This window comes from Furipterus horrens, unplaced genomic scaffold (genome assembly GCF_987537825.1).
Source record: "Furipterus horrens unplaced genomic scaffold, mFurHor1.1.pri manual_scaffold_9, whole genome shotgun sequence".
Classification (NCBI taxonomy): Eukaryota; Metazoa; Chordata; class Mammalia; order Chiroptera; family Furipteridae; genus Furipterus; species Furipterus horrens.
Genome location: NW_028327179.1, coordinates 10,208,977 through 10,459,779, shown reverse-complemented (window position 1 = coordinate 10,459,779; position 250,803 = coordinate 10,208,977). Strand labels below are relative to the sequence as shown.

General features: G+C 44.0%; 1 protein-coding gene across 1 annotated transcript; it reads left to right on the top strand.

Moving 5' to 3' along the window:
• Nucleotides 1–7,756: 7,756 nt before the first annotated feature.
• Nucleotides 7,757–249,919, top strand: CHN2 (chimerin 2). Its single transcript, XM_090287070.1, has 13 exons — nt 7,757–8,442; nt 139,904–139,942; nt 147,445–147,500; nt 165,964–165,995; nt 169,080–169,193; nt 170,876–171,161; nt 219,110–219,187; nt 234,286–234,370; nt 238,124–238,297; nt 241,370–241,447; nt 243,678–243,815; nt 245,420–245,525; nt 248,138–249,919. Exons 1-13 carry the CDS (start codon nt 8,394–8,396, stop codon nt 248,307–248,309), a joined length of 1,407 nt encoding a protein of 468 aa, XP_090143196.1. The 5' UTR covers nt 7,757–8,393; the 3' UTR covers nt 248,310–249,919.
• The last annotated feature ends 884 nt before the right edge of the window (nt 249,920–250,803 follow it).

Sequence of the window (250,803 nt, the reverse complement as noted above, 5' to 3'; positions counted from 1 at the left end):
AGGCTCATGGAGGCTGGTAAGTCCCAGGTCTGCAGTGTGACAGCATTCTAGAGGCCTAGAAAAGCTGATGGTTTATTTCAAGTTGAAAGGCAAGAAAAGAGCTAATGTCCCAGTCTGAAGGCTGTCAGGAAGAATTTTCTCTCATTGAAGGGAGGGCCAGTGTTTTTGTTCTAGTCAGGCTGTCAACTGACTGGGTGGGGCCCACGGGCCCACCCACATTAGGGAGAGCAGTCTGCTTTACTCAGTTTACTGATTTAAATGTTAATCTCATCCCAAAACACCCTCACAGACACACCCACAATAATGTTTTGCTAAGTATTATGGGCACCCCAAGGCCTAGTCAAGTTGATAACATACAATTAAACATCATACCTGAATGAACTTCGGTAAATGTTTTGATTCATTTAACTTACCACCTGTTTAGATTCAACCCTGGGGAATGGGAATGCATGTAAATGAGGGTAAATTGGGTACAAAGAGTCAGCTGAACTACTTTTTGCCCTTCTGCTCTACCACCATCGGAAGCACAAGACAGGTGCATTCACCTATGGTACCACCTCTTTCTGTCCAGGTGAAGGGTTTCATATTCATATGTTCATCGCACACAAGAAGTTGAGGGTTTTCTTTCCCCAAAGCAATTTTCCTAGCTGTGGCGTGAAGTATATCTCTGGCATAAACATCACCCTTCAATCCCATCTGGGCTGAAAATCCCATTTCTAATCTTCTTTCTGATTGAGCTAAGATAGAGCAGATTTGCTGAAACACATCTGCCTTCCTGACAGCTGGATGCTCTTATGGGAGTGGCTCTAAAGTAAGTGCATATTATTTATGCTTATGCATTGAGAAGTATATTTTTTAAATCATAATGCGGACTACAGTTTGAAACAGAACTGCCCTGTGTTGATTGAAAATTTTTGTCATAATGTTAGATTATAGTCTATTTTCTCACATCACGATGGCTACGGTTACATCGTCTTATAAAAGGTTCTCACAAGAATTTGATTTTCTCCCCTTCTTTTATGACCAGAGAGCCCTGGCAAATCATGGGGCAACATGAACTCTCACCATTCCCAGTTGACTCCTTCGACGGTATAATCCCTTCTCTAAATTTCATTTTTCCCAGCAGTGGTTCCAAACCATATCCAAGTGACCCGGAGTCACTTGGAAGTTTAAAAACTACTGATGTTTCATTTCTACCCACAGAGACTTCGATTTGATGGTTCTGGGATGCCATCTGGATGCCAGGATTTCTAAAAGCCTTTGGGTGACTCATGTGCAGCCGGAGTTGTGAACCATTGCTCTGGGGACCTTGTTATTGCAACGTGTGGTGATGTGACATCTGTGTCACTGGGAGGTTGTTAGACATGAAGAATTGGGCCCTGCCCCACACCTGCTGAATCTGAGCCTGCATTTTACAAGACTGCCAGGTATTCTGTAGGCAGATTAAAGGCTGCAGCAGCTCTGTCCTATGAATTGGTCTTCCTCTTGGTAGTAAAACCAGCCTTTGCGACAGGGAAACTCACTCAGGTGAAACTAGTTATTTGGTTTATTGAATTCTAACAGGTGTTCACAGCACTTTTTGATTAAGTCAAAGCAGTGAAAGTTCCGTTTATGGAACTTCCCGCATCTGGAAGCTGGAGAGGATGGAGTTATCATCAGGATTGTTCTTTGTTCCTTGAAAGCCCCTCACTTGGGTAAATGCCTTCGTGGTCTCCCCATCACTGCTCCTGTCCCTGTCTAGGCCCTCAGAGTCACAGCACAAGTCCTACACGCTCTCCAGAGCCTGGCCTACACAAAGGTTTGTGTTTTAGGCAAGGAAAATGACAGTATCCTTCTAGGTTCAAACAGGAAAACATGTATTTTAAAGACTTCATCTCTCACTCAGGTAAAGGCTGTGACAGGAAAATATTTACCAAAAACGTAGGGGAAAAAAATCTTCAAACAAAAACTAAAGGGTAAATTTTCTTTTATCGTGTTCTGAAAAGTCAGCCAAAGCTGGGCTCAAACTGATGCCCATAGCCCCGAGAAATTATTTACCCTCTCTCATTTTCGGCTTTGTAACCAAATAAAGTGGGAATAAGAATACCTACCACCAGGGATGCCATGCATTTTGATTGGGATATGACATACATTTTCTGGCCTTGGTTTCCCCGAAAGGAACACAGAGTTCATTATTCTCACTTCAGGATTGCTGTGAATATATGATAATATGTACAGAGCGCCTGGCTCACAGTGAATGATTATCACATGGAAGGTGATTTCTCTGTATCCCTAGTGGAAGGAAATGTGCTGAGAGTGGTAATAAAAGGAACAGCAGCAGTAGTCATCATTAAAGGCTTGTTTGCTCCCCTTTATCTCATATGGGGCCAAGTTTGGCAGAGAGAGGAGTAACCTGCCTGCACCCTTTCACAGTATCCTACTTCCAAATTCTACCAGGATTCTTGTCCATGGAGGCTGGGGAAAAATGTCCCAATGGAGGCATTACCATCTTGCATGTATGGTGTGTGTGTGTGTGTGTGTGAGAGAGAGAGAGAGAGAGAGAGAGAAAGAGAGAGAAAGAGAGAAAGAGAGAGAAACATAGATCAATTGCCTCTCGTCTGCACCCCAACCAGAAATGAACCTGCAACCTGGGCATGTAACCTGACCGGAAGTCAAACCCACCACCTTTTGGTTTATAGGACGACGCTCCAACCAACTGAGCCACACTGGCCAGGGTATTATTTATTAATTATTGTATTATTTTCCATAAAAATGACTAGACCTACTTTTGCCCCACCCTGTATTTGTAAAAGGCTAAAATATGTTTCCTAAATCTGAAGACTGGTCCAGTTGGCTTTCTTCTAATACTGTTTACCCTCCCTTCTTAAAAAGATTTTTGAAAGTTTTTCCTTTTTTGTTGTTGTCAAATCTATAGCTGCCACAGGCAAGGAAATGAAAATAATGATTCAGAACTACGTTTTCCAGGAGGTGAAGGCACAGAACATTCAGAGTCTTCGCTTGGTTCCCTGAGCTGACAAGCGCTGCCTGTGGATGAGAAGATGCTCGTTACCTAGAAATAGACTTTGAGGCTTGACATTGGAGGTTTTCTGTTTTGTTTGTTTGTTTTCTAATCCACTGAAAAGAAAGTTGATACCAGATGGATGATACCTACCCATAATTTCCAATTAGAGGCCATTTCTGCGCGTTGTCCCAGAGGAAATGTATGTGTCCCAGCAAAGGTGGAGGGGATCAGACTTTACTGAGTGAATCAATGAACGCATACATGAGCGGACAGCGGAGAAGCCAGCGGTGCCCAGGGACCCGGGAAACAAACTCACTGCACACTTTGCCCAGAGCAGACTCACCACTCTCTTCCCTTCAGTCTATCCTAGATTTCTCTCAGAGCATGGAGGACAGAGAAGATTTTTTGCAACCTCAAATGTCAGGGAACAAAGCCAGAAGGTACAACATGCCGAAGAAAGCATATTTAATGAGATTCTGAACTCCATCACAAGTATCTGAACTCTGATCTTCTTTTTCTTCAGGAAGAAATACCCTCCTTTATTTCTCTCTCTGTGTCTGTCTGTCTTTCAAGCTAAAGAGATTGTAGCTGACGGCGTGGTGTAAGTGTGCGTGGGCGTGGGTGTCTGATCCCCGCAAGTTAAGTGGGGCTCAGGGCGATACCCCCTGGACCCCTCCACGTGTCCCGGAGAAGATGCGGGAACACCTGCACTTGCGCGCGTGCGGCCACTAGGGGTCCCCAGCAGCAGGCGATGCGAGCTGGGAATTGGGTAGCTGAGGCGGCCTCCCTTTGTCTGCACCCCAGGTGTGGGCTCCTTTTGTTCAGAGGCAGGGCTGCTTCTTGCAGCGTCTGAGCTGTCTGCTGAGTCACCGGATCCGGGGTCGTCAGTCCACCTCGTTTAGGGAAAGGGAGTCTTTCTCAGCTTCTGCCTCTAGTTACGCCTGACGTTACCCCAAAGAGCCAATGTTTTCTCTTTAACAGGACTAGGCATCTTGGTATTTAGAAACACGGCTTAAACTACAAAGGGAAATATCTCTCACTCCAACACAGAGTGTATCGATGTTGAGAAATTGATGGCGAAAGGAGCAATTTTCAGGGGAGAGTGGAGTATTTGCCATAAAATATTTAAAGCTAGTTGACAAACATCCCCACCAGTCTCCTGCGAATGCCAGCCGCTGGATTAATCTTGAAAGTGAGGAATTTTTCATTCTGTGCTTAGCACAGAGAAAAGAAGTGACCTTCACAAACACCCCGGAGTGCCTGAGCCCTGGGAGCCCAGCTCCAGCCACAACCTCCACATTCACCCTGAGGTGTTTTCATGTCTGTGTTTAAACTTCAAAGGAACAGTGCAGCAAAAATAAACAAATTACAGTAGCTAAGAGCTACTCTGTAAACAATAAAGTATGAGAGTTGAAATAGCTGTTGATGGGGATGGGGGTGGGGATTGCAAACACTTACACCATCAAAATTTTATTCTTATGGCTCCATCATTTCGGTCTTTGTTGTTCACAGCAAAGGAGTATCATGATACACACATCAACTTCTTCCTGCCCCAGATGTGTTACTCGGCTTCTGTTGCTTGATAGTCACAACTACTGATGTGACAGGTAATTGGTGTCCTTGAGAGCCATGTACGGAGTCATTTCATCCATGGTTTACTCATGTATTCAACAAACACCCACTGGGCACCTGTTGTGTGCAAACCATGGTGGAGAACACAGAGGCTGACCAGACAAGGATCCTGCCCCCTGGACGCTTTTAATAGAGTAGGGAGGTAAAATATGCTCCAAAATTACCAGTAAAACAAGACAGAGCATCTGCCAGTTGGGAATTACAGAGAAGGCAAAGGGGAATTCAACAGGGGAGCTGGCGTCTGGCTTGGGGATCAGGGAAGAGTCTCCTGGAAGGTGCTTTCCACTGGAACCTCACAATAGAGAGGATGCCTGGCAGGGGGGACCCAGGACTGGGCTGGTATTGCCAGCCTCAGGTGGGGTGGGCACAGCGAGAAGGGGTGCATTTGTGAAGAAAGGAACAGGAAATATGCTTGGAAAGGGAAGGTAGGGAGACTTTAAATACTAAGCTGGCCTGAGAACTAAAACCAATTGTAATTTGTAACCCTAAATAGACCAAATTATTAACACAACTTCTTTCATCTCAAGTCTTTTAATATTTGAATAAAGTATAACTGTCTTAAAAAATTCTTTTTAAACAGACCCAAGATTTTTGTAGCACCTACATGCCCTTTTCCATTGGCAAAAGGGCATTACCTAGAATGAATGCCATACATGAGTGAATAAAATATGCGAGTTTTTTTTTTTTTTTTTATTGCTTCTTTTGGAGAAATGCTTTGGGAGGTCCACAGACAGGTTCTTAGGCCTACAGAGGAGGGCTTAACATCTTGTTTCAGCCACCTCCTGCGCATTTACTAATATTAAACATTTGCAAGGAGCGGCAAGAGCTTTATGCCTCCAAATCTAAGAAAAAGATAGTAAGCCATCAGCCTGCTGAGTTTTCTACATTGGTTATGGCTTTAACAGTCCAAATTGTTGATCAGCTTTCAAATTTTAGTTCTGAACCTGGAGCTTTTTATGTGTTCTTTAAAATAATAGCTTCAGAGTTGCCATCTACCCCTTACCCACAAGCTAAGCCTCCTCAGTCATCCCTTTTCTATTTAGCAACTATACTTGTTATCTTTATGTCCTTCTTCTGGGCTTTGGACCCAGTGGAAAATCACTAGTCTGTCATATTCTATATCTGCACATCACAAGGTGTCTCGGTGGTGCCTTCACAGCAAGTACCCCTCTTTCCTGTCCCTTCATCTGTCAATTAGGGGCAATAAAAAAAATCCACTTCACAGGGCTATGCTGTACTTTCTCTAACTAACAACTTTACAGCTCTATAAAGGTGACTATTGTCATCCAGACTGCAGAAATAGAATCTGACATCCCTTTGTGCGACGTCTGAGATGAGCAATGAAGCCTGTTGCTCAAGTTGGGCCAAGAGAGGTATTAACATTGGGCCAAAGATTAGACATTTTCCCTCGTAGAACAAGTCACTGGTGATTATTTATCTCCAGATGCAATGGAGAAAGCAGAAGTTCAAATCGTGGACTCAGCCTAAACTTCATGTCAGGTACACTGTGGCTTTACAATTATCAACTCGTTTAGTCTTCATAACACCCTAGGTAAGAGGTCTTTGGTTGCAGGTGGAGAAACGAAGGCTTGGTCAGTGTAAGCAATTTTCTCAAGACCACATAATTAATAAGTGGCAGGACCGGATGTTGAAACCCAATGTTGTCTTCTTCAAAACCCAGATGGTGACAACCAGGTGACAGCCCAGTTAGATTGTTGCCCATCTAACGATCTTGAGGGACACATTGATTTCTTGTCAAACAAGTTGTTGTTGCCTTTGATCAGAAGAACCTGGGAAAACAGGAAGTTGTATTCTGATAGAAGGGTCAACATTGTGATGGGCCCTATGTCCCTGAAGGGCTGGCTCCAGCTTAGTCTGCATCAGGGCTGCATGGCACAAAAAGAAGAAAAATGGGGGGTGGGGGGGGCAGGAAGAGTCAGTCCAAAGTAACTGAAGAGTGTTCATGAGCCCTCAACTATTCAAGCTGCATTAAAGAGGGAGAGAGAGAGAGAGAGAGAGAGAGCGCCTTATTGGGGAGGCAGACTGGAACAGCATCCTGAAGGGAATTTTAAAAAAAGTTTCAATCAGCTAGAAAATGTGACATGAGTGCGTAGTGTGATTATTCAACATTTATTATTCGCTGTGTGTTAGGTGCTTGGTTGATGCGACCCCCTGGGTCTGGCTGCTGCTGTCCTTGCAGCACTCCTAGTAATTTTTAAACTGACTATGTCCTGTTAACCATATTTTAAAAAATTGAACTTTCCCAATGTGAACACTCTCCACTTTGCTACATAATGAGAGTACTTTCGTTCCTTTAATGTTTGCTTTTCCCTTTGATCTAACAATTTCTGTTCAAATTTCACAGTTTTCTGTTGCTTCAGGATTGAAAGAACCTATTACCCTGCTGGGAGCTTGAAATAGACTTTAAAAAAAAATCTCCATGGTATTTCCTCCCAGTGAAATTAATTTAGGTTTAAATACAAGGGGGAAGGGACACCCCGTGCTCCGGTCTCTTTCTCTCTCATTCACCTGAGCAGTGTCTTATCCTGAAAAGCACAGGTGGACCTGTGGCCAATCTTCTGTATTTTGTGTGGATCCTTTGCAAGACGAAATCGAAGAACCTCTTTTTTATTGACACCTGGCTTTGTGTGGGCCTGATGGCATATTTGGACCGTCTCGATTTCTTTGAAGGTCAACCTCAAAAGCTCCATGAACGCGTCGGGCACTGTCCATGGCTGGGGTACTTACCTGCAGCTGGATTGGCTTGCTGGGTGTTTTAGAAAACTTACCTTCTTGCGGGGCTGGGACCATCAGCGCCAGAGCAACAAAGGACAATTTGGAGGGGTGTGGAAGGAGCGCTCTACAGTCGTTTGGCACCCCAGGTCACCTTCTGCCTAACAACGTGTCCCGAGTGACCCCGCCTTCGCCTTCCCTTTTTCACCCCGGCCCTCTCGCCACTCTCCTTAGTCTGGCCAGGCGCAGAGAGCCCCAATACCTTCCCCCTACTCCTCTCTGCCAGCCGCCTTTAAACCCTTGGAGCAGCGCTGCGCACGGCAGCCACGTTCACCCCGCGTCCCCCGGCGACCTCCCCAGCACCTAGGGATCCCGCTACTTGGTCCAGTGTCCTCCCACCGGCTGTACGCAGCCTCCTCCTCCAGCCCCCGACGCAGGAGCTGTCAAGCCCGCCGCAGCTGAACCAGCCCCCGAACTCCCGCGCCTCCGATCCTTCCTTTGTGTGCACGCGAGCGGAGTTGGGGCGGAGGGAGAAGGGGGAGGTCGCTCTGTCTGTCTGTCTCCCGCCGCCTTTGCCCGGGCTGTTTCAAGTGCCTCTGGGAAGGCAGGAGCCTAGGGGAGGGTGAGGGGAGCTGGCGGGGTGACTCGGGGACGCCCCGGCGCCCTGGTCCCAGCTGTGCGCCGCGGAGCGCTAACCGCAGCTGGGGCTCGGCTGGAGTCACTATCGGTCCGCTCTGGCCGCCACTTGGCCTCCGTCCGCTCCCATCTACCTACCGCCCGACAGCCGGAGAAAAGCGGGGCAAAGGCGCGCAGAGGGACGGAAACCACAAATAAATAGCGGCGGCGGCAGCGCGTCATCTGGTGGAGCAGGAAGTGCAGGCAGAGTCCAGAGGCTGGTGCTTTCTGCGTGTCCCTAGGACTTTGCCATGGGCTGGGGGCCGCGGAGCCTGCGAGCAGCTGGGCCAGGGCAGCGGAGGCTGCGTCCGCACCGGGGCTGAGCCAGCAGCGACGCGCGGGGCGCGCGGAGATGGCAGCGTCCAGCAACTCCAGCCTGTCCGGCTCCTCGGTGTCCTCCGGTGAGTTTCAGCCTGCCGGGCGCGGCTGCCGCGCTGGGTTCTCTCGCCCCTTGCCCTCGCCCCGCGCCCTGTGATGGATAGAAGCTACCTGTGGCCGCCCTGCCCGCTCTATCGGAGTGAGAGCAGGCGTCCTGCGTGACACTTGTTTGGTTTCCCAGCGCCCTCGGAGCCCACAGCACCTCCGCGCCTGACATCTGACAGCGCAGAGCTGGGAGAGCATTGGCGCTCTTAGTGTGCGGGCGCGGGCGTCCTGGGGGTTTGGGGGCAGCAGGGAGAGGCGGAAGGAGCAGGGCAGGCTCGCACTTTCTGGCGCCGCTGGAACCGGGGCTGGCGCGGCGTGAGAGGTTAGGGTGACGCTGGGCGCCCCGACTCGCTTGCAATGCGGCTCCACTACGCTGGATGCCCGAATTCAAGGCAAAGGGGAGAAAACCCTCGCTCCTCGCAGACTTGATTTTCTTTGTTTGTTTCAGAAATTAGCTCCGTGGAGAGACACGCTTGCGGCTGGGGTTTGAGATGGGAGGGATGAAGGGATTGTGTCCTTCTGATCCTGATTGAAGGGAGTTAGGAAACGGGAGGGCGAGCCCAGCCTCTGACAATTTGCCTGGTTATACAAGTGTGTGTGTGTGTGTGTGTGTGTGTGTGTGAGAGAGAGAGAGAGAGAGAGAGAGAGAGATTTTCCCTGTGTGGCCTCTTGGAATACATACAGTCTGTAATTTCACTTTCCAGGCATACTGCCCCCCGCCTCCCGCCCCCCCAGCAACTGAGCCAAGGAAGGGCTTCTTTCAGTTTTTCTATGGTTGATCGGAGGGTCTCATTAAAGAGAAAGAAATTACTAATGAATCTGAAGAAGCAAGAATCAATAGAAGCACCCCCACCCCCACCCCCGGTTTCTGAGTATGGCAGGTTTCTAATCACAGTGATGCATGAGATCCTACCTCTCTGGTCACTGAAAACTTTAATGACAAACCTTCAAGGGATATCTGAGAAGACATTTAGTGTAGCAGACAACATTCAGGGGTCAAGAAGGTCTGGAAGTCCTAATGGAAATACTCAATTATTAATATTGTACTAATTCCTATGGTGCATTATGTTTATTACCCAAAATTAAACTCAAAGAAAGGAACACCTTGTTGGAGATATTAGACAGCAAGACAGGAATCAAGGAACCATATCTGGTTCCTGTGTGACTAATTAAATCATAAATGCAGGGTGAGTTTGACTCAGGTGCAGTTGTGATGTGGCAAAGGGTGATCACTTGAAAGCCATCTGTTACCTTTTTTGACAGGTTTAGTTCCAGGGAAACGGCACTCCCTCTCTTGGTCACTGCCAACTAACCAAGAGCACAGTGTTTTTAGGGTACATATAGTTCGAGTTTCTGGTAGTAGCAGCCAATGGGACAGAACTGTCATATCTTATTAAGAGCAGCAACAAGTTGACCGCCTGTGGTTTTAATTCTGAGAACTCAGCAAATGCTGCAGCTTATTTTTAGTGCCCTCAACCCACTGCTGCTGCTTTTCAATTCATTTTGGTTGACTAACATTAAATTTGAAATACAGTGATGTTGGCTCGTGATTAGCATATGGTTATCCCTCTCATAAAACTTCCCACTTGGCAAATCAACTCAAGAGGGAGAGGTGGTTAAAGGAAAGAAGAATGGAGAAAGGACCAGAAGGCAGCAGTTTCACATGATTTACTGATGGTGTAAATTACAGGTGACGTGGCATCTGAATTTTTCAGGTCTAGGTGTAGCGTCAGAAATCTCATTGCAAAACCCAACTCAGCCTTAGGAAGAACACATGGGTTTGAAGCAGCGGTACTTACAAGCTATAGGATAGAGGTGCTTGTGATGGTTCTCTTTGCTGCTCAGCTACCACTATTCTAAACCCTAATGGAAACTGAAAAATTATGTGAAAGCTGAAGTTCAAAGATTGGGCATGGATATATTATTGGATGTGAATCAGTTTGGGCCATGAGCTTATATTGTCTAATTCACCAATTAATCAGGCCCATTGCCTTGAAAAAATAATGAGAGCTGTAGTTCTCTTTTTAAACACACTTCTCAAGGTGTGAATCATGAATAATGCAGATGACACAAGCAATTCACACCTGTGAGAGGTGGTGAGCAGGAAAGAACAGTGCCTGTTTGCCTTGGCAGCTGGGTTGTCCCAGACAAAGGTCTGAATCTGAGACATGAAGGCACGCCATCAACCAATCGCCGTTTTGGAGGGCCTACTATGTGCCAGGCAGTAAGTCATAAACCTCAGCTTCAAGAAGGCTAAGTGAGAAAGATAATTTTGGGACTCCTTCTACCTCTGAAATTCTGGGATTATTGTCCTTGAGTTCCAGTTCCACCACTGACCATTTGGGTAACTTGGGGTGAATTATTTAACTTTTTTAAACCTCAATTTTCTCTTCCACAAACAAGGACCTGCTTCTTAGGAGTATTCTCGGGATTAAATGAGATAATGTGTCTAGAGCATTTAACACAGGGTGTAACACCTAAGTACTTGCTTGATGTGAAGAAATTTTGCTACATGGAGAATGAAAAGAAAGAAAGGAGAGAGGGAAAGAAGAAAGAAAGAAAGAAAGAAGAAAGAAAGAAAGAAAGAAAGAAAGAAAGAAAGAAAGAAAGAAAGAAAGAAAGAAAGAAAGAAAAAGAAAGAGAAAGAGAAGAGAAATAAAGAGAAAGAAAGAGAAAGAAAGAAAGACAGTCACTGGCTCAGACTTTACGTGTGGAAAGAAGTCCAGCACACGTAAAATCTGCCTCTTATGTGGCACGTTAAATTTGATCTTGAGCTTGGGGCTCCATTAAACACATACTCATTAAGTATCTTTTAGGTTTCAGGCATAGTCCCAAGTGTTGTGAATGGGGAGATGAATCAAGATCCTTTCCCTCACCTTCTGTCAACAGGGGTGGGCAAGCCAATACCAATCTCTACTCCAGTTGGATGAAATGAAGTGTGTGGAGGAGAGAGCAGGCAAGAGAGGATGACTCAGTTTAGAAGGGTCACCTCTGGTGGGCCTTGAAGCATGTGTAGAATTTTTCCAGAAAGCAGAGAAAGGGAAAGTCATTTCAGGAAGAGGAAACAGGCAAAGGCCTGGAGATGAAGTTCATGACCTTATTTCCAACTTCTGATCTTAGGGCTATTGATCTTTTTTTTTTTTTTTCATGGTTGCTCTTCCCTTCATGCTTACACTTATAGGGCCATGAGCAGCATTGTGCACAGAGCTGCCAGATCGCCCACTGCTGCTGCTGACGTAGGAGGCTTTCTTTCTGTTCAGGTACCAGTGGGTTTAGTGACACAGCTTTGGGTTCCTTAGGACATATTTGGACAATTGAGCACTGAAAAATGAACAGATGATTCTGTAGCATCTGGCTGATGGGGAGGTGAACTTGAATAACACGGGTTAAGTCTCTCTTAGAGAAATAGCTGTGGACAATTTAGTTTCAGTTGTGTTTGCACAAAGAGTAAAGATCTAATCATTTATTCAGTATTAAGCCCCAAATCTGATTTTCCTGAGAATATGTTTGCACTCGGTGTTGTTGTCTCATGTCACTCACGTGTGTCATTTTGTCTGTATTACTAAGCGAGACATAAGAAATGAAATAATCAGGTTAAAATTAATTTTTAAATATAGTTTTGAGAACTCTTTAGAAATTTTCTCTGGAATATTCAATTATGTGTAAAAGAAATTGCTTTGCCTTTGTTTTAATGATAACTGCTGGTAATTAAATTTCACAATTATCTAGATTGGCAGGAACGTTTGATTACCTTTATTTTTTTTTTAATTGAAAAAAAAATCCCTATTTTTAAGCCTTTAATCTAGCCTGTGATTATACTGTGAAGTAAACAGTGGTTGATTTGCAAAATAGTTTTCTTAATCATTATAGGTTATAGTTGCTTTTATAATTGAAATAAGAACTTTTTGCATGTAGTAATGCAATGGCCAAATGGATACTTGTGCAAAGAAAACAACTGAAGTAAAGTAATAAATAAAGAAGTTATGTGATGTTTTCCAGTAACTGAACTAGGTAAAAAAAATTAAATATTAGAGGAACCCTGGGAAAAGAAGTTGTTATGAGTCTGAGAACATAAACATACTGCACTATAGAATTGAAATCAATATAAACTTTTAAAATTAAAATGCAAATGCAAAAGAGTAAAAATCAGTATTAGGTGCAGTTATCAGACCTTCACTGGGAGAAGAATATTCCTGAATGAAGTGAGGAAGCTATTTCACCAGCTTCTATGCAACAGTAATGTGGGCTAGGTAAATACAGTTGTCCCCTGGTATCCCCGTGGGTACCAATTCAAGAGTGCTGAAGTCCCTCATATAAAATAGCATAGATCAGTGCATACAACCAGTCTTCCACATCCATGGATGCAGAGGCCTGACTGTCATGCTGTTTTCTGCTGTCACCTGGGTGTTGATCCTAGAGCTGATAAATAAGAATTTTCATTACTCGTTATTGGAGGGCCACAACCGGTGACATATGCAAATCTTTCATATTTCTAGATGCAGAGGGTAAAACTGAACTATAAAAATGCTGCGAGGACTTACATATATGTAATCAGAAACTCCCTGTATTGAACACTACAAGACAGGGTGTCTTTGCTGAAACAGAAGAGCTTTCTTTTGGACATTTAGATTCTTTAGAAATATTCAGTTCTGTGTAAAAGTAATTTCTTTACCTTTGTTTTAGTTATATCTGCTGGTAATTTAATATCATAATCACCTAGAGTGACCAGAAGATTCAATTACCTCTGTTATTTTAAGTCACAAAAGAAAAAAAAATTGTAATTTCAAAAAAACGCAAAGAAGAAAAATCACAGAGCTAAAATGAACCCTCTGGGAGAAATCATTCACTCAGATATGCGGTATTGTTCCTTGCTGTCTTTCTGATGACCTTCCCACACCTCATTTTAATTTATTACAGTTTCACTGTCCATTTGAGGTCACCCAGAGGAACCCAGGGATAGAGAATCAGAGGAAAGGAGGACTTTCTTAAAGCCTGACAGCATGTGTGTAGTGTTTGACTTGTGTATTTTCGTGAAAATGCCAGATAACTGCAACTGCCACCAACCCTACAGAGTGTTTTGAATGACTCTGTCACTCGGTAAGCTTTTAGGGGACATAGGAAGCAGGTATTTTCTGAGGCTAGTCTGTGGAGGGCTGAACTGGAAACTGTGTTCTCTGCGCTGCCACCTGGGACGTGGCCCCAGTGTCGGTCCTGCTGGGGACCGTCTGCTGCTCTCCAGGGTCTCCAGTTTTTGCACAACGGTAAAAACAACCAGACACGGGGTTTGGAAAACCTGTACATGAGCTGTGTCACACTGGCATGTTCTGGAAAAGAGTTTTCTGCCAGAAAATTGAGATTTCTGCCAATCAGTTAGATATAAAGAAAGAGCAATGGACCTAGTGAAGGACATAGGATGAATGGCTTCTATCTGTCACCCACCAATCATTTATCTTCTACGAATATATTCATATTTTACGGCTCCTGAAAGATGTCACTCAGTTTCCAAAATGAATGGTTTTCCTTCCTTTTCCTTCCTTCTTTCTTCTTTTCCTTTCCTCTTGCCTCCCTCCTTCCCTTTCTCTTTTCCTTGTGCCTTTCTCACCTGTTATTATGCTGGTCGAATGTCTATTTAGAGATTTTTTCCCCATAAATCCTGCATTTGGTCTACTTCACTGTTAATAGTTTGCAAATCCTCTGAGCATTTTCTGGCTTCTCCTTCCATTTGCTTAGTAGGAGAGGAAGCTGGTCTTCTGTTTTTCACGTGGATCCCAGTCAGAGGGTTAAGGCAGATGCCTGCCTGGATCTCTGGTGTAGCTGGATGCTGTGATAAAACACACTCATGTGTCTCAAAAGTCACTAACAAATGCAGAGGTTTACCAGCTAGGCATGTGCTGGCCCCACACTGCTTGGCTACGGGACCCACGTGGCTCTCACTGGGGCCTGAGGCTGAAGACCTGGCAGGTGCGCATGGCCAAGTGTTGATCCAACTTTTTCAACTGTGTGCCCACGGAGAGCCATCCACCAGCTGCTTGTGCGAAGAGCCTGCTTTCCCCCTCATTTATTATTAATCAGACAGCTTTGTGGGGGCCACTCATGGACTACTGCATGGTCTAATTACAGCATGGTGTTCTTCAACATTGTGGCCTGTCAAAGTCACCCAACTTCAGCCCATTCACAACAGAACCTCAGCAGTAGATAGTGTTCAATGTGCAAGTTCCCATAGACACTCTCTAATAAGGGGGTCCAGTGAATAGCCTTATTTAAAATGCTGTCATCGCCTCAGGCCTGAGGTTACATGGGTTAGGTTCCTGGAGTGGAGACACCCCTGCACACTGTGCAGGCCCACCCCCTGCCTTGGTGGGCCTGCTGGGGAGAGCGCTTTTCCAAGATGAGAAGCTGCGTGCCTGTAGCAACCTGACAGAAGCAGCTAAATCTGCAGAAACAATTTGCTTCCTCGAGCTAGTGAGAGATCCCGTGTTCTGAAGTGTGTCTTCATTAGATGTCTCAGGAAGAGCCCTGAAGTTAGAGTCAGGAGAGGATCCAGACACTTAAGCCTTTAGCCAGAGCATTGAAACCCTTAACCAAGGCCTTTGAGCCCTCCGAGGCCTCAAACCCTTAACCAGGGCCCTTGAGTCCTTAACCAAGGCTCCCAGACCCTAACACAGGCACTGACACCAGATACTTAGCCAATTCCTGCAACTAGCTAGCTGTGTGGTCTTGGGTGACATTAGCTTCTCTGAGCCTTGAACACCTCTCTGCAAACTGTGGTTGGGACCATCTGTTTCCTGGGGTTGACACAAGCGTTGACAGAGGTGATAGAGGTGTGGCCTCCCATAGGCCTGGCCTTCATGTCACCTCATTAGATGCCACTTCTCTCCCTTTCCTCCCTCCTTCCTTTAACATCTCTGAGCCTCAGTTTGCTTGGCTATAAACAAGGAATAGCCACATCTGATGGATTTATCCCACAGGGCTGTCATTCCCGAATGCTTATAAACTATAAAGACAACTAGCAAGCAGTACTGAATAGCTGCTCTATGTCATTCTGTTTACATCATCAGATGTAATTCTCACAATATTTCTCTGAGGTAGGTATTGTATCCTGTTAGGAAAGTAAAGAAATAGGTTCAGAGAAGCCACAGGGCTTAGACTTGAGGTGCTGGGATTAGAACAATATCTTCTTATTTCAAAGACCATTCTCATTCTTTTCCTTCCTAAGGGGTTGGTTGGTTTCTCTCTCTGTTTAAAAAGTTTTTGACATCAAAGTTGAAGGCCGAGCTACATGTTCATGATTAACAGAGAATACACAGTAATATAGTTGTACTGGGGGTCGATAGTTATTCAGATCCTCACTCAGCCTGACCAACGCTTATTCACACCAGTGTTGTGAACTGTGAGGTGTTACCAAGTCAGTACTCTGCAGAGAGAGCATCTTGGGCGTTGGACTTGTGGGTAACTGTGCTTACTAGTCTTGCCAGGCGAAGGGTGCATAGGTGTTCCATGTACTACTCTTTGTATTTTAAGGTTGTTTTTTTATTTTAGAGAGAGGGGAAGGGAGGAAGAAAGATAGGGAGAGAAACATTGATTGGTTGCTTCTTGCACGAGCCCCAACCTAATGTGCAACCCAGGCACGTGCCCTGACTGGGAATTGAACCAGCGGCCTTTTACTTCTCAGGATGATGGCCAACCATCTGAGCCACACCAGTCAGGGCTGCACTATTCTTGCAATGGAAATGTTATTGAAAATTGTTTAAATGAAAGAAAAAACACAAGGGGAAAAAAAGAATGCTAATACTTTGCATTCCGTTGATTCTCTTTACTGGAGTTTTAATGGCACGCCACTTGGGGTGAACACTTAGAGTCTTGTTATCACCACATGAAGCTCCCAGATTCTGAGTTTTCAGGCAGCAGAATATATGCTTTTTAGCCTATATCCTAAGTGAAAAAGTAAAGGAACTGAAATGAAGGAAGGAGTTCAGGTAGACTACACACAATTCCTGCCTGAGAATTATTTTTCCCTGAACTGGATTGACTTGACATGTTACTGTAAGTCTAGAGTGAGGAGGGGCCTTGGAGGTGCTTAGCGGATTCCAACGTTGTACAAGTAAGAGAATCAGGGTCCAGGGGACCCCAGGAACTGTCCAGAGTCACTCAGCTAGTCAGAGGTGGGGCTGCAGCTGGACCCATTATCTAGGACTCACAGTCTCGGAACATTAATTCTCCATGTCTCTTCCTGGCTCATCTAACAGAGTTAGCATCATCCTTCGAGAATTTCTTGCAGACGTTTTTCCTGTCTGACTTCATAGAAGCTGTTCTGTTTAATTATTTAATATCTTCAGAAAACAAGTCACAAAGTGCTTTGTATTTTAAAGGGGCTTTAGATCTCAAGGCTGCTGTGCCGATGGAGGCACAAAGATTGCCACGACTGAGGGCCTGCCTCCCTACCTGCATTCAGCTGTGCTTTCCTGTGTGGCAGCCATGAGTCACATGCAGCCGTGTCAACTGAAGTTTGAACAATTTTGTTCCTCAGCTGCACTGGGCACATTTCAAGTGCTCAGTTGCACATGTGGCTTGTCGCCACCATATTAGACCACCAGAAATAGAGCATTTCCATCATTTTGCAGAAAATCCTGTTGGGCAGCTCTGGTATACAGGGTTAATGGTTCTAAGATAGGAACATTGCTAGTGTAAAATTAAGAAGCTAAGGATGGGAGATTTGATAGAATGTTCTCCCATTCCTGTGTTTGCTTCTCATGCTGCTTAGGTTATATTTTACTGATTTTGCACATCAGCTTTTTTTTAAAGTAGTTTTTCATAACTTTGAGGGAAACTGTGGAATGACAGTTGGAGGATGCTGCTGGGGAGAGTACTTAAAATGTTTAAAACCTTTTCTAGTCTGGAAGCTTGATTCAAGCTTTAAAAAAAGGTCTGTAGTTTCCCTGATGGCAACCCCACTTCTATTTGAAATAACCCCCCCCCCCCAGTGAGGTGTCATTTCACTCTCAAAGGGGAAAAATGCGCCAGTCCAGAAGAAGTTTGGATCTTATCATTGTATCTCCTCCAAAGCATCATCAAGGAAATAGGAAAATTGTGGATGCGCGGGCTGAGGCTGCTAGTGGCATCTCCAAGCCACATTGTTTAAAAGAGATTTTCCACCAACTTGGCCATCAGCCAATCCTTGGCCTGGAAGCATCTGGCTCCTGCAAAAGGCCCACGTATGGGGCAAAGCAAATGCACACCGGTTCTAGAAAATATAGCTAATACGTGGAATTTCAGCACCTTGAATTGGGGGAAATGCATGCAAATAAGGTGCAAGAACATGACAGTGTCTAAGAAAAAGAAGCTGCCTCCTCCGTGAACTTCTGTTAGCATCCTCAAGTGCAGCAAAAAATTGAAAAGGTGGAAGGTATCTTCAAAGTGTCAATCAAGCCGCTGTTAAGAGGCGGGTGCTGAGGCCACTGGAACCAGGACAGCCAGAGGACTGTGGCAGGCATGGCGTGTTCATTATTGTCATAACTCAGATCATAAATTCAGGGCAGTGTGAAATGCAGAATCACTTAGGTGATAGCCTTATGCAATTCTCGTCTCATCAGAGGCCTGATCCCTGGATTTTATGGTGCCCCATCGTTGCCCTCTGTACCCTCAGTCCTGGCTGATCACTATCTTCTTCACGGCAACAGAACCTAGCTCTTCCTTATGACTTCAGATAATGCCACACTAACATTCTAAAGGGTTTTTTCTTCAGCAATTTTGCTTCCAAGGAATAAGTCTGAGAGATCAATGTTGGGACATTGAGTAAGTAGGAAGCAAGGAGTGTGGTTTTGTGGGTAAATCTTCTACAGCATCTCCTACGGTGTGGAGGATGCAGCATTGACCTGTGAGGGTCTGCTTCTCCGGCCCCAGACCTGGTGCTGTCCACCATGGCAGCCAGACGGGCTATGAAGCCCCTGAAATGTGGCAAGTCCAAACTGCAGTGCACTGCAAGGCAGAACATGCACCAGAGCTGAAGACTTAGCACAAAACAGAAAGACAATTCCAAACAGTATATTGATTATACATTGAAATGATACCTTTTTTTTTGGATCTTAGGGTAAAGAAAATTAGTTAAAAATTCATTTCACCTCTTTAAAAATGTTTAATGTAGCTCTTTAAAATTCCATACATAACTCATATTTATATTAGACAGCACGAGTCTAGAGGACTCCAGTGAGAATGTTCTAGCCTTTATCACAGACTCCACCATTACAGAACCTGCGGATTCACCGACCAGTGACTCCCACGGCTGCAGCTCTGTCCACTTTCTAGCCAGAAACTTACCCCCCACCTCTCAAGGCCCGGTTTGGCCCCATTTCTCAGGTCCCTGTTTGTTTTAATCCCAGACATTGAGAGCTGTCCGTCATTCTACTGGGTCTGTGCAATGATGTTGGGATGCAATACTGTACAGAGGGGCAGGTTGGGGCTTTTATCAGGTTCTTGTTTTGTATAGGCTTTGTGGTTTGTGTTTGTTTTTTGCTTCACCATAATTCTAGACTTTCCGTACTGACTTGTTAGATTTATGTACAGCCTTCCTTCCAAAGAAATCCTGCAATGCTGGGATGCTATGATGGTGGGAAGAGAAGCTGAGAGAATAAGGGGCTTTTTTTCCTCTTGACCTGTACAGACAATCTTTGTGTGATAGCCTTTGGACGGAGGCTTCCTGACATGAATGTGTGTCTGTATGCAGGCATGCATATGACTGTTTTTGTGTGTTTGTGTGTATATGTCCACACAGAAAGCAGAAGTAGGTTAGGTTTCAGACAGCAGGTATTTCCAACCAAATATATTACATATAAATTAATATCAAGGGAAATGAAGAGTCAAGCCTAACATTCCTTTTAGTAATGAAGAATTCACTTGGGATTGTGCTAATGATGTGTAGATATTAATACACATAATTCGACTGCCTAATATTGATTTAAGTTACTCATTCAGGTTCACTTTATTATAGGAAAAACTAGCCATTCTGTTTTACAATGTTTGTCCCTGCAGAGGTGAGACCGTTAAACCGTGTTTATTGCATAGATAATGCTATTGTGCTGACTTTCACATGCAAAGGGAACATTATTATATCTCCCTCAGGAAGCCCTGTGAGTTGTCAGGTTCTGGCTGAGACCTGGTTAGTTGAAGCCAGGTGTCCTCTCTGTTATCTCCTGAGCTGAGTTGGGTGATCAATGTTCAGGGTTGAAGGTGCTCTCAGTGACCAGGGCACATTTTTCTTCTATGTGACATTAATATGCCTGAGGGTTGCACTTTGTCCATGTGAGAGCCCTATGCTTGTTTCAAGCAGACAAATCACCCACGTTTTTGTTTTTTTCCTTTAACAATATGAATTCTTGGAGGAAAAGGCAGTTCAGGGGACTTTGTGAATGCTGTTGATAGAGTATTCGATTCAGATGAGGAACATAACCACAGAAGACCCTGGGCAGGTACAAACAGAAGACAGGGGTTTGAATTAGACAATGTAATTTGTCATAAGAACATAAAAACTGCCACAGTACTTATTAGGTTCTATATGCTGACCTCAGTAATAGCACTAAGAGGTATTCTGTAAACATGCACAGCAGCCTGTCAGGAAGAGGTATCCAGACACACCTCATTTTTCATAAATCACCGAGTGTAAATCTGTCATTCAGGAATTCACAAAAACACATTTCTGAGTCTGTATGTACTTTAAGCTGGTGCTCCTTCTCATGGTGTTAAGTTCCATTGGTTTTCTGCCCCGAGAGTGGACTGGTATTTCTTTCTATTGTTTTACATTTAACTCTCTGAAATTTACTCCCAACATGTGTTTGGGAGCTTTGTAAATAAATGTGGGTTCACTTGAACCCTGGATTTCAAGGTCAGTGTTGTGTGACACAGGCTGGGGAGTTGGGGACCCACTGGCTGTGTTCACTGGGCCTCTCTGAATGTCCATGATCTCCTCTGAAAACGGGATGATGATACTTGTCGAGAGGATCGATGGGGGTAGTGTCTGTGGAAGAAACTTGCAAATTGAAAACCTGTGAGCCAAACATAAAAAAGTCCGGTCCCATGAAGTTCCCCTTCCCATGTAGGCACACCACAGGGTCCTTTCTGGGTGATGCGTATCCCTCTGACTTCATCATCTTCTCAGACAACCAGAACAATATGGCTCTTGTTCACCAGTCTTTCAGAACCTTTCAGTGTAGCCGCCCCGCCAGTTTAGAATTTCTCTGCTCAGTCTTAGGCTCCACGGTGCCCACCACATTCCCGTACATGTTTAAAATTAGTTGGGGCAAATCTCTGATGCAAAGGGACACTGCTGTTTATACTTTCCAAGCCAGAGGAGCGGCTCTTTTTCAAATTATACTTGACGTCCTATCCAATATATGTAAATGAGTTTCTGTAACACATACAAGTTACGAAGCACAGCAACATAACTCGTAAAAAACAAATAAAAAGCCACCACCTCACCTAGGATCATCATGTACCCTCGTATCTTCCCGGGTACTTTTCTCCCTCCCCTCCCCTATCTTCCCTCATTCCTTTCTTCCCAAAGTACCCGCTCCTCTGAAATTTCTGCTTGTTATTTTCCTGGTTTCTCGTCTTTCTTTAAATAATGTTATCACTAAAATGCATGCCCCACGAGAACAGATATTTTTGTCTGTTTTGCTCACTGCCAAACCCTAGTGCCTCGAATAGCGTCTGGCATGCGGTAGGCACTTAGAATACCAAGTCGTTGAGTGAGTGAATATTTTCTGCCTCGAGCTCTTCATCATGAGAATGATGCTACAGCCCCTCCTTTAATCCTGTATGCAAATCAGTTCTGTAAGGAGCCCATCGCTGGTTCACATTAGTCACGTGATTTCATGATTTTTGAGAAAATCTTTTCTTTAAATTATAGTATGGAGTATTTGCATTGTGTGGCGGTCGGAGATGCCTAACAAAGTCACGTGGACTTTTTGGGATAAGGACTTCTTTTTAAACTTGATTTGTAGTTCGCAAAGCACTTTTCAAGAGTCAATAGTGAACCCTTAAGTACAACTAGAAGTACAACTAGAGCTCAACAGGGAGAGCTTCGGAGAGTTTTTGAAGAGTGATGTAGTACACATCTCACAACAGGGCGGACCTTGCGACCATTATGCTAAGGGCAAGAAGACCGTTACAGAAGACCACCCGCTGGGTGAGTCTTCTTACGTGAGATGCCCAGAAGAAGTAGATGAGTTGTTTCCTAGGGCTGGCAGGGTGGCAGGGAAACCCGAGTGACAACTCATGGGTGCAGGTCTCTTTGGGGTGATGAACTGCTCTAAAATTGATTGTGGTAATGGTTGCACATATCTATGAATAGACTAAAGGTCATTAAATTGTGCACTTTTAAACAGGTGAATTGTCGGGCATGTGAATTCTATCTCAATAAAGCTGTTATTTAAGAGGCAAAAACATTGATACGGTAGGAACGAGAAGGTGAAAAGGCCATAAAAGGAGAAGGCAGGAAAAGGCCCCATCGATCCAGACCTTCCGGGACCAGGGGCCAATGATCAGGCAGGCAGCACTCACTCCACAGTCCATGATACCTTGATCAACTCATGAGGGTGCCCCTCCCCTCTTCTTCCCATTTCTATTCTCACATTTCTCTTTTTCTGCTGCCCATCTCGACCTCCTCAGAAGGTCCCACAGAACCGTGTTTCTGTGGCTGGCTTGGAGGGTCAGCTCAGCCCTCCCCCGTTTCCTCTAAAGGCTGCCATGTCCGCCCTTTGGCTGAGGAATGAAGGAGAGCCACAGGGCTCCTCCGCGGAGGCTGGACAAAGCAATGAATGCATTTCTCATGACTAGGTAATTAGATTTTTATGCAGCTTTTTAGGCCCTGGGTATAGCTCATATGCCCTCACAGTGGACTGTAAGTCATCCTGGCACCAAGTTTCTGGCTTTGTATCTGGTGTTGCTGAGTATTATTAGCACAGTGATGCTTCTGCTGCTGCCTCTGTATACCCCACTAGATGGACGCATGTGCGGTTTTTGCCAGGAGTGTATCTGCTGCCTCTTGTTATTTGCAATCAAGGAGCCAGCACCCTTTGATCATGTCAGATAACAGTATCCTAACTATAAACACTTTGTTAGAAAGACTGAAATATCACACAGGTATAGCTGTCTTGAATGTGCTCATGGTGTTTACTTTGACCCTGAACAGATAAAGAAAAATGCATTTGATCAGACCTTAAATATGAATATTACAAATGAAATTTTCTCAAACCACATAAAGTTCACGCTAATGAGTCCAATCAGTAAACATTTTCAAAAGACCTACTGGTTTTGAGTGCCAGGTTGGTGTGGAATGCCCTTTTCCCTTGGGTTTGGAGTCTACCAGAGCAAGATACGCTTTCTGTAGACTGGAGGCAGACCTGGCCCTGGTGGTGACCTTATGGAGATAAAAGACTGGAGTCTCCGGGAAGTACGGTCCCCTTGGTGGCCACTTTTATGGGCAGACGTCAACCTTCAATGGCCTGTATGCATTTATAGGATGGTTGGCTTCCCCTCAAATGGTTCGTGGCCCGTCTGTCTTCCTCCCTTCCCCTCCCCGGGGACAATGAATGTAAGCACCTGCACAAAATACAGATAAATACCTGCTCCTGGGACTATGAAGGCAAGGCAAGTGCTGAAGCGTCTTCTTTAGTTGTTTCCTTAAGCTCCCACTCGGAAGGCTTTCCTGGCACCCCGAGGCGGAAGCAGGTATGGGTTACAGTGGATTTGTTGTTCCGCGTCCCCCATCGGGGGAAATCTGGCCGTCCCAGGTTGCCTAGCGCAGCAATACATGGGGGCGAGGTATTGTGCCTTGTGCTGACCTCTGCATCTGCCCTGATATCTCGCCGCAGGCATGGATTTTATACCTGGGTCCTCCTATTTCTTAATGTCACAGGCCAAGCAACAAAAAGTGCACTATCCCTGAGACCCGATGTTCATGCAGTTTTTCTCATGCTGACACCAACATGCAAAACACATTCTCACCTCCTCACTTCCTGACCACAGCATTCCAGGGTGCCATCATTTTATGGGGTAGGATACTTCAGCCGCAACTGCAGAAAACCCTAAAAAGTGGGATGTAGGGATGCCTTATGCTGTGGCATCTGACGCTGTCCACTTCCCTGCGATCCTTCGAGCTCTGCCCTCGTGGTGGAAGGCCTTTGTTCTCAGCCCTGTTCTCCTTCTGATGTCAAGATGACATCACATTGAAAATGAGGAAAGTGGAGAGTGAGAAAACCTTTCTCAGAAGCGCCCCTCCCCCCAGCAGATGTCCCCTGGCCTCATGGGTCAGTTTTGTCCCAGGATCATCTGTGAGCCACTCACTGGCAGGGAGGATAGGACGCGCATGATGTACTTGGTCTAGTTGTGACTTTCTTCTTGTAATGGGAGTGAAGTCAGAGTCTCTGAAGGGGTGAGGACCCCTGAACGCTGAAGGAGGAAGTCACAGTTAGGTCATGAATGCCCTCAGCCCCGGAGGCTCTCTAGGGCCACCACAGGACTACTGTGAATTCTAAGAAACCTGGCTTCTGCTGGGCAAAGGACTTAGTCTAGTTGAGAACCAGGCCATGGTGCCCCACTCACTCTATAATAATATTTACTCCCTGACGAAAATGGTTTTGTTTCCCTTACAAATCAAGGTGACTGACACCTTTTAGTGATGCATTAGTTAGCACTTTAAGGCTTGAAGCACTTTGGTTCATGGTTATGGAAAAATACAGACAGACTCTTTAGTTCTAATGAAAAGCAGGACAGTGAGGTTGGGGTGTTTTATTCTTGACTGATTTTAACATCCTCAGTCCTGGTGTCAGAATTGTTTCATAAGAAATTCAGGGAATAATAGTAGATGATTCAACCACTCCTGGTTGCTATGGCACGGCATTTTTAAAGCTTTGATTTATGAGAAATAGTGATCATTAGCAGCTCTTTGTTTCTAAAACAGAGAGCCCTGCAAATTGTCACGGCTTGAGTGGGATGGGTGATTGGCACCTCACTGAAGAAAGCATCTCAGGTTCTCACTAAAGAAAAGGAAGCAGGCAGGTTCCTGCTTTTCGTTTTTATGGCAGCATCTTTTCTTTAAAGGTTATTGGACGAGGAGCCCCATGACAGAGGTCTTTGCTAGTTTCATCTCAGAATTTGCTGTTCGTACGGCCTGGGGCAAATGACGTGATCCTTGCGTAACTTTGGATGCTCATCTGTAGAATTATTAGGTTGCACCAGATCATCCTGGAGGGACTTGGAGTTTTATGAGTTTTTGACTCTGTCTGGTTTCTCTTGCCAATTTATGGTACCTTGGTGCTACCCCAAGGGAACGACCCTCCCCGCTGACGTGCTTCTCATACCAGTTATCTTTGGCACCAGTGGTTCTAGGTGCCTGGTCTGCGAGCCGTGAAGAGCTGTTGGGTGCCTGTGCCACACCCCCCTGCCAGTTTTCCTCCGAGCAAGCCCAGGGATAGATCAGTGTGCTCCAGGTCAATATTATGCAAGCACCTTGAAATGTGATTCACACTAAGAAACATGTTTTACATCACAACCCAACAGAGACACACACACACTCACATCATGTACACACACGTAGTTCGATGTATATTTATTGAGTATTTACCAGTGAACAAAACAGACAAAAATTCTGGTCCTTATGGGGTCTCTGAATATAGAGAGACAATAAACAAAAGAAACTATTTGTAATTTATATATAAGTATATATATATATATGCATCATTATTATATGTAATTATAATATATATAATTTATAATTTATGTAGCAAATTAAAAAGCAATAAGTTCTGAGAAAACAAAGGAGGGAGGGAGAGAGGAAATACTGGGGCTCTGAATATTAAATCATGGGGTCAGGGAAGGCCTTACCGAGACAATGACATCTGATGGGGCCCAGCCAGCAATGCGGACATCAGGAAGAAGAGCATCCCAGACAGACAGAACAGCAATTACAAATGCTCAGACGCAGTGGTGTGCCTGGTATGTTCCAGGAATAGAAACGGGTTCACTGGGGCTGATGTGAGGAAGGGGTAAATTGGACTGATCAGAGAAGGGGTGGGACCACATCATGATGGGCCTTGTAGGCCATCGTAGGGGCTTTGGTTTACACACTGAGTGAGAAACCTCGGCCCTGGAGGGTTCTAGAAGAGTGCCGTGATCTACCTACTGGTTCAACAGAACCATTCTGCCTATTAAGCACAGACTAAACACAGATACTACATGGGCCTGCGTGCATCTTGAAAGGCAGGGACTTTTTAAAAAAATACCACTTACTAGATACAGTTACCATTATCTCACACACATACACGCACACACGTGTGCGCACGCACACAAACAGTAATTCCTCCTTTTTAGTTCAATCAGCAATGTCTCTGTTCATTACTCTGAGGAAGGAAATACAAGTGACTTTAATGAAATGAAGCTGTGGTCATGCTTTGTCAGATTCTGAAGAAGGTATTCTAGACACTGCCACCACCCCCATTGAAAAATTACTTTCTTACTTTCCAAAATGAGTCATTTCAACCCTATTCCCTTTTTGCACTTTTATTTCTACTTAAATATGGCCTCCTTAGGGCCTGGGTTTTTCTTATTGTCTTCCTACTGTCTAGGAGCTGACCATGGCCACCAGCACCCAGTAGTCCTCAAACTTTTGGTAATGTTTTACTTCCTTTTTTAAATGCAGAATCGGAGTGACCTCTCCTTGGCCCGCTGGCCCATCACCCCTTTGGCCATATGTTGCAACCTCATTACAACCTAACTTTCCTAGGAAGGTTCGTCTCTACCAGGATGGAAAACTTCCTGGATCAGTACTGACTCCTTGGCAGCAGCTTCAAGTTAATTGCGCTTCTTACAGAGCAGTTTTTGTCCCTTCTGTTCCATGAGCTTCTTGTTCTCAGTCAGTAGGCTGTCACATTTGTCTTCCTGTGGTGTCTGCCCTAATTGCCACTCATTTATTGACCAGAGACTAGTTTGAGATGGGCTATTTAGTGAAAACAGTGTCATCTCTGAATGTGTCTAATGGTCATCATTTCAGATGGAGGTTAAGTAAATGTCTTTATGTTTGAGTATGGTAATACTAATCCAGCTGTGAGTATCCCTTTGTTACTGAATTAACCAAAGATTTAATGTGAAAAAGTGGTAAGGGAGGTGACAATATTCTGAGCCTTATTCTTCTCACCCTTGCTTTTTCTCTTTTTCCCCCTTCTCTTTTCTGTAAATGTTGAGCATGTCCTTGGTGCCAGCCACCCTGCGTGCCTCTGGGGAGGGACAAAGAGATAGGAAGCGACCCCTTTGCAACGTATTGTTCAGAGTCTATCCTGGGTCCATTGTCACTCCATAAAGGCACTAACCACAGGGAGAGGGCCTGCACATCCTAGCTTTTTAAACATCTTTTGAATGAATGACTGAAAGGAGACATGAACCTCACCAAAAAGGAGTTTACCATTCAAGGTTCAGTAATGAATGTGGACTTCGTGAAACTTTGTAGAACTTATAAAGTTATTATCAGTTATAAATATTTATAACTCAAAACTCTTTGCTTAAATTGTTACCCCTTTGGAACACTATCTTCTGAGATTTTTGTCCCCTCTTAAGGGCGCCAGAATTTGTACATGGGGATTCTTACAAACGGTGACGCAGGTAGGGCCGCTCACCTGAAAACGAGAACAGGAGGCTGTGCACTCCATTCTCTGCCTACCTCTCCTGGCTGTAGTGTTCTAGCTCGAAGGAGCACTCCCAGTTCCTCCTTCTCTCTGGTTCTGCAAATGTCACGGTCTTGGGAGGCCTCACGGATGTCCTGATTATGGGTTTTGTTTAGCCTGGAGGCAGGCCTGTAGTTGTAACTCCTTCCTATGAGGAAAGCGTTTTTAGATCCAGCACATGAGTCTGAGTCTGTTATCCAACGTTTTTTCCTTCTCTCTGAGTTACAATTTTACCTTTCTGCTGGGGCAGGAGACAGTTGCTACCTGGTTAAACAGGAATTTGAATAATTGTTGCTCTGTTATTCCAGGGCAAGGATTTACTCTGGTAGAAAGTAATGTGTGTGTGTGTGTGTGTGTGTGTGTGTGTGTATGCATGCACATGTGTGTGAATGTGAATGTCTGTGTACATGGGTGTGTCTGTGAATTGCTGAGTGTATACACATGTGTGTCTGTTGTGTCTGTGTGCCAGTGTATAAGTGTGTCTTTGTGGTATGTGGGACATAAGTGTGTGTCTTTGTGTCGTAAGGTAGATTCACTTTCCAGGGGAAAGAAAACTTCAGAGGACTCTAACCTACGGGACAAATTTTTAGCTATTATCTTTTCTTTTAGTTTTAAATTATCACCTCCTTGAGTGACTGATTCTAAACATGAAAGAGTTCTGTTAGAGCCTAAAAATGATATCATTGAATATTTGAATGGTTACATATAATTAATCTTATTATATAAGCCAATTATTTTTAATTCCCAAGAGGAGTTTATAACCAAGCCTAAGTAATTCTTCATTGTAACAACTGACAAGCTATAGAGTCAAAATCTCAGAAAAGCAGCTATTTGGGGGTTTGGAACCTTTTTTTTTAATAGACATTTTAGTTGCTGAAAGAGACCTTGTAGATTTCCTTCAACATTAAAAAAGCAAGCCTTAAAATTCCAATTAATCTCTCCAATAGTGATTAATTTCCAGAGACACGGAGCCTCTGCAGTGACTCTGAGGGAAAGAAATAGACAGTTAGGATTGGTGGAATTGGTAAAAGACACTCAGGCAGGTGGAAATCCCAGCAGGATTACCGCACTAGGACCCACGTAATAGACGAGGCTGGAAGCCTGCCCAGAACTCTAGCTAGTGTTGGCTTTTCTTAATGGGACAACAAATGTACCCATTTGGAGACCCACTGACCATGTTTCCTAAAACTGTCTTTTGCCTCTTTCATGGAAAAGCTGGAGTGAGGTCTGTTGTCCATTCAGAGTGCCGTCTTCATCACCTTTTAGCTCATCCTTTGGCTGGGCTGTTGGCTTCCGCCCTGCTTTGTGCTCGTAGCAGCACAGGCCCGCTTGGGGCTCTCCTCTCCTGAACGATCAAGCTCTCTGAGAGCTGGTTCAATTGTAAGACAGCGGATGCTTTAAATTTCCGAGGCTGCTGATGCGGCCTGGAAATCACAAGGACCAACTGATGGATACATCAACAGTTCCCTCTATACAGGCAAAATAATCCCATTGCAATTTGGGGGGGGTGCAAATTATTGAGGACAGGAGAAATTGAAACAAAGGGAAAATTAGCACGTTCTCACAGAGCTGGCTCTTCTTACGAAAATTATACTTCGTTTAGCATGCGGATGCTAAATTTGAATTAGAGTGTGTTCAGCGCTAAGTCGCTCAGAACTTATTTTATGTACCTGAAGTTTTAATTACATGGTAATGAAGATGGTGTTGACAGTAGCACCGTTTTTTTCTCTGCTTTCTCTCCCCACTCCAGTACTTATGAGGGGCAAAAACCCTTCAGAGAATGAGGAATAAACATCACAGTCCCTTGAACTTCTAAATAATATGCAGCGCTTCACAGAAATAATGTAAGTGAGCTCACCATTTGTGGTCAGCTGGAAAACTTAACTTTCAGAGGGATGTGACCAGCTATCCTGACCCAGAAAACTAAATAAGCAGTTTGCAAAATCTGGTTTGTGCGTATAATTATTTTTATATTATCTCGGGCTGTGCCTTGCAAAGAGCAAACCACGGTAGTTATCTGCCCTATTGCTCTGCCGTTGCCTTTTCTGCAGCTCGGTAATTGCAGGAGACTCAGCATGTTTTCCCTCACTGCTTGGGGAGCGTGCCTTCACGTCAGTAGCGCCCTTTCTGGAAGCTGCTCAAAGGCTTTGCAATCAGCCTCTCAGTCAGCATGGAAAGGAAACCTGAAGTTGGGACCAGTGGCCACATTTACGGACGCGGAGGGTCATTGGGGAAGTTAAAGCATTTGGCACTTTTATTCGCTGAAAAAAAAAAAGTCTTGAAAATGACGATATCGCAGATTGTTTTAATTAAAATAGAAAATTAATCTTCAAGATGAAAGAGCCCTAACAATGCCTTTCATTTGAATATAAATATTTAGTGGGAATATAGGTTACAGGATGTCTTTTAGGCCCCAAGGTCCTTAAAGTTCTTCCTTTAGTTCCTTGGAGCAAGTAAGAATGATTTTCTTTAGATTGTATGCATGACTCTAAGGATATCTGAATAAAAGATATATTTCTAATCATTTGCATCTCAGCTTCCCCTCTTGGGCAGCAGGGTGGAATGCAAGAACCTGAACGTGAATTAATGCCTTGTGCAGGGAGGTGCGTGTCTCTGTCTAGACTGGAAGGAACTGGCAGTTAGCAGCTTAATCAGGATACCCTGGATGGCTTATCCCCCTGATTAGCTAGCATTGCAATTAGAAGACATTTAATTTTAGTTTAAAACATGAAAGTGACTGGTGAGGTTTAGATATTATTAAAAGTAGGCTTAGCCTGTAGATTTAACCCACTTACTCATATATTTTAAAAATAATAGGCAACTCTAGGGAAACAATGAACTGAAATTAATTACAAAGCAGTAAAGGGCCCTAGGTGATTTTAGTCTTATTTGGGATAGTGATACCCCCTCCCACCTATCCCGGCACCCTGACCCCTGCCAGCAAAGCACACCTATTCTCCAGAGTTGGCTTCTTTTCCTTCTAAGTCTGTGCTCTAACCATCAGTGCCGGAAGCGGAAGTCATTCTTGGTGAAGGTCAGCATGGGGACTGCTGGAATCACACAATGACTCTGGGAAAAGGTCATGTCCTTCTACGATATGCTTTTTAAAGTTAGGTTTTAATACAGGCAGGCAGATAGAGCCAATCTGCTCAGGCCTTCCAATGAAACACACATGTGTCATTACCAGCATCCCCCAAATTAATCAGTATTCTGACTTTCTCACGATAGGTTAATTTTGTCTCTTCTTGAATTTTATATGCATAGCATCATGCATTATACACTTAATTACTGTTTTCTATCTAGATTATTTCACTCAACATTATGTCTTGAGATTCGTCTATATGTTGTACCTACCTATTGTTCATTCTTTGTCACTGTTGTAGAATATTCCAATTTCTACATATTTATATATACTTACGTATTCTGTTGTTGATAACTCTTGGGTTGTTTCTAGTTGGTCCTCCTACAAAAAAATCCCTGCTATACATATTCTTATATGTGCACAGATGGGCACTATCTGTGTTATACACACACACATGTGGAATATGTGTGTATATATACATATTCATATACACACACATAGAATGTATATGTACATGCATATTCATATATACACACACATGTATATATGAATATGTATTCATATATACACATACACACGCACACACACATACACACACATGAGGAATTGTTAGGGCTTAGGGTATATAGATAGCCCATGTTACAAGATACCACCAAACAGTTTTCCAGAGTGGTTTTATGAGTCTAGACTTGCACCCAGCTGTGTATGAAAATTCCAGTTGTGACCTCTCTATACCACTCCCAGGCTCCATTGCTTGGTGAGTTGAAACCCTGTTGGCTCCGTTCTCTAAAATGCTGCAGGCAGTAAAATCCAGTGCTTTTCTATTTCGAGAACCAGAAGTTTTGCATCAAGGAGAAGGCAAATTACATTTGACTAGACTGTTAAAAACCACTGCAGTAGCAGAAGCAGCCAACAAACCTGAGGGGAGGGACAGTCCCCACATATGTCCCCAAGTCACATCGTCCTCAGAGCCACGTAACTGAAAGAGGAACAGTTAGGGGGAATTGCCGTCCCAATTAAGAAAACTTTACTTCTTAAAAAAATTAAAAAAAATTTTTTTTAAATTACAGTTGACATTCAATATTATATGCATTTCAGGTATACAGCATATAATATGTACAGCATATAATATAAATTTCTGGCATAGTGGCCAGACATTTATATAGCTTACGAAGTAATTGCCCTGATAAATCTCACACCCACCTGACACCATACATAGTTATTACAATATTATAGACTATAACCCTCAAGCTGTATTTTACACCCCCGCGACGATTTGTAACTACCAATACAAATGGGTAGTACAACTTCTTAATCCCTTCCCCCTTTCACCCGGCACCCCTCCCGTCTGGCAACCATCAGTGTGTTCTCTGTATCTATGAGTTTGCTGCTGTTTTGTTTGTTTGTTTACTTTGGTTTTTTAAAAATTTCACATATAAGTGAAATTCTATGGCATTTGCCTTTCTGTCTGACATTACTCTCAGCATAAAGCCCTCAGTTGTTGCAAATGATTTCATTCTTTTTTGCTAATAGTTCATTTTTATTGTATTTTTTCCATTACCAGCCCCTCTTCCACCTTCACCCACTCCGTCCTCCCCCAAATCACCACACTTACTTTTTAATCATTAATTTAACTCTTTTTTTCACCAGAAATATTCCAATGATGGAAAACTATGAAATGATTTCTGATTAGGTGATGCTAAATGTTAACACAGTAAATATAATAAAAAAAAGATAAACATTTCGGCCATGGTCAGATACTACTAAGTTTTAACTTGTATATATACATACATATATATGTAACATAACAATTATGAGGAAAAGAAACTCACAACACAAATATTTTTTCTGCTCGTTGAATGCCCAGGCTGGGTTTATTTCTAAAACCCTGCGTTGCTTAAGGAAAGACCGCGAGAGAGAACATTGGAAGCCATTTCTGTCATTAGTAACTTTATGATCCTAAGTCACTTTGGGTCTTTGTCTCCTTTTTAAGTGCCTGCAAAAATTGTGGGATACTGTATCTTCTCTGTTTACCAAAAATAATTCTTCTGAGAAGCAATCGAAAGGCTTACAACAGCTAATCCATATGGAGATTTAAAGTGAGAGCGTTTCCCACGCACTTCCACTCGTGTATCTAAAATAACATTAGAGTTGGTGAAGTGCTCTTCAAAAGCAAGGTATTTTTTCATTTCATACACCCTATTGTCCATAGGATCGTCTTATTTGTTATGCACGTTACGCCACAGGCGGAGCCCAGCGCTGCGCGGTTGCAAAGTACATTTTGCTCCTTCTCCTTTGCCTGAACAGAAAGGAATGGAGAGGATGATTCATAATGAGTAAAACACATATCATGTCCTGGAGATAGAAAATAAGGATAAAGGCAGATTTCCATTCGGGAGAATTTATTTGGGCTTTGGAAGTAATTTAAAACGGCTATTCCCTCTGCTGGCAATTTGTAGCCTGCCTGAGTTGACACCTCCATTTTCAATCACAGCAAGATTGCTTTTAGTTGCTGAGAATTGCCGAAGCCAGAGCTCTGAACGCCTGCAACGGAGCCCTTTTCAAACTCCTTATAGATTTAAGGCAGATGGAATACGAATGTGATCTTCTTTCCTGATTATCATCACACGCTGTACCAGTTTTTTACATTAATCCGCAATTTGTCTAAATCAAGAAGGGAGAAATAGGGCCTAATTATAATATAATGTTATAGGACATGACAGATCAGGCCACAAAGATGTTAGCTATCAAAAAATGCAAAAATTATTGTAAAGTAGCAGTTGGACTTTTATATATGAGATCTAAGAGAGACGATATTATATGTTGTGATTAAGTCAACCAACACCAATATAGGAACAACTTGTATACGTGGGCGTGGGCGTGTTTACCTTCTGACTGGCCAATCTGTAGGGGATGTGTACGTATAAGTTTAGAGCAAAATCTCTGAAGATTCTCTTTGCAAACTGAGAGTGTATGGGACACTGGTGCTGCAGTATTACAGCATCTCTTCTGCTTTCCTATCCTAATTTTCCATAATACGGAAATTCTAGTCCAGGAGTGTGGCAAAGCTGGTAATCCTTGCTACATCTCTAAGGCAGAAAGAGACGGAAACCGGTCACGGGCTGTGTGCTCTTTGAGACCCATTTTAAGGAGTCACCACTAATTACTAGAAAAGGTGACTTAGCTCACCTGGGGACAGTTATCATTATTGACTGGGTGTTACAGTCACTGAGCTTTGCTGTACTTAAAGCATTATTCTGAGACGTGTCTTACAAGCCACGGGATTAGGGCTTTATTAATAAAACTCCCCAACTGGTATTTGCTATGTGCCATTCTACTTGAGAAGATAAACAGGACGGAATTAAGCTAACACAGAAAGATTACTTATCTTATAATTAAGAACACTGGATAAGAATGAATTTTGAATTTATAGTGGTTTCTGTGTTAGCCAGGGAGACATGTTAAATAACTTCTCTTTTTAAAAAATATCTTTTGAGACATAAATTCTCTGTGGGGAAAAAACATAGAACAATGAGCTGTCTTTTCTCAATTGATTGCCTGTAGTGTTCCAAATGCTTTGAAAAATGAAGGGAAATGTAACATTTTAAAACAGTCTTTCAGAAGTCTATTATTACAAGTGGTGAAGATAAACTGAAGTCCTAAAGTACTTAGACTTTTTGGAATCTTCCATGATGTAATTTAGGTAAATCCAGGATGGACCCGCCCACAGAGCATGGTGGCCTGAAATACAGACATGAGTCACTGATTTGAACAGTCAGCCTGAAAGGCAGCACATTTAATGTGACTTTTATAAAAGAAAAATAGGCAATATTTCTTGATGGGAACACAGTTATTGTCTTAGTTTTTCCTTGGAAATGTCACAGACGTTTAACCTGTTTATTAACTGTCCACAGTGGTCCTGAGCATCAGTTTGGGTCTGTATATTTTAAGATATTGGCTCCAACGTTCTATGTTCTTAAGCAAAGCAGAGAGCTAAACAATCACTCAATACTGTTAAAGTATAAAAGTCAATTTATACAAATCAGAATCAAATTTAGACCACTCTTACCTATGGTGTGATTCTTCAGGATTTCTCTGGAATTATCCAGGGGGATCTTAATTTTGCTTTTACCTTTCCCAATGTATGCCCAAAATAATTAGCATAAAGAAGATAATTTTATTGTAAGGATAGAGAACAGCTTTTGATGACCCCAGATCTCCTGTGTTTCCCCTGAAGTGAATTTTTTCAACTGGTCTTCACTCTCCTCCTCTACAAAGTGAAGAATGCCAAAGGCTGCCCGAGGCTGTGAAATAGGCGGAAGGCATTCAAGTTTCCAGAAGAAAGCTGTAATGCCTGTGAACTCGTAGTTTGAATCGTTAGGAGTGATAGGAGTTCCCTGATCTCACTTCCTTAGATCTGTCATGAGACGGGACATGATGTTGCCATTTTGTTAGAATGTTCTAGCATTGCACCGCTTCGGCGCTCAGTTTAGCATTGCAGCAGACTGTGACCTTTGGCTGAGTCTGTGACTCTGTTCCCCCTCGGCTCCCACGACAGCATCCCACCAGCAGCAGGCGCTTCTGGAGGTGATGTCTCCATGCCTTGCTGGGTGGACACTGTAGCCCATATCACACTATCAACTTCCTATTTCCATTCTTTTCTGACTCTGAGTCACTTTCCCTACCCAGCGATCTCCATTCTATCACAAACTGCTTACACTCTATTCAGTTGCTCTTGGTCCCATAGAGTTGGAGCCATTGAGTTCCTTGGCATTGACAGGGGTGGGCTACTGTCCAGCATTATTCCCCGTTCTTGTGGAAAAAGCCCTGGTTTTCTTAGGGGTGCCCACTTGTTCTAACGCCCTCAGCCCATACGAGTCTGGAACTCCTGAGGGTGGCTTGTGCCTCCTGCTTCACTGAGAAGATCTTCAGAAACTGGGGCAGAAAGGGCCCATGGCCCCATGTGAATGGAACCATCTGCAGTGGGCTCTGGCTTTTGCTTGCTGAATTTAAACTGTGGTCACCTGTACTCATCACCGGGGGACTAGAGACAGACTGCAGCTCTGTGGGTGCAGAGCTGAGAGATGGAGAATCCTAATTCAGGGTGCCTGAACCTGAATCCAGTGTGTGGTAGAAGTTCTACCTGGCCTTTACCTGCCACAGCTTTTATTTTTTCTTCTTCTTCTTTAGCTTAAACCAGTTGGAACCGGGGCTTCTGTCATCTGTCACTGGCCACAGCTATGACCCTAAGTTATATAAGCCTGGCATCTGCAGACCAAGTTTGGAGGAATTTCACTCCTTCTTTGTTTTATCCTGGGTGTTCTCATGAATATAGCAAAGCTGCAAAACCTTTCTTCACCCATGAGTGCTGGCACCCAGCAAGATTATTGTTGAATTTGAGGCCTCAGCTTGCACAATAAACACGTTTTCAGGTCTCTCTCTATTTTTAAGTGCTGAGCCTGATATCAGGTTGCTTAAAATGAGGGTACCTACCAACTCATTGCTTCTAATTCACAGAAAAGCTACTTAACATATATACACACAAAAAATAAATATAGCTATATATATGTGTGTGCACATATATAAATATACAAGGTAACATAAATATATATGCACATATGGGTGCATGTGTTACACCTTAAGAATGAGTAGGCCAATAATTTTTTTATTCCTTTCACTTCTTCCATTTGAAAAACCAGCTTTCCCACTGGGAAATAGCAGGAAATAAATACACCATTGTAGAGAATTTGACATGATCAAAGTCCAAGATGATTTGGCTGCAGGCGCAGTAGTAAAGGGGGTGGTTTGTCTCCTATGACCCCAGGTTTCTAGCAGGCCAATCCACCCACGTACCTCAGGGCAGGGTGCCAGGTGAGTGAGCCTCCGGCCCCGATGCCCTGGCTCTCCTTCCTGAACTCTCGTTTCACGCCCACTCTTCTTTTCACTCCTACTTGGGGCCACTTGGGCCTGATTTCCAAGCAGAGTGACGTGTGCTTCCTTTCCAGCCCAATGGCTCAAGGCAGGAATCAATATCCAGCTTTAACCCTTCCAGCTCCCAGGCCCCCCAGCCTGTTCTGACCAGCTCCTGCCCACAGCCTGACCTAGTCCCTGAGCTGGGGGTGCCTTACAGTCTTCTCAAGAGTCGGGTGGGGTGAGGAAGAAGGCTGAGATGAAAGAGTTAACAGGCAGAAAAAGGACAAAGGAAACCCACTTGCATCTTTACCTGTTTAAAAATCTTTTCCCATTAGCAGAAAAGATGAAGAAGCCAAGCATACGGCATATGCTTCCCAGTGCGCCAGATTGTAATATTATACACTTGGATAGTACAGCCATAAACATATGTAAACATTGGTATGTTTTGCGACAGAGCAAAAAAAGTACCGATGATGTATTATCCTAATGAGCTGATTATGGAGATCAATTAATTATATTCTCAAGATCTAGATAGAAAGGGTGGCACCCGCTCCAAGGATATACTACAGTGAGTATGATAGTACTTTTCATTTGGGGTGAATGTCACTGTTTGCTACAGCTGGGTTGTAGAGATGAGAAGCTTAGGACTGGAAGGACGGAAAAACTACAGCCAACTGGCGGAATCCAGCCAGCCACCTGTTGTGAATCCAGTGTTATTGGAACCCAGCCACACCCATGCACTTAAGTACTATCTGTGGCCTTCACATCCACCAGCAGAATCGAGCGCTTGTGACAGAGACTATAGGTCAACTTGACTTTAAAATCTAAATTCATTTGTCTCTGTTCTGGAATGATTGTATTTTGGGTGGCTCAGGAAAGTATTTGCCCAGTTAGTAAAGATTTTTAGGGATGAAGAGTATATTGGCTCACTGTATTCCAACTCTTAGTAACCAAAAAATTCTTTGTAAAGGTAACTTACCTGAATTCTTCAGGACACAATGTAAATCCAATTTCTCTTTTATCTTTAGTTCAGTTATTTTTGTATTAGCTGCTCAATGAAAGCTTTCCATAGATGTGAAAACCGTGAAGGGGCTCCCTTTTGCTTTCCTCCTCCTTTTACCGTTTCTCAACCTTGACTTTTTTTTTACTTATCTATGAAATTGTTTCCATTCCCTGCAATGACATTTCTTTATGATACCAAGAACTGGACATTTTACTGATATTTACCTGGTATAAAGTCCATCCGGGTATATGGTCAGTTTGTACCTTGAAACATCCCGTGAGGCCAGCTAATATTTTTATGGTGCCCATTTTGTGGCCGAGAAGCAATGAGGCTCAGCAAGGTCCAATGTCTGGCCGGTGGTCATGCAGCCAGAGGTGATAAGCCTCTTCTAGCCTACACTGCTTTGTGATGAGCCTGGCAGGAGGACTCGTAACAGCTCCAATAAGCTGTATAACGTGTGTCTGGCACAATTCAGTGCTTGCTTTGGAGGAAATATTCTCTCCTTCATTGGGTATCTACAGACTCAACGTCAGCTTAAAGTTGGTTGTATGTGTGGCCAGTGAGAAATGGGTGTTCAGTCAACTATTTAAATACTGTCACTGTTCTGTGGTCACAGCAAACAGGTTAGGTGTTAGCAGAAGAACTAGAGAGGAGTGTGGTTAAATGAACCAAACTCCATCACCAGGAGGAGAAAAGGTGTGTGCTTTGGGAGACGAGGGTGTTCGATGGCTCCATCTTTCTATCCAAAGGGCAATGTTATCTACATGTCTATTTGTTTTCCTCTGCGGATGTACTGAATGTAGTAGTCTGATTTGCCAAAAATTACCTTGATTTTGGAGTCTACCTTTGGAGATCTTCTCTGCTATCGTTTCTCAATACCATTTGCTGTTAACATGAACTTCTCCTGGAGAAAGTTTTATGCAACAGAAACAAAGAAGTATCTCAATAATAATGTGTAGGTCTCACCAAAACATAAATATAGCACAGGGGCAGTGCTGTGGGAATACGAAGACACAATCCTGACTGCACATTTGGGGGCGGATGTTTTCCAACTTATTTATTTTAGCCTTTTAGATGTTTCTTCAGAGACAAAAATTAGAGCTCTGAAACCATCTTTAGTGCTTTAGATTATTGGCTGCAGTATTTAAGGGAGCTATAGGCTGCTTCTTGAACATTCTGCATTTTTTAGTTCAATTTAAGTGTTTTCTCTTTTCATTGCGTGTTGCTTGTGGTTCACCTCTTATCACGGCGTGCAGTCTGACTCCTAGATGCATAGTCTGTCTTACTAATTGAGTTTCTTGCTGTGTGTCTTCCGTTGTTGCAGCTGAAGTATTTGTTGTTATTACGAATAATATTGGCCAACCCTCTGAAGTATGAACCACTTTTCCCTACGCAAACAACAGCAACTTTTCCCTCCAGCATCTTAGTTTCTGACCCACCTAATTCCCAGCGATGGTGTCAGGGGCAGAAAGGATGCAGAGGGCAGAGGGGAGATTCATCTCTGGGTTTGTAAACAGCTTTGTAAACGTAGGACATTTTAGGGGGATGTCCCTGGGAAAGAATAGACTCAGGACCTTGCTGTCATTTTTATTGTCAGGACTAGAGTGAAATGGGACTTTAAAACAGCGATTGCTCTGGGCTTACCCTTTCTTTCATGCTTCCCTTAAAAGCGACTTAAAAAAAAAAAAAAAGATCACTTCCTTTGCATTTCCCTAACTTTTCCACTAGTTTTGTGACCAGCTCCTATTCTCCTCTTGTCGGATTTCTTCTCACCCTTTCATAGGACCCGCCAAGAAGCGTCCTGAGTCACTCCCCACGCCACAGCCGCTTTCTCCCTCGGGGAAACGATATACTCCCCTCTCCTGTTTTGTTTTGGTTTTTTTTCTCCTGTCGAGTTATATTCATCAGATACGATTTCCATGTTTAAGAAGCCGTCCCAGACTTAATTTTGCAGATGTAGTTTTATTCTGCTGGCTTCACGCCTGCAGACAACACAGACGACCTGACATTTATTTCCGTCTGAGAAGAGAGGCGCATCTTCTTCGCAGGGTCGGGGTTTGGCGGAGGCTGCCGTTCCCGGCGGAGCTGAGCGCAGGCGTACCCCTCGCGGTCCACTCGCGTATTCTAGAGCTGTCCACTGTCTGTTGAACGCAGGATGCCATTAATTTTGCAGGTTCCTTTCTAAACTGTCATTTACACACCCTCGGAAAACTTCGGTTATTTTTATGAAAGGCGTTATTTTAAAGGAACAGTGGTGGTGATGGCTTATTCATGGATTATTTTCATTGACTTGCCCTCATGTGTCTATAATATGGTAATATGGTCTGGTCTTTTTAATATTCTAACTTATCTTAATTTCCATTATCTTTTTTTTTTTTTTTTTTTTTTTGCTTGAAGGCTTTCATTATTTCTACACTTTTTGTTGTTTTTGTTTACCCAGTTAATGTTCTTTTTTTCTTTAATTTTTCTCGGTGTTATTTGAAATAATAAACTTATCACGGAGATTTAGAGTGTGGGTTCCAGAGGCTGAGTGGCTGCGTTTCAACCCCATCCTGCCACCAAATGAGTTGTGTGAACTGTCTCTTTGTGCCTCAGTTTCCGTTTCTCTAAAACGATGGGGTGGCTGCAAGATAAAGCAAGTTAAGTCACACAGTGTGTTTGGAAAGGAGCCTGGGAGGTAGCCAACGCTCTACAATGGCAGCTGTCGGCATCATCTCCATTGTGATCTTCTGGAGAGTAAGGACTAAGTGAAAAACAGTTTCTCTTCAAAATCCCTTGCAAAACCTCCTGCTGGAAGTGGGTGCTTCAAGAACGCACTAAGAACTTGGTAGGCAGAATAGTGCCCACCCAAGACAGCAACATCCTAATCTCTGGAAGCTGTGATACGTTATATCACACAGCAAGAGGGACTAAGGTTGCAGATGGCATTAAGGTTGCTGGCAGTCTGGAGAAGCTGGAAAGGGCGAGGTGATGGATCCTCTTTTCTCTGGAGCCTCCGGAAGAAATATGTCCCTGCCAGCACCTTGACTTTAGCCAACCAACAACCACTTCAGGGTTCTGAGCTTCAGAAGTCTCATAGAACAAATTTGTATTGTTTCAAGCCACCAAGTATTTGTAATATGTTAGAGCAGCGATGGGAAGCTAATATAGTGATCATCTGATTAAATAAAAATTAATTGCTTGAGACAATGACGTCAGAGAAAGATACCAATGTAAGAAATTGCATACTATCAGGACAGAATGGCTGGAACCATTTCTCAGAGCAGTGGATTTTAAAGCTTCCTTTGTCAGACTTACTCCAATAAAACATCTCATCTGCACATAAATCAGTTTTGTGTAAAATTGAATGCGGCCCTCCATGGGCCCCAGGTTGTAACCCTTGGTTTGCATGGGATTTGTGAAGGCAGCCGGTGTCACGGTCTCGGTGATGAGCTCGGGAGAAGTCCCCAGTGCCCTGTCGCAGTGGTCTGCTGTTTGGATATTCTCTGAGTAGCTGAAGGTCTGGGAATGAGCCTCAAAGCTATAAGGAAATTTAGAGGTGTGCGCCCCCTTTTAGTCGAATTGAAGGTTTAGAACCTGGTCATCTATTCCTCAGTCTACTGAGGCAATGTTGTGTCCCGACTCATATGATCCTTCTGTACGTACATTTTCCATTTCTAGGAAAGATTTCTCATTACCAGAGCAAGCAAACTGGTGTTTATAAAAGTGATCTGACTAGTCAAGGGACATCTATAAAGGACCCATGGACATGGACAGCAGGGTGGGGATTGACCTGGGAGTGGGGGTGGGGGGTATGGGGTTGGCGGGTCAGGGGAAAGCAACAGGGGAAAATTGGTACAACGGTAAAAGAACAACAATAAAAAAAGGCAAAAACAAAATAAAAAGTGGTTTGAAAGCTAAGGCCACGTTGGAGTGATGGTTCCCCTTACTAGGCCTTATTTCCAAGGCCTGGTTTGTTTCACAGCAGTCACGCAAACGGATTTATCCCCATAGCACAGCCAGTGCTAAGGGTTATACGAGAAAACATCGGTGTTGTGTCTGCTAGTAGGATTTTATGCATTCATTCAATGCATTATTTTTAGTATTTTTTTTCCTTTTATCCCCGTATACCCTCCTCAACCTCCCTCCACCCTCTCCCACCAGCACGCACCACACTGTTGTCTGTGTCTGTAAGATTTTCTCTCTTTTTTTCCCCCTTTTTGCTCAATCCCTCCAATTCCCCCCCCTCCACCCCCACTCCAAGGCCAACTAAATTCCAGCCGTAGCACTAAGGTCAAGGGATTCCAATGATAGAGAAGTTGGACGTAGACCAGTAGACCCTGTTCTCGGGGAGCTTACAGTCTTCTGATCTTTGTTAAAAGGTAAATGCCCCTTGGAGGTATGGTTTAAATGTCTCAGCCACTGTGCACTTCATACTGAATGAGGTTATCAGATCTTGTCTCGAAAATAAGCTTTTCAGGGAGGAGAATAGGAGGTTAGAAGAAGTGCGGTAAGAGCCTGGGGAGAGGGGGAGGGGTACATATTCTCTGAGAAATGAGAGCAGCCTGGGGCCAGTGACTAATGCCCTTCCTCATCTTGGATTTCTCTTCCAGTGGGTCAAGACTACTTAAAAGTCCCTTAAAGGTGCATAAGTGACAGAGAGGATGTGGGATGGCCACAGGCAGTCAGTGTGACTGCCCAGACCTGGTTGGAAGTCTGTCTTTGTGACTCAGTGCATTCCTGGCCTGCACTGACGTGGCTGGCGTTTCTCTGGTGCCTGCGTGGAGCTAGTCATGGCTCTTTGCAAGGCTGCTCCTGAAGAGTTGCCACTGTGTGAGCTGTGATTTCACTAACAGTGTCACTATCATCTACCTTAGCCTGGCTCCTAGAACACCTAGGACGTTCTCAGCCAGGATTCTCCGGAGGACTGGATGTGGGAGTGAGAGAACACTCATGTTTTTGTTTCCTATTGCTGTTATAACAAATGATGACAAATCGAGTGGCTTAAAACAACACCAATTTACCATCTTCTAGTTCTCGATGATTGTAACTCCAACGCAGGTGGGCAGGGCTGCGTTCCTTCCGAGGCCCTGGGGAGAATCCATCTCCTTGCCTGTTCGGCTCCTCAGGGCGCCCACCCTGCTTGACCCCTGGCCTGCATCACTCTGGCCTGGTTTCTGTTCTCACACCTTTTCTTGTGCCCTCCTGCCTCCCTCTTATAAGGACTCTTGTGCTTATATTGGGCGCACCCAGGTAATCTAGAATAATCTCCCTGTCTCAGAATCCTTAATTTCATCACATCTACAAAGTCCCTATTGCCATGCGTACTAACGTATTCAGGGGTTCCAGGCATTTAGACGGGGACATCTCTGGGGCTGTTTTTCTGCCTGTCACAAGGTATGTCAAGGATGACAGCACCCAAACAGCCAAAGTGCTTTGCTGAACGCTTTCCTACCAAGACCCCAGCCCCACCCAGTTGGGCAGCCAGATAAACCTTTATAACCTCAAGATGGCCCATTTCCCATTTTCCCACATAATGTACGTGATATAAAACATTCTGATGGGATCAGAATTAGCAACGTCTTATCTCACCATTGGCTCCGTGGGGAGTTAGTGGAAAACAGTTGGTTTCCAGGCTCTGGGCCTTGCCTTTGCAGGTCTGCAAATTCCTCATCAGATTCCTGACAGTTTCCGTAACCCCTCCTCCAGTTGCCTTTCAGAGTGCGCTGCATACTGCATTTTTGGACAGACAGGACATACCATTTCAACCTGTGTTTGCCTGAAGCTGTTATAAAGATTTCAGCTTCAAGTTCTCATAGGTAGGGGTCATCATGAAGCTTTATATATGTACATATTTTAATCCACATAACTTCAAAAGTCTGGTGGAAAAGAGAAAGGGAAAGAAAAAGTTTCTCAGTGGAGCAAAGGCCTTTGCCAAAAACTTACCTGGGTTTCTTTCTGCCTAATAGCTACACTTTAGGCTAAAGCGGAGAGGAGTGCAGGTTTCACAGCTCAGCCTGGGAGCAGGGCGTCAGCCGGGAGCCAGGAGATGAGGCTGTGGGGCTGGAAGCCTCAGGACTAGACCGTGAAGGTTCCAAAGCCAGAGAAGCAAAAGCTGCCAAAGGGGGGCCAGTGGGAGAAAGGAGGGGCTGGAGAAAGTGTGAAGCAGATCAGACACATCCTGTGCATCAAAAATCCTAGCCCCTGTTTCTTTCATGGAGGATTCTGAGGGGCCTGCGCAAGAGTGAAAAGGAGCAGGCTGGTCTTTTTACCGCACAGCAGGCTGGTGTAAGTTACCATCACTCACTCACAACGGACGTAAAGTGAAAGCTGGAGGCCTATTAGGTTCCTTATCATCAAACTGAATGTTGTCAGGCAGACGACCAAATATTTTTTCCCACCGGGAATGATCAGAGGCAAGTATGATTTTAAAAGTATAGACTATATATAAATGCATTTATTTAACACATATTTATTGATCATGCCATATTTACTGAACTCGGTGCCAAGGGTTCTTCTGGGCACTGGAGATCCAGTGTTGAACATGATGCATTGAAGTCCTGTCTTTGCAGAGCTTCTGTTTTGGCTGGGAGTGACGGACAACCCCCCAAATGGGTCAAGTTTAGACAAGGATGGGATGTAAAGTACTGAGAAGGGTTGACCTGAGATGGGGTGATCAGGGAGGGTCTTCCTGGGATGGAGACATCTCAGGCAAGTCTGAAGGAAATGAGGGGGCTGATTAGTTGGGTATCTGGGGGGGGAGAACACCCTGGACAGGAGAGCGGCAAGTCCAAAGGCCCTGAAGTGGGATATGTCCGGGGCACGCAAAGAACAGCAAAAAGGCCAGTGCGGCTGGAGTCCGGGGAGTGGGGGCAGGGTAGGAAGAGATGAAAGTGGCTGTGTGGGTGCAGGGCGGTTCACAGGTCACGGGGCAGCTTGTAGGCCTCAGCAGGGGCCTGTCACTCTCATGATTAAGAAATCATTGGAAGATGCTGCACAGAGCAAGGACGTGACCCAGCTTGTTTCCACAGGATCGTTCTGGCCTCTGTGTTGAGAATGGACTGTTGAATACATGGGCAGAATAAGAGGGAGAAAAAAGACAGCGTGGACCAGCGTGATAGCAGTGGGGTTGGTGACACTGAATTCTGGAGATATTTTGAAGACAGAGCTCGAACAGGATTGGCTGATGGACTAAGCAGGGGGTAGGAGGAAAGAAGGTGGAGTCTGGGGTGACATCAAAGTTGTTGGCCTGAGTAACTGGAAGAAGGAATGGAGGTTCATTCACTGTGATGGGTAAGATGGCAGGGAGAGCAGGGCTGGGGTCACTGGCTCAGTGTGGACATACTCAGTTTGTTATTCTCATTAGACAAGGCACGTAGGCAGCTGGGTATATAGGTCTGGAACTCAGAAGAGAGGTCCTGACTGCAGATATGAATTTATACACACATACCATAAAGCTATCAGTTCTGGTCTTCACAGTCACACTTCCTAAAAACCTTTCGTTCCAGCCTCCTCTTGTCACTGATCTTCACAGCACCCCCTACTTTGGTCTAAGTAACTAAGATCTTTATAGAAAGCTCTGTCCTGTCTCCTTGGTTCCAAGTTTTTTTCTATATTCCAGTCTGATGCCTTCACTCCCCACCTCCTTCTCTCAATGCTAGAATTCCCTTGCTGAGCCCCGCCCAGAAGTTGCAGATTCAGGTGCACAGCGCCCAGGCAGGTAGCGGAATTGAGCAGAGTGGGGAGCATGGTGAACTGCAGAACACATGCCCCACCTACAGGGGGCAGCACTGTTCGGCTCCCACCGGCTTCTCCTATGGGGGGGCGGGGAGAGCCATTGTTGGCTGCTCTTCTAAAAATTAAGGCAGAAATCTAGATTTTTAAATGTGCAGTTCTCCTAGTTTTTAAACATTAGGCGCTAACCCACATTTTTCAAGACTGTGGGCCAAACAAAATATATCTGGGGGCCAAATCCAGTCCACAGGCAGCCAGCCTTTTACCACGGAGGACCGTTGGACAGGCCGATAGGCTGGGTTTGGGGTTTGGCCCCTGGACAGAACCGCTTGGACTGTCCACTTTGGTTTCCCCTAGTGGAGGCAAAGGACACGAGTCGCCCGCCCTAGGGGGGTTCCCAAGGGACATTTCCCCAGAGCCTGGCTCCTGAGGTCCCTGCTTTTCTGGAAAGGAAGACAAGCCAGCTTCCCCAGGACCTCGCTGAAGAATATTTTGTGTCCTGTTCCCCTTCATTCTCTTCTCTCCTGATACTGTATCGCACTTCAAAAGCAGAATGAGTATTGATTCCATCTCACAGGTGAGAGAGGTAGTGTGTATTGAATCAGCACCCGGGCCATAAATGCTTGATGGTAGAAAGACATTGCAAAGTAGCAGCTGAATGACAATCGGAGGGAGAAAGTTAATCTCAGGGGAGGCAGAAGCTACTATATATTTTTTTCAATAATTATATATATTGAATATTTGCCAGGTGCCAATTCTTTTAACTATATGCTGTGTATACAGAAAAAGAATAAAACACAATCTGCTCCTGAGAAAGTCACAGTAGAGGGGACAAATATGAAAAGAAAGAAATGGTAGCAGTGTGTGAAAGAGCCACAGAGCGAAGACCAGGGTGCAGGGAAGGTCAAAACAAACAAACAAACAAACAAACAAAAGCACTTTTTAGAGGCAGGGATAGCTGGGCCAAGTTTTGAAAAATGAAGAGGTAGACCACTGGGAGGAAAGCATTCTAGAAAAATAACATGTGCAAGGTTCAGTGGGTGGAGCAACAAGGAGTAGTAGTTAAGGAATTCTAGGCATTGCAAGATCTTCAAGTGAGGTGGAAAGGTCAAAACCAGGCATGAGGGGACAGGGTAGGAGGGACCAGTCCTGAAGCGCTTTGTCAAAGAGTTGGAAAGAGGGACCAGTGTTTCCCCATCTTCACTAGAGGATTTCTGTGACAGGCATGATCTTGGTTGAGAGGCAAACAATGACAATCCCATTTCTTCCAACAAAATTTATGCCGAGAGGAGAGCTACCATCCATCTGAAGCCACGTAAAGAAGGGTTGATATAATCCTCATTAATTCCCTTGCGATCTCATGCCATTCATATAAGACATGGAACATAATAACAATACCAAGCTCTTGTATGGTACCTGCTCTGGAAGACACTGTTCCAAGGGCTCTGTGGATGGGTGCATTCATACAACTCACTGAATTCTCCAAACCTCCCTAAAACATGGTTGGTCCAATATAGTGAAGTGACTTGTCCAAGGTCACACAGTGGCTAGTACATGACAGAGCAGGAACCTAGGCAGGCTGCCTCTTGAGTCCTCGCTCTTGACTGTTTTACATGCTCTGTCTGCCATACGTGGTCTTTCTCACCAGAGGCTTTGAAGGCAGAGAGAGAATGTCTAGCAACCAGAGATAAGGCTTCTGTGTTTATATCAAACCATTTCTATGGCATTGGGTGGGAGTAACAGTTATAAATGCAAATGGTCAGGGAAGCTGTCGTAATTCAAAGGGCAGTGAGAGCTTCCCATGTAAGTATGGCTGCCCCTCTTGTTGCTGGTTTTGATGCCACTACCATGTTTATCTGAAATAGTGCATCCCGTGGCTATCTCTTTTAAGGCAATCAGCAATCTGTCTTAGTGGAAGCCGAATAGGTCTCTCAGTACTTTCGATAGCTCCCTTCAAGAACTCTGGAGGGCTGGGTTCAGGCGGAGACATCCTTTAAATGGCGTTAGTATCCATTCTGCTCCAAAAGCATGCGCTTCTCTTTGATGTGTTTTGTGCATTAGTTAAGAGCCTTCTCTGATGAAGAAAGGACCCAGTTTAAATGCTGAAATCCTGAAGTGAGATTCTTTGATTATCTGGAAAAATCTGCAGCACTGCTTTATCTTCTTTCAAAAAGGCAGGGGTGGGGGTGGGGGAGAAATGGAAAAAAGTGAAAGAATCGGATGGTATTTCTATGAAGAAAGCAGTAATGGCAGTTCTCAGGGTGAGTGCTTGTCTTTTTATAGCATGACAACTTTTTTTTTTTTTTGGAAGTGGACTTCAAACCTTCCACACATGTTAAAAATTTTCCCATGTACAGAGAAACCAATTTATTTTCATTAATGACTTTATTGTTTGTGTAATCAACAAACAAGCATGGAAATAAATATCACTGAGAGATATTTGTAAAAATTTTAAGTAGACATATTTTGTGTTTTCTCTGAGGTGACTTAGTTATTTTTAAAAATTCCATTGTAATCTAATCAGTCAATCACTGATTTTTTAATATGGTAAGGAGAGGAAATTACCTTCCAGAAAAAGGAACTGTCTTTTTTGTTAAATGCTATGGATGGACACAAAAACCAACAACCTTTAAAGACATGCTACTACCCTGGCTGGTGTGGCTCAGTGGATTGAGTGCCGGCCTGTGAACCTAAGGGTCGCTGGTTCGATTCCCAGTCAGGGCACATGCATTGGTTGCAGGCCAGGTCCCCAGTTGGGGGTGTGTGAGAGGGAACCATGTACTGATGCTTCTCTCCTCTCTTTTTCCCTCCCTTCCCCTCTCTCTAAAAATAAATAAATAAAATCTTTAAAAATGTGCTACTGATATTCATATGTCTAATTTTTCATAGAACAAATCTTCTTTCTGGCATTTTCCACACTGGAGACCCCTGTTGTCTACCTAATGCAGGTGCACCTCACTTTGGGTCACAGGTATAATCCTGAAAAGTTACATACACAGCAGAGTTTCCTAAGTTGACTCGTTTAAAATGCACCCACATAAAAAGAACACCTTGTCTGAAAGGGATTTTATGGGGAGTCCTTCTGGGAAATGAATGAAACATTTTATATGAAAATATCTCAATTTCAGATTTCAATATGTTAGTTTACCCTAGAATAGGCACACTTGTATTTAGGAGGATCTTAAAATACTCCAGACATTTACTTGCAAAACATGTGCAGGTAGGTGTTATCACTTGTTGGGTTAGAACAAATTGCAACCAAGAGACAGGAAAATCTGCCTGGGCCTCAGCCACCGAGGAAAGAGAATCCCAAATTCCCACGTTTGTTGTTACTGGGCTTGCTAGCATAGCCTTTCCATCTAAAACCACAGAATGGACATGTCTGAAGTTAATTGCATTTTATCGCTGTCACAGATCTATTTTTAGAAGCCTCAAGTGCACCCAGGTCGCACTACCAAGCAGGGTCCAGAGGGATCTGAACATTCAGTGCCTCTTTTTTAAAAAGAAGTTGCCCCGAGTAACAGCCCACTGGATTGTTCTATTGTTAACACTAAGGAGGGAACTTCCTGATGTTTTTTTCTTCATTTTTATTTAGTGGTTTCTAAACTCCAAAGGAAACATTGAATGGTGCTTGATTTTAAGACTCTGGGTTAATATGTTATTTTCTTTCCCACACCCTCGTTCCCTACCATATCGTAAGCGGCGTGTTTGCTTATTTGTGCTCTTGCGCGCTCATTTCCGAGGCTGGGATTTCCCCTTCTTCTTGGTTGTAACGTTGATGCAGAAGGGAGACTGCGGGGGAGAGCCCAGAGAGCAGAGGTGGCCGTGGCTAACCACTCTCATTGGCTGGACACGGAAGGTCTGAGACCGTGGAGGACAAATTCACCTCTCACACAGAGGGACACCCTAGCCAAGGGACGGAGTCCTCCTGGGTCGTTTCCGTGATCCTCTGTAAGACTTTCAAAGCGAGCGTTCTCTTCTTAAATTTTATTTTTCAATTATAGTTGCATTTCCCACATTATTTTCTATTCATTTCAGGCGTACAATAGAGCAGTTAGACAATCATATATATACCTGCAGTATTTCTAGTACTCATCTGGCACCATACACAGTTATTATGCTATTGTTGAGTACGTTCCCTGTGCTGTTGACTATTTTGTAACTCCCTGTTAGTACTTCTTAATTCCTTCACATGTATTCACCGAGCCCTCCAAGGCCCCTTTCCTCCGTTCTTGTATTAAGGCAGCAAGGCTGATACATCCCACCTCCACGCACAGTGCAGCCTATTGGCAGAGACACAAAGGCTGTGTTGAGGAAGGTGAGGTCTGCACTCAGGAGGGAACAGTGTCCGGATCAATTATAAATGTCTGCCTTGAGTGAGGGAGAAGGGGGCAGTGTATATACCTCGTCTGTCATATATTGTCATCTCCCTGCGATGGGTGTTCCAGCTCCTGGTTAATAATTAGGAGGCTGGTGAGTTCATCCCAATCCTGTCCCAACTGTGCAGTGTAACTGTGAGCAAGTTAACTTTCGGCCACCTTGCTTTCCTGGTCTCTCAGAGGGGAGTGGACTCTGGGAACCTTCCAGGTCTCAGCTTGTCTGATCCCCAGCTAGGCACTCATGCCTGTCCATTGTTTGTAAGTCCTGAATCTTTATCTTGGCCTGAGGTCTTTTTCAATCTGACCTTAAACTACCTTTCAATTTCCTACCCTTACTGGCCAGGACAGATACCCATGGCTTCTCAGGCATGCTCCATACTTTTCCATCTTGATCTCTTTTCTTCAGTATTCTCCTTCAATGTAATGCCTCTCCCTTCCCTTCTCTGATGATCAAAATACTACCCATGTTTTTCGGACTCAGAGCTTCATGAAACTTTAATACTTGGCAACCTGTTCCAACTGGCTATGCATTTGCCAAGTCGCCGGAAGATCCTGCCCCAAATCTGTGATAGGCAAGACCTGTGTTTCATTCATTCACTGTCCGGAGATGCTCTTCAATGTCTCACTAGGCTAGCAAGTTGTAGTAAATGTTTCTTTAAAGAGGAAAACAAACGCCAAGGATTGGTGGTAGAAATAAAGGGGCAAGGAGATTTATTTAAGTGAACATGTACTTAGTACCTGTGCGACCTGAGCAAAGCAGATGGCAGGTATTTCAGTGGGGACAGTAAGAGTAAGAAATAGTCTCTGTCTTCAAGGAGCTTGTGGCACCACCACCACCACCACCACCACCATCATCATCATCATCATCATCATCATCATCATCTCTTCCATTTATTTAATGCATATTCTTTACCCCATCCTTTGTCTACATCTTAAAGTCTTAGAATAACCCAGCAAGGTATTACCTCTTCCATTTTACTGATAAGAAAGTGAGGCCCAGAGAGTTTAAGGGACGTGTGTAAGGCCACAGGGCTGATATAAGGGGGTGACTGGCTCAGAACCTCTGTAAATTGTAGTATATGACACCGCCCCTCTAGTGAGGTGTCGTGACAAGGATGGGCAGTTCCCTGCGTGTACTGTCCTTTCTCATCTTCCAGCCTTTGTGCGTTCTCTTCCAGTCATTTGGAACGCCCTCCACTTCCACCCTTGAAGCTCCTGACATTGCTTTCCATGCTTCAAATACACATCAGCTACCTTCCTCATGAAGGTGGTCCTGCCTCACCATTGAAGCCGGGTCCCTGATACGTGGGACTCTCTACACTTGGGTAAAATGAACGCACTGATGGCCAACTTCTTTATTTATTTATTTATTATTATTGCAAAGGCTCTAAGGGTGTGGTAAGACCATCTAATGAAAAGTGAGCAGGAATTCTGTTCCATTCGGCAAATGTCTGTTTTGCACTTGGCAAGGCCTTGGTAGCAGACAGAGGGAGACTCTGCCAGTGTTAGAACAACTGTTCTGTGCTTTATGGGAGGCGAGCTGCGGTGACACCCATGATGAGGTCACCGTCTGGGATTCAGGTTGCATGGAGAGAATGACTTCTTGCCTTGGGCAGAAGCGGAGAGGTTTTCAGAGTTCTCTTGTCTTCTTCCTGGTCCTGGTCCATGTGGCCCGGAGGGGACCAGGGAGATAGACACAGGGGAGGAGCGGCAGAGTCTCAGAAAAAACAAAACCAAAGTAGGTTTCTGGAAGTGTCAGAGCCTCTTCCTTCCACCCAGGAGCAAAGGGTAAAAGGCAGGCCATTGTTGGCCTACTTCATTGCCATTGATCTTCCTGTGAGTCAGTGGTGAGGTTGGTGTGTGGTCTCTACGTCTTCCATGCGGGCCGCTGCTCCACTGCTTGCCAGTGCTGTAGATTCAAAGGCAAACTGGCCAAAAAGCAGCTCCCATAACTTGAGTACGGCATCACCTATCACGTGTGGGTGATGATGGCGGGGTGCACTCATGCTGTGAGCAACCAGAGGAAGGAGCAGTCCCTATGCCTAGCAGTGTCCGAGAGGGTACCACAGAATTGGGGGCAACTCACCTGGACTTAAAAGATGGGTGGGATTTCTCTAGGTGACATGGGGCGGGAGAGGGGGTAAGGAACTCCAGGAAGAGGGGACAGCAAGTACGGAGACAGCGCAGGGGGCGCAGCTGGGGCTGGCAAGTGCGGGACTGTGGTGCAGGGAGGACACACGTTCTGGATTTTCTATTTCAATTATTGCTGACATTTATGCAGAGAGCTCAGTCACCCAAAGATGCCAGAACAGGCGTCTCCTTCCTGAAACATCAGGCACCCAAGCCTGCTGTCACGGCCTCCTTCCTCCCTCTTCATTATTTATGAAAGTGGCAGCCAGTGCCCTCCCAGGAACAAACTCCCATTTGTCCTGTGACCACATGCGTCCCCAGCCTTCTGCACAAGGCCAGCCTGCCCTGCCCTGCTTGCCAGAAGGATGCTGGCTGCTGTGCCGTGCGCAGGGGCACTGCGCACAATGCCCACCCCGGCACGCCTCACCTGGGACAGTGCAGGGTCCTGGCTGCTGTGCCGTGCGCAGGGGCCCCATGCACACAGGCCACCCTAGCATGCCTCACCTGGGACAGTACCTGCTCAGGGGCCTAGAAGGGACCAGAACTTGTTTCTTCTGCCTCCTTATAAGGATTGTCAGCCCCTGAATTACAGAAAACAGAACAAACAAACAAAAGCCATCCTGCCCCGGCTAGTGCATCGCAAATCCTGACCTTTTGCTAGCCAGCCTTGACCTTCATTGTGTCGCAGCCTGCCCTGCTGAGACAGGAGCTTTGACACTGTTCGATTGTTTCCTCCGCCAGCTTTCCCTTTCTGTGGCTTTGCTTTCCAACCAAAACAAAGCCGAACAAAAGTTCAACAAATGCCACATCCTTCCCAGCTCGTAATCCTCAGGTAGTCAGTGTTCCGGGTTTGTGTCTTTTCCTGTCCTTGCTGTTGTTTTGAGTGAAGACATTATTTGTAGAGAAAAAGCATCATTGCACGTGGAGCCATGTGTGCTCTGCCTTGAGAGCTCAGAGACCACCCAGCCAGCAGGGGAATGGGTGGGGGGCTAGGCCCTGTCCGTTGCAGTGAAAGTACAGTCATTGGATCTGACTTCAGCGCAGATGATGGGAGGGAGTCTGGCCGGGCACCTGGATGGCAAGGTCCAGAGGGTCTGGAATAAGAGCAGTGGAACAGGCAGCGGTGACAGCAGCAAGAAGAAACAGCGGATACCCAACCTAAGGCCTGAACCCCAGGATGGCCACTTGGAGCAGGGGGCCTTGCAGTCAGACCTGCCTCCATACGACCTACCTGCAAATTTGTATCTCTGTTCTGCCTCCAGCTCATTAACCAAGGCTCCCCTGGTTGTCACCAGCATCCATTTTTCCCTCTCTACGTCTGCTGCCGTGACTTTAGTGCAAGCCCACATTGCCCCCAGCTTGCTATTATTGGCCTCGTGATGAATTAATTCCCTGCCTGAAGTTTCTCGCCGTCAGGTCTGCCTTTCGGACCACTGCCAGATGTCCTTACGTGACACGGTTCTGATCCTATTATTCACTCGCCCCCAGATCTTAGGTGGTCCTCGCACTCGGAAGCCTGCAGCCCGCGTTGCCTCTCACACCACTTCCTGTCTCGTTCCTGGTGAGGGGTACCGGGCCACTTCTTGTGCTCTGAATATTTCCCAGAGATCTTCCTCTCATCTCCTTGCCAGTGAATCTCCTTGGGGACTTGTTAAACATACAATGTCTCAGGCTCCACCTTGAGGGACTCGCACCGGTACATTGGGGGCTGGAATCTGGACATTTCATATCTAAAGCTCTGGTCCCTGCAACTCTGTGGATGAGCCAGGTTTGGGGACCAGCGTCTTCTTTACACCATTCCTCGTGTGCTCTCTCTTGTCACCAGAACTCTACCTGTCCTTCAAAGTCCAGATCACATGTCCCTTCCGCCTTGAAAAGCTCCAGGAGCTAAGCCGTCAAAAAGATTTTTCACCCCATAGGTTGGTCCTGTGGCCTTTCTGCTCTACACCATTCATCTTTCTCTGGCTTGATTATAAGTTTCTCGAGTGTAGGGAGTGCATTTTTTCACCCTGTGTATCTTTCAGCTTCCAGGAAAATAACTTATATTTAATAGCTGCTCAAATGTGAAAGATATGCAATCAAATATTCAAGCAAAAGTATATAGATATTACATTCAATTATGTGATATTTCATATCTGTTAGACAAAGAAGGAAGCTATCTCAGTAATGGTAGTGGCATGAATACCTATAATCAACGGCATTTTTAAAAATTTAGAAAGGTGGCCCTGGCTGCCATGGCTTAGTGGGTTGAGCGTCGGCCTGCGAGCCAAGTGTCGCTGGTTCGATTCCCAGTCAGGGCACATGACTAGGTTGCACGTCAGGTCCCCAGCTGGGGGCACGAGTGAGAGACAACCACACAGAGATGTTTCTCTCCCTCTCTTTCTCCTTTCCCCTCCCTCTAAAAATAAATAAATAAACAAACAAACAAATAAATAAATTATTTTTAAAAATTTAGAAGGTGATTTTAAACAAGTAACACTTTTAGTTGTTAATCTTTGTGCAAGAATTCTTTCCTTCCACTGTCTTGCCTAATGAAGAGTGTGAGCCTTCTGAATGTGTCTGTATTTCCAAGACCTTACTAATGTAACCTTATATATAATGTAAGGTTTATGATTTTATTGTCTGTCTGTAACTTTTTTTCTGTGATATTTCCATTTGTTCACCATTAAAAACACCAGTTAGCTCAGGTTTCTGTTAACAAGCATAGCTTTAGGACCTTCTACGAGATGAAAGGAAGACTTTAGGAGTCATCTGTTTATAGCTTTTATCACAACACCTTTATTGATATGGTCCCATTTTTTAATATCCTTCTATCTGCATTGCAAAAATGAAATTATATGTCCATTACCAAAATTAGATAGGAGATTTATTGGATTAGAAGTGCTTTCTTCCTAATCTTTAAGTGACCGAAAGATTCTTCTTTGATAATTCTATAAGAGTTAAAATTCCTTTTGATTTTAAAATGTTAGAGGCAGGAGACTAACCTAGTTATAAGCTTCCCCGATATAAGGAATGCATGTCTCAGGAAACCCAGCAATGCCAATAGAGTTCTGATTCTGAAACATATAGGAGACACGGGACCCGCCTGCATTACAGCATAACTCATTAAGGGGTATGAAAATGCTTTACAAGTAACTCAGTATTTCAGATGTGTAACTCTGATTCCCTCTTAAACCTTAAGATGCTTTCTACTATGAAGATTCCATGCCCCCCCCCATTTCTTTTTGGCAAACCTGAAATTTCTTTACAATTTAGCAATATTTCTCTTACACCTTTATTACAGGCAAGGAGGTCAAAATTAAACAAAAATACTAAAATTAATCAACCAATGTTTGTTATGTATCTACTGTGTGGGATCCTTTGCAAAGGACTGTGATTTCATGTAAAGTACCTCTGATAAGACCACTTTAGGGGTGTTATGGGAATGAGATGTAGTATTGATAACCACCGAGCATAGTGAGTGTGAATAAATGCGAGGTAGCATTTGTGTAACGTGTGTAGAATTTCAGGGAAAATGGGTTAAGACAATCCAGACATATTAGTGATGTTTTGATAAGCAGAGATTTCTCTCTCCCCACAGTGTTCAATGAAGAGAAATATGTCAGTCTGTGTCAACTGTGAATGTTTATTTTCAAGTCTGAAAGTGAAGCCAAATTTGGAACTAGTAAGGGTTTCATCATGGAAATAGAACCTAATTATATATAAATCAAGGCAATACTAGACCTGGTGCATGGATCTTTAAGATAATTGCTATCTTAAAGATTGAAGCAAGGAAAATTAAGTGACAGTAGTTTGTTTTATTCGCTTTTTGAAGGTGCTTTAAATTTTATATCTATCTCAAGAATCTTACATGCTGAATATAGAGGGTTAAACACAAACTTATTATCTTTACCCACCTAAACAACTGTAGCAGGGCCCTGAATGAAGGCTATATAGTGGGTTGAATAGTTGCTCTCCCCCGTCCACCAAATTCATGTCCACCTGGAACCTTAGAATGTGACCTGATTTGGAAATAGGGTCTTTGCAGATGTCATTAGTGAGATGAGGACCTACCAGATTAGCATTGTTCCTAAATCCACTATGACTGATGTCCTTATAAGAAGACTAGGCACAGACACACAGGACAGAGGCCCCATGAAGATGGAGGGTAGAGATCGAAATAATGCTGCCACAGCTATGGGACACCAGGGATTGTCCTCAACCACCAGAAGCTGTAAGGGCCAAGGAAGCATTCTTCCCTAGAGCCTTCAGAGGAGCATGGACCTGTTGACACCTTGAATTTGGACTTTAGCCTCCAGAACTGTGAAAGAATCAAGATTTATTGTTCCAAGCCTGTACATTTGTGGTTCTAATACAGCCACTCATCGGAGGTCCACTTAAACACACTGACGTAGTATTTTCTATTCTTGAAGCTGGCACAATAAGACCTATCACACAAGATTACATGAAGATTACACAAGATAGTCTATGTACAAGTATTTGATAATGCTTTTTGTCTCAAATTATGTCCTTATGCACCAAAGTGGTACACCTTGTGTAGGGTGAGATTTCAGCATATACAGGACCATCCAAAAATGTAAGGGTCATCGTTTGGGCGGTTAATTTCCTATCATGGGAAAGACTTAAGCAATCTTGTCATGCAGAGTGTTGAGGACAGTGTATCAGTGAGACACTATGTTTCAGCCCAAGAAACAAAAACCCAACTATGGTGGCTTAACCAAATAGGGATTAACCAACAAGATTCTCACATAAGATGTCCTGAACTATGCTCCCTGGGCTCAGATGGAAACCCCAGGATGCCGTAAAGGACCTAGGCTCCTTCTCTCTCTCTCTGCTTTGCTATCCCTACATGTCCTTTATTCTTGCTGCCAGAAGTTGGCTGCCCTCCCTCCTGTTCCACATGCTCATTCCAGTAGGAAGAAGAAGGTGGCCCAAATTAAGAAAGCGAAAGTTTTCCAGAAATCCTCAGCACATTCAATTTCATTCTCAGTAGTGAGAACTGGGTCACATGACCTCTCCTAAATGTGCTGATCGCTAGGAAATTTGGTTTTGAGCTGGGCTCACTGTTTCTGCACTGAGCAGAACAGGCATTGTGTTGTAAGGAAGCAGGGGACAGTGGGTTTGGGGTAGCTAATTAACAGCATCTGCCATAAAGGGGTTCTGAAATAGGTATGACATTGGACTAGATGCACCCTTCCAACCATAAGATGCAGTTAATAGATCATTTCCTCCCCTCAAGGTGTTAACAATTTATAGCGGAGGCAGGTTCTGGAATTGGCTGTGTGGGTTTGAGTTCCAAATAATCCTGATCATAGACAAGTGACTGATCCTGTCTAAGCCTTCATTTCTTCATCTGCAAAACTGGATGATAACATCCATCTCATACTGTTATTTTGAGGGTGATATGAATTAAATATTCAGAATGTTCATTGCAATGTTTGGCACCAGTAGATGGTCAATGAAGGTGGCTATTCTTTTTCTACTGGATAGGAAGCTTCACGAAGGCAGGAACTGTGCCTAGCATGTTCACCATGACACCTCAGTGCCTAGTACGTGGTCACCCTTTAACAGATTTTGTTACGTGAATACATGGATGAGACCACCAGTGCTAATGCTCATATAAACACCACTCGGAACAACTGAGGTTTCTCATTTCTCAGGTGAGGCTTTGATGTGCGTATCTGAAGCACCTTCTGTAAGTATGAGGTGGGAATACTCTGCATCAAAAGAAAAGAATGAAGGTTTAGGGATAAGGAGTTGTTTTGATCAGCATTTTTAGTTGCAGACAACAGAAGCCACTCTAACAAATTTAAGCTGAAAATGGTTTATTACAAGGTACCAAGAACTTTACAGAACCAGGACTGTTCTGGCAATAACTCCATTGCCACCACCACTTATTCTCAGCGTTGGTGTTACTGGGCTCTGGACATGAGAATCTCTACCATAGCTTTTCCAGACAAATTGCATACACCAGGGCTCTAAGAAACCAATCTCCCTGTAAAATCACTGCTCCACACTGCCTCCTTCCAAGTCTTACGTGAATGGGCCTGCGCCTCAGAGTCTAGGTAAACATGTGAGACCAGCAGCTCCGGGGGAGCCTGGGAAACGTAGTTTTTAGCCTTTCAGCCTCTGTAGTCCAGGCAGGTTTGCTGAGAGGGGATTGAGAAGCGGCTTAGCTAGCATAATGCACAGTGTCTAGCACAGCAGTCATTTTGAGTAGCTACGTGCAGTTGTCCCACCAAGACAGCCTACAGGTCACAGCGGGTTGAGGCCTTTGGAGGAGGCACTGGAAGGCCAGAGGAACCTCATGAAGAGCTCAGACCCACAGGCACCAGCCATGTACAGCGTATTGCCGATTGGAGGACATGGTTGGGGGGAGGGGGAGGGGCAGACGTAGCTTCCCTCGCATGCATGGGTGACCTGTGTGCAGAGGGAGACCTGCCTCTGCATTGCCTTTTCAATCGCTGTCCCAGGTGCTCAGCTGCAGATAGAGGTGTGGCTCTGGGCAGGGCCAGCAGACCCAACTCACTGCCCAGCCTGCCCCATCCATCCGAACAAAGCAGGGATGACAAGCGAGGGCCTCAGGTGCCAGCTGTGCAGTGTGGCTCCCATGGCCTGGTCCGTAGGACTCTCCAGCTGGTCCTAAGACATAGGCTGTGGGAAGGAATCATCAGGAGGCCAGGAATAGAAGGAGCAACCCCCACACGGAAGGACTTTAGGTCGGTGCCTTCCTGGCGTGAGATTGGAAGGAAGAAGCCGCGTGATCTTTAGGAAACAAAACAGAAACTTGGTTGGGAATGCGCTCCTCCTATCTCTTCTTCCCTTTTTTCTTTCTTTTCAGTTTACAGTGTGTTTTATAGGCTGTGTGATATAGGCAGTGAGAAGGCAAGCTGGGTAATTCAAGTTCAAAATGGATCCATATAGAAAAAATAAAAAGAAAAAACACCAAAAAACAAAACCAAACAAAAGCAAAATCCACTCCAGCCATGACTTATTCTCTGCTCCACCTTTTATTTATTCTTTTTTGGTGGGTCTTGTAGAGGATTTGGCTGATTTACTGACATCACTTTTTTCTTTGCAGGCTGCATCCATCTTAGTTACACCTTCCGTAAGGACAGAATCTATAAATGCAAACATGCAGCATGCAAAAACAATTTTCTAGAAACCAATTCAGTTTAATGCTATTAAATGCAATCAGAAGTTACCAAGCATCTTACTGGAACTCTCTTCCAAATATAATCTAATCCAATTTACCTTTCCTTTGGTATTTAAGTTCCTGACAGCTGGAACGGACATTTCTCCAAGCCGTTTGGCTCGTAACAGGTGCCTTCTTCATCCTCTGCTTTGTTCCTCGGCTGTTAACATCTGGGTGTGATGTTACAGTGAGCGTTACCCGCTGGGTTAGGGTCAGTTCTAGGCATAGGGATGCAGCCGTATCAGAAATGGTCACTTGGCCTCAGTGTCACGAGTGTGTCACATGTGTGTTGGTGAGCAAATGGGACAGAGCCCTGTCTTCAAGCCCACAATAACTTCACACGCTATGTTAGAATCACGTGTGAGGACACTTTATCTCTAATAAACCTGGTTTTTAATGACTCATTCCCACATGATTTTAGTGTTTCTTTCTCAATTGAAAGTGTTCTTTTTTAAGAAGAAGTTAGTCCATGAACATTCAAAAAGAAGGGAGATGCCATTTCCCATTCTTTCAGTTTGAATACAGTTTCAATGTTTTAACACTCACCATTGGGTTTTGAACTTGCATAGCACAGCCTGCCTCTGGGTGATTTAATTATCTGCTTCTGATCTCAGCGCAAAGAAATGGTGGAAGCCTGGGGGGAAATCTTTTCATTCCCCAATATCTTCTGCTAAGAAGCTGGTGCTCATGGATCATCTGCTCCAGGAATTATTTTAAAGCCCATTTTCTATTTAACATAAATTGTAGTTGCATTAGGCTGAATGGGCAAAGATGCTCTTTGAAGATCTTCTGAGGCCTGGGCAGGTGAACTGCAGGGCAGGAAACTGCAACACAGGTCAATGCTGTAGCATATGAAGATGAACTGAAACCCCTTGACCCAACTCCACCCATAGGATCCTCCGTCAATCAAAGACTCTCTAATAGTTAGGAGTTCTGGTTGCAAATCCCATTTGCCATTGAGGAAAAACCCAAAGGAGTAGATGGGGTACTTCTTGGAGTCAAAGCCACTCAGGTAGTCATGGGTTTTCTTTAAATACATCCCAAGTAGAAGCAATAGATTTCATTGAGAACTTTGACCATGATGAAGGCTGAGACTGCCAACTGGCCTTGCCTTTAAAAACCTACTCTGCTTTCCCAGGCTGTCTAGCCTGAAATGCAGACCCCAGCCTTTATTTACCCGTTGTCTTTACACACATCTTCTCTGACCCCAGCTGAGCACCGTGAATGAGTGACCGCCAACCCTGAGTGAAGTCTTGGAAGTGTGGTCTAGCTCGGCCCTAGTTTCCTTTCGCTTTGGGACATCACTGTGCCCTCCCACATGTATCTTTAAGTCACCATGTCAATGGCCTGCCTTCATCTTAAATACAATGCGTGTAAACTGACCTCATAGCCTGTCTCACAGTTCGGCTCAACGGTTGGCACAGTGGTGGCAAGAGCTCTGTTCTCCTTGGCCCTCGTACTCACCTGTTTCGACTGTTCCCTGTCCTTCACCATCCCCTCCGAGTTGTTTCTCGTTTACCAGGAACAAAATATGCTTATAATCTTCTCTATTTTTGTTTCGTTGAGGTATGACCAACATAGAACATGACACTTGTTTCAGGTGTGCCACATAATGATTCAACAATTTCAGTGCTTTTAATTTAATACTTATGTACTTTATTTTATGAAACTCTTTCTTTTATAAAGTAGTGTCAGTGTGATTAGAGCTGCTTTTCCTCACTGGCAGTATTTTTATGCTAGAATTGGTTGGATTCAGTAACTATCCAGAGAGACATCAGCTATGCTTTGGAAGCTCTTTCTGCCACTGAGTGAAGGCAACTGGAGTGAGTTGGGGGAATGGGAGGCCTGCAGAAGGGGTGACCCCAGGGGGGATCCGCGCCCACCCGGGGCTCCCAGCCTCCATCCCTGGATGTTGTCTGCCAACCAGCTTTCCTCATGTAAAGCACAGCCATTGGCTGGCTCTATATCTCAACTTTTCCCTCTTGCTGCCCTTGGCCTTCAAGAGTCTGGAGTTTTGTTTTTAGGTGAACATTTTATTCAGCAGCGCAATTTTCCAGCTTAGTAATTTTAGACACCAGACTTGTTCTATCTGGTGATGTAATGCGGTGGTTTCTACCAACTGCAGAGGCAGGAGGAAACATCTCCTTCGTTCCACTCACCGCCCTTGATTCTGACAGATGTAATTTACAATGTCAGCTAGAAATAATCCCCAATTAATAAACCGCTTTGCAAGTGTACTGTACGTTCCTTCTAACACACTTTGACTCTTATAGAGGAAAAAGACTTAGAACGTGATTTTCTTAATGCAGACATCTGAACTGACCCATTCTAAGAAAACTCTAAGAGAAATTCTGCAGGAAATAGTGATCCCTCTTACCCAACCCCCCACAGCCAATCATTTATCAATTATAATAATAGAGATCCTGATGAAGCGTCTTCAGAAACTCCCCATCCAGCTGTCTTTTGCCTTTTCTTATGTTTTATATATCATCTCATTAATCTCTAAACACCCCTTTTTATGAAGGAGGAAACTGAGGCTCCAAGAAGTTTAGAAACCTGCTCAGAGTCAGATAACCTAGTTGTTACCAGGTCTGGATTTGAACTCAGGTCCTCAGGCTGAAGAGCTGGTCCCTACTTCCTGCCTCCCTAACTTGGAAAAAGCTCTGTCACATCTGCCTTTGCTAGTTTCTTTCACACCTTCTCCAAACCCACTGAGAGCAGGTGTGAGCATCATCGTTACTTCTCCCCTGCAGTGATTTCCTCCCAACAGGGCTTGGTGTCCAGGTGTTCCCTCTTGTAACCTGGAGTTCCTACTTACCAGCTCAAGCTCAAGCTCGCTAAAGAGCCACAAGTATCGCTCCCCCACTCCAAACACATTTTCAGGAGTATCTACCCAAATATACAGTGATTTTTTTTCCTTCAAAAACTATTTCTTAGAACATAGGACTTGGTTTTAAATTGGGCCCTTACAAAGTCTTTTGCTGTAACTAAAACTATGGCTCAGTTATTTTCTTTGAACCACAAACATTGTTCAAGCAAGAAACGTTGGCTTGAAGTTGCCTAAAATAAATACCAACATTGCACGCGCAGAGAAGTCATCTAGTGGAGCGACTGTAAAAAGGAAGTAAATTTGCGCAGCCTCGGTAGTTATTCATGGGCTCCGTCTTCATAGAAGTGCACATCAGATATCATTGTATACAAGCCTGTTCTGCTTATTGTAAAAGGCGGTGAAGTGCTGATCACTTATTTTGCGGAGCTTGTGAATACGTATCTGCAGACAATCAAATCATTTCCAGTGACAACATCATACACAGATTCCAAAGTGCTTTATCTCAAATTGTGTCGATGTGGAGATGGTGCACCCCAGAAACCTATTAAATGATTCAGAAAGTGATGCTAATGGTGGCCGAGATACTGTGGACAGAGATATATGTCAAGAGTTTAATAAAATTGTTGTTAAAAATGTCGGAATTAAAAGAGCAATATCTCTAAATATATTATCTAATACAATATGTATTTGGAGCATGCAAATACAAGTTAGAATAATATTATAAGTGAACATTTCATTTTTAGCCTTAAAAGCTCCTGTATTCAAACTGATTAAAAACATTTTTCCTTCTCTTGTTATTGAGGAAAAGGGCAGTTGGCTTTCTTTTTAAGGTCACCTTATGTGCATTTCTGAACACTGTGCTACTCACAGAAAATCAGATCCAGACCCTGGACACAAATGACCCAGTAGAGAAGTGTAACAGCTACCATTGCCATAAAACATCGTCAAATCTAATAGCATCAAATAACCACCGTTTTATTGGGTTCATGGGTTCTGTGGCTCGAGAATTCTAGAAAGGTACAGAGGGAACAACTTTGTTCTACTCCTTGATATTGGGAGCCTCAGCTAGGAAGACTTGAGGGCTCAGCTGAAATCATTTAGGGGTAAATTTACTTACTGGTATCAGGTTTCCTCACTTCGTGGTGGCCTTATAAGTGGTCAGACTTCTTACATAATATCTCGGGTCTCCCAGCACAAAGTTCCACTGAACAAAGTAGAAGTTGCCTTGCCTTTTTCTGACCTGTTTTTTTCCTGACGAAACTAACCTTTGTTAATCCTGCCAAGCAAGTTACAAGCAAGTCATAAGTTTGTCCAGGTATAGGGGGAGGGCAACTAGACTCCCCCACCTCTCAGGGCAAGGGGAGGAGTGTCAATATCACATTGAAGGAGATCATGCTGGATGAGAAATAGTGTTGTGGCCATTTTTGGAAAATACGATCAGCCCCAAATAACTGGCAGGGCCATATATAGAAAACGTAGTACAAGTGCTATAAAGTTCAAGAAAAATTATTTATAGACAAGGCTTGGCATGGGAGAAAGGGTAGGATATAGACATTTGGAAAGTAGTGGTAGGAACCAGATATAGAATAATGAGAACGAGGCAACTGGATGACGATGTGGGGTTAGGGAGAGAGACGGCTGCATGTTTTGGAGTCTGGATGTCGGGGAGGAGGGTGTGCCTTGCACAAAAATTGGGAACAGCGAGACAGTTATATATGTGGAAAGAAGGAGGCTGAAATCAGGGAAGGAGGTCGGCAGTGTTCATGCCAGCACTCGCAGGGTCTAAAAACCCCATGTCCTCAGTTCAGCTCTCAGCATCCTGGCCTCTGCATGCACCACTGCCCTGACACGCCTCTGACATAGATACCTCTTTGTGGTTCATGCTAATGGCTCTTCTGCTGGGCTTTCTGCCCTTGCACATGAGATTTCTACCATGGTGTCTCCCGGAGTCCTGTGTTCCAGCAGAACGTGCTTAGCTGTTTCCCAGGCCCCGCTGCTCTGCTCTAAAACCATCTCCAACTCCATTATTTGACCCACTCATAGCACTAGGCTGTCTGCACCTTGTTCTTTTGAAACTCTCCCATTCCTTGACTTCAGCTGTCTCTGCTGCCACCCCACCATCCCTGGCTGCACCTCCTCAGTCTCCTGGGCTGGCTCCTTTGTCCTTTAGCTGGCTTACTATTTGTTGGCGGTCCTGGGGTTTGCTCCTTGGCAATCCTTCCTTTGTATTCTACGCTCAGCATGCGAAGATAGGCTTCTAGTGGACTGCGGGTCCCTGCGTAGTGGTGCAAGTTTTGTGAGCATGTGTGTGTAGTCACATTTGTCTAGGACATGATCTGTAGCTTCATCACATTCTCAAAGTGGTCTCTGATTCAGGAAACATGAAAAGGCTGAGACCCACTGCTTTCTGTATATTTATTCCAGGCTTCAAATTGATATTCAGCCACTATTACCTCCTTAAACTCTAAGAACGCTCCTTGGCCACACTTGAGGCTTTTCATGGAAGCTTAAAGAAACATTGATGATCAGGGCTCAACCTGAGACCAGTTGAATCAGAATCTTGGGGATGGGCGGGGTCCAAGGAGTAACACATTTCAAAGGAAGTGTTAACCTGCTTTGTCAGCCACAAAAATAACCCCAATGGTTAATATGTTAAACTATTCTCTTTACTAGGCTAAAATAGGTTACACCACCTTCAAGAGAGTCAAATTTTATCAGGATTACACAGTCAGTTTAGATGTCAAAGATCTGGATTGTCTTTTGAAATCAGTGTAGAGAATAGATTGAATATCATTGTTTTCTTTGGGTTGACTTTATTTTGCTCCCTCTTTTCTTCTTTGCCTAATTGTTTCTTTTATTTTTGTCTGTTGAAATGAGCCTTCCTTACAGAAAAGGAAGTACCAGTAGATTTTAATGGGTAGTTTTCAGTTTCACAAAATGAAAAGATTCCTGGAGAAGGATGGTGATGATGGTTGTAAAACAGGGTGAATGTGCTTAATGCCACTGAGCTGGTTAAGATGGTACAACTCATGGCATGTGTATTTGCCACAATACTTAAAAATAATAAAACATTTAAGTATTAAAAAGACAACTGACAGTTAACAGCAAAAAAATAAAATAAAATAAAAAAATGGCAACTAGATTTAGATGGACTGGATCATTAGCCTGTTTAAAAGAGAGTTGTTTCTAAACACAAATTCAATCCATTGAGAAATGACATGGGAACTATTTCTCTCAAATCTCAGTGGAATCATGAGAGTGGAAAGTAGCCGTTACGGAGAATTCCCCAAATAGGCAAAAAGTCCAAGAAAAACCCCTCTCTCTGTCCAATTCAACTGATGGTACCTAGACCTTCACTTTCTTTCTCCCCCTTTAATATTTATTTCCTAGACAAAAAAAAAAATTTAAAAATCCCATATTTGATAAAGCTCTGGTAATTTAAGGACCAGCATAATTCCTGAGGACATTCAGTTGGAGTGGGTACATTTAAAGAGTGAGCAAGAAATTGCACCATGGACTGGATTCCCTGTAATTTGTGTGGTGCCGTGGTCGAGTTCACAGAATTTGGAGCCAGAATACCTGGCTTTTAAACCAAACTCCACTGTCAATTATGAGTGTGATCTGGGGCCTGTGCCTCAGTTTCCTTGCTGGTCACACGGGTACCATCCTCATAGAATTACATGAGCTAATGCATGTAAAGCACTCAGGATGGAGCCCACAGCTTTTATTTCCCCATCACACTGAGATTCAGGTTGCTGGAACTCAGCAAACGTTTTCTGAGTGTTGACTCTACATTGCTGAAGACGAGTCACAAAACTTAGCATGAAACGGACTCTCTTTTGAGAACCTCAAAGACTCCACTCCCTCCCCTTCTCTAAGGTGCATGGTTTGTGAGTGAAGAGTCACCTCCGGAAGATCCGATTCAGATACTGTTCATGGCTGTGTGACATATTGCCCAAGTGACGGACTGCCCAGACCGCGTGCCTTCTACAAAGCAGACAGCCGATGCATTTACGGAATGAGACCACCAAGCAGAGTTTCCTAGGGAGCTGGGCCACGGTTAGGCCTTCTTCACTGAGCACTCACCAGAAAGCCTGGTCCGGAGAGGGGAGACTCAGTCTTTCCTTCTTTCCTCACTTTTCCTCTCCCTTCTCTCCCCGCTCTCTCTAGCCCTCAGAAGTGTCTAAAGAAGGGCTGATCCCATAAGGCACTGCACAGGTGACATTATTACCTTGTAACAGAAAGAATATATTTGCTAAATCACAAATTGACCATATGGTCTGTCAGATGGACCAACAAGAAAAGGTTTTGAAATGATGCCTGTTTGGGAAAAAAACAAAATGCATGACCCATGATCCCAATAATTGTCATTTCAGTGTGTGGTGACATGGTGTGAGGAGAGTTGGGGCTGGGGGAGTATAGCATTTATTGACCATTTGTGTGCGACATATTGTGTTGCAAGTTTGAAGTGCATTTTAATGCTGATAAGCCCCCTCCCATGGCAGGCATTTCCCCATTTCACAGTTGGGGGAACTGAGGTTTGGGAAGGACTGTGCTTTAATCAGGGTTACTTAGCTAGGGAGTGTGGAGGTCAATTTGGAGCCTAGATCGACTCCTCAATTCTTTCCACTAGAGCCCCCCCTTCAGCGTGAGTGACAGGTTGGTTCTGAGCAGTGCCCGCCTTTCCCCTCCCTCCCATTCTTTCCTATCCAAACTGCTGACCTCACAACCAACAACAGGAATGAGACCCCCTTCCCGAAAGCCTTCGCCTCTCCCATCAGTGACATCCCTTAAACCCAGCCTGGGTCTCCATGCCAATCTTCTGGAAAACAGCAAATTGACTGTTTGACCCTTCTGTATTTCAGAGGAAAAGCTAAGGTCATTGTTTTGTTTGAAGTCCTGCCCATCTCTTAATGGAAAGACTCAATATGGATCAGAGAGCTTCTTTCCCTTTGATGTGCTCCTACCTGGCTAGAGCTCCACCCACCCCTCCGTTCCCCTGGTACTTGGAAGGCTTGTACCTATTTGACGTTTCTCACCAAGTGCCTTCTGACCTCTCCCATATTTCTCCCTGAAAGACGTGCCATTGGGATGCCCTTTGCTGTGTCTCTGTGCAAACCACCCAGGACCTTCTGCACCATAGACACTAAAGGCACATTTCTCAAAGGCGTATTAAAGGGTACCCTAGCAAACTACTTTTCTCCAGGGAGAAACTTGAGAGGTGTGCATCCAAGCACCCAGAGCAGGGCACTGGTACCCTTTTGCATTTTCTCTAGTTCTCCAGGGTTTGAGATGTCACTGTGTTCCTGTTCTGGGTATCTGGTATTCATTGCCCACATGAACAGCTTAAGCTGAGTCAGGCCCTGGAATCCTCCCCACTCCACAGGACAAGGAGCAACCTGAGTGAGCGTTGTTGTGTCTGTGTGCTAGGATGACCGAGCCTGTATTTCGGCTGATCTGTACTTTGGATGACTCTCCTTGAGGCAGGACAGCCGAAGCAGCTTCCTGCTGATAACAGTAATCAGATTTTATAGCAAAGTCCCCAGTTAGGCAGGGCAGATAGGGACACAGACTCTCCTTATCGATAAGTGTTGTGTTGAGAAGGCTGCATGTTTTATGCTGACACCTTTTTCTTCCTTGTTCCCTGCATATTTCTCCTACACTTGTTATCGGACAAAAGTCCTTTTAATATCTTCTTTATTTTATTTGCTCAGTTAAAACCCTAGAATTAAAGATTGAGAAACAAATTATGCATATTTAGCTTATGCAATTGGCTCCAAAATTTCATCCATTTTGATAACATAGAAGGAAATAAAAATTATTTGAGGATGTATCAGCCATTTGTAATATTTTTTTATGTCTTTTGTGTTTCATGCCATTTTTAAAAAGTGTCTCTCTGTGTACCAGCATTGCCTAAAGAGTATTTTTTTTAAATAAAAATTACTAAGTACTCCATGCATTGTAATTTGCTCTTCATTTTTGCACTTGGAAGATAGTACTCTCTAGGTAGCTTGGAAGGTAATAACAGAGGTGAGAATGCAGGGTTGCTTCTCCACCAGTTTCCAAGGAAGGCTTTCCAGATGTGGAATGCCCTGGGGAGCCCATCTGGCTGGGACAATCGAGAGCTGCCAGCCTGTAATCTTCTGTGCTAAATTGGGGCTGGGGTCACAGATGGCAGCACAACAGCTGGGCTGCTGGGAGTCAGGTCCCTGTGCATGGCTTTCCTCCCCACAGCCATCTGCAGGGCCCGCCCCCTGAGCAGGATGCCCTGCTCAGGAGGTGGGGGAAGTCTGAACTTCCTCCTGGTGGCTGGGAGGAAGCACCTTGATTCGCTCAGCTAGGCGGGAGTTGGATAATCTAGGGTTAGCTTTCTATAGATGGCATTGACTTTGGCTTTTTAATCTTAAATTTTTTAGAGACCAATTCTTGAGATGACACAGCATCATCAATTAAAAGGCCTGAGGATATCAGCCCAATGGAGAAGATAGTCCTCTTGCGGGGCCCTGAATCATGTGGCTCCTATTCTAGTTCTGTCCCACTAGTGCCCGTTAACACTTTACACCAAAACCATTGCGACCGCTTTCTTGCCCTCCATCATGCCCTGGCTTAGCAAATGGGATCACACCACCCGCCCTGCCTACTTCACAGGGCTTGTCTGGGGATCAGAGAAGTTAATGTAAGTGCTCGGTCCACTGTCAGACCATTTAAATAGAATGCACGGATGGATTAAGAAACAGTCTCTGGTCTGTATGGGTCTGTCTCTAATTCTCTTCCTTTTCTGAATTGTAGCCTCAATCACAAAAACTTCCTGAGAATAATAATCACTGTCATTTGCTGAGCACTTTTTATGTGCTGGGCATTGAGCGAAATGCTTTACAGGCTTTGTTTTACTGACTCCTCGTGCTAACCTTGCTGGCTGGTACTCTGATGGCTGCAGGTCACCTAAGCACTGGGTTCCGAATCCACCTTGGTCCCCTGGAAGAGCCCATGCGCTCCCCTCAGGCTGCTTCCTCAGTGAAGGGGCCATGTTCTTCATTTTCAAATTTGACCCTTTTTAAGTGATTTAAAATTTTATCAATTGAATCGTTTTTTTAATGTTTGAGTGAGCCATAAGGCCAGAAAGCATGCATGCAATTGTGGTTGCTGGACAGAGAGAGAGAAAGAGAGAGAGAGAGAGAAAGAGAGAGAGAGAGATCATGCTGGAAAACAGAAAGGGAGGGAAAAAGAGAGAATGTATGACCAAGAGAAAAAGATACAATTTTTTTCATATGATAGGAGTAGTGCTTTTCTAATATTTTATGTGCAGATAATTCTTAAAAGCATATAATTAATCAGTTAATGGGCTTTGGATGCTTATAGTGCTGCAGGAGATGGGAAAGTACATGATCTTGACAATCCTCATAAAGATGCTTCAAGTGAGACAATTCCCAGGGTTTCAAAGCTCTGCTGGACAGAAGCGATGACATGGAGGTGGGGCGGAAGGGGTGAGCGGTGGCAGAGAGAGGAGAGGGAAGGAGTGGGTGCAATGGCTTCAGAGAACGCTCTCAGGAGCAGCCGTCCTTTTAGCGTCTTCCTCATCCTCCTGTGTCAAGCGCAATGACAGGGCCCTGCGTGCCTCAGCAGCACGTAGACAAGCTTCAGCCATGGCTGTCTTCTGCATGGAGTGAAAGTCCTGTGGTGGCTTCTGGCTGTGTTGAATAAACAGCTAATGATTAGGCAGCCCATTTTAACATAGAACTTTATGACTCTAGAGGCTATTTTAAAGACGAAGCATTTTGCGATTCAAACACGTTCCAAGTCCCTCTCCACTTCTCAGAGGCTCCCTGGGCTGCGTGTTGCTTTGGCTGGATGCCTCCAAGAGCGTCGCAGGTGAATCCTTCCTGGGAACTCAAGCATCACCGAGTCAGACATGGGGGTTTTAGTTTGGTAGGAAATTAGTTTCCTTCTGCTGCGGCCAACAATTGAATTGCAGGTTTAGAAATCACATTTATAAAGAAGACACCAAGAGGAGCTCTTCTTGCAAAATCAATTCTTGTACTTGAGACATTCGTTATTCAGTCTTGTGAATTATTTAGGGTTTTTGTTTCTCTGCCTTCTTTAGCGGCTTTGCTTTATCATGTTGCACACTTTTATTCTCTCTAGAAAGCTGGCGAGGTAGGAGACATGAATTAAAACTCTTCTGGTCATTTTGCTGCTAATAAGCAGCTCCTGGGGGGGCAGCAGGGAGCATTTCTTATTAATCTGTGCACTTCTCCCCGCCAGCACTTTACACAGGTGTCCAGGAGGTGCTCAGTGATTGGTACCACGTGGATTAGATTGAAGTGAATATTTGACTGCCGTTTGCAGGAGAGAGATGGAGAAGGGCTCCAGCTTTGCTTGTAAGGGGGGGTCCTGAGGTCCCTGCAGAGAAAGTTGCCCTGCGTGTGACATTACTGTCAGTCATAGTGTTTTACCCACGTGGAGAAGAACACTTTACCTTTATGGTAATGACCACTGATTGATGGGCGGGCATCTCCTGCCCCTCATCACCGACACGGGGCTCCCTCCCAGTCTCTGTAGCCCAGGCTCAGGGTTGTCTCTGATCCCCCAGGTCTAGGTCCAGCTCCCTCCTATTGTCACTGCATGGATGTGCGCCTCCCTTCCCAGCCGCTGTCCCAGTGTTTGTTGATTGATGGTCCAGGCAGAAGTGGCAGTCGCCATATGTCTCTGGACACTGTCTGGTTGTGGGAAGCCCTCTTGGTGTCTTGCCAGAGAGAATGACCACTGTGGACCTCCTGGGCCCGTGTCATGGAAAGAATAAAGACGTTTCGATAGTAAGGGTTCAAGGCAAGGCACGTAATAAGGCTACAAGGGAGAGAACCTGCATTCAGGTCCAAGGAAGTGAGCAGTGAGTCTCACGCAGGTGGATACTTGGCTGCTGAGCTGGAGAAGGAAGGAATGCTTCCCTTGAAGGAAAAATAGTTATCAGAGTCTTCCAGGTCAGTGGTTCTTAAGCTTCTGGGGCTCAGGACCTCATTATTTTCCTAAACATTATTGAGGGCCCAAATACTTTCATGTGGGTTATAGCAATCAATATTTACCATAGTAGAATTTAAAACTGAGAAACTAAAAGAATAATTTATGAGTTTCTTTCAAACAACCTGCCAATTATCTGTTAACATAAATTATTTTTGCTTAAAAAAAAAACTCTGTTTTTCAGAAATAATTAATGAGAAGACGGTCATTATTTTACTTTGCTGCAAATTTCTTTAATGTCTGGCTTAATGGGAGATGGTCGGATCCTCTTATCTGCTTATTCATTCGATCTGTTACCGTACCCCAAGTCGTGTATCTTCTGGAAAACTCCACCATACACTTGAGAGAGAATGAGAGTGAACAAGTCAAATCACATCTTAGTGTTTTTATGAAAATAGCTTTGACCTCTCAGACCTCAGGGGCACCCAGTGCTCCCCTGACCATCCTTTGAGAGCTGCTTCTCTGGCTGTAAATGCCTCCAAACTTGTCCTTCTCTGTGTTTAGCATGTGGCTATCTCGCGTGATGACATTTCTGCATTAGCAGAAACTGGGTGTGGTGAGCCAAGCGAATAATCCTTTTGAAAGCTTTGCCATTTAAACAGTGCATGTAAACATTCCACAGGCCTCACAGAGACACCCAAGAATAAGATTGACATTGAATGACCTGTTGGGCAGTCTGGCCAAGTTCTTGCTCATTGACTAGCAAACAAGATAATCCAGGGCATGAGACAGTCGCCTTTCCATGCTTTTCAAAATGTGAACCTCAAATTGCACGAGCTGCACATAACCTGGACCTCACAGACTTTCCCCCCTCTCCACAATTATTATACTGAAAGCTTTCTAACAGAGGGGCAGCTAGCTGCTCCACAGCCTCTCTGAGCTTTGTGTTTCCAGGGCCCCCGGGCAACTTAAATCTGCTTTCCAACTGACCATCTTGTCTGGTATCTCTTGGGCAGTACAGACTCATCTCACTACATTGTAAGTCCACTTTTCTGCACCAGTCAAGACAGTGACAGAGCAGTGACACTAGTGAGACGAACGTGGATGGAAAGCCATGCTTTATAAGGGATTGCAGTATAGCTTCACTCGGGTCCAGCCTCGGCCCACAGGGGAGGGCAGCGGCTGCAGCCAGTGTGTAGCCACTGTGAAGATCACAGGCTGTTCAAAGGCAAAGCAAAACACATGTTTACGTTGTTCTAAAGTAGCACCATAGTTTTCAATGTGGCTGGGGAAACCTTCCATTTCATTCTCTGTCCTTTGGGAAAATGACATGCATCAGTGCTCTGACCTCCCCGAAACGGGCAGAGGCATGGTCCCTGTAGATTCTGTAACATTCACAGAATTCTGTAGAGAGTTTTATAGAGAGTTCGAGATCACCCAGTGTGGAGGAAAGGGTACGTGTGTGTGTGTGTGTGTGTGTGCGCGCGCGCGCGTGTGTGTGCTGTGTGTGTATGTGGGAGCAAGGTGCAGGGTAGCAACAATGTCACCATCATGAAGGTCCATGGGTGTTGCCTCTCCTTGTCCTCTGCCAGCTCTAGCTGTGGTCCCTATGGAATTAGAATGATCCAGTTCTTATTATCTCTGTGATTCCTGCCCCCTTGGGTGGTTACTTATCCTCTCTGAGTCTCACTTTGCCCAGCGGGAAAAATGAGCATGACAATAACATCTATCTCATGGGTAGTTTTGAAAATCGAAAGATATGTACATAGAAGCTTTCTAAAATAGTGTATAATGCATAGGAAGCACAAAATAAGTGTTAGTTATTATTATTATCATTTGACATCTCTGAAGCTCAGTTTCTATATCACAAAAGCATATTTTCCAGGTTGGTGTGGGGATTAAGTTAGAGAACATATAGTTAGTCTAGGAGAAACTATCAAGGGCCGTGAAAAGTAATGTACTATGTTTTAGGGGCAAGTCAAGAGAACAAGTCAATTTTTATACTGTGGTGTTTTTCCATATATAAAACCTCAGTTCTTGTGCAGTAACACATGATTTTCTGCCATCCTGAAAGCAGGGTGGTTAATTTTGATTAAGTGAATAGATATAATAACAACCAGAGGAGAAACAGCAATATAATTACAACTAGTAATAATAATTAATGCCTAAGGAGTGTTTGTCTCAAACCAGCAATGAGCTAAGGACTTTATATGTAATATACTGTCTCACTTCTCACCACGTCCCTTGAAGGAAAGGCTGTTATTATTCCCAGTTTGAAGATGAGGAAAAGGAGGTTGAGAATTCACCGAGTGCCATTCAGGTAGCATGTGGCCAGGCCAGGACTCCAGTTCCCCAGTCAATTCTCTTAGCCAGTGTAGGAGCAGGGCTGGAGGTCCAAGCAGCGGATGCAGACACATCCTAGTCTGAGTTCAGCAGGCCACCATGTTGTGCTCTGCAGGCAAAAGAATGCTATTTCTTCTGTGCTCTTTAGATAAAAGATATGATGTTTGATCATCAGTACATGGTGAGAGGAGGTGGCTGCCTTTTTGGTGAGTAAATCGTTTACCCCTATAATGCAGGGATTGAGCCAAGAGTGGGTTTTTGTGATGGGGGGGATCAGATGTAAGACTCTTAAGAGCTCCTTGGGCTAGAACAGGCTCAAGTGGGACAGTGTAAGGAGGAGGCTCGGAGAGAAATTCATAAAGAGTTTCTAGAAGGACCCTGAGACCCTGGGAAAAAATCACACAGAATGTAACCCAATGATAGAACCTTCCAGGGCAGAGAGATACCGTTTTGCTCAGTGACTGGAAGCAATCCCATGGGGCATGGATTTTTTTTCCCTGTCTCAGTCCAGCACGGATTGATGGAATAAGATTATGCCACAGCACAGGCATAACTGACCTTTTATGGGGCGTCTGTATAACCTCGTAGCATGGAGTGGGAGCTTCAGAGTCAGAGAGCCCAGAGTTCAGATCTCAGTTTTGCCACTTGAGAGCTTTGTGGCTATGAGAGCACTTAATTCTCCCAACATTCATAGGGCGGTTGTAAAGATTGAATAAGAAATTGCACATAAAGAAATCACTCAGCCATAATAGGAACCTAATGAACTAAACAAACAAATGAGCCAAATAGAACTAGAGGCAGGGAAACAAGGAACAGACTGTCGGTCACCAGAGGGGAGGGAGAAGGGAAAGAAGGAGGGAAAGAAGGGGAAGGGTCTAGTCAAGGAACATGTATAAATGACCCATGGACATGAACAATAGGGCAGGGATTGACCGTGGGAGTTGGGGCAGGCAGTGGAGAGCCACAGGGGCAAATTTGGGACAACTGTAATAGAACAACAATAAAAAAAAAAAAAAAGAAATTTACAATAAAAAGAAAGAAAGGAATCACTTAGCACTTTGTAAACCGCCACTAAATGGGAACCATTTGCATCATTGTTATTCTTATACAATGAGAACACTCCACTGGCTGGCCACTGGATTTTCTAGCTGTGTTGAGTACTTGACTCTTACCCATTGCTTGACCCCCAGCTATTTCAGATCATAATATATGGTCCCAGTTTTAGGCACAGGGCCTCATGGGTAAGGGCCCGTATGGTGCTAAGCCTCTCTTCCTTACATGTATGTTAAGTTTAGGATGCTATTGGCCAGGCTTTTCTGGAACCAGTCACTTAACTTGAGCCTGTTCTAGTCCAAGCCATAAACCAATATGCAGAGTCATCATGCCCCTGGGACCGTCAACTGATGATGTTTAACAAACTGATGATGTTGACCATTTCCTCGTTTGGTGAGTCACCAAACCCTGCCAGGGTTCCTAAGCACTCTGGTCATGCATTTGAAGGGCCACTCATCTTTATACCAGATGAGAGAGGGTACTAATTCTGAACAGGAGCCAAGCCTGTTTGTAAAGGGCAGGGACCACCCTTCCTGACGAGCGCGGGCCATTAGCTGAGCCAAGAGTGTCAAGAATTTTGCAGCATGCCTGCCCTTTACTTCTTAATTGAATGGTCAAGGTGCAGATATTGTTGGAGCATCTCTAGAGGCCAGCTTGTCTACCCAAAGAAGTTTTCTGTGCATAGAAGACCAGAGCCCTGGGTACCAGTTTGGCAGACTGCAGCAGACTGTCAGACCCAGACTGGCACAGAGGCAGAGGCAGGGCAGGAAGCAGGCACCTGCAGGGTAGGTATCGGGCACCCATCGCTGCGCCTCAGCCCCAGTGTGCGATCCAAGCAGCAGGATATGGAGTTTGGTGTGCAGGTCTCTAACGAGAAGTCCCCAGGAGCTAACAGGGTCTTGCAAGGGCTCTGGCAACCAGAATGTGAGCCAGGGCCCAAAATGGGGAGCCCCAGGACTAGGGGAGATGTGGGCAGAGTTTAGCTATGGAGCATTTCCCGAGCTCCCCTGGACGGTACACCTGCTCACACCAGCTGGAAGTTTGGTCGTTGCACCTGGACAGTGACTTTTCCCAGCAGCGTCTTCAAGTTGTTGCTCAGCTTCTCATGTGAACATCCCTCTTCAGGCACCACATGTGGCAGCCCTGAGAGTTTCTCCAGCTCCTCCAGCTGCTGCTTGCTCTAAGCCAGGAAGAGGTCAGCAGCCTCTCAGCCCAACTCTTGCCCACCCCTGTTCTAAAGACCATTTACGAAATGCAGTCTTATGCCAGACACCATGCTGAGCGCTCTACACGCATTCTTCCCTTTAACCCTCCCATCAGCCCTGTGCGGTAGCTGTTATTATGTCCATTTTATAGATGGAGAAACTGAGGTGTATGGGGCTAGAGCTGTTCAGGTCAGATAGCTAGTAAGTGGCAGGGTCAGGATGCAGATTAGGCCTTTCTGTCCCCAAAGCTCAAGCTCTGGACCACCCTGCACTGTTACTTATCCAGCCAAAATGGAAATGGATCCTATGGCTTGTTTGGCTGCTTCTCAGAGTTGCTGCACAGGCTAGACCGGTGGCTTGCAACCTTGGCTGCACACTTATATCACCTGGGAAATTTTTAAAAGTACTCATGCCTGCCTCTTGCTACCAGAGATTCTAATTTCAGTTGGTCTGAGGTCCAACCTGGGCATTTGCTGAACCAATGGTTGATAAACTTTTTCTATAAAGGTTCAGATAATACACAATTAAGGCTTTGCAGGCCATATGGTCTGTATCACAACTACTCAACTCTGCCTTCATAGAACAAAAGAAGCTGTAGACAGTACATGAACAAACGATCATGGCTCTGTTTCAGTGAAATTTTATTTACACAAACAGGTGGCTGGCTGGCTGGAATGGGCCTGTGAGCCATAGTTTGCCAACGACTGATCAAGTCAGGAAGCTCATGCATAGATTCTGCTGTCGTCAGTGAGAATCCATCTTGCTTCTGTGGATCTGACTTCTATGGTGTCTTGGAACCCTCTGGGTCCCTCTATACCCTCCATTTCTCCAAGCCTTCCTGCAGGCTTGGCGGTGTTAGCCCAGTTGCTATGACTGAGCTTCTCCGATGGGCTCTTTTTGGTTGAGGACTCCACTTTCCCCCTGGGTCTGGAATCCTGCGATGAACCATCACCTTTTTGGCAGGGGTCCTTCCTGACTTGCTGGTCCTTATCGTCGTCGTCGTCGGCAGCCATCCGTCTCGAGAGACGATGGTGTAGCTTCTTAAGAGTCTATCTGCACCGCCGAGAATGGCTGTGCAGTTCGACTCGGGAGTGACACGGTATCTGTCTCCTCCCGTGTTGAATCGACATCTTGCGATGACGCTGGAGTGTCCTCTCCAGTGGAGCTGAAGCTACAGAGCCTGGGCAGGGTGATATGGAGGGTCTGCTGTTGCAGACATGAGGAGTTAAAATTGCCCCCCCCCTTGGTCTTGGCTGGCAGCCAGGTCCTCTGTAATTAGGAGGAATAGCTGGACCTGCAAGGCTGCTACCTGTCTGATAGGAGGGCTGCCCTGTGGGAGCATGCCTCCCCTTGCTGGAAGCCCCCCAGGCTTGTTTCCTTCCAGAGCCTTCCCCTGAGGAGGTCTAGACTCTAGTCCCTCCTTACCTAGAGCTGCACTCCCCTCCCTACCCCTGTGCCTGTAGCTTAAGTAATAGTATCATTTTGCCTGAGGAATTTTATATATCAATTAAATTTCTATGATGGGATATCAGTGTAGTATTTCTGAAATTGTGGCTTGTGATTATAGACGCTCCTCTACTTATGGTGGGATTATGTCCCAATAAACCCACTGAAAGGTGAAAATACCTTAAGCCGAAACCAGCTACTTAAATAGCTATGTTTATCACAATTGATTATCATACTTTAGCACTCCAAATTAAAAGACTGAAAATCTGTGTTAAAAAGAATGCATTTAGTGCACCTACCCTGTCAACCATGGTAGCTTAGCCTCACTTAAGTGTGTTCAGAACACTCACATTACCCTAGAGTTGGGCAATTACCTGGAGTTTCCTCTCAAGAATCATTGCTTTTCTTCTCACCAGAAGCTGAAGACACAGATGGGTGTTTTGTAGACATGATAGGATGCGAAAACATGAAACACAATATCCAAAAATGCTGACAACACAGAGCACCGTCGAGTATGGATTGCTGACCCACGTGATTGCAGGGCTGACCGGGAGCTTCGGCTCTCTGCCTCTGCCCAGCATCATGGGAGCGGGCGGTTCTACTTATCACTAGCCCAGAAAAGATCAAAATTCAGATTTGAAGCATGGTTTCTACTGAACATGTATCATTTTTGCATTATCATAAAGTCAAAAAAACTGATAAGCCAAGCATCCTAAGCCGCAGACACTCAGTATTTACAAAGTCCGAAAGGCAACTGGAAAATACGCTGCCGAAATACTCATGGTGACTAAAAGAATGCCCCAACCCGCCAAAAACATAAAAACTAGAGCATGCGTTTCGTTCCTTATCTTCCCTCATATGTCATCTGTCCTTGGTAATGGGGTGTAGAGACACCACAAAAATGCCAGACAGAATGGAGTCTATTAGTGTTGGTGGCACCTCATATATTAACAGCTTATGTACACAGAGTGTCTTTCTGAGTTGGTTGTTTACACCTCAGAATGCATTTGTCCAACAAACACACACTGAGACCCTAATTTGTTCCACATGTCAGGGACACAGGATAAGGCTCCCATCCTCACTCGAGTGAGAGACCACCACACGGACAAATAACTACAAAGCCTTTCCCAGAGGAGCTGTCAGAGAGGCACGTGCACAGCTCTCTAGGCAGGGAGGTTGGCGTGGAAGGTTTCGGGGGAAGGTTTTCCCAGGAGGTGAAAAGTGAGTTGGTTGAATAAGGTCCCCCCTCGGGAAACAGGGGCAAAGGCATGTGGGGGTCTGCATGCTGAAGGCAGGAATGCAGTGCGGTTGCGGGACTCCAGTGGTTCACCGAGTACAGTGGGGAGAGCTGAGTCTGCGAAGCGGCAGAGGGATTTGTAAACCAGTTTGGGAGCCCCAGGTTTAATGCTAACGTGGGCCAATGGAAGGCTTTTAAATAGGGGAGCAACACAATCCAGTTCCTGCTTTAGAAAGAACTTCTGGTAGCAGCGGGCACCCTGAATTGGGGTGGGGAGCAAGGAAGGAAGCAGGGCTGTAAAAATAAAGCAATTCTTGACTAAGAACGTGAAAACCAGGGTAGAAATGTGTGGGAAGTACGATTACACTTAGGGACAGAATTGATTGGGTAACAAAGACAGTGAGGAGCTCTTTATGATTAAAATATGGAAGAAGGGTGGTGTTTCAGAGGGAAGCTAAGGAAGTAAGCTTGGGGCGGTTGAGTATGAGGGTCCGCGGGGCGTATAGTTGGAGCTGCCCACGAGGCTGTGGGTATCAGGGCTAGAATTCAAGAGGGAGGCTGGAGGTAAAGATGATGCATCAATGGTAATTAAACCCATGGAAGTGAACGTGTTCAGCTCAAGAGTGTGGGAGGGAGAAGAAAAGGGGAAGAGAGGGAAGGGGAGGGGAAGAGAGGGAAAGGGAGGGGAAGAGTACTAAAGCAGAAAGCCAGAGGAACACCAGCCTTGGAGGCAGTGAGCCGAGGAAGAGCCAGCAGAGCAGAGAGCCTTTCTGGGTGGGTCATTTATGACCAGGACAGTGTTGACTAGCGCGCAGGTACTGAGTTACACCTGGGACTCAAATAAGATGTACCACTGATGAGCTCCGGTATATTTTGAACACCCTGCGAACCTTTTCATTATTCCTACCATTCAGAATATAAGACTTCATTCATTTTTTTTCTTCTTTATTTATTAATTGAACAAATATTCTACTGAGTACAAGACACTCTCCTGCGCCTTGAGTGTAGACCTGGTTCCTGCACTCTGTTGCTTAAGCCTTAGAAGAGAAGACAGATGTTTGGCAATAAGCTTGGAAACAGATGTTAGTTACATGGATGGTGACAGTTACATGGACAAAGTGACCCCTTAGAGCCCTGCCCAGCCATGGCCTCTAAGGAATATTTATCAGTGCTGAGTTTTGATGTGGGGAGATGCCTTGTGGCCTGATTTCCCCTGAAGTACAGAGGGCCTTGGGTTCGATACCACAGTCGATTGAATATCAGAGGTGACAGCTGATAGCTTCTGCTGCCTGGGCACTGCACTAGGGGCGGCTGGGTTGGTGGGAATGCTCCGGACTCCCTTCCTGCCTCCTACATAAGCAGCCAAGAGGGGCCCGTGCTGACTTGCAGCAGCACAATGGAGCAGGTCCAAACGGCAGCTCTGACTTCACCTGGCTTTCAGCGGGCACCGAAGATGTAGCTGATAACGGTTGTCAGCTCATTTGTCTGTACAAGCCGTCTGCGCTGTGCTGTGCTCGTTACAGCTGCTGCTTGTGTTTGTTTTGAAAACTCTATTTCACGTTGGAGTTAGGCATTAGGCAGAAGAAAGAACACTAATTAAGTCTCTTATTGAGACAGCACCTCAGTTCAGTTCAGTAGATTGTTACCAAGACGTCACCTCAACTCAAGTATTTTCTCCTGAGTATCTACTGTGTGCAGGGCACAGGGCTGAAATGTATCGTATTTTGAAATCCTGCCACCGGCCACCGCTGTGTCAGCTTTTCACGTTGACTTCGGCAGGCTGAAATTGCTTTGCCTTTTTCTCCCCGTACCATCCTCTCATGATAGTTTCATTGGCAAACTGGATTGCGAACCAGGAGGGATTCACATTGCACCACGGAAGGTTCCTGAAAACTGTTTCTGAAAACGAATTGTTATAAAATGAATAATGTTTCAACCATGCTAGGGGATTTTTTCTGTGAAAAGGAAATTCTGATGCTGAATTGTTTTGAAAGGCCAAATGCTATTTTCTGATTTATCTGTTTGGTAAAGGAGAATTTTTAACCTATAGGGAAAATAAGTCAAAATTTAATAACTGCAGAAATTGGAAAAAATAGCAAACAAAAAATACATTTTAAGAGCTCATGAGTGGTGAATGCTAACAAAAAGAAGCGGTGTCATGAAGGTCACGTGACAGAATGTTAGCTGATCTGAAGGAAAGACATAGTGTTATGTGCTGAGCTAATAATAGTAAATCTTGCCAGTGTGAAAAATAAGAATAATAAGAGAAGCAACAGAGAAAGGAGAAAAAGATTTAAAGAAAAACAGAGAATAGGAAGGATAACAGCAGGTAGTGGACACCCAGGTGGCTGAGGCGATCAAAGCCAACCGGTGAAAGTGGCAGCAGATTGGACAGCCGGCCTGTGGGACAGAAAACAGAAGCCTCATCTCCAGGAACCTGCGCATCTGACCCACTTTAGCAGCTCCTGCCTGCGAGCACATGGACCGTGGGATGTCTGACCCCCGCTGGCTTCGGTCATTCCTAAGGAAAGCTCGTATTCCCGCACAACAATACCACCTGACAGCTCTCCTGGGGTGCTACCCTCGTGCCAAGTTCCTGTTCTCAGTGCTGTAGGTATTAACTCCCTGAACCCTTGATTGTGTATTAAATCATTATCCCCACTTTATAGATGATGTAACTGAGTTATAGCGAGACCAAGCAGGTTGGCCAGGATCAGAATCTATGAGAGGAGATGTTACAGGTGACGGGCAGAATTCTAAGATAACTACCCCCTCCCCGCCCCAGCAAATTCCTGCCTCTTAGCATATGCACCCCGAGGAATCCCCTCCCCTTCAGCGTGGACGGGACTTGTGAAGATGACGGGGTTTTACTCTCCTTGATGAGGTTACATTATACGGCAAGGAGGAAGGGAGTTTGAACACATAAGTAAGGTCCCGCATTGGCTGATTTTGAGCTATTCAAAAGGGGTATTTTTCCAGGGAGGGCCTGACCCAATCAGGTGAGCCCTCTATAAGAGGGTCCAGGCCTTCCCTGGAGGAAGAGAATCAAAGCAAGGGATTAGCCTTGCTGGCCTGAAAGAATGCAACAGCCATTTTTGAAAGCTTATGTGACAAGAATCAGAGTGGCCTTAGGAGCTGAGAGAGGTCGCTGGCCAACAGCTAGCAAGGAAATAAGGAGCTGTCATTATCCTCACGGAAATGAATTCTGCCGGTTTGGAAAAAGACCCGGAGCTCAAGAGAGGAACGTGCCCAGCTGACACTTTGCTTTCAGTCTTGTGAGACCCTGCACAGCCCTACGGTAACTGTGTACTGCCATGTGCTGGTTGTCTAAGCCCCTAACTTTGTGTTAATTTCCTGTGCAACAATAAAACAACTAATACGCTATGACGTGAACCCCATGAATCTGGCGGCAGAGTTCACGTCTCCCCACCGCTCCAGTCTACGTCTTAGGAGAAGTCACACCTCAAAATCATTCATTCCTAGAACTTCAAGGTTGAACAGGAACCGATGAGATTATTCGGTGCAATGGCTCAATGGACTTTCACTTCAGAACAGAAGCCCATTGGGTGAGCACCTCGGAGGGGCTGCTCTGCTTCAAGTGGGGTCTGGGAGCAGAAAGCCTGTGCCATAACGGAACCCCATTCTCTCAGTTTGAGAACCACTGATGTGCTCCAATGAACCGTCTGATCTTTATATTTCCCTCTACAGTAACCTTTCACCTCCTGACCTCTGTATGAGTGCCTCCCTGAACTTTTCTTCCCACTTGGGGACCATTCCTTTGGAAAGTCTTCTTTCTGTTCCATTAAAATCTGTTCCCCTATGATTCCCACTATTGGTCTAGGTACAGCCATAGGTGATAACACAGGACACACGGAGTCCTTCTTTCTCAGGACAGCTTATCACATCATTGAGGACAGTTCTTGTGTTTCATATAAGCCTATGTTCCAGGCAAGACATCTCCTTGCTCTCGGAAGGGTTTCCAGTCCCTTCCCCACGCTGAGCTTCAGGTTGCCTGGTTTCCACTCAGAGTGAGGTCAGGAACTGAGCATGGAGCTCCTGGTGTGGGCCGCTTCATGTGAAACACGCCGTGCCAAACACAAACCTCAGTCTGAATGCCCTGTTTCCACCAGGGCAGCATTGGACCACAGTAGCTTTGGGGCAACCGCAGTGCAGGGGTGACTCATACCCCAAGTACAGTCAACCAAAGCTCCCTGCACACACCTCTGGCTGCTTCCGTGCATCTCCACCACCATGGACGTGTGTGTGTTTATTTTAACCTGAACACGGGCTTAACTTTCTGCACTGTTCTGACTCATCAGGGACCTGGTGCATATCTTGCCTGTTCCTGATGATGTCACCCAACGATATTGTTCTTCTTCCCAGCATCACCTCGGCTCTCAGTTTGACCAGGGTGCCATAAATATCCTCACTGGAGTTATTAACAGAATTTTAGAACTGGACAGGGCTGCTCTCAGAGCCCACTGGCCCCATAATGATGGCCCACTGCCAGCATTTGGATCCTTCAAACATTGCAAATCCAACTAATAGTATCATCCACTGGCTGTCATCCAACTCATAAAGGTACCCCCAGAAATGTAATGAAATATTTCCTGGAGTCTAGATACAGAGTTTCGAGTCTAGTTCCCTGACCCCTGAACCGGGAGGTCACTGAATCTTTTTCAGGTGGTCCCCCTTAGATAAAGAAGATTTCCTCCCCTGGCTCCATTCTCTTCCTTTTGTTTCCACTCAAACTTCCAAGGGAAAAGATCAAGACTATTTCGAGGATAAAAGTAAATTGGGGGGGTGCCTAAAAGACACTCATGTTTATTTCAGAAGATGAGCTGATCCTGTGTTTTATAAATAGGGTAAGGGCTCTGGTATGAAAATCAGGACAACTTGAGGGGGTGCAGTTAAAGGCAAGGTCTGCATGTGGGGATGGGGTAAGGAAGGAGACAGAGCGATAAGCTGAGGATGGTTCTGTGGGTCTCACAGGGTGAAGGTAAATGCCAGTGTCTTCTGCAACATCACCCTTTTTTGCCTGCCCCTTCCTCTGCCAGCCATGCCTTACATGAAATCAAAGCAAGGGGAAAAATCAGACCTACCTTGAAAAGTGAGGGCCATGGTCCTCGGCAGCACTAGGGAGTTGTCCTCTGCTCTATGTGGGATCTTGGAGTGGATGAGCTCCAATATCCAACCAAAAGTGAAGATTCTCTGATTCCCCGATTCACTGAGAAATCATAAAACTGGTGTGAATGGGCCTGGTAGGGGTAGTCCATGATTTTAAATAAATCACAGTTGTTCTGTTTTGGCTCATGTTTTTCATATGCCTTTTTCTTTTACAAAAATGGAAATTGCCACAACTCTTGTAGGGTGCCTCTAATACCTGAAGACCAAGAGCTTCTACTGGATTATTGAAAAAATGCTTTAATTATCATGGCAAAATTTTACATTAGGGTGTTCACCTGCTGTTTTTACCATTTGGTATTTATTCACTGTCTCTAATAACTAGTCCAGTTTCTCTGGGGAAGGAGGTCTACTCACCTCCTTTATTTCTGTCCATTTATTCTGGTGGAGTTGACTGTACATTCTTCTCTTTGGGGTTGTGTGACCCAGGTTTGGCCAATCAGCACATTCCACTCTTCTATGTTTTGCTCAAGCCAAGGAGATCCAGAGAACCTTTGACTACAAATCCTGGAAAAGAAACCCATGACCCTTTTTTGCTGGTTTGCTGGAATTGTCAGGTTTTGAGGCTTAGGGTGTCTTAGCTATCTGCTTCAAGGAGGAGAGAATCTCAAAGACAATGAAACCAGGGGAAGAGGAGATGAAAAACAGAGCAAAACTAGATTCTGGTGAGATGAGGAGGCAGTGATTAAAATCTAGACTCTGGAGCCAGTTAGTTTTAATTTGAAGTGCTCTGCCATTTACTAACAAAGTCACTCGGAACAATTGGTCTGCATACCTTCGTTTCCTTATCTGTAAAGTGAGAATCATTATAATATCTACTCAAAGTTGTTGTGAGGATTAGGTGAGTCATGTGAAATGCCGAGAACAGGGCGCAGCATTCGGTGTGGACCATACGAGTATTAGTCATCATTGGAGCTCTGCCTTCAGCTATGCCTGAAACGAGACTCACTTCTTAATTTGTTCATTCTAAGGACAATGTATTTATTCTCTTTTTGTGTTAGTCAATGTTGTTGTGTTTTTTTGTCCCTGAACCCCAAAAGTTATAACTAGTAGATTCAGTGAAATCAAATTCGTATCCAGTTTTGTTTTGACTTTTTCAATTAGACTAAGATGAAAAATAATCCCAAGTCAGACAGTTCTTTCCTCATCGTTATCCAAAGGTGAGTATGATCTTGGAACAGGTTAATTCCTTCTTTTTTTTCATCTTCTTGGTTGCATTTGTTTCAAATTTACTTTTCAGAATCTCTTTAAAAATACTGCATGTCATAATTATTAAAAAAAACTTTGAATATTGTCATTAGATTTTCATAGCAAGCTTATGCTTTACCTCCTTTACCCCAAATCATGAAATATTCTAAAATATTGATAGAATAGAAAACACTTATTTGGGGGAAGAGGGTGGCTGGCTGGGGCTGTGTTTGGAAATATGGAATGGGGAGCAAATCAGAAAACCTGGGACTCTACCTTGATCCCAGCACGTACCTCATTTGTAGTCTTGGACAAGTGATTTTCTTTGGTCCCTGGTCTATAAAACAGGAGATGTGACACCTGAGATTTCCTCCTTGTGGTTTTTGAATTCTATAAAAACTTTCTTATGCACTTTAAGTAATATATTTAATTTTCTCTGTGGTTTAAATGGTGGAAAGAAAATTAGAAAAATAATAAATCTTCATGATATCTATTTATATTTTGTGAGTACCTTAGAATTTATATAGCATATGTTCCACAGTTTCTCTTCTATTTATCTTCAGTATCTAAGGTCTTTTCTTTTGACTTTTTCCTATTTTCTTTTCTCTAAAAATCCACACGGTCTTCTCCCCAAGTCCTCACTGTCCTTAATAATCAACAAGGATCTTGGCCATTTCAGCTGAGAAGTGTAGCAGACAGAGGTCCTGGGCCTCTAGTCAGCTTTAATTAGCAGGCAGCATGCAGAGAGGAACAAGAAGGAACCAGAATGGAAAACAAATAGTAACCTAGGGAGAATGGAGACAAAGCAAGTGATTAGAATTAGCTCAGGGAGCTGGGAAGGCGAAAACCAGAAGTGTGTTATTCTGCCTTTTCTTGGGATGTGAAGCCAGGCTTGACGTGCAGTGGGCACTAGGTGGGTGTCTGTGCAGTCGGGGAGCGAGGAGGCGAGCGATGAATAGATGGGCACGAGCATTTGGCTGTGTGTGGACACACTCCATCCTGCCAACCCAACAAGCCCAGGGACAGCCATGGGAGGAAATAACAAAAGAAGACTCCGGATACCCAGGTACCAACGCAAAACACATTTTCCATTGCAGATGTGAAAATATCTGAGGCACTGACTGAGAAACCATGCAACATTTGAGAAAGCTAGTAAGTCACCTGCTAAACCAAACCAATGCATTTGTGTTTTTGAAACGTGGTGTTTTATTTGCAGGGAGGTATTCATTTCATGCCCCACTATTTGGCTTTTAGGTTGGACTTAATTAAAAAAGCTGTAGCATCTTTGAGTCCAATTTCCTCTTTTCACATAGCATCTGTCCCTGACAGCTTGTGTGAGGCTCAGCCACTTGTTGAGGCTGAGGCTAGAGGAGGAAATGACAGGAGAGAGCCGAGGTGGACAGACGCCTCCTGTTTGGAGGTGGCCCCCTCTGCTTCTGTACGACCCAGTCACGTGCTTCGGAAGCTTCTTGGTTTAGGCAAGGCAACAGATGTCCCCGAGAGGGGATGCTGGCAGCCCCACAAAGGCCAGCAGGACTGAGGGTAGGCATGAGTGCACTAATGGGCAAGTTTTTGCTTCTGCCCTCTGCTCAGAAGTGAAAAACAGGCCAAAATCAGATAGGAGCAAATTCGAGAACTGAACAGAGGGTGACGATGGTAGAGAAAACACTCAGAATGAACTTTACCCGAGGGGAAAACCTGACTATTTCCTAAAACAAATATGCCCTGGTGTTTTCTCTATTCAAACAGATAGGGAAAAAAAAAAGAAAAAAGATGAAAGTGGATACTGGGGTTGGCTTTGCCTGTAGATATGGCCCTGTTTTGCTTTGCAAAACGTAACTACTCATTTATGCATTTTACCTGGAGGTTTGGTTTTGAGTGTGACTAAGAAAGAGAACTGAAGCTTTCTTCCCTTAGGTCTGCTCTTCTCATTTTTTGAGACCAGCCTATCAGTAAATCCAGACAAACCTGTATCCCATTTTAGAACAAGTAATTAAGTTTGTGGTAAGCAAGGTCTTACAGATGGCGCATGTACTTCATCCACTTTCCGGCTGATGTTTTTGGTGTTGCTTTTAAAGTAGTTTGTTTGAAGTTCAAGGTAGAAGAATGCAGTCCTTTGGAGACTTTATTCTTAATTTAAAGAGACCTTTGGAAATTGCTTGGGACCTTGTCTTGAGTCTCGTTCCTGATATTACCTGGAAGTTCCCTATAACACAAGGCTCATTTGACCAAATAAGTGCTAAGTTTTTGTTCCCTGTCTAGGGCTTTGATTGTCTCTGCTTTGTGCCCCATACCCACTATCCCCAAAGATGTTCTGGCTGCATTTTGTTGATAGACAACCCCTGTTGCTTTGATGCAAAGATAGCCAACATTATGATATGTGCCACTTGAAGCTGACGCTTTTATTTAAAGCCTCGTTCTCTGTGGTTCTGTGGGTACTTGAATCTCTGCTGCTGTTCCTGTAGCCTTGCACTTAATGGCTGAAGAATACAGCCAGCCTGACGGTTGAGCAGACTGTCACGGATCCATGGGAGAAGGCCATCTCTGGGCCACATTATGGCTTAAACACCAACATCACCACATGTCTAGAAAGCAAGCAAGGTCAGGAACCATATGGGTGCATTGGCCAGGCAGACTTCCTATGAGACTTGGGTGCCACAAGGAATCATGTTCATTAACTTTTACTGACCCATTTCCAATACACTAGTAATAAGAGGTACCTATGGAATGATTAGAACAAAGTACAGATAAGTACAGATAAGCAAATAGGACAATCTCTCTACAAATACTACATTATAAATAATCACATAAATCTTTTGATGTATATACTTCTAATTTTCTTCTATATACATGGAAACATGTAGTTTCTTCTTATAAAAACATGGTCAGACTATTCATATTCATTTTATTTCAAAATTCACTGTGAATATATTTACATATCTTTAAGTACTTGACATCATTTCTAATGGCTATGCATAGTATAATTGCATGGATGGAACTTACATTTTTTAACCAGTCACCTATTGTTAAACATTTAGTTTGATGCCAGTTTTTCTTTCAAATAAACCATGCTGTGATGAACATTCTTATAGCTCAAACATTCTGTCTCTTTGATTGTTTCTTTAGCATTAAATTCCAGAAGTTTAATTGTTTGGACAAACACTGCCGGGATTCTTATAGGAATCTATCTTACATATGTGCCCTTTCATATGGCACAGAACACCTGGGTGACAAAAATGAGCCACTAACCCTTCTCAGATCAAACCTAAGATGAGGAAAGAGAAGAAAGGGATCTTTAACTTCTTCTCTCTGGGAAGTTTTGTGCATATTGTTTCCTGTGATAAACTTGAAAGGAAGGAACGGGGCTCCTTGTGTATTTTGGTTGTCCCAAGCCCTAAGTATTAGATTAAAAATGTTTAACAGAGGCCTCATGAATGACCAGGAATGGACATTTTTTATAACAACACTTGTACCTTGCTATGCATGTACCTACTTTATCTGTAAGAATGTCTGTAACTGTAGTTATGGGTGGCAGAGGAGTAAGAGAAATGGCAGTTCTGTTAGTTCTTCTCTGCGTTAAATAGAGATGTGTGTTTTTGACAGAGAACGACTGTGAAATGCAGACTAATAGTGTTTTGCTGGAGAATAGAAAACAGAGACAACGGAGTGCTGGGAGCAACCTTTCAATCCATTTATCAAAAGAGCTTATAATGGAATTCTCATTTCAAGGGAGGTCAAACACGAATAAATATTGAGAAAAGGAAGTTAAAAGGACATCAAGTTAATATTTTACTATCCAGTCTTTGATCTTGGAAAGCTTGGAATCTTTTGCCACACACATTGTGTGATTTATAAATTCATTCCTGACAATTGGCTTATTGGAACAGACACAGATGCCTGGCTTTTAACTACAGCTTCCATTTCTATAATGCTTTATGGTGCCAGTGGATTTTTATGTATTCTCTGGCATCATTTATTGATATCGCTACAGTTCTGGAATAGTCTTTGCTAGTTAAAAACTGGATTATTGTCCGTGAAAGCAGCTCAAATGTTATTGATGTTTGGGTTAAATGCTGTAGTAACATCTCTTGATTTGGTTGTATCATTTGGGGGGAAAACAATAAAACATCCTGTACACCATGGACTCTTCCACATTTACCTGTAGTCAAAATATATTGAGAATCTGATCATTTTCCCACTTCCATTGCTACCACTCGGATCCCTGAAAAAAGACTCAAAACATCTCATCTCCATCCCAAGTAATTGCAATAACCTCCTAACAGGCTGCTCTGTTTCCACCTTTGCCTCCTTGTATTCTGAACCCAGAAGTCAAAGGCTTTTAAAATATAGGTAAATGGAAGTCAGGTCAGGACCTGGCCCAATCACTCAGCTGGTTAGAGCATCACCCCGATATGCCAAGGTTGTGGGTTTGATCCCCAGTAAGAGCACATACAAGAACCAACCAATGAAGACATAAATAAGTGAAACAACAAATCTCTCTCTCTGTGTTCCCCCTCCCTCCCTTGCTCACTCTCTAAAATAAATAAATAAAATTTTAAAATAAAAAAAAAAATGTAAGCCAGAGCATGGCACATCCCTCTCTGTGCTCAGAGTCAATGCCCCAGCCCCTGCGTGACTCACCCTCCTCCTTCTCCTACCATTCTTTCTTTTCTTAGACACCCACCAGCTTTATTGAGATATAACTGACAAATAACATTGTTCAGGTTTAAGGTCTACAACATGATGATTGTATATACATATGTAATGCGAAAGATTACCACAATAATATTAATTAACACTCTTATCATCTCACATAGTTACCGTGTGTGTGTGTGTGTGTGTGTGGTGAGGACATTTAAGATCATCTCTCAGCAAATTTTAAGTATACAATACTGTATGGTGACTACGGTCACCATGCTGTTCCTGTTTCGGTGGGTTTGCCTTTTTTCAGATTTTGCTTGTAAGTGAGATCACGTAGCACTTTTAGTTCCCTGACTTATTTCACTGAGCATAATGCCTTCAAGATTCGCCCATGTTGTCGAGAGTGGCAGGGTTTTCTTTGCGTGGCTGACCAATATTCCGCTGTGTGTACATAGACCACATTTCCTTTACCTGTTCGTCCGCCGAGGGACACTTCAGTTGTCGCGGCTGTGAATCATGCTGCAGGTGGGGGTAGACATCTCCTCCAGATCGTGATTTTATTTTATTTTTCAGATATATATCCAGATGTGGGCTTGCTGGGTCATAGGGTCATTTTAGTTTTCATGTTTGAGGAACCTTCATTTTCTTTTCCATAGTCACTGTACCAACTTACATTCTCACCAGTAGCACACAGAGGTGTCTTTCTTGCCGATCCTTGCCAACGCCTCTTTGCTTGTCTTTTTGATGACAGCCGTTCTAACAGGTGTGAGGTGACTGCTCACTGAGGGTTTGATTTGCATTTCCCTGATGGCTAGTGGTGTGGAGCTTTTTCATGTGCCTGTCCTCCTTGGGAAAACATCTCTTTGGGTCCTTTGCTTATTTTATAATCATATGATTTGCCTTTCTGCTACAGAGTTGTGTAAGCTCCTTCTACAAACCCAACTTTTCCTGTGAGCATTTCCTCGCCCAAGGATGACTCCGTTTCTCTACGCCGTCTTCAGCACAATGCTTTGTGGCCCATGTTTCCCCCTTCCCCTCTTCCCTGAATTCCCTGCGGTCAGGCTTTTGCCCTCAGCCCTCCAGTCTGAGTCACCATCAACTTCAAGAGTCCGTTCTCAGGCCCCGCCGGACTTGCCCACTCCGCTGCCTCTGCACGACTGATCCCTCACTTCATCCACCGCCATCCGCACTCTGCTAACTGTCCTCCTGCTCTGGACTCCTGCTCGCTGCTGCTCCTCTGCCCTTACACCTCCCTGTTCTCTCCTTTGCTCACTCAGCTCCAGGCACGCTGGCCTCCTTGTGATTTCTCAACCATGTCAAGGGCACTTCAGGGACTTTGCATGTGCTGATTCTTCTGCCATAAATGCTCTTCTCCTAGATACCTGCTTGGACCTCTCTGCCCCTGTTCCTTCAGGTGTTGGCTCAAACGTCGCTGGTGCTATCAATGTCCTGTCCTTGCCCCTTCTCTCCATCGCACGTCTCGTCACCTGGCTTACTATTTTCCTCGTTTGTTTCATTTATTGTTAGGCTCCGCCCACTAGACTGTAAGCTTCCACAGATGGTCCTGCAACACAGAGCTGGCATTCAACCTCTGCTTTTCTGAAATGCTAGTCTGGGGGCCTAAGAATGCTACAGCATCTATACCACACCAGTTCTTTATCAGAAACTACGTAAGTGGGAATCTCAGGAGTCAAGAAAGATAGATAAAACCACAAGGCAATCGATTCATGATTAGGGAGGGTTCTGGAGGCTTTTCTACCAATGTTGCACCTGGGAGCATAGATGAATCCCAGTGATACTCGCTGTTGAGCTTACTTACTCTCTCCTCTCATATTTGTTGCATGGCCAGGAGAAGTGAGCACCAGAGAAGCAGATTACTGACTCATGCAGGTCTGGCTTCCTCACCATCACTGCCTCTGCCAGCAGAAAGGATTAGACAGATTAGCAAAGGGCCAGCCTGGAGCCAGCAGGGTCTAATGGGAGGCCTCACTGCTGTCTGAGTGGTTGGGCACAGGGTCCCAGAGGAGGGAAAGCTGGCATGATCTTGGCTGAGCTGTGCATGAGCTCTGTGTGCTAGAAATAGTCCATGTTGAAGAAACCTGTGCTGGGGGTGAGAAGCCCACAGCTAGGACAACCCCACAAATGGAAGGGTCTGTTCCTATTGAAGCACGTTTTTAAAAACCTAGTTATACCAAATGCGTTTTGTTAAACATATCCTAAAATGCTGCATTTGTAGGGATCCCCTATGATGTTGGTAAATCATCTGTATTTTTGCCAAGTGCTATGGAGTATAACAACAGAGAGCTGTTGGACGCTGGGAAGGGATGAGAGGCATCACCCAGAGAGCATTTGCCTAATGGATTGCTAGCTCTGGCCTGCAGGTGTTTGCATGCACCTGGGCTGGGTTCCTTTCCATTGTATACTTTAGAAAAATGCTTCTTTCTATGGCTTCTGTGTCCTCCATCAATAAGTGAGGGACAAAAGAGATCAAGTGCTCTACTCTGTTTAGTAGCCCGACGAGGCATGATGGGAGGCAGATATTTAGGGGGATTCTTATGAGTTACATTGCAGAGGTGCAGAGTGACTTACAACATGCCCACATTCCTCAAGAGACTCTTCCGCTCCCTGATTTTGTGCCTGGAGTTACCTCTGTGACAGGATCTGGACTGGAGATGAGATCTGGGCTTAGGAGCCTGGAAAATCTGGGGAGCTACCCCATTAATGGCCTTTCTGGATTAAGAAGGGGCATCTGTGCTCTAGAATAGTCTTAAATTTAAAGGCCGGAAAGTACCTTAATTGCAATGGATTCCTATTTTAGTTGATGTAAGAAAGACCATTAAGCCTTCTACGTATCTCCTCGAAGGAATCTTAAAAGCTACTGCTGTAGATCACTATAGTAATGGTCCCCAAGTAAGTCACACTTCCTGTATTCACACACAGAAAAGACGGGGCATGTGTCCTAAAGAATATTACTCATAGCGGTCCATGGATGCCTGTTGCCGTGAGAGAACACACTCCCTCTTTTGCGTCATCTGAAGGCCTGTTTATCATTTATGTTTGATATGATTCATGTAAATCAAGACATTCCTGAGCTCATAGGTGGTGCTGCCCCGAGACCATAGTGAAGGGTGCACAGTCAGGCCGAGCTTCATGTTTTTCTAGCACTTGCAGGAATTCCTGTCTACCTGCTAGGGCTACACTGGCTTTGCCTCTTGCTGGCTGTTTGTTACATTTTGATCCGATGTCAAATGAGGGTGGAGACATCGCTGTTTTTAGGAGTATTGAGATCATGGAGAACAGACAGGGACAGCACACCATGTATTTAACATATTTTATTATTATGGCACGTAACTCAGAACTCTCGACTTTTGATAAGAGTGAAGTGAGGTTGCTGATACTTCTTGATATCCCATGATAATTCCTGTATTTTCATTGAGATTTTATGAGGCAGGAGGCATGGGGGCCTGAGATATAAACACAAATAACTGATACACAGAGCAGAAAGTGACAAGCATTTTAAGAGACAAATCAATACCTCTCCGTGAGGGAAGAGATGAGAGCCTGAGTCTTCACGAAGGGGAAACAGGAGACAGAGAAAATAGCAGCAGAGAAGACGCAGAGGCAGGAACCCAGAGGGAACCCAGTGAGCGTAGATTTCACTAGACCTTGGGGTGCAGGAGGGACAGGAGCACAGGGCAGACTAGAAGTAAAGATGGGGGTCGGATTATGGAAGGTCTTGCAGAGGTGATGGTAAGGAGTGATGCAGGAGACTGGAGGCAGTATACCAAACAAGATGATGACGCCTTGTACTAGAGCATTTCAGAGAAAACAGGCAAGCAAGTGAGGCAGGAAATACCCTGAAAGGAGAAGAGACAGGAATTGGCCATTAATGGGAGATGAGAAATAGAGGTGAGCTGGTGAGAGGAAGCAGGGAGAAGGGTCAGGCCGGGTCATTGGGGCACGCTGGCTCCCCACGGGCCTTTGACACTGGCCTCTGAATGGATAATCTTGGGGAAATAGTGCCCCTTTACATTCTTTCTCAATTGTGAGTGATGCAGCTTAATATTTTGAGCCAACAAAATAATATGAGTAATAAATAAAGTGATGATTCATTTTTCAGACATGAAGAGTTTCTCCTTTTCAAAACCCGCCAAAACATGAAACTCTGAAGCAGATAAATTAGCAGGTGATTATTTGAATAACAAAAAGCATCTTTTCCAAAAGCTTTTCTACAGGGAGTCTTTAATTAGTAAGCGCCTTGTCTTTACTCATTTAAAATGTATGTTGTTTGGAGGCATTTGATACAACACAGGAGCGAGCTTGTTACATAAAGCATGATATTCCTTAGAGCTACGGGTTATCGCATTTCCTTGCATGTGTTACCTTTGGGATGCACGGGAATCATTCACCTGTTTTTACGATGTGCTGCAGTGGCAGGGCTCACCTGGGGCTGCCTCAGTCTTGTGCCCAGTCACAGCATGAGACATTTCCACCCAGCACCTCCCCCTCCCCCCAACTCTACCAGGACAGGCAGGTGCAGGGTCCGTTCTCTCACACGCCCCACTTCTACCAGAGTTTCCTTTATCCGCTCCTCTCTAGGCTCTGCCTGGAGGTGGGTGGGGATTGAAGCCGCCTCTCAAGGGCCCTCCAGCCTATAACACCTTTTTAGCACCTTCCACTGGTCTGTCTGCTCACTTCCCTCTGCCAATGGACTTTACCAGAGTCTTTGCTTACTTAATACCCGTTCTTTGAAATCTTTAGCCCATGCCAGGACCCAACATCTTGAAAAAGAAAAGAATCGATTTTGTTCTTTTCTGCCATGAAGCTGCGTTATCCGTTCTCTCAAAGGTAATGGAAGTAGTAGTCCCGGTTGATGGAATGAGTAAGGGTCACTGGGTACTAGGGACAAAATACAAAACAAACTACGCATCAAAAGCCAGCTGGGCTAGTATTTCAAAAGATCCTCCTAACTCTAATGCTTCATGTCCATGGTTTAACAGAAGTTCAGGGAGAGAGTAGAGGACATAAATTAGTGAACCAAACCAAATCTGCAGATGACTAAAACCTTGTCCCAGTGTCCTTGGGAGATTTATATCATGCAAGGCATAGCTGAGAGGTAAGAAACCAGAAATGACTGACGGAGCAAATATAATAACATTCCAAGAGGCTTAGCGAAGCTGTATTTGTAGGGAGAGATACCTTATAACTCAACAGAGTGAAAGATGATAAAATGGGATCAAGTGAAGAACGACTTTCTGGACTAACCTGCTCTGAAAATCAGATTTTCATGTTTTAGGGTAAAATGGAATATTCGTATAAGATACTGTGAACATTGAATCATTTTAATCTCAGCGTTGGCTGAATCCCAGAGACAGTGAATGTGTCACTACAGGACTTGGGAAAGACTGCCACATGGGCGTGAAAAAGACATGCACATAACCTGCTTGTGACCCCTGACCCCTCCCCTCCATTGCAGGTGCACCGAGATGAAGAATTAGAATTTCGGAGCAAACTGGTGCTAGGCTCTAAGCCTCACCCTCTCTGATAAAGATAGGGAGTGTGCCTCCCTCTTTCCACAAGCCCAGTGAGAGCGGCTTCAGCTAGACCTCTTAGAGGGCTCAATGCGCCTCCTCTGCTTTTTGGGGGACACAGCAGACTGGGATCTGGCTCACTGCCGGACAATCTCCAGGGCAGACTGCTCCCAGATGGTCACCTTGGGGGGCCCATTGTCAGGGTATTTAGAATTTGTCAAGGCAGAGGACACTTATACCCAGGATTTTTCCAGTGAAGACTATAAATTATTTTCCCTTTCTCATGAATTTTAATAACATTTTTTTCCCTCTAGCTTACTGTATTGTAAGATACATACAAAATATGTGTTAATCAACTCTCTGTTTTCTGTAAAGCTTCCCGTCAACAGTAGGCAATCAGTAGTTAAGTTTGGAGGAAGTGAAAAGTTATACTCAGAATTTTGCCTGTGTTGGGGAATTGGTGCCCCCAACCCTTGAGTTGTTCAAGGGTTAACTATACTTTAAACCGTTGCAGTTAGAGCACCTAAGTCATCTTTTAGCAGCACTAATCCAGTAGGACCTTCCTTACCTCTCTCACCCCTCCAACCTTCTCTGGAGGAACCTGCCACTCAATGGGGCAAGATGGAGGTGAAAGAGGTGGACGGAGAAAAGGTGGGGGGTGGGGGGGATGGCGGGAAGGGTGGCAGCGAGGAGAGTTCTGCCACCATAGGCAGCCAACCTGAAGCGGCCTGAGCCAGGAAATAGGGGAGCTGTAACTTTGGATCAAGTTTAATATGTTATTATACTGGACTGAACGTATTAATTACCCTACTTTGTGTTTTGCGAGTTGAGTTGCTGACCAACATTATCTAGAAGCAATCTGACAGATGTGGAATTTGCCCTAAATTTGTTTCAGGGCAGGGGGAGAGTTAACTAGAATACATTTAAAGTTTGAATGACGGGAGACAAAGATAAAGTTGTTCATAGCCCTTGAAATTTGCTTGTTCAGAATAATAGTTATATACAGTAAGGTTTCAAAGAAGCACAAAATATCTGTATCCGACAAATAGTTTTGAGCTCTTACTATGCCAGGCAACCCTATTAGGAGCCCGGGAAGGAAGACATAGAAAGAACACCCCTTTATCTGCTGTTCATTTTCCGCCGGCTGAAAATCATAAAATAATTATTCAGCACACAGCATTTCCACATGGATAGTTTCCTCTGTGACAAAGATAAATTTTGTTTCTCTCATTTTGTCACTTACCCTGATTTATTACAAAGCTTGTGATTCGTAAGAAAAAAATTTGCATTTGTTAAATTTCAGAGGCTTGATAAAATGGAAAGTGGAGTCAATAGCTGGATAATTTTTAGAGACCAAGTAATCAAAGCAATTGTTGTTAGCTATTGGGTGTGCCTCGCACAGAATGTAAAGTCTGATCAAGTTTACTGGTGTCAAAAGCCGCATGGGCTTCTCGGAAAGTGACTCTTCCCAGCAATTGTGGTCTTCTGAATAAGAAAGCACGTTCGCAGAATACAGGGCTCTCTTGACTTCCCTTCATCTCCCCTTCCTCCTCCTCTACCCTCCCTCTCCCTCTCCCTTCCCCTCCTATTCTTATTCTCTCTCCTCTTTCTTCTTCCTCTCTCTTTTTCCTCTCTCTCTCCCTCTCCCCCCACCTCTTCAAATCATTTTAGGCTCATCCCTGTATCTTCTTGTGTATAAGCTTTCTGTGTTCCATATCTAAAATGTTCACGTCTCCTTGGGAAAAATGCAAAATCGGTTGCAAGCAAATATCTCAGAATGTTCCCAGTCCTGTGATTTGCTTTCGATCCCGTTGTGAGTTAGGCCTCCTTCAGGATTTGGTAGGAAGCTCGTATGTAAGTATTCATTGATTTTTGTCGGTAGCACAGGGTGAGAGCCAATAAATCTTTGGTCCTCAGACTAACTGCGTCTTAAGGAGCAGATCTGAAAGCATCATACTGCTTTATCAGGTTCCTGGGAGAGTGTTCCAAGCTGAAAAACTGTAGTCAAGGAAGCATTTCCTGGGAAGTTAATTATTAGTATCTCCTGAAAGTGGAAGTCCTGGCTTCATGTAAAGAAAAGGAGACTCTTCTGATTAATTAATGTTTACTAAGAAAAATAAAAGCAGAAAGTGGAGGAAGATGGATGGTGGTGGGCGGACAAAAGCCCTGTGTGATGCATCACTAAAGAGAGTGTTGATTGCCATGAAAGTGAGGATAAACTCGGGGACTTAGCAGGAAAAGGCTGTCCTGGTGCTACAAGAAAGAACACAGTGGTAGACCAGATGCTGCATGAGCAACTACATCCTTGACCTGGGACAGATGCACCCTCCAAGAACAAGCATCCAGGGAATCTTGTATCCAAGGTGATTTTTCAAATGTTTTGTTCATTATTTAAATGTCGTGGCAGACCACTTAATCCAGGATAATTGATATGTCAGAATAGCTACGAACCCTCTCCTGTCCCAGTAGCTTTGTTAGCTTCCTTGAGGAATGACACAAAATGTAATCAGGCCAGCTCCAGTGGAACTGCTCTGGGCAATTTGCATTGTGCAGAGTTGCCAGATTTCTGTCCTCCAACACAACGCTGAGCTTTTCCCTCCAGAGGTGTGAAGCGTGTGTATAATAATTAGTCCTCTGAGTCTTAGATGTGATTGGTAATGTCCAAGGCCCCTCAGTCTTAAGAATATAATCCTATTGTGATGACAGTTTAAGGGGTCAGCCCCCAGATCCCATTTTGGAGACAACAGGAAAGGGGTACGTATACTCAGATACATCGTATCAATCAATGTTTATTGTCTCTCTTTTGGCTAATTCCTTTGACTAGATCTAGGAAACTGAGGCTTACGCAGCCCAGTTTTCTTTATTCTAGTTTGCCCTCAGTCCAGAATCACTTCAAATAATTGGGGGGGGTGGAGTCCTGTAACCTCATTAATACATTTTGAAAAGCCTAATTTAAAAAAAATCTAAATTTAAATCATTATATGTAATTGCATAATAAATTTGATCTGTTTTAGAAATCAAATCTCTTGAAACATTCAGTGTTGGAGGAAATAATAAAGGCATCTAAGGTTGATAACTGTGGCTTAGTCACCCTCGGTTCACAACTGGTGGCATTCATAGTGTGCTGGTCAGAAATAGCAGCAGCCCCAAGGATGTCCCCATGCTAATCCCTGGAACCTGTCCATTTGTTGTTACATGGCAAGGGGAAAGCAAGTCGGCTGGTGTGATTAAGGTGGCCAATCAGCTGATCTCCAGAAAGGGGGATTGTCCTCGATTATCTGAGTGGGTCCAATGTAAATCAGGAGAGTCTTCGTAAGTGAAAGGGGGAAGCAAGAATGGTAGGGTCAGAGAAAGATGTGAGGACCCTCTGCTGTTGGCGTTTGAAGATGGGGGAAGGGGCCGTGAGCCAAAGCATGCTGGTAGCTTCTAGGTGCTGGAAAAGGCAATGAAACAGATTCTTCCCTAGAACCTCCAGAAGGAACCCAGCCCTGCAGACACTTTGATATCAGCCCAAAGAGACCCTTTTGAAATTTGCCCTCCTGAACTATAAGGTAATACATTTGTGTTGTTTCAAGCAGTTACAGTTGTGGTCATTTATTACAGCAGGAGTAGGAAACAAATACACTTGGTGCTACATCTTTCTGGATTTTGGTCATTCAAGTAAATCACTGAGTAGTAGCTACAGGGCACCCTGGCATACGAGTAACTGTATTGGAGGAGTGGTAAAGGTATGGAGGAAATAGAGTAAATCCAAACTCCTTGCGACTGTCTATGAGTATCTGCCCCTCCTGTCACTCCAGCCTTACCCCATATTACTTCTTCACTGGCCTGGCTCCAGCCCCTCCCGTTTTCTGTCAGTTTCTCAGACTTCCTGCCTTGACCCTTGGTTTGTGCTGTTTCCTCTGCCTTAAATACCCTTATTCTAGGTCTCCTAACAGCTGACTTTTTTGCATCTGCCAGGCCTTAATGTATCTTATCCTCCCCTGTTATTCAGCATATCTATCACTTACAAGTCCAAATCTTAGTGGTTTAAAACAATGAAATGTATCTGCCCCACAGGTCACAACCCAATGTGGTTGGGTTTGTAGGGGTGAATCAGTGATAAGAATGGGGACTCCTCCATGTTCCACGTGGCCACCAAGCCATTCCAGGACACAACCCCTCTATTCTCTTGGCCTTCTTAGGATCCTCCGCAGGATCATCCACCCTAACCTGGTGAGAAATAAGGAATGTGTGGTGGGTTGTTTAGGCCAGGCCTGGAAACAGGAAACATCATTTGTGCCTTCAGCCCACATGAGCCCACCCAGATTTGAAGGGATGGGCATATAGCCTTCCTGTGTGCCCAGGAAGAAAACTCACCGTCTGGGTGGCTAGTGGCTCTGTCGTGGACCTTCTCAGAGAAGCCTCTTACAACCGCCCTAAGTGGATCTGCCTTGTTAGTCTCATGATGGTCTCTTCCTTCCCATAGCACATTACCCTTAATGTAGCACTTTCTCCTTAACAATCTGTTTGCCTCTTGGTTAACTGTGTTTTCCCCACAGCCTAGAGCTGCAGAAGGACAAGGATTGTCTGTTTTGCTCATGACCATATGCACAATACCTGGCAATGCCATGTCCTGCACAGAGTAGATTACCAATCAATAATAATCAATGTGTGCTAATGGCTGAGCCAATGATCCAACAGATGAATGAATAGAAAACAAGACCTTATCTAGAGGGAATTCACTGTTACAGCAAAGAGACAGGAGCAATAGCTCGTGGTCTTTTACAATAATACACTTGAGGAAGTACCCAAACTCCTTCTTTGAGTTAAAAATAGTTGAGTTTGGATTGGACAAAGGTTCAAAAAGTGTTTGGAACAGCACTGTCCTTTTTCAGTTTTAGCCCAATTTAACTTAAGTTCGGCTCTCCAGATGAGCAGACAGGGGAGGAGCAGTGCTCTTTTAAAATTTTGGTTGATTATTTCTCCTCTTGTATTTCTGAGCTGGGTGCAGACCCCTTCAGGCACCCTCCTGACTTGCCTGCCCCTTCTCTGCTCTCAGAAGCCAAACCACCTTCCCACCTTCCTCGATCGGTATATTCATTGCGGCCCCGGGGACAGAAGGATGCCAGCTCAGATGACTGAGGTTTTTTTTTATCTTGACTCCCCTTTTCCTTCTCATCACCCTCCTGTCTTGGCTTGGGCTGTGCTAGGAGTACATGACAGGATGGCAAGCCAAACAGTCAACCCCAGGCTCCTTACTCACCCCAGGGGGACGCAGTGGAGGCCGACCCTACCTGGCTCATCAGCACTGCTCTGGCTCTGGCATGGCCCCTGATTGGCTGGGTTCTGTTGACGGTAGCACAGTGAGGGGCCATAGTACTGATTGCCTAAACCACTAGGCAGGCAGGATGCTACCCCTTCAAATGGATTTCTCCAACCCCATTCTATCTCCCATGGGGCAGGCACATGGCATTTACAAGGTAGGAAACCAAGCATTTGTGGTTGAGGGTAATTCCCATGATGTGTACTATCAACTACTTTGTGTATTCACTTCACTTTCTCCCCTCGTTTCAGTATTATTGTGCAGATAAAACACATTAACACAAACACTAAAACCAAGGATGTGTGCAAAAATGTATCAACAGAAAACGTTCAGTAATAAAAATATGGAAATTACTTAAATGTTCACATAAGGGAGTAGATAAAAATAATTATGATGCATCCATGTAATGAAATACTTAGACATCATTAAAATTGATCATGTAAAAGAATATTAAATGACAAGTAAGTATGTACACATTTAACTTTTTAAAATCTGGCAATAAAACAGTGGACACCATATAATACTATTTTGAAATTAAAGTTTTTTTAAATCTATAATTTAAAAATAATAAAAAAGATAAAGATACAAATGGAGTGGTTATTGTGGTAAATGAGGGGGATAGGTGAATTTTTCTCTTATTCTTAGTGCCCAGTAGTATTTTTAAAATTTTCTATAATGAAAACATAATTTTTATTGAAAAATGATGTAAAAATCTGAAATGCTATTTTACAAATTAGATGACTAAATCCTAAAAAAAGACTCGTCTATAAAAAAAGGACTGTCGACGGAAGACGTAGAGAACAAAACAAGTCACTGAAGCACAATGGAATGCTCTATGACCTGCTTCACTGTCTCTGTCCCCTGTCCTCCCCCTTCATCCTGTCTCTCACTTTCCCTCTCATCCACAAGGAGCAAGTGACGGAGAGGGTCCTTAGCATCTCTGGTCTTCACTCCCTCCATGACATTCCCATCTTCATTGCTCGAGGCGAGCCGTCTGTCATCTTCCGATGGGACGTCAGGCCTCCAGCCTTTGCTCACACTGTTATCAATTGTACTGTCTTGTCCTTCCCACAACCTGGCAAATGGGGATCTGTCTTAGGACGCTTGGCTCAAAGGTCACATATTCTCTTGGAGTCTATCCTGACAGTCGCCACTTCTCTTCCCAGAACTGACCCTTATTTGTGCCCCCCTCTTTGTTCTGAACCTCCTCATAGAAGCTTTACTTCTCTGTTGCACTTGACTGAGGTATGATTGACATGTAAAAGCCGCCTGTTTAATGTATACAACTGGACGAGCTTGTGAATAAGTGCACTCCTGGGAAACCATCCCCACCATCAAGGCCATAGTCTTTCATATCCATCACCTCCCAAAGTTTCCTCCTGCCCCCTTTATCACTATTCTTTTTTAAATTAAAATTCTTGACAGTCACTTTGTACTGGATATTTTACACTGCCTCTATAGTAATTCATACAATCCTTGCAAAATCCCCATTGGGGCTGTAGCCCCACATTACAAGGGAGAAAAGTGAGGCACAGAGAGGTTAAGCAACCTGTCCAAGGCATCACAGGTAGAAACTGGAAGAATGGTGTCAAACCCAGGTCACGTGGCTCTGGTATCTCTGCCCTTAACTTATTTATGTGCTGCTGCTTCTTACATTCCTATGGCCTTTCACACGTCTCTCTACCCTGCTACACGGCAGAGGAAGAACCATGTCTTCAGAGAACCTTTATTTCTTGGATGCCCAGCCTGGGGTCTGGCATGTAGTGATCTCGTCATAAATATTGACTGTATGACTAAGCAACATGTGTCTATTGAGCATCCACTATAGGCCAGGCATTTTTTTAAGCACCTGAAATATTGTACATAAGTAATGAAACAGATTAAGATTCCTGCTTGCAGCGGGGAATCGAAGGGTGACTTAGATTCTAGGGAAAATGTCAAAGACAGTTGGGTAAATAATTCAGGTATTATTTAGATGACATTTTTACTTTTTTCATATCTGGGCCTCACTAAATTATATTTTATATTTGGGGTATAAGTCGAGACAAATACAGTGCTGGAAATTAATACAATCCTTCATTTGTCACACCACAGCTCTGCAGCTGATCGGTTGTAAGTGATGCTTCTCGATGCTTTGAAACATATTTTTTGAAACTTCAATGCATATCTGAAAATATATTCTTTCTCTCGTTTTTTATCCTCTTCTTTCTTGCTCATTTCTCTTTACTTTTTTCTCCCCTTACTCTCTTGTGAATCAGTTTTAGTGCCTCCTGCTGCTTCCTCCTACACTCTCTGTTCCTTGTTCATTTCCTTTTCCCTCTACCTTGCCAATTTTGTAGTTTTGAAGAGTTGATCAAAACTCATAAGGACAATATGATTTTCTTTTTGAACCTGTATGCTAAAGGCGGTGAGCAATTGATCTGACCAAAATTTGTGTCATCAAGGGTTATAGATCTCATTTGAGGGCAGAAGAAAGAAGAGAGGCCAGCTTTAGAGGTCAGAGCAACCTCGCGGTGTAAAAATTATTTTCATTGTATTAATATGAAAGCACATTTAAAAGGATTAATAGTCTAAAGTCACCAAAGTAGTAAAGAATGGGTAGAAAACATGTTCTTCAACATCGTATTGTTTACCCCCTTATACAGATAGAGGGAAATACTGAAAAAAAAATTCACTTCTCCTGCTTGAAGAATGCATTTTTCTGGGGTCTCATTTATTAAAATGAAATTGAGGTCTTAAGAAACTCAGACTGTTCCCAAATAATGGCATTATTTTAAAACAAATGGAGTCTTATAGGAATATAAATGACCTATTATACTTGCAAAACATTAGCTTAAAAATGTACCACCAGAATATGCTATTTCTTCATTTTTCCTTTTTCTTTCTTTTTTTTTTTTTTTTTTGCTCACCACACTCCAATCTCTACAATGGAAATTACTCATTCCTTAGATCCTAAATTCTCATGGCCATAGTGTGACCAAAGAAAGCCTTTGTGTTTATCAATCATGTCCCTGTATGTTGAGCAATTATATAGCCCTGGTTTCCAGGACATTATTGTTTATAGTTGTTCTCTATATCCAACTCTGTCCCAAAATATGGACAATATCCCTGTATCTCTGTTAGTCCACTGGTTCTCTCACCACCTGCAGTTGGACTTGAGCCTGACTAAATCGGCTCACAAGTCACCAAGGCCCTGCTCACCGCCAAGGCCAAGCCTTTCCCCAGCCCTGGTGCTCCCCAGCCTTCCTCAGATACATACAGCTGCTGAGTAATGCTTATGGGCAGATTTTTCCCAGGGACAACTTGTCACATTTTAAGAAGGGTTGGGGGGAAAAATACCCGAAGCCCTAGCCTCTAGGTTAGTGGATATGAACCCAAACTGGGAGATTCCCCTGCAATAGAGGGACCCAAATATGCAAATGGCGTGGTGACTGAGATCCCAGGAGTGTCAGGTTACTCTCAGAAAAATGCAGACCTGCCCTGGGTCCCTCCCTGCTCCATGCAGTCCTCTGCTGAGAACCCTACCAAGTGCTAAGGTAGGAATGCACCTCATTGGAGGTAATCGCCTCACTCTGGAAAAGCAATCCATTTAGAGAAATGGCGTCCTTAGGCCCATGGTACTTGGGCAAGCCAGGAAGAGAAGCTCAAGCTTCCTAAACACAAAATCATTCATCCCTAGGATACTTCACTTGAGAAAATTTCTCCAAGAAGCTCTTATTGATTCTTGATTCTTGATGTCCCCTTCCTCTCCATACCATTATTCCTGTAGGGCAGTTTGGGGACTTGGGCAGTTTATGGGACTGAACGCATTGTGTGTTTATCATTTACAGAGATTGTACTCAATGTAGGAGCTCCTCAGAGTCAGAGTCTCAACACTCTGTCCACGGCGTGCCATTCCCTGTTTTATTATAGAGTCGATCTGCTCAGAGCCTTCCTGGAACCCCCCTTTTCTGTCTCTTCCCCTCAGCGCTTCTCAGTAGAGAAACTGTTAATTAATGTTAATTAATGTTAGCCTGGGATACTATAATCCAGCAGTTCCAGTTTGGGGTGTACAACAGTCCCTCTCTATATCGTGGTTCACTTATCGTGACCTCACTGTATTGCAGGATTTTTTAAAATATTATATTTAATTATTTATCACGGATTTTTTGCTATATCGCGAGATTTTGCGGTACTGGACAGTAAATACTGAAATACATGTAAGTTTCCTTCTTCGCGGATTTTCACCTATCCTGGGGGGGGGGGGGGCTAGAACGTAATACTTGCGATAAGTGAAAGATCACTGTATGCCCAGAAGAATTAAAAACAGGACCCCACAGAGGTGTTTGTGTACCTGTGTTCATAGCAGCATTATTTACAATAGCCAAAATGTGGGCGCAGTCTGTATCCATCAGCATAAGACTTGATAAACAAATGTGCTATATACACACAATGGAATAGATGTGCAGCCTTTAAAAGGAAGGATATTCTGACACATGCTGCCACAGGGATGAACCTTGAGGAATTATGCTCAGTGAAATAAGCAAGTTACAAAAGGCAAATACTATGTGTTTCCACTTATATGAGATGCCTAGAGTAGTCAAATTCACAAATACAGAAAACAGAATGTTAGTTGCCAGGGGCTGAGGTCAGGGGGGCAGGGAAAGGTGGTGTTTAATGGGTATAGAGATTTACTTTTGCAAAATGAAAAGAATTCTGGAAATTGGTTATACAACAACATGAATGTACTTAATTAACACTACTAAACTCTACAGGTGAAAATGGTTAAGATGGTAAATTTTATAGCCTGTGTATTTTAACACAATACAAAATAAAATTTAAAACTATTATATGGGAAGAGGAAGTGGAAAGTTATACCACCACCAACAAAAAAATTCTAAAAACTCACTGTTGACAATTATTTCTCAGTGATTACTATAATAGAGTATACTGGAGCTGAGAGCCAAGAAGGATAATAAGGATAAATCCAGCATGATTCTTGTCCCCAAGGAGATGTCAGTATGGTCTGGGAGATGAGACACATGCAGAATATTAATTCAATGACAATCCCACGTTGTTGTTAGGTGGGAGGTAGAGTATTTGAGGTGACCATTTAAGGTGAGCTGAGAAAGATAGGCATGACTCCTAAAGCCACGTAGAAGCATTTTACCCACTCTTGTATTGAAGGATAAATCATTAAGATCTCGCTTTCCTTTATCTTTCTGGATTCTTATAAACTGTTTTGAGATGGAAGACTCCCAGGCATTCCCACCGTAAAGTGTCACTTGATTAAATCAACATTGTGAGTTTACGTTGGCAAGAGATGTCTAACCTCCCACCCCCTCAGAGCTCATTACAACGTTAGCCACCAGCGTTCTCAATATAGAACTTAACCTTTCTGTAATTTAGCATTTAGTTGTAAAAGTATTGTACAATTTTCTGGTTTGTTATGAAAGTATGATTTTTATTATATTCTTAGTAAACAAAGCCATATATTCTTTTTTTTTTTTGATACCCCCAAAACTAATATTGTAGATGAGATACCTGATACATGTATACTTTTCATTAAAGGGTCTTTCCAGAGTTGTAAAATGTGTATCTGAAAGAAAGAACATGTCCAAATTGCCTGGCAGAGCATGCTTGTTTTGATCTGCTTCCTCACTCTCAGCCCTGGCAGGCTAGCACAAACATTGCAATTTCTCCCCTGTCTGATCCTAGGAAGAAGCTTGCTGAATTGTAAGAGTCCTAATTTAAGGCTGAAGGTGAAAATAATTCCTTCAGGGAATAACATAGAGGTACAGTCTGCAGAATTAAGCTGATAAGCAATGACATTGCATTAGGAAGTTACAATAATAAGATCACCTTAAATTAAGCTCTCAGAAGGAATAAAATAAACCTAATAGTCTGAGGTTCACCTCCGCCTTGTAAAATGCCTGACATACCAGAGGTTCTGGAAAAATGTGAAATAGATGCCATAAAAAAATGGAGTATTCTGACAATGCAGTGATATATTTGAGGGTTATTATATATAATTCATATTTTTCCATTCAACAACTATTTATCAACTTCTCAGTTTATTCTGGACACTATTCTAGAATGCATGATTATGAAATTTCTAAGACTTTGAACACCCAGAAGGTTATGATCTTTAACACCATTCAATCAGTGTAGCGCAAAGGCCATGTGTGGGTCTATGAGGCAGACGGGACCCTAGGTCATGCTCTGCCACTCACTTAATCAAGTTTTCCCCAGTGAATGGGACTCAGCCCACAGCTGTCAGATGTGCACATGGGATCACATGAGCTCCAATCTCTTTCAGCTCTAAAATTCTGTACATATTAATGTTTCTTTGATGATTTAGAAGATTCAGGAATTTTCGGTTCCCCAGAATTGTTGATATGAAAAGTGTTACTAGTAAGCCCATTTTATTTTACCTTTCTGATCATTTAGATTTTGGATAAATAGCAATTTTTGCCATATATATATATATATATATATATATATATATATACACACATATACATACATGTATATATATAAAGTATATAATAAAATCAGGCTGCTGTGGTCTGAATATTTGTGCCCCACGCCGGTTCACATGTTGGAACCCTAACACCAGTGTGTCTGGTATTTGGAGGTGGGGTTTTGGGAAGTGTTTCAGTCACAAGGAGGGATCCCTCGTGGATGGGATTAGTGTCCTGAAAGAAGCCCCTAGAGAGCTCCCCAGCCCCTTCTGCTACATGAGGACACAAGAAGAAGTCTGCAACCCTAAAGAGACCCTCATCTGACCATGTTGGCATCCTGTCCTGGGACTTACAGTCTCTAGAACTGTGAAAAGTGAATGTCTATTGTTTATACGCTACCCCCTCTGGGTTATTTTGTTATAGCAGCCCGAATGGACTAAGACACAGGTATTACAAGTTATTAGTTATAAACACGCCATGCCTTTGTAATCATTTTCTCCTGTAATTTCAGGTTAGGCAACTTACGTCTCTTCATGAGAGACCAATATGGGGAGAGACAGTTTACCTCGTCCGAGTTGATTATAGTACATTTTACTACATTCAGTGGTGAAAAAGCCTAGTTAGAATGACACATTTGCTATGACACCTATTTTCTGATGCAATTCAACAGCCATAGAAATTGTTGGGGGAGACGTAATTACCCACAATGCTGAGATTACTTGGTATAAAGTAGCCTACTACGGCATCTTTATACTGAAAGCTGGTTTCCGGGCAGGGCTGCTGCCCTTATGTGATATCTAACTTCTCTGAGCTCATACAAAGAAATGTGATTTTTGCCACAATGTTGGGTTATACTTGTAATTTGCCAAAGCAATTAGCTCAGCTTTCACGAAGTATGAAGTTTCTTCAGCTAACCTTGGTATATTCTTTGTGTGTGTGTGTGTGTTGAAGGGAAGGAGTGTCATGTGATCCCTGGAGCTGTGTAAGCAATTATTTGCTCTGCTGATAAAAAAGTGTTCTGTCGCTATAAAAAGGGGTGTTGGTAGCCTGCAAATAGGTTCCGATTTGGTCATTGTATTAGAGTTCTGGGAAAACAGACTGTTCTTTTGAATTTCTAAACAATAATAATTTGTTTAAGACATTTGCACAATCGTGATAAGTTACACATCTTGATAAGAGAGCCTTGCATTGGCAGAGCATCTGTAGAAAGACCACTACACAGATAATGAGCACAGTTATGCTTAAATTAAATTAAGTAGGCGCCCAGGGGTAGGCGTAGATAGGGAAGAAGGAGGTAATTGAAGCGGCAAATAGTCTGAGGCACAGAAATGGAAATGTGGGTAAACTCTGCAAATTTAAATGTCATTTGGCGCCATGAACTATTTTATTAAACAACCATGGAAATAAACCAATATACGCATCAAAACTGGAGAAGAAATCTCTCTGTATGTGGGGGATGCCGGGGGCAGGAATGTGACAATGGCCCAGTGTTAGTCCCAAGCACCTGAGTGTCGGTGGTCTATTTATAGCAGACTGGAAGGTAAAAGAGAGGGTATCTAGCCTGGCAACATTGAATTTTGAGGCTGCTATGGAAATGTCTAGCAGACAGTTGGAGTTCAAGAGCAGGGGCCATCAATGATTGGCTGCAAATGAAATCCCGCCCTCCCTTTGTTTTTGCAAGTAAAGTGTTATTGGAACACAGCCACGCTCATGGTTCACACACATCCACGGCTGCTTCCACACTCAAAGGGCAGAGTTGTCGAGTAGGGGCGTCAGCGGCCACATGGCCCTCAAAGCTTAACGTATTTTCTGTCCAGCTTTTTTCAGGGGAAGTCTGCTGACTCCTTCCCTAGAACCTGGGTGATAGGCAGCCATCCAGAATTCATAGCAGCCGAGAGGGTGGATGAGACTGTCCTGGGAGGATGTATGGTGAGGAGAGAAAAGGGCAAGGTCAGGGCCCCGAGGCAGACACCACTTCATGCGCTTCCTGTGTCTCCCTTAGTTCCTCAGCCATTCAAATCCTTTTATTTTTTTGTTCCTGATAACTTTTGTAATAGTTATTATTTTTTGCCTTGGCCTTTGTAAATTTATTAAGCCAAGAAACCTACATGAGTTCAGTGAACCATTCTGTATGTAATCTATAATCCAAATAATTTAGCAGTTTCTATATAGTAAGAGCTTCCACCTTTTGGTGAAAGTTGCAAGCAACATAATAGTTTGGGCATAATTAACAGCAAAGAATCTCATCTTCTTGTGAAATAAAAAGGAAGAGTTTCCTTTCCTCAAAATTTGTTTTGCCTGACTCTAGTGGTGGTCAGAGCTGTACACAGGTGACAGCAACTGCTGCAAAGATCCTGCCCCCTTTATGTGGTCCCCACGCAGTGGTGATGACACGCTGGCATGTCCCTGGGCTTTGCCCAGTTGTGAGGCTGCTGCTCCCCCCAAGCTCATGGGAAGAGGGTGAGACTGAGGGCCGTTGAGAAGGGGAAGCAGGATGCGTCTGGAGCAGGAAATAGTTTAGGGCATAAAAACGGAAGTGTGTGTTTGAAATCTGAAAGTGTTAAAGACACTCAGTGCCTTACACTCTCATGCACAATGCTTCTCAGGAGTTATACGTAGATCTTTGTGCATGAAACATTTTAATGGAGTCACTGACAGAAAGAAAAGGATTCAGGCCTCAGTTCCTAGCCACCTTTATTAGCTCAATAACACAGCTCGTGCTAAGTCCCAGACTCTGAGGTGAGGTTGAGTGGTTTCTGTGTGCTGAGATGAGGAGGTGAAAAGGGTGTCAGCAGGCAGCTCACCGTCAGCTCAGAAGTTCAACTGTCACCTTATTTTTGTCCTGCACAAAGGCGTTCTCTGTACCCTCTGGTGCCAGGCGCAGTGGGAGATGCCCTCACAGCATCCCTGTGGACACCATTCAGATACAACCTTGCTGCCAAAATTGTTGATTTCAATGTGATGTAAAGGGCTTACTTCTGAGAAACTCTAGTAGCTCGTTTGCTGACCCTAGAAGACAGCACTGTGTGAGCATGAGGCTGTGGTCTAGGTTACAGGCACTGAGTCTCTGCCCATTTCCACAAAGCAACTTTTTCTCGGCATTTCTCTACAGTCCCTGGGAGGGCCTGTTCACAATGCCACAGCATGGGGGTTACAGGGCCAACCGTGGCTCCTCTGGGCCATTGTTTACTCTGGAACCGGATGGCGCTCTTGGTCACCTCTTGCTTGTCCAGTGTGAATGAGCCAGGGTTGCAATGCCCAGTGCTTCCGTGCGACTTTCCCTCCCCTACCCCCACCAGCCTCTAGCTTTTGCCTGTTTCTGTATTTTTGTGACTCTCCACTAAATGGTAGAGTATTGATGAATAGGTTAAAGCTCATCAATATTTAGCAAGTTATGATTAGTGACATTGAGTATCTTTTAATGTGTCTGTTGGCCATCTGTGGGTTCTCTTTGAAGAAGTGTCTATTCATGTCCCCTGTCCATCTTTTAGTCTGATTGTTTATTAGCATTGAGCTACATGAGTTTTTTATATGTTTTTGATATTAACCTATTATCATACATATCATTTGCAAATATCTTCTCCCATTCAACAGGTCGCCTTTTCATTTTATTGGTGGTTTCCTCTTTTGTGGTACAAAAGCTTTTTAGCTTGATGTAAGCCTATTTGTTTATTTTCACGTTCACTGTCTTTGCCCTATGAGATATATCCAGAAAAAATATTGCTAAGGTCAATGTCAGAGAGTTTACTGCCTATATTTTCTTCTAGGAGTTTTATGGTTTCAGGTCTTACATTAAATCTTTAATCCATTCTGAGTTTGTATTTTTATATGGTATAAGAATGTGGTCTAGTTTCTTTTTTATATATATTTGTCCAATTTTCCCAATACCGGTTATTGAAGAGACTGTCTTTACCCCATCGTGTATTTTTGCCTTCTTTGTCATAAATTAATATCAACTATAATTAAAAATAAATTTAAAAAAGAAACGAAAGGAAGAGTGAAGTAAATAATAGGCAGCTTAGCATCATGTGGAAGAGGTAAGGATTGTACTTTCAACAATCCATCCCATAGGCTCTTTTAGCGTTCACTTGAGTTTATAGCTATAATTTCTACATTTTCAATGTTTACAACCCCCTTTTATTATTGGCAATAAATTAAGAAAAGTTGAAACGATGAAAAAAATTTCAGTGCCCTGATGGAATGACTAGGTGTAGAGTCCTCCCTATACGCCAGGGTTGCAGGTTCAGTCTCTGGTCGGGGCCCATACAGGAGGCAACCAATGAGTGCATGAACGAGTGGAGCAACAAATCGATGCCCGTCCCCTGTCTTCTTCTCACTCTAAAAAAACGGTCCTATAGATTTCTCTATTAAATAGGAAGTAATGGGGTTTTAGAGAAGTTAAATAATTGGTAGAAAGTGATAGAGCTGCATTAAAACGATATCTTGTGTGTCAGAACAGAAGGAGGGCTCCTAACCACCATGTCAATCAGCAGCATGAACTTGACATGCTGGAGACTGAGTCCCAGAGCCACCACACTGTGGCTATGATTTTCGCAGTTTCTGCCTCATGGGAAGATAACCGTTTGTCACTTCCCTGACTTATGGTTCAGGCACACTGCTAACCGGGGGTGACAGAACCCTGTGGCTTTGAACAGCAAGGTCACCCTCCCACAGGTTTGCCAAGATAGCTTTTGGCTGGCATCCCCACAAGTGTGTGACTGTACATTTTCTGCAATGTTTTTGTTTAAAAAATTCTCTTTTTTTGAAAGAGCGAAAGTCAAGTAAATATCAAAGGAACATCAAAACCAACAGAACAACTTCTAGAATACAGCCACTTCCCTCACTAACATCTAACAGCCAGGGGGGTCCCTGACCCCAATTGAAAGAGTAATATTAATGACCATTCCCAATTTTTTACTAGTTATCAAAACTGTCTTGCTCATTTCCCTGGGTTTCTGTTCTCTTTCTTCCAGTGCTCTCTGATTGACTCCTTCTAGGCTGAGGAAGATTTGATCTGTTGGGTGCTTGACAGTGGCCCTCTGCCTCCATCCTTCAATGCACACCTTCTTCCTGTCACCTCACATCCTGTGGGCAGGGGTGCATCTGCTGAATCCATAGGGACCACAATGGCTTCATTATTACTTCTCAAGTGCCAGAATCTATTCACTTAAAATTGGACCCAGTGCCGGGAGCAGTTACGTAAATTTCTCTCTCATGGGAGAAAGTGGTTTCTTTTAAAACTTGCTTGAGAACGATATTTCTTTAAAACACCATTATCTCTTCTACACAACAGTCGAGGGAAGGACCTTACAGATTGTTAGTTCTGGTACAAAGCTTCACTGGTTGAAAATTGTAGAACTTTTCTGCAGAAACTAGGTTTCTGGGTTATCTATGCATTCCATTTATGCATGCTTTCCTAATTTTGCCTTCTGGTGTGGACAGCCCAGCATCTTGAATAGAGAGGGGATTGACTTTGACCACCAAGCTAAGGGTTTTCTGTGCTCTGTAATGTATAGACAGTGCAGTGGTCATGGAGGCTAACCCATGAAGTACATACCAGCAGCCAAGTACTCATAAATTAGCTCAGCGATTTTCCACCAGTGTGCCGCAAGAATTTTAAAAACATGCAATACCTGACTATTTCGTCAGGGGCACTGACGTCTTTTCCCTTAGGTTGTCAACTTAAAAAAATGACAACAGCCACCACAACAATAGCCATTCAGTGTAAATGAATAAAAAATATACCTATTTTTTGTCAGATCAACAAAAAATATATTTGTGTGTGTGTGTGCTGCAGCATTTTAGTAATCAGTTTATGTGCCGTGAGATGAAAAAGGTTGAAAATCACTAGATTAGCTGACGTGGTCCCCACAGCTCTCCTCTGAAAGGGAAGGTACACCTATGGTCCCCATTTTGTAGATGAGGAAACCAGGCACAGAGCTGTCAACTACCTTGCGCAAAGCCACACAGTTCATGGGCAGTAGATATGGGATTTGAACCTAGGATTTGAACTACTAGACTAGTTTCAGAGACCGCTACTACCCCCTTCGCTACTGCCTGGCAAAAAGACAAGGAAGGTGGAGCACTTCCTTTACAGATCTTATGGTTTTCTCAGAGAGACACTTGCCAATCTAATTGAAGGCATTCTGTGTTAAATACCACAGTAGAAACGTACAATAGAGTGCTCTTATGCCCTGGATATTTTCTTGTGATGTTAAAAGCCATTTTCAGAACTGCTTTTCATCCCAGCGAATTATCAACCCCTCAGATAATTGAGGAAAATGAGGTAAAGTGAGAAGTGTTCTATCCGAGCCACCTTCTCCTTACAATTCGCCACGAATGAGGGTCACATGGCTTTTCTTACCTTGCTTCCTAACAGCTCCACTTGCCTCCACCCGTGAGTTCCTGCCTTTCCCGGGACCAAAAGTTAGACTCAGTCCCTGATGACTCTTGCTTTCAAATGCTTTGTAGCGGGGACAGTGCCACGCAGAAAGGTGTAGTGTGGCTTTTCCCATTAAAATAGCGATTGGAAAAGAACCAGCTTCCAAATCCCAGATTCCCGTCAGGACGGAATAGCCGTTGCCAAATCTTCCCCAGCTGCCCCAGCTACAACGTGGGCAAAATACAATGTGCTTCCTCCTCCTCCTCACCTGGTGGGAGTATTTTGAAGTTAAAAGACAATAATTGATGTGAAAATGCACAGGTTTCATAGATGAAAGCTCTATATAATCCTAACATATCATTAGACCAGCTTTATTGGGATTTCGATAGGGTTCTATGGCTCATAGGAGTAGGTCTTTCAGCTGGTAGTATGAAGTCTCAGGGCTTTATTCCAGAAAAGGCATATTTACTGTCAATAAAGTTGAGTTAACACAATTCAAGTCAGGGACAGCCTAGAATCAGGGCATGGACGTACCCTCATTTGGGAAGCACTGCCTGCCATGCTTGAAAGCCTCCTACATGGGGACCTCCCTACCCCCCGAATCGGAGACCTTTAGAAAGTGCTTTCCTTGGACTGGCTTCTCTGCAATCCCAAACTATGGGCACACCTCGTTTTATTGCACTTCACTTTATTGCGATTCACAGATGTTGCCTTTTCTTACAAATTGAGGGAAGGGCTGTCCACCAGCAAAGGACTGTGATTTGCTTTATTGTGATACTTGCTTTACTGTGGTGGTCAGGAACCAAACCCGCCCTGCCTCTGGGGTCTGCCTGTACGCAGAACACGTCTGCATCTGGCCCCTCAGCTGTTTGAAGACATAAACCACACTCACCCAGAGACAGGGCTAACTCAGATTCCTTCAATGATGTCTTACATCATGAGGTTTTCTTTATTTTTTTAAACTTCATGTATTTATTTTTAGAGAGATGAGATGGGAAGGGAGGGAGAAAGAGAGGGAGAGAAATATTGATGGGAGAGACAAACATCAATCGGTTGCCGGTTGCCTCCCACATGTGCCCTGACTGAGACTGAACCCCCAACCCAGGCATGTGCCCTGACCGGGAATCAAACTGGTGACATTTTGCTTTGTGGAACTACACACAACCAACTGGGCCACACTGGTCAGGGCCATGATGAGGTTTTAAATACTCTCCTTCTAATCATTCTCCTCCAGACGTACGTAGTATAGTTCTTCACTACTAGCGTAGAGTGTGGCCCCCAGAACCGCACACAGCATGCCAGGTGGTCTGACCAATGCAGGCGGCCCCCTAATCACTTTGCTAGCACAGCCCTGGAATCGGAGTTTTCTTGTAGCTTTGTTACACTATCACAGAAGTTACACCATTTACATCCTGCCTCTGTGTCACATGTACCCCTGCCAGGTTGTGTCTCCTCAACATTGACAATGATTATTTTTTTCTTTTTTGGCGAAAAAAGAAAATAAAATAAAATTCTATTGAATTTGGTGCCAGGCTATTCAGATCTTCTAAAATCCACACTTTTCTATCTAAAATATTAGCTACCTGTCCCAGGTGGTAATTCAAGCTTGTGGATCTTCATTCCAGAAAGGGTAAAGGGCATACTCCTTGAAACTGTGTTGCATGCACTTATATTTCCTGTACATGGACGGTTTTGATAAGAATGCTCTTGCTTTGGGGTAAACCATTAATAAAAATATTGCCTAGGATAAGGCCAAGAAATATTTTTCTATCAGCTAATTTGTGCCATTTGTACGTGTCAGTCATCAAGTTATTTATCTGGTTTTTCTCCTGTGTTTTGGAACCTTGCCCAACATTCTTTGCAGAAATCCCCCTTGTTGGCTTCATTTTCTCTGATGTCCCAAGCTTATGACTTTATTCATGAAAGAAATGACTGGCATCAGTGTGGCTCGGGCTGTTCTTAGTGAGACAGGGTTGGCTCCTAGGGCACCACCATTACCAATTTCCTTTACAATCCAGCCCATTTATAATTTCTGGGCTCTATGTTCAGCTCAACCACCTATTTCTTAGAGAATTTTCCTTTTCTCACCTTAAAAAAGTTGAGATGTTTGCCTGACGCCTTGCTCCTGCGCCCCTCATGTGGAACACGTCTTTCTCAGGGGCCTCTGGCGGCAGGTCGTTCGTTCATTTTCAGATTTCCTCCAAGCGCCTGCTCCCCTTTGTCTTGGTGGAGCAGTTACGTGGTCTGTCCTGCCCACACCTCAGATTGTTTCCTTTTGCAGTTGTTTTGTCCTTTGCAATCCAGACTGTTCTCCTTGGCGAGGAGGCCAGTGGCACTTGGCACAGGACTTGTGCCCCTTTTTGATGTAGGTTAGTTCACACCACGGATACCAGGCAGTTGACTCGGGCCTTCTTTGATGTTCTCCTGGCTCTGAGCCACACTAAATGCCTTTTCATGCTACTTTCTGTCTTTAAGGGACACTTATGAAAATGGAAATACCTCTGAAAAGTGCGGCTAAGCCAGCCAAGCCTATGCAGCTTCAAGGGTGAGGGTGGCTTTTAAGGGAAAACATCCTTCGCTGCTCACTTATGGCTGGCTGATATATTTGACCTTCCTGGGACACCGCACTTGGCCAAAGCCTATTTCATTTGGGGGGAATGTTCTGTTCCTGGAGTAGTGTTTGCAGGAACTAAAGGGAGAAGCGGTGTAGCAGAGAAAGATGTGGACTGGAAGTTAGGAGACTTAAGCCGTCTTCCCAGGGTCTGCTTCTCCATAGACTCAGAGACCTCGGTATCTTTATCTATAAAACGATAACATTGGATCAACTTAAATTCATCTAGAAGGTAATTCCCAGCATGATTCTGTGATACTTGATCCTAATCCAACCTCATCTTCTCATTATAATTAGCTCTGTGTCCTGGATGCAAGTTACATCACTTCTCTAGGTCTTAGCTTCCTCAGTTGTAAAATAGAGGAATGATTAGTTCTGAGGTTTTCTAAATGAGCATGACTCACAGAAACCTGGGGAGAAGCAGGACAGGGGGTGCAGAAGAGGAACTTCCTATCCTCCATCCTCCCTGTTCAACCAGAACAACTCAATACTTACCTATTGGTCTTTAGCATAAGCTTGCATTCTGAGAAAGGTTTTTGTTGTTGCTTTGTTCAGTTTTTTCCTACTAATGAATGTACTTTAGTACATGTCCATATGGTATAATATCATCAGTGGCTCCGAAGCTCCCATCCAGCTAAAAAGTTCTATATTAACCTCTTCAAGAGCAGAGATCAGGACTTGTCATTTTATTTTCATTACCCTTCATAGATCGTCAACAAGTGTTTGTTGCATAAATATGGAATGATAATCATGATCATTATTAATGAGCTCTTATTCCATGTCAGGCATTGAGTGTGTTAGTGGGTTACCTTGATTAACCCTTAAATTAAACCTGTGGAGTAGATACTATTTTTGTCCCATTTTACAGATGCCTCCGTGGAGGGGCTGAGACTTGATTTGAATAAAGACAATCGAATCCACAATGGTACCTTGGTACTCGTCGTTAGTTCATTCCAGAACTCGTGATGAGTATGAAACCGACGAGTACAGAACTGTTCACGAGCTACTGGGAGACTGGCCTGTTGACCTCTGTCTCATCGTGAGAGAGGGGCGCTGAGTGGCGAGCAAATGCCAAGTGCTGAAAGAGGTTTTATTTGTCAAAATGGGACAAGTACAAGGTTTGAGGAGTTCTGAAGTTGATGAGTACCGAGGTGTGAGTGTATATTAAAACCAAGGCTTTTAATCACCTTGTAGCTTGGCCTGGTTTATGTCCATGGGACATACTAAGTGAGACCAAGGATGAGGAAGCTAAAAAGTCAGGCCAACAGGAGGGGGGGTGTCTATCTGAAGATAATACTGGGGCGAGGGGGTAGGGGCAGTGATGCAAGAAATATGAGAAAGGCTTACATGTGAGGGAGAAGACTAATTCCATCAGTGTGAATTCCCCAGACGGCCAGCGTCAGCACCACCCAAGACCTTTTCAGAAATATGAATTCTTGGGCCCAATCCTAGACCTTCTGAATCCAAAAGGCTGGAGGTGGGGCTCAGAAGTCTGCGTGCTTTAATGAGCCCTCCAGGGAATTCTGATGCATGCTAATGTTGGAGAATCACTGCCGTGGGCCCACTTCAGTGACTTTGATTTTGCCTTGGAAGTGTAGTGAAGCTTCTGGTGTTCTCGCTGTGGGCATAAAAGTTCTCAGTCTGCACCAATATTTCCCTCTTTGATATTGAAAGCTGAGGCTAGGCAAGATGGTTGTTTGGACTAAGAGACCATCAGATTCCTTTCTACCTTCTGTTTAGCCTATAACCTGAGGCCCATCCCGTCACTTAGCTGTTGATTCTTTGCCTGTAAAATGCGGTTAATGATGCCTCCTCACTCCCTTCCTGGGGCAGCCGGAGAAATGTGTAATTAGTGGTGGTGTGGGCCCTGGAGCCCAGAGCGCCGTGTAAATACTGTATGTTTGTAACTAGTTTATGACCTCAAATGCCGCCTACAACTTGACACATTTAACAGTTCTCCCCTGACTTGTAAAGGTTAAAGCTTATTTGAAAGATGGATATTTGCACTTATTTTTTATTCATTCTTTAGCCCCAAATTGCGTTTGTGTATGTGCTTCCTTCAACCATCCAGGGAAAGTGGGTAAGAAAAACGAAATAAAAATCGGGACCATCTGAGAAAACAACCTCTCTAAAGCATAATGCTTGACTGACTGTCAGACATGGATTCTCCAGAAATTTTTAATAGAAAGTAGAGAGAGCCCCCAGAGGCACACAGGCGCCTCTGAGAATGCTGGTTCTTTGAGACTCTGAGCTGAGACTATTTAAAGACAGTTCATCTTGTGCAAAATTTTCATTTCTGCTCCTCTTTCTACCAGTCACCTTCCTTTTCCCATTTGGGACCCTGGACGTCTGAATAAAACTTTCTATGTGGTCATTCTTTATTCAACTTAGGCGAACGCTTCCTTTTCTAGGCAAGACTGCTTGTCCTATGTATACACTCATTTGAGATTAGGTTCACAAGGGTACAGCCTACTTGTTTTATTCTAGTGTAAATTTTTTTCTTCCCCCTTAAGCTTAAGCAGATGAATGGCCAAAAAGACCCAGGTGGAAACACACCCACAAAAAGCATTTCTTTTGAGTTTGACTGGGGTTGAATTTATATAGAGGATACAAATGTGGACATATAAGCAAAGATATGTGCGTAAAAGGGGCTTTTATACCAACAGTGTGGTATGAAGAAAAAAATTTAAAATGCTAACCAACCATAGTTTTTATTTTGTATATTATAGCTGTAATATTGGAGCATAATTACTGGACAGAGAATAAAACCTCCACCCCGTTATTACATTTCCTGACATTTTAAATTATACACTATTACTGAATTTAAAAAAAATATTAAAAGAACAGCAGAAAAGGGATCTCTCAGACCCTGAATCAACTCACTAATTCATAAACCAAATTTCAAGTAAACAGGATTGTTTCTCCAAGCGCCTTATGCTGGGGGGTCAAACGCTTCCAAGAGCCTAACATAACAAGTTGAGACATGTTTTCATAATTGGAAATAAGAGAGAAATTCAGCCATCTGCCAATGGAAAGGAAAGTTCTGCCGTACAGCTCATGGCTGCTGTCATTTCTGAGGAAACATTTCTCAATTCTTCTAGAAATAGCGACAGCACTTACAAATCACTCAGCGCACCTTTAATTAATTGTGAATTACCTGGGAAGTCACGTTTGCCCTTAGATGGTGGACTCTGTTTAGAAGTTGGTCTAACTTTACAACTGCCTGGGGTTCTTCAGCGCAGACTGAAGTATTTCCTTTTCAAGTCCAGATCGGTGGAAATAAACTCCCCCTGTAAGGGGCAAAAAAGAGATAGGAGAACGAGTAAGAGACTGTGCCCTCCTTTTCTTTGAAAAACACCGGCCAAACCCAGGAATGATTTCCGCCTCCACCAAGGCTTCCTGGCGATTTGTTGGGCACCACAATGAGATGAAATACTAGCAAGTCTGGCCCCCTGTGAGGGGGGACAGACCACAGACAGGGAAGTTAACTTCTCATCTTCCACATTGGCATGAAAGCCTTCCAAGAAGGCAAGAAAAATGGTCAACCTCATCCCAGGAGATGGTCCGGCCAGAGATATTTTTCTGATTATCTATCTGCTCTGGGCTTGTCTTTTCTTATTAAGCATAAATGATTTTCAACGTTTCTGAAATGGCTTTAAGAAGATCGATAGCAACATGGGGAGGAAAGGGAAGATCATTTCACTGCTCTCTGTGTGGCACGTACTTCCTGTCGGCTCGGTAATAAGTCATGTATAGTGTGTATTTAATCTGCAGAAACGTATCAGGAAATAAGTGCGTTTAATCATTGTTTGCACGGTTCTAAAGCCTTTTAATATTATAATGTTTTGTTGGCAAACCTCTGCAATAAAGACAGCATGTTGTTTGATTGAATTAGGTAATTTAAAGTTTCCTTTTGTAATTTTTTAAAACAGGAACTGTTGCTCTTTAGAAAAGAAATATTTGTTTTCAGGGATCTGGATGGCAGTTTTCTGTGGTTTCTCTTTTCTTTTTCCAACTCCCAGAGCTTTCACTGTCTAGACTATTCATTTCTCACCTTTCAGCGTCTACTTTCATTCTCTTTTTATGCCCTAACTTGACCAGATTATAAACTCCTTGAAGATAAGTATCATCATCTGCATTTCCTTACTTCTCAGAGCTTGTCAGGTAGTTGTAACAAAATCATACATATGTGATCACATTTCATGATGGATCTAACCCCTTTCTGACTAGAGCAGTGGGTTCCAACTCATTCTGCTTGACTAACATGACGTCATCTTGAAATTAGTATGTTTACCAGTCTCTGTTCTGAAATGGCCCTGACCTCATTCAGCACAATGGTCTGTAGTCAATTACTTCCGTTCTGGGCTCTTGAGGTATAAGATAGTCTGGGTTTTACACCTAAAAAGCCTGATTTGAGCCAGTGTTACTGGATTGAATGTTCTTTATCCCAGTGCTCAGGCCCAGACTGGGTCATTTCTGTGTGAGTATAATGGAGAATTGTTACCGCTCCGAGAACCTTCCACAATGGGAGAACATACGAGAGGGCACCCCTCTTAGCTGAATAGTTATTTATTTAGTCAAATTAATAAAGGGTTAGTGAAGGTGGCCTTTCAGAAACACATTTTTGGAATTTAATTTTGGTCCCAGATTGACCTCCAAGAGGCTAACTCATGTTCTTGGTTGTTGTGTTTGTGTGTGTATGAAAAACAGAGGACTCAATTTAGTATCTAGGGTGTGTCATTTAAATTCTTAGAAACCCCATGCATATTTGTGGCATGCATATTATATGAAGAAAAGAAAAATAGCCCAATAAAGTATGAGGCCTTGCTATGCTCAGAATATATCATAAAAGAGTAAATCAGGTGGGGGGGGTATTGGTGTTGTTATCATTTTTATTTTTAGAAAAGCCAAGGGCTCAGATGAGAGCGTCCTTATACTGACTCAGTTTAGGAGGGGTATGTGGTATAGCATGGGAAGTTTATTACAGATGTGAAATTAGGCAGTACATATCAAGGGTAAATGTTTATTCCTATTCTAAATTTAACCCACCAACATTTAAATGCTGTAGTTGGAAGTGAGCGTGCTGTTTGGAACTGTGGGCTTGAAATTCTGCCTTCATCAGCCTGGGTGGGGATCAGAGGCTGAGCTGTGGAAACTGTCGAAAGATACCCAAGCTTCGTCCTCTCCTTTGGGCAGCATATTTGGCTCCAGTTTATAAAAAAGTGAGTCAAAAGTCTCTATGAAAATAAGTGACCTTAGTCTTGTCCAGGTCTTGTTTCAGGGTGTTTCAGCCTTTTTCTATGGTTTGGGGGGTGCTAAAGGAGTTCTGTCCTGGTCTTGGCAGGGAACAGAAGGCATGCTCAGCCCAAATGTGGAAGAGAAGTAATGAAGGGACTTATTTCCAGACGTGCAGATTGACCATGAGAACCGAGAGACTCTGAAGAGCCCAGGGGTCGCCCGCAGTGGGAAGCAATGACCACTCCTGGGCCTGTAGGGACAACAGGAGGAAACCGTGTTCCCAGAGTCTGGGGCCAGTTAGAGCCTCAGGACAGGAGCTGGGATGGGTGGCAGTCAGGGGCAGCATCAGGGCAGGGGGAGAACAGGAACAAATCCCCCTCTACCCCTCTCTTCCCGCCCGCACAGATCCTGCTCACGCCTCCCATTGCCTGAACCCAGTCGGAAGCCAGAAGTAGGGGAGTCTGAGTGCAGTTTGCAGATGTTAACCTCCCCCCGCACACACACAGGGGGGCCCTGCTCAGAATCAGATTCTGCCAAATAATCACTAGAGAGAAGAGATGACATGGTGAGTGGAAGAGGCACAAGCCCCCAAAAGCAGATCGTGAAGAAAGTGGGGTTTCTTGAGGAAAAAAAAAAAAAAGATGCCACTTAAGAATCTAAAGATGGACTTGAGTCTTCTAAGTTAGTTGAAATGTAGTATTTTGTGTAGTTTTTTAAATCAAAACTGGAAGCAGGTTGGATGAACAGGATGGCGCTAGCAGACTTGGGAATTAAGGGCAGAATTCTGTTCTAAATTCATGAAATCCTGGCATGATTTTATCCTGAACATGTTTTATTTCTACCACTAGCATTTTCATGACTGATTTCTTCTCTAGCCCTAGACTTCTTTTGGGTTCTCCCATTTATGCCCCCCACCCAACCCCACCGACGAGCCGGCGGCTGCCGAGGCAGGGCCTTGACCAGCAGTGGTCTCTGGATGTTCAGCAGTGACGGATAAGAACCAGGGATGATTTGAGTGTGCGTGAGCTGGTGAGACAGGACTAGGTGATGATACAAAGCACACTGTGCTACGGGGCTGGCAGTCCTTGACATTTTGAAGATTACCTGGTTTTTGACAATTGGTAGATTTGACCACCCTGCTAGAAGGAAGGATTAAAACCCATTAAAAGCCATTTGATAAATACATTCAACCTCATACTTACTATTTCTTTGCACAAGATGAGTCTATACCATTTGGACAGATTGAATTGTGGCAATTTGACATCATAAAACTACAAGAGCGAGGAATTAGAAACTTTCTTCTTGTAATTCTATTTGGAAATAAATGTTTCTAGAAGATGTCCATCAGACTGCACATTTGTTACGTAACTGACTCCTAAGTGTAAAGGTTAGGGTCAAAGGACTAGAGTGGAATGAGAATGTCAAGTGCAGAAACAGCCCACTGTGTGCAAACGGGAAACCTGTGTGTGGAGATATCTGTGTACATTTGCCTGTATTATCCACAAGGCAGTATTGATACCTTGAATATGGCTGACAGATAAGTTATCTTAATCAGTGGGCACCTTTACTGTACATTAGTGTCGTCGTCGGCAGCCGTCCGTCTCGAGAGACGATGGTGTAGCTTCTTAAGAGTCTATCTGCACCGCCGAGAATGGCTGTGCAGTCCGACTCGGGAGTGACACGGTATCTGTCTCCTCCCGTGTTGAATCGACATCTTGCGATGACGCTGAAGCTACAGAGCCTGGGCAGGGTAATATGGAGGGTCTGCTGTTGCCCATGCAGCAGACCCCCCCTCTCTTCGCAGCTGAAGGGTCCAAGGGAAAGACGGAGTCGATACAGCTTGGGTTCAGGTGCGCCGCAGGAGTTGCCGGTGTTGACTACAACATCAAACCGCCTTAGGGACTCCGGCTCCGGATTTTCTGTCGGGGTTTACTCCCTTAGCCTTTCCCCTGAAGAGGTATGCCGCAAGGCAGCGGAGGTTTTTTGGAGTCAGAGTTTTCCTTCTCTGATGTGCCCTGACTGGAAGATCGAACCAGCGACACTTAGCTCGCAGGCCGACGCTCAATCCACTGAGCTAAACCAGCCAGGGCGATACATTAGTGTAATAGCTTTGAAAATAGTGGTGATATAAAATACATGTAGAAAGGTATCTAAAATTCCATGGTAACAATCTCAAGGGTGGTCACGATCAGAGCATCTTCTTTCTGGAACCATCTGTCCAGCACAGGGGTGCTCGCAGGAGTGTCTGTGAGTAAAGCCTATTGGAATGTAACAGATGAATTCTGAAAATAGAACCAATTCTGAAACAGCCAAAGGTCGCACATGAAAGCCCTACAGACAGCTTTTGCTGAAGGCCGAGCCTCTTGACGTAGCGAATTATGACTGGTTTGGTTTAAATGGTCTGCTAGTGCCCAGAGGAATGCTCACTTCCTGCCGGAGGGTACGAAGCCTTGGATGGGGGAAGCTCCCCTGAGTGCTTGGGCCCAGACACTGGAGATAAAGGACCTTTTACTGTGTTATTTCGGGGCTCTAAATCTAGTCATTTCTGGGTGCTTTCTTTGCTTTTTCCTTTCCCAGCTTCTTGAGTTCTGACAGCCAAATTGAAGCCGCACTGGTTAGTGGTCTGTATCAGAGTTTAGGTGTGTCAGGTATGGTGCTGTGCAGACCCTGGCTGGGGAGACTTCCAACATGCCCAGTTGCTCTTTTCCTTTTTAATCCCATCAGCCAGCTTGCGACTGGTCACGTAGACCTTGCAAGCAGTGAACATGATTCTCCTCACTGGAACCTTGCACTGAAAACACAGGGCCGGAATAGACATCCTTAAGGAGAATCTGAATTTTGTTTTCCTCTACTTCGATAGTGATCACTCTGTCGGCCAACCGAGCAGCGTTTATCGAGCACCTGGTTGGTATAAAGCTCTGCTTTGAGAGGTGCTGAGGAGATGAAGCTACAGGGGAGCCCTGGGATTTGGGGATACCAGGGCGGCTTTCTGCTGGGATTCAGGCCTTGCATTCATCCTACTGAAAGCCAGAGAACACTCACTGGGAGTGAGCATGGTGGGGCTTCTGTCCTGAGCAGCAAGCATTAATAGGACTCCTGCCTAGAAGACAAGGTCAGTAGGCAGGTTGCCTTTGAAGAATTTCCCTGTGACCCTCTCCTCACCCCAATACCCTCTGACAGATCACAAGCCATCCCTCTGTTCACAGTCTGCCTGTCCCTCATGTATTTGTCTGTGCATTAAAGGCAGAGAAAGATGGCTTTTGTTAAGGCCCAGACTCCCAGGGAAAATGATTAGGTAGCCTTTGTGAGAAAACACTCTTCTGTCAGAAACGCTCAATGTAGAAACCGAGAAGTCTTCTTCCTTCTCAAAACGCTTGAAGTGAATCCAATGTCCCAGTTTGCTCCTTTTAACCTGTTCCTTGCGGCCCCTCCCCGTAACACAGAGCCTAGCAAACTCCTTCTCATCCTTCACTGCCCAGCTCCAATGCCTTCTCCTCTGCACCCCCCTTCGCCGTCCCACTCACTCCTGCCAGGGCCCCGGCTTCTGACATTGGGTACCCGTGGTTCTCGTACACATGACTCCCATGGACTCCATTCAGTTATGTTCCCTGCAAAAGTGAGAGCCGCTTGTAGCAAAGAACTTTCCTCCTCACCCATGTGTGCCCAGTACCTAACTTGGGCTCAGGAACAGAATGACGGGTAATGATGGGTAAATGTTTGCAAAGGGACAAATTAGGAAATTGACAAATGATCTTTTATGAAAGCACAGGTGTGTAAATATCCAATTCCTCCTTATGACAACGCTGCTGAAAATAGATAAACCGAGGTTACAAGTACAAACAGCCTCAGCCAGGAGGATAATATTAAGGAAAGATTTGTTTTAATACTGGGTCTTTGATTCTGAAAGCAGGAACTTCCACATGCTGCGATTAGGAAGATAAATGTGCCACTGTGCAAACAGCAGGAAGACAGGAGTCTGCCGCAGGCACATGGTACAGCTGTCCCCAGGGCTGTGAACAGGCAAGGCTAAGAGGACAGCGGGGGATGCGTAGGGGGGGCTGTTCTTCTCCCTCTGTTACGTAATGTACTTTCCCTTTCTGAAATCCTTGGGACCCCTTGTCGCGTGCCTTATTCTTAACCCTTTAATTACAGAGCTGCTGATGCTGTCCCCACCCTGCCACAGGGGTGACAGGAAGGCTTTCCTTCCTGCATACGTTTGTTCAAGCATGTGGCCCCAAAGTAATAAATACATGCTGAGGCAGAGTTTAATGCTGAACTTTAAATTAGCATCTTGCAGGTGGCGAAGGATCGGTTTGAGGGTGCATCTTCACCCTGTTTCTCCTGCTTCCTGGGCTGTTTTTGTTGCTTTGTGGTGTGTGGTTGGTGAGACATCTGAAGTGTTACTAATGCCTGTGTTTGTGATCTTTAGAAATAGCTTCTCTGCAAGAAGTTATTTTTAAAGCGAGCGATAAGAAACCAGAGAGCCCAGAAAAGCCCAAACTTGTGGCTCTTCGAGTCTCAGTGGCAGCTACAGTCCCGCGAGACAGCCTGGTGGGGCCTCATCAGCGTGCACTTGGCTTGCAGCAATAGGCAAGCTTTGGGTTGCTTATAGATACACAGAATTAGTTTAAACTTGGATCTGAGCAAACAGGTTTAACATTGTGAAGCAAATGTATTCAATTCCTGTGATAACATGATGATAAGGCCAGCCTTCCCAAGTTGATCATTGGGTGAACGTATTATTTTTATAGGGTACGGGTGAGTTGGCCAACTTTGAGCAATGTATAATTCTCTTTGGGCCTCAGGTTCGATATCTGTGAAGTGGTGCTGTTTGAAAACCCCAATTTGACAGTATACATAAAGGCCCACAACGTAGGAGAGGCAGGATTTTATAATTGGAAAAACAAGATTTTTGGAATTGGACAGACCTAGAACCGAATACTCAGCTCCGCTACTTATTAACTTGGTGGTTCTGGGCAACTTCACTATTTCTCCGTTTGCTCACTTGTACAATGGGAATAATGCCTATTTTACAAGCTTTTTATGAATATTAAATAAGAGGACGTGTGTAACATCTAAAAACACAGTGTAATGAAAGATGGTCAATAGGGGTTAATATATGTATTTATATTTATGATATATGCCTCAAATTATCTTTCAGAAAGGAGGGGGTCCTTATATTTTATTTTATACCAAATCTCTCATATTGTTAGGTTTCTCTCTCAATTACCTTATTTTGAACCTCCAGTTAACTACTTTCTGGAAAAGTCCCACTAGACCTGGAATTACCTTAATTAATGGTAGTTTTGTCCCCTCGTATAGGTTACTTAGTTGAATTCTTTTTTAAAAGGAAGCTTCAAAATTTAACCCAGCATAGTCATAATTACAAATGTTAAATTTAACTGTAAATGATCCTTTCAAAAGTCTTTTTCTTTTTTCAAATAATATACAGTAGAAACCAAGTCTCCCTGCCTGTGTCGAGGCTCCTCGGACAGACAACTTGAGCTCAGCCCGAGCTCTGGCAGGTCCTTCCAGAGCCATCTGTGCTCTGCAGATGCTGGGCGGGCTGCACCTGGCTCTTAAAACTCGACATCTTCGAGGGCCTTCCATGTCGGCCACCTCATTCCTTTCAGCATCTATTTTTTAGAAATTTTTGTTTATTTATTTTCAGAGAGAAAGGAAGGGAAGAAGAAAGACAGGGAGAGAAACATCAATGTGTGGTTGCCTCTCGTGCACCCCCAACTGGGACCTGGCCCACAACCCAGGCATGGGCCCTGACTGGGAACCGAACTGGCAACCTTTTGGTTTGCAGGCCGGAGTTCCATTCACTGCACCACACCAGCCAGGGCCTTTTAGCACCTTTTAAACAGACTTTTAAAAGATCACTTTATTACTTCATTTTTGTTTTAAATTAATTATTTTATGCTTGTAGTTGACAGTTGATTTTTTTTTTTTCAATTACAGTTGACATTCAATATTATATCAGTTTTAGGTATACAGCTTAGTGGGTAGACATTTATATGGACTTACAAACTGATACCCCCAACACTCTAGTACTCACCTGGCACCATACATAGTTTTTTTTTTTGTTGTTGTTGTTTTAGGGCACACATAGTTATTAAATATTATTTGCTATGTTTTCTATGCTGTACCTCACATTCCCATGACTGTTTTGTAACTACCAGTTTGTAATTTTTAACCCTTTCAGCTTTTTCACCCAACTCCCCAACTCCCCTTCCCCTCGGCAGCTCCCAGTTTGTTCTCTGTATTTACAGTTGATTTTACTAATATATGCAAGCAATGGATCAGGGCGTGTTTGGAACTGTCTGATTGACAGTTTGAGACTTTTTCTATGATTGACTGCTTTATGTAAATGGAGTTGACATACCACATTATATGAGTTTCAGGTGTACAACATAGTTATTCGACATGAAGATCACTCCCAGAAGCAGTGCAGCTGGGGGTTATGTTGTGGAGGCCACCTGTGGGGAGATGACAAGCCAGCTGCTCTCATGTCACATGCACATGTGTCAGTGGCTGGAGAATAGGCTCAGTGACAGCATCACGCATGGATGTTAAAACTTTTCTGATCTGAAAAGGCTAAGAATGAAGCAAGTATGATGAGCCTTGGGAAAACAATGTCTTAGATAACTCAAAAAGTGGCAAAGATTCACATCGAGAATTTAAATAAAGCCATTCCATTAAATGTGTGTGAACTGACAGAAGCACCATCTCTAAATTTGTGTAATATTTTATACTGGATTTTAATTATGCATGTATAAATGAATTGAATATTATGAATAGACACCTATGATTCCACTGATACTTATTCCTAAAGGTTTGTGTATTCAAAAACCATTCTGGGAGGGACTTCTCATTAGGAAAATGGAGGCTGCCTTCTGCTGGGGGTTTTTTACACCCCCCCCCCCAACTGCTCAGCATCAGGCAGCCCTATTCTCAACAAATAGAAATCAAACAAAGTAAAGCAGGTGTAGGCTAAGATGTTACCTTTATTACTAAGGATAGGCAAGAGGGTTGTTAGCTAGGTACTTGCTAAAACCACTGAACCCCAGAATGAAGCAGGCTTACCTGTCCTCCTGGTCGTCGTCGTCGGCAGCCGTCCGTCTCGAGAGACGATGGTGTAGCTTCTTAAGAGTCTATCTGCACCGCCGAGAATGGTTGTGCAGTCCGACTCGGGAGTGACACGGTATCTGTCTCCTCCCGTGTTGAATCGACATCTTGCGATGACGCTGAAGCTACAGAGCCTGGGAAGGGTAATATGGAGGGTCTGCTGTTGCCCATGCAGTAGACCCCCCCTCTCTTTGCAGCTGAAGGGTCCAAGGGAAAGACGGAGTCAATACAGCTTGGCTTCAGGTGCGCCGCAGGAGTTGCCGGTGTTGACTACAACGTCAAACCGCCTTAGGGACTCCGGCTCCGGATTTTCTGTCGGGGTTTACTCCCTTAGCCTTTCCCCTGAAGAGGTATGCCGCAAGGCAGCGGAGGTTTTTTGGAGTCAGAGTTTTCCTTCTCTGATGTGCCCTGACTGGAAGATCGAACCAGCGACACTTAGCTCGCAGGCCGACGCTCAATCCACTGAGCTAAACCAGCCAGTCCTCCTGGTACTGCAGAGCTAAACCACTGTTTGTTGCCAGACTGGAATCTAGTTGGTAAGCCAGATCTAAGCATGGGATGAATGTTTCTATTGATAATGAAACTTGGGAAGAGTCATACATGAGAAAGAAGTGCAGGGATGGATTGATGGATAGAGAGGGACAGACAGATGGAGGGAGGAAGGAGGTAAGGAAGAGAGTAGGAGAGGGAAGGAAGGATGGAGAGATGGGATTCCAGGTAGCGAGATTTCTTTTATTTATTTATTTATTTATTTATTTATCTTCTAAAAAAATAGCAGAAAACTGAATGATGTCATGAGTTTTCTTACTTCTCTAGTCCTGTTTCTACAATGCTTAAACCACGTTATATCACTGAAGCAGACCAGAAACAAAAAGAGCTAAACGTTTCACTTTAGCCTCTGTGCTGCTGATTCCCTTACGGGACTAAGGCCACAGGGAGAAGAATTAACTGGCTCTGAAGCAAACCAGGTGTGGATTTGAATTCTGCTTTTCCACTACCTGTGTGACCATAGGCAAATGGCTTCATCTCTATGGGTTTTAGATTCATCTCTAGGAGAGAAAAATACTCACTTTCCATGACCTCCACTATATGCTTCCTTAGCACACTGGATTTTCTCTGTCGGAAGATCTTTCACCGTTTATTGTGATAGTTTAATGTTTATTTGTCTTCATTGCTGGACTGAAGACACCTTGAAAGCAGGGACTGGGTTTACCTTGTTCATGGCTATAACTTTATTGTATAGTGCAGTTTATGACCTATAAATATTTGCTGAAAGGATGGCTGGATGGCTGGATGGCTTGGTGGATGGATGGCTGGATGGCTGGATGGCTGGCTGGATGGATGGGTGGATGGATGGATGGTTGAGTGGGTGGATGAGGACATGGGTGGTTGGGTGGATGGGTGGGTGGACCTAGGGAAATATGGATGAATGAATGGGGTGTATGAATGGGGGTGTGTATATGGTTGCATAGATAGATGGATGGGTGAAGTATGGATGAATGGATAGATGGAGGGACAGATAAATGGGTGGGCATGTGGAGAGATGATTCAGGATAATTGTAAAGACTGAAGATAATGTATACGTATAAGAAAGCAGGCACTTTAAAATTCCTTCCAATGTGGTAGAAGACCTCACTTCCTCTCCTACCTCTGCACTAGGACTCCCTCTATTTGACTCTGAATACAATACAGCCAAAAAAATCCATCTTTCTTTGCCAGTAGCAGCATTGCCAGGACCATGATTTATGAGCTGCTTTTATGAGCATTTAGCCTGTCACTGCCACGACCACTGTATATCTGAGGAGACACAAATGCCCACAGTAAACTCATGGCACAGAAAGAAACACAAAGGAGAAGAAAGGGGCTTTTCTAAATGGCAGGACTAGACAGCTGGCTGGAAGTACCCTAAATTGTCTTCTCTAAGGAAGAAGACATCTCCTTTTTCAGGGAGGAGATGAATAAAAGAATAATTATCAAGAAACACTGAGTAAAATAATCACTTTCCTCTCCATTCCTCTGGTACTTTTCAGTCTAACCTTGCCCTACAATGTGCCACTTTCTGCCTTCCATTACAGTGACATGCACAGGGAGCCAGGAATCGAACGTGCAGCAGGCAGGCAGTGCTTGTTGAATGAATGGATGAGTTGATGTCTTTATTTCCTCTCCTAACTGACTCCTTGTGGTTAGGTTCTGTGCCTTGCCTTTACGTCTACACGCATGTCTAGTGCAATATTTGATGCCACGGAGGCTGTAAGCGCTAGGTAAATATTTGTTGGGTGAATGAATGAATGCCCCAAAGGCTTTTGGAGGAAAGCCAGGAAGACATTGTATGATGGAACGAATTAATGAAGAGGCAGGCCCATGCTGGGAGGGAGAATAGAGGAGAGGGGGAAGGGAGAAAGAGAGCCCTCGCTCTAGGCTGAGTGAGAGTAGTAGGTGTGCATTGCCTTTAAATAAATAGCCGTGGGGGAAGTGTGTGGATGATGAGGAGGAAATTATCCTTCAGGCAAGGAGCTCCATCTTGCTGGGAGAAACCTGCGTGTTGCAGAAACTTAGCGCCAGGGAGCAGGGAGAGGGCCCTGGGAGGGAGGGAGACCGGGGACAGGCCAAGTGGTTTAGCAAGGAGTAATGGTGTCCGCATTAGAGCTCCTACGTCTTTTATCTACCTTGACCCCTTGCCCCCCTTTATTGGGGAGAGATGTTCACCTCCATGTCACTGCCATAACTCCCCAAAGAGTTTTGCATACTCACGAGTTCTGTATCCGCAACTTCCATTCACCCTGCTCTCGCTTCGCCGTGGCTGCGACCCACAGGCCACCGCAGTCTTCCGCATGCCCCTTGTCGCTGAAGCAGGGGGTCTCTATGCTGATCTCACTCGAACAGCTTCTAAAACTTCACCACTTCTCCTTTTTAAATTGTCCCCTGCCATGCCTTTCACGTCACCTCATGTCATGGTTTCTCTCTTGTTGCTGGGGTGCTCCTCTCCTCCTCAGCCCTTCCATGCTGGGGATTCTCAGGAATTCTGTCGGAAGTCTGCTTCCTTTACGCTGAATACCCATCCTGGATCACGTCATCAGCTTTTGTGACTACAGCCGCCATCTGTTAGTTAGGGCTTCCATGTCCAGATCTCCAGCCCAGATCTCTCTTCTGAACTTCATGCCTCTCAGAGATGGTCCCTTGGCTGTCCCATAGGCCTCTCTTTCCAACGAAAAGCCAAGTGCATCGCCATCTGCCAAACCTGCTTCTCCTCGGGTCGGTCCTGTTTCTGTGGATAGCATCACTATCCAATCAGTTGCTTATACCAGAAACCATTCTTCTGCCCTGGCTGGTGTGGCTCAGTTGGACTGAGTGTTGGTCTGTGAACCAAGAGGTCACTGGTTCGATTCCTAGTCAGGGCCAGGTCCCCAGTTGGGGGCATGTGAGAGGCAACCAATCAATGTATCCTCTTGCACATCGATGTTGATCTCCTTCTCTTTCTCCTTTTCTTCCATTCTCTCTAAAATAAATAAATAAATAAAAATATGTTAAGAAATTTTTCTTCTATCCAATCCAGAAATCATTTTCTTTCCTATCCTTCTCAGTTTGTACTCAATTCATCACCAGGTCCTGCAGATTCTATCTTCTCAACATCATCCAAATCCATCCCATTTGCTCCATCTCCAATGCCGCCATCTGAGCTCAGATCACCAGTGTCACCTGCCTAGGTTACTGCCCAGCTCCTGGATTGGTAACCAACCCCCCTGCTCCTTTCCTCCCTCCCATCTTCTTTTCCTCCAGTCATCTTACACGGCAATTGGAGTGATCTTTCTAAGCTACAACTGGATGCTGTGTTCTCCTTGCTCATATTTCTCTTTCCTTCTAGAACAAAAGTAAGCCCGTCACATATTTTAAAGCCCTTAATTATCTGCCTCCTGCTTGCCTCTCTAACTTAACTCCTAGCCACTCTGAAACCTACACACACACACATGTTTGCACGCACACACACACACACCACAGTCTCTCTGCCCCAGCCAGCAGGCTGAGCCACTTCTGGCTCTCATGCCATGTTTTATCCTGCTTTTGGTTCTGATGGGCCACACGCTGGTCTGTGAGTGATGTTCCCTGAGCCCATTTGCCCACAAAGGCACTCTTGCCTTTGGCCACTGCAGTAATGTCTGAGTGATGGAATACCTTTTTGACTAGGCTTAATGTACTGGAAATTACTCATGGTTTTCAGACTTTGGGGACCACAGGCCTTGCTGTTAGACTCCACTTTTCTGAATCAACCCTTGAAGGAGCCTTGGACAGGGCTGCTCCAGGCCAGAGGTAACTGGCTGAGGCACTGGGGAGGGGACCTAACTGCCTCAGACCCCCCTCAGCCATCCAAACTCTCGGCATTCCTCTTACACACCCTCGTGCTAGCCTATTGCCTCCTTACTTGTTTCTATCCCTCAGCAGAATGCACCTGTGAGGCAGGGAACAATGCCTGTCTTTCAGTTGCCCGCTCCTTATTGAGCACCTATTATATCCTGAAATAAAACCGCTGGAGTCATCCCAGTTGCACTGTTTGTGCCCAGCCGTGCACCTGCCTTTTCCTAATTTATAAAAGGCACTCCATAAGCCAGGGGAGACCCAGACCTCAGAAAACAAGATAAATGAGGTGCTTACCATCACAGGGCTCTCTGTCTAGCATGGGGAGACAAAATATAAACAAAGAAATATATAAGCACACAGGTAAAAAGTTCAGGGAGTGAAAAAAACTCTGCAAAGCATTAGAGAGGGCATCTGGAAGACAGCTTTATGGTGCACGGTCCAGGAAGTGTCTCTGAGCAGCCAGAACGCTGAAGCTGCGATCCAGATGCTAATGCCATGTGGACATCAGAGGCAAGAGACTGTAAGAGCTCTAAGACTGATCTTGTGTTTTCAAGGATATAAAAAAAAAAAAAAAAAAGGCCAGATTGGTGAGGTATAGTGAGCAAGAGGGGCGAGGTGGCCAGGGGCCAGATCATGCAGAGTTTTGTAAGCTTACCTGCCTTGTTCACTGAGGCGTACGCAGAGCCTGGCTCATTGTATTTATTCAGTAAATACCTTTGGAGTGGAAAAATCTCATGATGCCTCTGCATACAGAATAAGTGGTCCAGAACAGAAGCTCTATATGGCCCCAGTGCCCTCTAGTGACCATCAACTCCAGCCCAAGACCCTTTGGTGGCTTCATCGCCTTCAGAAAATCTCAGCTAAGCCTGGTTCCTGGGGCAGACAGTTTCTGGAATTTGTCTACTCCCTGCACAGAGGACAAAATCAGTTACACAAATCCTGGATAATGAGATTCACAATCAAATGCATATCAAGCCTTCAGTCCCTGCCCAAACAGCAGTTTCCAAAGAGAATACATGGATGTCTAATTTCTCAGGGGAGCGCAGGGACCCTGTAGAAGTGACAAGCATTAGAACACACTTCTGTATTCCTTAGCCAGTGTGACAGCGGGAAAGTCTGTAACAGCTTTAACATCTCACTATTCTGCAGCAGTGAGGATGATCTTCAGGCCAGGTCACACTCGGGTGGGGTACCCTTTGGCCAGAGCGCCCCGACAAGACCATAATAGCCACAGACCACACGCTGTGGCCCCTCCCCTACTTCGAAGACCCAAGCCTGGGCGTATGTGTGTGTGGAGGACACGCTGCAGCGTTTGCACCAACATAACACGCTCCTCATGCTGCTGTGGCTGCTCACTTTCATTTGGATTCCAACCCATTTGGGCCCATTAAGCTAATCACCCAACACATCCTGAACTGTCATCTCCTTGTGAGGCTGTCCCTTGCCTGATGGAAAACCTGTTTCCACCCAACTTCCCTGGAAAAAGACCACAAACTGCAGCCCATTTGCAAATGTGCACATCCATACATCAAAAGTGACAGCAGAGACCTGGCTCCTCTGGGGAAGGGATGGCAGAGGAGGGACCCATCCCTCAACTTATTTCTCAGCTGATCCCTCTCATGCCATAGGTCCAGCTTGGTCTGAAACATTCTTCAAGGCGGGTCATCTCCACCTGCCTTGGTAGATCATTCTCTAAGCTGGTGAATCTTTCACTTGTCTCGTGTTTCCAAAGCCCTGGCATGCGTTTTCCTGCTCCTCTAGCCGTACGCCGCTGAGCCACGTGAAGGAATCTGGCTCTCCTTAATGTTCACAGGTATTTCCTCTTCGGTTGTCACTTACCCAAGTGTAGCGCATGGCGTTCTCTAATTCTTCTTCATTAATCAGTCCCCACATTCCTTTACACTTGCTCCTCAGGTGGTTCCAGCAAATCGACATATTTCTAGAGCTGGAAATGTCTGGAAGAAGAGAGCCTCCAACTGCTACCACCACAACCGCAGGGTCCTGGGCAGCAGTGGGGAGGGGGAGGGGTTCACCTCACTCCAAGGGCACTGTGTCTTTCCACATGTTCATTCCAAGGAGCCTCTGTGCTTCCAACGGCTTCTCTGCAATTGCATACTGAGTCCACCTGTGCATTTGCTAATCAAGTCTTACCTGCATCAGAAGCACAACTGTATTTTGGTAATAGCCACTGCTGGTGAGGATGAGGAGGCACACTTTTACTCTGTTGAGAGTCCCACTTGATACATCTCTTCAAAGGCCATTTTATCAATAGCTTTTAAAATAAAAAATGCATAGACTCTTCACCCAGCAGTTCAACTTCCCAGAATCTATATGACACACATAACATACCATTGCAGCATTGTTTCCAAAACTTGAAAATTGTCTACACGTCCCTCAGTTGAAAATCATTATATAAATGAATTAAATCCATTTTGGTATATTTACACAATGAAAGACCAACAACACAGGTCTATGTGTACTCACATGCAAAGATACCTAAGAAATATCATTAAGTTCAAAAGCAAATTCCAGGACAGTATATATGATTATGAGGCCATTTATAGGACCAGCTCTGGAAGGAGTCACATAAATCTATTAATGGTAATTTTCTAAGACATATATTCTTCAATTGAGCTTTTTCTGTTTTTCAATATTTAGTACATCTTTTATGTTTAGTAAAACAATCGAGATAGTAAATTATTTTTGTCATGCTTTTTATCTTCATCCTATGACATGTGCTCACTGTTGTCCCTTCAGTCCTCTCTTGGTGTCTCTGACACTAAAGTGCTTTTTTATATCCTGATCCCAGAATTCTTCATTTTCCACCAGAGTTCAGAGTCTTTGCAGGGCTTATACTTTAGCACATAGGGTTTGCGCAAGATTGCTTCCAAGTTTTTCCCTGAACTTTTAACTTTTTGTTTTATATGTCAGGTTCTTAAAGGATTTTTAAATTTAAGTGGCCTTATTACCTATTTTGATCATTTTTTAAGTATCTTCGTCTTTTCTCCCTTTTCCCCTTCTTCAGTGAGAGGCTATACCTACTTAGGGTTTCTCATTATATAACGTTTATTTCACAGAATTTTTCAAAGAGGGCCAAGGGAGTCAGCCATGGCATTTTGCTGTGAAAATCCCTGTCTTTCCTCTTGTCTTCCCTAGTTTTTTCTTCACTGACACTGTACGCACTGTGTATGTTATTATAAGGATTATTTTTGTTGGGTATTTCTATGTTTTATTTTAAGGTGATGATTCATTGAGACAGCACATTAAAAAAAAGAAGAAGAAATTACCTCGCACTCCCATTAACTTACTTCTCATTCATTTTAATTTTTACACAAACAAAAGGAACAGAAAACTTTAACATGCAGGTGAGCAAAGAAGAAAAAACTAGAACTCACTTCTATTTTCATTGTCAGGTACAGCAACTATTAATGATTGACTTTATAGTCTCGTAGATCATTTCTATGTATATAAATATATATCTTTTCTTAAAATGCGATTATATTTAATCAATTATTTTGCAATCTGACTTGTTTAATACTTAATGTAGCATGAGTATTTTTCTATGTCATTAAAGATGGGTAATATGAATAGCAAACAATTTACTAGAGTCTGAACACCAGACTATTTTATATATATTAATCCATCCTATCCTCACAACATGCTATTTGATCTATTTTATAGATCAAAAAAAAAAAAACAACAAAAACCTGAGGCACAGAGAGGTGAGCTTACTTGCCTAAGGTCACACAGCTAGTGAGTGACAGAGCTAGGTTTCGAACCTAGACAGTCTGGCTCCAGAGGCCACACTCTTGACCTCAGAGCTCTGATCCACACCATCATCTTTATGGCTATAGTATATGATCCTTAATTTAAACACTCCCTTTGCCAATGGCTGTTGGATTCACTATTATACATAAAACAGCAAGGAACAGCTTGTTCACATATTCATCTTTGTTCACGTGTTCAGTTATGATCTTAGTTTAAATTTCCACAAAGAGAGTTGCTGTATCAAAGAGTTTAAGAATTTTTCAAAATTTGGATACATTAGTCAATACTTTTAAACAATATATTTCCTAACCTTTTTAACCCTCATAATTCATTGTTTCTTTCAAAAAATGTTTAACTGTCTTATGGGTTTAATAATCATTTTTTTCTTAGAACATGGAGCTTCTGTTCTGCCTCCTCTTCCTTCTTTCTTCATTATACCCATTTCTTTCAAATGTCTAATAAAATAGTGCAGTTTCCCAAAGCATCAGGCCTGTGTTGTCAGAGCTACCAGCATCTTGCATCTCCTGGACTTGAACTATTAGTTAGAGGTATATGCAGAGATGGGATACTGGTAACTTGATTTGATGTCAATTTTCTATGCTACAATTTTGTTTTATTCCTCTCTATTTTCTTTTTTCTTTCAAGTTGCATGGGAATTGAAGTAACAAATATGTTATATATATTTTTGTCTTGATTTCAATGTATGTAAATTAAGGAGGCCTGCCTGGCAAGGATGACTGAGATGTCAGAAGCCTGAAAGGCAGGGCTCCCCACTCTAGTCCCCCCTCTGCCTCTTACTTGTTTTATGATGTTGAGAAAGCCACTTAATCATCTTTGTTTCCTTTTCCTTATTTGCCAAAGGAGGAAGGTGAACTAAAAGACCTAGAAAACCTATTTCAGGTTTTTTTAAAAAGTCTCAGGCTATCCAAGAGTAAACTAGATCTTTGAGAAATTTTGTGTGACATTGGGGCAAATGTGCAGGTTGGTGGGGCAGTGCTGGTGCAGCTAAAGATTTGTTTCAACATATTAAAAATAGTTTGTGCCTTGTCACTTGACCAGGGTCTCCTAACCGTGCACTTCAGTGGTTTGGGAAGCATGTCTCTAAGGCCAAGATAATTATAGTTCTTCCACTGATGCATGACTAATGGGCTCTCACTCTGAATTCCTTGATGGGAAAGAATAACCTTCCATGACAACAGCGCTGGAGCTTAATTACAGGCTCCAGATCTGCAGGCAAGATTAGAGATTGTCATTGGCTGCAGTCCAGGAGGCGGAGACAAGAGCATGAGCTCACCTGGGAAGGGCCAGGAACTGGTGATGTAGCAACGATGACATTTGTGGGACTCACTGAGAACTTGCTGTTTGCCAGGTACTGTCCCAAGAACTTTATATACATCATCTCGCTTAATTTCCACAATAACCCTAAGAGGTGATGAAGAAGGTACTTATATTTTTTCTGTTTTATAAAGATGGGTACTGGGGTGCTCTTAAAGGAAGCTACTGAACCTGCCTCAAGTTAGTTATCAAAGGTAGGATGTGAACCCTGAAAGTTTATTCATTTATTTTACACACATTTTGTGAATGTCTGGTGTATGCCAGGTACCCTCATAAGGGCTGGTGATACAGGAGCGAATGAGGCAAAACTCCTGCTTAATTGAGTTTGGCTAATGGTGGGATGAGACCAGTAATAACAAGTCAACAAATAAGTAAGTTCAGAGGGTACCAAGAGCTACGATGGAGAGGTGCTGAGGTTGGGAGAAGGCCACTTGACACAAAGTGGACAGGAAAGGCCCCAGGAGGTGACATTCAAGCTGAGTCCTACACAATGGAGCACGTCAGCCACACAAAGGTCTGCTGGAGAGCTTTCTACAAGGGGGGTCCACAGAACAAAGGCAGGGGCTTGGAAGAGCGTGTCTTGTTCCAGGAACCCAGAGAAGGGCAGTGTGGTTGGACCATAAATGAAAAAGGGGAAAATGTCTGCCATGAAGTCAAGAGGTGGACCAAGACCAGATGACACTGGGCCTCGGAAGCCACAGTATGATGTTTGTCTTTATTCCAACAGCAGAGAGAAGACCTTGGAGAATTGTAAGCAAGGGAGTGTTATACTCTCCAGTCTCTTTAGGCAGCTTTCTCCTCTCTGTCACGTTGCCAACCAGGAGCAACTGGAAAGGGATCAGCTGTTTACGTGCAGGAAAGCCTGAACGAAAGTTAGAAAGTGAGGAGCCAGTGTCTCGGTGGAAACAAAAGTCTAAGTTTTTTACAGAACAGGACTGAAATGGACAGTGACTGGTCATCTCCTCTGAACTTTTGACTTCAGGAACGAGACCTTAGGAAATCCAAGCTGAGCGTCTGAACCATGTTTTAAAACCTATACAAAGGAGACTATTTCTTACTTTGGGGATCATCCCTCAATATGCAGAAAGTTGCACCCTAGGTTTTGAATGTTCTTGACCATTCTTGGTCATGTGGTTGTGCTTACATCGTGGACTAAATCTCAGCCAAAATAACAAGACATGACAGCCTTGGGTACAAGCCATCTCAGGGATTCACACTGCTAGGCAATTTGATATGTGTGTGTGTGTGTGTGTGTTGATCTTTATCTTTGAAAAATGTTTTTGAAGGTGCCATCCACATTTTAACATATAATATCTGGCTTTCGGGTAAGATGACATTGTATGGAGAGTTCTAGAATTTTATTGTAGACTTGGCAGCTTAATTTATTTTCTTTGAATGTTCTTTATAAACAAACACATTAACCCATTAAAACCAGTTTACATAAGGCCTGGCCAGGTGGCTCAGTGGGTTGGAGCATTGTTCCGTACACCAAAACGTTCACTTCCCAGTCAGGACACATGCCTCGGTTGCAGGTTCCATCCCCAGTCGGGGTGTGTACGGAAGGTTACTGATTGATGTTTTTCTCTCACATCGATGCTTCTCTCTGTCTCTCCCTTCCTCTCTCTCTAAAATCAGTAAACACATCCTTGGGTGAGGATGAAGAAAATTTGTTTTTTGTAAAATATAGGATGAGAGTAATTGCTTTCGTAGGTTGAAAACTCACTATTTTAAGACATTGTCCTATTTCTTTGACAAAGTATTAAGGGTTTTGCTTTATTCAGCAAACTAATTTTGAATAACAACCTAAAGCTTTATTGATGCACTGTGTGTGTGTGTGTGTGTGTGTGTGTGTGTGTGTGTGTGTGTGTGTGTGTGTCTGATTTCCCATTGGTAGCTTTCTGGTAGTGCCAGCCTAACACTACAGATTTATTTCAATGACACCACCTTTAGAGATATTTAGTTGCCTCTGTGATAGGGTGGGCCCCAGACAGCAAAATAGCAATTGTGGAAGAATTTAATTTAAGCTACACATGTGTAATCGAGGAGGATTTGGGAACGTTCATCACTTTCAAATGAGGTTTTATTTATAAATAACCTATTTGTTTCTCAGGAGGGAGAAAATGCTCACACTCTCTTACGCATGAGGTTAGAAGAGTTCTATTCCTTTGCATGAAACTAGTGCGCGACGGCAGTGCAAGGACAAGGACAGTGTGAGGGTGGCTGGGTGAGGCCATGGAAGGGCCTGATGACCAAAGCAGAGCTTCCCACCTGAAGGTGCTGACTTAGAGAACTCTTAAGGTTTCCCCAGATCAATAGTCGTTGTTTTGGGGGAAGAGATTTTTCCTTTTGGCCGTTTAAGCTGGAGTGTGTTTTCTCGAGGCTGTGGCTCGGAGCTCAGAAGGACTAACAACTCCGTCAGAATTATATACTCAGCTGCCAGCGCCGGGGCTGCGGAGTCAATGGAACAAGCAGATTTTCTTCCATTGCCTGCGTTGTAGGTTGATGAATAACAATCCCATCCTCTCCGTTTAGTTGTAATTCTTTTACTCTGACACTTCTGATTGCAGAGACGTTTTCTGGAAATCGCCTACGTCATTTATTGGAGTAAATCCGGGGAGGTAATGCAATTCCAATTGAATCGTCGGTGTCTGCTGTCAGACCGCATCTTTTCAGAGTTAGCCAAGTTGCGCAGCGTCCCAGATTTAATACTTAACATACTTGCAACTTTGCGTCTTGCCCTCAAGTCTTAATAAATGGGCTAAAGGTCTGATTGGAAGCTATGGGATAAATTATATGTTTATTATGCCAGGTTAAGTAAATACTGTTTGAAAGGATTACTAGAGGGCACAATCAACTTAATTGCTTTTAAAAATCTTCTTTTGATTTACTGGGCTCTATGAAGATGATTAAGCAATCGATTCTGTCATGCTAAGTGACCTGAAGAAAGTGGTGTTGGGTCCTCCAGGGGTGCCATTGCAGCTTGCGTCCCTCATGCTTGGAACTGTCCCAGAAATGAGCGGAGGGCCCCCCCGAGACCCAGTGCAAGTACTGCTGACAGGCTGTTGTTCCTCCAGAGAAGACACAGGCTGACGATTTGACGTTTGGGCTGACGGTTTGATTTTTTTCTTTTTATTCCAGATGCTGAAGAATACCAGCCTCCGATATGGAAATCATACCGTGAGTACCTGTCGTGGGACTCGCCCCAGAAGTCTTGAGCAGGCCTGCCCTGGGAACAGTTCTCGCCAGTGATTTAGTTCACACACGTCGTCCCAGCTCACAGCACTGAAAACCCACATCTTTGCTTTTCCCCGAAGGAGAGATATTGGTCACAGAGGTCTGGGAAATGACTCACTCTTCCCTGGCCAGGACCTCCAAGAGCAGGCTGCCTGTGACCCATTTCAGGAATGCTTAAAAAAAAAATTTTTTTTTAAAGATGCCTTTGATTTACAGCTTTTTCTTTTCTTCTTTCCTCCTTTTCTTCCTTCCTTCCTTCCTTCCTTCCTTCCTTCCTTTCCTTTGCACAGTTGGTCAGCAAGGGTAAATGTGTTGAGTTCCATGCGTTATGTTCCTGGCCAATATCATATGGCTATAAAATCATATGACATTTACCACAAACAAATTCACAGAGAGCAAAGAATAATGTTTGGTCACTTAAAGGCGACTCCTTAGAAGCAGAGATCATTGCTTGATTATCAGTCTCCAGTTAGCTCTCTGTTCTTGGCATCCTCCACCTGACTAAGTGCTTCTCCCATGAGAGCAGGAAGGAGGGTGGTAGCGGGAAACCCGCTGTGCTGAGAGCACGGGGACGCAGGTCCCTGTTCAGGCCCTGCTTCTAGATAGCAGTAAAAAATAATCATTGCTGTTGTTACGGATGTTGCCGTGGTTTCTACTGCCCGAGGAGACCTGCCATGGGCCAGCTACTGCACTAGCTATGTGCCTGAACTCTCAAATTCTCACAGCAGCCCCGAGCAACGGGTGCCATCATTACCCCCGCTTCATTCACATACAAGGAAACCGCAGCCTCAGGGAGCTTCAGGAACTTGGCAAAGATTTACGAAAAGCCTTGGAATGGCATTCAGAGTGGAACGCAGAAGCAAGCCTGCTAGTTTCCAAGACTTTCTTTTTCTATTTAAAATATACATACATACATATATGTGCATAAAAATACAGACCAACACACGTATATGCATATGCCTATGTATGTATGTATTTGTTACAAAAGCAATACAAAGCTGTGTAAAAGACAAGCATTGCAGAAGTACATCAAGCTGAGAGTAAAAATTTTCTGTAATCCACAAACCAGTCCCCTCCCCATATTTCACTCCTCTTTCCTAGGAGCTGACCTTTCCAAGTGTTTCAAATACGCAAGCCCAATATTAAGGCATTTCTGTGGTTGTTACATCTCTTTGTAAAAATGGGTTTTATGTTGTGCTTGGTGTCCTTCAGCTTGCTTGTTTCACTTTGCAACTATCATCTCTTTATCTTTTTATGTCAGCACATATCCAGGCATCACATTCTTTATTACATGAGTCTGTTCTTCCATCTGTGAAATAAAGGGCTTGTGCTGGGTTTCTAAGGGCCCTTCCAACCTACTGTTCTGCATTCTGATCTTCTTTTTTAAAAGCCAGTGCTAATGATTCCATAATTGGATGTTTTTGTTTGTTTGTTTCCTAATGGAGTGTGAAGAGCTCTGACAATAAATCAACAAAATATCTGTAGCGAGAGGTATCGGGCGCTCCGTGACTTACCGTGACTGACCGTGCCTTATGCACTGGCCTGCACACATTAACTACCCAATAAATATTTGTTGAGCGAATGCCACCTCCAAGAGCTTTACTGAAGCAGAAAGATGGCATTGGCTCAATTTCATTTCACCTTTTGCTAAGAGACCTGCCCACCCAACCCCCCCTGACCCCCGATATAGCCCTTCAAAACACTTCTGTGTCTAAGGAAGCATAAAAGGGCATTAATAACTCCATGTTCAAAATATCACTCTTACCTTAGTGCATTTATTTTAAGTTTGATTTTTGGATCTAACCAAGATTTTTTTTTTTTTTTTATTTGCTCTAGAATCATAAAGCTGTAGATGCACAAGGGGCGGTTGGGCCGTTGAATATAAAGCTAAGCCATAAAAGAAGTTTCTCTTTATTATACCCAATAGCAGTCATCCAGGCTGTATTTGAGGGAGTCTCATGATGTGGGATCCAAAACTGAGGGGAACGTGCTTTCAGCGGTGATGTCCACAGCATGAAAAACTTACCGGCTAAAGGCCTACAGAGCACGACTGAGAAAGAACGCTCTTCCGTTTGTCTTGAACCATAAACTCTTTGAGTTTGGGTGTTGGACCACTATCAACTCACCTGACAATATTGTTCCCAAGCTCAGGCTTCTCCCTCTTATTACCAAGATTAGCATCCACTCCTTTGGTCTTTCAGCAAACACGCAGTGAGCACCTTCTGCATTCAGGATAAATATTAGGAGCCACCAATGAATAAAACGTGGTCCGTACTTTCCTCCAATTTACAGTCTAGTAAGGGAGACAGATGTAAAGCCATTAACTTAAAATGCAAATAGATTTCAGTAATAATGTACTCCTCCTCCACCGCCTGAAATGAGAGACGACTTCAGAGAAGAGGTTAAATTTGCCTATACGTTTTGGAAGATAAAGAGGGGAAGGAATCTGAGGGCCTGACAGAACTTCATGAGATACTCTTTAATCTCCAGATATCCTAAACCCTTAGCATTTTCCTGATCTGAAAATCCCGCACACCTATCAATATGAAATTTGTTCTGTTTCAGATAACTTCCTGGTAAACATATTCTGAACTATTTTAAGAAGAACCAAGCCATTCTCTTTAAAATGCTCACAAATCATCCTTTGAAAGATTAATTTTAAATATTGATGTCAAATTCATTTGCGTATTATTTCTGGAATCCACATTTTTTCATCACACACACATATATATATTAAACTTAGGTGATTATTTGGTACTTTGAAATCTCTCATATATTTACTGGATGCAGTACATTTTCATCGTATTATAGGACTTGGTTTAAAAATTAATGAGTTGAATCAATAAAATATACTTAAAAAAAAGAAAATTAAAAAAAAATTAATGAGTTGAAATGAATCTAGAGGTATGTATGTATGTCTTTGCCCTCCTTCATCACCTAGTGTTGGCCATTAACTTTGACTTATCTGATATCAGATTCTTATTATGAAGCAGTTGTCTTTCTTTTTTCCTAAAAGAAAATTAGTCTACTTCATAATGATCCACTGTAAGAAGCTGTTTCTAAGTCTTCATGCTAATTGCAATGCTCTTTGTTGCAAGTAACAGAATAGCTCACTCAACCACATTCGTTGACATAAACAAGAAGTCCAGAGAAACTGGCTTCAGGCAGGATTTGTCCCAGCCTCTCAAAGGATGTTACCAGACCCCGGAATGTTTCTCTTCCTTTCCTGGCTCTCCTTTCCTCGGAGGGTCCACTATTCGTAGGCCCTTCCTTGGTGGTTCCCAGAGAGCTGCTGACAGCAACAGGCTGTCACTGTTACTGAAGAGCCGCAGCAGAGAGACGGTTGACGTTCTTTGCCCTCCAAGCAGAGTGTTAGAGTTGAGTCTCAGCCTTGACTGGCCTGAGTCTCGAATCCTGACTGCATCACTGTTGTCAGAGCTGGGTCATGCTACCTGCCCTAAGCCAACCAAACCCAGGGAGAGATCACTCCTGTATAATCCGCGTGACGGGGCAACACGGAGCACTGCTGGAGCAGGGAAGTTGGGTATGGATGCTGGGAAGACAGTCACAAATGTCTGACTTAGAAAGTTAGGAGAGAAAGCAGCCTTAGAAATCAACTCTCAATATTTTATATAGAGTAGATCATTCATTCATTCATTCTTTCAACAAATGCATATTAAGTCTTTACCTCAAGCCAGTCAGTGGGCTGAGAGTATGGATAAGACTGAGTCTTGACTCAGAGAACCAGCTTGCCACATGATGTCCCTTAACTTCCTTCTCTGCTCCCCTCCCTTTCTTAAAAGCCAGGCTGTCCCTTACTGAGCTGTTTCCATAAGAATAATCTCATCCCAAAGTGTCATGGAAATGCAGCTAGTTCTTAATTCTCAGGACCAAACCCCCAAATGTTAATGAAGTAACTGAGAAGAAAGTGATTCATTTCTATTCTCAAAAAGTAAAGCTATTTTTAAGTTTACTTTTTTATAAAAACCACCATCTAAACTTTCAACCAGAACTGTATGAACTGTATGCCTTCATCAGATAAGTTCAAAAGCCATCCACTAACCACCATGGGAATACTTTGAAAGATTCTATTTTTTAAAGGCCAAGTGCCAATTAAGTGGCAGATGCTGTGGCCAACAGCTCTCTGAGGACATTTCCTGGGCAGAAGGTCAAGCAGTCATAGCTTGTGCCTGTTTTCCTAAAGAGGAGTTTGGAACCTCAAAATCTTGGTCCACAGAGCCCCTGAGCCGGACTCACATGGGGAGGATATTTATAATTGCTGTTCTTCAGACCTACTCTAGATGGTGGAATCAGAAGACTGGGGGAAGGAGGGCCTGCAATTTATCATACCCTGCAGGTGCTTCTTGGGCACACCTGGCTCCAGCATATGCAGGCCCCCCCTTGGGCTTTGCACAGTGCCATTTGATAGGAAAAAGGCTCAATCCCCATGAAGACCAAACCTTCCGTTGACAAGGCCTTCCCACAGCAGGCTGGAGGTGGGGCTGAGCCAAGAAGACATCTAAAGGTCTGCTGTTTCTTACTCAGACCCATGAGATTTTTATTCCATGAAAACTGGGAAGACAGGCAGTGAGCAGGGTGGTACTGGCTCAATGACAAAAGTAAGGGACCAGGTTCAACTCCTGGGTCCATGTGTCTTCTTTAGAAACCAGTGGCTGTTAGAGGACGTCCCTGCAGGGTCTCTTAGATGACAGTGGGTCTGCACTGGCTTCACTGTCACCCAGGCCATAGGCTTTCATTCAGCATTCACAGGGACTGGGTTGATTCTGTTATCAGAGGAGCGCAAGTCGAGTTTTCTTATTGAAGAAAATGTAAAACATTCTGTCAATGAGCTCTGGTTTCTTGGGGAGCAGAGGATCCTGCGTTTCACCTCCACGTTCCTCAGTGACTGTCCCCTGCCCCACATCCACCAAACAGTTTATTTCAGTGCTGAGAATTCTCTCCCATGCCTCAGAGGGCCAGACGCTGGATAGTAGAAGCACCCAGCATGTCGGCTCTTAGCTCATAGAATCATCCAAGCAATGACATACCATACGGCATTTTGCTTATGAAATGTATTTTGTTGAACAAAGAAAATTCTAGAAACGACTCTTTAAGACAACAGGGTGCTTCAGTTTTATGAAATGTACCTCAGAGACTTTTTCAGGGATGCTTGTTTTGTTATAGCTAATCTTGAAAATGAGGGACTGAGGCCCTCCCCCAAAGCTAAGATAGATTTTTGGGCCCCTTTATTTTATATGGCTGCCATTGCCATTCATTGGTTGCTTTCTCACTGTCCGTACGTAGTTCCGATGGCAAACAGGCTTCTTGCCTATTGGCCATTTCTGTTGCTTGGAGCAGCACCGAGCAGATCTGTGGGTCCCGAGATCCGCTCACTGAGACATAGCGATCGGTTCCTGCTGTATGCCGCTCAGGGACCAGGAAGGTGAGGTGGCATCCCTGGCTTGAGGGGTTGCAGTGCAAAGGCCCTGAGGCATAAGAAAATAAACCTGGACTTTGGAATCAAAAGGATACATTTTAGCCCAATGCCCTGGGACAAATAGTTAATTTCTCTGTATTTGTTTGCTCCCTGAAAAATGAGAATGGCAATGATACATTGTTCTGTTCTCTGAGTTCTCGGGAAGGAAGTTTTCACAAAACAGTTTCTGGCAGCTGACAGGCACTCAGTATGCTGGTTTCTGTCTCTTCTCCCTTCCTCTCCATTCTTCCTCCAAAGCTCCACATAATGCTGACTATGGTTCCTGGCCTATAGCAGATGTTCAGATAGTTTCTGATATGACTTGCGAAGTCACGCTTAGCTAAAAATGCACCTCTTGTAACAGATGTACTTCCTTTGTCACCTCCAAGGGAGGCATTAAAAGTGGTGTCCCCAAAGCCATTTGCACCATGTCCCGCACCTGGAACTGTTGCTTTTTAAGAGGCATTGACTGTGGGAAGAGAAGGGGGGATTGGGATTCTGCAACTCTGTGATTCTAGGAACTGGCCCCTTCACACCCATTAAAAACATCCTGCTAAGAAGCAGTTAGTTAGTGGGTGCTCGGGCTGATCCAAGAGCAAGAAAGGAGACTCCCTCATGAGTTAAGGGGAGACCAGCCGCAACAGAGATAGTCAGTGATGTGGCCACAATTAGTTCTGTATCTTTGGCCAATTCTTCCTCCTGTTTCCTCTTTAACGAGGACCCTTCTCTGACTCTCTCTCCATACCTGGGGTACTCAAGCCTTGTCATTAGCAAGGGGCAATATAAGCTCAGACATGAGCCACATGAAATACCTATCAGAGGGTTAGATAGGTTGCTCTCTGTGCTGAAGTTGGGTAGTCTCCCCTTAATTAGGCAAGAAAATTACCACGTTCAGCTGAAGACATTGGGGAGCCGTAATTACAGAACACATCCCATCAATTCCATCCCTGTTTCCACATGATCATCTGACCTTCAATTATACTTTTTTTCTTTCTTTTTTTTTTTTTTAGACCTAAGGATAAATCAGAAATTTTGATGTTATTCCATTTTCTAGACATTATATAATCAAGCTTTTAACTTTTCAAGATTTATACCATCCAAAATTAATTTTTCCTCCTCAACTTCTGTTTTCATGGAAATAGAATCCGTAAGTACCTGCACAGGATAGCTTCCCTTTATGAGAAATAACCAGACTCACTAAACAGCAGAAAATCATTTGTCAGAGTCTGAAAAAAATTGCAAAGACTAGCCTGATAAATTGTATTTTCCTATTTAATTACTTGCTTTCCTCCATGCCTGAGCCGGAAAGTCTGTCTTTAAAGCAGGATATAAGAGACTTATTATGATTGAGGATATGAAAGGACCAGGAGAAAGGAATGACAAGGGGTGGGAAATAGTCGAACAGAAGAGACTCCATGGTGATAGGCAGGGCAGAAATGAAACTCGTGACAAAAAGCAATGACTCGGGGCGCCACTCACTCGCAGAATCCGTGGTGTCTTTGTACATAACTATAACATTTCAGAGAATGACACTCCTTTACAATGCCAGCCTTCCCCTTGCCTGTCAGGAGCCATCAGCATCATTTAATTCAGGAATCCTATTATATGATCTTACCACTTAGGTGCCCACAAGTAGAATTTCATCCTTAAAACAGCCAGAAGAATGTTAGTCGGTATCTAGTCTTCCAAGAAAACCATGAAATGAACAATGCCAGTAACAATTAGGAAACTAAATTGGCCTTATAAGAATAAAAAAATCAATTTTTCCAGGTTACATCCACAGTGACTAATTTCCATATAAATGATCTGACTTTATTCCATCTAAAAATGGGCCTGTCTCCTCTTTGCTTTTTTTGTTTGAAATATTTGCCATTTGGTGATGTACTTGGGTGGAACTATTTGAAGGCATGTTGGTATGTGTTGTCATTTTCTAACCATAATTAACTTTTTTTGTTGTCGTTTTTGGCAGTGTATCAGTTACAGCAAGAGGCCCCTCGTCCCAAGAGGATCGTTTGCTCCGGGGAGGTCAGTACTCAGCTATTTCCAATACACCTTGTTAAATATGATGAATTGTCAGCACTAGGTTGATATTGGAGGGCTGTCAGGTTTCCTGTGAGTAGATTTCTATTAACGTTTATTACAATGCCACCAAATTTTAACACCTTAATCTATATTCTGAAGACAGGTGTTATTTTAGAAATACTAACTAACTTGGAATCAAATGTCTCATGTTTTTAACCATTGCAGAGTTTTCCTTCTTCCTACTATTTTGATTTTTTTTTTTAATGGAATGCTTCCAACAGAGAAAAGACAGAGAATAATAAATCTCTGGATACTCTCAACATCCATATGGAGCAAATCTTTACACGTTGTTATACTGACTTGACATTTAAAAAAGAGATCCCTACAAGGAAAGTGTCTGTGTTTTTATTCTTGGAGATAAGCTTGAACAATATGTTGGCTTATAACACAGTTAACCAGCCCCCAGAACTCTCATATCATCTGAGATGCCAGCAGGATTTGAAAGGCAAGACTCAGACTTGATTTTCTCCTTTTAGATGGACCAGTTTCTTTAACAGCCCAATTAATATCCTTCCAACAAAGGTCCAAGGGACATTGCTTATTTTTGTTATTACGACTTTGATTAAATAAAGAGTAGCAGATATCTTTAAAAGGGTCACATCTGCCTTATGTGGGGTGGGGTGGGGAGGCTCCAATTCCAAGTGAGATTCACTCTTGCTTGCAGCAGACTGGCTGGATCTGGTATTGAACATGTCTCAGACTTAGGTACCCACACCCAGAGCCAACTGTCACTCGTTAATAAATGCTTCTACATAAAATTTTACTTTCGGTGAACGGCACTACGACTCATCAGGTAATCTGGATGAGAGTGAACATTCTCATCCCAGGAATATAACTTGAGAGGAGAAAATATCTGATTCTTAGGCACATCTCCAGGATGAAGTGACATTTTTATTTGGTCGTCTGTTCTTGTCCTGTGACTAACCCTACTGACTGTTGTCCTTTGATTAGTCAATTATATCTAGACAAGAAAAGAAGAGGATAAATACAAAAATCTTAATGAGATGCTTAAAATAGGGTGTTTGGGGTGGAAATTAAGAAACAAGTTGTTAAAAATTCCTTCAGTCCTACTTTACATGTAGGATTTCTCTATCAGAAACAGTATAGCCATGTGCAGGGAACTGGAACAGTTTAAATGCCTCCATGAAAAAAGTCTTTGTAAATGTATTATAGAGCCAAGGACCCTTCCTGGCAGTACACATAAGGAGGCTCTAGGCAAGGCTGGGTATCAGAAACCCAAGGGTGTAGTAAATATTCATGTGTTTATTTATTCAACAAATATATGTGGACAGCGGTCCTCTGCTCTGACTTTGCTCTGGGTGCTGAGAATGCAGTTATTGGTACTTTGAGTCTCATGTTAAAAGAGAACAAAATTGTGATGTATGTAATAAAGATATTTTCAAGAGTTTATCTCTGTGCATGAGCACATGCATGTGTATAGAAGAGAGAGAAAGAGAGAGGGAGAAGGAGAGAATGAGAGAGAACAGAGAGAGCAAGAACTTCTTTGTTTCTCTGAGTCCTCGGAACCACATCAGTAGTCCTTTAAGCAGGTGTAATGCTACATTGGAAATGGATGGATTCAGATTCGTGTCATAGAGGCTCTTCCTAGGGTTCAGTTGGAACCTCAGACACCCAGCCGGCTGAAGGTCCACCTCATCTCTCTTTAATGATGCACTTGCGTTGGAAGCAAGTACCACCGGAGCATTAGCAAAGCGGAGCTGTGTGCCGCAGCCACCACGTGAGCTATAATGAAAGGACATGGTGTCTGTGCAGCTTTTTTATTCCCTTGTCTGTCTTTTAAACCAAGGTTTTCACCTTTTGACCTTGACCAGTGTGATTCAGGAACAGGTTAGGCCTGGTTGATGCCGGGTTCGTAGGTAGCCTGCCTCTAGAAATTCCACAGCCCATTTCCACCATGACACCGAGCCTGAAATGGATGTTTGTTACCTCCATTTCCTCGGCAGGCAGCACGGGGCCCAGCCAGCCAGGCAGGGGTCAGGCGATAAAGGATCCAGTGTTCTGGAAGAGCAGGTGCTGCTCAGATGAGCACCAGCAGGAGTGGCTTCAGTTCCCTTTGTCTTCCTGCGTGCGTGACATTAACTGCAAATAATTCCTGCCCAGATTGCCCGGCCTCCCAGGGCTTGGCCTCCTCGAGGAAAGGCCTGACCTCCTCTTGGCTGTTGGGAAAACCATTGATCTTGCTGCAGACTCTGTTTGAGCAAACATCTCTGCCTTGTCACGTTCCTACCTGCTCAGGGGATGTACCTAATGAAGACAGAGTGTGTGGTCTGAGCGTGTGGCCAGAGAGATCAACACTTTCGTAGCACATTTACATAAAGGCTATTTCTTCTGAGCGATGAGTTAGGATTTTCTACGTCTTTGCCATCTTACCCCTAAGCTGGCTATTAAGAGTCCACATTTTTCTTTATTCTCGGTCTGTGCCCACCCACCCCTCCCTTCTCTCCACCCCCGGTTTAGTCCTCAGCCCCTCCCCTGCTCCTGGCAAGCCTGCCCAGCTGTGTCGCTCCAACATACCCAGTCTCTTGTTTCTCTGATGCCTGAGAACCTTCCAGGCTAGGGGCCTCTCTCTGGCTTGGATCCTCCCATCGGATGTGATCAATTCCCACATGAGGGCCCCAAGTGAGTCTGCAGTCGCAGAGGTACAGAACACCCTCACTCCAGGGCACACACACAAGCAAACCTGACCTGAATGCTTGCTGGCAGTCAATAAGTACCAAGCACCTAATGGTCCTTGCTGGGGAACTAGGTGAGTCAAGGGTGTAGACTGATTCCACAGGCAAAATCCAAAAAGCTCTGCAAACTCAGGCAGGGGTGCCAGCTGCAGAATCTGCAGGACCGGTTCTGAATCCTTGCTCTAGCCCTTTCTAGTTCCCTGACTTAGAGCCAAGCACGGACTGTCTCAGAGTGGGTAAGGTACACCCCGAGGGCAGACGTCTACTTTGCAAGGTGCTCTAAACAGAATATATGGGTCAGGTGTGGAGGATGACGCCCAGCACCTAGCACACTTGGCACCCAGCAGGTGCTCCGTGTTCATGATTCATGGCAGGTTCGCACACCTGTGAAGAACAGGTTCTGAGATAGTCGTCAGGGACCAAGTCAGAGCAACGACTGCATTTTTCTGAATGTGAGGGCAAAAAAAGGCCATGGTCAAGAACAAAGCGAGATGCCTGGGTCGGGAATAAAACTGCCAGGGAAAAAAGATCCCGAGGATGGGGAACAGAAGGTACAAGCAGTCGAACAAGGGCTCTGGCGCCAGTTCAGCCAGGTAGGGTCAGGTCCCGAAATAACAGTTCATTGCTTTCTTGAGATTCATCGCTGAGAATTAATTGGGCAGCCGCAGCACCTGGCACTGCGCTGGCATTTCCTGAGTGCTCCTGGCCAAGAGATTCAAAACACCTTCCAGTATGCAAAATTCTCCCCTGCCCTTTCGCCCATGATCCATCAGTCATTCCGTAAGCATGTACGAATTACCACATGTGTGTCTGGGTGGTCTGCCAGGAACTGTACAGAATATGGATGCCCACATTTGTATCTCTAGCTGAAACCTCTCCCCCGGGCTCCAAGCACCTCACTCCATCTGTCTACTTGACCGTGTCCCATAGAGGTCCCACAGGCCGTCTCTAGCCTAACGTTCAAAATAGAAGAGGACCCCACTCCCTAAAATGGCTCCTAACTTCAGCAGTCTGGATGCCTCTCTTCCTCAACCTCCCCCTTTTCTCTTAGCAATCATCAAAGTTCCCTCCAAATGGATCCTGCGTTGGCCTCTCTTCTCCATCTCCATGACTGACATGTGGTCTGGGCCATTAGCGTTTCTTGCCCGGATTATTGCAGGTCAGCAATCTCTTAGTCTCTTCCTTCCACTCTTGGTACTTACCCTGCAGTCCACACACACACACACAGACACCCCACACGGAGTCCATTCACCAAACAGGAGCCCATATCACTATTATTAGATACACATCTAACAGTTTACTTAAAAAGCAGTTGCCAACGCTCTTCAAGCACAAGCAAGACCTCTGGCGATGCCAGGAGCAGGTTGGCTCCTGCCTTCATTGGCCACGGCCCTTTCTAGACCACTCTCCTCAGTGTGCTGCCTTTCCACCCCACTAGCTTTGGTCTTATTCAGCAAACATCCCGCAGTGCTGCTACCTCAGGGCCTTTGCATTTACTCCTGGTCTGGATTTCTTGTCAGTGTTTTTGCATGTCCAGGTTTCAGATCAAGTTTCCCCTAAGAACAGAAGCTCTCCCTGAACCCCATAAAAGCTAGCACCTATAGCTCTTCTCTGTCATATCACCCTGTGTATTTTGTTTGTAGAACTTAACATGCTCTCTAATAGCCTTTCTTGTCGTAGTTAATGGCTGACTTGTTGCTTGTACATTTCCCTTTAGGAGAATACAAGCTCCGGAGACTCCATCAGTCCTAATAACAGGTACTTCCTTCCTTAGCACTGAGCACAACGCCAAGGAGCAGTGAGCAATCGGTACATATGTGGTGAAATGATGAAAATCTACAAAGAATAGAAACTGCCAGCATAAGAGAGTTAGAATTCTGAAACCATTACTAACAGCATATGAGATTTACTCACTGCTGTTATTAGGCTAATGAATTGGGCTTCTGGCAATGAAGCTTCTTACTTAAACACAGGCTAATGTCTTTTCCTGAAATAGTCTCCATTTCTGTTTGGCCTTTTGGAAAGACCAAATGTCAAGATTCACTTGCATGGCTAATGGGAGGCCTAGTTGTACCAGAGTTACCTAAAGCATATGCAATAGTTAGATTTGCTGTCTTTTGCCTTTCTTACTTGAAATTGCTGTAGTGGACATGAGATTATTAAAAGCAGTTTGAAAAAAGGGAACTCAATTGCGTACAATTATTTCAAATCATTCCCCATTTTATGCAGCTTCACTACCCCCGCCATAGAATAATCTACTTTTGAAAAACTTTGTTTGTTTGTTTGTTTGTTAATGCAGAAGTGAACGGTAGAACCGAGGTTTCTGTCATTCATGAGCATAATCAGCAGGTTTTTTTGATTGTCAGAGGTGAAAGCCAAGTACGAATGACGGTGGTCTATCTTAAACTGCATACCGTCTTATTTTACCTCCTGGTGAATTTTGTTCATTTTTTAAATATAACTTTAAATGTCCTCTCTTCCTGTGCCTTTTTTTTTTTTTTTTAAGTTTTTGGTTTTCCTAAATATCTACCCAATTCACTCTCTTCTGCCTTTACTTATAAAAACTGTTCTTTTAAGCCTACAAAAGTATTTCATTTTATCATTATCCCTTAAAAGTGTTGATTCACCATACCTAGACTTCATGGTCCGGTAGTCATGTAACATTGGGCATGTCTAGAAGATCTTAACAGGCCAAATTGATTGACCATACCATTCTCAATTAACTCAGTACATTTGAATCACAGATTTAAAGTAAACTCTTGACTTGGGGTGATGAGTACACAACACAAAATACAGATGATGTATTACAGAATTGTACCCCTGAAGCCTACGTAATTTTCTTAACCAATGTCACCCCAGTAAATTCAATAAAAAATAAAAGAAACTCAGAGGGGATTTCTGCTTTTCTACAGTCCTCCCCCTTATCTGCTTTTATCCATGGAAAATAAACGTTTTTAAACAAATGTTCATTCGAGGGAGCATGGGAACTAGAGATTCTAGATATCAAGACATGATATGTTTCTGAAGTAATGGCATCAGCTCTGTAAGCCACAAACAAAAATCAATCCCCTTGCCTTTTAATTGGCTTTCATGTGTAGTCATCAGAAGGCTATTTCTTCCCTGGTAAGAAATATTTCTCTTCTTTTCACAGTAGACTTTCTCCATGAGCCCCCACTCACCCTTTAATATTGACGCAGCCTGGAATTGAAGACTTCCCCGTCCTCACTGCTCCCAGGCTTTCCATGTCACTTGCTAATGCAGTCAGCTTTTCGCTTCGTCCTGAGCTGGACTGGCTTTGGTTGTGGACCTCCTGTACTAAAGGGGGAAACCTAACAAAACCAATGTGAGAAAAACACGTTTAGACACATGAGCTTTTCTTTCTCGAAAGGAAAGTTCTGCGCTTTTATATTTTTACTTTCTTGTTGCCAAGTGCTGTGACCTGTCAAAATCCATGCCCCTCTGAAGAAGAATCCCCTCTCATTGCAATACTCTGAGCAACTTCTAACGCAATGTGGACTTCGCATGTTTGCACCCAGAAAACGCTGAGTCATTTCCAAGGTGCCGTTGTGAGCAGTGGGTAAGGGCACTTGAGGACAGGCTGCTTTAGAATTCAGAGGCTCAGAGGCTCCGAATCAAGGGGCAGGCGGCCTGAACTGGGCAGGGCTACTCAGGAACAGTGTTTTTGCTGAGGCAGAAGTGAACTGTTTCTTCCTCAAACTAGAAAGGGAAATGAAGGGGACATTGAACAGTGATGGGTGATAAGTAAAATTTCCTGAGGCTCTTTTTTCATCTCTGGATAGTTTTTATTTCGTAAGCTCTAACTTGAAAATGCAATATTTCTTTATATAATTTCTAGAGATGAACTGCTGCATCACGTAGTTAGTTGTTTAAGGGAAAACCACAAGCTTCGTTATCCTTTCCTGGCCCCTGACCACCATTCCGAGATACCACCGCTCCCTGATGGAGTGGAAGAGGGGCCGGTCCAGACTTCCGGCACAATGATTATGAAGAGGCGCTGGCTTTTGAAGGGCCAACCTCACACCTCCAAACAGGAAGCAAATACCGCACTCCCACGGGGACTGTTATGTGCGCTTTCTAGAGCATCTGCTCTGTGACTCAGAGGTCAGGTTCAATAAAATCTGGGGTGTGACCAGCACCATCTGGGACAAGAAAGAGGTGCTGGATGCACTAGTGAGGTTTTAAAGACAGGCTTCACGTTTCCCTCGCCTGGTTAAATGTTAACAGAGAAATAATGCTGATAAAAAGCAGGTTACACTTCGCCCCAGGCAAGGCATGCCCCATAGGGTAACCTAGGGTAATGTGGCCTGGCTGACCAAGCAGAGAGATATTTGAAAATGGAGTTGTAACCTTGACTTTCCTTTCCATCAGAAAAATGTGAATGGTGCAATCTCAGACCTACCCAGTTTTAATATGAGTGCCCTGAGTGATATTGCCTGATTATTTACTCGTCATCAGCCTTCTGATGGCAATGAGAGCTAACGCACGGGGAGTCCTGATGTGCCCCCAGCACGGGGTTAAGAGGTTTACACCCGTTATTCTTCACTACAGTCCCCTGGAGATTGTCCCGCCTCTCGTTTTACAAAAGAAAATGACACAAGCGGCACAAAACCAGAATCAAACCCAGAGCAAACCCAGGACGGGGCTTCTAACCCGGAGGTTCTCCAAAGTGTACTTCCAGGACCAGCAGCTATGGCATCACCTGGTAACGTGTCAGAAATGCAGACTCTTGGGCCCGCTCCGGACCTGCTGAGTCACCAACTCAGAGTTGGGCCCAGCAATGCGCGTGTTCAGAAGCCCTGCGGGTGATCCTGACCCTTGCCCAAGGGTGAGGACCTCTGTCGTAACCACTGTTCTTGCTCCTTCTGCTTTCCGTTTAGGAATCCCTCCCCTGTGCCCTAGGATAGAGGGTTTGAGATGCATTGTCTGCTGATGGAACTTCCTGTTTGCCCAGAGCTGTGCTAGATTGGTCATGAACTTCACAGTAGATGCCAAGTCAGCCCACAGACGCATAGTACATTTCTTTAGACAGACTTCCTCCTAGATGTTATTTTCCACCCTTTACCGATATTTTGCTTTGGCCTTCCTTTCTGCGGTGTCTAGGTTTCCCACACCTTCGTACGTTGCAGAGGCCAGTTGTGAGTCCTTATACAAGTATGGTCAGTGCTCAATTTATCCTGCTTTCCTACGCCCGCCTTCCAGTTTGTTACACTTCTTCGTGCTATGTTTGCGTTACTCATTAACAAAAATATTCAAATTCAGTTCTAAGATGATTCATACTCATGTCTGTTCGTATTCAATATGTACTATGATGAACTGCAATTTTTAAAAGAGGTTCTCCTTATCTTGTGACTGTTCACAAATCCTTGCTAGATTTATTTTTGCTTTTAATGGATCTTTGCATAAATAAAAATACCAAATCCATTGTCATAATGTGAGGAATATTTTAAATTATATTTCTGTTCTCCAAGTGCTAGTCCCTTCATTCAGTGCATCATCTGTGTGCTTTATCAGCATTTCTCAGTTCAGGAGGGTAGGTGACCAATTTGCTAATAAAAGCCAGGCCAGCCCAGGTGCTCTCCCGGTCCCGCCTCCTTGCCTCGGTTTACCAGTTCCCTCATTGCCTCCAGGCTGGCACTGACTGAGCCGTTGGCAATCAATCACCTTTGACTCTATCCTTTCATAAATCACAGTCTCTCTTGACATTAGCTCTAACTCACCGTATCTCCCTGTCTTGTTGGACAAAATAGCAAGCTTTGCTTCAGCGATGGTATCTCTTTCTTCCTTCTTATTTACATGGCCAATGTCATCTCCCCATCTATTGTGGAAGGAAATTAAATAGCCTTGGCACAGCCCGACAAAGGCATATTGGTTGCCATCCAGCCTCCTGTGTCCTTCTAGGTAATTACACATCGATTATTTGATGACCTGTTCTTGTATCTCTCTGGTCTATCTACCAAGTCTGTAATTACACTTTTCTGGTTGTCCCTTCCCTCTGCTGTGGTCCTCAGGGTTCTGTGACTTCTCAAAGACCATGCTTAATCATGCTTGAGCAACAAATTTCAACGCAAGGGTACAGGTCAGATCCTCTATTGCTTCGGTATTCTCAGCTGCATCACCAGATCATTGAACCACTTTCTGCTTTAGTTCATTTTGATTTTTTAAGCTGGCATCGTTATACCGTAGATGAAAAATTAATGATTCTCTTCTTCCGGTGCAGTAAGAGACGGGAGGGCACAAACACAAAGAGATGATTTGACCCGCTATTAAATTAAAAGGCGTTGGCAAGCGCTCAGTTCTGAGCTAACTATAAGACCTCCTGAAACTGATTTTTGAGAATGGATTCTAACATTTATTGGTCCAGGGCAGGCATTGGCACACTATAGCCTGCAACTACTTTTGTGAATAAAGTTTTATTAGAACACAGCAATGCTCATTCCTTTACCTATGGTCTGTGGCTGCTTTCATGCTCCAAACGGCAGCAAGTTGAATACTTGAGACAGGTCCTCAAAGTCTAAAGTACATGGTGAGGCAAAAGTAGTTGTACGGTTCCAAGTACATGAAACAGAGTTTATGCTTGTATTGTTGTTTATTAATTATTGTAGTGTTTTCCATACAAACAACTGTCACTCGCCTTTGCCTTACCCTGTATTTACTATCGAGCCCTTGCCAGAAAGTTTGCTGACCCCTAGTCTTGCACTAGAAGTAACTCTGAAGAGTGAGTTCATACATGTACAGCTCTTAGAGCAGTGCCTGGCATTTATATAGTGAAAGTATTGGTCTTTAATTTTTACCTTTTCCAAAGCACTATATAAATGTCAGGAAAAAAAGGTGAATTTTAGTCCTTTAATTTAGTTTTCATTTGATCCCAAACCATTTTAAGAAATGCTTTGGCCTTCATATTTCCCCTGGAACTTGGTGAAAGAGGCCAAGACAGTTGCAATATAAGTAGGTGCTCTTTCAACTGCTTTGTCACGGTCACTTTCTTCTCGACAAGAAACAGTGGCCTGTTAGAAAAGGTGGCATAGCACTCCATAGGCAGGAAGTGAAATAGGTAGGCGGAATCTGTTTATTTGGGAACACCATCTGAACACGTAAATGAAACTCCTTCATTTCAAGAGCAAAGCTGGTATTACTCTCCTATTAAAAGTCTATATGTTAATGAGTTCAGATTAATGATTTGTATGCTGAAGCATTTGGGGAAAAGAGTGCTATGTCTGATACTTACTGTGAAATACATCACCCAGAAAAGCTGATTCATAAGTGGCTAGAGGGATGAATAAATAGATATTCCGAAAAGCAAGTATGGTAAATGTTACAGAATCTAGGTGGTGTGGATATGGTGTTTGCTCTAAAAGTCTTTAATTCTTTCTGCTGTATGAAAATTTCCATAACAAAATATCAAGAAGGAAAAGCAAAGATTTTTGTGCAGAAGAAGAGCAGCAGCAGCATGTGCTCTAGCCCAGGTAACTAAAACTGCCTCCCGGGTGCACAGCCCCAAAGAGCCGGAGGGTCTCCCAGGGATAATGCTGCTGAAAGGCCCATAAGACTAGCTCAAGAATTTCTAACAAGGAGAGATGTGTCAGGAAACAAATTTGAGAACAAAGACAAACATTAATAAGGCACTTCATTCTTATTTACTCCCATGTTGGAAATTATTTTTGGAGGAGGACCTGTTACAGAATGGCTAAATTAGACAATATTTTTAAAGAATCAAGAAGAGGATTCTGGATCTATGGCATCAGAAACTGGGTTTCAACCCTGAATCTGTGGCTAGCCCTGCGTAGGACTGTGAGTGAATGCATTTACCACTCTGATTGGCAGCTTTCTCATCTGTAAGAAAGAGGCAAAGATACATATTCCACCCACCTGGTGGAAGGATAAATGTTACAACATTCTAAAAGTCTTGTAGATGTCTCCAGACATTGAGTTCTCATGAGGAGCAACATTACCCACAAGGCAGGGAAATTGATTTTTGAGGGGCAAGCAAAAAAATTTTATTTATTTAATGTATTGGGTTGGCCAAAAAGTCCATATGGTTTTTTCTGTAAAATAAAAGACACATTTTTCATTTTCACCTATAACTTTTTTGATTTGGATATTTTGAGTATGTCAGCTGTCTCCTGCTATTGGTTTCTAGTGGCCAGAGGCCAGAGGTGCTGCTAAACATCTTCCAACGCACAAGACAGCCCCACAGCAAGGAATTATTTGGCGAAAATGTCAATAGTACCAAGAAACTTCGCAAACCATTTCTGACACATTCGATCAGTCACGGCACCTTCTCCATGCACTGCACAGATCTTTTTTCACAATTCAGTTGCGTTTTTACCTTTCTTGAAATAATAAAGAATAGCATGCCAAAAGTATGGATTTTTTCCATCTTCAATATTAAAATGACCACTAATTTTGATGTGTTTTTTTTTTAATTCACACTGATACATGACAGCTGTCACAATACAGCATAACAAAGTAGTTTCAAATGAAGTTAAAGACAACTAAGCACTTACTAGAACCATCCTATGGAAAAAAACTAAATGATCTTTTTGGCCAACCCAATATAAAGCACAAGTATACATATAGAACATAAACAGATATATAGCCTATCTATAGTATTAAAATTTTACTGGGGAGAGATGATTAGGAAGGGGAAAAGTGTGTAAAAGGATCCATAGGAAACCATAATGCAAAAACGATTGAGAACATTTCTCTAGATAATCTTGAATTTCTACCATCCCCAAATTCTGTTCCCCTTTCTTCTTCTTTAGGTGGATTAATTTTACTCCTCAGTCTGAGCTCAGACATTTGGATACTTACATTTTGAAAAATGAAAATGATGGATTTTTTTTTTTTTTGCTTTTTTCAAAATATAGAGTAGCACTTAATCCAAATACCATGAAGTGTTAAAGGAAGGAACTTACTAACAAGAATGAGGAATTAAATGGGAGCGCTCCCCCAATCTTTGTTTCCCCTAGAAACTGAACAGTAGCGCTCGTTTTCTCTTGATTTGATTTGATTCTATCGCGTACTTCATGCGCCTTCAGCCTAAGAGGTACATGGAGAATTTAAAGAGAGTTCCAGGGAGAATAGTAAAGATGAATTAAGGACTGGAAAGTAGGCTCTGTTAGAAAGGGTTAAAAGAACAAGGATTATATAGCGTGAGGAAGAGAAAGCAACCAGGTGGCACAGAGATGGCTTTTAATAGTGGACACCGTATCTTATAGAGAACAATCTCAGGTTCCCATTGGCACTGAAGACCAAAAAAAAGGGCAAAAGTGCATTTTGAAGCAAGAAGGATATGGTTAGAGATTAACATAAAATTTCTGTCTGTGATTAAATTCTGGGTTTTGATTCTTTTCTATGGGTTTTTAAAAATAAGGTGCTTATCTGTAGGAATATCAGGACGGTGGACAGGTGGACCAATCCCATTTGATTCTTTCTTCTACCTGATAGAAAGCCAGTCAGACACCCTGGCCAATGTGGCTCCGTGGGTTTCGGTCTGATGAGAGGAAAGAGCCATTGTACTGGGAGCTGTGGCTTCAGGATGCCAGAGGATGATTACAAAACTGTCAGAGCAATACACCCAACTGGGTTGTCTAATCAAGGAAGGTCTGAGGTGGGTGTTGGGAGCCAACGCGTGGAGCCAAGGAATCCGTGCTGGGAAGCGGTAGCGATGAAGCCCGGGTCCACATCGGCTGCTGGGAACATGACCTGGGCCAGCTGGGGAGGTGCATGGGCTGCCCTTCGCTAAGTTTTGGGGCATCTCCAGAAGCTTATGTAGAGGTTGCAGGAATGTGTCCCAAGCTCCTAGGACGGTGTTCATTCTTCTCTCCGTGTTTTAGAACTGCTGCTCAAAGTTGTGGTTGCCAGGCCTGGGTGTAGGTCAGAATCCTTTATTACCCTTCCTGAGAGGTGAGTCTGTTGTTTTGTATTCATCTGAGTAGCTGGAGGTAATTCTGTCTTAAAAGCTACTTTTTCTAAATTATCACTATTATCAAAAATAAATAGTTTCTCTTGCCTTCCCCTGACTCCACTTTATATATTTAAAGCATTTGTTGCTTGTTTGAATTTTGGTTCAAAAACTTTTTTATTTTTAATCTGCCTTGGGAATACTCACAACTTCAAAGTTCTTTTAGTCTAAAGCAGGGTTTCTTAAGCCTCAGCACTGCAGACACATTGGGCAGGAGAGTTCCTTGTCTGGGGAGGCTGTCCCGGGCGTTGAAGGATGTTTACCAACCAACACTCTGGAACTTCACCCGCTACCTGCTAGCAGCACCCACCCCTGGTCATGACCATTAGAACTGTTTCCAGACTTTGCCTAATAGCCCCTGGGGAACAAAACACCTCCCCTCCCAGTTGAGAACCACTGGTCTAAGGAAAGTCTTTTGCTTTTTATTTGTTCTCATAAATTATCACGATTTTAAAAATGATAATTCCTGGAAAAATCTCAGGGTAGTGGCAAAAAAGGCAGAAAACAAAGCAGTAGATGAGAACAGCTTTGCTCCTGTTCACCTGTGAGTTAGCAGGATATTGACAGCAGGTGACCCAAATGCCTGACTTTTGTGCACTTACAGAACTTTGCAAAGTCATCGGTGACCTTGTCTGGAGATTTATTGCAAAAAGACTGGCCAGTAGATTTTTTAAAAATAATATGTTCCAATCAAGACAGAAGGAAGTCACCTCCTTAGCCCCACCCCCACCCCCCATCAGCATTCCGGAAGCCATACAGCAATGCCATGAGGGAAAAGAAGGCCTTAGCTTCCAGACGGAAAAAGAAGCAGAAGATTTTAAAGTTTCCTCAATTTTCATTCTGTGCTCTGCACTTTGACTACAAGGATGTACATTTCAGGGCTTGCTTTTCCTTCTCTTCTTTTCAATAGAGGGCTTTGATTTCTAATTAGAAAGGAATTAGCCACATTGACTTTCTTCAGGATGAAATCACCCCAATATCGCCAATACAAAGCCCCCCATCAAAAGCCGTTTCTCCACATTCGATCTGTATCTCAGAAAATCCAGCCGTCTAGCTGCCCTGGGTAGGGGGTTGCTAAATTGGGTTTTTAAATTACTTCTGTTAAGTAAAACCTTATAGCATACACCAGCTGCTGAGAGGTTATGAAAGCTTTGTTTTTCGCAATAATTGGAAACCTTGTTTTCAGAGGACTCACAATATTCTTTAAGTGTCTTTGTGTTGAATATAAAAGAATTTGTGTTTATCTAGGCAATGGTAATCTGGCTATAAAGCAAACTCATTTAAGGATTACATTTCCTGTCTCTCACTACACAGCTGTTACCTACGGTTCCTTTCAAGCTTTGCAAAAGGCTGAGAATTCTTTCTTAAAATTAGAAGAATACACTGGAAAATGAACCAGGTAGCTTGGAATACATATACTTCTAAATTACAGAGAAGTAGTTGAAAGACCCCAAATACCTCTACATCTAGGTAAATGTATAGTATTCCCTCACTTATCGCGGGTATTATGTTCTAGACATATGTTCTAGAAAATCTGCAAAGTAGGACCCTTACCTTTATTTTAGTATTTATATATATTTTAAGGCTTTATAAACCCTTCCCACACACTTATAAACCATTCCCAGTCCCTTATTAACCTTTCCCACTCCCTTATTAACCTTTTCCACACTTTTATAAACACTACTTGTGTTCTTAAACATATTCTACTCTCTTAAACTTACATAACTTTAACAACATGTATACAGTACTGCAAAATCCCACGATATAGCGAAAAATCCACGATAAATAATTAAATATAATATTTTTTTAAATCCACGATCCAGTGAGGTCGTGATAAGCGAACCGCGATATAGAGAGGGACTCCTGTATCCCAAGTTCTCATTTGTTATCTCATTGAGAGCATTCAGTTCATGACAAAGAGATTCTAAGGTGTTCAAACCTGGCAAAGAAAACTCAAGGACAATTCAGACAAACTAATGTTTAAGCCAAGGGTAGACTTGTGCCATAGCGGGCAGAGTCACTGAGGTTGGTTCATATCGACTCTGAAGACGCAGCAGGGAGCAAAGGCGTTACAGCGGGGCAGGTGCTGGGTCTGAAGCCAGTTACTAGCTCTGTGAGCTCACGCTGATGATGCTGTGGCTCTCCACAAAACAATAGCGCTCACCGCCCTCCCAGTGCTGTTCGGAGGCTCCCATGAGCTAAGCAGGTGAAACCCAGGACGGTTCCTGGCACGGAGTCTGTACTCAGTCAATGTGAACTGTTACCACAGCGCTCCAAGCCTCAGCGTTTTTATGTGCATTATCTCATCGAGTCTTCGAAAGAGCCTTATTAAAATAGGACATTTTTATAACTCCAGTTTTATTGAAAATTGAGGAAAATGAGATGCAAAGAAGTTTAATAAGCTACACAGGGTCACACAGCAATTAAATTGACAGCGGGGTTCTGCATTCTGAATCTTTTGTCTCGTTCTGCCAACAAACAGCACAGGCATCCTTTGCTCTGCGTATGCCCACCATTGCAGATATGGAACATTTGCTCTAATGACTTACAGAAAGTTTTAGCCCAAATCCTTCCCCCAGTAAAAAACCTGCTAAAACAAGTTCTCACGGGCAGGGCAGCTTCTCAACCCTTAGGGTGTGCAGGACTCCCTTCCAAGTGCTGACTGTGCATTTCCGACAAGCTCCAAGGTAATGCCACTGCTGCTTGTCCCCAGACCACCCTTTGAGTAGCAGGGCCAAGAGAAGGTGCAAAGGGGGGCCTCACCCGTCTCCGTGTTCTCCTGACTGGCCTCGTGTTTAAGTATATTGGACATAGAGCCACAATTTTCCCCACTTTGTCCCCTGAGGGTTTAGCCCCTTAGTGTCTGTTTAGGCCATCTGATACCTGGGGGCACGACCAACTCAGGTCTTTCAAATCGTTGACAGTATTCTTTCATTGTTTATTTTTATTACGGGACATGCTCGGTGTAGAAACAAATAAAATTCTTATTCTCTTCAGCAGTGGACTGCACACAACTCTGTCTATTAATGACTACGTTCAGCGCTAAACAATTATGCTATTGGTGTTTATTTTATATTAATATTATGCAGAAATTCTCATCAGATCGTTATGTAGTTATTTAGACGCGTTTTAGTAATATTTGGGAAATTGATGTTGTTGACTGTTTCATCTCAAGCTAAAGACACCTTGAAAAAATGTAGATGTTCTATGTCTTAAAGGAAACTCAACGTTGAGTAAGCTCTTGAGTGGTTCAGAGCTCAGCGAAGTGTGGAGCCTGAGTCTGTATTTAGACTCCTGTGAGCACAAAGTTTAGGAAAAGGAAGGGGTTCTTGTTTATTTAGTTTTTATCCCAGCCGGTATTTCTCTCTTGAACCTTCAACCTGCACCACAAAGGGAAAGAGATGGAATCCGATCGCTCTCCAGTCCGCTGCCCCAGAGCCGGGGAGCTGGTGGGCGACCACAGCCTCTGTCTTCCCTATCTCTTACTTTCTCTACCTTCCGTCTCCCCCTACGTAGGGATCCCAGACTTAGAAAAGAAGAAACAAAAACAGGGTGCCTAGTTAAACTTGAATTTCAAATAAACAATGGTATTTTAGTATACAAGTCTGTCTCATGCGATATTTGGAACACATTCCATGGCCCTATTCCAGGTGTAGTCTGTCCCACACAATGCGATGGTCTTGTTTTATTTTCTTATGGTTTTCATATGTGAATTTGTCCCTGAATTAGATCCAACTGTCTTCTAGGCAGGGTCTTATTTGGTGTCCTTAAAGACACCATAAATATTGACTTCCCTATTTGGGGACCTATGTTAGATTTCTCAAGTACTTCCTCATGCTGCAAGAGCTCCTTACACCTTCCCCCTCACACCTGTGGGGTCATTATTTCACCAAAAATGACAGGGCTTAGCGCAGAGTCCTCAGCACAGTAAGTGGGTCGTATATTCTTATTGCTGGCTAATGGACTAAAAGCAATTTGTTGTCTTAAGAGTCAATTACATCCAACGTTCATTAACTAGTTAGCTGCATGGCAGAAGTCAGTGGTAGGCTCTATCTTCCATGCAACCCATCTGGGAAGTGAGATTACTCTTCCGTTTGGGGGAGATAAGAGGCTAGAGAAGGAAAATGGGGTAGAAAGCTACACCCAGATTTCCAAATGTGGGTCATGGCTCAGTCAAAAAAGATGGAAATAAAATTGTCCTTGTATATAGGGAATCATTTTAAAATTTGGAATACTGGCTCCCAAAGAATGGAGAGATGGAGAGATGTTTTGCCCATTATACACTGTCCACCTCTGCTGGCTTTTCTAGTCCCAAGCTTCCTCTATATCAGGTTGGAGTTGCAGTCACATGTCTACAGTAGCATATAAGTAAGAGAGAACTTTGAAAGCCAATAGGATGATAAAAATGACAAAATGTCATAGAATAATGGTACACATCAGATAACAAGGTGACTTTTACACACTTAGTGCTTCTATTAATAACACGTTTTCAGATCTTCCTTTGTAAATTATATTGGGCAGGCTTTAAAGCTTAAAGATTGAGACATATGAATGGCCCCCTCCCGGTTCAGTGCTTTTCAAGTGTAAAATGCACAGATGAGTGAGCACATATTTCTTAGAAGTGCCTAGATGAGTAGTGTTATGTCAGCCAGGCATGTCCAAGCAAGCTCATGAATGTGGTCCTCAGATCCCTCACTCCCCCTTTCTGAACCTTTTCTGTAGCTCCCTAGGGCCCACTCAGATCCCCTGCGTCCTTTGGAGAGTGAACGTAGGTCAGGAAAGTGCCCAGTACCTTCAAATCCCATCTCTTTGCCTACCTGTGATCCCTGCAGGGAAAACTCCCCATTTGACTGTAGACAGAAGTGACTGTAAATAAAACAACTGCAGGCTCACGTTCTACTCTAGGAAATAAACATCAGCTTGCTGTCATAACCATCAATGAAAATTCATGACTTAACGTGGCTCCACTCTATTTTTGGTGTCCCTGGAGTTCGATGAGAGGAACAAGAGCTGAACATGAGAATTCAACACCATGAACATCAGAAAACAAAGCTCTTGTGAGAATAGATTATTCTATATGTGATAAAAATGCGATGTGATAACCCCAAGGCACAAGTTGTGATTGGAAAATCTTTTCTGGAATGCTTGTGATGTTTAGTTGAGTCATAAATCTTGTCCTCTGTATCTGGTGTCAAGTAAATTTTAACTCATTAGCCATTTGTTGAAGAAATAAGAATGTTAGAAGATTGATCTTATCTGGAGAGAGACCACATTAAAGCTATTTTTAATCCAGATGAACTTCTCATTTTTATTGTAAATACATAAGGAAACAAGTGGATGAAGATTAAAATAAATGTTCATGTTTTATTCATGCTAAAATATTTATTTTATCCTTCAGGATGAAACCTTGTAATATTGTTATGAATTCCCTAATATTAAAATAAGCATCACTTTGTTTCCTTTGAAAATTCTGTTAGTAGGTGATTGGGTTTGTGTGAAGAATGAGCCAAATGCTTAGAGAAATATGATGATTCTAGAACATTCCTATCCCAGACAGTGGAATGTGTTGGTTAACTCTGTAATTTCATAGATCTCTGATTTGGGGAACAAAAACTGTAATAAAATTACTACCAGAACTCTAGCTCTGTTTCTTTGAATAGTATTTTTTTTTACCTATCTGATTTGAAATTCAAATGCATTATTAATATTTTTCTTCTTTTTAACACAGGTGGAAAACAGACCAAAATATTATGGAAGAGAGTATGTATTATGCTATTCTTTATTTTAATAATGTAATAAGTAATCATTTTATATGTCACTTAAAAATAAATATTAAAATTTTTCTAATATAGGGTCTTCATCAAATGTCCATTGTGCAAGAGTTTAACAATAATGATAAATGCAATCAGACCCCTTCGTATTGCCTTTTCTTTATTGGGGTCTTGGCTTCTGTTACTACGGGTGGGAGAACATCCCCCACTGCACTTCCCTCCACAAAAGCAGCCACCGAGCACTTGGCAAGCACTTAAAATGTCAGGCAGCAGTTTCCATAATGGAGACTTTGTATTTTATTTCACTTTCTATCTCAATATTATATAAACATTTAGGGTGTCAAAGAGCATAAACTGTAGCTGAACTCCTTCCTTTCACACACCTCAGTACGTGCACTATTCAGGAAAGTCACCCCCAAGTCCCTGCAGCCTCATAAAACCAACACGATCATTCCTCTTGACTTGGCTGTAGAGCCAACTTGCCTTAATACAATCATTATTCCTTCCTCCCATTTTCCTCTTAGTTTTTTTATCTTGTTTTGCTTTACCTTCTCAGAAACCTACTGCAAAGCAAGCACACATAGTCATTTAGTCTTTAAGTCTGTGGCCTAGAAAACAGCTTCCAGGGCGCAGGCAGGGCAGTCTGAGTGGGGCAGCTATCACATCCCTTCTCTCCCCACAGCCAACGTGGCTGCCAGTAGGAGGTGAAGTCTCTCTCAAATCTGCCTCCCACGCTCTCCCGCCCAATCCCAAATCTTCTTCCTCAATTCCCTGAGCCGTCCCAGCTTCATCTTCGTGATTAAGGACCCTCTTATTTGTCCCAGCTCCCAGCCGCCTCTTAATTGCCACAGCTGCACTTCTGAACCTTTCTTTCTGACCCCGGGGACTCAGCCGGCACCTCTGGAATAACTGTGGGAACACTGGCCTCCGCTCTCATCCGTCCCTGTGTCCTTAACATCCCTAACGTCTAGCCTAGTTAATTGTATGCCTTTTTTTCCCTTCAATTCTGCTCACAATTAATAAAACAAGAGAAAATGAAAACCTACATATATATGGTTGGTGCAAAAATAATGCCCGATTTCGAGGTCTATTTTAAAAATGAAAAAACCCATGAGTATGAAAATATTTATTTGTTAACATAACCTCCTTTGCTTTCTCTAAACTCATTCCATCTGTCAGCTAGCTTATAAATGCCATGCTTGTAAAGTTATTTAGGTTTTGAAGCAAAATATGAATCCAACTCATTTTCAACCTCTTCTCTTGATGTCAACCTAAGACCATCAGAATGGTTCTGTAGTCCCCAAAACAAGTGATACCCAGAAGGAGCAAGGTCAGGAGAACATGGAGGATGAAGCAGTATTTCCCAACCAAGCTCTTTCAAGAAATTTTTGGTGAGTCAAGCTGTGTGAGGACAAGCATTATCGTGATGGAAGATGACACCCTTTCTGTTGACTAAGGAGAGTCACTTTTGGTTCCAAGCTGCTTTCAAATGACGAAGTTGTTCACAGTAAAGATGAGCAGGAATTGTTGGATTGTTGTCTAACAGTTCATAATGGACAATTCCTTCCATATCCCACTGTACACTCAACATGACCTTCTTTGGATGAAGTCCTCCTCTTGGTTGGTGAACTCTTCTTCGTCCTCGACTGATCCACGATCGGTGGCATTTAACGTTATGGTAAAGGACCCACTTCTCAGCACCTGTAACAAGCCGACCTAAAAATGGTGCCTGAAGGTGTCATGAAAGCAAAGATTCACAACAAGCAACACGCTGTTGTGGATTCTCTAGAGACAGTTCATGTGGGACCCATTTTCCAACTACTGAAACCTTCCCGATCCTTTTTAGTTGGCTCAGCACGGTTGTATGGGCTCCGTTACATTGTTCTGCACGTTCACTAGAGGTAATGGTGGGGTTTTCTGTGACAACAGCTTCCAACACTTCAGAATCAAGTTTTTTTGGAGGACCCTCTTTTGGCTCATTTTTCAAACTAAAATCCCCACTTCGGAAATGGGAAAACCACCTCCTGCAACTTCTTTCAGTCACTGCATCGTCCCCATAAGGGCTCTGACTAGACTTTGCTGCTGTACTTGCATGGGCACCTTTATGACACTCATAGAGTAAAACAGTTCTGATGTGGTCTTTAGATGGGACGAACATGGGTTCAAATATCATGGACGATTATGAACAATACTTCCGTAATCTGAAAACTTAAGGTATAAATTAATCACTGTGACATCAAAAAATTATAAGAGGCACAAATTTAATAAATCCTATGTAAAACTTGCCTTTAAAAAAGTCGGACATTACTTTTGCACCAACGTCAAATGGAATGCTGTCGTACATGAATTCCAAAGGAACTCCATTTATTGTGCTTTGTCTTTTGTTTTCTTGTTTGTTTTTGCTTTTTTGCATAAAAATTTTCTTGACTCACTATCTTTTTCTCATCCTCTAACTCCCCAACCTTTAAATTCTATTGTGGGAGGAGACCCAGGAAACATTTTTCTTAACTACGGAAAAGGAACATGTATTAGAGGGCAAGTCACCTCAAAACTTCATATTCTGGGTTTTCCTTCCTTGGTTCAAAAATGAAAGGTTTATGTTTGTTCCATTCAAAAAGTGACACAGGCACTATTCAGGAAGCATATGTGGTTTTGGTTTTTTTTGTTTTTTTTTTTCTAGAAGGAATCACAAAATAACTGTTGACCATGGTACCTTTAGGGAAAAGTACCTGTGTTATTGCTCTTTTGTTATTCCCCATGGTTAAAAAAGGGGTCATACCCTGGCATTCTGTTTCCACCTTAATTCTCGGCTTGGGAGCAAAGACAATAGCAGAAGGCCAGGTGGACCGGTCGTTCTTCATCACGTTTGGCTTCTTCAAAGCTTGTTCTCTGCTTGTGTGCGTGCTGAGAGGCGGTCTAAATGCATCTTTAAGATACATGGTAGTCACTTCCCTTTCCATCCCAGTGGGGGGCAGAGATTCCGGGTAGCCCTGCCATCTCTTTTAGCCACCTCGTTGTGATCCACGCTTTGTATGGGATCTGTTCAAAACAATGTGGTCTTGTATGTCCTCAGGTTCCATGGGATCATCTCCCGGGAGCAGGCTGACGAGCTGCTGGGGGGCGTGGAGGGTGCCTACATTCTCAGAGAGAGCCAGCGCCAGCCGGGATGCTACACGTTAGCTCTGAGGTGAGCCTGACTTCGCCCACTGTGTTGCATGCTTGCAAGTGACCTCATTCATTCTTCCCCATTTTAAAGTTGCTGTCAAATGCACATAGCATGGCATTTTCCATTTTAACCATCTTCACTGTCCATTTCGGGACCTTTTATCATCCTGAACAGACACTCTGAACCTATTCAGCGATTCCTTGGCATAACCCCTGCCATCCCCCCACCTTCCCCCCCCCCCACACACTGATTTTTTGTTTCCACTTGGTTCACAAAGCACTAGCCATTGTTAGAGGCTGGTGCATTTCCTGGGCCGTGGGTGTCATCAGTAGGATGGACACTAGGTTCTGCACACACACAGCAACTGGGAGTTATCTGGAAGGCTGGTGCTCCTGTGGCCACTCCTGCCTGAAACATGGAGCCAGCCAAGGGATGAAGGCCTCTGCCTCAGCGGGTCCCCAGCAGTCCTTGACAAAAGTCACTACTTTGTCTGTGGTGTTCTCTCAGGATCACAATGACCCAAAGGACTCCCAGTGGCATTCCTGACACTCCGTCTCTGTGCCAGTGAGCCGTCACAGCTGAATTCTCACGAGCCTTTTACCACCAAATCCCAAGTATAGAACATCACAGCACTTGAAAGGCGGGGTGTTCCCTTCCCTTCCCTAACCTTGATCAAGTATTCCATGGCCTGGGAGTCTCACAACAGTCCTCTGAAGTTTGGGGATGGTATTTAATTTCAGGATCGGATGGTCTGCCCCAGATTTCATTTTGTAAACTCTTTGGAGCTGGGAAGAACTTTCTCCATTGAGAGAATGGTATCAGTGGAGACACTTCCCCGCCCAGCCCACAAGGATGTGTTCAATGCACCTTCTAGATCTTGTGTCTGTGGAAAGGGATGGTGAGCTGCACATCTTACATGATGTCCGTATAAGGAGGTACTTCAAAAGTTGTCAAATGTACTAGCTACCTTCCCCGTACTGCAGCAGCAGGAGCTGGCAGTCCCAGTGGGGGACCAGGCAGGAGCCACAAGATATAGGAGCGAGGCCACGAGGGGACAGCCAGCATTAAAGGGAGAGCATGCTGGGAGTTAGATCCCTGGGAGGCTGGCCGTGGTGGCTCAGATAGGGGCTTTGCATGGTCCCCTCATTTCCTTGCAGCTGGACTAGCTAGGGTGGGAGGCATGAGGTGCTCTAGTGGTGGAGTCAAATCTGCAATAAGAAGGGGACACCACGGCCTGTGGTGGCCGCTTTCCTCGCAAAGGTAACTGCCCAGTTCATGGGAAGGAGTGTGGGGTGTGGCTAGTTCCCATTGAAGAACTTTATAAGTAAGATATACTTGTAAGCCAGTTGCTACCCTCTGACTTTTACCAATGAGAATGATAGGGACCCAAGGGCCTTAGTGATTTCTAGGATGAAATGACACCATGTGACAGGCTGGGGTTAAATCCCATCTCTGCCTCTTTCCGGGGTATAGCTTTAAGCGGGTACCCCATCTCCCCAAGTCTCAGTTTTCTCAGGTGTTAAACAGGAATAATGATTGTACCTGTCTCAAAGGGTCTCTGTGAAAACGAAATGGGGGAAAAACCATGCCCAGGGCTCTGCCCAGTGCCCGCCATACCATACACGCTCAGAGCAATGTTGCCGCTATTGTTTTTCCTGGTCTTGTTTCTACCACTGCTGAGATGCCCCCTTCTCTCGCGGCAGGTTTGGAAACCAGACCTTAAACTACAGGCTCTTCTACGATGGAAAACACTTTGTGGGTGAGAAGAGGTTCGAATCGATTCACGATCTGGTCACAGATGGCTTGATAACACTGTACATAGAAACAAAGGCCTCCGAATACATTTCCAAAATGACGACAAACCCGATTTATGAGCACATCGGCTATGCCACTCTGCTCAGAGAAAAGGTGTCCAGGAGGCTGAGCAGGTCTAAAAACGAATCCAGAAAAATGAGCGTCACGAGCGAAGAGCACACTCCGGTTGAAAAGGTAAGACGCGCGTGGGATGGAAACGGTTGCTGTTTTTAGTCTGTGCTAAAAACCGGTGGCTAAGTAAGCATGTGACTTGCCACAATGTTGGGGGAAACCCACTCCCTCCGTGAGAACTCCACAATTTTAGTGCCATTAGGGACCTTCGAAATCTTCCAATTCAACCCCCTCATTTTACAGATGAGGAAACTGAGGCCCAGAAATGGTGAGTGATTTGCCCAGACTCATAAATCAGATCCAGCACTACCAACCACTAATAATTATCTGGGAGTTTACTCAGAGTTTAAAAAGGAAAAGAAAAAACCCCTCCAGTGATGTTTTATGATGAAGAGTCACTTGGTTTAATGGCCCGTAGAGGCGTTGCTGGCTCCATCTCAGCTGCCACTCGCTGGCCAAGGGCATGCTGTTCATGGTGGCTTCTCTTCTGACTGGTGACACTGTGGGCTCCGCAGGTCAGCCAGCTCTGGGTCACAGGTTTTACTGACAGAGATGGGAGCCTTGTCGGTGGGGAGGGCTGTCTCTGGGAGGCTTAGAAGGACACACTGTCCTGTTCCCTCAAGAAAGAGTGATTATGTCTCAGTGAGGATGAAAACCTCCCACCTGGGTGAGCGTTCAGGCTGGATGGGTCATGGCGGGAGGCGGTGAGCAAGGTCTGATTTTACTCTCCGGTGAGTTGCTGTGTGTTTGGAAGACGCCACCACAGTCTGCTAGCAGGTTTTTGGGATGTGCCCCCTCAGGAACCATCTGCTTTGCCTGGTCCTGTCTGTTTTCTACTGAAAGAAGGTGGCAGCCAGCCACACCAGTCAGCCCCCACTGGGTCTGTGCTGAGTGCAGCTTCCTGGGGGCCGGGGGAGGGGTCTGGGACTGGGCAGATGTAAATAAGCGGGGCAGGACCCTAAGCACAGCCCCTTCTGGTGGCCACTAATCCTTAATTAAACAGGACCGGCGCCCCTCCTCCCTGGGTGGCCAGTGTTAACGGAACACAGGGGAACCTCGGGTGGACTGATTGGACTTTGGCTCTGGCAGTGGGGATGCACCAGGAAGCACAGACATGGGGAAGGGGGCTGAGGAGGCGGGTGCAGCACAGTCCTGTTGGCAGACAGGGGGATGATTTTAATTGATTTCCTAATTGAGTTTGAGAGCCTCGGAGAACCTTCCCCAGAATCACATCGGTTGAGCAGCTGGCCCATGAAAAAATCATTTGCCATTTTCTTTTTATAACTCGAGTCTCTCCAAAGCACCTGTTCATTCTTTTACAAGGAATTGATTTGGGGAATGGTGGGGTTTCCAATTGTTTACCTTTTAATGCAAGAGAGAGAGGACCAGAGTCCCAATTTTCAGAATTTGTTCTGGTTCAGGCAAGAGCCGTTTCTTAGTCTGTTTGCAAAATCTGTTCCAAAGTAATTCAGAATAGAATATCTGCACGCTGACCTTCCTGGCGTGACAGATCAGAAGATGAATTGAAAAGCAAACCTCTGAAGCCGGGTTGATAGTTCTGAATCAGAGAGTAATGCCACCCAAAAAGCAATCTGTTACAACCACAGGCTACACACTAGGGTGTTTCCAGGGAAAGAGATGAGTGTGGAGTGTGTATTTGGAATGACAGTCTAGAGCCTTGGGTATCTGGATTGTTATTTCTACATCCTTGTTCTCCCCCAAGAGGGAAGTTTGGTCAATAGACACCTGCATCTCTAGGTGATATTTCTGCGAGGAAACTTGGGCGGTGAAATCTGTCCTTCATGACAGGTCATCTTGTACTTATTCGTTACATTTAAATTTGGGGGGAAATGAATAATCAGATTAGTAGGCCCTGGGAATGAGCCACCAGAAGAAGGTAAAGACGTTTTGAAGGAAGGAGTCCAGACTCTAGCTGGACAGGTGTCGATGTGTGGATTTTCTCAGACACTAATGATGCAATATGTGGCTTTCCTGGGGGACACTCGAACAGTGGGCATGGTCACTTGCTGGGGGGTCACTCATTTTATTAGTGGGTTTGTTAAGCGAGTTGGTACAGATACATCCATTTCTCTCTGACCTGTATTGACAAGTGGGATTATTAAAAGTCTCAGTCCTGCCAGAAATTCTATTTCCCTGAAGGGCAGGTCAGCGGGCTGTTGCCATGGAGGCAGTGACTAGAAAAGGGGTGGCGGAGACTTGAACGGATTGACTGAGAAGTGCCCGGGGCCCCTGTCTGCTTCGGGAATGGCGCGTCTTGAAGGTTTTAATGGGTGACATGTTAGGTTTTCTAATATTTCTCAAATCCGAACAACCCAGCATTTCATTTTCCAGAGTTCTTAAACTTGGTTTGCCCAGTTGTTTTACGGATCATTCCCAAATGAATCCAGAGACACCAGGTTACCTGTAAATCCAAGGATATTAACACTATTAATTGGCAAAAAAGCTGTTACCTACCCCATTGGATCTGAGTGGTTTCTGGATTTATTTCCTGTCAGGTGGTGAGCAGTGAACTTGATTTTAATAACTGTAGATGAGACGGAAAGATGGGGAGGTGCAAAAAAAGAAAAAGTTGTGGGAGTTAGCCAGTAGTGTTCTCTTTTCTGTCTGATTCTTTATAGCATTGATTTTTAAAACATTATGATATGTAAGAGCCATCATTTGGAACATTTGATTAGAATGGTCGTTGTCCAGTGTAATGTCTTTTATGACACTTATTTCAAAATTTATTCTATAGATGGATTATCTACTGACCTCCAAAAATGGCACGATAAGCACTATAAGAATAACAGAATTTAACATTTGTTCAGACATTTGTGGTTCATCAGCAGATTTCCCATATGTGAAATAATTTCCCATTTCGTCCTCAGAACAACTTTGCCGGGTACATAGGACAGGAATCCTTATCCCCATTTCATTGAGAAAGTCACCGTGGCAAGGGAAAGAATCGAACCCAAGCTTTCTGACTCCAAGTTCAGAGCTTCTTAAATCTACAGAACAGCTAGGCCTCATTTGGTTCTTACTGCCCTCATTGCTTTAAGCAAACACTCTTGCTTCTTCTGACCATGCTAGGTCAATCTGTGCTAAAAATCACTTGATAATTATACAATCTGTTTTTGGAAATACACTGCCACTGCTGGCTGTCATAACTAAACTGTCATGTAAAGCATACCCTACTAAATCAAATATATGGGGCGACAATGTTTCCAACAGCACATTTGTATTAAATAAATCTGGTTTTCCATATTAAATCACGTTTATGTTTTACTAGAGAAAAACCATCTGCACCCCTGATAGAGTATAAGCCCATTTAAGAATATATTTTCTTACCAGCTTATTCATTTCACTATCGTTTGTAATTTGAAAGGTTAGAAAACAACCTAAATGCCCACTGGCTTGGGACTGCTCAGGTGAATGATGATATATCCATGTAAAGCAATACCTGTAACCACAGAAGAGAGTGAGGACGCTCAGGTGGGCTGATATGGAAAGAGGACCCAGAGTTATTCAGTGAAAAAAAAAAAAAACCTCACAACATAGTGTGTGTGGTTCGGTTTTATTTGTGTATGCCAGGGGAAAAAAGATCTTACACATTTTTTTCTTGCTGAATCATAAACCATCCGTTGAAGGACGTAAGAGCCAGTCCACTGGTTGCTGTGGGAGGGGAGGGGGCATCTGAGGGGCACGTGGTTGAAAGAGACACTTCTGTGCCACCGCTGCATACTCTGGATTTAAACTGTGATAATACAGTGTCCTGTTCCGAAATGAAATAAGAAGAAAGAATGTGTTACATCTGAAATTCCCATACGTTAAAGCAAACCCGGAATTAACATCTTCTCTACCCCTGGTATCTCTCTCTCTCTCTCTCTCTCTCTCTCTCTCTCTCTCACACACACACACACACACACACATACACACACACACACACACAGTTCCAAGCCCCTGGACCCTGGACCCAGGCTGTCTTTCACATCCCGGCTCACTGACCCCCGTTCCCCACCCTGATAGCTTTCTTCTCCCATTTCTCCATGGATCATCAGCACAGGATCTGTGTTTAACAGCCTTTTCCTAAAGGTTGGGGGTTAGATGAGATTCATTACAGCACAGGGCCAAAATGACCCAATAAAGAGTGCCATGTGACTGTCCCTAGACTTCAGCTGGCTCTTGCTTCCTTGATGGCACTGCCCGCTCACCCACTGACGGTCCCCTCAGCTGTGCTCCCCTGGGGCCCTTCTCAGCCCCCCATTTTCCATGCTCCTCCCCCACCCTAACTCTCCTCTCTCAAGCTGCCAAGGACCAACTCCCAGGGTCCCCTCACTTCCCTCTGGCAACAAGGAAGCCTCTTAGGTTTCCACCTACTGAACCATAAAACCAGAAGCTCAACTTTCTCTGGACTGAAGGGCTTTGAGCCTGCTTGGCCCATCCTCCTTTACAGATGAAATGTTCAGAGAGAACTGATCTTTCCCCAACCCAGCATGTTTTTCTTTTTTGAAATAATTATTTTCTTTACATCCAGGGTGATCCTTTCATTGCTCAGTTCACTGTGTTCACCCTCCGAACCCTCCGGCCTGCCAGGGATCTTTGCCTGATCCCGATACTACATTTTCCTCTGTCCTGGGGCAGCAGGGCGTGTGACAGACTGAGGTCTCAGCCGTGAGCATCGGGTTAGGACTGGGCTGTTCTCCCCCAAGGCCCAGGATGGCCCTTAATGGCCGGTGCCCCTTGGTGACTTTCCACTCATCAGGGTGTCACTCCTGCTGGTGTTTGCATCCTGGAAAAGTCCTGATTTGTTTTATCTACAGGACAAAGCTCCAAATCATCACCAGGACATTTGCAGCCTGTCTGAGCCTGGGCTGCCCAGGAAGCAGACCAGAAACAAAGGTCTGGTGCCTCATTATTTGGGGAGACACCCTGGGAGGAGGAGGGGGAGGGGGGGAGAGGGAGCAGGCCAGGAGAAGCCAGGAGAAATGCACATCACTGAGCTGGGGCCCCTCCCGGGGTTGCAACTGTTCCCAAGAGGAACTGAAGGGGGGATCGCTAATCTACCACGTCCTGTCCTCTGCTGGCTGAGGGGGTGCTGTGAGCTGTTAAGTCTTCCCCACGCCAGGCCGCGCCCACAGCATCCTGGGTCGAAAGTTCAGGAGGGCAGCGCTACAGCAGGTGGCGAGAGGCACTCACGGAAGTGACAGAAATACCCGCCACAGCCCAGCCTGCCCTCTGGCCTCCCCCACTGACCTGCGCCCCTCGCCTGCTGCCCTCTGGGCCTGCTGCCTGAAATGCCTCCCTTCCTGTGATCTTCCGGTTTCTGTTCACCCTTCAGAGTCCAGCACAACCTCGTTCACCAAACCTGCTGGCACTGACCCTCCCTCGCCCACTCTAAGGGGAATGCTGCCATCTCACCACGGTGCTGGGCACCCCAGGGGTTCCACATAATCTTCACGGTAATTTAACATGCTGCCTCCTAGGTGGTTCTCAAAGGGTGGCCCCCGGGGACCAGCAGCATCAGTGCCCCCCCCCAGAAGGCTGATTGGACACGTACCCCTGGGTCAGGACCTCTGGGGGTGGCACCTGCCGGTCTGGGTATGGAGAGGCCTCCAGGTGGCTCCGGAGCGTGCCCGAGTTTGAGAACCCGTGGTCCGGCTACCCCGCTTGTCCCCCAGAAGTTGACCAGTTGGAGGCCCAGGCCACTCCTCGGTTTACTTCCCAAGCCTGAAGCCCAGCACACGAGGGGCTCGGTAGAGTAAACACTGCCGAATGGAGAGCAGACGGGTAACGTTGGAAATGGCCCAGGCCGCCTCACAGCCACCCTGAGGAGCGGTGCGTCTCAAATACGCCCCGGTGGCATGAAAGTATCTCCCGCCGCCTTCTCCCTGTGCGGCTACATCCTCCCCGGGCTGGATCTGTCTCCCGTGGCATCGTGAGAGGGAGAACGGGGTCTTGGGGACCGCCTTGTACAGCGCGAACAGGAAGCCGAGGGACCCAGCTCAGTAGTCCAGAGCACATCAAAGGCATCTAGAGGCCGTGGTGGCTCGGACAGAAACCCGCCGCTCAGAAGTTCTCTTCAAGTGAAGATCTTGGAGGGACACAAGTTGTATCTACAGGACGCTCATGTGAATGACTGAAAAGTGAGAAATGAATTCAGATGGCAATTCGTCCAGAAGGTGTCCCAGCAAGTCAGGACCCAGCCAGAATCAGAAGACACATTCACACAATTTTGAAGAGAATCTGATTAACAAGGGATTTTTCCCAGGGTCTGGCTGTGGCAGAAGCAGTTACCTCTCTGGTTCTAAGGGACTTTACAGGAGTCTGGTGAGAGCTAGAATGGGGGCTCCCATAAAAGGAGAGCTCCCCAAGAGAGGGCTCTCGTGGGACAGGGGCCCCGCAGTTGAGCAGGGTTCCAGCCCCACAGCCGCTGACCTGCTGCCCCTCCCAAGACCTCCTGCCTGTGCCTCTCACTGTACAAACCCCAGCGGAAGCCAGAGGACCAAGGAGTAGGTGGTGCAGTCGTTGGAGGTAGTCTCCCCACCAGGGGTGAAAGCAGGACAGGAGTGAATTGGGGAGGCAGGAGCGTGACCCAGAATAACCAAGGCAGGGAGTAAGGAGAACAAAACTGTGCTGAACAATCCTGTCTCGCTATGTGCTACCATCGTTCTAACGTCAACCTCACCAGTCAGAAGCCACAGCAGGCCTCATGCAAGCTGATGTGAGGGAGCGCTTCTCCAGGCTGGCTCCACACGTGTGCTGCGGTGCAAGGGATCTTGGTCCCGGGGGCTGGAGAGGCTTTGTGACTTCCTTCAGGACAGCTGATTGACCAAGCAGAGGCGATACCTCCATTGGCCAAAGAAAGAGCCCGAATTGCTCACGTAGGAAGCATTAAGGAGCTGAAAAAGATGCACTCATATTACAGGCTCTGGAACACCCATGGGTGGGCTCCTCAGGAGGTCCCTTGGAAATCACATGTGACTAACAGAACCAGCGTCAAGGATGAATGAAAATGAGCGTCAGTCAGCTAGCCAAAGTGACAGGTGACTGACCCCATATTCCTGCTGCACACGGAGTCATAAAGTGGAATGGGATATGATGCTATAAGAAAGGATTTGAACTTAGATTACATTTGCTCATGAAACCAGGTTGGATGGAGCATCATCTTAAATCAGAATCCCCTGATGGTGCGGGATTATCACGCAGTCTGAAAAACAGCTGAACGGTTAGGTCAGGGCTTCTCAAATTGACTGCAGGTCAGAATCACTCTGGGAGCTTTAAAAAAAAAATACCATTGTTTACGTCTCCTGACTTATTGAATCGAATCACCAGCTGGTGATGGTCAGGAGGCTCTATTTTGAAGGTTCTCCAGGTGATTCTAATGTTCTCAACCTCTGGTTAGAGGAAGGGTCAGGAGGGGAAATAAGGTTACTGGAGACCAGAGGCAGCGCTGTCTTTTACAGACACCTGTTCCACCTCCTCTGATGCCTTTTCTGTTTCTGAGAATCTTCCATGTTCTCATTTAGACCCAGGCATTCTTTTCCCTGCCTTTACCGACACACGTGTCCTCCATGAAAACACAGTTCACGTAGTAAACGCTGGTGGGTCTGGTTACCTGAATTGATTCAGAGAGTTGCATTACTCCTATTTTTTTGGCTGCTGTTCCCAGACTATTGGCTCAAATTTAAATGATGGGGGGAAATCAACTGCAGTAGGATTAAGAGAATTTAATGATGGAACAAGGAAACAGGAGTGTCTCGTCCTTAGGACTATAGATTTTTACCCTTGGCTGCCCACTGGAATCTACCAGGGGGTTTTCAAAAATACAGATGACTAACTACACTGTCCCTCACTCCTCACCGCCGAAAATTAGACTTAATGGCTTGGGATTAGGCCTGTGCTTCTGTATTTTAGGTGCTGCAGGTTATACTGATATGGACCTGATGCTGAGAATCCCTGCTATAGAAGAATAATTTAAAATGAGTTATCTTTTATCAGAAAGCTTCTCTTTTTACCAATCCCCCATTATCAGTGGTCTCAAGGCTAGAGCTTTACCAGAACAAAAAGAAAGTTATCTTAATACATTCAGTTTGTGTGTGAATAAGATAGGCCAAAGCCTCCTTGTTCATTTCCCTCCAAAATCTCTCCTGAAACAGATAATTTAGAGACGACGCACTTGCTGGTCTTTTCTATGGAAGCAGTGCCATCTAGTGGCTTAAAGGCAAGTTACATGCGGGCGACAACCTCCAAGGACCACAGATGTGGGAGTAATGAGCAGGAACAAATTTCCAGCAATGAATCTATTGAATCCTCCTGCTTCCTCTGGTTTTATAGCACAGATCCCGCTGTGCAGTGGCTCGAGGGGGTGTCTCTTTTGTAGCTCGTGCTCATTCTTTGCATAAGCAGGTGGCCAGCTCTGCCAGCCTGGCTGTTCGGATGTAAATATGGTCTCAATGATCTGATTCACTGCCATTCTGGTCCAGAGGTGTTCAAACTTTTTGGCCCCCAGAGCCCTTTTATACTTTTTAATAATAGTGATATGGCAAATAGCTTTTATTTATGTAGCTTACAGCTATTGATATTTACTTTATTAGAAGGTAAAATGGAGAAAAAATTAAATATTTATTCTTGTAAGCATAACAGTAATAACAGAAATAGATCCATTATGTGTTTGTGTCAATAACATGCTTTGTGGAAAAATAAGTCCGTTTTCCAAAATGAAAAAAAAAAGTGAGAATCGTGGCATTGTTTTACATTTCTGTAAATCTCTTTAGTGTCTGGCTTAATACACAACAGCTGGATTCTCACATCTGCTTCTGTCTTCAATCTGTGCTAATATATCGTTTTGTTTGAAGTATAGGAAGATACCCCATCCTCACACAGGCATGTCACTTAAAAAAAGGAAGAATATTTTTATAGCATTTTTAGGTAAATGTGATTGTTATTATTTTCTGCCCCAGAACAACCCCTTAACAACACTTATAGGTGAGTTGCAATGCCAATCAGTAGAAGAGGTCATTTTTAAAAAATAGTTTTTGACATCACAGCCTCTCTGAAAGGATCTTGGGGTCCCCCGAACATTGGTGGACCACCCTTTGAGAACCGGTGCTCTAGGTGGACATTTGATGGGTGAAATGCACACTCTTTAGAGACGTTTACATTTGTATGTCTCCAGGGAGGTGTTTGGGAGGAACAATTATGCCACTTTTTACCACCTTTGACTGTGGTAGGTAAATGATTCTGTCACCTAGGGCTGCCCTCCACTTGTAGAGACTGCAGTGTTTGCCCTGATTACAACCTCAGGGCTCTTCCCGATGGCTCTTGTTGGGCCTGGCCAACAGAATGCATCCAGGGGCCTCTGTCACTTGAAAACACCTTCTCAGGTAATTCAAATGCATAATCACAATAAGGAGCCACTGGCCTGGTCTTACTCTTCCCTGTACAGCTGAGAGACTGAGGCCCAAAGGTCAAGGTGACATTGTGACGATGAACACCGTGGACCGAGACAGTGTTAGGGAATCCATTTTTTTCTTTCTTTGACCTAGCACAGGGGTCGCCCCTTTTCTTACTTCTCTGGTGTCTCCCCACCATCTTTGAGTGCATCCACTCAGGGCTGATCCGTCTCTTCAGTGGGTAGCTGTCCTTTTTGCCCCCTAGAACCTGTGGACCCTCTTCTAGAGATGGCGTGAGAGCCACCTCCCCTCCTTCTCCCAGTGCATGTGCCTCTGGTGGAGTCAACCTGACCCCTGACCCCAGAGGTGGATCTGTGGTTCAAGGTTCCCCCAGTGGGTCGCATTTCCCCAGCTGCTGCGATGGTTCCGGGACAGGCATACGCTCAAGCCAGAGACAATGAAGCCAGTAGACGCTCACCATGCGTCAAGGAAAGAAGGCCCTTTGCCCTTTTTCTGCCGGGCTGGACTCAACAGGCAGTAAGTCTGGGTGGCTGAAGCCTTCTCACTCCCACACGGAGCAGAGAAAGTGCAGCCTGGGAATGGAAAGAACTGTGTCCTGAGGACTTGGAGCCCCTCAGGAAGCTGCCCCTGGGGCCTACTCCCCTCTTCCAGGTGTTTCAGTGACATTCGTCTATTAATTCCTGTTTGCCTTTTGCCATGGCAATGGGAATGTGAGTGTTCAGCCTAGATACCTGCTGTCTTTACAGTCAGAACGACTCTGACTCATCCCATTGCCATGATGCGCCCCGCCCTCTTCTCCTGTGCTCGCTGTTCACCTTACCTGTCACCGAGGCTGAGAAAGCTCAGGGGTTTCAATTAGGGTTCATTTTCATTTTCATCCACTAGCCCACATGATCCTTCTTTAACATGGTAACGTTAAATTAGAAAAAGGGACATCTGGAGTTTACTAAAACAGGTAGGAATGTATTACCTAGATTACCAGGTAGACATGGGAAGCACCCCAAAACACTTCCGGTGTATATCTCTTTATCGCTTGCCCCCTGGCTCTAAGGAAGTGTAGACTCTTAATAATTACATTCACACAATTAAGATAAAGGCACTATGTTAAAGGGTCCTATGAAATCTGATCAACCAGATTTTTACCTGTGCATGATATTGCCAGAAACCCCCACCCCTTTTTTTTTAAACAAAAACAAGAAACATCGCCCCATCTGCAGTGTTGGGTCTGGCCAAAGATCCAACATGAGACCTCCCAGGTTATCAGTAAAACAGATGATAGAAGTTGGAAACCTGCCCACCTTGAATAAAGAAAGGTCAGAACCCCACCTGTAGCCTTTATGCATTAAAACTTAGTCCGTAAGAGTTTGTGGGTTCCCCCAGATCAGCTGTTTGTTTTCTGAATGCTTCCCAGCAACGTCAGTGGGAATGAGACCGTCAAGGCTACAGCGCAGGTGACTTGTTTTTGTTGCCCCTGGAGTAGGATGTGGCTCCCGCATCCCTCATGTCTCAGGAATGAATGTCTGGCTGGGTTTTATGGTGAGCGTGTATGAATGTCCCGGCTGGCCTTGTGTCTCCTTACACAGAGTCACTTTGAAGTTTCCAGAAAGTTAATATTTCACTTTGTACCTAGTCCTCACTCCTGAAGCTAATGAAGTCCAACCGCCTGAAGAGTGAGCTACTAACCATAAATGCAACTTTTACTGTTCTTATGTGATTTGGTGGCTTAAAAAAATTATGAAGACCTCAAATCGCTATTATTTGCAAAACATCCTTCTTTAATACTCAAATTGAGAGTCAGAAATAAGACACAATTATGAGTAATGCAAGACCCAACACGCCTGTAACAGAATAAGGGCAGTTATATTTTATCACAGAATACATAAATTCAATGTAAAGCAATTGATTATATAAGGGACATTTTATTATTTTGAATCCTGAGTGACTTTAGGAAAGTTATAATTACAAAAAGAAATAATCCAACTTCATACTTATCCATCATGGCATAGTTTGTAATCCATTATAAACCTACATTATTTTATTCGGCTTGATAACAATCTAAGTTTCAGGTTCCTATTCTTTATCAGCAAGGAAGCTTGGGAGGCCCAGTGATTTGCCCCAGGTCATAGAACTAGTAACTGCAGGACCTGTCCCTAGTAACTCATTTAACTCCAAAACTGCTGTTGCTCCCACACTACTGCCCAGACAAAGGAAACAGATTTGTTTTGTGTCTAATTCGATAGCTTCTAAACAAAACAATACATTAGGAACTGTTTTTCCTCTTCAAATATGAGCACCTACGTCTCTCTGTGGCATGATTCTAACCAGCTTCTGCTCCTGGCTAATCTGTTCTGATGAAGAAACACCTTTGACTCAGGGTGTTTGTGACAGACAAACATGCCTGCCTCTGTGATTGCTACAAGAAAATCCCCGGGCGCCTCTTTCGCCAGGGGCTATATGAATTTTAAAAGGATTCGGGATTATCGTGAAGCTCCAAATACCGTCACTAAATCCCAAAGTGCAGGCTGTTGAAATGCACGTCTTCCACAGCAAGCCCATACCTCACTTATCCAATTATGAAGGAACAAATTAGAGCTAGTAGACGTTAGAAATCACAGTTACTCTGGAAGTAACGCAAGACCCGGTTCCCCCTCAGGGTAGCTGGAAATACCAGCTGAACTCTGCGATTGTGAAATGACGTACATGCAGTTTTTTTAGTCACAGGACGTTTGTCTTCCAGGAAGTTAAATGTCAAAATCAACACGGTCACCAGCACTCAGTGAGTGTCTGCCCTGCGCCAGGTGCTGAAAACTTACTCATGATCACCCAGCTGGTGAGTGAGCTGGAACCCAGCCCCTGGCCGTCCTGACTTGAAAGCCTATTCAAGAGCTTCCAGCCACCTGAGAGTAGACACTTTGAGGTGACATGCCAGGCCTTTCATGACCCTATCCCCTGGCCTCATCGCCCAGCTGCGTTCAGGAGTCCAGCACAGCTGACCGCTCCCATTTCCTGAGCACACCAGCTGGTTTCGCACCCACGGCCTTTATCCAGCACCTTCCATCTCTTTGCCACGTGCCTCCTCTCCTCTCACCCAGCCAGCCCCCTGCCTAGACCCTGTGTCCTGTTTCTAAGACTCACATCTCTAGCAACTCCTCAAGCTTTCAGACATAAAGGCCAAACTTCGCAGCCTGCTTGAGACAGCCAGGCATTTCCTGACCTGCTAAGTCTTCCTTGCCCCCAGACAGTCTACCTGGACATGTCTTCCTGTGGTCACCCTTCTGTGACTTTGATATAACTCTGACTGCACTGGAGGCACTATGCAGGAGGATTCTTCCAGTCATTCATTCATCATTCATTCTTTTTTTCTAAATCATAATCCTATTACGCTGTTCACACATAATAAAACAATTAATAGTTCTTTAATACCATGTTTAACTATTCCTAATTGGCTTAAAATATCATTTTTTGCAGTTGATTTGTTTGAAACAGGATTCAAATAAGGTCATTTTGATTTGGTTGTTGTCTCGTCCGTCTCTCAATCATGCATTCTTAACTGTTAATAATTAACAATAATTAAATATTCATTGAGCACCTAATCTATGCCAAGGATTCTTCTTTGCAAAGCTGACCAATCACACAGGACTGGTTCAGGATGGGTCAGTGTCACAAGCACGGTCAGTGAGCCCCTGGGTCTTTGCTAGAAGAATTAAGGATGAGGAGGGCTCTTTTCTTTCTCAAGAGGATCATCTGAGCATTCCTAGCCTTGGTTTATGAGCCAATGCATTGCCCTTCCTTTTCGTTCTAGCGCGAAGTTGGTAGAGTTCCTGTTTGCTGCAGCCAAAAGAGCAGTAATGAAGTTCCAAGAGAGAGCAGGCCTGTGCCTGGTCAAAAAGAACCTTCTGGAGAAGGGAGGAAGGTGGGCAGAGCCTAGTCACAGGGCTGGGTAGGCTCTTGGCAGACAAGAGAGTCAAGTAGGGGACAGGAGGCTGAAGAGACAGGTGAGCTTGAGAAGACCCCTATAGAGCAGGCTGAGGTGTTTGGGCTTGAGGCCTGAAAGTGGAGGAGCTGCCAGGGATGGATGTTTTAGAAGGAGGGATCAATGATGGCCTGGAGGGTGGATCGGAGTGGGGAGAAACCGGGACCTCGAGAAGGCAGATGCAGCAATGCTGAGGCATCTGTATTTTTAGTTTCAAAAGCTAGTTTTCATTAACTGTTGGCAAATTATTAAAAGCCCACTTTTTCTATTTCCAAATGATGACACTATGACCAAAGCTCATCATCATCCTACTCTTCTTAATTTCAGAAAGCCTAGGTTTGGTAAGTGGTGCTCACAAGTTGTTCCACATTCAGGGTGTTAGGGGGGGATGAGAAGCCCGTTACTGCTCTTCTGCACATAAATTGGCTACCGCAGACCCTCATCAGCCCGCCGGGCTTATCTGTGCAAGACCCAACCTGCTATTCTCCAAAGCCCTCTGCCAATATCCCTTAAACACCCACTCCAAAGAAGTGTTTGTTAAAAGAATTCATGTTTGTGTTCTTCCCTCATTTCATTTCCACCAGCAAAGAAAGAAAGAGAATGGATGTCTTTCTTAGAAAAGCTGTGGACATGAAAAATAATGTTGAATTTGGTAATAAAATAAAAATACTCATTAACCTGGACTGCCCGAGTCCTAACCTTTAATAGCTATGAAAAATTTACCTACTAATTAAATAGTTTGGAGGATAATAAAATGGAAGCGATTATTACTTAAGAGAGCAAAGGTTTTTTTTCCAATTCAGAGTATACAGCTAAAAATGTTGTTAAAGAGGTCAGCAATGTTTAGACTGCCAGTTATGTTTTCTCTAGTTCATTGGGTCTCACTTTTCAGTGTACGTGAACATCCCCAGGAAAGTTTGTAAATACCCAGAACACCAGACCCTACTCTTGTCACTGCTGACACAGGAGGTCTGGACTGGGGCCCAACTTCTTGGGAGAGTAAGGGTGGCTAGTCCAGGGACCATTCACTGAATTCATGGGTCAAGTCATGGGTCAAATGGGGTAGTTATTAACTATGTAAGGCCACTCTGGAACAGGGTAATATGATAGTTGATTGATACAGTATATTATTATTACATAGTTTAGATAATATATTATAGATAATTATATATGTCATATTATATATAGAATAGTCATATAATTAACTCTGGAACTAGGGCAAAATAGTAGTCAATTCATATGTTAGATGTTATATTTTATATATTATCAATTAACTCTATTGTTAATATATTATCTGTAACACAGATAATATATTATATATTATTAGTTAACTAGTTCCAGAGTTTACTATTATAATGTTGTACATATGCATGTACGCGTATGCGTGTGTACATACTGGGTTGGTCAATATTTCCAGCACTGTTTATACCTACTCTCCTAGAATATAAGCTAACTGCATGGTAGGTATTAAGCATTCATTGCTTCAGTGTGACACATTTCCTCCTGTTATGCCTGTTATGACCCTGCAGGGCGTGTCCCCTGGGACCAGGTGCAGACAGAGCTTAAGAGCATGGGCCCCAGGGCCAGTGGCTGTGTGGCCCCCGACAAGCCACCTGACTCCCTGCGCCTCGGATTCCCACAGCGGCAATAACCCTAACCGCCCCCCAGGGAGGCCGTGCGCGGTGACCGAGTCCAGTTAGGCAAAGGCGCAGGAGTAGACCCTGACCGGAGGCGGGCTTCTGTAAGACGAGCCTGTGTGTCTCCCTCACCCTGCGCCCTGAACAACCCTGAACGCTTCCCCGCCACCGGGTCGGAGCTCACCGTAGGCCCCTCTGCCGGGACACGCCCACCCTCCTAAGGGCTGCTGCACCGCCCCCCACCCGCGTCGCTGTGGCATTGAGATCGCAGGTTCCCTTCATCCCTTCTGCCACAGAGCAAGCCATGGACCCAGCGCGGAGCTGTCAGACTCCCCGTGGCCTGTCCTGAAGCCCCCGTCCCCCTTCCTGGCGCCCTCGGCCCCTCATCTGCCCTTCCCCAGGAGCTGTGGCTGCGCCCCGCTGTGACTGTGTCATGTTGGCCTCCGGGCTGGGCTGTGACCTGGGCCTGAGCCGCACTCAGCGAGCTGTGAAGCTGGGGACCTCTGTACCTACAAGGCGCCTCGTGTTCGCTGGGGGACTAGAGGAAGAGAAGGGAGGGAGGATGGGAGGAAAGAGCTGGCCCAAGGTGCTCGCTGTCTGTGTCACGTTTTGACTGTAACTTTTTGCACTGGGGGAAAATCCATTATGTAGAAAACCTAGAAATGATTTAGGTTGAACCAGATGAAACTGTTGATTTTTTCTAAAGTTAATCTATTTATTTTGAGAGAGAGGAAGGGAGGGAGCAAGAGAGAGAGAGAACCATCAATCCGTTGCCTCTCACACGCCCCCAACCAGGGACCTGGCCCACAACCCAGACATGTGCCCTGACCTAGAATCGAACCGGTGACCTTTGGTTTGCTAGACAACACCCAACACACTGGGCCACACCATTCAGGGTAAAACTGTTAAATCTTTCATAGTTTGTTTTGTTTTACCTACAAAAAAAGGCGATTTCATATGGTTCAAACGTATAGCGATTTAATATCAGTGCTTTTGAACCCTGGTAAATGTTAACCAAATTATACTTGCTCAGCATCCACTCGGCACACTATGACTATTCATTAATAGTCTGGGACAGGAATGCCAATGGAGTAAAATCCTGGATTCTGAAGGGCCAGACAGGATGGTTTATGAGAGTAATCGTATACACTGGCACTAGGTGGCAGTTCTTTTTAAATTTTTTAAAAACTGGTGACTGTTACACCTTTCATGTGTGTGCATGTGTATGTGTGTAACATCTGTCAGGGGCAGACACCTTGAGAGTTTGTTTGTTTGTGATAGCTAGATAGTTTGAAATAATCTACCCCATTTTATACCCAGCACAGTGTTCTGAACCTGCTACCCAATTAAAACTCAATCTAGAGGAGCTGATGGGCCCGACACCTTTCTTGGGCTTTCAACAAAGGTCAATCTGGGTTTATTTCTCTTGCATAGGAATCTTCCTGCCACTGTCAATAGAAGCTGGTCCTCTGCCAACCTGAGGACACGTGGCAGAGTCGGTGCCCAGGGCTGTTCAGGAGACATTCAGTCTTTTCAAAGGCTGACCCCTGAGTGCTCGATGAACTCCCACCCCGTCTTCCTGCCTTCGGGCTCTTTTGCTGCTTCTTAGACATGTCATAGGGAGAAGGCTCTGGAAGGATGTGAAAGTCAGGACAGAGCTGGTAAAGGTTCTGTATGTAGAGGAAGTTGAGGCCAGCGGTTAAAAATCCGTGGGTTTCAAGCCGCTGTGCTCCCGGCACCCTGACCACACAAAAGGGACGTGACTGTTGAGACAAGCCAAGCTCATGAGTGACCGGGCCTCCTCCAGCTTTATTTCCTGGTCTCCAGAGCGGAGGGCGTCCCAGCGACTCATTTTGGCAGGAACATTCTAGCTCAGAGAAGGCGAGCTGAAAATTAAAAGTAGCTCTTTGAGGAGAAAATGCTCAGAAATGTATATGGATAGACTGTCTGGAGCCGTCAAAAAAGAAGATACATGCCTGTTCCTCTGAACAATATGGGAAGGTGATGGGGGAGGTAATTGGAGGGGGTGTGACCAACATCTGGCCCGTGGTTTGTATGAGAGCATCTCTCATCAATGCCACGGCCACATTAAAAAAAAAACAAAAAAACAGCTTTGACTTTGAATGGCAAATATACAGATGATGTATTACAGAATTATACACCTGAAACCTAGATGGTTTTATTAACCAATGTCACCCCAATAAATTCAATAAAAAAGAAAAGAAAAAGAAAACAGCTATTTAAGAACTGGCCATCATTCCAGTCTTTCTTTTAGAAGAGAAGACCTAAAGAACTTCAGGAGAGTAGAAAGCTTTTGAAACTAAAGCTCTGTCCAACAAGCAGAATGCAGAGCTTTCAAATGTTAACATGGAGACAGCAGAATGGGGCTATGTTTTCATGCCACATATGGACGTAAAATTCCCTATGTAATTGAAAAAATGTAGAATGGTCTTCAAAATATCTATGTTCACTTTTTTTTTTTTAAATCAGTGAGTATTAATGGTCAGAGTTCATATTCTATTTGTATCAGTTTCCCAAGTGACTTTCTCTTTGGGGATATGTTTGTTAGTTTTTATTTTAAACATAATTTTAGCCCTTCCTGGTTCTGTTTTGTTTTTAAAAGAATGGCACACCGTGAAGATTCGGGCAGAAAGGTGCAGTTGAGAGCACCTTCAGTACAGGGTGGGTCAGCTCTGCCCCTTTCGTCTGCGTGGCCTTAACCTCTTCCAGCCTGATTGTCCCCTTAAGTGACATAATGTAGGTGAAGTACATTCAGGGGTAGCACCCAGCACCTGCCAGGGGTGCTATAATTCCAGCCACTGGCACATGTGAGTTTAGAAGACAGTTCCAGAATCTTACTAAAAAATAAAGCCTCTGACTGCGTGTTATTTCCCATGTGGTTAAGGTCAACTTTGACAGGTGTTTCCATGTCTGATAGATGGCCTGTCTCTGGCTGTTGGTGTAATATAACTGGCTCCTCATTGCTAGAGAAACAGTCTCAGATGAGATTTCCCTCCACAGATTAAAAAAAAAAAATACTTACAGGGGTAGGATACTTCACATAGTTACTGATGTTTTCAAAAAGAAATATTTACTTAGAAAACCCAAAGCAATTAGTAAACTGCTTGCTGTATACCTATAAACCCTTTGAGATCTTGCAATGTTTTCATAAGATGTTAAGGCTATTACCTGTGGTCAAATAAATGTGTGTTTTGCAAAGATAAATAGCTTTCTTTTGTGTGGGACTTCTCAGTAGGGTTCTGTAGGCCAGGAATCTCCCAGAAAGATCAGAACATGAGTGGTTCCTGCCTTACTTACCTACAGAACTCTTTCAGTGCTGAGCATCTCTCAAGGTTGGTGTTTTGAGAATGCTCTTTGAGAGAAATGGGACCAAAGGAAATGGAAACTATAAAAAAGGTCTCTGTGTTCAAGGGTCTGCTTTGTAACTTACACTGTGTGGTTCCTTTTTACCTATTTGCCTCCTTCATTCCACTTCCTTCTTCAGTCTGCTGCAGGCCATGTTCTTGACTTTGACCTGTCCATACAAGGCCACAGCTATCAAAGTATTATACAAACTGTTATGGAAATGATCTTGGTACTGAAATAGGAGACCAAGGGAACGCCTTAAGTTTCCACAATCATAGAACTTCAACACGTGGAGTGGAGAGAAGAAGGCAGTGATACTGGCCTTTATTTTATGCTTAATACATACTGTTTTATATCAAAAATGTTGCCTTCCATGTGTATCACAAATGTCTTGTCTAGTGTTTTCCAAGAGCAATAATATTTGGCTAAACAGACACAAACAACTTCAAAAAATTTCAGAAGTGTAACATGAGCTTACTTTGCCTTAGTAGTTTAGAATTTGGCAGAGACTTATCTGAAGTAGCAGAGCTTTTGGCCAAAGTAAAAGAAGGGCTATCAGTCTTTTTAGAACCCAACCCAATCAGGTGATTAAACAAGAGTGAAATGTTCTGTAAACATTTCTGACCCCTTTTGAAACCAACAGTGAAGGATGGCTGGAGCTAGATGGAGAGTTTCTTTTTGTTTTGGTTTTGACGTGGTTTTTCCTTTGATATCTTACACCACTCATACAACTCTACTTTATAAGTTGAGAAGTCAATGGCCTTTGACAACCCACACCATGGCTCAGCCATCTCACAGTTTTTGGAACAAAGCAGAAATTTCACACATACTACTATCCCAGGGTTTAGTCACCTGGCGTGTGTGACTGAAGTCTACGACACTAACACTTTGGGGTGGGTATTAGCCTAGACTCAGACAAAACTGCAGGGTGGAAATTTGGTTTTTTAATTTGTTGTGACTAGATTAAATTTATATGTTTATATTTAACATCCATTTGAAAATGTATATGTAACAGTATGGTAGGCGTTAATGCTGTGAGTGAACCTTATCATATAGTACAGGCCCTTGTATAATTAGCATGTTGCATCATGATTCATAACCGTAACCTTGCTGTCGTAACTGACTGAAGTTAAGTATAAGACTTCAGTTAGAAATGCAAGCGCACTACTCCTGGGAGAAAGGAAATCCACTTCGTGATTCTCCCCTTTATTATTTCTATTGTGTTTAAAAAGAAGCAAACATTGCACAGGATATATAGTTTAATGGTTTCTTAGTGTTTAAAGGCAGCAAGTCTTTGTTAAGTAACAGGGTTCAGCTACCAGATTTCAACCTTTAGGACATCGATGGCTTCCTTAACAGAAAGGACAAGGTGGGCGGTTTCAGGCTGGGTTGGGTGATGGTTTCCTCACAGACCCAGCCTCTTTTCACTCCACCTCTGCCAACCTCACCAGATAGCCTTGCCTCTCGATTTGGCCAACAAGTGCACCATAAGATCACTGTTCCGTCATCGGCATCCCATGACAATGTCCACAGCAGAGGGCAAGGGAAGTGGCAGGAAAAAGGGACTTCGCCATTCCTCCCTTCACAGGAGAAAATGTCTCCTCAGTAGACTTTCTGTCACATCTCATTGGCCAGTGCAGGTCCCAAGCCCTCCCACAGATGAGTCATTGACCAAAGGGAACAAGGCAGCAGAACTGGCTTGGACTAGTCTTGATCGATTTTCTGGGTCTGGGCACATTGCCACCCAAACCAAATCAGGACCCTATTAGCAAGTGAGAGGAATACAAGTGTGTCTGGTATTTGAAAAAAGCGCCAAGTGCAGAAGGTGATCAGAATTCACCTGCCCAGTTACCATCCTTATGGCGGGGGAAGTTTTCTTCTGCTACTAGGATACCACCTCTGTCATGGCCCTGACTCTTCTAGCCACTTGTCACTAATAGAAAGCCCACCCATCTCTTTTGATCTCAAAACAGCCTTGTTTTAATAACTGGAATTCCCAGTCCTGAACAATAGTAGAAAATCCAAAATCAGGATAGCGTGAAGTCTCTCCCTCCACCATGGCAGACAGAGAGGACACCCACTGCCTGGCAGATTGTTATCAGCTTCTCTTCTTCCACTCTTGTTCCCCAGCCCCACTCCTCCACTCCCCCCCCCGCCCTCCCCTGCCCACAGGGTAGGGATGCAGAGACACGAGGAGCTCTTATTTGATTGGTATTATCATAGAAGGCTTCACACTCATTGGGCCTAGTAGGTGCATTGGTGGGTTTTTAGGAGGTATCCCCACTGGATCCCCCTCCTGCAGTTATTGCGACATGGGTAAGGCCTGAGTGACCGTATAACTCATCTTCCAAATCAGACAGTGAAAATGAGAGTGAATGTGGTGCAGGGAGAGGAATGGGCCTAATTTTTCCAGACCAGCAGTCAAGAACTGGGACCATCAAGTCTCTGGGGCAATCAGGGAGGAAGGTCAAATGTCCACCTTAGTGATGCATGTGCACCTCCAACAGACACCTCCCCCTTAGCCCTGGTCTTCCTCTGTCCCCTTCACAAAGAACTCTTTTCTTTCTTTCTTTCTTTCTTTCTTTCTTTCTTTCTTTCTTTCTTTCTTTCTTTCTTTCTTTCTTTCTTTCTTTCTTTTTGTTCTTAAGGTGTGGATTGTTTTTATTTTTTTATCTTATAAAGGTATAAGTTTTACTATTTTATATTTTTTCTCTTGAGGGAAATTAACTTTGGGGGAAAACTCAATTAACTTTTTTTATTATTATTTCTTCAATTATGGTTTACTTCAATATTATTCTGTGTGGCATATTTTGTGCTAGAATACTCTGCGGTCCCAGTCATGTACTTTACAGAGTGGTCCCCCCAATATTTTCAGTACCCACTTGGCTCCGCACATAGTTACTTAAATACTATTGACTATATTCCCAGCACTGTACTTGACATCTCTGTGACTATTCTGTAACCACCAATCCATGCTTATTAGTCCTTCACCTTTTTCACCCAGCCCCCCCCCCCCCCCAATTGTCAGCACTCCCTTTTCGAGTTCCCTTAACCTTCTGGATGATCCTGAAGGCCTGAATTTCAAAAACTCCTAGACAACCCTCCTTGCTGTATGACCCACTTCTGGTCCAAAGGTAACACTTACCTATGGTTCTCTGAGTTCGGTGGAAGTGTTGTTTCTTCCCAGATCCAGCTTTCTAATCCCAGCCAGTGGGCCTGCGGCCATAGGATCTCACCATGAGGGTGCCCAGTTGGATGGACGTCAGTCAAAGACTCCTCTATTGACATGACTGCAGGTTTCATGGGTTTGGGGCTCACAGCTGAAATGGCCAAAACGCTCCTCAGGAATCCTTTCCTGGTGTTCAACAGCATCCTGTTTTTTTATCCTGAGGTATGAGTGTGGGGTCTAAGGGTTGGGCACTCTGCCTTTAGGTGGTTTGCCTGACTTTGAAATTCCATATCTGTTCCAAAAGAGAAACACTCCGTAATAACATCCTGATGCAGAAGCATGAATTATATGTTCGGCTATCATGCTCTGCTATTGCATAGGCTACCGCGGGGCTGTAGGGCTGCAAGTTCCATCAAGGAATGGCCCTGTGCTTGTAAGTTTTCTAGTCTAGTGCTTGCTTTTTACTTCCGGCTGTCAACTGTGAGTCTCTCCACCACCATGCCCTCTCCCCATAAATTCATTGTCTCTGGTCTGCAGGCCAGGGCAACCCAGAAAGAAATGAAGCTTTTTGAGGTCAGCCAGTTAAAAGGTTTGCATGCAGAAATCTACATTTTTACTCATCCATTATGTCAGAAATCCAGCGTATCTCACTCCTCAGAGCTGCCATCTCCTGTGTTTTCCTTTGTGTTCTGGATACATGAAGCTGTTGGAACTCTCAACCACCGAACTGGGGCGTAATTACAACATGACACCTTGCCCCAAATGCAAACAGGTCTGCAAGAATTCTGCTAACGTCCTTGTATGCATAATTGGGCATGGATAAATTCATCCTGCTCTTCGCCTGGGGAGCCCACCAGAGTCTATGGGAGGGCTGCCTGTATGAATGTGGGTCTGGGCGAGTGACTATTGTATGTGCTGGAAGGAGCCAACATTAGTAATACTTAAGGAAATATGATAGACTGCTCTGTATCTGTCAGTCAACCAAACCGATATTTAACTGATATTTTTAAACTAGAGAACAGAAGGCAACAAGTATATATAAAATCATATTCCCGAGAATATTTTGGATTAGCTATGCATCATGGGTAATCTTCACGTATCTCTGGTTGTTTTTGTTCATAATGAGGGTATTTGCAGCAGCTATCCCTGGCCTTTTGGACTATAATTATGTTTTTCTCTTGGGCTATAATTTGGCTGCTGCGACCAGAAGAAAAAGGGTTTTGTGGAATCAGAGCCAGCGACTGGGAGGCTGCCTGACAGCTCTGTAACTCTTAGTGTATAAAAAGACAGTCCAGAAAGCAGTTACCAGGAAAGACTACAGCTCTTGCACAGACGTAGCTCTTCCTTCAGAGGAACCGGCTCATTCTGAGGGATGTGTTTCATTTAGTGCTATTTCTTCGATGCAGTGTTTAAGTCAGCAAATATTTATACGCACCTTTAGTGCTGAATGCTGGGTGCAGCGTGGGGATAGATTTTTTTTTTAAATGTAACTAGGCAAAAAAATGATGTAAACAAAAGAAGTCAAGCTCAAGCTATAGTTGACTTAGGGTCCATGGTGATAATAAGGTCTGGAAGCCCAAGAAGGGCTTTTGAGATATCGAGGAAAGTCTTGCATGTGAAACGAGATTTGAAAAAATGTGAGACAAGCTTTGCAGAGAATCACTTCCAGCAGAAAACTCCAGAAACGTCCCCATTAACCTGATCTGGTGGCCAATGACCTGTGTTCTAAACAGCTGTGTATTTCGGGGATCAGGCCACCTGGTACATAATGTTAATATCTGAGTTCTGGGTTTCCTGTGTCTCGTCCTTTTACTTATAGGCATACGATACCTTATTTTATTAAAGGATGGGATTGTGACAACCTTTTCCTTATTTCCTAAGCTTTCCATATTTTCCCCTCTCAGAACATGAATAGCTTCTGATGTACCCAGAATGTCACAAGATCATGTGCAAAGTGGGCCCTTTGGTTTTTAGCTCTAAGCAACTCCTTAGAAATATATCATTGGTGTCACAGGTCGGAGGTGGTCCAGAGTGACCAGAGGACTTCTCAGCTCTCCTTAAAGAAGCACACCACGGCTTTGTCTGAATTATTTTATGCGTTTGTACTTTAGCATTTAAATATCCTACCATGTCACTTCCGTGCTGAAAGTCATCCTTCACCAGCTAGATGTAACCCAGGCTCCCTAATATGTCCTGCAGGACACTACATGACCTAATGCATACCTGCCATTCTCCTTCACCTTCTGATTTCCAGCCATACTCATGGGATGGGTCACCCCCCAGCTCACCTCCAAGTCTTTGCACATTCTGCCCCTTTGCCTTGAATGCTGTCCTGGACTCATTCCTCCTGCCCAACTATCTCCTGCCCATCAAGTCAGATGAGCCATCATCACTTGTTTGGGGGAATCAGGGAAGGCTCTGTGCTCTCAGAGCACATGACACCCCCCAACATTAGCAGTTATTACCGTGTTTTTCACACTATAAGATTCACCTGACCATAAGACGCACCTGAGTTAAGAGGAGGAAAACAAGAAAAAAATATTCTGAACCAAATGGTGTACTAAAATATTTAATAAAATATCACAGAATAATATTTCAATCATGGAAAGTGAACAGCAGTCAACATCAGTATTAAGACCCATCATCACTGTCATTAACAAATGAGGAGAGACTTGAAGGTTCAAGTGCTCTTCTAGTTTTCTGGGAACCCCAAGAACTCATCATCGCTAGTGTCAGAATTTATGGAGCTCAGTTGCTCACAATCACTGATATCACTTTCTTCGCTATCTTCATACATGATACTATCTTCAGTTCCATCTAAGGCGTTGCTAATGCTACATTTTTTGAATGATCATACAATGTTTCATCCTTCACTGACAGGTCAGGTAATACACATCACAGCCTGTGACACAATATTTGCTCCATAAGATGCCCAGACATTTGCCCCCACTTTGGGGGGAAAAAAAGTATGTCTTAGGGAGTGAAAAATATGGTATAATTCTATATATTATATATTGTAATTATATAATTATGTAACATAATTAACAACTCTAATATACAGCTATTTAAAATGTTATATGAATGTATAGTTTTACAAATATAGTTCTATATTATGTAAATATATTATAATTGCCTACTAATTTTTGTTGTCACCAATTTGACTGTAAACTTCTATAAGACAGAAACCAGTCCTCACATTCGGCACAGGGCCTGGACTGTTTTATTAAATCAGAAATGCTATATAGATAGAATGGTGCTGAGCAGCATTATTTTTTTAAGTACATTTCTGATTTATAAATTATCAGTCCAGGTCCTGGAAGTTACCACTGAAATCCAGCTCTCGGGACTTCCTGCTACAAGAAAGACTTAATAATTTTGCACAGTTAAGTTTCTTTTCTGGTAACTTCACCTTAGCAGAATAAACTTAAAGGGAAATAACAGAATAATTTATTTTTATCTGAGAGAAGCAGACAACTTGAGAATTATATGAAAAGGGGGAGTCTCTAAAAATGAAGTTTTATTAAATTATATAAACCCCATGAATATCTGAATAATAGTCTATGTGTCAGGAAACTGGTTTAAAGCAAAATGGAAGTTGTCCTTAGATCAATAGAAATAATTAAACATATTGTGGTAGGGAATAAGTCAGACTCTGTCCTTAGGGCCTAGAACTTTGTTTTGTAAGTGACGTTTTATTGGAACACAGTAACACCCATTTAAATAGACTATGATTCGGTATAGACCGTGGCAAGTTGCTTCCTACGCTGGCAGAGTTGAGTGGCCCAGCAGGACACAGACCATGTGGCCTACAAATTCTAAAATATTTACCATTGGTACTTTACAGTGGCTGGCCCTTGGCCTAGCAATGCATGAGGCTACCGTTTAACCTTGACCAACATGGGGGCTAGAGCGCCACCCCCACCAGATGAATATTGCTGGTAACTTTTGACTCCCTAAAACTTAACTACTGAGAGCCTGCTGTTGGCTAGAAGCCTTACTGATAACATAACAGTCCATTAACATGTATTTTATATGTTGTACTTTATTCTTACCAGCTAGAGAAATGAAAATGTTATTAAGAAATCATAAAGAAAATACATTGATACATTTATAGTATTTATTATATTTTTACAGTATTTATTTTTTTTAAATCCACATATAAGTGGACCAGAAACTTGCATTGTTCAAGGTTCGTCTGTACTTCCTTCAGCCCGAATCACTTGCAGGGCTCCATGATGTGTTGAGCGCTGTAGCTGGAATTTACACGCAACCCACATAAACACAGGCTGTGATTGATGGGTTGGTGGTTAGGCACCAACGAAGCAACCCTGGGCTGCAGGTGAAGCTACAGCTTTACCACCAAAGGCAGGGACACAGATGTTCATGGCATGTGGGACAGTCTGAGCAAAGGCCGAGGAGAGAGAAAAGAACTGCAGGTGGGTGGTAACTTAGTGTTTACTCTGCTCTAAAGAAAACCGCTCTTGGGAGATGTTTATATCTCTTCCTTTTCTCTGCCTCCAAAGAAAACAGTCGAGGGCCAAGCTCAATTTGTGGTCAGTATTTCACTCTGAGTTTCATGAAGTGGCTTCCAGAATCCTCTATAGGAGATGTGGTACAGGTTTAAGAAATCCAAGGTATGTATTTTGCTTACACTTGACAGATGTCTTTAAGCAAATAGGAAGGTTCGTTTTGTCTTTGCAATGCACACCTTTGTTTGCATGTAAGCGTGAATCACCAGTCTCCTCGCTCCGCATCCAGTAACCGGAGAGAAAACACCGCAGGAAGGTGGGGAGGGTAAGTAGGTTGTCAAGGGTGTTTCGTAAGTGGAATAATGCCCCCAGAGTAGCCAGGTCCACCCTGGAACCTGTAAATGTCACCTCATTTGGAAAAAGGGTCTTTGCGGTTATGATTAAATGAAAGGTCTTGAGATGAGGAGGTTATCCTGAATATCCAGATGTGTCTTCTTTATTTTTGTTTTTCCAAATCTTTACCCGAGGATATGTTTATTGATTTTAGAGAGGAAGGAAGAGACAGATAGCGAGAGAGGAGAGAGAGAGAGAGAGAGAGAGAGAGAGAGAGAGAGAGAGAGAGAGAGACATCAATGTGAGAGAGAAACATCCATCAGTTGCCTCCCATATGGGCCCTGACCAGGGTTCAAACCTGCAACCCAGGTATATGGCCCTGACTGGAGATCAAACCTTTTGGTGTACAGGACAATGCCCCAACCGAGCCACCTAGCTAGGGCTGGTCAGATGTGTCTTTATAAGAGAGAAGCAGAAGGAAATTTCACAGACAGGCAGAGAGGAGAAGTCAGTGCGAGGATGGAGGTCAGAGAGGTTTTAAAGGAACTGGAGTGAGGGGGCCACAAGCCAAGGACTATCAGCAGCCACCAAAGGCTTGAAAAGGCAACTAACAGATTCTCTTCGGAAGGCTCCAAAGGGAGCACAGCCCTTGGTCACAGGCCAGAGAAACTGATTTCAGACTTCTGGTCTCCAGAACTGTGAGAGAATATATTTGCATTAAGCCCCAAGTTTGGAGTCATTGTTCCAGCAGCCACAGGAAACTAATACTGACGTATCCATCAGATGAACAGTGTATACATTACTTCATTGCTTTGTGTACCATAGTAAGTGAGAGAGAGAGAGAGAAGCAAGAGGCCCCTCACTTTTTCATTATCCTTACAAGTAGGGAAGATGAGAAGTAGTGCAAGTTCCGGAACTGGGTGGGTGGAGCCTGCTGGAGAGACAGTCAGTAAAATGATGGCTGGAGGCATGGAACGGAAGGAGCTCACCAAAGCTTTAGATACTGGACAGAGATTCATGGCTCTGCCATCTCCCTCTCTGCTTTATTCTTCTCCATAACACACAGCGTCTATTGTCTATATTTGCTTATTTGCTTATGGTCTGTCTCTCCCTACATGAGGACGTGATCTCCATAGAGACAGAAATTTTTGTCTATTATGTTTACTGTGTCCTCAACTCTGAGAACAGGGCCTGAAACATAACAGTTGCTCAGTAAATAGTTACTCATTACATAAGTGAAATTAAAGCAGGAAGATTCTGGGTTAACTGCAAGCTTGTAATTGTATTGGGACCAAAGATTAATACCCTGATTAAAGGTTCTATGCTCACAGGTGTCTGTTTGAAACTGTTTGTTACCAGTCCATGATGAAATGGGGACAGAAGTACAGGAACCTTCAGAAGGACATCTCGATGCTTTTTTTAAAATCCATTGATTCAAAAAATAATATAGTTGATAAAAAAGCTACTCTAAATTCAAGAATGTTTTTCAATGAATTAGAATTTTTATTCATTACAATGTATTTACCTCCTTTTAAAACAGTCATATACATTAGGGAGAGACAGTTAACTGGAAGGAGGTTGTATTTGTTCTAAATACAAGCATACCTCATTTTATTGCATTTTGCTTTATTGCGTTTTGCAGAGACTGTGTTTTCTTACAAATTGAAAGTAAGACCCTCCACCAACAAAAAGATTATGATTCACAGAAGGCCCAGATGATAGTTTGCTTTTTTTAACAATAAAATGTTTTTAATAAAGGTATGTACATTGTTATTTAGGCATAATACTATTGCACACTTACTAGACTATCACATAGGGTAAACGTAGATTTTGTAGGCATTGGGAAACCAAAAACTTCACATGAATCACTTTATTGTGATACTTGCTTTATTGAGGTGGTCTAGAACGGAACCTATAATATCTCCAAGGTCTGCCTGTACAGATAATTCTCTAGCCATGTGCAATAGCCATGAACTCCTGGAGGCCATAGCCTGAGGGTTCTGAGTGGTAATCCACTCCAAGGGAGGAAACGAGGGTGTAAAGGCATTCTGTGATCGGGCCACGGTCTTATAACATAATCAGAAGGACCAAACCCAGGACTTGCACCTCCTGAATCCCATCGCTGTACTGTTTCAGTGACCACGGATAGCACATCTCCATGGACTTCCCAGAGGTCATCTCCTAGGCAACCAGGTGTGTGCTCACAGATCTGAGTCTTGCTGGAGGAGGTGCCTCACCCTGAGGGCCACGCCTCTGATGGAGGGCAGGTCTGGGCGCAGGGCCAGCTCCGTGGTGTGAAGCCAGGGCCGCTTCACAGTGTTTGGAAGGCCTTTACATGATTTCATTCTCTGCTATCACCTTCTTAAAATTCTTAACAATTTTTGAAAAAGGGGCACATATCTTCAGTGTGGATGAGGCCCTGCAAATTATGTAGTCTGTCCTGTCGGGGCAAGACTATTTGAATTGAAAGGCATTTTATTTCCAGTTTGCTTCTGATCTCGTTCTGAAGATACTGCCTTCATTATTGCTCCTCGGGATCTGGCAGAACATTAGCTCTGGGATGAGGAGACTTGGTATAGCAAGGCTGGGGCTTGGGTGAGACAAGGGCGGGGCCTACGGTGCCAACTTTAAGGAGATGCTCTCTCTCAGAGTTGGGTAGACATAAGGTCGGCACCAGAGAGTGCCCCTTACATTTTGCACATCGCTCACTGGCCTCACCCTGGTCCCACTCTGCAGTACACCTGCAGTACACATGGACTACACATGGACTACACCTGAACTACACTTGCAGAATCCTATCCTCTCCTGCTTTCTTTGTCTTTGGAAATGAGTGTGTGCCTCTATAATCACTGAATTGTCATCAGCTAGATCAAGTGGCATTTGGAAACCTACCCGATTGGCTTTCTCTTAGATTTTTCTGAAAGTGTTTTTACTCATTCAGCCTTTGTTGAGGGAGAATTACATTTCCTCCTTCTCTGCAGATCTGGCCACGGTTGGCTGGTGAACATTCTACTGTGTAAATGTAATTCAATATAAAGCTGAATTGTCAATACCAAGAGACATTTTATGGGAAAAGTGAAAGACTATATGGCACTAATGGTCACATTCATTGGGTCCCCAGGGAGCAAGAGCAGTGTGGTGTGAAGTTAGAAAACCTTGGTTCTGTCCTGAGTCCACTATGTGACATGGGGCCATGCTTTGTGCCCTGTCAGCCTCGGTTTCCTCACCTATCATATAGGGATAATAAAGGATGATAAAACCATCTCTATTTCACACTCCTATTGTGAGGAGATGATGAATGGAGAATCAATGCATCCGAACACCCTTGGCAAATTATAAAATGCTAGCTGGTTGTTGACACTATGATTCAATTTTTGGAGGGCAATTTTTTGCAAGATGGATGCATTCTGAGTTGCCACCTGTCGTCCACCAAGATTAGCAGTGAATTTCACACAGTTTGAGTGTGGCCTTGGAATAGGTTTTAGGGAGGAAAAGAAGAAGCTGTCAAAGCCAGGGTCGGTCAGAGAAGAGAAGAGGGAAGGGCCCAACTGAGGCTACACATTCTGCAGGATCGATTTGTGTTCCAGGGGAGAAACCCAGCCACCGCCATTTACCTCCCTTTTCATGGGGCAAATGGAAGAGCAATTTTGTTAGTACAAAGATAGTGAAACTACTTTGGCACCAAGCAGACTGGATTTGGGTGCCTGCTGTTTGCAGAACTTATCTGGGAATGCAAGCTCTCAGCACCTGGGGACCCTGAGACCCCAGAAATGTTACCCTAGAGGGAGGACACCACTTGTCCCATGGGAAGGGGAGCTTGGGCACAGCCTCTCCAGCTGTGAGAGTTAGAACCCCACCCCCATAGCTCTTTAACCAGATAGTCTAGGGTGAGCACCTAAGGGCATTTTTAGACACTTCTGTTCCTTCTTTCGCAGAAGCACCATGACATCTTACACACAGAGCCAATCCTGCGAAGCCCAGTGTTAAAACCTTCCTAGGTCATGCCAGGGTTTGTTTGTGGTTGGTTTAGATTTAAAAGAGAGATCAGGGTCTCCCCAGGCTAAATCCAGATCTATCTATTAATGAACTATTTTACAAGGATTCTGTGTAATTTTGAAAGATGCACTTAGACCTTTTGGTCTAAAATGCAATCAGAGTTGGTTCCTTTACCCAGTCTTGTTCCTGCTTGTGCCTTGACTCATCCCTTCCTCCCTGGCCTGAACGCCTACCTGTAGAAGTGCCACAGTAGGTGCATAGTCCAGGTGGTGACAGGGTGGGGGAACCCCAGAAGGAGACACATAGTGATAGCATAATATAAATTTTGCACAAAATGCTCTGGGAGTTTAATAGTGAAGCAATTAATTTAATCAGTGAGAAGGTCAGAGACCCTGCAGAAGATGACATTTGAACTGTATCATAAAGGATAAGTAGGGTATTTTAGGACAAAGAAAAGGGTGATGCGAATGCTAAATAGAGAAAATGGAGCAAAGATGTGGTCCTTGGGATGAAATGATGACTATAAAGTGTTGAGAAGAGCATATGGCACATAGTAGGTGCTCAGGAAGTGGCAGTAGTAGTTGTAATATGTTCAAGGAATTTCGAATACCGCATATGGCTGGAATACAGGAAAGAAAGGTCTGGAAATTAAAATAGGTCTTTTGAGACCTTTTCATAAAGGGCCTTGAACCCTGTGCTAAGGGAGTTACATTTCTTAATTGCAGGACATTTGAGCCAACTTGCCCATCTGCTTTGTCATTCATTGGCAATCAACACTGTCTCCATGGGGATGGCTTAGGTTAGGATACGTTAACAACCACCCACCAGATTTCAGTGGATTAAGGCATCAACTGTTAATTTCTTACCCATGTTCCGTGCTCATCACAGTATTCCCCTACTTTATTCTCTTTCCGTGACTCTGCTGCTTCGCCTTCTGCTCGAAAGTGACACCCATCACTCCTCCCGTGTCATTGGCTAAAGCAAGTCACATGGCCACACCTAACTTCAAAAGGAGCAGGGCAGTGCAGTCCTGCCTCACGGGGATGGGTACATGACTGTGTACGTTGGTCAAAACTCAGATGTGTATGCCACACATGAGTGAAGTCTACAGCATGTAAAGTCAGGGTCAACGAGTCTGAGTTTAAAAAGCACTTCAGTGCATTTCGAAACATCTAGCTTTATTAAAATCATGACCCAAACAGCCACTTCAAATGCTATTTGATTTCTAAAAAGCAATGTTGTTGATCCTTTTAAAAACGCTCTAACCTGTGGTGTGCTAAATGTGGAACAACCAGGAATGTTTTCCCTCTGGGAGAGGGGAGGGAATCCTGATATTTGCCTAGTCCGTGGTGTTAATATTCCTCCCGTGGCTGATTTCAAGTTACCAATGTGATGTCATTGAGTCAAGCTAGGAAGAGATGCACACATTTTGAGCCAATCCCAGCACATCACTAAAAATATTAAAATATGCTATATTTGACATTATAATAAGCAGCAAGATAATGGCTGTCTTCGTGATGTTCCAGGGATGTCTTCAACCAATTCCCAGTTTGCTCATAATGCAGAATGAGTAATAACAATACTAGCAATGATGATAATAATATACAAATATTCAGTTTGCTAGCAATACAACATCAGTAATAATAAGTCAAAATAATAATAATAATGCCAATCAGATACTGAAGTTCCCATCACAGCTGAGGATGCTCTGGTCAAAAAAAAAAAAAAAAAATGCCCAAACTTGCCCCGCTGGCTGATGGCAAAACTGGAACCAAAAGCCACATTTCCTGACTTCCTACTTAATGCCCCTGTGTGATTTCCACCACCCCTGCAGGGACTGTGGGAGTCCACTCTTTGAATGTGTACCATTGTTCCTCGCTTACTTGCAGATAGTCATCTTACAAGGATGATGTTTAGAAGGTCAAACATTCAGCTAAGCCACGCCTGTGGTGAGCCAGTGGCAGGGCGCAGAGGCAGGGGAGGGGTGTCAGGTGTTGTCTGACAGCTATTGGATCTGAACAATGCATTCACCCTGGAGAACAGCCAGAGACCTTGTCTGAAGGCTGGGGTTCACCCCAGCCCATGTGGGAGCGAGTTTTCATGGGGACCCTGGCTTTTCGCTGCCCGACTCCCAGCTCACCCACGTTAAGAAGAGGAATCACAGCCATGTGCTCAGAACAACACCACTCAGTGTTTCCCATGTCAACCAAACTTTGGGGCAGATGAGAAAAGTCTTTGGGAGAATGAGTTTATTCTACAGGGTAGAGCCAAAACCATAATAATGATGACATGATAATGACTAGCTGAGAGTGAAGCCAGACTTATCCCCAAATGTGACTCTCTCTGGATATACAGTTTACTTTTTAATTATTTACTTATATATTTGTTTGTTTGTTTGTTTGTTTTGAGAGAGGGGAAGGGAGGGAGATAGAGAGGGAGAGGAGCATCAACATGAGAGAGAAATATCGATCAGTTGTCTCTTGTACGCGCTGCACCCAGGGACCCAACTCACAACCCAGGCCTGTGCCCTGACCAGGAATCAAACTGGTGACCTTTCATTTTCTGGGACAAGGCCCCCCCACTGAGCCACACTGTCAGCGCAGAGGTCATACGTTTTCAATGTCTTTTTCTTCTATCCCAGTCTAACAAATTCTTGCCCTTCCAAGTCCACCTCTGTGCCACTTCTTCACTGAAGACTTATCTGACCTTGATCTTGGAGTACCCCCCTCTCATGTATCACTTCTACTGTGCTCCTGGTACTCTTGGCGCCTCCCTTTACTACCGTTCATTCACAGGTTTTGTGATTATTTGTTCAGGTGTCCCTGTTCTCAGCTAGATCAGATACTGTCCCCTTGAAGTTATGGCCCGCCCCTTATTCATCTTTAGTTTACTGCACCCACCAGAGTGCCTGGCCTTGCGCATAGTTGACACTGAGAGAGAAGACAGTGGAGACAGGAGCACCATTCTGGACTCAGAGCAATGCCGCTGAGAGGATGGAACTTTCCTGGCCTGTTGGCATTGAGTTACCAAATGACTGTGTGCTCCCCGGGGCAACAGGTCTCAACCTTACTGCGTGAACACCCCCAGGGCACAGCTATTTAAAATGCAGAGTCCAAGCCCTGGCTGCTGTGGCTCAGCGGATTGAGCGTTGGCCTGAGAACCAAGTGTCGCTGGTTCGATTCCCAGTCAGGGCACATGACTAGGTTGCACGTCAGGTCCCCAGTTGGGAGCGCGAGGGAGAGGCAACCACACAGTGATGTTTCTCTCCCTCTCTTTCTCCTTTCCCCTCTCTCTAAAAATAAAATAAACAAATTAATAAATAAATTATTTTTTAAAAAAATAATAATAACAGTAATAAAATGCAGAGTCCTGCCCCCCCCCCCCAACGCCTGTTCTGATGTATGGGTCAGAGAGGGGAGCAGAAATCTGTTTTCACAAGCTCTCCAGGTGCTACTCTGTTCAGATGGTCTGCAGGACCCTGGCAAAGCCCTGGTCAGACAGTTCCAGGGATGCAGATGGGGTAGAGGCCAGCCGGGAGGGTGTGGACTCAAGTCCAAAGCACCTACCTGGCTGTAGAGGGCATGCCACAGCCTGCGCTGTTTCCCCCAAACCACAGGGGGCTGGAAGGCCCCAGGTGTCCCACAACGGTCCCTTGGCACTCAGGCCACAACACCAGGACACCTCCCATTCCAGAGTAGCTGACAGCCGTCTGGCACGTGGAGGGCACCACTGAACACTCTCAGTTCTGGTTCTTTGTTGGATTATTCTGGGCTGTGGATCAGCGACACTGGGGCCTGATCTGGCTCAGGAACTTGGGACGTGGCCCTGGGCTCAAAGAGCCCCAGCAAAGCAGCAAAGCCGGGGCCACTGTCAGAGCACTTCCTGGCCTGGCTGTGGACCTCCTTCAGACCAGCCAAGCTCCCTGCCCTCAGCAGTAACAGCACGGTGCCCTCTCCTCAGGTCGTACACACCCTCGGAGCTGCCACACACACCTGCACCAATAGCCTCCTCTATCCTGGAGGCTGAATAATGACGGGGTCGTCACTTCCCTGGGAAAAGTCATTGCCAGCATTCCTCACACCTGCAGGTGTTCTCTACACCCTTAGTGCCCAGCCAACCCCACTCAGCGGCTCTCAGCACCGACCTCTAGAAACGTCTGACAAGTACTCAGCAGTCCTTGTCACGCTCGTTCACATAACAACGTGTATTTCTTTCCCGGAGGACCACACTTTATATTCCTACTCATTCAGTTACTCTAATCATGCCCACATGGGGTATAATTGATTTTAATTTTCACTCCGAGGTAGCTTCTGGTTACAGCCAAAATCTCTCACCTTGGAGAACGCACTCCTTTTATTTAGCATTTAAATGAGTAGAAGGAGGGAAACAGAAGTAATTATGAGGGGAAACCAACTGTTGAAAAGGGCAGCTTTTGAAGTGTTTGGTGTCCTGACACCGGGGCTCACAGTTCCAATTCAGTCCATGGGAAGTCAGCCCGTGACCCTGGGGGCCAGAGGCCAGGGCAGTGAGGAACTGTGCCCCCAAGCTGGGGATGCAGCCTTTTGCTCAGGGCTGGAGTTATTCTAATGCGATGCTTGCCCCTGACTCCATAGCCTCTGTTTATGAATTAGCCCCTATTTTTAAAATCTTACACATTACTCTGTCTAAAGTTTCCAAGCAGATAGTCATGCTACAATTTCAATTCCCCACTCTCTCTTTAAAAAGCAATTTTAGTGTGTTATATTCATAGATCCCTTGTTAACCTTTCAGAGTGTAGGCCCCTGTTATTATATGTTGCAAAAGGCAGCGCTATGTTTGTTTGTGTTTTTTTTTTTTTTTCATTCTTGCTTAATTTCAAACTTTCCAATGAAATGCAGATCCAAATGAGTAAGTTGTTTTCACAGGCTATGATTAGGGGTATTCGTTGCATAATTGAAGCCTGAGTCTCCATTTATTTTTAGATGGTGAAGATTCTAGGAGGGGTGGGATAGGTTGGTTCTGTTTGAATCTCTAAACTCTGAGGCAAGTTTCACAACTAAATAATGAGTTTACTAAGGGCATGTCACTGTAGCTGATAGTTCAACACACACCCCACATACATGTCACTGTAGCTGATAGTCCAACACACATACCCCACGTACATGTCACTGTAGGTGATAGTCCAACACACATACCCCACGTACATGTCACTGTAGGTGATAGTCCAACACATACACCCCACATACATGTCACTGTAATTGATAGTCCAACACCCCCCATATACATGCCACTGTAGCTGATAGTCCAACACACATACCCCACATACATGCCACTGTAGCTGATAGTTCGACACACACACCCCACGTACATGTCACAAATAGACATAGGATGCTAATATGAGTTGTTCCCTTTCGTACTCCCATGGCTTTAATATTATGTAATTGTCTGGTTATTTGACCTACCCTCAACCCCCACTTTTACCTTCTCAATGGTATCTGTGGTCCTAGTGCCAGAGTTCATGTCTGTGATCATTTGAAGATGGGAAGGAAGCTGGCTAAGATCACATTTTGGGAGTAAGGAGACTGAGGCCCTAATAGATCTGATTATAGTAAATCTTCACTTGACCTCATCAATAGCTTCTTGGAAACTGAGACTTCAAGCAAAATGATGTATAACAAAACCAATTCTACCACAGGCTAACATGTGTTACATTCCTAAGGCCTATGTCTCATCACAAAAACATTACCAAAACTCTCAATAATGACTCAAAACACTTCTAATATCAAACATTGAAATAACTGTGAGCTATACATGCATTTAAGAAGGATGAATAAAAACAAGTAAAAAAATGGTTTTCCACCCCGATGATTCCAGATCAGGATTGTGAGTGGTCAGAGCCTCTCCTCCAGCTCAGGCTGCAAGATGGGACCCCATGCTGCCAGGACACCCCCATCTCAGGCTACACTCAGGTCTCTGGGACATGGGAGGAAACCTGAGCACCTGGGGAAAACCCACACAGACCAGGGGAGCACGTGCCAACTCCACACACACAGGGGCCCCATCTGGGGACTGATTTTTTACCTCATCAATGTTATATCGAAATGCTGAATGAAACAACTTTATTTGAGGACCTGCTGTACTCGGTCAAATCCCAGCAGTTGGGACAGACGAACAAACAAACAAAAAGAGAAACAAGTGCATGTGTAATAAGCAGGAGATTTTTCAACCAAATCAAAATATTTAACAAATATCTCCTATCAAAATTCTCAGCTTCCCTGAATCCCTTGGATATGTGCACCCGTGTGCTTTTGGTGTGGCAGGTCCATCCAAGAAGATAAGTCATTTTGCTCCAGCCTCCCTCCGCCGATGTCATCTGCAAGGTTCTTTGTGTAACGATCTGAGCTTGTGACGAAAGATCAGAATTCAGGAACAGACAGATGTCATGCCCAGAGGACACACTTGTGAAATTCAACCAGTTAAAAACTCTGTTGCCTTGAATTTGACAATGATTCTTTCACAAAAACATCTCCCCTGCTTTTGAATTAAGTTACACTGAACTAGGAGGGACCAGTTCCCTGCGCCCTTTCATGTGGTTTTGGGTTTTCTCAGGAATCTTGCGGTCTCCCCCATAGCACGGCCCCTGCCAGGAGCAAGGTGGGGCAGGGGTCAGGCTCTCCCCGACCGAAGCCCCTGAAAGGCTCAGGTCCATGCATTTGGATCTTTTAAAAATTGCTTCTCAGAGATCTTTTCAAAGATCTTCAGGTTTGGGGGAAGGATTGTCCTATCTCTTCCCTCAAGTGTTTTTATCATTTCTTTTTCATGTGGCACTGATCCTTTTTCTCTCACTAGACTGTCCCCTCCTCTGATTTCCCATGGAATTTGGGACTTTCTTTTTCTTTCTTCCCTTGGAAGAGAAGCACAGCCCTTGATAAATCAGGGTGGGGTGATCCTGGCTAGTCCTCTGCACACCTCGCACAAACCCAACTTTTCCAGCCCCGCCTCCACCTCCACCCCCACTGCCAGCAACAGCTTCTGCACTAGGTAACACCTCCATGGACCAGCCAGACAAGCTGTGATGGTAGAACATCTGGGCCACTGTGCAGTGGGAGGAGAACTCCTCGAAAATGTCAAGGTTGTCTAATAGTACTCTTATTATTCTCTTATTCTTATTTTTGGGTCTAAGGCTAATAATCTGAAGCTCAGGGGAGATGTCCTGTAGCTCCAAATGTCATGATTTGGTGTGTTTTTTCAAGGTCATTAGTGATTTATTTAACGTCACCTTGGCTTTGGGACTTTTGGTGAGAGAATTGGTCAAACTTAGATTCCCAAACCCTTCCAGGTGCGGCTTCTTTGAACAAGGCCATTCTCTGACAATGGAAGGAAGCAAACAGCTGCTGGTGGCAGGTGGCTGAAGCAGAAGGAACAGCGGGTCGGGATTCCAGAAGCTGCATTCCTGGTTGCTGCTTTGCCGCCAACTTGCTTAGGGACCGGGGACAAACTCTACTTCTGTGGGCCTCGGTTCCCTCCCCTGTAAGACGAGAGGGTCGCACAGATTATCAGAAACACTAATTGCTCCTGCCCACTCTGTTGTTCCATTTCACTCTGTCCTGTAGAATAAACCATTCTCATTCTCACGTCGGAGAACTAAAACCATACTGCCCCCCCCCATGCCTGGCCGAAGTAATAAATTGCTAGGGAAACCATATGTTTTATGCAGCCTATTAAGTATCTATTTTCTAAGAACCTGCCCTCAGTTTACTTATTTGTGTTTATTCTCTAAGAAATATTTACAGACTGCCACACAGACAGGCTATGTGCTAAAGACAGGAATGCAGTGAGGAGCAAGACAGACACGGGCATGTAGAACGTAGGATCAAAGCCAGGAGGAAAGCCGTTCCATAAAGAATGGTTCGAGCTGAGAGACGCACAAAGGAAAGCTTTCTGGAGAAAGTGGGGAGGCCCGGGGAGGCGGACCGGATGACCAGCAGTTAGCAAGGCGAACAAAGAAGAATGCTGTTGGAGGAAATGGATCTATTCTGAGGAGGTCCAAGTATAGAGGGGAGTCCTCAGGTTACTGGGGTCTTAGGCAAATAGATCTACAAACTCGAAATTTAAGTTCTACTTTATTTTCAGGCCATAGAGGTTTGTATTCTCAGTACAGTACCAGGAGTGGAGAAGAGTGAAGACTATGAGACAGGTATGAGAGACTCTCAGGTGTGAAATACGGTCAAGCCCCTCTTGTGCCACCTTTTCCAGGCTAGAAACACTCTCCTAGCCTGTGAACTTCCTCGTGTGAGAACATCTCATTTGACTTTAGAAGCCCAGAGCCTAGCACAGCGACTAGTACTTAGGAGACCTTCGCTTTAATGTTGGTTGGTTGATTAATTTGTTCGTTGATTGTTTTGTTAGATGGATGGATGAATGGGTGGGCTGATGGGTGGGTGGATGGATAGATGGGAGAGAGAGGATATGAAGTGTCTGATTATATGTTTTGTCCTATACATAGAAATACCTTGTTTTTCATATACACAAATGCACATTTGTGTCTATAAATCTCGCCTCGTAGAACCTACCTTAATACTGGACTTGGAATTCTTTTTCCCATAATGGAAAGAACACAGGTTGTCTCCCCTGTGTTTTATCCGCGCAGAGGAACTGACCCACAAACGCATTATGCCTAACCCCACCACCGTGGGCAGTGCTGCCTGCACCCAGGCGAGCGAGCCCAGCGTGGTGACGTCCTCCCTGCGCTTTCGGGCGCCCCACAGATCTAGTCCTTCTCCTGAGCACCTTGGCAGTTGGTTTCGCGGCTTTTGCCAGAATACAGCAGTTTTCTGGAAGGTCTCAAGGCATCTGGCAAGTGGGCAGTTTCCTGTGGATTCATACTGTTTAAGACATGTCACTTGGGGCTGAAAGACTGTTTCTTATCCATCGGGGGTTTTAGAAAACAAGGTGGGTGGGTGCCAGGACCCGTGTCAGGGCCTGGAGATCTTAGGACTTCAGACTGACTGGCACCAGGGGGGCTGAGAGGTCAAGGTGTGGAATGTTTGGACTCAGATGACACCCTGGGCTCTGTCCAGTGAGACAGAGCAACTCCCAGCAACCTGCAAGAACCAGCATGTTGTGTGCGGGTGCTGCTGCTGTGCACACCTGGGAATGAGTGCCTCGAGGTCATGGTCCCTGCCCTGCCGGCCGGGGACCGGGTCCCGACGTGCACTTCAGGCCGTCGGCTGTGGCCAGCCATCCTGCGCTCACTTGCCTCATGTTGCCCTTTCTGCCAGCCCTGGATGACTCACCACGTGGACAGAAAGAGCACAACATGACCGCTCCACTCGCCACAATGTCACCCAGGGCCAGCTGGTGCAATCAGTACCAGACTTCTTAAGTAGCCATTGTTCAGGATCCAGCAGGACTATTCCCTAAGCCTCTTTAAGGAGAAATTGTTATTCGCAATTATCATAGGTAACCTCCCTCGGGCCCTAGTTGTGTTTTTGGCACTCCAAACTATGTGTATTTTTTTGTTTTAATTCTCAGAACAATTCTAAGGGTAAGCGTCAACTATTAGTTTCCCAAGCACTTGTTCTAATAGGTGCTCATTGGCCTCACCCGGTTACAATTAAGTTTGCGAAGTACTGATACTTCTAAACAGTATTGTAAATGGTAATTCCAAGGAAGGGATCTATAGGGAATTTTTCAAACTTATCATAGAACAATTGGGGATATAACTGGTCAATGAAGCAACACCAGTGTGAAACCTGAGTGGGTGGCAGTATAGAAGTAGGTCCCAAAATATGCTGCGTGTGCTCTGGGGAGTCTAAGAATCACTATGAAATGGGTTTACATCTAAACCATCATCACAACATTGGGTGTGACCGTCTTTGAAAACGGCTACTCAGGATACACCAAGGGCGGTCTGGTGACTCCTGAAAGTAGTTGACTCGTTTTTAGAAATGTGTCATCTGCACCACGCACTCCAAAAAAAGTCTGCTGCATCTAGGAGCAAAGGGCTCTGTCTCCTGCCAACACACAGTGCCCTGTGTCAGAATGAAGACTCTGAGCCTTTCAGATGTTCACCCCCCTCTCCAGAGTCTTGAAGGCTCTCCCCAAGATGCAATGCTGGAGCCCAGGACCAGAGCAAGCAGCATAGTTTCATCCTGTTACGTTTTTATAAATTCAGACCCAACATACACCCCTCTTATCTTTTTTCCTTCTGATCCCATTGAGATATTTCAGGAGTCAAGCCTGCTTTGGCAGCGTTGATGAATCTGCAGTGTTAGCTCAGACTCGCCCTGCCGCCTGCCTCTGAAGACCTGCTATGTGTGGTTAAAATGCTTCCAGCTTATGTAGCTCTCTGGTCAAATTTAAATGACTATATGTTTTTTCACTGTGATAGATTGGAAAAGGAGTTTTTTTTCTATCACACGAAGTAAAGGTAGTAGTGAAACTCGGATGTCAACACATTCCTAAGATTAGGCCTTCCTTTGAAAACATCACCTGCATAATCAGTAAAGTTAATTTATTCATTAAATTATATATGCATACATATGTATAAAGTGATGGCAGGCCCGGATCTGAGCAATTTACAACTTAGACTGCACATTTAATTATCTAGAGGTACCTACTCTTATTATCCACACTTCACACTTGAGGCAGTGGGGCGTGAAGAGGTTGAGTAATTTGGCATAAAGTCGCTCAGCTGAGAAGGGCTGGAGCAGGAATTTGAACCCAGGCAACTTAACCTCGGAATCTTTACTCTTAACAAGGAATTCTTAGCAAAGAAATACCTCTAGCCATTTTTAGAGTTCCACTGCCCTTTCTCTGACCATGGGGTTTGATAGCACAAAGCACTTTCCACTGATCTAACACATGGCCAATTACAGCATCAGTCTCTTGCACAAGTCTTCAAAATATGGCTGGAAACCTTATGTTATTAATCACAAATTTTTTAAAGAAGCTGTATTTCCTTTTTATTGTTAAAAGACTGAAGTTAAAAAAGTTAAACTAAAAAAATTTTGAGTTATTTAAAGTGGTAGCTCCTCTATCCTTGATCATTATTGAAATATCACAAGATATCAATTATCAGAGCTGTGTTATATATGCTAAGATGTAATTTTCTGAGTTTGAATGAATGTATTTAGGCAACATCTATGTTATATGAACATAATATTTATTCTTTATTCTTTTATCTTCTGACTCTTGCAAACAATAATATATATGATAGAAACAGTATTTTTATTTTAAAGCTTTTATTTCCCTTGGCTCAGGGGCAAAATCTCTTCAGAGATTTAACCTAGTCATGTTTTCACATGAAGTAGTGTTCTCTTTTGTGTTTTGGAAGGATTTTAATTTATATCAGTAAAGGCCATAAAATGGCACGTTTCAGCCCCCCAGAGTAAATCCTTCCTTAATACCTGCTAGATTGAGTTTTCGTTTCCAATAATGTTACTTAATCGCTTCTTTTGCATAACTGAGAGTTTCTTTAAATATATTAAAGAAACTGTGAGATACAGATCACAGAAGACTCTAAAACTTTAGTTTTACCTAGTTCCTAATTACGTTTAAAAGTTATTTAATTTTTCCTTTAAGGAAAAACTTCCTTGTACAAAGCAAAACTGATGGAAACCAAGAAATACAATGTTTTTCTCTGTGACAAACTTTTGCTTTTAATTCTTAATCCAATTATAAAAGTAATATTATTAAAAGAATTTTGAAAGATAAAGAAAACAGACATTTGTCTATTTTTTACAATGATGTTAAATACATCTGTAAGCTTAACACATTTATAATTTTGTATCTTGCTTTTTTTACATAGTGTATTATAGTTGTATTACTGCACATTCTTCACAAACGTCGTTTTTATTGTCACATGAGTGTCATACTTATTTAGTTACTTCCTGATGCGAGGGCATGCACCTTATATCCCATGTTTAATGTTAGAAACAATGCCGCTATGAATGCCTTTCTGTATTTAGGATCACTTCCGTAAGATAGATTCTTAGAAATCCAATTACAGAATCTTAAAAAACATTACTGTTTTGAAACTCCTGACACACACGCTGCCAGATTACTTTCTGAGATGATTTTAACAATGTACACTGTCTGGCAATGTCCTGCCAATGTTTGAGGTATCTTTTAATGGGTGAGTGAGTGTGTGTGTGTGTGTGACTTGTTTAACTCGTGCAGCCTGGGCAAGTGTGGGCTTGGACCAGCTCTGTTGTCATGTGGTGGGAACAGCTGGGACCTGTGGTCCCAGGACCTGGCTGTTTGTCCTGAGTCTACCTGACTGGCTGTGAGAACGCAGGCAACTAACTTGCTCTCCCCTATTTGTAAAGTGAGGAGGTTGGACCAGACCAGACACATTCATTTATTTATAAACTTTTGAGTGTTCCTGATGGTCCTTGGTGCCACGATGATTAGCAAATGTGAATTCAGGGTCCTTTCTCAGGACCTGACGCCCTCCCTGGGGACAGCTATGTGGAGGCAGAATCACGTGACGTCGAGGGGTATGGCCTACGGAAACAGCCGACCCCGTGTTCAGATCCAGCTGGTTAGCCATGCAAGTCTGAGTAGCAAGAGCCGGCCTAGCTTTGGCCTCCTCGCAGATGAGCCGGGGTACTAAGGCCTGTGTCACAGGACTGTCCTGCAGAATGAAAGAGATGACGGTTCACGTGTCTGGCACAATGTGTGTGCAGTCATTGTTATGGGTATTTCCTTCCTCTTTGCTGCCGATGGGCTTCGGTGAGTTTTAAGAATCAGGGAGCCTGTGAGCTGAGGGACAGCTTCCCAAAGAACAGCATCTGCTCGAAGGACGGTCTGGGGTCCTAAGCACAGAAACAACATGGGGGAGCAGAAACAGGCACAGTGACGGGGGGCAGTGTGCATGCAGAAAACAGCTGCTTGTGCTGGTTTTTTTCTTTCAAGAAAGATGCCTCTTATTCCAGCTGCCAATTGAAGAACCTCCAGACTGGCAGCGGGAGGCTCTGTCTGGTATCTTCTGCTCTGCTAAGTGCCAGACTGCTGTGTGCCAAGAAAATGTGTTTCAGCAAACCTGCAGCCTGTGGCAGAGATTTCTCAGACTCGGCTGAGTGAGCGACAGGGGCAGGGAGGGGTAAGGGAGACATACTCGCGGGGTCTCTGAAACAGCTGGGCGCCTCAAACCAGAAATTGACCATCTTTGACTTTTGTAGTAAAAGCCATAAGGCAATCATTTGGGAGCATCTAGCTCTTTGGCCAGAGGTGGGGAGGCATGTGACAGCAAGGAAAATACAAAGAAATAGAAATGAATATGAAATCCGAGACGAGAGGAACAGAGGGCAAGAAGGACAACGGCAGCTGGGAACCTTGTCCTGGCTGCGGCTCCCTGAACATGTGCGTTGTTTACTTGGGTCTTCGTTTTACAAATGTCGACCTAAAATATTGTAAAGCAGTTTTAAGAGGCTTGACTCGACAAATGGTCTACCCCCTCAAAAATAACCCTGCCGTACTTTCTTAAACTCAGCATTTAAGAAAGTTAACTAAGACTTTTAAAGTTCTTATTTAAGGAAATGGATTACCTCACTAGGACTTTTTTTTTTTCCTTTTCCAAACACTGCACACAAGAACAAAACAAAACAAAACCCAACTTCATGTTGAAATATGAGGGATGCTTAAGGCAACCGAAAAAGTCTTTTCCTGTAATGTGGAGCATCTTTTGTTCCTATGTCTAAGCAGTCTGTCAGCAACATCAGCAATTAGCCAAAATGGTTGGCATCAATCTTAGTACAACAGCTGGCGAAAGGATATGGCAAGGACCACAGTCATAACATTGTGCAGTCAATCAACCCAAGAAGCATCAGATTATTCGCTTCTAAATAAGGTCGCCTGGTCGAGTTTGGAGACCCACAGGCCCTTCATTCTGGGATGGAAAAAAAAATGAAGAAACTTGTTCGAGGTGGGGGTTGGGAGAGCGTAACCCTAGTTAGTTGTGCCTGGGCCCAATCTCAGCTCTGCCACGTACTAGCTATGTAACCTTGGGCAGATCACGCAAGCGCTCAGTTCTCATCCCCTCATCTATAATGTGGGGCTAACTCCAGCAGTCCCCCCCTCCCAGGGCTACAAATCTTAAATGAGTCAATGTCTGCAGAGGGCTCCGGACATGACCTGTAAATATTTGTGTGGTCCACCTCCCCCACGTATTCTTAGCTGGGGGCCATTTTGCCTCAGAGGAGAGTTTTTGCAATATCTGGGGAGATTTTTTGATTGTCATGGTTGGGGGGGCTCAACCAGCATTCAGTGAGCAGAGGCCAGGGATATCGCTATACATCCTGCCATGCACGGCCTCCTGCAACAAAGAATTAACCGGCCCCAAATAGCGCGAGTTCCAAAATTGAGAATCCCTGATTTAAACAGAGCATGTAGGGAAATGTGCTTCATCTCATGAATGTGTAGGTTAAAAATGTGTCAGACAGAAAACTTCGTTAGAAAAACAACTGTCCACAAAAATATTAAATATTAAATGTCCACATGTGTAAGAACACGTATGAGTCATTATTGGGGACACAAAGGAAACCAAGGCACTGTCCGTGAGAAGGTTGGCTAAGCAAGAGCTCTGTGTGATGGTTATTGAAAAGGGAAGTTTTTACCAAGCAACATTTGTAATCCCTTTTCCTTTACAGTAAGGGTGATCTGGGGTCATCCACAATGACCCTTTCTCAGCGCCAACACTGCTGATGTCTAATTCTTAAGGGAACAGTATGTAGTTCCTTCACAAGCCTGAATGTGTCTTGTGTTTGGATAAATTCTATTGAGCAAATATCTGAAAAAGAAATCACTGTCACCAACAGAAATAAGAAATGACTTGTTATAAGTAAAGGCACAGACATAAGAGAAAATATTAAACCTTCTTTCATTCAAGCGCCCATGTACCAAAAGGAAAAAGGAGCCCCTTTGGCTCACATTCCATTTAAAGAGCTATATTATCAGATTCTAAAACCATGTGTACACATCATCAGCCTCGTTCAGGTCACAGGATCTGTTCTTACATAGAATGGTTCCACATTAAAATGTCTCTTGATCTGCTAGCAGTGAAAGTTTGAGAAGAGACCCTCATTCCTCCTCTCTGTCTTTTAGAAGCCTTTCCAAGGTACGCCATGCCCTCGGTCAGCCACCGTGAGTGGCAGAAGTCCTTCAGGCTTGGGCAATGGGAAGGAGGGTCAGGTCCCTGGAAGCTAAAACATGGCAATGGGAGATCGTAGGATGGGCCAGGAGACGCCACCCCACATAGGACATTCACACCTCTCTTCACAACTCTGGCTCCCTATATAGTACAGGTCCTTTCTGGCAGCTTATATTTACTCAGTGCCTATGATGGCAAGGAATTTTATTAGATACTCTTCCAGAGGAAACAGGTGAGTTAGACACAGAGTATGTCACAGGGAGCTCTCAATATGGCAGCGTTATCAGACCTGTTATAAATCACTAATATAAAATAGAAAATGCTAAGTACAAGAAGAAAAATGTGGGGACATACCACAGGACTGCAGAGAAGAGAGTTTGCCTCCAGTGGGGGGTTGGGAGAAGTCTTTCTGGAGAGGCGGACACTTTAGTTAGTATGTAAATGTTGGTGAAAATGTAGACATGTTGAAATGATGCTGGAATGTTCTATAGAACAGAGCAGGCTGCTGAGTACATCAGAGAAGAGGTTTTGTAGGATCTGTGGAGGGGAGTGGAGGGAAATAGATGAGCTGGGTAGATTGGGGTCATCCAGAACATGGTTAAGTCACGGAGAATCACATTTTCTGAGCACCTGGAGGGTGACTGGACTAAGAAGGCTGTTGTGCAGGTGTGTGCAGGTGTACTGAGGAGCTAGGAAGGCTCTGAGTCATTGTGGGGTGGGCATGATGAGGGGAAGACTGGACCAATACCTCAGGTAAAGCATTTGGCAGGACAGGACGGTGGATGTGGCACCACGGCCTAAGTAAAGCGTCAGGAGCTTGGGCGCGGGATGCACGTGTTCTGGGTTCCAGCCATGGCTCGGCCACCGTAACCAGCTACATATCCTTGGGCCAATTGCTTCACCTTTCAGTGCCTCAATATCTTTATCTGAAAAATGGGAAATAAAGGTCTTGTTCCTCATACACAGGAGCTGAAATTAAATGAGAAAGTGCACACAACACATTCAAGGGGTCTTCTGGCCCACTGTGAATCATTCATTGTGCTCAGTAGCTCAAGATGAAAACTGGCTGTGCTTATGGAAGGTAGCAAGAGGATGCAATGGGAGAATACGCTTCTGAACCACGAGGGAATGGGACCGATTGCCAGGAATAAAGAATTACCCCAGGAAATGACTGATCTTCTGTTCCTCTCCACAAAGCTGCTTGGAGGGGCTGAAGACGGAGCCATGTTTCAGTAAAGGATGGGATGAAATTCACACATCATCCATCCATGTAATGGCCCGGCCGTCTATGTTCTTCTTGCTTTGTAGTTGCAAAGGCATTAATTTTACTGTCTGGCATTCGCTGCATTAAACTTTGCCAACAGATCAGGAGTTCTCCCAAAATGTAATGATTTCCTCACTTCTATTAATGGAGAGATCTAGGACCAAAAATCTATGGTCCCAAGAGAGACCATCAAACAGATGATGCTTTTTGAGGAGCAAGCAAGGCTGTAGGCTTGTGCACTAACAAAGTGACCATCAACGCTGTTTTATTTCAAGGAAAAGCAATAGTGACGTTTTGGTTTTGGTTAAGGAATGTTGCCATGTGGGTTGCGGGGGGCTGTCTGTAGCTGGCAGGGAGAAGAGACTGGGGGTATCCTGGAGCAGACATCCTACCTCTCATTTTGAAATCCTGGCTGTGGAGCTCAGAGCTGAAAGGCTATGCCCTCCTTCAGTGCCCCATTGGGTGCTCAGGCTGTTCTAATTTAATGCATGCATATGAATAAAAACTGAACTTTCAAGTGTTGGGGCAGATTTTTTTTTTAAAGGAGACTTGGGCTTGATTCCTATAAGATTAAACAATCACCAGGGTTTAAAGGTTTAATCTGCTGGAGTTTAGCCCACGATGGGGATTGGAGCCCCAAAATAATTGGATGCAGCCTCAGGCTTTGAACATCAGAGTAGTGTGTGCATGCGTGTGTGTGTGTGTGTGTGTGTGTGCGTGTGTGTAATGTGCTAGCAAGCAGGAGAGGTCTCTCCTTGGCAATGCGCTATGGCAGGAGGGCTAGAGCTGCCTGTCCCTGCCTCCTCCATTGATTCCTCTGTGGCTGACTGGCCACAGCATCTGGGAGCTGCTGTGCACATGAATGTGTGCTATTGTTCCAGGCACACGTCGGCTTAAGAAATAGCACAAAACAGGCCCGTCCTTATTCAGAGGCAGAGCCCCCTCCATCACTCAAACCGGCCCTTCCAGGTCACATGCCTGAGGCCTCTGCAGACAGGACGGACGCAGCTGCCTTGAATCTGCTGCCTAACGTTAGCCGCGGTTCCCAAAGCCTGACAGCCGGAGCTTCCCGGGCTCTGCAGGGGACACTATGTTCTCCGAGGAACTGTGGCTGGAAAATGAGAAAAAGTGTGCAGTGGTCCGGAAGCCTAGGCAGGGCAGGAAACGCCAAGAGCTGCTGGCCGTGGCCTTCGGGGTGAAGGTGGGACTCAAAGGTGGCTTTCTTTGGCCCCCTCTCAAACTCTTTGCCTGTCCACAGATCTCCTCCCTGGTCAGGAGGGCCGCCCTCACGCACAACGACAACCACTGTAACTACGAGAAGACACACAACTTCAAGGTAAGCAAACCTCCGCATTCTTCCTTCTGTTCTCAAAGGGCAGGTGGATGAGTACAGCATGATCTGGTCTTGGATTGTAACGAGATGGCCAATTCCCTTGCCTTCCACGTGTAGCTACTCACTTTGCATCAGATCATACTGGAGACCTCAGAAAGCCGCTGGCTTGGGGCTGATGCCTAGAAACACCTATACATGTATTAACGGGGTTCTGGAGAAGCGGACCCATTTCTGCTTCAGAGTCCCAGGTCCAGTGAAAGGAAAACAGAGCATGCCCCATCTGTGGCATTTAGAGACCTTCTGGTACTTTTCCACGCAGGGTACCCCTTGGAACATTGCTATCTCCGAGCAAATGAGAACAGTTGCCCGTTTCACGTTCTGGGTTTTGTCTTTTGTTTTCAGGGATGCTAACGCCTCTGGTTTATGTGTAGACAGCTGTGAAAGTAAGTGCTGACAGGCGACCCCGTCCAGTCCCTTTTGTTTATGCTCTGGGGTGCAGGGAGCACCCCGGCCGCCTTGCCACAGTCCCTCGGGTCGCAGCCTTGATCCTGCTCCCCAGACCAAACAAAAAGATATGGAAAGTCGGTGGGAGTTTCAGTGGCTTTTCCCATGTGTATTTATAAACTGGAAAGACTGCTATCTTCATTTCAGGCGAGCCCTGGTAGAAACGGCCTGCCGTCAGAAAATTACGGCTTATTTCCTCTGCCCTGATGTGTTTTCCAAGCATGACTGGGAGGAGAGGCTGATGCCCAACTGCCTGGCTTGAGATGCTTTTCAGGGCAGGAGAGACGGATGGGGTTCGAGGTTTTGCCCCAGCAAATGGGCTGGCAGTTTGGAAACTGGGGAACATGGAGAGCCAGGCTGGAAAGAAGAGGCAGAAGCAGCAAATTGTGAATTGCTTTCTTTTTTAAAACTCTTCTTTCCTTTAGGGCCAGGAGCCCAAGGGACTGTTGGAAGCAGGAGAGCCCTTTGTCAGAGCTGGCCAGGGAAACCTATTTTATTCTGTTGCTTTCTGATCCTTCGTAAGGACAAATGTGTGTCTAGGAAATATACATTCATGTTAGTTTGGTCTGTTTGCCTTGCTTCTGTTTTTAGAACGCGAGCAGCTCAGGCATTTGCATGCTATAATTGAACTGAGGAATGGAATATTTCAGCCCCCCATATTTAGCGTGAGGATGAAGAATTGCATTATATGGCTCTTGACATTTCTCCCACCACCGAACAGTGACAGGTCTAATTTGGGGCATAAAAAGCCTTTTATGGTTGTTGTTTTTTTCTTTCCTGTTTTCTGTCTTGACCCTCATTAATGTTTTTGCCTTAAGACTGTCTTTTTCTGACTTTGGGCAGAAATCCTGATCTTTTGCATCTTGTGGATACACTACCATGGGTGGAAGGATGGGTCTTCTTGGACATGCAAATTATTTTTCTTCCTCTTGAAAATTACAATTCTTCTGGCTTTAAGATACAATTGGAAGGACAGCTTCTCTCTCTCTCTCTCTCTCTCTCTATATATATATATATATATATATAAAAGACTATAGTTGATTGATACTTTCAAAACTAATTTGAGTGTTTTAGTCTTAGATTTATGAGTGGTGAATGACATTTAAAACAAAAAGATATTGAACCTACCCTGGCTGGTGTGGCTCAGCGGGTTGAGCACCAGCCTGTGAAATGATAGGTCACCAGTTCAGGTCCCGGTCAGGACACATGCCTGGGTCGCAGGCCAGGTCCCCAGGTGGGGAATGTGCTAGAGGCAACCAGTTGATGTATCTCTCACATATTGATGTTTCTCCCCTCTTTCTCCCTCCCTTCCCCTCTCTCTAAAAAACAAACAAAATCTTTTCTAAAAAAGGAATTGTTTTTAAAAGGACAGTTCCGTCTTATTTTCTTAAACAGTCCTGTTGCCAACATGATCTATATTAATCGTTTATCACTGAAAAACACCAACAGCTTTTTAAATGTTTGCTTAAAAAGTCAGTATCTGTACAATGTGACCTCTTCTTACTTACAGCTATGGAGAGAAGGAAAAGCAGGGGACAGACCAGTTGTTAGAGAGGATACTCCAGCCAGACAGGAGCCTTTCTCTTCCGCCTTTTAAATAGACGTTTTTGAGACACAGCAGACCCTTGGGTCGCCATCAGTTGATTGTGGCTTTTAATGGTCCGCCTCGTGCCACTGTCCTTAAGAATGAGTGGCTGGAGCTGGGGGCGGGGGGCGTTCCCTCTCGCTCCATGCCCCTCCCACCCCCCCATTCAGCCTCTCTTCACACACATACCTCCATTGTCTTTGGAAGAACCTTCTAAGGCCGGGGTTTTTAGTAACAGGCCACTGAACGAAACTGAAGACAGAAAACTCTTATCAAAGGCCCCTGCCATCTGCTTGGAATTAGTGTGAAATGAAGACATAAAACATGAACTTTTTATTTATGTTAACTTCTAATAGACTTTATTCAGGAACTTTCTTAATTTATCATGTGGGGTATTATTATTTGAGAGTATTCTGTGCATGGCATAAAGTAAGCGTTCAGTAAAAGAAACAAAGAATCCCGTTGTCATGCTTATCAGCAAATAAGCCTGGCTAAGCCCTGTCTGTACCCTGGTCTAGCAGCTCTGACCAGAGGTTCGAATCTGCCAGCCAGTCTGAATGCCTCACACACAAGATTTTTTTGCCCCAGCTAAAAAGCCATCTCCTGAGCCATCTACTCAAAAGGGACGAGTAGAAATCCCCAACACGGCAGGCACAGGGTAGGAACCCCCACCCCATTCTCTCAGGAAGCCGCAGTCCCTGCTCCTGTCCACTGTCCTCGCTCCGGGAAGCATGTCTAGGAAAAGGCAAAATTCAGCTCTGGAAACAAAGACTTTTGGAAGCAAGTTCCAGAGGGGCCTCATTTCATGCAAGAATGATGTACTTTTCCACACTGTATGCAGATGCAATTGTTGCTATTTTCAACCCTGAATTCTCTGCGGCTACTGGCACATCCTAGGCATGAAAAGGAATTGGTGGAAAGAATGAGATTAACAGACTTCTCTCTAAAAAGAAAACTGTTTTATAAACAGAAAAACCACTCCATTACTCCACTCATACTGCATTTGCATCTGTGTATCCGGTTGGCTTAAGGAAGCACTCCCCTCTCAATGGAATAGCTTCTTTTACATGATCCACCTGAGTAACGCCTTGTGGCTGAGCACAAAAAATCTCCAGGCCAGCAGGCCCAGGGCCCCCGAAACCTCCTGGATCACTGTCCATCCTTCCCATTTAGCACAGTGATGGGGTAGCTGTGGCCAGCTTCTTGCTCTGGCCATGACTTGATCTTTGGCCAAGGGCTTAGTTCTCCCAGCCTCAGTGTCCTTATCTGTGAAATGGGAACGTTGTAAAGTTTAAAGAATACCTGTACCTCTCTTACGGTCTTGGGCACCCGGTAAGGTCAGCTCCTATCGTTATTTTATTGTTCATCTTTTTGCGTCTCTCATTTCTCTTGTGCTTTCGTGTTTAGCTTTCGCCATTGCTGTATTCCTTAGTTTCTCTCCTCCCTTCGAACGCCTGTCTTTTTTCTATAGTCTCTTCCTTCCTCTCTCGTTAACCACGTGTAATAGAAAAACGAAAGAACATTCTAGGCAATGCAGATGACAGGAGTGGGCACTTGGGAGTTAGAAATGAGCATGAGGGAAGAGGGTGCCGGGAGGACCCCACGTGGAAGAGGGAGGTGCTCACCCCGCATCTATATAATCAGCCACGGCGCCCCGTTCCTGGCAGCCTCGGGACCTCAGCGTTTCCTCCGCTCTGCCCGCACATGCTCTCAGCCTTCCCAGTTCTGCGCGTGTATGTACATCACTGGCCCCTCCTACCGAATTCTCTCCCTCCACCAGGCACTGCAGGGACACCTTCTCTCCTTGTATACACTATAGATGGAGAGCAGTGGTCCAGAAAGTTCTAAAAGTTGAAGAGCAAACCACTGTACCCCCGCCTTACGCCGTGTTCCCCAGCTCTGACCATCCCCTTCCCTGCCCCCTCCTAGCTCCTGTCCACCCTCCCCCATGGCCCTAATCCCCTGACATGGTACCTGTTTACTCGCGTGTTTGCCCTTCCCCGACCACATGGAAATACCCCCAGTCCTGGCGGGGGGGGGAGGGCAGGGATTTCTGTCTGCTTTACTTCCTGCAGACACCCCAGTGCCTAGAACAGGCCCGGCCCCACAGCGGGCTGCCGGTAGGTACCATTTGGAAGCGCGTGCAGCAGATGACTCGGGGCCCTGCCTACCTCCACCCTCCTGCCCCACCATCATCCGGCCATGCGTGGCTTGTTACACTTGTGTTAGTTGTACATGAGACCTTCCCAGGCAGGAGGCCCTGGCCAGGGTCACCAGACTGCGCCAGAGAGATGGAGACCATAGCAAGGGTGTCGGCCCAGCTCTTACTCCCTCTCTGTTCAGAGGGTCTGCTGTACAGCCAGGGATGCTCAGTGTCTTCCACATGGGGAACTGGGGCGGGGGCAGACACATGCCCCAGTTTGCTCTTCTTATTCCACCTTCCTGCGTGGTGACTCTCAAAAGTGGCCCTGTCCAGACAGAAGTCCAATGATTGCCCACCTCACCCTTTTCTGTCCCCTGCTCTGGACAGATGGGGCTGCCCCAGGACAGCCTGTTCCCACGGTGCACTGTGTGGACATGAGTCTCGGGGAGCATGCTCCTTCTGACATGCCTGCCCACCACATCAGGTTCTGGGGGCAGGGCTAGCTCAGGAGGCTGAGAGGGTGTCCCAGTGCTACTGCTGTGACACCTGTCCAGGCGGTGACAGCACCACCACTGCCCACTCAGGGTTTTCAGGATCATTCTATTTTCTGGGCTTGTCCTTAGTTTTCACACGTATCAGTCTAGCAGTCATTTGCTGTGGAACAAGCCATTTCTGCCCCATAAAAATGTGTCAGCCCTCTGTGCACAGTCATTTGCGTGCCTTACGTTGGCACAGGTAGAAATCGGGTTCGGAAATGGCTGTGGCTTTATTTTGTTTCTTTTGTTTAATAATCAGAAGAGGCTGTTGGAACAGAAACAAGACTGGAAGAATGCAGAGGAAAGGCGTACTTCCTCACCGTGAATATAAATGAGGGACTTTCAGTGAGGCTGGAGTAAATGGCCTTGCAAAATAGTGGCCTTTCTGAAGAAAATACGGTTTCTACTCCCAATGGCTGTGAAGAAGAAGCATTTATTTTTTTAATCTATCCCCTCCTGTAGCCTGACTCCACCATTATAATGATCAGAAACTCCTTGTTTTCAAGTAACAGAACCCCTGGAAACTGTCATGGGCTAAATAAGAGGCTATTGTACAGGGGAGTCTCGTAGACCCCCAGGGACTGCTCAGAACTCAGGCAGGGAGAAAACGGGAGCTGGGAGTGTACCTAGACCCTGTTTCTCCTTCTCTTTCCCCTCCTTCCCTCCCTCTCCTCACCCCCCGTCCCCCTCCCCTCCCCCCCTCCCCCTCCCCACCACTGCATTGCTCTCTGCTGTCCAGGTATCAGACTCATTGCTCTCTTCCTGCACAAAAATATCTTAGTCCACATGGTCCACAGAATATGACTGATGATGCCTCCCTGGTTTGTATGGTACCAGACCAGCCACAAAATCGCAGTTCCAAACTTCCAAGGAATCGGCATAGCTTGACGTGGGCCACGTATCTGCTGTGCTCAGATCACTCTGGCCACGAAACTCACCCCTGTAAACCCTCGGACGGGGCACCAGAATGCGATGGACCGTGCCCAGGCCATGGGTAAGAGAAAGGCCCCCTCCTGGGCAGATGACCTGCAGACGCCTGCTATAATCCTTTCCTCCTCGTTTTGAGGAATCCCCTTAAAGTTTCACTTCAGCGTCTGACTCTTTCCACTGGGTTCTGCTTGAAGTAAATCATGACGTGACTCTGAGCCTAGATATTATTATTCATATGAATATCTGGAAGCCTAGACATTCCGCAGCATGAGGTAGCCTTGGTCTCTGTCCGGGTCCAAGGAAGAGGCTCTATTCTTTTGGTCCCATATTTTACAAAGTGTACCCGTTGCAGTTGTGCCATTTTTGGAGCCAGGACCAGCCCTCAGCAAAACCGAAAGAAAGTGAGGTTTGTCTCTGGCAAACTCTCCAGCCTCTACCCTGATTGTTTCCCTCGCCCCGGCCTCGTTGCTCCTGTCTGCTGAGTCATCCCATTGACCCCCGCCCCCACCTCCCACTAAGACCTAGCAGCCCTGGACTCAAGACCTCAGCTTCTCCTTCTGCCCCCATTTGCTCGAGCCTCGTCATTCTGCGGATAAGCTACACATTATCATTAATTGAAAATACTGCTCGTTTCCCAACCAACCACCTGGTTTCCTCATAAACCTTCTGTGATTCACCAAGATTTACTATTGCTCCTCAGGTAGTACCTACTCAGTGTGAGAAGAATGTCTTCATGAGAATGACGACGTAGTGAATCTCGCGGTCATGTTTTAAATGGGTCCTCTGGAGACCACCAGCACAGTTCCTTGATCCGGGGGAATTTTCATTCACGACAGGGCTTTCGGATGAGTGAAGAAACCGTTTTTGGACGAGGTTCTCACATAGTGAATGAGTGCCTCCTCTGCCCACCAGGGTCGGACTCAAAGCTTATCTTATACCCCTTTGGCATGCTTTTATGTAAATATTGGGACACTGTCATTGGAAATTTTTTACAAACCAGCAGAAGAGCAGAAGCTTTGACAGCCAACCCAACAGGGACCCCCAAAGAGGTGGCGTGGTCAGACTGTCCCACAAACGTAAATCATCTATTAAGTCTGACCCATCTCAAGTGCTCAGTTGTTATTAATTTTACAGTGACTTCTTCTATTCCAAAGAACATACAGTTCAAAGGAACTATTCTAAATGAGTAAATGACTGATTCTGGCCTGTTAAGTCCAAAGAAAGTCCTTTTGTGTTTTGTTGGGAGAAAAAAAGCACCAGTGATTGCTGTACATATTAGTTGGGTATATTTGAAAGTTCCAAGAAGAGGAAACTATTTAGACATGTCATTTTTATTCATTAAATATGGACTGAGGGCCAATGATGTGCCAGGCACTGCCAGGTACAAGGAAAACTGAGGGGACATGAGAATGTGAACTCTTTCTCTGCTGGGTGGCTCTCATCCAGCATGGTTTTGCTCCCAGGGAACACTTGGCAATGTCTAGAGACATTTCTGATTCTCATGACTAGGTTTGCTGGTGGCATCTGGTAGAGGCCAGGGATGTTGCTAAACATGCCACCATGCCCAGGGCAGCCGCCACCCCCTGCCACAAGGAGGTAGTTATCTGGCCCCTGCCACAAGGAGTTAGTTATCTTGGCCCCAATAGTGCCAAGATTGAGAAAGCTTGAAACAGGTAGTGAGGGAGGAGGGTCTAAGGGGTTTTGAGCAAGGAAATGTCAAAAAAAGTTTTGCTACTGATGCCCTCTTACACCTGAGAGGAGGGAACTACCTAAAGATGTCACTATATGCAATGGGGCAATTCCCCAATGTGGCAGTCAACGCTTCAGAAATCAAATTCTGTTTTAAGTGTTCTAGAACAGCTGCTGAATAGACAAATCTGGGGGTTCATGGTACCGAGGCTGAGCAACGGAGTCTCTTGCTACCTGTGCTCAGCTGGCCTCTCAGGGAAGCCTGGAACCTTTGGTCACAGACCGAATGATCCCCCTCGGCTATTTTTCTCACATCTGAAAAGGTTCACTTCAAGGCCAGTATTTCATCTGATCTTGTAAGAGGAAAGAGTCCCAAGTTGAACCTAGTTTCTTACGTGAGTTCAATGTCACATGATTCTGGGAAATGTGGAAGATTAGAGGAAGAGCCCTCTGCTGAGATTGGAAGCCAGAAGCTGCTGACCATAAGACAGGCTTCCTGCCTCCTTCCTCCTCAGGTAACTCTGGGCAAGAGCTAGACCAGGGGACGCCCAAAGTCAGTGACTTGTACCTGGAAGTGACTTCAGACACCTCCAGCCCCTCCTCTATGCATCCAAAGCAGCTAAGAAAAACTGCCTTTGATCCAGAGTCCTTTTTAAATCAAAGTCAAAAAAATCAAGTTCTCATTTTAAGTATAAATAATAAAAATGACGAACTGAGGTGACATGGCTTTAGTCTACATCAGTGATTCTCTACCAGGATTACTTTGTCCCCAGGGGCACAATGGACAATGTCTGCAGACATCAGTAGCAGCTCCAGCCAAGGGGGCTTCTGGCATCTGGTGGGTACAATGTTGCATACCAGATTTACCCAACCCAAAACGTTAATAGTGCCAAGGCTGAGAAACTCTGATATATACTAATAAGAAAAAGTAAAATTCCTCAACTGTAGCACATCATGAATAGTACTTTCACCTTCTCACAGTCTAGAACCTGAGCTGAGCTGATTATGCACTTGGAAGGCATCGACATTGACCCCTGAAAACATACTTGTTATGAAACCACCAGGGAATACTGCCTTCCCAACTCAGCAGATGGGAGACAAACAATATCTTGCTCATTTACAAAGTGTCAAGTCGGGAGAGACTCGCTAAACGCCTGAGTTTTTTTCTTGACAATTCCTCTTGCTCTTGTTGTTATAAAGTGGCCATTCCTGGGCTATTTGTCAAACATACCTTATCTCCTGCAATATCATCTTTTTCTGTTTGGTGTGGTTTTTAAATTCCAGGCAGACTATGCCCAGTATAATGGTCTTGGACAGACATTCTTCCTGTCTGGGGTATTTTCTTCCTGTCTAGGGTATTTTAGGTACTACCCTAACATGTCCAAAATTCTCTCTCTCTCTCTCTCTCTCTCTCTCTCTTTTATTGCTGAAAAGATATTCTTGAAAATCAAGAAACTTCGGAGAATGGGAAAAGCTTATTAGTGACTTTTCAAGATATGGGGTATTTTATTGCCAGAGTTGGCAACATAACTCAGAGAGAGTGTCTCCCCTTCTGTATGACGTCTGCTCTTCAGTGACTGTCCTTGTGGGCCCAAAAGAAAATTGAACACTCTATCAGCCATGAAAACAAACAGTGGTCCATCACAAAGAGGAAATTAGGCATTTGGCCTACAATAATGTTTAAGTAACTTTACATTCCCCTCAGTCTCCATTTCGCTTGATTTCCGTGGGAATGTGTGGACACTCGGAGTTATTTGCTATTCAGAAATATCTGCCTGCATTTGTTTGGTTGAAGAAACAAGATCCCGGACAGTGGGGATACATTGATGAGAAAGGATGTTGGTAAATACGGGGTGGGGCTAATAAGCATTAAATGCAATTTTGGTATATTTAATTATTTTTAAAATATTGACACGAAGAGAAATTTCAGAAGATCTATGATTAATGCTTCCTGGGCCTTGAGTGGGCCAGTTTTTATTTTGTCAGCATGTACCAAACATTGTAGCTATTCTCCTAATTTCTAAATATTGCATCTTTATATTACCCCAGGGTATGAAGGTGTTTCACATGTGATTTCTTTATCTACTAGAGATGTCCCAGAAAAGAATTTGGTCTTTTTTTTTTTTTTCTTGTGTGACCTATAGGAAAAGAATATCTTTTAAAAATGAAGCCCACCTTCACTGGCTTTTGGCTGTGCTATTTTCTCTTTGGAATGTTCTCCCCAAGTACTCTGCCTCCCTAGTCCACACCATCACTTCCCCAGCAGCTCAGTCTTTCTCAGTCTGGCAAACTCCTATCCACCCTTCAAAACCCAGTTCAAATATCACTTTCCCCAGCCTTCTCAGGAAGAATTTGTTATTCTCTCCATTATTCTACCATACAATAATTATTTATGTTACTTACTTATTCTTATAGATGAGATCCTTGACTTTGTATATCTGTGAACTTCTACAGTGCCGGGTTCGAAGTGGCCAGTCAGTGTGTAAGTGTTGAATAAATGAGTGAATGATAAATGAGAGGTGGACAAGTGGATGAAATAGAAAAGAATTCCTCTCTCTGACAGTCTTCCCCCACTAACATGTAATGCCACTTCTGAGATATACTCCATCTCCATATATATGAGACTTGGTTTCTAACCTTTCCACTCAATACCACTGGTCTGTTTGTGCTTCCTGTGTGCTTTTGCTTTTTGTAATTATAGAAGTCTTAATATGTAATCGGATGGTGTTTTCCTACATTCTTCTACTTACTCAAAATTATCATGATTATTCTTTCCTGCTCTATTCTTCCATATGGAATTTAAGGTCATCTTGTCAACTTTTCTTGACAAGCACCATGGAAATTTTTATTGAAATTGCATTGGATTTAAAAATTCATTTGGAGGATAATTAATCTGTTTATAACATTGGACATTGACATACATGAATATAGAATGTCTCCTGATTCATGTTCATAATGTCATTTACTTATTTTCTAATTATTTTAGTTTTTGATTTTTATTATTTAATAAAATGTTATTACTTCTGATAGCAGTGGTACTGATCTCTTCATAGTGCTCCTTTATTCTGCAGACTTGATGGCCTTGTTTCTTCTTGCAGTCATATACTGTGTTTTTTTGTCTTGTTTTATTATGCTGGCTAAACTCTATAGAATATCGCTCAAGAGAAGCATTTAGAGCAGGCAGCCTTATACTTTTGCTGACTTTTAAGGAAATTATTCTAATGTTTCATCTTTAAATGTGATGTTTATTATGTGCGTAACATCAATGCCTTTAATCAACTGTCTCTAGGAGCGGTCCCTCTCTTCCTAGTATGTTAAATACTATTATTATGAATACATGTTGAATTGTATTTGATTGTTGGTGTTCTAATTTTTGAAATGATTATGTGGTTTCGCTTGTTTTGTTATTATGGTAAATTCTAGTAATATGTTGATTACCTTAAATTCATGAAATAAAGCCTCCTTGGTCGGGACAGTTTTTAAATAGAATGATACATTCAATAGGGTCTTTTTTTTTTTTGAATTTTTACATTTATATTCATAACTGAAACTGACCTATAATTTTGCTTTCATATATTGTTCTTATATAATTTTTAAATCAAGATTATATTAGCTTCATAAAGCAAATAATAGAATTTTTCTTTTTTTTCCCCTCCCTGTACTCTGGAGTAGTCTATATTAGCTAGACATAACTTGCTCCTTAAAAATTTGATAAAACTTAAAATGATCATTTGGGATCAGTGACTCTTTGGGGGTAAATATTTTACTGCAAATTTAATTGTTTAAAGGGTACAATTGAATATAGGTTTGCTATATTATTTTGAGTCATGTTTTTGATAATTTATATTCTTTAAAAAATGAAGTACTTCATGTAACTTAATTTTGTGAAAATAAAGTTAGTGTCTCAAGGGTCTTGTTATTTTTATCTTTACTGCATCTACATTTCTGTCCTCTCTTACTGTTTGTGCCTTTTCTTTTGATCAATCTTGCCCAAGGTTCACCTGTTTCATAAATCTTACTTAAAGCCACCTTTTAGTTTTTTATCCTTTTTATTTTATTTTTTTCTTTCTATTTCATTATATTCTACAAAATCTTTTTTTATTTTGTTCTACTCTGTTATTTTTTAACTTCATAAGTAGTATACTTAACTTATTAATTTTCAACCTTTAATTTATAACACATGTATTATTCCTTAGTATGCCTCTTTAAGTGAGTATCTGTAAATGGAAACTCTTAGAGTTTGTCTGAATTTATCTTTATTTCACTCTTGCTCTTGAATGCTAATTAGCTAGGTATGGAAGTTGGATTGACAGTAATTTCCTCTGAGCACTTTGATGAAATTATTCCATAATCTACTAGCCTCTTTTTGTTGAGGAGAAGGCTGTTTTCATTTTCATTGCTATCCTTTTGCAGGCCACCTGTTTGAGGAAATTGCTTGTCTTTTGGTATTCTGCGGTTTCACTATAACCTTTGTGCATTTAGATTATTTTTTCTTTACTGTGCTTGAAATTCAGTTAGCTTTTCTAAATCTGGAGATTTTGTGTCTTTTACTAATTCTGGGAAAATCTCAATTGTTTTTCTTTCTGACTCTTGCTTTCTTATGTGCCCTAAACCTCATCATCTCTCAGCTTTTCAGTATCGTCACTCCTGTGCTTCTCTGTCTTTTGTATCTCGGGTCTCTTCTAACTGCTCTAACAATCTCATCCACAAGTCAACATGCTCAGTGTCTCCATGTTATGTATTTTTTAAGTCTTTTTGACCCCATATCTACTTGGAGCTACCTTGTTGCTATGCCAGACAGCACAGCCGAACTTGAGGATGAATTAGCCTTCACGGTTCTCCACCTCACTACCTCCTATTTATTCCTCAGTTCTCTTGAGTATGACTTCTGCCTTCACCGGTGGATCCAAAGAGATTGCTTTCGCCACAGTTGCTAATGACTTCCATGCGTCTGCATCAATATGCAGTCCACATTGAACTTGACCTCCATCTAGCATTCAACATGGTTGACCGCTTCTTCCCTAAAACTCTTCACCTCTTGGCTTCTGAAACACTTTATTCTTGTGGTTTTCTCTAAATGTTGGAGCACTGAGGGCCTGGGCTGTGTTTTCTTTATTTTCTTCCCTGTATCCCTAATAGTTTTTATCCATTAATATGACTTTCAATACCACTTATTTGTCCGGATGGCCAAATGTGTACCTCCTACCCTCACACCTCCTCTAAGCTATTGAGTTACGTGTGAATCTCTGCTTAACCCTAACACTTGGGATATTAGTGGCATTTAACCTTAAACTGTTCAATGCTGAAATTCTGAATGTTCTTCTTCCCAGACGTGTCTTCCCTATTTCTGCAAATGGCATCACCATCCACCTGGTTTCTAAAGCTAGAATTGGGGCATCTTTCTTGATTCCTCTCTCCTTCAAAGGCCCACGTTTGTTCTATTATCAAATCCTGTAAATTCTATCCTCCAAATATGTCTCAAATCCTGATCTTGGCCTCTATTATTTCTCAACTAGAAACTACTACCTAGTTTCTGAACTTCTTCCATGGTTATCACTCTCCCATCCATTTCAACACAGTGGATTGAAATATCATTTGTTAAAAATCACCTTCCTACTTAAAGTCCTTCAAGCACTTCCTTGTGGAACTAAATTAAAACCAAATCCATGCCCATTAATAAGGCCTTCAAGACCCTTTTCTACTTTTGCCTTTATCCCAGTTCCACTCCTCCACACTCAGGTGTTCTGGCCACCCTGGCCTTTTTGTTCCTCAGTCACACCCAGCTCTTATGCTTCAGCAGGGTCTCTGTAGATTCCTTCTTCCCAGAATGCTTCCCCTCCCCCACTGCCAGATTGACTCCTTCCCTTCCTTCAAGTAACTTGAGGGTCCCGTCCAAGAGCGATCTTCCAGACCATCATGGAAGACATTAGGGCCTCTCTTAGTTTCTCCAGTAGCGGCCTCATTTTTTTTCTTTGATATCCCTTTTTACACCGCTTTTTATTTTTTAGAGGGAGGGGTTGTATTATTGTACATATTATTTAATAGTGCCATTTCAATAGCATATGAACAGGAAATATGGTTAACCAGCCATCTCTTTAGAGCATTTCTAGTAAAATACTAAGAAATCTTTGATTGCTGAAGGTAGGAAATGTTCAGCTTTCAATAGGACACCTTACTGAGGAATTCTTTTAATACCAAGTTTCCTCGGAGCAGCCGTCTGATGGAACTTGAATCGTGGCATTTGGCTCCGTGGCACAGGAACGCCGCCTGGGACAGGTCTCTGGGTTCCTACAAGGACTGCTTTGTCACGTTCTGTGTCATTTCCTTGCAGCACGATTCTCCATATTAGTAAAATCAATTCTGAGATTTTTTCCCCATTGGTTTTCAAAGCAGAAGCAGTATAATGAGCAGCTTGCCCGTGATGAACTGAGATACCAAAAGACTATTATAACGTAGTTTTATTGCATAGAAACTATGGTCATAAAGTGCTATTTTAGATTTATGAACTAGCTTACTTTCCCTGCCTTTACGAGTCTATGAGTTCCATAAAAAGGGCACTAAGTCTATTTTGTTTATTACTTTATATATACCCAATTACTAGCATGTATAAATAAAGATCTCAAAGTGATTTTTTTTTTAAGTAGAGCTCTGATGAGCATCTTCCCAAATTGTGACCATAACTGTCATCCCAATTTTTTGGTAAAGAAAAATAATATACAGGCCTTCCAGTCTGTTAAAAAAGCAATATTGTCTTCATTTTTTTCATTTGTTAATGGAGGTTTAAAGCTTTGAAATTCCTTATGTAATGTCTTATAATATTTTAATTTTATAAAAATGTCAAGTATTTTCCACACAGATTTGTATACCTCCAAATAGACTGCCCGTGGTGGGTTTTGGTTTACCATGGCCACGTTTGCTGTCAAGGAATTTACTAGCGCTGCTCCTTCAAACTCATTGGTGCTAGAGAACATGTATTTTTGTTTTGTTTTTGTTTTAAATTATGACTTAATACATGATCCTTCCCAGGAGGACCTGTAACCCTTATTTCATGATATTTAAAATATTTAACCAGCTGGAGCACCAAGCAATGAGATCAGCACTTTACAGCCAGCCAGAAGGGGACTTCCAACTTATACAGCCATTGGCCAGACCAGGGTTTCCTGAACATAGGCAACTGTGTTCAGCCAACTCCCTAACTTTGTTAATAACTTTCTGGAAGTGGCTGAAAGCCTTGGAACTTTTTAATTATCCCATAATCATGTCTTATTTATACCTGCCTGGGTATTCTACAGATAGGACCGCTTGGGTCAAAAGGACACAATAATTGAGTTTTGACTCCCAGAACTTGCTGAGCTAAATACAGGTTATAGGGACCTGCTTGGGCTCCCTTGGGTTTGTGCCTCGTTGGGGGGTGGATGAGAGGTTCCTTCTTGAGCTGTCAACATGGCCCTATAATCTTCCCGTTTCTCCACATTCCTTTTGGACTCTGGCCCTGGGCATGGTAGGTCTATGCAGGACTTTCAAAGATCACAGCCCACCTCTATTTTCTCTGGTCTGTTTGCAACTCTGCCTACTGGAATGAAAAGACCCAGTGAGGGATGTTCACTCTCACTAAGCCCTTTGTGTCTTGATTTCATGTGTTTGTTTCATGTCTGAGGCCACCCTCCTCCAAATGACTGAATCATCTGATGCTTTTCTTCTTTTCGGATCGCAGGTCCACACATTCCGAGGCCCGCACTGGTGTGAATACTGTGCCAACTTCATGTGGGGGCTCATCGCCCAGGGCGTCCGGTGCTCAGGTAGACACCACACTTTCTTCATCCTTTTCCATTTATATAAAATGGCGCCATGTTAGCTGGAGGGCCGCTCTCAGGAAAGCTGGGAAATAGGCCCAGATTAGCTCAAAAGTCTAGCCTTCTGGTAGGTTCGAGACATCTTTCTAGGTATTCGCTAAAATGGAAAGGAACAGCTCATGTTTATGCAAGAAAAGAAAAATCCAAGCAAATACATCTCCATGGGCACCTACATACCTCCCAAAATAGGCAGTATTCCTTAAAAGGAAAAGAAATTAATTCCAGTGGAATTGCATAGATAGAAAAGTCACAGTTCCTCTTCATCCTCACTTTACTACAGAAGAAAGGGCATAAAAACAGCAACACTGGGGAACATCGACCACATACCAGGCACTGAGCTAAGCACTTTCTATTGGTCATGCCCGTTGGCTTCACCAGCAGACCTTGAGGGAGAAGCAATTATTCTCCCCATTAAATGGATGAAGAAACTGAGACTTACAGATGATCGATTGTTCATTGCCCTTGGCCACAAAGTCAGTGGTGGAACACTGATTGGACTCCAGAGCCCATGCTCAGTATTTTCCTGCCATCAGATAACAATGAAAACGACACACTTCGATTTGATAGCACCCATTTTCAAAGTGTTCTGAAGCCCTGCTTGTTTTTCCACCCAGAACTAGGTGCACACACCCATTGCTAACAGCACACAACACATCTTATTAAGATACAGCTAACCAACACAGCAAAGAGCTGCCAAATTAGTGCGTAACTGGGCTTCCTCAGTGATCTTGCCATGCTTTTTCTGGCAAGAAGTTCTGGCCGGGAGCAAGAACAGCGTCCCGTGATACATTGATTGGGTTTCCACCAACACCGTGACTGATTTTTTCCTTGCTAGGGTATGATTTAAAAACAGACTTCTTATGGAGCATTTGAAATGAAATGAGCTCATGACAATACATTACCGTGACCTGTGTCCCCATACTGCCCATTTTGGTTCATAGGACCATGGGACCTTACATCATTTCTCTGCTCAAAAGGGGAAATCTTAGCTCCTACTGTGTAGCTCCAGCTGTCTCCCGCCAGTGGGTGCAAGTGGGTGCTCCCGTGTGCCAGTTAATTTACTCTGCCTGCTCCACATCTCATCCATGAGACAAGCACTAGACATGGGCTCAGAGCAGTCAGGGTGTCTCACAGCTCAGCCCCTGAGCAGAGGGGTAGAACGTCTGAAATACCCAGGGGTCATTAATTCAGGCTGCCTGCTTGTACCTACCAAAAATACCCCTAATTGCTGGTATTACCCAATGTCAGCAACAAATGGGTCCAAAGTCAATATTATGAAAACAGAACTCTGGGGTTCAGATTAGCTATGAACAGCAACTTTCTCTGGGATAACAGGGTTTGGTTTTTTGTTTTGTTTTTTTTTAAATAATACATATCACGAGGCCATACTGTTGCTATTCTCCAGCAGCTGCCATGTTGCCTCACATTTCCTCAGAGCAGCGGTAAACCTGAAAACTGATCATTACAGGTTAAAAGAATGATCATTGCCTCTCAACTCCCCATATTTTACATATTTCAGACATTTTTTAATGAAACACATTTTCTGGCATGTGGAATTGTCCGAGTTGGCAAAACCTGAATGTTTTTTGTCATAAAGCATCTTCATTTTAATGAAATATCAGTATTTAATTCAACATAAACACACTGTTGCTTCAGACCCTTAAAATGACATGTATGAGGAAATTTAAAATAGAATTATTATATAATCCAGCATTTTCACTTCTGAGTATGTACCTCAAAGAACTGAAAACAGGCACTCAAACAGATATTGGCACACCCACGTTTAGAGCAGCATTTTTCGCAATAGCCAAAAGGTAGGGGCAGCCCCGGTGTCCGCCAGTGTGTGAATGGATAAACACGCTGTGGTATGTCCATACAATGGAATGTTATAGGAAATTCTGTCATTCGTTATAATATGCATGAACCTTAAGGACGTTATGCCGAGTAAAATCAGAGTCAGAACAGGACAAACACTGCATGACGCCATTTGCATGAGGTACCTAAAGTGCTCTGGGACTTCATGTTTATGGCTATAGAATTTCAGTTTTGGAAGATGAAAAAAATTTGGAGATTGATAGTGGTAATGTCTGCACACAATGTAAAGGTACTTAATAGCCCTGAACTGTACACTTAAAAATGGTTAAAATGGTGAATTGCATGTTATGTTTATTTTACCCCAATTTTTAAAAATTGTTTTAAATGAGGTTTGCAAAAAATATAGTAAGAGATAATGAAATAACAACAGCTAAGCCAATATCTTTGCATTGTCTGTCTCCATATTTGCTCTTTCTTTTATTGAATTATCCTGTAGTATCCATCACACCTCAGAGTTTACGTATCTTAACTTATCTGAGCCTCATGATAACACTAGGGGCAGGTGCTATTATTATCCTTTTTTTTCTAAAAGAGGTTCCAATTCTTGTTTTACAAAAAACAGGGTTCAAACAAGAAAACCAACCACTTCTATTTAGTTCAGTGGGCCAAAATTTACATCTACTGAATAGATCTATCAAAATACGATTGGAGTTTTATTTTTGCACTTTGGTGAATTTCACATGTTGATAAAGCTAAGATGAATTAGAACTGGATTTTCCCTTGGAAATAGGACAGAGAGAAGTTCGCCAGTAAACATATAAAAATCATTTAATGATTTTCAAAAATAATTTTTTGATGATTTTACAAAGGTTTAGATCCTCTCAGATCTTTGGTGTGGTTAAGTGGTTTTTTTATAAAGCAGCTAATTATGGTATTTTTCATGTACATAATATACATATATGAGTATACTAGAATATATATGATTATTATTGTTATACTTTATACATAGAAAAACAAGTAATATTAGAAGGCACTTTGAATAAGCAGCACATCAACTTTGAACAACTTCAACATTAAATTTTCATTTTCCAGAATGTAGACCGTGCCTTGTTATTGTTAGAGAAATTCCATCAGTGGATCCCAACTGCTAACAAGGCTTTACTGTGCTCACCATGTGTTCATTGAACTTCAAAGCACCCTTTCAGCTTTGGCTCTTGATAGGAGCTTTATAAATAATTACTTTAATCATCACATTACATGGCATTGTTCTACATTGTAAACCCTCAGGAACTCCCGCTGGTATCCAGTTAGATATTATTTCTCCTCACAGGTGTCAAAATAAGACAAGTGGAAGGAAAATGTCCTACCCCAACTGCCCACAAGGAGGAAGGGAGTGGAAACTGTGGGCAGCTCTCCAGGGAAGGGCAAGAAGAGGCCAGTCATCATGGTCGCACCGACAGGGAAATCTTGTCTCCCATGAGAGGAGCATCGAGGACTTAAGGGAAACAACCCAGCAAACGTCCTAGATGCCCCTTGTGAGCCATGATTAGCTCTAGGAATCCACACACAAAAGCCCACATGTAGCCACACAGGTCCCACAACACATACAATCTGGCTAATCACCAAAACTACCTCGGTGAGATTACGGTCCAGCAGCAGAGAAAGCTTAATGAGGAAAACGGAATGGTGTAAGCGTTTCAGGAGTAAAGAAGACAGGTTTCACGCTCAGCTTGGGGAGAGAGAGGACCATCTCTAAGTGGGGGATGTGTCAGAGAGATATGGCAAACCCTTGCGTGTTTTCGTTTTTATTTTTGGTGACATATAATTTGTGTTGGGCTTTGGCAAAGGGGCTGGGCGAGTCTCATGTGGCTTCTGTGTTTACAGACTGTGGGCTGAACGTACACAAACAGTGTTCCAAGCACGTTCCCAATGATTGTCAACCTGACCTCAAGAGGATCAAGAAGGTGTACTGTTGCGACCTTACAACCCTGGTGAAGGCTCACAACGCTCAGAGGCCCATGGTGGTGGACATGTGCATTCGGGAAATTGAAGCCAGAGGTTTGGAAAAGACTGCTTAATTATACTGATTTTATTTTTATGGTTGCCAAGGAAACTTTCTTATTATTGCTAAATTGCCTTTCCACTGTTGATGTTGGAAAAATGGTCCGCTCAGGCACATGCGCACGTGTGGGTGTGCACACACACACAAACTAAGTCAATTTCTGTTTCATGTGTAAACCATTCATGTATGAAATGCATTCATGTATGCATTCCACGTGTGCTTGCTAAGGATACATTATGTGCCACATATAATGAAAAGTCATGATTCTCACCTTCAAGAAATTCATACTGTAGTATGCAGAATCAGAGGGGCAAATAAATGATTTGTGGGTGCATGTATTCAAAGCACTGTGAAGTCACAGAGCAAGACATTTTCACCTTATTTGAGGACAATTCAGAACGGGTTTATGGAAGAGGAGGGGTTTTAATTGAGTCTTTAAAAAGTGCTCCGATTAAATAAGTAAAGAAATTGTGGATCAACAATACATTTCCTACCATAGTTTTGGTTCTGTTTATTTCAAAGAGGAGAGCTAAGAGAGTGAAAATATCTATGCACCAAAAAATCAAGGCGGCAGGGGAGATAGAAACATTTCAAAGAAAACGTTATTTATGTTACATATGAGTCTTCTTTCCTTTCGTGGTGATTTGTTTTGGCCACTCTTCAGCCCTTCAGTATCAAAATGTTCAGGGATACATACATGGATCAAGCCTGGCTGGGGAGAACTTGGATTGCTGGCTATAATTTGGATAATCGGATCATGTAAAAAGCCCAAAGGCCTTAACCGTTTTTTGTCATATATGAACTGTGCTATAGTTGTATCCATCATTGCATCCAAATTGGCTTGCTATATATTCTACAGGTATTCATGCACTGGACAGCTATCCCTTTCTATCCAAAACAAAATGTAAGAGGACGTTTTAGCTTGATATCCCAGGCCTTTTAGAGATACGAAATTATTCCCTTTTCTATGCAGGATGAAAACTATAGTTATTCTGTGCCCTTAAAACTTGCTCATTTAATCTCACATGGTAAGAAATACCTCCTACATTTTGACTGTGGCTGTCAGAGTTTAATGGGCGCTTTGGGATGTGGTGAGGCACTCATGCAAGGGCTGAGCTGGGTAAGAGTTGAGGGGTGCTCTGACTTTGGATGAGTGGCTGGGGAAAGTAGCCCTGGGTCCTGCTGTGAGAAGGCTCTGCGATTTGCGATCAGAACCCCAGCCCCTCCAGAGCCTTCAGTCAAGATTGTGCTTCTCTGGAGAAGCTTGGATTGTCCCATCGTGATCCTCATCAGAGGCGCCTGATGACCCAAGCAAAGGTCCTGCCACGTCTGATGTCTGACATGTCCGTGGAGAGCAGAGCACCACGTACAACCAGTACAAGGCCCATAATAGCACAAATTAGGAATGTATGCCAGGGAGTCACAGCAAAGGGGTTGGAGCTTCAGGCATTAGCTCCACGTGAGTAGAACCAGAGAACGGGCTGGAAGAAAGTCACAGGACACTTCCATTCCCAGCTTGGTTGCCACCACTGCCAACATCTTACCCCATCTTCCGTCCATAGCGAAGGCCTTCATGTTCTCCTAATGCTCTTTTATGATCGTTTGTTTCAGCATGATGTGGTAGAATGGAAAGATCATGGACTTAACGTCAAGATTCCCAGCCCTGCCTCATATTAGCTGTAATACGACCTTGGACAAGTCACTTACTCCATTTGATATCTGTTTCCCCACCTACAAAGTGAATGGAATCATTTGTACAACATAAGGTGGCTGGAGGGTTAAAATTAGTTGATCCATATTAATGGCCCGGTGCAGGGCCTAACATACAGGACTCAGCCTGTGTTATTTCCTTTTGCCTTTTCTTGGAATGACCACCTCCCCTAACGCCACCTCCAAACCTGTCTGTCTGACCAACTCACCCCACATGTTTCAGTGACTGCTGTCACCGAGATCCCAAATAATAGTGGCTTCACCAGGATAAAAATCTGTTTATCTCTCCACAAACAGCCCAGGGCTAGCCCGGCAGCTCCCCAAGGGCAGGATCCCCTGATGGCTACCACGATCTCATCCTCCTTCCAGCCAAGGGCAAAAGGTCATGGGCCTGCTCTCTCCTTGCAGGTGCACAACCCAGGCACCGTCCGTATCTCTTCTGCTCTCTTCACATCAGCAGAATTAATGGCCATTGCCATTAACATCTTAATGAATCAGTAAGATCTAGCAGAAACCACATCTTTTTCTCATACAGGGACCAAGTCCCTAGAATCACTCCTTAGAATTTTATTTTCCTGCATCTGTTTGTATGATCATTTATTTGAAGGTGTAACAACTATATTAATCATATTTAAACATTAAACATATTGTCATATTTATGATTAATCATAAAAATCTATAAACTTGTTTTTTTTTTATTTTTGTATTTTTCAATTACAGCTGACATTTAATATTGCATTAGTTTTAGGTGTACAGCATAGTTGTTAGACATTTATATACCTTACAAAGGGATCCCCCTAATATATCTAGCACCCACCTGACAACATTCATAGTTATTAAAATGTTATTGACTATATTCCTTATGCTGTACTTTACATCCCCGTGACTGTTTTGTAGCTGTAGGGGGCTATAAAACTGGGCTTGTTTCCACAAAATCAGGGCACTATGTATCACATACATGCACACACTGATGTGTGTGTGCCCGCAGTACAGCACATGGATTAAGATGATGCTGGAGAGAGAGCAGGGAGCTTTCTAAAGCAGTGACATCATGTGGGGAAGTCTGATGAACAGCAAGCAGGAGGCTGATGAGGATTGTAACCGTGGGTTAGCTCTGCCAAGCCAAGCAGGAGGAAGACCAGGGCACTGAGGTCTCCACTGCTGTACAAGCAAATGGAGACAGACGTGCGTGAAAACAGAAGGACAAGTCCAAGTTCTGATGGAACAGGATATAATATATAAGAGCACTGACGGCATTGGCTCATTTCCTGAGAACGCGCAGTGTAGATATGAAATTAGTGTTGATTTCCGATGTTTCAGGCAAATGAAGTTGAAGCCCTTCTGTCTCTTTTTAACAGGATTAAAGTCGGAAGGTCTTTACAGAGTCTCCGGGTTCACTGAACACATCGAAGATGTCAAAATGGCCTTTGACAGAGGTAGGCTAGCACTTTCTTGAAGGCCAGATAACTTACCCTTAGTGCCCTCACTTTTGGGACCACATTTATTCATCCTGGCCCTGTGGCTCCTGAGAGACGTTCTTCAGGTCACCAAGGGATCACGGTTTACAAACCTTCCAGTTCTCTGCCTCTCTGGGAAGTTTTTTTGTTTGTTTGTTTGTTTGTTTGTTTGTTCGTTTGTTTGTTCGTTTTTTTAAGTGTGGACAAGTGACCACACAAAGAAATGAGTTTAAAATACCGTTTGAATGAACGGGCAGCCAGCATTTGGTGCCGTTAAGATTCTTCAGTTGGATCCTGGTCGGGTGGCTTAGCTGGTTGGAGCTTTGTGCCATTCATCAAAGGTTTGCAGGTTCAAGCCCCAGTTGGAGCGCATATAGGAGGCAACCAATTGATGTTTCTCTCTCTCTCTCTCTCTCTCTCCCCTACTTTCTCTTCTTTCTCTCCCCCTTTCTCTTCCCTCTCTCTAAAATCAATAACCATATCCTCAGGTGAGGATTTTTTTATTATTAAAAAAAAAAGATTCTTGAGTTGGTTTCCAAGCATCTATGGTCAGTCCACATGACACCGGGATACCCTCAGTATGCCCCATCTCAGGATCCCATTGACTCTCCTCCTCCCAAAACTCTAACCGAGAGAGCCTAAGGAATGGGGATGGGGGACCCCATGCAGTGAAGTCGCGGCAGCCAGTAGAAAGAAGTTCAGGAGGTAACTCCTTTAGTTTTTTATGACTGTGCCATATGCTTTCTAAGCCATATTATCTCTTGGGAACTCATTAAAAATACAAATGGCCAAGACCCACTCCAAGGACTCATTCAGAAAACTGGACGAACCTAAAATTCTGTATTTCTAATGAGTAATCCAATTCATACTGATGCATCCATTTGAGGGATGGAACCCCCTAGATAGAACCTCTACCTTCTAGAATAGTAGACAAGATCTCTGATGATCTGGCTGCCTTCTCTGTTCAAACTCATGGCCGCTTCCTCCCCGCTGAGTCCTTTATGGCCCAGCAACACTGAAATACACCTTACTGATCTTCATGAGCATGCACTCAGTCCATGTAGCCCTGTCCATCTAGATGTGTTCACTTCTCTGCCTGGCAAACACTCCTGTTAATCAGGTGTCAGCTCATCTTTCCTTTTGCACAAATCCTCCCAATCACCCCAAGTTGACCCAAGAGTTTCATTTCTTTTTCTATGCTCCTCCCCCAATGTTTCCACATGTCTCCTGCATAGCAATCTTCCAATTTCCTTCTCGTTGTTGAGTTGTGTGCCTGATTCCCAATCTGATTGGAGCGATTTAAAGGGAGTATCCCTTTTCTTCTTTGACTCGCTGGGGCTTAACAGTGCCTGGCACATGGTAGATCCTCAAATGAAGACAGACACACACGAAAAGTGAGACAGACAAATCCGAGTTCTGACTGTTAAGTATGTAAATGGGATCATAGGGCGTATCGGCTACACTCTTGCTGTTTTCTGTACATCAGATTTTTTTATTCTCAGAACCAAATTTGATGAGGCATTTTTTCCTCTTTCAATTTATAAAAGAAAGTGCTAATAGTCCCTACACGATATAAATCAAAACAATAGTATAGTATGTGCCAAATGACAAAATGAAAAGTCAAAAAGGTCTTGAGAATGATTGTAAAAATGGTAAGAAATGTAATATTACCTGTACACGAGGGAAGGTCAAGGTTTCCTAAATTAAAATCCAAGGGATGGGGGAGGAAGTATCAAGCTAAAGAAAACTTCAGTAAGCCTGAAAGAGACATAGGACCTGAAGATATTCAACACTTATTTTGTGTATATCATCTTCAAACCCAAGTCCAAAGAATACTGGTGGAACTATTTAACAGCTTCTTGATTTTTTAATTATAAATTTGGTTTTTACTATATTCTATTATGAATCTGGACACATTCCAGGATATGAATTTTGTACTAAATTTCTATTTAGCAAATTACCAAGGCCTGGCACCTGGAGAACTAATTTAAGTCTATTTTACTACCCTTTTGGCTACAATTCCCCTCAGACCCAACATTGCTCTGTCCAAATTTTTTCTTGTGATTTCCTGCATCTCTGGGATATTAGAAGCAATCAGCTGAGCCTTGGAAGGGAACACTCACTGTCGGATTTTTCCTGCTTTCTGGGCATGCTTACACTTGGTAAAATGAGGTCCTACTTAGGGATTGGGCCATTGGTTGTCTTTCAGATGGTGAAAAAGCAGACATATCTGCCAACAGCTACTCAGACATCAACATCATCACTGGAGCACTCAAACTCTATTTCAGAGACCTGCCCATTCCCGTCATCACCTACGACACCTACTCCAAGTTCATAGAGGCAGCCAGTAAGTCTCAAGCACTAATTTTTTATCAGCGTTACATTTTTAGGTACGATGCTTTTAAATTCAAGCAAATCAAAACGCAGACCTGTTGAAATTATTGCGTGAGCGGCTCGCTTTGCCGCGTATGTGTGTAAAGGGTGCAGTTAACAGCAAAGCAGGCCTCATGCCCCAGCTGGGCTGGACCAGCGGCAGGACCGCTCTGCTGAGCGGGGGCCGGAGGCCAGGTGGTTCTGTCTCTCTCGGTCGTTCCGTCTGTGCTGAGAACCAGCACAGGCAGGCCTTCCCTGTTTATATATGTTGAAAGAAAGAATGTTTCTGGAGTAAAGAATCTATATATTAGGTGTTTTTCAATGAGCACTGCCATCCGCTAGGTACAATCCTGTTGCTAATCGTACCCTGAGTTTGGCCCATTGACACCGTTCAAAAGTAATAATTGGCCAAGAATATTCTGTGTCAAGTGCTCTGCTAGGAACTCTCTCCAATGTCTTCAGTTTTATCTTACCTTCTTGATGAAGCAAATATTAGAATCCCATTTCACAGAGGAGGAGAGCAAGGCTCATAGGTCTAGGAATGGAACATCAGCCCTGGTCGTCATCCGGCCCACGGATGCTCATTCTGTGCTTGGCAGCAGGCCCACTGTTGTCAAGGAAGGACCATCATGGTGAAGGGGCTGGGGGCCAGAGGGACTGCACTTTGCCTTGGAACACAGTGAGAAAAGGATTCACGTCGTGGGGTGCATGACATAGATGACTAGCCCACTTTGAGGGAGTTCTATAAAAATATATCATCTTGAAAGGTATGTGTTCCTACATATAGTAATGAGTCAGGGAAATGTGCAGGCAGGCTGGGATTTGTGCGCTCTACAGATGCACTTTACAGAAGAGATGTGGCCCCACCTCCAGGTAAGAGCGCTCCTTCTCTTCCTGGGTCCTGGTAGTTCTGAGTCAAGAAGGTTCTAGCAGCAGGGTACCCTTGGCCCCAGGTGAAATGATGAGCACGCTTTCTTCAGGTGGCTGCCAGAGACCTGAAAAGCAGAAGCATGCATGCCCCTCCCACTGTCCTTGTGCCTAGTATCTCCTTCCCCGCCTGGACTCTGCACCACAGTTAACCACACAACGCTGGGGTGAAAAGTGCCGTTCATGCAGGCTGACCGTGCCCTTGCCTTGGAAAGTTACTCAGTTCTGGAAGCCTGCCAGGAAAGACTTACTAGACAACCTCAAGGAAATGCTACCGAGTCAGATCTGGTTTAAATTAAAGCTTGTGATCGTGAGCTTTCTGGCAAATCCACCACTGAGAAGAAGCTGGGCAAAGCCCAGTGTGTGCCTGTCCTGCCCGGAAGCATCTGCAGGCTGCAGACTCCTGGAGGCAAGGACCGTGCCAGCCTCCCACCACCCACCCCGCAGGCATGCAATGCGCACGTGGGTTCCCCGCCTCAGACCCTCTCTGGAGTGCGGCAGCACACAGATTCATTAGTTGAAGTGACGTTACCTGAAATGGTATGAACTCACTAGACTTCCCCTCCAGCTGTAGCCTAACTTCTTCTTGCCCCTCTACAAACTTGAATGTCATGGGGCTGCACTGATAGTCCTGATGTGTACTCTTCACAGAAATCTCCAACGCAGATGAGAGGCTGGAAGCAGTCCATGAAGTGCTGATGCTGCTGCCTCCTGCCCACTATGAGACCCTCCGGTACCTGATGATCCACCTCAAGAAGTAAGCTACACCTCCGTACATCCGCTCCTCCTCCTCCTTGGCAACCCTCTGTCCCCAGCATTAAATGCTTTAGGAAAAGTCCACAACCTTCCTCCCCAGCCTGCGGAACAGACAGACATGCCTTTAACGTGAACTGGGCTGCCTTCTCCAGGCCGGCCTCATTCCTAAGGGCTAGAACATTCCCTGGGTCAGGAGTGACCCCACGCATGCTGCATGTATTAGCACTATGACGTGGGGAACGCCAGGCCCTCGTGTTATACAGGAGATCGCTAAAGCTTAGGGAGCTTAAACAACAGATGTGAAGGGGTGAAGGGAACCGAGGCTGAAACACAGGCAGTCTGATCCGGAGCCTGTTTGCAGACACTGCCTCTGCACCTGCATCTTCCTCCCACACCCGTTCGGTCCTCTGTGTTCTCTTCTTCCACCGCTGCTCAGTCCCCAGCCTCAGACTCCCGAGACAACACTGCCTTCCTCCCGGGCAAGCCCATTCCACCCTGATCCCCTCTTTTTCTTGATGTGTTAGTGATCTGTCACCAAGGAACAAATTGCCCCAAAACTTCGTGGCTTCAAACAGCGAGCATTTATTATCTCGCAGTCTCCGCGACCAGAAATCCAGACGGGGCTCACCTGGGTGTCTCTAGTTCAAAGTCAATCATGAGGCTGCAGTCCAACTGACGGCCAGGCTGCAGTCTCATCTGGAGGATCAACTGGGAATAACAGCTACCTCTAAGCTCACTCACATGGTTGTTGCAAGATCTAGTTCCTGAGGCTGTTGGGCAGAAGGAGTGGGGGGAGGTCCCCTTTCTTGCTGACTGTTCTCTGGAGGCCACCCTCTCATCTGCCATGTGGGTCTCCCCACAGGCAATTCATAAGATGGCAGCTGGCTTCCCTCAGAGCAAGCAAGCACAGCACCCTGTTGCTTTTGCTATATTGTACTTATCAAAAGCAAGTCACTAGGTGAAACCCATAGGGAAAGAGTTCTATAAGGGTATGAATTCCAGGAGGCAGGGGTCCCTGGGGGCCATTTCAGAGGGTGTCTGGCAGCGAGGGCTACCCGGAATATCTGCATGAGAGCATGCTCAGGTGTTTACAGGCGACTAGAGGCTCTGGGTCTTGACCCATGGATCTCTTTCCTTTCCTCCACACATATAACAAGGGCAATGATCTGGTCTTTGAGATGTTGGGTGCATCAGGGCACTTCTGTGTGCTTTCTTCTGTCTTTGCAAGATAAAACGAACCCAGCACTGTCTCTGTGGACCAACTTCCAGATCCATTCAGTTAGATGAAGGGAAACACGTTGAGAATACTATATAAACACTAGTTTTTCCCCTGCCTTATAAAACATATGAATACTGTTGCTCAAATTCAAATTAGTTTAGCTCAGAAGATTTCTATTTTGATTCATTTATTGACTTTCATGATACAAGTAATTTTTAGATATGTAATAGACTGAAGGTCAGCCTGGTTTTTAATTAGCTATAGATTATTTCTTTCAGTGTCTCATAACTGTTACACTTTGGGAGGCAAAGCATCATTATCAGGAAAAAATACCTGTCCCAGCTGAAACGTAAATGCCAGTGATCTAGCGCTTTTATTTTGGAGGGTTTGCTAGCCCCATTGTTTGCCCGGGCATGGCACCTGACTGAATGGGGAGAGGTGAGCAATTTTAGTGAAGAATGTCCACGTTCCTACCTTCCTCTTCCCCATGCACCATGAAAATATACCAGCCGAACTGACCTTCCTAAAATAATGCTAAACGGCTCATCCTAATTAGCTCTGAGAGAAGGAACACCACGCAATGACCTGTGCAAAATCTAAACACGTTTGACCACATTTTTTCTTCTTGGAAGAACCTAATCCCTTTTAGATCTATGATAAACATCCTAAAACCTAAATTTCTTAAAGCAAGAATCTGGAATAGTGTCATCTGAGTCCACTAGAAGGTAGGTGGCCAGCTTTGGAGTCCAAATTTCATTCGTTAAGGCTTTGCCGTTCTTATCTGGATGTTGGAATGATGATTTTCAGTTTCAACAACAGTTACTGCTCCAGGTCCCATCCTGTGGGAACTAGAATAAGGTCCAACTGCTTTCCTGTTTGGCTGCGTTCCAACCACCGCCCCCACCCCCCCGTCCCATGATAATAGCCTGGCTATCCCTAAACTTCAGGCAGCCCCGACCCTGACAAGGAACCTCGCTCCTTTGGCCATTGCCCCGACCTCAGCTTCCTGAAGATGGAAGCAACAGGAGTGAAAAAGACTTCTATCCCAGCCTAGACTAAAATCTGCGGGTGCTGCGGGTCTGCTCCTTCACATCAGTATCCTCCTGTGACAGTTTCACGCACCTTTAGTGAAAAGGACTGATCTTCTAGTTTTAAAGATTGGGTCTACACCAGATTCACTTAGTAATTCACTTGCACTGGCTGAGACAATGTCCACAATCTAAAAAGAAAAAGCAGAAAATTATCTTTTTAAAAATACTTTTCTGTAATTATGATGCCCGACTTTCTTTTGCAATTTCCCACACCAGAGTTCTTGGGGGCATATGTACCTAATCAGCATATAAATTTGTTCCACAAGTTGATGTGAGGTCTCCGTGTATCTGTTTGCTTTGCAGGGTGACACAGAATGAAAAGGACAACTTCATGAATGCTGAAAACCTGGGGATCGTGTTTGGGCCCACCCTGATGAGACCCCCCGAGGACAGCATGCTCACCACCCTCCACGACATGCGGTACCAAAAGCTGATTGTGCAGATTTTAATAGAAAACGAAGATGTTTTGTTTTAACCCACCAGGGAAATGCGCTGAAGAGCCTCACAGGCATTCATAAGGCTAAAGGAATAAAAACTTTTCTTGCCCTTGATTTGTTTTCCAAACAAGTGACAGAATTTCCCGGATCGCAGTGGATGGCCACGTTGGCTCCTGTGTCTCATAGACACTTGCCACCTCCACATGAGAACAGGGGTGAGGGTAGGAAAAGCGCTCCCCTGGGGTCTTTGCCGTGCCTCGTACGTATGTCTGTTTTGCTGGAAGAGTGATTAATGAATCTTTCTTTAACTTATTAAAAAATGTAGACCTTTAAATTTCAGTCTTATCAGTAATAAAAGGGAACTTAATTCATAGAGGTACTTGATACAGTTATACATTTTCCACTTACAGAAAGAAGACAATTCTATATGTTAAATGTTAAATGAAACTTATATTGTAAAATGTATTTTTATTTTAGCTGCAAGAATGTTACTTTATTTTAGCAAATAGAACTCAATGCAGTGCATTGATTATTACCCTGTGTACCTTGTCTTGCCTTCTTGCTGTGATCCCTGGAAGAGTTTACCATGAATGCAGTATTATCTTGACATACCTCTGTCCTGATCAGTGCTTTTCAATGAAATTTCACCTGCCACCCGTGTACCTGCTTTTGATAGGTTTTGCTGTTAAGCACTGGCATTTTGCTGTTGTGTGGTATATGTTTATAGCAATTGTAGAACGATCTGAGACATCCCACATTTTCTTTCCATAAGCATTTTATAAAGTCCCAAAGTCTGTTTGGGATTGCTCATAGTCTTTCCCTATGACATATGTGTGTATATCCCAGAATATGCAGAATGTGGTCATTTTACATAAAATAATTTGGGAACACTGGTTGTATCTGCGTTGAATAACAAGTTAGCATTTTTTCTTTATTCTGTTAATGACAGGTTGTATTTTTGCCACATTTCTGTATACATAAAAAGTGAATCTACAGAATAATTGTTGATTTTTTCATTTTTTGTTTTATAAACAAGTCTATTTTTAAAAGTAAGAATGAATAAGTTTGGTTTTTATGGATATTTGTTCCTCTTTGATAAAAGCAGCTCTGTATGCATAATAATTTAATATGATTTTATTGCTACAGTTCTGATTGGTTATATTTATCTTAGCATGAACTTTTCACACCAAGATTTCTATATTTTGTACCATAGGTAAAATATTTAAAACATCAAAAACTGCAAATCTAGATTTCTTTTTCCTTCAGTCCCATGGCAATGTCTTTTCCTCTGACTGTCTGAGATGATTTATGTAAGGACTTACTAGTCTTGTTTCGGAGTGACCAGAAGAAAATTCCCATGTAATAAGGGGGCGGACCAGATCAGGGCAGCACAATTTTCCCGGAGAGTCTCCAGGGCTCTGCGGACGGACCCCATGGTCGCATGGGGGTCAGGGTGCTTCTGCTTGGTCCCCGCTCTCACGGGTCCTCCCTGCTGTACAGCTTTGTTTGTTGTAGCTTATGTACTTCTTGCTACTGTCAAAAATTATCGGGAAATGGTTTTATTTTGTGAAGTGAACAATACTTTGTAATTTATGATAGTGTACATGGAAAGAAAGGCATTAAATGTATTACATCCTTCTGGCTATCATTTTGGAGTATGCGCAAAAACTTGGTGTTGGGCAGTGGCGGGGGCGAGGGTCATGAGGATGATCTGGGAATGTTGCTCCCAGATGAATTTTGGCAATAAAGTGTCTATTTGCACCAAAACATGTTGCGAACACAAACATCCCACTGAGTCACCAGCTCACTGCCCCCCTCCCTCCGCCAGATTCCTCCTGGGAAGATGGCCCGCCCGTACTTCCAGTACGACCTGCTGTGTTTACGTCACTCACAGAGAGATTCTGAGCAAATCACTCTAGGCCGTTTGCAGGAGAACAGAACAAAAGTTTGAAAGCCAGGAAGACTCAAGTTCGAATCCCGGCCCTGCCTGTTACCCGCTGCATACATGTAACAGGAATGAATCTGCTCATCTGGAAAACCAGGGAAAATATTCTGATTGTGATGCCTTAGAGGACATGATGATCTAAAGTAATTGGTGATGGTTATTTCTTATTGTTATTTTAAGAATGATGACTTGGAGAAAGGATATAACATGGGGGGGGGGAGGAAAACGCATAACATGACAAGGATTTGTCTCAGGTTCAGTCTAAGTCCAGGTGATTACAGGGGCTATTATAACGGGGTTCTATCAGGTGTAATGAGGTTCACTTGACTTCTGTCTTGAACACGAGGATAACACTTGATCTGCTGGAGCTTGCTTTAGTCTCAAGCCTGCTCGCTGAAGCCTCTCTCCCCCACCCTCCAGCAGCCTGACATGGCTTCTCTTACCTGGCTTGAAATTCCTGCTGGTGGAGGAACACTAGTAGTTAGACCGGAAGGCAGTCAGCATTGTTTCCAGAAACCCACTGTCAAAGTGCCCGTGAGTGGGACATGGGAGCTGAAACAGGGGCCGGGTGGGTGGAGGAGAACCCC

What these genes read in the sequence shown, in the direction of transcription:
- CHN2 (XM_090287070.1), top strand. Translation starts at nt 8,394, where the DNA reads ATGGCAGCGTCCAGCAACTCCAGCCTGTCCGGCTCCTCGGTGTCCTCC. An exon ending in CCAAAATATTATGGAAGAGA is followed by an intron (nt 165,996 to 169,079) that starts GTATGTATTATG and finishes GTATGTCCTCAG; the next exon opens with GTTCCATGGGATCATCTCCC. An exon ending in AGCACACTCCGGTTGAAAAG is followed by an intron (nt 171,162 to 219,109) that starts GTAAGACGCGCG and finishes GCCTGTCCACAG; the next exon opens with ATCTCCTCCCTGGTCAGGAG.